Raw genomic sequence first — 267,190 nt, forward strand, 5'->3', positions numbered from 1 at the left:
CCTCAGCCTCCCACCAGGCTCTCTCCAGGGGGAATCAGCTTTTTCTGTCTTGCAGAAGAGAGTAAGGGTTTTCAGGAGTTATTTTGTCCATGCATGAGACTGGCCTCAGTTAGTGTAAGTCATGCCTGCCTGCTGTGAAAATCAGCAAGTTTACACTGGTTCCAAATCTGACTGGAATAAATGCGTCCAGCAACAGCAGAGAACAGGGGATTCTGAGCCATGGCAAGAAGTTATAATCCCAGCACAGTACTCTCCTTCATTTGCTGGATAAAAAGACAGGTCTGAGGGAGATGTGAACATCAACGATCTAGCTGTAACCAAATATCAGTAAAAATAAAATAAACTCCTTAACACCAATGTAATATTAAGAATCAGGTGTTCTTTATTTGTCAGAAGGCAGGAGGGAATATTTCCTTCAAAATACTGTGCATGCTGAGTACAGGAAAGCTTCTGGTTTTATACTGTATTTCACATACATATTCACTGATTGCCCCAGAATAAACACATATATCATAGTCACGTCCCTGAAATCATTGACATATTTTCTCTCCCCTTTCCACATGTTCTTCTGTGCTGGGGGTCTCTTTGGTGGTCCCTGGTGGTCAGCACAAAGTCACACCTGAATGATCAGTGAACTAGTAAAAGTTGGCAGAACTGGGGCTGGTTGCTTTCCAGCTCTCCTTCTTATACAATGGGCATTGTGCAGTTCCATAGGCCAGTGGGTTTTAAAGAATTAGCATTGTGTTAGCTCTCCAGGTGTAGATGATTTTTCATCTGGCAACACAAGAATGGGTCAGAAAGCCTTCCTTGATCACTGGTGTGAGTGCCCTTGTATTAATGGGTAGACTAAGCCTTCATATCCTTAGAGACTATTTGAAAAGCTTGCCAGTGACTTTCTCCTTGTGTGAAATATCAGTGCTTTTGGAATGCTAAACTAATTTCTAATTCCAGCAGAGATACAGATAGATGGTGGGAACCTGCCTTTTGGAGCTGTCTGAACTGCAAATCAAAGAGAGATACCGGCACTTCTTTTGCATGTATAGGTGCAAGTTAAGAATAGAGAATAAAGTATTAAACATCACTATCTAGAAACAGTATCCTTTGTGATCCTCTTCAATTTATTATGGATGTCTATAATCACTCTCTTTGAGTCTTATACACAATAGAGATTAACTTCTATGTCACAGTTCTGTTCCATTATATTTTAGGCACAGCAATGACAGCTCCTAGACATCTGAGTGATAAGAATTAGAAACTCTCATACCCAAAGAGAGAGAATTGCCTTTGGGGTAGATCATTGTGTGAGGCAATGCTTCCTATGTCATTTGGGTTAGGTCATCTGTGATGCTACTGAAAATTTAATCAATGTAACCCTAATATCAGTGCCTAAACTTCAGAGAGGGATATCAGCACAGGTGAAAACATTCATAAGACCATGTACCTATCCAGGAAAAAGGTAAGCCTGAAATACCCAAATTGCAGTTGGGGGCTGCAGAGTGATGAATTACCTGCACAAGCAGTGGGACTTCTACGTCAGTCTTGCACTGTGCCAGGAGTTAATTCCAGGACGTGTTGACTCACTGCTGCTCTTGGGATCAAAGCAGTTACAATATCTTTATTTTCTTCATGTTAAACTGTCTGTTACAAACACTGCAATGGGAAAAATACTGTGGTTTAGAGAGGCAGATTTTTTGTTAACAAGCCTACATAATATCAGTGTATCTCAGCTGCCTGCTGTCCTATGACTGACTCCCAATAGCCATGCTCCAGCAAGGACAAGCAAAGCTTTGCCCATCATAAGAAATTCAGCTTCACAAAATCCCTGTACGTGGACAAATAACACCTACTTGTCACATTTGAGGAAAAGGAGGTGCCATGCAAAATAATGTAGGTTTCAGGTATGCCAGTGCATGGGAGAGGCCTGAATTCCCATGCTCTCCTTTCTTGCTTCAGCAATGAGGGTATTTTCCCCAAAAGACAAGTAGAATACCATCTGAGAATGAAATGTTAAACACAATTTTTGGGTATGATCTCATTGTTTTGTCTCAGCTGCTGAAGCAGCTACTTCTCTGACATGGCTGCATTTTGTGGTTTTCCGTATATATACACACTGAATATGGAATACAGTGTCTCATCTTGCTTAAAGCTATCACATCACTATCATCCTGCAACACTTGAAATCTGACCTTTAAGCAATACCTGTGCCAATTTTGGCTGAGGTAGAGTTTTCTTCATATTAGCTACTACAGGGCTGTTTTGGATCCGTGCTAGAAACAGTGTTGATAATACAGAGGTATTTTTGTTATTTCTGAGAAGGCCTTGCACCAAGCCAGCAGTGAGTAGGCTGGGGGTGCACAAGAAGTTGGAAGGGGGCAAAGTGTGGACCAACAAGGTATTCTAGACCATATGGAATCATAATCAGCTTATAAAACTGGGAGAAGAAGGAGGAAATGGGGATGCTTAGAGTGATGGTGTTTGTATTCCCAAATAGTCATTAAATGTGATAGATCCTTTCCCTGGAGATGGCTAAACATCCACTTGCCCATGGGAAGTGGTGAATTAATTCCTTACTTTGTTTTGTTTGTATGTGAGGGTTTTTCTTTTCCTGTTAAACTGTCTTTATCTCAGCCCATTACTTTCTTGATTTTACCCTTCTGATTCCCTCCTCCATCCCACTGTTGGGAGGGTGAAGGAGTCACTGGGGATGCAGAGTTGCCATCTGGGGCTAAACCCCAACACCACCTAAACGCAGAAAGTCAGATTACCCCTGGAGGGGGGGCAGCTTCCTCTGTTTAATTCCCAGCACTTTTTCTAGTTTCTAACAAGTTAACCATCGTATCAAAACCTTTGGGTTTTCCCTCCTTGGTTATTTTTTCACCTGCATTCTTGTTTCCTCAAAACCAAAGTCTCACTCCCCATGCAAAATTTTCGTTCTTGCAAGGCCCCCACAACCAAAGTCTTCACCACTGATGTCTGACTATACAATGAATAATAAGGGGAAAAAAGCCCCCAAAACACAAAAGACCACTTCAAAGCCATAAGCACCAACATTTTTATGAACAGCCTCACATAATGGTGAGTGAAGGGCCATCATGATGGTGAGAGGTCTAGAGAGAAAGCTGTATGAAGAGCCACGGGGGTCACTTGGTCTGTTCAGCCTGGGGAGACTGAGGGGAAACCTCACTGCAGTCTGCAGCTTCCTTGTGAGGGGAAGAGGAGGCGCAGGCACTGATCTCTGCTCTGTGGTGCCCAGTGACAGGAGACGAGGGAATGGGCCTGAAGTTTTGTCAGGGAGGTTTAGGTTGGATATTTTGAAAGGGTTTTTCAACCAGAAGGTGGTTGGGCAGTGGAACAGGCTCTCCAGGGAAGTTGTCACAACACAAAGCCTGACAGAGTTCAAGAAGGACTTGCAAAATGCTCTGACCCACATGGTGTGATTCTTGGAGTCGTCCTGTGCAGGGACAGAAATTGGTCTTCAGTGATCTTTGTGGACCCCTTACAACTCAGGTGATTCAATGATTAATTGCCTTCCAGCTGACCCCTCTGCACTACAACCAAGAACCGTTCTGGGGTAAAAGCACGAGATTTCTCTTCTTGGTCTAAAAAGCAACCAGAGGCTGTGGACAGCCCCGTTCTCCCGGTGCCAGGGTCCCTCCCAGCGCCGCCTCCCGCCGGGCAGAGCCGCCCCGGCAGCCGCGGAGGGCGAAGCCGCCGGTTCAGCACCCTGGACAGCGCCGGGCCCGCGCCGCTCCCGGTGCGACCGACTGGGGACATTGGGAGCCCGAGGCACAAATAACAACATTCTCCGAGCTCCTGTAATTCCCCTCCCACAGCCCTTGGCTGCCGCTGAGTGCTGGAGCAATAGCAGTGGGGATGCTTGGTAACTATCTCCAAGAAAGCCCTGTTAATCAAATGAGGTAAATTTTAGTTGTTTCTGACAGAATTCAGAGCAATAGCAGGCGTGTTGAGGCCATGCCCTTCAGGGCTTTGGATCTGTATGGGGGATTTTTCGCTCAGTTTGCCTGTCAGAGTTCACTGAGAGGCCGGACAATGCTCTCGGCCATGTGGTTTAGTTTTAATATTTCTGCAAGCTGCAGGGTGTTGGATTTGATGATCCTTACGGGTCTCCTTTCAACTTGAAATAATTTATTATTCTATTCTATCAAGAGTTTCTTGAATAGGAGTTGGCTGTTGGGAATTCCCTCACCTTGGGGATAGTCTGCCAAAGACCCTGCACTTCAGACCTGACAGATCCCAAAGAGACAGGAGCAGCCTGGAGGAAATAAAATCAGAGCAGCATTTGTCTTCCCTGAGGCAAGCATTTTCCATGCTGTGAAACACTGCTCTGAGTCACCTAAACACTTCCTAAATTTCACAGGAAATCCTTAAAAGGTAGTATCCCTCTCCAAGCTAGGACAGTGGTTGTAAAGTATTCCTGATGGATTTTTGAACCCATTCCCTGGGACCACTGGCAGCATCTCTTGACATTGGTAGCCCCACACCTCTCAGCAATGTAGCATAGCAATCAACTACACCAGCCATTAGTTAGACTAAGAAAACTGCTCCAAAGTCTCTGTTTGCTAATCCAAACCCATTACTTCATGTGCAAGGAAAAGTTTTTTCTTTCTTTCTTCTTTGATGTTATGTTGTATGTATTGGAAGGCTGTCAGCAATCTTCCTTTGTCATATTTGGCCCATGTCCATTCCCAGTGAGGTGCCTGGTGTCTGCTGCTGGGGCTGGTCACATTGGTGCCCTGATGGTAGGTGAAGCAAGGTGCAATAACTCTTCAGAATACCTACTGAGATTTAGCAGTCTGTGGGTTAAGCTTCCTTTTATTCTCCTTCTGCAGATTTGTCTAAACATTTTAAACATATCTGTTCTGTTTTCTTTCAAAACATCTTGTACTTTTGAGTTTTACACTTCAGTTTTGCTTTGCCAAATGCCTTTCTTCATTTTATATGTCGCTATTATGTTTGCCATTTATTTGATGGACTGAGAGACTGCAAATAGCCAGTCTTTTTGCCTTTATTTGCTATTACTCATGTCTTTTCTTCAGTTACCTTTTTCTTCAAGGTAAAGGCATCTACGTCTACCAAATTTCTTCTCAAGTCAAAACTTTTACAATGCTTTTTATTATTTTATTGCTCTCTGCAATTTTTCCAACATTGCCCATGGAGCTGATGTGTTCAGGGAACTCTCTGCAATTATTCCTAGATTTTTCCTGTATGCCAGTGCCTGCTGAGCTCATTATTTTGTGTTGGAATATTCTCTCTCCGAATGTATTCTCCTTCACATTTGTCAACTTTTAACTTTATCTACCATTATATAACTTATGATTTGGCATTCAGATTACTTTCTGCAACCCCTCGTTTATGACATGTATACCACCAGAAAATTTTGCAGTCCTTCTGCTTTTTCTGTAAATATGTTAAACAGCGAAGGCTCTTGTAGACTTCCTTTTATTATCCAATTTCACTGTTCACTGCCGCTCTCTTTCCATCTTTCACCCAGATAAAGGCAGAAGTCCCCTCTCACTCCCATCACAGTTTGTGGTTTTTAAAATGTATTGATTGGCTCACTTTTACTGTTTCAGAATTGTAATAGGTACCAAGAGCAAGATTTCCCTTTGCTGAAGCCTTGCCGACTTTTCCACTTAGATTCATACAACTGTCGAATTTTTTAGATTGGAAAAGACCTTTAAAATCATCAGCCCCAACCATTAACCTGGCACTGCCAAGTCCACCATTAAATCACATCCCTGAATGCCACATCTACACTTTTTTTATATACCTCCAGAGAATCTGATTCCACCACTTCTGTGGATGGCCCGTTCCAATGCTTGACAACCCAAGGCAACTATGAGCCTTTGAATTCTGTCTGGTTTTCTATGGTTTGGTGGTTTTTTTTGGAAATAGAGCTTCCTGGTCTGTAACTGCCCAGCTGTCCTCTGCTTTCCTCTTAAGAACTGATGCTTCATCTGCCACCTCCCATTTCTCTGGTACCAGTCTGATGTGAGAAATAAGTTACACTCCACAGTAACTTGGCAGGCAATTTCATATCCAAGCTGCTTTAAAATCACCAGGTGAACATCATCTGGTCCTGCTGATATATCACTGCTCATGCTATTGGCTTCTGGCCCATCGGTTGAGACCATTACTCATCACCTGCAGATAAAAGTTCTAGCCTGGAAACTCTCATAATCCCTTCTACAGGGAGCACTGCTGCAGGTAATTAATATACCTTTCCTATACCAAACATATTTTCTGAGCACTCCTGCTCTGTATCTATCATCTGCAAACCCTGCTGTCTCCTGGCAGGTTGCCTGCTTCTGATGTATTTTATTTTTAGCTTTTTATGCATCTGCTGTGCTGTTAATCAACAGTTTTCTTGCCCTCCTTACAACTTTTTATTTAACTTTCCTGAGTTCTCTTCAGTTTTGCCAATGTAGATACATTTTCTGTGTTTTAAGCAGTAGTATTTTATTGATAACTCCTCCCTGTGCTTTGCTGATTCTTCTTTCAGCCTTCCTAGTTCCATAAGGAAGTTTCCCTTGCGCACATTGTGGTCATTGTCACACCATCATTTTACAAAGGTAACATTTGATCCTGATCCTGTGTCCTGTTAATGGCTGCACGACTTCTCCTTCTGTGACATCTGACTGCCCAAGGGGAAATAATTTATGTTACTAAAAAATGTACCAGGAATTAGAGGCCAGTTTGACATTTTCCCACTTTGTGGAGGTGGTGTGAAGCTGGAGTTTTCTATGGCCACAGTGCTTTCTGCCTTACAGCCTCCCTGGTGTCTTATTCCGGTTGACACTTCAGTCCTAATTGCACTTTTCCTATTTTTGAAATGTCAGGCTGGAGGGTTATTATTTTTTTTTAACAGTGAGTTTATTTTGATAAAGATTTCTTTAATGCATACTGCACCTTCTTTACTGATATTGTCATCTTTATCTTTCTAATATTTGCATTAACACCGTGTCCTATGGTCTTTTTCTTTTTCTGGCTAAATGGGCCCTTATTTGTTGAAATTTCTGATTGGTTTTTCTTTTTCCCGTCTGAATTTCATTGACTTTCACTCTGTTCTGTGTCAGGGAATGCAGTATGGTATGATTTAAATCTATAAGCTGAGCACTACACATTTGGAGCTGGCTGTTTATGCAGACAAGCTTTCCCCAAGCCTGAAAGGGATTTTTCAGTAATTTCAGTGCTCAGCTGAGTGCAGCCTCAAAAGAGAGAAGAGCCAAAATTCCCAACCAAGGCTGCAGAAAGGAGTAGAAGTCAGGGGACAACAGCTATAAGTTCCCACTTATTAATCTCACAGGAGACTTGATTTAGCCTCATTATGACATGGAATTGACTGTATCTGATGCAACAGTTTCAGTTTCACATTTTTCTTGATACTCAGATAAAAATGCAGCTGAAGTTCCCAGAGGGATCATTAAGTAGGGACGTATTCAGACTGAAAAAAGGAAAAAACAAGGCTTAGTGTTTTCAATGCTTACTATCTCTGATTTCAGTTAGATTTAAACCACTTTAAAAAAATACAGTAGATTTAAAATTCTATTTTAAATAGAATAGAAAAAAAAATCTGTTCTAAATTTTAAAAACAAATCTGTTGCAAAAGAAGTCTAATAAACTCAGTTAATTGATATTGCTTATTTTGTTCCAAGCCAAATAAGTTTTAGAACCTAGCAATTTGAAAGCATCGTTTGAAATAGAGGTATATATTTAAAGTGTGAGGCTTACTGTTTCCAAATCATAGCTTAATTAAAGTGTTAATTAATTCTGCTTATAGCGAAATTCTTTTATTGAAAATTGTGTTGAAGTGGAAGATCCAAAGCTATTTCTGGCATATCTCTTCCAGGTGATGCTAAAACAGAGCTCTGTGGAGGGCAGATCAGAACCAGAGAGACACAGAGGGGCAGATCCTTGTCTGACATAACCAGGCCCAGCTCCACTGGGGCACACTGGGGAAAAGGCTTGCAGCAAGCCAAGGCAGATCCTGCCTAACATGGTAACAAGGCTCAGGTCAATCCTGCAGGAACTGGCAGTCACCAGTGAAACTGTGCTGCAAGTATTAAAAAATTATATCCCTGCTTTTAGCTATGCCAAGAGATGTCTGAGAACAACAAGCTGAGCAGCAGAAGGGTTGAATACAGCAGGGAAAAGAAGAACATGCAAAATCCATCCTAGATTATTTATTGCTCAACGTGTCCCGTAGTTTTGATTAAGGAATTGGGTCACTCCCACTAGATATTTTGGGTGATGCATCTGGGCCAGGCTGTCACAGTGATGTGCAAGCCCACACAAACGCCATGTGCATGTAAAAATATGCAGATTTCTATAAGCACAAGGTAGGATCTTCTCCAGGAGCCCTCCTCCCAAGGCACATATCCATGAGGGATTAAGTCTCTCCTGAGCAACTGATACCTGGATCACCATGAATATCCTGACCCATCAATTTGATCTTCAGGTCACCTGAGCCACACTTGCTCCAGGCCTTCATACACGTGGCAGGGACAGCAGGATGGAGCAGACATGAACAGGGCAGGACATTATTCTGGTATTCTGTGTACATCTCTGGCCACGAAGCTGAGACAAAACCCACAAAACCCACTGCCTGCTTCCCAGGAGGGAAGAGTTGAAACACAAGGAAAACAGTCATTTGGAAGAGAGGCACAGCTCTGGTAGCTCATCTGGTTACACTAAAAGACATAAATGCAAAACCAAAAGATTAAGGCACATACAGAAACCTTCCTGGGCCGTGCTATACAAACTGTACAAGAAGGAAGCATGAGTCTACATTTATCTAACAACTGCTGCCAAAACCAAATTATTACTCATCTCCTTCATCCACCCACTACAGCCAAGAATTGGAAAGTACAAGTGGAATGCAGCACACACAGTAGGACAAGATGACCACCTCTGTTTGTTCCATTTACAAATTTATGCTTCTTTGCACTCCCTCACAGATCAGCATGGTGTGAGTAGAGATTGGCATTAGCTGATAAGCATAGCAGAGCCTGCTTGAAAGTGCTGTCATCTCTCTGCAGAAGCTGCCAGCTGAACTGTTAAGCTGGGAGGTCAGAGCTGATTGGCTTGAGCAGCAGCTGTATGTGCCCTGAGAAACGTGCCAAAGGCTTTTCCAGCTCAGACCCGTAATCCGTGGGTAAGCCCAGCACACAGGGGGCCAACCAGCTCAGCTGTGCAGGTGAAGAGTGATTTAGGAGCCCCCACAATGGCCAGCCAGCGAGTCAGCACCTGTCAGTCTTCTTGATCCCTCCTAGCTCTCTGCACTAGCAAAATATAGATTATGATTGTGCCAAGTTCTTCTTGAATTGCAAGGGCATCTATTGCCTCTGGCACGCTTCCAAATGCAGTTGTATAAATAGAACTGTGCTGGACTTGCTACATAGCGAGGAAGTTATTTATGCTTCACATTTTTTTTGGCATGACCCAGAGAAAGATTCTGTACATACACAGGAATGCTGCCTTGATACCCCGGGTTTTGCATTTTCTTCTTCTTTTTCTTTGTCATCTGCTGAATACATACACAGCACTTACACATTGCATGTTATATATTTCCATCTGCTGAACACAGAGCTTACACAGTGTGCCATTTTTTTTCCCTACAGAAAACTGCATTTTGAGTGAATCTTTGCAAACTAAAAAATGTCACTAAGAAAATGTTTGTAATCAATCTGCTTAGGAAGCAGCACATGCAGATACCGGATGTCAGCCACTTCTTTTTCCCATACTCACCTCTCTCTCATTGCATGACAATTTCCTACCTTGTGGCTTGGAGATAGCACATCATGAGAGTGATTGGTTATGCAACATGGGATAGAGAGCCTGCCTGGCCTGGAGCCTGGGCAATAAAGGAGAAGGGGGCACAGGTCACACAGCCTACAGCAGCTTTGACACATCATTCAAAAGCAAAATGGACACAGTTGGTGTTCATACATGACATTTGCCTTTGACAAATTTTATTTTTCCTTGATGAAAACAATTTTCTTGAAAAAAGAAATAGATAAACTGGTTTCAACTGAAAACCTATTGGATGGGTAAAAGCATTCTGGTAGACCCCACTGAACAATTTTCTAATGATTAGCCAAAATTTCAAATCTTGGTGCCTAAATTTGTTCTAGGTTGGTATGCAGACCCATAAACTAGCAGTCTGATTTTTCCCAAAAGCATGCTGAACATCCTATGTCTTGAGCTCCTCTGTAATGAGGTACTAAAGGCTCAGCAATTCCACATGACCAGGCCTAGACTCAAGCTTCTGAAATCTGAACATCTAGAACTAGGTAGCTGCAGTCTGATCCAAAGCCCAGTAAAGGGAATGGAGAGACTGCTGCTGGACGTCTGGTTCTGTGTGTGGCCAATTCATCCATGCTTAGCTGGCAGGATGATTACCTCATTTGGGCCAAGTCAGCCCTGAGCAACCACTGTCATGCTTGTTGTGAGCAGTTCCTGCTGCACAGAGCACCTTTAGCAAAGAGGTGGGATGGCAGGGGGATGGGGTGGTAAAGTGTCACCTGGGCAATCCTCCTCATGTGTTGTCATCTTATTGCAAAACTCCCATACCTTCTCAGTGATTTCTCATGTGCAGCTCCTCATAGCACTGACTCTTTCTACTTCACAGCACAGCCAAAAATTCCATCTCTCTTCACAACACAACCAACAAACTCCTACTATCTCCTCACCCATCTAACTCACTCTTTTGTAGCACTCGTCTTTTTATTGGACATAGCTGTGGCCTGTTCCTAATCTTTGGTGATTAGTACAGCTGCAACTCCTCAGGTGTGAGACTGCCTTCTGCACTATTCTCTTTCTTATATTCTATCCCTCCACACTCATGGGCAGGAACTGTGCTGCACTGATGTCCTGGGCATGCTGTGTAAAACTTCCCTTGGGCCAAATGCTGACATACAAAAGCATAGGAGGGGCCAAGCAGCTGGAAAGCTGCTCCACAGAGAACCTGAGGCTCACTGGGGTCACTATGAACCAAAAATGGGTCCTTGTAGCAGAAGCCAAAGAGCCTCCTGTGCTGTACCAGGCAGAACATTGGCAGTGGACTGAGGGAGGTGATCCTTCTTTTCTGCTCAGCACTGGAGACACGTCTGGAATGCTGTGTCCAGAGCTGGACTTTCCAGTACAAGAGAGACAGGCAGAGGGTCAAAGCAAAGGGTCATAAGGATGAGGAAGCATCTGATGAAAATAGGCTAAAGGAGCTGGGACTGTTCCGCCTGGACAAGGCTTAGAGGGGTCTTCTCAGTGTATGTAAACACCTGGTGAGTGGGAATGAACAAGACAGAGCCAGACCCTTCTCAGTGGTGCCCAAAAATGAGACAAGAGGAAATAAGAACTAACTCAATGTCAGGAAACACATTTAAACATAAGGAAACTCTTTTTTTACTGTGAGGACAGTCAAGCACTGGAACACTTTACCCAGGGAGGCTACAGGGGCTAGAGCCCTTACACTAAAGTATCGTTATAATGAAAATTTTGCCTAAAATAACTTGACTGATAAACTAAAGACAAATCACTGTTAGCGCAGAAGTTGTTTGATGTTCTCCATCTCCTTTATACTGCAAAGGGGTGGAAAATCATGACAACGTACATCTCCACAAAGCCATCTCTCATCCAGGGATTCTTTGGTGAGCAAGAAGGTAATGGACAGAGTTGGAACCTTAAGGGTCATACCAAACACCTACATTAAGGTCCCTCAAACTAGGAAATTTTGAATTTATAAATCTGTATTTACTTGAAGTTTTGTGTACACACACATTAATGTGCCTGTACACCTATAAAATGCTGTCTCTTCACAGGATCTGGCACTAAATGTCGAATTGTCTTTTGCCTCAGTTTCAGGCAAATGACCTAGGCAAGTAATTTATCTTATTCAAAATATGCTTGGAAACTAGAAATGCCTGAAAAGAGAACCACTTATGCTGGTATTCTCACTTTTAAGAACTTGTTCAAGGTGATTTACCTTAATCATATTGTCAGTCAGATGCATGTCGACTCTGAAAAAGATTGGTGACTGAAAGTTGTGGATGGCCCAAACTCTCCAGAATATCTTCTTAGCATCTTTCAGCACAAATACAGGCTGGGTGGAGAATGGATTGACAGCAGCCCTGAGGAGAAGCACTTGAGGGCATCAGATAATGAGAACTGAACACGATCCAGCCATGAGCGCTCACCCCCCAGGGAGCCAAACGTGTCCTGGGCTGCATCCAGTGGTGGGCAGCAGGGCCAGGGAGGGGATTCTGCCCCTCTGCTCTGCTCAGAGCCCACTGCAGGGCTGCATCAGCTCTGGGGCACCAGCACAGGGAGGACAGGGACCTGCTGGAGTTGGTACAGAGGAGGGGCACAAAGACTGTCAGCGGCCTGGAGCATCTCTCCTATGAAGACCAGCTAAGAGAGCTGTTCAGCCTGGAGAGGAGAAGGCTTTGGGAATGCCTTCTACAGCCTTCCAGTACCTAAAGGGGTATGCAGGAGAGCTGGAGAGGAACATGCTACATGATAGGACAAGGGGGATGGATCTAAAGTGAAGGGTGGTCCAGTGGAAGGTGTCCCTGCCCTTCGCAAAGGGAGTTGGAACTAGATGAACTTTAAGGTCCCTTGCAAAACAAGCCATTCTATCAATTCAATTTTCATTACATACTGAAAACTGCTAGGATCACTTTGAACTGTTTCTGAACCACTGCTGGTTCAGGCAGTGAAGACCACACCTCTGGTTTTTTATTTGCTAGACTGGGATGAGCCCATGGTATTTGCTCTCTCCAGGGAGTTACAGCCAGCGAAAGATTCTCATCTTTCATATTGAATTATCAAGTATTCATGGTATGTATAAATAGATTTTCCATGTCCTTCTCTAGCCATTGCTTGCAGGTCTCAGCCAAGCTTTTGAACACAAGCAGACCATGTGCAATACTGATAAAAGAGCAGCATCTGGTGCAAGGTGGGCTGCAGAGAAAGGCTGTGTCCATTGCTGACAGAAGTTCATTTCAATGTCTCAGCGCTTTTTTTTCTGAAAATTTGTCATCCCCAAAAGTGCTGGAGGCAAGTTTGCTCATTTGCAGCCAGGAATAAACAAGAGGTGGCTTTTTAGCATTGCACTGCAGTGGGGATTCCTTGACTGGGAGAATGAGAGGCAGAAACTGCAAGACTGCAAACCCAGATGGACAGTACAAATGACACAGAGCAAGGGCTAATTTATTAGCAAACTCGAAGCAACACTAACCCTTAATAAGTGGTGCTAACAGAGTATTTGCGCTTTCCCTAAAATCCAGGGCCAAATCCCACCTGTGAGGGCCAGCTCTGCCTCACCAGCACAGCCCTGCAGTGCTGCCTGCTCCTTCCAGGCCCCTGGAAGGGAAAGCGAAGGGAAAGCATCATGACACATACTAAACTGCCTTCCTACAGGAAGCTGTACTTTGTAGAGGATGCTGATTCTTTGAAGCCATTAAAATGACAGATGGGGAATTCCTGGGAGGAGTTTGATTACTGAGTTCACAAGCCCAGGGACTGTGGGCTCTTCAATCTGGCTCAAGATGTTTTAGCAGGCGACGACACCATCGCAGCAACGCAGACACAGTCACACCTCAGCCTCCTGAGGCTGGCCACGGCCGTGCCGTGACACCTGGCATGTCCCACCGGGAATTCTGCCCTGGGCAAGGCTCATGGCCGGGCTGGGATGCCAGCAGGAGCCTACGCCTGCAATTGGCCAGGCTTATCCCTGCAGGCACTGCTCCAAAAATAGCTTGGCCCAAAATAAAACTGTGGGAATCCCTGCCCGAAATCCAGCTTCAGAAAACGCGATTATTGACGATGTCCCAGTGGGACAAAGGCTCTCTTTGAAGTCCATGTCCACAGGCACCAAAGGTGTAAGTCTCTCTGGACAGAATATCACCCAAACAGGTCATGTATGTGGTTACATGTCTGCTATGCTGCAGGGTTTCCATGCTACAGCACTTTTTAAAAAATAAAAATTGAAATGTAAGTAGGAGGAACAAGGAAACTACCCCACTTTCATATCACACTGTACCACAGCTATTATTGGCTCAGGTCAGGAGAAGGATAAGGAATGCTCCAAAAAAATGGTTTTACATGGTCTTTATTTAAACAAAATGTGCAAGTGGAAGCAGAGGTTTCACATTCCTTTTTGCTAAGCAAGTTTATGCCTTTTACATTGGGTAATACAGGCTCTTACATTACACGCTGCAGTTTTACACCCTCCAGAACCCAACACTGCTGCCAAACAAGCCAGCACGGTGGGCTGGGAGTACAGCACGCACAGAAACTACCATGGAGGAGACAGCCACATCAAGCTGTTCCTAAGCATCTTACACTTTACAGCTGGATCTCTGCAGACTGAAAGAATTACACCATCACAGACCCATTACAAACATTAGCACAGGCAACAGATAGGAGAGAGTGAAAAAATAAAGGTTCACAACATCCTCAATTGACTGAAAGCTAAATGCTGTGGCATGCTGTGGGTGCCACTGATGTGTGTGATGCACACAATGAAATCACCTCCAGGGTTTCTGAGAGTCTTTCAATCCTGGTAAGACTTCACAAGGAGCCACATGAGGATTACAGTAACCAGGACAACCATGAAGTTGAGGCAAATTTCTCGCGTGGAAAGTTCCATTTTTTGGGAATAATGAGGAGAGAGCAGAGGTCAGCAGGCAGAGCAAAGGGAAAACTCTGGTGACTTGCTTGGATGTGTCCTTGAGCTCAACCTTCAGGTCACAGGCTCTTAAAAAAAAAAAAAAAGAAAAAGAAAAATATGTAAAGGACAGACACATGAAGGTGGCAGATTCCACAGAGTTTTTTATGTCAGTCTAAATAAATGTTGTTTCAGTTCCAGGAGTCAGTAAGCTCTGGGGTGCTAAGAAGTAAAAGCCATCTTTGGCAGCTTATCACCTTCTTTGATTTCCAGCAAGGACATTCCCAGTGTCACCCCAAAATAGAGTACACAGGTGTGAGCAGTCTGTGTAAATCAATGCTGCTTTCTGCAAGTGTTCTCAAATAAATAATGCCCAAGACCCATTTCAACAAGTATACATCGTAAATAGACTACTGTTAAGAGTTTTTAAATTCCTATATTTGTAGGTGTATTGTTTTTAAAAAATTAAGTGCAAACTATTATTTTATAGAGAAAGACTAATAAATGTGAATTATTTGTTACTACTAAAAGTACAAGGAGAACCTAAGGTTAGACGTTTTAATTTCTGAAGAACTTCACATATTTTGTGAGTCATTTCCACAGATGAAATAGTATTTTCTCAATAAACTTCTGCCTTTCCTGAAATTTCAAGGAAAAGTTGAATTGAAAAATGCTAAAATTCTCGTATTTCAAAAATCCCATTTGAGTTGTACTCATAAACTTTTTTGTTGCTTATTGCTTTTATTTACTTTATGATAGTAATTTTTGAATTTTATATGATTTTGGAGTTCGTGCAGAGAAAAGAGAATACTTTATCAGAAATATCATGCACTAATCTCTGCCTACCATGTAAATAAAATAAGAACCCTTAAAAAAATGAAACGTTAAGTCTAGACAAAGAATTTCAGCTACACAATCAGGCTGTAACATCTGTGGTGCAAACAAGAAGCCTTGGGACCATACCAGCATGAAGACAGAGAGTTTCAATTGAAGTTAATTTAGTTTGCAGATTAAATATTAAAAGCCTAGTGCATGCAGTTAACGAATTCCTACATTTTCAAGTTGTTTTGCCAGCCTTCTATGTCCTTGCACATGAGAAAATCTGACCTAATAAGTAAGCCAGTTCTTTTACCTTGAGGAGATAAATGGAGCCCAGTGGTTCTGCCTCTGGACTTTGGGTCACTGCAGATAATCTTTCCCTCCAAGCTTCTGCCTATCTCCCACTCGGTCTGGGTGCTCTGTCCCTGTGTGGGAGCTAAAGTAGGCTGAGGGTGGAGACCAACAAGTGCATTGGCAATCCAGGTGCTGACATCACCCCCCCCAAATATTTTTAGAGGGCTAAGCTGGGCTGCAAATTTGGTAAAGGCTGTTTATGCAGTGGGCTCTGTGGGTGGATTTGGTTCTTTTGTCACGGTGCTGTACTAACAGCAGAGCTATGTGCGTCTCTTGCGAGTCAATTGGATCTGATAGAGAATTTCATGCAATCATAGAATGGTTTTGGTTGGACGGAACCTTAAAAATTATCCACAACTCCCCTGCTCTGGACAGGGACACCTTCCACTAGACCAGGTTGCTCAGAGCCCCATCCAACCTGGCCTTGAACACTTGTGGGAACTGGGGCACCCAGCTTCTCTGGGCAACCTGTGCCAGTGTTTCACCACCCTCACAATGAAGAATTTCTTCCTAATATCTAACCTAAACCTACTCTTTGAGCTGGAAGACATTCCCCCACGGCCTGTCACTACATTCTTTCCTTTGGCCTGTTGGTGTGACCTGCTCTTTCCCTTTCTCCACATTTTTCCCCCGTGTGGAGAAAGGGAAAGAAAAGCACTTGAAGAGTTTTGTGTGCAGAGCTAAGGATCTCAAGACCGTTTCCAGGATACAGAGCCTGTCTACATATCTACCTTTCTGAGTACAGTACAGCTGTTGCTGTTCCACAGACCTATAGTCTGCACAGCTTCTTGAGTTCATATGCATTTAAAAGAGAGTGAGTAGGAGCAAAATATACTTTTCATTTCAATACAAATAACTGAAACAGAATAATTTCCTGGATAGGAAAGTTTGGGACTAGTTTGTCCTGAAAAGCACAAAACATTTCTTTAAAGACGGCTGACAATCTTGCATACTCTTCCCTCGTTGAATTTCAGTGCTGGTGTGAACTTCAACTATATGAGCATACAGAGAAGTATTTCTGCCATGATGCAGTGTTTCATCCCAGAAAGACTCTGCTCTGTGCCCTAGAGAGGTGTAACCCCCACATTCCCTTATCTTTGCTCAAGGCACTGCTAGAACTTGCTGTAAACATGAACAAGAAGTGGCTATTTGCTCCCTTTGAATTGACACAGCAGAGCGAGCTGGAATGGACTGGGAGCAGACAGTGCCATGGGTTTCCCCCTACTTGGAAAATACAAGTATTTCCACTGAAGTCAGAGGGTCACTTCTGCAACACGGTGCTGCCAGAGGAGTGGGGGGATCCTGCTCAGGTTTAAGTGTGTAAGGCTAGCCACAGCACTGACCTTATTCTCGCTGCCAATCACTGCGTGGCACATAGCATGCAGATAATTTATTGATTCTGCTGCCTTTTGTATATTTATACTCAGGCATGCTGGGACATATTTTGGCTCAGGGTATCCAAGTTTGTTTGTCACCATCCTCCCCCCTGAGCTCCCAGGGAGCATCATCACTGGCACTCACATCACGGGACCATGGCCGGTGAGCAAGGCCAGCTGGCTGGAAACCTACCGTGCGGAAAACACAACAAAACAAATAGCTGTGGGTAACCAGGGGGGCGGAGGGCAGTGCTCCTTGGGTTTTGCTGGATCATCTCCCTAAATAGTCTTCCCACGGATCAGTGGAGGTGGGAGGGGGATTGGAGCAGTAGAAGATTTCCTTTTCTTTGGTTTGACTGCCTTGCCACTGCCCTCCTACACAGCCAGGAGCACGTTCACAAAAGCCAGTGTGCTGCGTGGGAGCCTTGTGCTAAAGCACACAGATCAAACAGCAAGGGCTTTAACCCTTGCCTCATGCAGGAGTTACATGCCTGAGTAGGTTTGCAGGGTCCTGTCACGATGCTTGCTCTGCTGAGCCATCTTTTTAGGGGAGACTTGGGCAAACATCCCACGCTTACAGGGATTTGGGAAATCCAGGATGAAAATGCTCCTTTTAGCCAGAGGGAAGCAAGATTATGACTACCATGAGCCTACCCTAGACCATTTCCTCCTTTGGGATGTTCTGAAGCAGAAATCTGTGGATTTCTCATGCTATACCTCATCTACTTCACCTTGAATCACATAAATGTTCACCAGAGAAAAGGTGAAACATTTGAATGCCATTCACCCTAATTACTGAATGTTACACAGCACTGCGCAAATATTCCCATTGGGCTATGGAAACCTTGGGATTTATTTTACTCTCTGCTAATAGAAAACTCGTTTTCAAACCCAGAACCCATCAGCTCTAGTCCCCATGCTCAGGTCCCCTGCACTTCCACACTGATGGAGAACTCCTTCTCCTCTGTCCCAGTTCATCTCCTTCTTCCTTAATGTCCTGCATGACAGCTAGAAAATTTCCCTTCTTCAAAGCAGGGAAACAGCACCATAAATGTCATTAATCACAATACACACAACAAACACTCCAACTCACTTCTACAGGCATAGATGTTTCACTTATTTTTCGTGCTGAGGATCTTGCAGTAGACCATGGATGAGCATACAGCATCACAATTATTCATTGCTGAACGAGAACAAAGTTCATCTAACCCAACACACTGACTGGTAGCTGGGGGAAGTATATAGAAAACAGGAAATAAAATATGATCTTTGCTTAGATATGCTCAAACATCTGGGATTCAGCCTATGGGGATTGCTAGATAGAGGCTACAAACAGGTTGCCTTTATGGCTCCCTCTTGCTCATTCCATGAATAATTCTAGATCAGGCAACTTGTTAATAATAGTTGAGCTTTACCTATATATTACATATGTACACACAGGCACACACAGACTTGTGAAAAAAAAAGGGGCTTAACACTGACCAGGAGGTCCAATAAACACCCCTGAGCTGTGGAATTTTCCCCGGATGCTAACTGTGAATCCAACCAGTGTCTGAACATCTGACTTCAACTCACCACAGATTAGAGTTTGTGATTGACCAGAGGATGAAAATTCTGCCCCCTCTACCCAACCTCCCCCCCCAAAAAAAAAACACTTACTCCTGCTCTTTATGAAAAAGCATAAAGACCTTAAAGGCTGTTTCTTTAAAAAGTTGGTCTATTTATCCAAGTGATTTAGTACTGAATAGGAAAGCAGGAAGGAGAGAAAGAGAATGAATGTAGTGATTTCACTTGAAATGCTAATCCAGAAGTTTAGATACAGGGTTGAATTTTTTTCTCATTGTCACTTTTTCTCCTTTTTCTGACAGATCTGAATGTTCTCAGCTTTCATGTGGCCATGCCAAAACTCCATTTTCATGCCTCACATACTCAAACTTAAGGCTCCAGTCTATATTTAAAGCTGCTGTGACTATCTCACGTTCTTCCCAGCCTACTAATCAAGTTCTATATAATCTTTCACAGCCATTCTTACACAGTTAGAGGATACTGTGCTCATTCTTGCTCTCAGCATTACCTTTCTTACCAAATGCAGTATATGTATGTATAAGTATGGGCCATGAATCACACAGGTGTTTACAATTGTTGCCAGCATAATTCCTTGTTCTCTGTCAGAACTCATTTCTTTTTATAACATTTTTTTCTTACAACATTTTTATTAGGTTTTGGGTGTTGTTTCATTAATTTTAGTCTTCAGAAGACACTCCTTTTATTTCTCTACAACATTTTCCATTGGATAAATATTGCAATACTGTGAGACAAACTAAAACCCTCTGTGGCAATGTACTTAGACCAATAAAAGACCGCGTGCAACCGTGAACACAGAGGGGAAAGAAGAAAACTTGAAATTACTTCTAAAGCTCCAGAAATGGGAGGTAAGATAAGAACGATAAAGCAAAGGAGGCCTTAATTTTAAACTTTGTAGCTGGCTGTCTCAAAAAAATTAAATGTCAGGTCACAAGTGAAGAAAACATCAATTCCCCTTCAACAGCGGTGACCCAGTCACTCCAGGGACAATCAAGCACTGAATGGCATTGGGAGATTAAATATCACAGACGGAATTATGCAAAAAATTATGTTGAAAGTTAGACAAAAATGGGTGTATTTTACATCTTGGCTCCCATATTCTTACATTTTACTTGTTCTGAATGGAGTTGAATTCTGGGACACAGCCTTCGTCTTCTACAGGGCTTTACAGAAAACCATTATAAGCCAACTACTCCCAGTGATGCTAAATGTCAGGCCTTGAAGTTAATGAGTTTCTCCAGGAAGATAACTAAAGGCTAGGTGGGAATTCATGGCTATGCACTGGGATATGCCATCACTGCACTTGTTTCTCCAGACAGTACTGATGGAAGCTATGGAGAGGGTTTTGAGCTTAAACGCTTGTAAAGCTAATTTCAGCAATCAGGATCAAGGTCACAGACATGCAGATTACTGAGGCTACACTCTTCCATACCACCTTAAAATGTGCTGGGAGACAGAGCTGCAGTTTGGGCAGAGTAGGCAGGAGCACGTTAAATCCCTGGGAGTATGAACCCCTGCATTGGCAACATCCTCAGCAGCACAGTAGTTGTGACCTTTGCCACATCTGTCTTCCAAAAAATGCCATTTATGAGGTTTATGCTTGAACCAGCAGACTTCTGTCCACAAGCGTAAGGTGCTAGCAGAACACACCAAAAATCTAGTCAGCACTGGTTCAAAGAAAAGAACAATCTGCAGACTAGTAAGGAAATACATGAGAGGAATTGATGGCAGAAGATGCAGTGGAAGAAGAACACATTCAAATCAGAAACAAAACAAATCTCTTTAAAAGTGATTTCTGAGTGGTGCAGGAAATTTCTGCAGGTGGTGGAGGAGAGACTGGTGCAGCAGGGTTGGGGGCCCAGGCAGAGAATGCAGATTTCTGTACTCAGGCCATGGTGTTCAGTGCTTTGGCATCAGTAATTATTGATGCCCTTGTAGCTATCAACATGTCACAAGTCTGCAAAGGGTTCAGCTGCCCTGGAACAGGTATGGGCACAGAGCAACAAGGGTGGCTGTGAACCTACAGCCTGTTGGTGGCATCCTGGTAAACAGGCATATAAGCAAAGACAGGGTGTTTATCTTTGGAAATAAAAGGGGCAGCTTTGTAAGTAACTGTGAAGTAACCTCTGGGTAGGAGTTCGGCCACGATTTTCCACTGATGTCAGTCTGGTTCTCCTCTTACTCTAACACAGAGTGAGGCATCTGTGCACTTACAGCCTGGTTTGATCTCTTCTATGGAAAGAAGTGAGTCTTCAATAAAATATGTCCTGGCACTGTGAAGAAATACAATTTTTATCTCTGTGAACAACAATATCAGCACTACTGGTATGTGACAAGCTTCCAACTTAACCCATACAGCTGTTGTGTGAGCTCTCCCATCTCTGAAGTCACCTCCAAGGCAGCCTGCAGCCCCTCCCAGAGCAGGAGCTTTGCCTTTAGTTACTAAGTGCCCACCAGCTGTTGTGCCAACACACCCTGGTGCCTCAGCCAACAGTGTTTGAGTGGGTTTGCAGGGCTGTGGGCTGGTGACCTTGCCTCTGAAGGCTCCCAGCCAGCTCTGCTGCAGCATGCAGGGCTGCCCTCACCCCGGGTGTGCTGTGAGGTGCCCCTGCCCCTGTCACATTTACCACGGAACAGCAAACACACGTGCTCAAGAGAGCAGCGCTATTTCTCCCCAGACAGACAACATCCTGCCCAAACCCTCATGGCAAAGCTGTGGCAGCCACAGGGGAGTGTTAAACACCCCTGGCTGGCTGTAAGAATACAGAGAGGGGTGTGCTCCAGAGGGGTGATGGGGGCTGTCCCGAGGGATTGGCGCTGCTGAGGGAGGAGGCGGCAGGGGAGCAGCCTGTGCGTGCAAAATCCCAAAGGAGCGGAGGGCACCGCTCTCTGTGCACACAGGAAACAAATCCTTTGACAGCCCCACCTGAGTCCAACAAACAGTCCATCCTGAATCCAACAAAGGAAAACCCTGGAATTCTGACTAAACCTTGGCCAAACTTGGTTCTCAAATACCACTCCAAGCAGCAAGAAATTCTGGGTATGCCCCGCTTGTTGGTGCAAGCTTTCATTCCCTCCCATTCCCACTACTTCACAAACACCAACAGCAAACTCTTTGACAAAAGAGTGCACTTGGTTCAATGAAAAAAAAAACAAACAACAAACCAAACCATAGAACACCATGGTGGGACCTCACCCTCAGCCAGGAGATCATCAGGAAGTAACTACCAGCAGTAGGCTGGTATTTTATATAGTCCAGCATCCACAGTAAGAAGACAGAGATCCCACTCCTGGGAACATGGAAAGGAATTGTCCTTCCCTAGGGACACTCAGAGAAGCATGTGGACAGAACCAGCAAGCTGAAGCCTTAGCCTGGAACCTGTCTGGGGGGAAAAAAAGGAAAAAAGAAAACCAAACTAAACCCCAAACAAACAAATAAACCACCCCAAAAAACCCCAAACCCCACCAAGCAAAACAAGTAGAAAGAAATTGCCCTGCTCCTGGAGTTATGGAGCTCAGAGGTACATATCAAGCCATACATTTTCATCCAGAAATCAAGAAAAAGAAGTGTGGGGGTCTACAAAGGAGAATGTGTGGCGTGAGCTCTGGGTCCAGCTCAGGACTGGTAGAGAGGAAACCACACTAATCTGGGTATCTGTATTAGAAGCAGGAATATTGTTGATTTTAAACTACAATAAAAGCTTATCTCTATAAGCTTTTATTTTTAACAGCATGAACCCTGTTAAAGCACAGTTTAGCACTCACCATCAATTAGATTATTTTCTAGGTTTTACAGTAGTCTGAATTTGTGGGTGCTGTAGACAAGAACCCTCAGACAATGCTTGGAACAGGGGGAAGCCAACAGACCTGGAAGCCCTAATGCTTCTGTAAGATTTAGGTGTCCTCTACAAATATAAATAAATATGATCAATAGATAAACTGCCACTAAACAGGACCTATAACATCTCTTCTGGCCCAGCCCTACCTCAAACACCCCTTGCAGAGATGCTGACACTCAATTTCAGTACTATCCATTGAGACAAATCCAAAGCCAGTGTTATTTAGCAAGAAAAGCTCATGAAGGATCTCATCCTTCTCTCACCGAATTCCAGAGGAATCTTGCTGTGGGTTTTAGCAGGGGCTGAGCAGAACCCAAAGCACTGAGCTGCATTGCTGTGTGTTCATTAGGAAAAACAGAACTAATAAGGGCTGGATTGACTTGGTGGAGGGGAAGGCAGGAGCAGATCCTCCCTCAGCGTGGATTTACCCTTCATTTTTGAGGTGTTTATACACAGCCAAAGAGAGTCAAGAGGTGTCTAATGACTTTCTAATCACAGCAGTCCTTGCCCCTGTGTGAGTGGGATGAAATCTAATATAAAGCTTGGCTCAAGACAATGCAGAGGTTCATAACAACTAATGAAAATAAATTGTTATTCTTTCTCAGAGCAATGTACTTTTATGGAATTTTATGGAATGATTGAGAAGTAAAACCTGGCTACTCTCAATAATTCAGTAACCCCTGCTTTCTCCAGGACTCAGACAATTGCTCCAGGCTATGAAATGCACCTGAAAAACTTTTGAGACTGTCAGAATTTAATCCAGGAAAAAAGTTTGAACAGCCAAATTGGTGGAACATTCCAAAACAGCACCTTCAACCTAGACCCCGCCCGTGCTTCTTCTTTCCTCTTGCTTAGTCAAAATCCACACCTTTTATAATTGCTCTCCCGGTCTGTTTTGATGGACATATGTTCTGGGTCTTGGAAAGACAAGTGTTAAGAGTGAACAATAACTTTTAACAGGACTACTGACCAGTAATGTATTGGGAGCAAAGTCTTTTAACACTCAACAGCTGCATCACTAAGGTTAAGCTTCCTCCATTGTTTGAGATAAATGTTCTTTTCCCTCTTTTTGTCTTAGAAATCACAGTTTGTGCATCACTGATGAATAGTTAAACCCCCTTTGTGCTTTCTGCAAAATCAATTCACACATCTCTGTGTGAGCAGATGGAGGCTTCATTACCTGAGGGTGTACAACTGCAGAGAGGAGCAAGTGAGCAGCACACAGACACCCACTCTCACACCCACAGACTTCAGGGTTATGTGGCTAAGGGGAAAACCAGAGATCCACTCCCTGCTCAGCTATCATACCTTCCCTTCTCTTCTCTGGTAATACATTATCTTTCATTCCCTGCCCTGGAATAGGAAACTACTTGCTTTGCCCTCTCTGGGCTTGGTTGGGCAACTGCTAATAGCAAACCTGTGCACTACCAAACCAGCTTATGATAGATGAGTAATGCGATGACTGACTCTCACAATGAATGGACAAATATCATGCATATAGGTTAAGAAAAGTTTTATAGATTTATAGTTATGTTTTACCCCCTCACGTGGTTATCAAGAGACAGCTGGAGTTGGGACATCTGGGAGGGCCAGCTTGTCACTCTGGCGACATCTGATCTCCAGTCAGGATTTGAGGAAGAGATCTCCACCTCTGGACAGTGAAGAAGGGGTTGATAGACAGAACTTTGGGAGGGGTTGAAGAGTTAAAAAGGGGAAACCTCCATTGTGAGGGGGCTGAGCACATGGTAGGAAAATCTTTCACTTCCAGGCTGTAACCTTCTTTCTTTATTCAGTCTTCTGTTGTATTTTTGATCAGGTTTAATAAACCTTCCTAAACTATGAAAAGTAAGTAGCTATTTCTCACAAGCTGTCAGCATGACTCTCTTTGGATAAGGTCATGGACATAATCCTGCAGCAGTGAAGGTGACCTGGCAGTGAGCACTCAGTGTTTATGGCAGCTGCAGCAGGGCACCCACCTTCCCATCACCCTTGGGTGTGTCCTCAGTGCTAACCATTTTACACAGTGAAAACACTTCATAGGTGGTTATTGGAAGGCATGTTATCTGCCATCTTCCAGACCTTTCTGCATCACAGGAGACACTTCCCAGGTGTGTAGTCTGAGTGTGCCCAGGTGGCCCAGAAGGCCGATGGCATCCTGGCCTGGCTCAGCCAGGTGTGGCCAGCTGGAGCAGGGCAGGGACCGTCCCCCTGTACCCAGCACTGCTGAGGCCACAGCTCCAATCCTGTGCTCAGTTCTGGGCCCCTCAGTGCCAGAGAGACATTGAGGGGCTGGAGCGTGTCCAGGGAAGGGCAGCGGAGCTGGGGAAGGGTCTGGAGCACAAGTGCTGTGAGGGGCAGCTGAGGGAGCTGGGGGTGTTCAGCCTGGAGAAAAGGAGGCTCAGGGGGCCCTCAGCACTCTCTGCAGCTGCCTGACAGGAGCGTGCAGCCAGGTGGGGGTTGGTCACTTCTCCCAGGTAATAAGCAACAGAATAAGAAAAAATGGCCTCAAGTTGCACTGGGAAGGTTTAGATTTTATTAGGAAATATTTCTTCACTGAAGGAATTACCAAGCCTTGGAACAGGCTGCCCAGAAAAATGGTGGAGTTGTCATTCCTGGAGCTGTTCGAAAAGTGTGTAGATATGTCACCAGGGGTTGGAGTGACGTGGTTTAGTGGTGAACACAGCAGTGCTGGGTTAACAGTTGGACTCTATGACCTTAGAGGTCTTTTCCAAACTAAATGATTCTATGATTGTAACTCTTCCCTGCAAGAGAGGGTCAGGGGTCCAAGTCGGTGCACTCTTTGGCTTGATTTGATAATATTAACAGGATCAGTACTTTGCCTATAGGAGCTAGGCAACCATCTGACACCTAATAGAACTGCTCAGGCTGGATGACATGACACTGACCTGTGTCAACCCTGGATAATAGAAGTATCTCTTAATCCAGCAGGAACAGCCAGGGAACCACACTCTGATACTCTGCAGAGCTCCTGTGGAGCTTGTTATGCTTTTGGAGAGAAGCAGAAATCTGTGCCAGGTCAGTCAAGAAACTTGTTATTCCAGGAAACATTAGAGGAATGTTGCTTCATTAGCTTGAGCTAAAGTTCAGTTTTTCCACCCCACACACTGATGAGGGCTGAAGTTGTTGATGATTACCTGGGAAATATAAGAGCACAAGAACCTTGCTAGCCTGTGTTGTTTCCTACGTGCAACCCTCACCGTAATAAGAAGTTATTGGTTTTGTGCCAATTATTTTCTGAGGGTTGCCAGCACGTGGCTGGGGTATGACCAGCCTGAGAGAACAGAAGGTGCTGAGGAAATGTCAGCCAAGGAGTAATGGAGGAGTGTGTGTGCTACAGGGGAGCAGGATGCACGGGATACCCTGGGCCAAGGAGCCTGCCTGCCCCCGCCCCCAGAGGCAAAACTGCATGCTCTGCTTACTGTCCCCCAGGCCATTTGACCTGGCAGAAAAAGAAGGTCTTGCCCCATGAGTGCCCTCAAAAAATGCAATTTTTTTTTTAATTCTTTAAAATATTAAACTTGGTTGGAGGGAAATGTGGCCAAGCACAGCCCCATTCAAATGTGGGGAAACTGGTAAAAGACAGGTCACAATGACTTAGAAAATGCTGTTGGGCCCCAAGAACTTACAGTGAGGTTGGCAGGACTCAGACACCACATCCAGTTAGAACAGGGCTGAACACAGCTGGAGAGAGATGTAGGGCAGAGAGCTTTCTACATCCAGTAACAAGTATTTTTTAGCATGACTGACCCCACCATCAGTTTTCACTTGGTTGGCAGTGGCACCCAGAATGGGACTCACTGTGATTAATCACCAAGGCTGGTGCTTCTGGCTTTACTGCACTAACCAGGCATAACAGAGCTGGTTTAGAAATGTCAGGGAAATACATCTTATTTTGGACAGAAAACTGCAAATAAAAACATGACTGTATAAATAACTGGGTTTTGCCAACCAACCTTAAAATCTCTTCTTCAGCTGCAATTCAGACAATTACAGATTTAAAAATGCAGTAGGCAAGAGCACAAAAATCCCATCTCAGTTTCATTAATAAGAGATTGTTTCTAAAATCAGGTTATTTGGGCTGCTTTCTTTCCCTCTCAACAGTCTTCTGTTCTTCAATCCATAACTACTCAGCTCACATCCAGGTTATCGTAATTGTCTAAGCCATGAATTTCATAAACACCTTTGGCACTTTAGCAGGTTGATGCCTGTAAAATTAACATAATCTCAGTAATAAATATTGCTGATCCCACCTGTAAATCCAACCTTGGATTTGGGTTGCAGTCTCATTAGTGCATGTCTTGTCCAAAACTCATCACAGAGGACATGCAGGAGGTGATGAGTTTTCTGACCGACCTCCTGAGTGCACAACAGAGACAAAAATTGCAGCCATCTGTCTGCAGCATCCCCAGTGCCCACCCTGAGGCACTTCATGACGTGTGTGGTACCCATTGAGCCCTGTCCCTGTGGAGGAAGGAAATTTGTTCCTCTGAAATCAGAGCCAGTGCCCACTGTCTCTGCACGTCTGCCACACTCACTGCTCTGTATTTTGTATTCCCTTTCTGTTGTGTTTTATTCACAAGTTTCAGATTCCCATCGCAGGCTATCAGGTTGCACATGACATAGCAAGTGAGAAAAAAGGCGTGTTGTGTTATTTGATCTCAGTCCCACCAGGTTTATCACAGACCCAAAAGTATTCCCCATAGGAGGCAAGGCCTTTTACTGAACAATGCACAGCTTGCCACACTGCACACATGGCTAGGTGCAAATCCTTATTTACTGGGTTGCTGAAAATTTAGCTAAGCTCCAGTTTGAAAAAAAAATAAAAAGATGTGACAGGATTCACCTACCCATGGATTTTGCAGGACTGTGTCTCTGCTAGTCCTTTTCTTCTCAGCAAAGTTTCCAGACACACAGGAAGAGTAGAGGGTTCTGCTCCCCTCTAAAACCCCAGAGATCCCCCCCTTTGCCACACAGATGGCCCCATCTCTGTGCTTCCCACTCCAAAGGCACCATTTGTGCACAGGACCCACAGGCTGAGCCCCACAGAGGGATGTGCCCAAGCATGGCTTCTGCAGCATGTTACTGGCACAGTCTGGATATGATCATCCCATCTTAAGAGGGAAGAGAGCTATGGGCAGGACAGCTGGGCCATACCTCCCCCTCTCAGGGCAAATAATGGCCCTGGGTTGTTTTTTCAATAGCACAGGCACAGCTGTGCAGGGCTAACACTGTGCCAGGTTGGTCAGCCTCACTGCAGCCTCGTGTCCCCTCACTCCTGTCCCTTGCCCAGCTCTCCAAGCCTCCTCACCTGGTACCCCTTGCCGAGCCTTCATTTGAGCTCTTTTGGGCTGGGATTAAAAGGAAAGTGTTAAAGTGAGCCTGAGAGAGGAGCAGCAGCTCCGGGACTCCTGACAAAGGGGATCCATGCTATTAACAGTGTCACAAGGGAACAGCTGTCCCACTTACAGTCCATGAAATATTTCTGAAATAAACTTCTGGAATGTGATAAGAAGGTCTGATAGGATATCACCTCCTGGAATTAACGAAGCACTAGAAGTGCTGTAAGGTCACAGTCTCGTGGCCCTCGTCTGTTGCTTGGATTTGTGGGGCAGAGGCATGTAGTGGAGAAGCCCCAGGTGCCAAGGGCCATTCAGGCACAGGATTGGCCATGGCCACATGGCAGCCCTGGAGGGAGGTGCCAAACACAAGCAGGTCTCACGACTCCAAAGGAGAGACACAGGCTTGTCTTCTGGGGAATGCATTGGGCACTTGCCTGCCCCTGGCTTTTGTGCATCCATGCAGGCTACAAGAGCATTCCCTCCCTAAGCTGGGCTGTGGATCTGTCCAGCCTCTCATGAAGGCTCTTCAGGAGCCCCAGTGCCATTGCAGTGCCTTCTGGAAGCAGCATGCAAACAGGACACAGGGGAATTGCCCAGCACCCATGGAGCCTCTGCTATGATCCCATGGTGTTGTAAAAGTGAAAGGCAAGTCAGGCAACTTGAGAAAGCCAAACTATGGGAAGCTCATGGCATTTTCCTGCTTACATTCTAGGTGCACTAATACATGCAGATCAGAGGAGGTGAATCATTAATAGCTACCCTCCTAATTTCGGGTGTTTCTAAAGGGTGGTGTGCTATACAGTTGGGAATGGCTGATAGGAGGCACACCCTACCACTGGAATATCCTGCTTTCTGCCATAGAAAGGGAATGCAAGCAGACTGGCAACTCCTAATTTCTCCCCAGCCTTTCAGCCTAGCTAGCACATCATAACCTAAAACCAGCTTGGTGACAGGAAGGCAGGAAGAGGAGGCAGGTCCATGTGCTTTAATGGCTTTACCTGACTCATGCTGCATAATTTCCTCATTCTGCATAATCCCAGCTACTGGAAAATGTCGGGAGTATTAAATTAGATGTGTTGGGGTTTGCATGCACCTTTTTCCATTCGGAACATTCCCTGAAAATTTCTGGTAAACATTCCTCTGAAAACTTCCCTGAAACCTTTTTTTTTTATTATTTTGCTGAAAAGCATTTAAGCTAAGAAAGCCTGGAGAAAATCGCTGACACTTTGAGTGAGATTTTAAAATGCCTCTTCTTCCATCTTCCTCTTGGTTGGACTGGGGAGGAATTATTCACAGTTTATTTCTCACTATCCTTCCTGAGAATGGTTCACTGAGGTGATGAATTTACATAAATTCATCTGATCTCCAAATACTGTACTATTTCTTAGTTTTCCTAAAATATGTTCCTAGGCAAATGTGAAAATTTCAGTAGAGAAGCAGTTAATGTTTACTGCAAATTGTAGCTGCAGTGAGCTCAGGGAGAAACAGCACAGCTGGCAAAACAACCTCCCTCTAGGGCCTGATTTAAGCCCCAGGAAATTCAGAGAGACTCTGTCAGGTTTTTAGTTCAAGCAATACTTATTCTGTCAATATCTTGGACCTTTCACACTCTTGTGAATATTGGATGGACCTGCAGGACAAGCTACTGCAAAAAAAAATGAAAATATTTTCATGTCTGCTTATTTCATTTGGACAAAAATTTCTTTGAAAAAATGTTGGTTGTTTCATTCAAGAGACAGAAAGAGGAAAGCCTGAGAATATTACCTACTAATAAAAAAAAAAGGGTTGGGGTTTTTTTCCCATTCAAAAGCATTATTTGTATTGTTCATATACTTTATGTTCTGTAAATGTCTTCTGTAAGAATCTAGGAAAGTTGTTTTTTTTTTAAATCTATTTTAAAAATTATTTTTCAAAAGAAACTACCAACTACAAATTCTCTGCTCTTTCTCTAGGTAGCAAGATTTCCCTGTTGGTACTGTGACTTTTTATGATTGTGAATATGGGTCTTTTACCAGACCTTTGGAGCTTATCATTCCTATGAGGAGATAATCTGAAGGGCTTGGTGTTTATGGACAGGCAAAGGACAGATTCCCACAGTTTATAGAGGGTTGAAAGCTAATCTTCATAGACACTGAGTTTCAAGCAGAGCTCCCCTCTTCAGTCATTAGTCCTTGCTGCTGCAGCAGCATCTGAAGAATTCTTTGGAGCTCACAGCTCTGCACATCCACACCAGCCGTGTTCCAAGGTGGTCCTGAGGCCTGGCAGGGTTCCTGGGACGAGCTGTGTGCTGTCCCACAGCCGAGGCACAATGTACAGCCAGGGCCTGCTGTTGACAGAGTGGCCAAGGCAACATCACGCCAGGGCTGCCATGGCCCTGGGCTCCAAAGCTCCCCCACAGCTATCCCTGGAATGTGCATCCATCCCTGCCACAGGACACCTGTCAGCTCTTGCTTCAAAATCTCATTAAGGACTGCCTGGGCATTATCTAATGCAGAAGGACTTGTTTGGATGAATTATTTCTACAGTGAGGATCCTGCAGTATAATGTTTCAGCTGAAGTTTGGTGCTCTTATTCTTCCAGGCATGGAAATCAAGAGAACAAATGGAGAAAGATTAGGAGGGCTAAATAACTCTTCACTGAGGGCACTGGTTAAATAATCCACTGTCACCTTCAGTCCTTGTCTGATTACTAAGAGGCAATCCCAAAATGGATACAGCTGATGAAATCAAAGTAAGAAACAAAACCACAAAAACCTTGTAAGTGTTCTAGGCCTGAAAAAATACCTCTTCACGTACAAGCAAAGTGTTTTAAGATATTTAAATAAGTGCCTCAGTTATACCGTGGAAGGAATGTGGGTGTGCAGTTAACTTGCAGCCCAGCTGGCACCACAGGAGGGGACATTGACTTCAGGGCTTCCTGAGAGCCAACTCCAATTTGGAACTGAAGGGAGCCAGGACAGGGAAGGAAAAACTCACCAGTGCCACTGGCTCTTAGATCCCAACCTCTTTGTTTGCCTAGTGACAAAGTGACAATATAATAAATGTACAGCTCTGGGGGTGGGGGGTGCCCATTCCCTCCTCCCCCTGCCTGGCTGGGTGCCGAGCTCCCCACAGGAGAGGAGCCACTCTGCAGCATCCCAACAAGTGCTTAAGTGCATGTTTAGCTCTTTATGAGTCAGCTGCTGATTTCAGAATAGCTCTTCTCACTCAGAGTTGAGTGCACTTGAGGAGCTTTGCTGAATCAGGCCACAGGCATATTGTTATGCAGGCATGTTATATTCAAATGGTGATGCCCTTAATGAATCTAGTCTTGTTCCAGCCATTTGAGATTTTGCCACTGACCAATAGAGGGCCTTTCTGTAGTCCAAGAAATGTCATGAAAATGCCAATTCAGTGAAGTGTAACCCGTTTCAGCTTTTTAGAAGCTTTCCATTCCATTAGCCAGAAGCCACACGTTCAGGCAGTACATGAAATGGCAATGTTGGATACCTAACCCTGGCTCTGTGTGTAGCAGGGTGACATCACGTACCATGGCCCACAGAGACAAAGGGACAGACCATGGCCCCGTGTTCCTGCAGTCTGGTCACACATACTCAGCCAAGAGAGGCTAAGGACACTTTGTACCTCAGTTATAGTCCCCATTTTCCCCAAACCCAAGTCCCTATCATCCCACGGGCCTTCAATACTGCATTTTACAGCACTGGGAGAAGCAAACTGGTCTTCCCTAGGCTGAGGGAACTGACTCCAGGTCTTTCATTTCATGTGAATACTGCAGTCATTTCTCATTGAGCTCCAGTCAAGCAGTTGTCACAACAGCCACCAGTGCCACCACTGAATTTAGTGAGGACCCTGTTCCTGGAGGCATGGGGACACAGGTGCAGACACCAATATATGGTCCAAGAGAACCAGGTGGCACTTCTGGAGACCTCTGAGTGAGCTGTGATGCCAACCCATGCCCCCTGTTCCAACCCTGGAGCCAAACATTGGAGCATGACAAGTATGGGCAACATGCAGGAATGTACTGTTGTTTGGCTTGAATCATTTGATGGGATACATTGGATTTGGGGCAATTCTGTTCTGTCTCAGTCCCTTTTCAGATCCCAATGATCATTACCATGGCTAGCCTGACAGGATTAATTTTGGGATCGCTGGCCATCTTCCCACAGGTCTTCAATGTCATTCTTTGCTCAGAGTCTCGTCCTGATGGTGGGTCAGTAAAGGAAGGTGCTGCCCTTGGACCAACAAGTGGAGCCTGTTGCAGCTTTGGTACCTGCTGGAGGATGTCAGAAGTCAGCCAAAATGAGGGCAAAGTACTCCATAGGGACACACAGAGAAAAGGCTCCCAGGAATCCTCAATGGGCCTCAAAAGTCCTGCAGCCAGGCTGGCCTTGCCAGAAGCAGGAGGTTGAACTTACTACCAAGAAATTATGATAATGGTTTCTAATTGACTTAGGCCCCGCTGGTTTTTGTTAATCTGGTCCTTTTGATTCTATTTTGTGTTTGGTTTCCTGGGATTCTTTTAATTGCTGTGATGTCTTCTTCAGTAATATGTTCTTTACCACCTCAGTTGTAGAAGTGCATGTCCTTGCAGAGGGAGTATTGGTTGGGCTGCTCCACATCAGCACAGTGTAGCCAAAACAGAGAAGACAGACAGCTAGAGAAGAGACATGCATTTTTATAACATCAGTAATAGCTTGCCTCCAACCTGTACATTGAAAGAAAGCAATTTCCAACTGCATACAAGAATTTTATAACATTTTGGCAATGGTAATGGCATTGGTAGGCACAATTTTTCAAAAGTTGAGTTGATAATCATCAAAGGGGCAAAACCAGCTGTAGTTGCACATTGGAGGTATCCCAGTAAAAAAAGTTTCCAGAGAGAGGACAAGTGCAGTGGCATAGAAATAGATGGGCTAAGAACTGTTGGCAAGACAATAGAAAATAGCACAAGTGGCATCAGGAACAGAGGAGACCTCCTGCCCCTGTTTGGAGAGGGTCAGTAGCATGAAAACATAAGGCATCAACAAGGAAAATCAGAGAAGAAGGAGACTGCCTGTGCTCTGAGCTCTCCTTCTGAAGAACTCTCAGGACCTCAGTGATTGTGAATGACCAGGACTGTAGCCAGCAGTGCAAACTGTTATCTCTGTGGTATCATTCACTCAGTTAATTTATGACTGTCAGGGACTAAAACTTTTCTCTCTGTAGTGGCAGTGCTTAATATGGTGCAAGAAATACCCATTTGCCGGTGTGTTGCTAATGAATAAATTTAGCAGAGATTTCATTTTAGAGTTAAGTTGGTATGATTTGCCAGTCTTCCAAATCCGTGGTCTTGAGCAGCCTGCAGCACAGAATGAAAGATATATTCAGTTACATAGGCAGGACCTACCCAAGCTGTAGCTGTATCTTGTGTCAGCTAAAATGGAAGTACAATTTTATTCCCACATTAACAGCTGCAGTATAGCCAAGGGCTACTTATGAACTTAGCAGTGATTTTGTTGCTGCCCTTTGAATTAGGACCTGGAAACCAGAACGTTCTCTTGACAGGTGAAACACAAATTGCTGGGTTAGGAGGTCATTTGCCTGATGGCTTTGCACTTCAAGACTCCTATTTTCAAGCACTTCTAACTATGCACATATGATTTTCAGTCTAAGTGAAATATTCCTGTTTCTAATATGCTTCCTCATGCTGGAGCTGCAAGAGAGACTTCAAAGGCACTGTGAAAATCATTATGAATCGCAAGACTTGACACACTCATACCAACTGAAAACTGAAGTTCTTAAAGATTCAACCTGGATTTTGATTGATAATGGGACCCCAAACATGTCAGAACTTTGAATCTGTTTCATCAAGGGCAAGGAATAAATCAGTCCACTGACTCAGCTGCAGTATCAGGGAAAGGGCTCAGACTTACAATAAGAGATCTCTCATTTCAGCTTCAGCTAAGCCTCAGTCTTTTCTGTTAAGAGCTCACTGATCAGTCTCCAGACATTTCCCTGCTTATCAAGCTTATCTAAAAACCTCATTTTGGTGTATTCTTCCCTTCTCATTGTTTGCAATCAAGCGTGGATGTTTTTTCCATGATCAGTATGAGCTCAATGCTGATAAAGATGTTCTGGTCTCGGTTCCTCCACCAAGGTGGCTGTAAACAACTGCAGCTCATCTGCCTTTGTAATGAAAGGATGAAGAGGAACGTGATTTGGAAAAGATGCTGTGCCTATTTACAAGGCCAGCTCGAGCTATAATTAGGCAGTGCTCAACTGGATGTGAAGGAGGTCCCTGAGCTGTAATGTAATACTTGTGTGGAACAGAGTAGAAACAAATTTGTAATGCCAGACCCAAAAACTGGATCAAATATGGAATAAAATTGAGCAGATGAAAATGGGGGGCAGGGTGGAGGGGAAGGAAATGCAGAATTAAAATCTACACTGGATTTTCTACCCACATTTTACACCAAATCTGCTTTTTAGCCTCCAAATTAACTCCCTCCATATCTAAATGCTTCCATCCCAGAAAGAAAGAGAGGCAAGAGCACAGACAGGGGAGAGCACTTGACAAGTTGCAACTATTTTTTAAATCTCATTAACTATTTAGCTTTACCTCAGGATGGGTAAATAAAAAAACATCCCTCAACTTGTACTTCTGTCTTGTGTCTGCCAGGCCTGATGGGGGCTCATGGTCCCTCCCCAGCCAGGGAGAAGTCTCCAACTACTGATAGCATATGGAGCAAAACCACATTTGGTAAAAAGGGGGATGAGCCAAAAGTACAGGTATTTGGAGGCTAGATGAACCCACAGAATCACAGAATATTCTGAGAAGGAAGGGACCCAGAAGGGCCATCAAGTGCAGCTCTGGAGTGGATGGCCCGTGGGGGATCGAACCCCCAACCTCGGTGATATTACCAGCTTGCTCTAACCAGCCCCATCCGCTTTATCTTGCTGATTCAACATTCTGCAAATTTCTGACCTCGTATTGATTTCTGATTTTAGTGGAGATGGTGTTTATAAGAACCAATTGTAACTTGACCTACTTACGCTTTCCAGATCCAAGAATAGCGTGCTTGGGATGCTGCTGCCTGCCGGGACTGGCAGCCGTGTCTCAGATCACTATCAAACATACTTGAAAGGGTGTTTTCCACTTAAGAAAGATGCCTTTGGCCTTTTTTTAGGTTTCACTTATTGATGGGAGGGGGAAAAATACTAATTTCAAGGTATTTATGACCTAAAATCAGCCTTGCAAGAAGTCGCCCTCCCTGTCCCTGCAGCAGCACTCAGCCACCTCTTCATGGTGCTCAGGGCTCAGCTGTCCCTGGTTCACTGCAGGCTGCACCAGGCCCTAATTTTACACCTGTCTTTCCATTATCCTATTCTGGGTTTTCTACTTCATTTTAACATATTTTTTTCCCAAGATCAAATGCACTCATGGGTTTCTGGTGACAGCCAAATAGCTTTGATTTTTTTTCTCCTTTTATTTCTGATTTTAATTTTTTCCTACTTTTAGGATTATAGAGCACCCTCTAGGGTAAGAGCTGTCAGATTTTTCTCCCTGAGAAACATTTCTATTTCACAAAATTGAAACTGAAAAAGAATCAATTACAAGTATTAGAAGTATTAGAAGGTGTGGGGAAGGCAGAGAGGGTGTGGGAAAAGGCTTGAATTTTTATTTTAATGAAAACAAAGGAGGAGCCTCCACTACCTCTTCAGGGGTGTGAGGGAGGCCAAAAGCGGCAGCAGGCTGTGCCCTGGCTCTGTGCCCTGCCGTGCCAGGCAGGCTGCAGGGCTGCCCCAGTGGTGCCATGGCTGTAGCACCCAGGGGCGCAGCATCCCACCCAGTGCCAGGGCCCGCCTCTGGTGCTTTCTGGGATGCTGAGTGCTCATTACACTGCACATTCCTCCCCACTGAGAGCAGCTGACAGGTCTTGATGACCAAGTACATGCTTCAGTGCTGCAGCTGGAGACACAAATGTTTCCTTGCCCAGGGAGCACTGGGCAGTGTAACAAGGGAGATCATAGAGGAGGCCCCATGGGGGTCCTTGTTGCATGGACACTCATGGGCCCAGCCTGAGAAAGATGGTTTGTGGTGCTTTGGAGCAGAGCCCAGAGAGTCCAGTGCCAAGGTGAGTGGTGAGGGCCAAGCTGAGTTAGGGAGAAGGTGACTGTCATGCCCTGGGCAGCCCTAGGGTGGAGAGGAGAGCAATCCTCCCTGCACAGCCTGGGCAGATCCTCTTCCCCTGCTGTCCCTGTGGCAGTGCTCTCCCTGTCCCCAGCTACGGCATCACTGCTTCCCACAGGTTTGCTGTGAGATATTAATTTCCCCTTTTCAGGCAGAGGACCAAGCAGGACATTCACTGGGGTGAGCCCAGGCCCCCAGTTAATTGGATCTTGTTCTGATGACTGTGGGGCAGCTTTCCACCATGGAATGTGGCTGTGAGGCATCTTCTCCCCTGCAGTCCCTGAGATGCACCCCAAGCCCTTTCCTTTCTGGCCACACAAACCACTTCTCTACCATGTAAATTTAACCATTTACACTAAGTGCCTAACAGAAAGTTAGAGCCAGACTCTCCATTCCCCAAACCTTCAGAGACTGAGGATAGGATTTATCCAACTCCATGCACAGATCTCCTGAAGGCAGAAGCTGGAGGATGGATCTCCATCACCTTTTTTTCTCCCTTGCTTCAGCTGCTGCTTGTGGAGACTGTGGCTGGCCAAGGACAGGCTGTGGTAGGGCATGGCCAAAAACTGATCCTGACTGAGAGGTCGAAACTTAGAAGATTTAAGACCTGTGCTCTCAGCCTTTGAGACACTAGCAAGAAAGACAGACTGTATTTATTCTCAGTGAAATATGATATTTATTAATGAGATGCTTATTTGCATTAAAATCAGAGGTATTTATTAATACTTGTCATTCATAATGGACATGTTTTGTAGAAACATGGTTTGATCCATCTTTCTTTGTCACCTGATAGCTGTTACTAACTGCCACAGCTTTGTGATTTGCTGCTTTAGAATATCATAGATCACTTGAATCACACAATTGTCATCTTTCTGACTGAGCACTGTAGATTTTATGAACAGGAATACCCTTATCTCCTTGGAAATTACATTTAGATAAGTTCAAATTTTTAATTACTACTTCTAATTTATAGTCTATTATCTATTTGGTAAATAAAAGTGCTTGACAGTGCCTAAAAAGTCATTTCAGTAAGTGCCCTCCCAAAGACACTATTACCTTCATGTTTTATTACAGTTGGTAATGATTCAAGATCAGATGTCACCAGGATGCACCAAGCAGTTAAAAAACAATAATACCCCTGTCTTAAAGAATCTATATCTATACTCAACAGTATAAAAAGAGATAGCCAAACATATAGGTTTTCTTTGCATTTACTGCAAGTAAATACATGGGGAAGAATAAGTAATCTAAAAATGTTACTGGAGGAAAAATCTTTTCTATTGACAAAATCAAATATAATGTGCTTAATTCAAATAATCTAGCAGAGGAAACTTCTGCACTCAAAGATGTGCAACATCATGTGACTCATTTGCTGTGTACTGGTGATAATATTCCCCACGTTGGTTTTGTTTGGCTTCATTGGCCAGTCCTCATCTTCAGGATGCAGCACCAGAGCAATCACCACGATGCTGCTGTGATGCACAAGGAATCCAGGGCTGTGGACTCTAGCTTGACCTGAATTACCTGGGTGGTTGCTTCTTTTGATCCAAGGAATTGAAGAAAATTGCAAAGTGTTTCTACTAGGAAGAAAGGCTAAGAGGTATGTTATTTTCCAAGTATGTAAAGCATTTTTTTCCCATGAGTATACAGTAAGAGACAATCAGGAACATACATTGTCTCTGGCCTTGACTCCTTCCACCCAAAGTTTCATGTTTTGTTTTTTTTTCTCATAGTTTCACAGAAAGTACTTCTCTGGTTGTCTAAAAAGCTGAACCTTGATGGTTTCCCTCTTTCTCTCACAAATATGCAGCAGCTACCACACCTTTCCTTCTTACTGAGGCTTGTCATTTAGAGCAGGGTCCAAACTCCTCCCTTCATCATAGAATCATAGAATAGTTTGGGTTGGATGGGACCTTTAAAGATCTAGTCTAGCCCCTGACCGTGCGCAGGCATCTTTCACTAGATCAGGTTGCTCAAAGCCTAGTCCAATGTGACTCTGAACTCTTCCAGTGTGGGCCATCCATAACTTCTCTCAGGAACCAGTTCCAGTGTCTCACCATCCTCATCACTTTGCCCACATGCAATAATTTTCCTCTATTTTCCTTGGTCTAACCAAGGGGGCATTCAGTCTTCCCTTGCTCCCCAAAATGAAAGCAGCTGCTGTGGCCAGAAGCTTCTGCATGCTGATATGACCACTCAACCCTGAGCAAATCCCCTAAGGATTTGTTAATTCCACTTCTGTTTGATGGTGTTTTGGATGCATGAAGTCAAAACACACAGAGCAGAGGCAAACACAAAGAATGGCAAATGTCCAATCCTTGAGTAAAGCATCAGCCTCTCAGAGCAGAATGTGTGTGGGACCAGAAAAATTTAAGCTACCACATCTGTTTTGACCTGGCTGGAAGCTACTTTGGCTCTAGAATGAAACAGGTCCTGGTCAGGGGGAGGGTATGGATAATGTCGACATTAAGCTTTTGATAGGCACTGCACAGCATGGTAACCAGAGAATTATCTCACAGGCTGCACACCCCATGTGTCCCCTCTGCAGTGACAGTGACCCCTGAGCTAGCAAACGTCTTTGATAGGAAGGAGATCTGCACTGAGATCTGAATCTAAGCTACCAACTTATTCTTTGCTTTGAGCTTCTTACTTCAAAAAGGCAGGTAAAGCCCTTAAAATGAAAACCATGGCTCTGTTTCCGTTTTTTTTTTTTTTAATTAGCAAGTAGCAGAGAGCTCAGTGAATGGAAATAGCATTGGAAATGAAGAAAATGCTTTATAGAACTACAGTAGCCAATTGTTTCAATGGAAAAGCATGCTTACTTTCTTGGACCCCACTTTGCCTGCTCTACAGCCTTGTTTTTAACCAGACTAATTGCTCTTGTTTCTGCAGGACTTCCTGCACACTTTCTGCAGAAAAGACATGAATGCACGCAATTGTCAGTGTTGATTAAAACTCATTTACAGCCTCAAAATCTGCACCAAGTTGTGCAGCTGCTCAGTTGAGCCTCAGACCCACAGCCCCTCCTCTGGCCGAGCTTGATGATATTGAGAGTGGCAACAGCTCCTTGCAGGAGTGCTGAACTTGTGCTGATTCTCTTCCCTGGTTTTCATTTAACCAGGCTCCTTCTCACAACAAAATGACAAATAAGAGCCCCAGGAACCAAGGGGATGTGCATGGACATCTAGTGAGTTCATAGTAGTGGTGCTGCTCTAAAACCTTGTCTCTTAGGTGATAAGGGCTTCTAGAACAAATTTCCACATGCCAAAGGGTTGCACAACAAAGTGCACAGTGAACAGAGAGGCAGTTGACCTTCCTTATACTTGGGAAAGGTGATTTTTCCCTCATCCACACAGGAAAGGTGATTTTTATTTGGGGATACATTGAAGACAGGGAGTGCTGGTCTGGAACAGCTTATTTGCCTAGGACAGGGGTATTACAGCGACCTGTGGAGGTCGCTGGGGTGAGAGAAGGATAAGAATCTTGTTTGATGATCAGAAGGCTGGATTTATTGATATATGATATATAATACATTATTACTATACTAATAGGAATAAGGAGAGAAGTTGCAGAGACTTGCTAAGCTAAGAATAGAATAGAAAAGAATCTAAAAACAAGAGAGTTCTCTGTCCTGTGTTCCAGAGAGCTTGCCCTGTGATTGGCCCTTAACTGTACACATGGAACATGAACCAATCACAGGTGCATCCTATTGCATTTCACAGCAGCTGATAATCATTGTTTACATTCTTCCTCTGGGGCCCTTGCTTCCCAGAAGATGCACAAATCCCAAAGAAAGCATTTCTGTGAAAAAATGTCTGCAACACAGGGGTAGGCTATCTGCCATGTGAGACAAAAGCGTCCAAGAGCTCTCATGCTCTACCTAAAGGAAAGGCTTCCATAACATCCCTATTCTCCATATGGGATTTTCATATGAGAAAGATAGAAAAGCCTGCTCAAGAAGTTTGCATCTCACCATGCCTCAATATGATACCTTAGTGACCTCTTATGCAGTAGTAATTTCTATGGTACACATTTCTTGTAGAACAAAAATAAGATATCTGCAAAATGGCAAATGATTGTGCTTCCATCTATCTACTTTCTTGAGCTGAAAAAATGTGAGAAACTTTCCATTTCCTGAATACACAATAGATATGTTGCTAGAAGAGCTGGATCTTGATTTGAAATATGAATATAACTTTCAGATCAACTCCAGGTCTCTGCTCTCTTGAAGAAGGGATCCAAGCCAGTTAAATCAATGTACCATTGGATATGGAGCTTGACTTACTTTTTCCTCTAGTTTCAGGACACCAAAGCTCAAAGGTATGCCATTACTGTGAATTCTTGCACAAATAGGGGAGACTCAGGTCCCAGAGTGTTGTCACCACCATGACTACATTGTGAAGAGGTTGTGGAAGTTTTAAATGGAGAAACAGAGAGTCGGTTGTGACAGCCAGGTTCAAGTATTTAAGTATCATGAGCCACATTCCCCCAGGTCCAAACAAAATTTTCTTTAAATAACAAAGGCATTCTCTTGACTTAGGCTGTTGTTATTCCTTTGATCATATTTCCTCTGCAAGCACAAGGGCAAGAAATTTACGTTTTGTAAAAAACAAGACCCTAATTTCAGATCTTCAGAACCCACAGGTTTAAAAGTGGGTTTAGCCACCAAGGTGGCTAAAACCATCACAGGCATAGTGTTAAATAAACCTGTCTCCAAATGGTACTTTGTTTCCCCAGCTCATTCACTTGGTAACTGGACTTCTTGTCTTCTCTTTTCTTCAGTGCCATTTTGTTTCATGTACAGAGGGGAAAACAGTGTTTTAGAGGGTAGCATGATAACATTCTTGCAAGTGGGTCCAGAGTCTCTTTTTCTCCTTTGAAATCCTTTAGATTATGAGATATTTTCAAGTTTAAAAACTGCCAGGGAAGGAAATTTCTTCAGAAGTGTCCTTTGAGTCAGAGATGAAAGTGGTGCCCAGCAGGTATAGGCTAGCAATAGTCAAAGAAAAGATGAACTCCCAGCAGAAGCTATGAAGTTCACTCCCTCTAGTTCTGCTACTGTATAAGACTACATCATTCTTTATTTCTAACCTTTTCTTTTTCTATCCACTGGCTGTACCAATAAATGTGCAAAAAGTCTGCCTCTGAATCTGCATTCTTAGCCTAATTTTCCTGCTGTTTATGATGTTTTCCCTGAGGACAGGAGACAGACTACCAGCCAATTCATGCAGTGACCCAAGCTCCATCAAGGGGTGACACATCTGGACACCTCTGCAGAAGATGAAGCACGCCCCAGGGCTGTGGGAGCAGGCACCAACTTGGACCTCAGGAAGGCAATATTCAATTTCCATGTTTAGCAATGATCTTTTGATAAATCAGTGAGTGTTTAAGATCTTCTGCCTTAATAAATTTGAGGGTTTGTGAAACTGCATTGATAGTCTCTGGAATTGTCCATTTGGATGCAATGCTATGAATGAGGAAATGTTAAGATCCTTTTGCAAAAGGGAACAATTTACTGGGAAGGCAGGGTAAGAGCATCTAAACATAACAAAAGAGATGCTGGTGGTGAGAGAAGTGCTTCTGGGAAACCTGCTTTTATCTCCTGCAAATCTGTTTTACCATTTCAGCTCATTTTCCTCATTTGCCCTCACCTCATCCCGCACGTTTGATTTAAACCTGAGACAAGGACCAAAATATGAACTCTGTGTCCATGACTTTCTCATACCATCTCCAGCTTCCCCAAGAAAGCTGCAAATATGCAGAGGAGAGTGACACAGAGACACCTGTTCTGGCAGAGCCAATTAAAGTGTTGGTGCTACAACATAAAATCAATGTTGCACATTAAAGGGTCCTTTAATGGACATCAGGGAGGAAATGACATTCTTGTCTGGCTAGATGAATTAACTTTTAGATAATAATATTTAGATATTAGTATTACTAGTCCATTTTTAACTCCCAGCCCTTTAGGATTGTTGAGGAACAAACCCCTTATAAGCTGTTTCTAACTCCAGAAACACAAAGGGGCTGCTATAATACCTGGAAAACCTGAGTTTGGTAGATCAAATGACCATTCATAGCCAATTACCAGAGCTGTGGCAGACTGACTCCCCTGGCTCAGCTCCTGGGGTCTCAGCTATCAGTACAGTTGCTCAGACAGTGGCAGTTTCATTGTGTTATTGAGAACCTGTAACAAAATACCTTATTTCCATGCTCTCTGAGTAACCTGCACTCCCTGCACCCCCTCTGTGCCAGTACTGCAGGCAGAAACCAAAGAAGCCTGGGCTGACTCCTGCCTACCCAAACAGCAACCAACACCCCTGCATGCAAAATGCCTTAAATACACTTCTTCCAAGTTAACTAAGTGTTCCTGATGCTCTCTGATAAATAAAAGCCCTATAAACTGTTCCCAGTAGTGAGCTGAGAGAAGTGCATCTGAAGCCAACTACTTTACACTGAAGTTTTATATGAAGAATATGCTGAAGCTTCATCATAAATAATTAAATACCTTTCTAAACTATTAATGCAGCTTGTTGATGGCTTCTGTTTTGCTTGTGGTGTTTCAAATGTGTTGACTGTAGGCAAGTATAGATCTTTATCTAGGATGAAAAACAGCTTTGAAAATATTAAAACACCTTTGCAATTGAAAGCCTTTCTCCAGACAGGGACAGGAAACTGAAGTGTGCTGTCTGCAAGACAGCACTCCTAAGAAGGATCTAAAGATCAAAACAGAGCTCAGTAAAGTCACTGCAAACAAATTTATTTGGTGTTTGACCAGCTAATGTCAGCCACTTACAAAACACAGAAGTTTAACTGCACAAGGCCACCATCAGAAATATGCTGAGCTAGACAGAAATTGTCTGAAGCAATAACTGTCATTATTTCCAAACTAACTAACACCAAAAGTGATTATTCAAGGCATCCAGTGCTTGGAATCAGGTACAAGACTGCAGTCTACATCACGTTTCCTTACAGCTCCCCTCCATTAGAAAGGGCTTAAGGGTACCAAGGCAGGTGGTATCTAACAGACAAGTACTATCCCAGTCTCTGGAGGCTGCTATGATGTTGCAAATTATCAGAACTGTATTTTTGAACTTGGAGAAGTTTGACAGAGGTTTTCCAGTTATTTTTCTGTTCAGAAAGATTTGAATTTTTTAATCAGCTGATGAAGGGTTGCACAGAGAATCCTGGAGTATTCCAGGCTCAACCTCCACCAAGCAGAGGGCACAAATGTCACAGCTCTCATGCCAGATTTATTAAAAAATCCCTGTCTAAGCTCACTCTACTAAGAATGATCTCACAAACAATTTTTGTTGAGCCACATGCCCTCTGCCCCAGACAACTCCAGGCTGATCCACAGCTAATATTTCTGCGCACTCTGGTGATGATGACAGCCCACAGTAAATGTCCAGTGGATTGCATTAGTGATTTCATGTCAAAATAAAAAGGTTTACATGAAAGGAAAGAGGGAAAACTAAGCTCAGAATCAAAATAAAACATTCTGCAAGCTTGTAAATAGAGTCCCAGATGTGGAAAAGCATCCCACCTCCCCTAACCCCACGTCCTTGCCTTTGTGCTACTGCAGTAAAACAACCAATTTCAAAATGCCAGCATTAAATCATCTCCTGTGGTGCAGTAAACCTGCAGATGAGCACTGCTGACCTGTCCTACAGAACACAGGGAGCTCCTGTTAGTGCTGCTGTCTGCTGGGCTGGCTGGGATTCCCATGTGCTCACGGCTGCAAGGCATTGGAATGCTGGAGCCCTTCTGCTCTGATGTTTGTGTTAAATGGGTTGTTCATGTAAATACCCATGTAAATGGTCAAACTCATTATTTCCTCCTGGAATGGTGCTCTATCTGTTCCAGTTAGAAGGGGCTGCCTCTGTTGACTCCTGCAGCCTGCCTGCAGACCTGTCATTGCAACATGATCTCCAATCAATTAGCCCACTTCAAAACAAAATGAGAATATTGAGTGTCACCGGCAGATGGTGAAGATCTGTACCAAGCAGATAAAGTCCTTGCATATTTTTGAGGAATGTGAATGAAAAGAATAAGAAGAAAAACATGAAATGTTGCTCAACTTAGGAGAAAAATCATGTTCTGCTTTGGCTGCACAGGAATAGCAGAGCAAGGAGCAGGGGCATCAGAGGGGGTGTTTTCCTGCAGCCTGAGCTGCATCACTGAGATTCCCAAAAGCCTCCACTCACAAACAGAGCCTAAGGAAAGTAATTAAACTCTTGAGTACTTTGCAATTCAATCCAGTTACCGTGAGTAATGCACAACTTTTGCCCCACCTCATATAGCACCAATATTTTTTGGTATCATGTTGGGGCACAGACATTTTTTTGAGTGTCTGGTCCATCTTCCAGAAAGGGCACTTAAAAAACTACCAGAAGGCTTTCAAATTGTTTTTGTATAACACTATTGGTCTGGATACTTATCTTGGCAATTTAGCATCAAAATGTCACTGATCAAAGAGCTGGAATTCACACTATTTTCCTTTTCTTGAGGAAGCAATAAGATTAACTAGGTTATTAGAATAAAATCTTAACAGTGTATGTACTCACAACATTTTGCTCCCACTAATTAATTTCCAATGGAATACCCTGCCAGAGGATCAGCTTACTACTGAGAGAGAGAGATCACAGCACACAGAAGCTTAATTGGATGGGAAGTGGGCCCAGAAGGACACAACTCCACTGCATCGTGATGCTGTGTGGGATCAAAGGCTGCCAGGGGCTGGGCAGAACCGGAACCCCGTGAATGTGGCTGCAAAGGCAGGTGCCAGGCTTTGCTGGCAGCAGGGCCATCCAGGACCTCACAGCCCTGCCAGACCGGGCTGCCAGCAAACACTGATGGGGACATGGCCCTTGTGGGCCAAAACTGACCCTGCTGAGGCTGATGGCAGAAAGGGCAGACCAGCGCATTCAGGTTCTTTTTAGCCAGCTTTGGTCAGTCAAACCAGGAATGTGACCAAAATTCATCCAACAGAAGCATCCACATGGCAATTCCTTACTGCAAGGGGTTAAATTGGCAGTTGTCATCTGCTCTCTCTTCCCTGCTTTAAGGGAAGAGTGTGAAGGATTTGGTCACAGGTCAGCATCTGTCCTGCACTGACTTTCAGGCCTGTCATGTTTTCAATACATGGCAAGCACCTCATGGACACAAACACATCAGCATTTTCTGGAGGACGTGAGGCACAATCCTCAGTTTTTCTGTGAGGCTAAAGGTCAATCCAGTAATGAGTAACTCAACATGCAGCTTCTCCAAATTACAATCAAAACTGAATATTGGATAATTTAAATGAAATTAATCCATCACTTCTGTTAACTGAACTGTGGTTAAATGACCTGGGGCAAATTGAGGCAGACCCTGTGGAAAACTTCTTAGCACTACAAGCAAATTAAAAAGAAAAATGCAGGTCTTCTTAAAAACAGTCTTAATTCAGTTTGTTATAAACCTGACTCCAAGTTCTGCCAGCAGCCTGATAATGCTGCTAAAAGACAGTTGTACTCTCCTGCAGAAAGAAAGGAAAGCAGTTCTTCAGTTCTCCTCATTCAATACTGAGGTGAAAGGTCCTTTTCTTTACAAAAAAAGTTACCAGCTCTCAGTAGACCATAATCCTCATGATGGAGTCTTAAGGTTAACAGCCTGGGTTGGGGCATTAATCTTTTGAAATGTCTCTCATGCTTTGATAAATCATTCCTTTCCCTCAATGCAGTACCTTTTTTCCCAGCAGCTGTTCAAAAATGAATGAAAAATCTGTGAAGGAATTGTAGACAAAAGAGAGCAGACACCTCAAACTTCCAAGGAGTTTTGAGAAGACCTACAGAAAACCCAGATGGGTGTGTGATACATCACAAATTTTATTAGCAGCAGTTGTAGCAGCTCATGAGCCTCTGAAGCATCTCACCCCCTGCTCTGGGTGACTCATTTCTCCCTATCCCAAACACTGCAGCCCCTCACAGTGGAAAATACTGACTTTGCAGAGCAGCATTAAGGGATGAAGAGCATGCACTCTGAAAATTCCCATGCTGTCCTTTAACATAAATAGACCTTGCTGGAAGAAACAGGGCCCAGGAGTGTGCACAACTTGACATTTGAGAGATTGTCCTCACACAGCACTAATGAATCTGCACTAATGCTCATCACTGGTTGTTCCTGGGTGAAATATGTGCAGATTCCTGACATCCAAGTGATTTGTTGCAGAAATCACACAGCAGAGAGCAGCAAAGGACATTATAAAAAGAACCTAGAGCATGGGTGAGGTGGGCCTCCCACATTTAACCTTGCTCAGTCTCCTGAAAAGGTGTCCCAACAGGATCATGGTGCGTATGAGGAAGTAGGGGAATTACTGGATCCTTCCCTACTGACCTTGCTTGTGATAACCAAAGGTGCAACTAACGTCTGCCAGAGTCTTCACTGGGTGAAATATGGAAAATAAAGTAAGGACTGGCAAACTGTGGCCTGTGTTGGCTGAACTTCCCCAGGCAAAGTCAGGGAAGACACAGAGCAGTGCAGAGCAGCAGCTCATCCTGGAAGGCAGATCCATGAAGTCCCAGCCTTTAAGGAGGGAAGTGTAGGTGCAGGGACACAAGTTGTGTCACACCACCTGCATGCAGAGCCAATCAATGGCTCTCAAACATCTCAGTTTCCTTGCTGACCCCTGGATCTTGCTGCTCTGATCATCCAAGCCAGCATCCTCTGGGACCAAACCCCACCAAGGGCTGCTCCAGGTGAACAAGGATAAGTTCTGTGGGCCTCAGACAGAACTTCCCACCACCTGCCAGGGCCTGTGAATATCCTCAGTTCCATGAGGTGAGACCATTCTGCTGATTGACTATGGCATATCCTTCATGCTTTCTCAGACTCTGCAACTAAGGAACCCCCAAAATGAAAACCAGCATCTCAGGGATTTCCCCTGAGCCCAAGGAGGATGAGGGCTGAGCACCATGGCAGGGGAGGCAGCTGTTAGCACATCTTACAGCTCCACACCACTCCAGGAGACCAGAGTGTGAGCACCAGGCAAGGTCCATGATGATCTACAGTCTCTCAGCAGCAAAACCTGCTGTTACTGCAGGTCTGTTTGTGAGGCAGCCAGCCTGACAGAGGATTTCTTTTGTTCCCAGTGCTTTCTCCTTTCTGCTGAGAAATGTTTTCATGGCAAGAAATGTTAAGAAATATATTAATATAAAGCAAAACAGGAAGGGGGAAAGCAAATGCAAAAACTAAGTTAAATGTGGTGTTTTCATGGTGTCTCTCAGGACCTTTTTCATATCAGCTGTCATGAAGATGGGGATACCTTCCACTTTGCAGAAGCAAGACTGTTGTCATCTTATTGTGAAGCTCCCATACCTTCTCTGTGATTTTGCATGGGCAGCTCCTCATAGCACTGACTCCTTGTTCTCCACAGCACAACCAACAAACTCCAACTCCCTCCTCACCCAGCTAACCCACTTTTGTAGCACTCGTCTTCTTATTGGACACAGCTGTGGCCTGTTAAGGGCAGGGCTGTTCCTAATCTTTGGTGATTAGAACAGCTGCAACTCTCCAGGTGTGAGACTACCTTCTGCACTATCTTTATTTTCTTAGATTCTATCCCTCCACACAAGACCTCAGCTGTGGCTGAAACTGCAGTTTTGGCTTAGGGGCCAGAAAAGGCCCTCTTCTATTTACTGGTGCAAACACATCCATAAAGTCGTGTCAGTGACCTGGCTCTGCAGAATGTGTCTCATACAGTGCTTTGCATCCAGAGTTGAAGCATCCCAGATTTACATGGCAACCCTGCACTTGTTGTCTGGTTAAAATCCTCACCAGAGTGGAGGGCTGAGCTAAGTCCAGATCCTGCCACATGTTCCTCACAGCCTGCTGCAAATCCCCTCCAGGAAGTCATCACCTGTGTATCCCAAAGTGGGCTCCAGAAAGTGAGGCTGGACCCAGGTTTCACTGCAGTTAAGATGATTTGGGACCTACACCTTCACTCTGTCCTTGTGAGCACAGATGATGCTGCAGAGGGCCCATGGCAGCTTTATTGCTGCAGTAAATGCTCTTTGCAGAGACCAGGGGACACTCACCTTTGGCAGATGATGTTCCACTAGAAACCAAGACCCTGGGAAAGCCACTGCAGCTGCAGTGCATCCCAGCCAAGAGCTAGGATGTTCGAGACCCATTGGTTGGCTCCTGCAGGCCCTTCCTGCTGCCCCAGGGGAAGCCCCACAGCAGCTCCTGCAAGAGTTAGGTGAAGGTGAGGGGTGCCCAGCCCCCTGCCCTGTCTCCTGGTGCTCCTGTGCAAAGAGAGCAACAGCTCTCCACAGCAACTCACTTCCTGCCTCCCTCAGACTGAGGAAAGCAAGGGGGATAAGAGCAAAATCTCTCCGACAGAGCACAGTGTGTGTCGCTGCCCATGAGCTGAGCTGGCATCTCCCGTCTGCGCGCACAACACCCGCAGGTCGTCCTCAGGTCCTGTTCAGCTAACACGGACATTTCCATGGCAGCTCGAGCAGACAAACACCACAGGAAGGAAGCAAGCACATCTTTGGTTCCAGTTTCACTACATTCATAACCTTAATATCACATTAACACAGCAAGGGCATTGGTGCTGTAATTGCGTTCCAGCTGCCTGAATGCTCCTCTTAATTTAGTCATGCTACTTTAGCTTTGCTGTGAGTTACAAATCATTCTTGCTCTCAAGAAGCAAATCAATTTACAGATGTTGCAAGAGATAGGATTACCCAGTAGGTTTTCTTTTTTAAACACTTGCAATGTATAAACTTTATTAAATGAAAGCAATTTCTCCAGGGAAGTCCAACAGGCACTTACACTGTTGGACACAGAGGCAAACAAAATGCAAAGGTTTTTGAGCTTCAGGGAGCAGCACAGCCTCCTTGCAACTGACTTGAAGGAATTCTGCCACAAACAATACAGCAAAGCAAGAACACACAATGTATCCTCTACCTGTGCAGGTTTTTAAATGCTCATTGATTTTCAAGGGTACAGATATTGTGCATATACATATATTATTATCAGTCCATGAAGCGTTGGCTTGTTTGAGATTGGTGCCATCTTTTTAACTCTGAACAAGACTTCTCAGTCAGTTTGAATTTTGCCATTGTTTTGACAAGGAAAGGTGACCCAATAGTTTGAGGCTGAAATTTAAAACATTCATAAAACTTCGTTACAACGATCTATGTATGGATGAGTTATCCAGTTTATTAAATAATAATAATGGATTAAAGCAAAACCAGTTTTTTCTGGACTACTTGCAAGCAGCCATACTCTTGTGCAGCCTTTTTCTGCCACATTTATCCCATTTCAAATCACCCCCTTGGTTATGCATTTACTGAATTACGTGGTTGTGCTGGGGAAGCTGCACTTTTGCCTGTATGATCGCTGTTCCTAATTAAAATAATTAGAAACAGTGTCAACAGATGGTGCTGAAGAGCAGCAGCATTGCCCTGGACTGCTGTACAATCAAAAATATTCCAGAGAACTTCAACCACTGCTGATTACATAAACTTTCAGTGATGGGTACTTCTGGAGATATTGCACAGTTTCCAGGCATCAGTACATAATAAACTTTGGTATTTCTATGGAAACATCGTAACACCTCAAATAAACATCAGCATTTCATTTTGTACAGTAATAATATGTCTCTAATTTTTTTTTAAGCCATCTTCTTTAATGCCTTCTTTGGAAGTTGTCTTTGTCTGTAATGCAGTCTCAATTCACTTCAGAGTACTCTGAAGACTGTGGTACTATGATTTATGGGGATGAAACACACATTTCACCCGTAGTGCCAGTGATCCTTCTGCCTTGCTGCACAAGCTCTGCTCCTGGTACTGACACAGGGAGACAGGCTGGAGATGAGCTGGTGAAACAAAGTCTGTTTTGAATTGGGTGATGTCATGAGCCTCAGTTCAGTGATACTGACCCCAGGCCATACATTCAAGATGAAAATATCACAACTGCTCCCAGCTGGCACCTTAGCAATACATCAGTCTTGAAGGGCATGGAAACCTGCTTTTGGAGGCTGTTTACTCTCAGAGAGCTCTGAGAACTGTAACTTTCTTCACAGTTTATATATCCGAGAGCCAGTTCATGAAAATAAAATCAATCCTCCTACTTCCACAAAGGATGAATTCAATATTGCTTTGAGAATTTAATCAAGATTTTAAAGAAATGCTGCAACATTACTAAAACCTATACCTTTTTCTGATTTAGGCTGGGATAGAGTTACTTTTCTTCCTAGTAGCTGGTACAGTGCTGTATTTTTTACTTGTGAGCAATCAGAAGCAATATGTTGACCCATGTTGTACAAGAAATCAGGTTTTTCCCTCTGGCTTTTTTCTGTAAAATCTATAACTTTCAGTCTTGAATGCTCTTATACAAGAGAAAAATTAAATTGCATCAGGAGAGGAGTGAAGGATGCACATTTTAGATACCACTACACACAAAACCTTGTTGAACCTGCCATGGGCTTCCCATAGCTGCTAAGAAAATCTCTCTGTGCCTCTTTTATCTCTCACATAAATTGTAAAAGGTTCAGTTTGTATAGCCCCTTACTACAGACACCAATGTCCATAAGAATGGGACATTGCACTTGGCTGGGATCTCTAGGTTTGGCTTGACTCCACTCAAAACAAGCAAACTCAATAATTAAATATTGGCATCTCTAAGGGAGGGCTGAATTTCTCCTTCCAAGGACTGCAAAGAGAGAGCTCGAGAGGGTGAGGTTCCAATACCTTGGATGCTGTTTGTCTGATGAATATATTTTTAGGTGTAGCCTCAAGTTAAACATTAAATCTCCAACATCACAGCTCATTGGATTCTCATCAGGTATAACACTGAAATTGCCAGAAGGCTGTATTTTGGTGAATGACCAAACCAGTCAGAGCATCCTTCACTCTGCATTTTCTGGAGTCTCTGTCTGCCTGCTCAAAATTGTTCATGATTGATCAGAGAGCATGTGCAGTTTCTCTCTGTCAAACCTCCTAAATTGACTGAAATAGATTGCTCCAAGACAAGCATATATATAACACAATGAAATATCCCACAATAAATAGTGTGAATGAGTGGTGCTGACAAGAACTGATGTGCTTGTTCCAAACATCACATTGTACAGAACTGAGTATGTGCGACCTAGAAAAGGTCAAAAACCTTAAAATAGCTGATGTCCACAAGCCCATCCTCTCCCTCAAGCTCTAGAGATGTTAGGACTCAATTAATGCCACACTAATTTCCTACTTCCCAACACACCGTGACATTTTGATGCCAGATAACTTTTGCTGTTTTGTAACCAAACCTTGGAGGAAGGCTGGATGTCACACATTTTTATTTGGATTCTTGCGTTTAATGCAAGTGACAGATGGATTAATTTTTTTTTTCTCCAGCTTATTCCAATATTCCAGAAAGATTTATGTTAAAGACTCACCTTGTCTCAGAGGTACCAGAGGATCTGGCATATGTGATTCCTTGTTTCCCCACGAGCAATACCTGTGTCATTTATGCTCTGGAGCAATGCATCTTTCTTCAACAGTCTGCACTCACTTCCTTCTGATTCATGGGACAGACAGCAAGGACCACTGATATATCTGGCCCCCTCCCACACAAAGCAGGTTCAAGGGGCCAGCACCCCATGCTGAGGACCCTTTAAGGTCAGGCTTCAAATACCCCATGTGCCCAGAGCTTGGACCACACCATGGTGCTGGTTTGTGATGCAGAACTCTTCTGCAAGGCAACTCTGCCTCCTCTCCACCCAGACAGCCATTCCATGGGAATGCAGTAGAAATTTAAGGTGATGAAAGGCAGGACACTAGGTGTGCATGACCACCAGTATGTGGCTGGCCACTGTCCCAGGCTGCCAGAGGAGGTGCCTGCATCCAGCAGGATCACAAGGAGATAAATGGGAGCCCTCATGAGGATGGCAAGAGCACAGAGTCATCTGATTGGATTGACAAAAAATATCAACCTTGTCCTCACTGAGAGCTTGAAAGACCTTCTTGGTAGCATTAGCACACATGAATCTCAGCTGCCCCACAATACTCCAGGAACTCTTTTGCATGGCGTAAAATCACAGCATAAGATATTAAATCACAGTCTGTATCTGTGAAACAGTTTTAAAGTTTTCAACTCAGAATATAAGTGTCAAATCACTAAGGTGTCCCAATGTCTACACTGGGGAATCTAAGCTGCCCCACACTGCTCTACTCTCCTTGCAGAAGTCCTGTCTGGCCCAATTTGCTTGAATCTGATTCCAACCTCTTATTACAGTCAGATTTTAAAAGCCTTGGAAGAAAAACGCTAGGCTGTGGATTTTAAAACATCCAAGCCATGTTTTACACAATTTTGGTTTCAGTGGTCTATATGCTGAGAAGATGAGCTGCTGCCTGAGCACTCTCACCACACCACAAGATGGTCCCATGTTTTGAAGACCAAAGCCACAGCCAATACACACTCCCATGCACTTTCAGATAAAATCTACATTATGTTACATTGCTTTGTGTTCTGATGTTATGACCACATCATTTTAGAAAATAAAATAAATACCATCCCCCCTCAAAAAGAGCATTCTACATGGGAGAGGACCCAAATGCTTTCCATAAAACAGCACCTGCTCACACTTCTGTGCATGAATGACACAGTGAAAAAGCAACAACTGTTGCTGCAGTATCTGTTGAACCTTTGTTTTCCTTTTGTAAATAACAACCAGGTAAGATTTTTCCAGGAAAATATTACTTGAATAAACCAGAAGCACAAACCCATTCAGTGTCATTTAATCACCAGTATCTTCAGAAAATGTCACATTTCCTTCTAGAGCAAAGTTTAGCCAGTAAAAGGTTTCTTTAATTGGCAAAATTAATGAAAACAATTCTGAACAGTAAAGAAATCTTAGCTTAAAAAATGAGTAAACCAGGACCAAGTGTCCAGTTGCTGAATACTTTATTCTTTTTTTACTTCATACACCTGAGCTCTTAAGGCTTGTACAAAATATAAAATAAAATAAAACACCAGTATGGTTTTACCGATCTTAAAACTGCAGCCTTGTATTTTTTCATCATTTATTGTAAATATAAAGAGGGGTATGAAAATTGCTAGTGTATCTACTGGAAGCATCTAACCTTTTGGATATTATGTCATTATTGTTGCCATGAGAGTTGGCTTCGTTGATTCAATTTTTTGAAGAAATGCCAATTTTATTACAACTCTTTCAGCAGAAATGTGTCCCATTTCAGGCAGAAATTCACTGAGAAGTGAACTTCCATTCAAACCTCGTCCAGAAAAAAAGCCCACTTTCAGTTCTACTGAAGAGAGGAAGAGCCTGCCTTTGCCTCCCCCACAGCTAATAGGAATGCGCCAAAAAAAAGGCCACAGAGAGAAACAGGAAGAATTATAAAAACACATACTCAAACTTCCCATACTAGCAAAATTCAAAATAAAATACCATTGCAGCCCCAGTGGCAACAGGGACTGCAGCAATATGAAGAGACAAACATTTGGGTGGAATGTAGGCAGCAAATCCTTCTGCAGAGGAATGAAGTCCACTGGCACGTAGACGGTGTGTGAATGTACTGTGGCTTGCTGAACCAGGTCCTGGGAGAAGCTGAGCAGCTTTTGCAAGATGCTGTCTGAGGGCACCCTGCAGTGAGGGGTGAAAATCATGAAGCCCTCAGACAGCATCGTGCAGATTTAGGTCCCTAATGCAATATAAAACATATTTGCTCCCATTAAGTGACCTGGGAGCTTGCTTTGGCTTAAGTTTTTTCCCCCAAGCATTTGTTGTTAAGTTAATTAAGCATTTAAAAATAACAGTCTCTCACTTTCCAGAGACTCACATAATCTGTCTTCATCTAAAGGCCAGATTTTCTGCAAGGGCAAATCAATACAGTTTCACTGATTGAGGATCTGGCCTTAAAAGTCTATCAAGTGCATTAAACCCAGCACAGTATGACATGTGCCTTGGCAGTAGGACAGTTCTCTGGATTAATACTGAGGGAAATTTGGCAATTAAAAAAAAAATATCTGTTTTGAAGTGCTGCCATTCCTTTAATTGGTGCTGAGCACCTCAGTTTCTTCCCTGGAGGACTGCACAGCCACCTCTGGGCTTTGGCCGTCGGTCTCCTCCAGCTTGAGGGCCGCGTTGTCCAGGCCGGCGCGGCCGGGCTGCGGCATGGCCGTGGGCTCTGCCGTGGCAGGGGGAGCGGTGCAGTACAGCGTGAAGCCCACCATGATGATAACAAAGGACACGATGTAGAGACCTGAAAACTGGCAGAGGAGAAAAAGAGATGCATTAAGTCTCGCCTGATGTGAGAACACGCCGCACGTAAGAACACAATGTTGCCCTGTTTCAAGAATGTGAAAGCTACGCTTCCTTGTAAAAATTATTTTGATGAGGATTATCACCGTGAGCTGGATTCAGGTCTGAAAACCAGAATTCAACAGCTCTATTTACTCAAAGACTTGGGCCACTGGCTGATTTTCTCTGCACCTCGTTACCAAGACTGCTGGACAGGGAGTTTCCTGGGGTCTACACACAAGAATCTTAACAGGGAGAACAAATGGGTGTAAACACAGTCATCATACTGAATGAAAGTTGTTTACTCACATGAATACTGAAACACTCTACCCCCACGAGAATTTTGATCCAGCACATGGGCAAGTATGTCAAGCTCTGGCAAAGATGAATCTCTGTGCTATTGCAAGCCACTACGTTAGTTCTCTGCACAGATCTCTAGCCATCTGCAGGGCTAGATGAGTGTTATTACTTGATCAAAACCAGTTTGCTCCCTACACCCAACAGGTACTTGAGGGGACAGAGGGTGGGGCTCCTTTTACAAGACTGGCATTTGCAAGCTCTAAAGAGTGGTGAGAGCTGAAGAGTACAAATTGCAGAGGTACATCAGGCACTCTGCTGTTCACTTGCCTGTTAAAATTCCAGTAATTGCCAAGATTCATCCACCTTGACAGAAAGACAAATACTTACTTTATAACACCAGATTCAATAATACCAAGTGTTGAAGTTATCCACCGAAAGGAACATTTTTCAGCAGGTTTATTAAAATCCTCCATATTCCTTTTGTCAAACCACACAGATTAAATACTAGGAGGAAGGACCAGCATATCCTCTGTCAATATCCTCTAACTTCCTTAGCCTCCTTAGACATGCTTGAAAAATAGGTTCTAGTTTATCAGGATGAAATTAATGGTTGGACCTAGACAGTGGACTCTCCTCCAAAAAAGACTAAGGCATCTAGAATTTAGGCACTGCAATTCCTAGCTGGCAGTCACTTGGCTTGGAAACTCTTGGATGGCAGCACACCAAAAAAAAAAGCAGACTGAGAGAGGCAGCAGGACCGCCCGTGGTCACATCTCCCACTGACCTGTTCCGAGCAAATGGGCAGAGCCTGGGGCTGTATCCAACCACAAATTCTCCAGCCTAAGGCCCTGAGTGAGCATGTGCCTGTGTGCAAGGACCTGTGGCTGGGCAGTCACAGGAACTGCAGGAACTGGAACTGCTGCAACTGCAGATCCCTCACAGCACAGTGCCCACAAGCCTGGAAGTGTCTCTGATCCTGATGAGTCAATTCCTCCAGGAGTGGATACAGTCACCAAGGCAGAGCGCCAAAGCTGTTGCAGTGTAGCTGTGACTCAAGGCCTGCCTGTATTTTTACATTTATTGACACAGGTGAATGTTACCCATGCGGCCCTATCAGACCTACACTCTTTTTTTTTCCCTTTCGAGGAGAACTTAAGTGGTTTTTTCCCTGGGATTTTTCTTTCTTCTTTTTTTTTTTTTTTTTTTTTTAATTTCATATATTGCAACAACTTGATTGCTTCAGACACTGATTTCAGTCATACCTTGTGCAGCTGATATCCTCACTCCCACTGCTGAGCATAGAGAGTACTTCAAATGTTAGTGGAGGACTGTATCTCCATCTAGTGTCTGAGATGTATACTCCCTTCTACAGTGCTTTATACAGCTAATGGATGAGATCTTTCTCAGTATCTCCTGAGGGATTACAGGTATCTATATAATGAGTTCATTAGGAAGCACAGCAAGGATTCATTATGGAGTAAAAGGAAAAAATTAAAAAGAGTTCAAAGCCAGCATGAAAAATTCACATTTCACTTGAAACAGACATGGCTGGGGCCAAAAAGTTAAGTGCATTAGCAAAACACTGTGCACAAATCAAAACTTTATCAATTCCTGGGCCTGGTTTCTGCTGCAGCCACTGATTGTGGTTCTGTTTGTTTGTTTCAGAGCAGGTTTAGACCATGGCAATTCAGAGCTCTCCATGGCTCTCTCCACTCTACAGCCCAGCCAAGCCTCCAGTTGCTTGTTGAGAACATCATCTGATAATGGGGAATACTAATTAATAGAGAATAATAATTCCCTGTATTTTTTGTTTGTAGATTCCTTTATCCAGAGTGCTTTTTAATCCAGCAAACATCCTACTTGGTTCCTTTGCCCCAGAGGTAAAGAAACGATATGGTTAACTTGGCAATAAGATTTTCTACTGCTAAGAGCCATGTCAAAATTAGGCTTTCTTAGTTCATGATTATCTCAGATAACAGATGAGATAATAACTTATCTCAGATCCTCTGATCACTGAAGATGTGGCATTACTATTGCTCCCCTTTTTGTTACTTCATTGATTCTAATCCCAGATCCAAGTTCCTGTTTCAATAAATACCTGAAGTTCTCTCAACATAATCCCAAAGTCTTCATCTGTTCATTTTTCCTATTGGTACCAGATTACCTCACTGTTAAAACTTATGAGATAGCCTGCTCCCAGAAAAACCACCTTCCAAAATAAGCTAAAAGCATGAAAAATAAAAATTTAATATATCTCCTCCAAAGCTCTTCTTCCTCTTCACTATAATGAATATAAATTTATAATCACTTCTTGAGTTTAAGCTATCTGGGCACCAAAATCCACATTTGGAAATGACTCAGAAAGGATTTAATTGTTAGACCGTAAGTATGGTTTCCTTCCTGCATTCATTTTTAATGGATGCTTTGTAGTTTGGAGCAAAGTCTGGAACCCAAAACAGGGAGGAAAACTGAGCTAAGAGACTCTTGAAAAGGAAAATCTAGCTGCTGTCAGACCCTACCATTACCAGACTCTGCACTGCCTTCATTTTCAGAAAACAAATCTGACCTAAAAGCTTCTGGCTGAAGAGAAAGCAACCACATGGAATAATACAAATTAAGCTCCTAAGTAAAGTTCACAAGCTTCTCACTCTCACAAGCCCTTCCAGTCACCGAGCGGCTGACTCAATTACTCCGATTACTTTAATGAACTAAGTTCTCACAAGTGATTCTGGATGGAAAGTGGAGGGTGGAATGAAATCCTTTCAGCACTGTCATTTAGCTTGAGCAGACACTGCCAAAAATATTTTAGAGCACAATAGAAGTAACTGCCTTTTGGAGAGTGTAGAGAATAATACATTTATCTGTATTTTTTCAGATCCTTTAGTCTCTCCTTAGCAGCAGCCCTAAGAGAGCTTGATTCTCATCCCAAAATGTTGGTAATGAACATATTAAACTTCTGAAAGAAAGTAATTTTTTCTGAAAATCAAACCAGTCCTCTTTCAGACACCAAATGCCTTTCAGGACAGGGAGATTCAAACCCTCTCCTTCGACACTTGGGAGTAATGAACCAGATCTAACATACAATTCCACAAAGGGCTTTCAGTGAGAACTCTATTATTGTTACAACTCAGGAAATTATTTACTATCTCTTAACATTAACTTATCCCTTCAAGTGTGAAATGGTTTGAGAGTGGCTCTCTGGCTAATGGTGCAAGGCTCTGCCATTAACTGACATGACTCCTCCTGACTGACACCTGCCAACAATGAATGACAGAAACTGCAGAAATGTGCAGGTGCAAACAACTCTTCTGGGGCTTTTAACAACATTACACTTTATTCATCATTCTGGAGTAGAAACGCAACTGAAAGAATGTGAAAGTGGAGGAATGAATGTACTCACCTTGTAAAAAAACAGGTAAAGCCCAATGAAGAGACTGTAGAGATCTGAAGTCAGAATCGCCAGGTTGACGGAGGTTGCGCTGGTAACTTTAATCACAACTGGCATGAAGCTGTACAGCCCAAACATGCACAGGGCAAAGGCTGTGAACAGCAGAGCTGCAAAGCAAGGTGACACCTTACTCCTCGGGCATAGAACCATGATTTTATAGACCACTGACATCCTTAAGATGCCTGAAAGCTATGCATTTCTATCTCCTACAAGATATGGGAATGTACATGCAAGAGAAGCATGAAAGACTACCTTGCATTGCAAGATTTACTGTACCTATACAAGACAGTATAGAAGATATATATACATATGTACATATACAAGATGTATATGTATATATATATATATATATATATATATATATATATATATATATATATATGTAGATGTAGATGTATATATACACGTAAGTTCTTGTTCATTCCTACATAACCTAAGAGCTGACCGAAGACATTTAGAGCCACACTTCTTCATAACGTTTAGTTCTGTTCAAGTCAAAATGTGCCCACTTTTCCTGTACTTCATTTAGGAAGGACAACAGAAGAGTGTTCTTGTGATGTTTCAACAACAAACATGTCAGTAATTAAACAGGTTTCATTTTTTACTAATTTCAATTTATTTTGAAAAATTATTTCAAGTTATATGTAAAATACAAAACCTGTTTTAATGTTCAATCCTGCAGACCCTCTCTCTTTGCTGAGCTGCAAAGTTTGAAGAAAATAAACTTGTGAAATACAGTACTAATGCTGCTTGTTATTCAGAGAAAGAAAAGCCCCACCATTCAAAGTCTAAATGATTATCATTTCCCAGTGTTCTGTAACATGCACATTATTTTGTCATACACATACCAATTTTCCAGTTCCACTGAATTTTCATTATCTCCTTATGTTCCACAATGGCTCTAGAGTTAGAGAAAAGACAGAATATAGTAAAAAAGGAAAAAATCATACTAAGATAGAGAATTTAATTACCAAATATAGAAGAAACTTTTAATCTATAAGCCATTCATTTTTTGTTTCAAATTTTACTGAATGACACTAGCTCAAACATCTAACAAGCATGAAAAAAGACATAAAAATTAAAGTGCCTGAAAGTCAAGAGCACTGTTATTTCATTTTTATGCCTTCTTCACAGGCGTTTTAATCCTTCAGCAATTCAGTTTTATTTGATATACCATTTGAGGAAATTATTAACTATAATGATGAGAAATGAGGACTATAGAATTCATTAGACAGACTTAAGTGCATCTGGGCTGTTACTCAAATGTGGTTATTTGTAAGAGTATACATGGCTTCATTTTAAACTTGAGCTTATTATGGAAGATCTCCTGCTAACAATTATCTCCTAATCTTTTCCACAGAGAAAATTCTTTAAGAAATACAGTCCTATGAACAGTCCTCAGCATACTGAGTGTCCTCACAAACATCAACAAAATAAAAAATACAGCCAAATATCCTATGTGTTCAACTGCAGGAGTTTAGCTTTAGAACTGCCACAATAGGAGCAATGCAAATAAAAAGGATATGAAACAGATGCTGATCAGCAACAAAAATCAATTCAAGTGGAAGGACTCCCATATAGGCCACATAGAGATGCAACAAAGAATTTAATAACATCATTTCAGGGTATACAAGCAATCATCTGTAGTATATTCTTAATTAGTTTTAAAATAAATATTAGATCCTTACAGCTGTAGACCGCTGATAATAGTCCCAAACAAGCCCACCATTCCTAGAAACTCCACTCTGCTCAGATTTTTCACAATGTATTCCTCACCCACATTAGAAATGGCATACAAAGAAGCAGCAAGAAGCACTAAGACATCTCCAATCACCACGTCACTACCTGTACAGAAATATTAATCCACAATAAGGGTAATGCCGCAAATACTTTTTAACTTTCCTTAAAAAACAAGCAAATTTATCTTGAACATCTCTATCTTCCTAGCTCATGCCAGGGGAAGGGGGAAGGAAACCCTTCCTGTGTGTGCAGAGGAATGTCTGAGCACAGACTCTGCTGCCTGCTCACCTCACCCTGCACAGTGTGGAGGGAGCTAAACCCAGCATTTACATCTCATCCCAGCCAAGACCCTGCTGTATCATCTGGTCCAATCCTGCTTCTGCTGACCTCAGGCCCTGTAGGGAATTGAGCAATCCCAGTTAGAGATGCTCTCTGCATTTCAGGAATATTGCCCCCACTCTTGCAGTAAGGCCTGATTCAAGGCTTGCTAAAATCAGCCCATTGATTTTTGAGGGACCTGGACTCAGCTTCAGGTTTATGACATGCCCTAAGTGGGCACTGCAGAGGGGTGGTACTGTGTGTCCTGCTGCAATGTATTTATACTGCAAATGGGACTCCCTGTGCTACCACCACTCACCATTAAATGTCTCTGTGCATCAGCTAAATAGCAAGAGGATCACTGCTGTTCAAATCCTTCGATTGGTTTAAAATTTCCTTCCCTAAGCAATCACTGAGAAAATATGTCTAAAATATGAGGGTAAGCAGCAGTAAGGATCCTCAAGTCAGCAAATAAAGCACAACTTCCTAATGTCTCAGGGGAATATTCTTCTCCCTCCAAGATACCTGTACCACATAGTAGTAAAGCTGAACTTCAGTTTGTCCTATCTTACCTACAGTAAGACCGCAATATAACAGCACACTTTCTTATCTCTATGCTGCCTGATGAAGGCAATGCCCTGAAATTTACCTTCTCTCATAGCCTGTGGCTCTGAAAATTCTAAATTCTTATTCAAAATAAGATCACTATGATAGGGGTTGATTTAGGCATCTGTCATAGAAAAAACAAAACCTGCCCTTATCTGCACCCTGCTGGCTCCCGGCCCCAGAGCCCAGCCACCCTCACAGAGGTCCCAGGAGAAGTCAGCTGCTGTGAGCAGCTTTTTATGTGTTACTTGCACCCAGAGAAAACTGCAAATCAGAAAAGTCTGGCTGCCAGCAGGTTGATACTGTATAAACAAGACAAGGTTTGCAGGCATAGCCCATTTCTTCTATTAAACCATCTCACATGACAGTCAAAGTGACCAAGCTTTTGGGAATGAGACTTTCCATCACATTGTCTAATGAACAGCAGCAAAATTTAAACTTAACACAAGTGGGGTTTTTTTTAAGGTGGTAGAAATTTCCAAACATACAAGCAAAGAAATTCCACAGCTCCCCATAAAATCAACATGTCCTCTTCCCAGACAAGAAATAAAAACAGCAACATGTTCTCTTTTAAAACAGAACTGTATCTGCTACTATTTCTGCTTTACAAGTTCCTGTCCAGAGCAGGAACCATCTCTTTGCTGTTCCCCCCCAACAATAAACGACTCCTTACCTTCACCTTCCTCCCTCCCTGCCAAAATGTCTGCACCCACCATTGTTGCCACACCCAGCAAACAGATGGCAACAGCAACAAAATGTATCAGCTTGTATCTTGCCCGGAGAAGGAACCAGGACAAAGCCATCAGTAGAGGAATCCCAAAACAGTCCAGGAGCTGTGTGTACAGAAAAATTGTTTGAGTTAGAAACTCACCCCAAATCCAGACTGCAACACCCTGAAAGGAAATGCACAGGATCTTACTTCCAATCATCGATGTTAATGAAACCTGCAAAGCAGCCCCAGTAGAAGAGAGGGATGAGACCCATTTTTCACCATTAAAAGCATTTTGCAAGTGAAGGAGGAGCTGGAACAGGGGTCCTCTTTCTCTTGGTGGGACAGGACTGATTTAGAAACTCTTCTAATGATGGATCTAATCAATCTTTGCAGCTTCACAAACGAATGCTAGGATGCTGTTCTGAAACAGCATTGCTCCCCGAGGCTCCATGCACACAAAGCAAAAATATGGAACTATTGATGGGTACGAGTAATCTAATTTTACATTGATGTGACTGTGACAAGGACTTGACCCTGCAGCTTTGAGTTTGATGCTCTGACTTATCCTTCCTTTCTTTATTTTTTCTCTATAAGTTTCTATGTATCTTTGCTTTGCTGTTTGACCCACCCACAGAATCACAGAACTGCTTGGATTGGAAGAGATCTTAAAGTTCATCTAGTTCCAACCCTCCTGCCATGGGTAGGGACACCTTCCACTCAACCACTCCAACTTGGCCTTGGACACTTCCAAGGATCTCCTACCTACTCCCCTTTAGGACAGGAACTCAGCTGTGTACTTAATACAGAAGAACATACACTGCAGCATAAGATGGGCATATTGTTCTAAAATAATCAAATACCATCAAGACCACTGTGCTAATCATAATTGGTTTAATATTTAATTCAACAAAATAGATTTTGTTTCTGAATTTTGAAAGGAAAGAAAAGGTGTATTTCCTGACCTGTCTCAGTAAAGTGCCACAGAACTACATAAGGGAACAGCCTACAGCAGTACATACAGTCAACTTCCCAAAGATTCCTGAGAAATTACTCTCAAATGTCACTCCTTAAAACCTGGCTTCTTGAAGCCCCAACAAAATATGTCCAGATCACTAGGACTGGGGTATAATCCCTGCAATCATGACAAGAGCTCTTGGTTCTTAATGTTTATTTCCAGACTCTGCCTGCCTCAGTGCACCACTGCAGTTAACTTCTGTGCTGTGTCATTTCCCCAAGGGCTTCAAACAAACTTGTTAACATTTTGATGGTAAGTCTGGTTCTACTTGTTCATAACTATACATAGTAAAGTCTTAGAAGCATAGTGCTAAGAGCAGCTATTAAAGATTAAATCCTAACAGTGCCTCTAATCCTTCCATCTATTTGTCTTTGCTCCTTGGATTGCCTCCAGCTTGTCCAGTTTGTAAAGTCTATGAAGTGTAAAAGTACTTCTTCAGGCCATATTATGAGACATTACAAGTACTTAAGTCTCAGTATGTGATACCAAGTATTTCAATACAACTTTACACCATGGAAAATATCACACTGTGACCTTCTATTTTGCCACAGGTCTTGTTCTCTATCTCACCTTTAGTCTAGACTTGAGAAAACCTCTAAAATTTCCTTCAAATTTGACTAGTATCAAACAACAAGAAGTACTACAAGCATTAGAAAGCAAAATTTTTACCCCTCTGGTGGTATATCTACCAGAGGGGTAAAAACAGACATAAGTCTTCTACTAATAAGTAAGCTTTCACTCTCATTAACTGAGATGTTTAGCATGTAGTCTTCCAACCTCCAAACAATTTTTTAACTTAAACAGAAAGAGCAGAAACCCTTTAAAAAACATCTTAATTAGGATATAAGAGAGTAGTACATAATGAACCAGAAGCTCATTCAGTAATGCAAGATGGGGAATTGCTGCACCCACACCAAGAACACACTGGAGAACCACAGTACCATGGTTAGAGGACTTGCAGCCAGGGCACAGAGGCACCAAATAATGAAGAACATTGGTAATCTGTTCCAGGAGACAATTACCCTCAATTACAGATGAAATCAGATTTCCATCTACTGGATCTTACCTTCCTTTCATCTAGTACATTACAGAGCTCTTCTGTACAGGATCAAGATCAAAGAAGTGCAAAGCAGATGTAATACCACAATGAATTGTATCAATGGAACCAATTAAAAAATAAAGTTTATTTATTGAGGTTTTACAACATTTACAACACACTGTGGTACTGACTACTACTTCCAGTACAGCCTCTTCAAACTCTCATTTTATTCAATTCTAGCCTGTATTTTTAACAAGGTGGGGGGAGGGAACCAGATAACCTGGTGATTTGATTTACAAATGTTTTGACTCAAGCCATGCTTTGGCCACAATGTTTATAGGAGGTTTTAAAAGTAGGGTAAATTATTAAAAGACATTTTAATATAATGGTTAATAAATTATCATAGACAGTTGGAGGTCATTGGTTTGCTTATAATTGCCAGCTTCAGACAGCTTTGTAAGCAAGAATGCTCAACTGCTCGTCCTGCTCATTCCCCACAAGGCTCCCCAAGGGCAGCCTCCAGCTGAGCCCCAGGGGCTCATCCTTTATTTTCTCCTATTGAGGCTGGCACTCTTCCATCAGTTGACAATTTGTCAATAGTTGCCTGAAAAACATTTCTATCTGAATTATCTACAAAGCAAATTGTAAATGTGCCCAATAACATGTTAAAAACATCAAACCACAGCTATACTGCTTTTTTTTAATATAAATCACATAATTGTTATCACAGAATATCCTGAGTTGGAAGGGACCTATCAGAATCTTTAAGTCCAACTCCTGGCCACGCACAGGACACCACAAGAGTCCCACCCTGTGCCTGTTGTCCAAATGCTCTTGAACTCTGTCAGGCTTGGTGCTGTGACCACTTCCCTGAGCAGCCTGTTCCAGTGCCCAACCACTCTCTGGGGGAAGGATCTTTTCCTGATATCCAACTTCTTCAACCTCTCCCAATTCAGCTCCATGCCATAACAGGCAGTCAAACTGCAGCACAGTCAAGTCCCGCCACAGGCAAAAAAGGACACTGGCAGCAAGGAGTATCCTGGCATTGCCTCAGCCACAGCCAAACAGTTCAGTTGTGGACCAAAGTCTTTGTATTTACCAAGAAACGAGAGCCGTCATCCCACTGTTACCACCCTAAAAATCTCCAAACCCCTCCTGTAAAATGCTGGTATTTGAGAACTAAAGGGAAACCAGTTCTGCTTGTGTGTGCGTGTGTGAGAAAATACATGGAAGTTCCTTGCTGAGCTGAAAAAAACTTATCTTTGAAGCTATGTTTCATGGTGGTGAGCTGAAGCTCCAGCCAGACAGCATTTTAACAATGATTACACTGCTTTTGGGAAGGTGCCATAAACCCTGTGTTGTTTTTATGGTCCCAGGGAATCCACTCACAGCCAGTACTGCAGACAGGCCATCAGGCTGGGTGCTCTGAACCACAGGCTCTGAACCACTGGTGTAGCTGCAAAATCGCTTGCCAAAAACAAAAAGAAAATGCCTTGCACTAAAGCAAATCACAGGCTTCTGCTGTGGGCTCTTTTTCACTGTATCTCATTTCTGACAATGGAGAGAAACTGGTGACTGCAGAGAATGTGCAAGAAACCTCAGGGCAACTGCAAAAAAATCGCAATTACTGAACTGATCAGTCGCAAGGTTACCAAAAGTGAAAAAGGCTCAGAAAAAGCTTGAGTTTTTTGGACAGGACAATCTATTATATATATATATATATTCTTTCTTAATTTCTATGAAAGAAATCATGGGAATAGCTTTACTATTTCTGAGAACTTGGATCAAAGCCCTGGCTTCTTCAGCTGTGAACTATAAGGTCAAATAGTGTCTAACTTACCAGCTTAACTTGATCTTGAGACTGAAACAAGTCACTCTTAAAACTTTGATTTCTTAGGCATTATTTGTAAGGAGATTAAAGACCTAATGAGTCATAACACATAAGTATGAAGTGGAAATGTGACAAAACAACCCAAGAGACACAATCGATCTTCAGTAGTGCAATGAAAATTTACTGCAATTCTCTAAAGGGAGCCCAGAGTGCAGGAGTTTATTGCTTTACAGGTAATTCTCTTAAACATTAACCCCTATTACTCTGACTCTGTAAAACACTGACTCCTTTCCAACTAACAGCCAAGTCTTCATGTTACTATTTTTTTTTATTCAGTTAAGTGGGGCCATGATCCCAGCTACAGATCCCCATCACTGGTAACAGCAGGCATGGACTGGCACAACATGGACACACTCCCTACACCACACTCACACAGTGAGTAAACTTGGGCCTGACACAGCTCACTAACAGTACAGCCAAAGGCAGGGTTTACTCCCACTTTGCTCAGTGTTCTGAGTTAGTTTGTTCAGGGAAACTGTCCCTGCAAGCTCAGAAGACTGAAGGAGGAAAGCACTGACTCTTCCAGCAGCTTTTGTCTGTGCAGTGTGACAGAGAAACCCCAGCTTTAGCCCTTCTGTTTACAGAGCTTTTTCAGAACACAATATTTATCCTAATGCAGCAATGCAGCATCAAGCACTGGTGTTGGAGAGGATGTCTACTATTACTTTATTTATGCTGAACTTCCTTCCACCTCTTTCAGAGAGGGCCCTGAACTGCCACATACAAAAGCCACAAGGCTGGTACCCCCCTGCATGGGCAGCAACACCAGCTGACACTCAGTGTGTCTCACAGGTGGGGCTGCATCTCACAATGCCTCCTGCAGCTTCCAGGCAAAAAATCCACCTCACTGTCATCAGCAAGAACCTGCACTGAGTGACTGTATCTGGTCATAAATCTTTATTTTGTGTCACGAGAAAAAACTGAGTGGCTGTCAACAAACTCTTAGAAGTGCTTTTATCTAAATAATTAGGGTTCAACTCAAGAGCTGGCACAGCTCTACCTGCCAATCTTCTCTGCTTCCTGGAAAGGTTATTCATGATACAGGATGCTCTTCCCTGTACTGCAGAGAGAAAAAGATGCTGGAAAGTTCTTTTCAGGCTTAAATAGCTTCCATGTCTGTCCTATGAATCTCATTTTAGAAACCAGTCCAAAACTGTAATAAAAGCAACAGCTTTTATTAAAAAGAGAGATTGGTCCTTACCTGCACACTTGTGAGGTTTGTATATTGGTAGGCTTTTACAATCGTGTAATTGGCTTCAACATCAGCCAGTCCCACAATAAGATACTTCCACCACCTCTGTTTCAAAATTTGACAGAGACTGTCACTGCCTGTTTAGAAGAAAGCAGCAATCAATATGTGTTTCTTTCCAACCAAACACTGCACGGGAATTTTGCTTTTTAGAAACATAAATAATACCAAGATTGACTTTGTCTTCCCCTGCTTAAGACACAATAACAGGAAACACAGCCTGGGAGGAGACAATGCAAATGCTGAAAAGCACAGAAATTCTTCCACATGACGCTAAACACAGCAAGACTAGAGTTGTCCAAAGAGTAAATTAATAAGAACAGGAGGAATACTAAATAGCCTCTGGTAACAAAGTGTGTTAAAACAAAACTTATTTTACCTAATATAACATAAGATTTCAAACCACAGAGCACAAAACTCTGAACAGATATGACATTACATCAAATTAAATGCACATTTAACCTGTGAAATTAACTTCCACGTGTTGCTATAGAGCAGGAACTTCAAAAACTAGTAGGAGTATTGAGGTCTTAATTTTCGAATTCTGACAGGAAAATGTAGAGAGAAAAAAAAGATGAACGAGAATCTCCCATCCCGTATTTCACATACCAGTCCTAAATACCAGCGTTGTTGTATAAACCAGAAGCAGCAAACTATAGTTGATGAAACTTTGCAACATTGGAGTATTCACATGGAATCTGTCTGCCAGGTACTGGCTTGTAACAGCAGTCCCACAGATAAACATGGAGAGCATCTGGCCCAGAATTACAGTTTTCCAAATATGCCTGTGAACATAAAAGACACAACAGTAAGCTTAGAATTAAACATTCATGTTTCTAAAAAAATATTTTCTAGTTTTACAAGAAAAATGGCTTTTTTTTTAGACTGACACTTTTTTTTTCTTTTTTCCTACTCCCTACCAATGTTGTCCTGCTAGCTACAGGTAAGCAGGGTTTTGTGTGCACAGAAGGTTTAGCCTGACCTCAGGACAGCCACGTGAGAAGTGAGGCCAGCTCAAGCCACCAGCCATGGAGACTGCAGTTACTCGCAGAGATCTGCAAACAGGTCACCTGGGCAGGCTCTTCCCAATAGCAGCTCCTATTCTTATCAGGCAACTTTTGAGTTAAATCCTTTGTCTCCACTGAATTCCATCCTGACTCATCTACAAAGATCTACAACAAGGAGATAAAGCACAACTACTTTCAGGCTCCTCTGAGACCTGAGTTTTAGTGAGCTGAGACCTTAAGATGAGCAGTGGAACACAAAAGTATTAATGATAAAACCAAGTAACAGTTCAGTTTGGAAGGCTCTTGAAAAATCATCTGGTCCAAACCTTCCTGGGAAAGGGAGCCTTGAGGAGACTACTTAGCACCCTGTCCAGCTGCATCTTGCAAACCTCCAGTGATGGGGACTCCACAACCTCCCTGCAGAGGTCATTCCAGTGATTGCTTGCTCTCACCATAAAATATTTCTTAAAACCTGAATTATTATAATCAATACTTATTGTGGATTTTTTCAGTTCTATTACATCATGTTCTGCTGCAGCTGAGGATGGAGTTAAGAATGCATTTTGGGTAAGATCATGTTTGCATTTACAGCTCAAGTCCCACCCACAGCCAGCAGGGACAAAAAAGGGGGAAAAAAAGCTCATGCTCTTTTAGTAGCAATTCTTCACTTAATATAAGATGACCTATTCCAGATGCTCCAAGACAAACAGGGGCATGTAACTCTATGGGGTTTTCCTGGCTTGCTCTTTCTCCTGCCAGTGGAGCTATGCTAATTTGTACCACCCCAAGTCTCTGCACATGCACAATACACAGTGACAGAAGGTCAGCCCTGCGCTATCTGTACAGGTCTGCAAAGTTCACATTTAATCTGTTTACTCTGAAGATTACTGATGACAATTTGACTGTCTGCAGAATCAATAAATTTATTTCCACTCAAATCAATCAAGCAAGGGAAGAAAGGGCCTCATTAGGATTCTGCACCTACCCTGTGCTCACATCTCTCCACGCTGACTTCTGGCAGGACACCCACGTGTCAGGCACAGCACCTGAGAGTATCACTGCCTGTTTTCCCAAGGTGGGTGACCCCAACACAGTAAGGACCAGCTCACCCTGCTGTGCTGTGCAATCCAGCTGCCAGGCAATTAGAAGAGTGTGTTTGACAGTGCTAAACCTGACCACAATCATGCAATCAATCCCTCCTTTTGGAAGGGAGGCATCTTCCTAGCACAGACTCCAATGCACCTGCACGATTCCTGTTTATCAATTCAGCCTGACACCAAGCTCTTCTGACTGAAAATGCTGCTGGGCACACTTTGCTCTCCAAGTCCATTCTGATGAGACAGCAAATCTCTACAAAGTCCAGGCACACTGTACTTCCAAGAGATTTGAATCCCATGTTTGCTACAGCTTGCCTTGCCAATCCCAGGAATGGTGCACATTCACACTCCAAGTATTATATATCATGTGACAATCTTGTAAGGTACTGTCCAGTCTCATCTAAGTAACTCTTGCTGGTGTGTGAAAGAAATACATTCTCATTTCTAAACGGATCTCTAAAATACATATGGTGAGGGGTGGTGGGTGGTTTTCATTAAAAACAGCAGGAGAAAAAATTGAAGCAACCTCACTTCTGTTATATTTTAACTGATTTGTTTTTAATTTCTTAATATTCTGGTCAATTTGTCTATGCTATTTAGTGAACAACTCAGACACATTTTGGCTAATTATTCTGGCTGATGCAGAAAGATTGTTTTATAGTCACGTAAAGAATTTAACCAGTTGCCATTAGAACAAATGTGATATAAGTTAGCTAAAATTTCAAGCAGGCATGGATGAGGATTCCAGCTTGCCCTTTGCCAGCCCTGCAAACTCTGGCTCCTTTGCAGCAGGTAAAATGACAGAAGACCCACTGAAATTCAAAGGAAGATACCCTGTGGTGAACAACATACAAAACTTGTTTTCAGGCATTTAAAAAAATACACATTTTTATTATTATTGAAATAAAGCCTCTTGCCCCAAACTAGCAGAAAAAATGTTTCTTCTTCACCATCAGCACTCAAGTAACATAGCAAGCCTGTAGCAGTTTATTGGACTAAACTCACCCTGCACTTGGACTAGCTGGGAGGAGAGTGTGGAGGTTGGGATCAGACATGAATAGAGGCATGACTGGGCAAAACTGCTGCAGTTTTACTGGAGCAAAGCCTGTGTGCTGCACAAAATGAACTGCACTTGTCAGTATGCTACCAGGAGAGCCCAAAGCTGCCCTGGCTGGCAGAAGCCCTGATCTGGAAGGGCAGAAGCACGGGCAATACCACCCCACAGGCTTGTTTAAGGAGGCTCATTTAACATGGACTTTGGTGTGGTAGGGCTTTAAACATTTTTGTCTAGGATATGAGTTGCAAGGGGCAACTTTGCTCCTCCTGAGCTACAGCACCTTCTCTACAGCAAAGGCCTGGACTCTACGTGCAGCCCTCTGGCAAACTGGATAGCAACCATGTTCCAGTGGGAGGATAAAATGGGGAAAACCTGCTGCCACTCAAATTTGTTAACAACTGAGCTACTCCAACCATCATTTACTGAAAACAAGACAGACCCATCTCCCCTCTTGCAGTGGACTAACTCCACTAAACTAATCCTCAGCTTTTCTAATGATCAAATTTCCCCAGTTCAAAGTACCTAAGGAATTATCTCCTTGCATTTCTGCATTTGGGAACAGAGGCAGGTCCAGAACCTCCAGAACTGTTTGCTTTGTGGTTATTGCCCTAGCAATCATTGCTATTTAGTTAATATATGTCTTGGCAGTACTACATAACAAAGGTGTGTGACAAAGCAAACAGGCTTCATCCCACCTCATGCCCTTCTCTATTTTTGTCTATTTTAATTCAAGGAAATTTTTTCTTGCCTGTACAGATTCAAAATATTAACATCAAAAAACACACAGAAAGACTTAGTCTTTAGTGGAAAAACTGCCCTCAAAAATGTCTTCTGTGAATCCTAAAATGCTCCATACCTGGCAGGTTTCTCAGCTGTGTGTAAGGTAACAGCCTCTTGCCCTGACTGCTCCCCAGTGCCAGGTGGAAGCCTCAGCAGGAAGCAGCAATGGTTTCTCTCGTACCATTTGCCAAAGCATGAAAAACAATTTCTTCAAATTGAGATGACATCACCATGCTCCTGGCATGATGCACTGGGCTCATAGCCTATCTTAAAAAATATGTTTGATCCTCTCTAAACTTGAGAGCAAACTTTAAATCCTACTGTTTGCATTTTGCATGACAATTTCTTCTGAGAAAAATGCTTGAAAGACACAAGTTTCCATTCAATTTGTTATTGATATGAGTATCAATGACAGTGACTTTCTTATTAATAATTGATCAGATTTTGAAATATATTAATTATTAACTTTTCCATGCCAGAACTTAATCCTCTCAGCTTTTTTTTTTTTTTTTTTTTTTAATGCACTGGAAAAGACAAATTCACTTTGGAGTCTCAGATGATGCAAGGTAAGTGTTCTGAAAAGGCGTTTCATTTCATAGTTGGGCGGGGTGGGTTATTGTTGGCTTTTAATGCTTGGTAGCAAGCTACTAAGATTAGTCCTTCCCTCCCTTCAGCCACCCTATCTTAGCTAGCTGTATCTATGGCTTTGAGCAAAACTAAAGACATTTTGGGACTTTTTAGAGCATGAAAGTTTGTCACAAATTGGTCTAAAGTGTACCCTGAACAATGTGCAGCTCTCAACATCATGAGAAACTCAGGCTGGCTTTCCTTGGCTCCATGTGAAATGCAGAATAAAAAATACACCAAGATACTAAAGTACAATTGATATAGGAGGAAGTTAAAGGAAATTTAGTAAGACCATAGTTAACAATTTTACTGGCAATTAGTTAACTAAATCCTGTAATTTTAATGTGAATTTTTAACTTATAAAAAATGCAGCTAATTAAATATTCATTTTAATTCTGCCACTAATCTAATATTGACATGGCAAAGCCTGGCAACACTATTCATGTATAGAGTGTACTTGTACTTAGCTTTAACTACTGAACCCTTCCTAAACAGGGAGGTGGCCTTTTCATTTCAATGATCATACTTTTTCATGCTAGTGATTAAGGGAAAATGCAGGTTCAGACCAAACCATATTGCAACATAATTAGTAATTAACTAAGAAGAACAGAATATATTTTTAAGAACTAATATCATCGCAAGTTAGTTTTTCCATGTTCTGCTTTGAAACTGACATCAATTTAATTTGCAAAAGGTAAAAAATAGAAAAGCATCAGAAATATATTTGCTAATGGTTCTACTCAAAAAAACCCAAAAAAAAGCAGAAAAAAAACCCCCCACAACAAAACCCAGACCCGGCCTAGTTTATTACATACAACTATTAAACCTTCCTACGACTCAGAAAGGCCTCAAACAAAACTGAAGTGGCTGAGCCTGCTGTCACCTGGAGGAAAAAAAATAAGAAAAAATATCAATTCAGTATCTCAGACAACACTTCTTAAAATTCAGTGAAAGCTATTGATTTTCTTTCAAATACCTTCCATAGACTCCCTTAGTGTAGCCGTTGGCAAAACTAATGGCATAGGTGACGTTACTGAACAACTCAAGTTTCTGTCTTGCCTTTTGGGTCTCTCCTCACAGGCATGAGGAGTGAAAAGAGAAAAACTTATAACCAACAGAGAAGATGAGACTTTGCTCACTGGAATGAGGCTCTTCTTGGCCAGCATACACCATCTCATAGTCCAGCAGCCAGACTACAGTTTATGAGCACGCGGCTGCCAGGAAAGCCAGAACATCCTTGGCTGACAAATCCTATGCAATAACTATTAGTGACCAAACTTATAAAAAAGCCTTTTAAACAGGGACTGTTTTCCCCCTTTAGAGGGAAAGTGAAGCTGTAAATGGATGGTCTAGAAGTCTGAGGATGCAGTCCTGCTCTCATGAAGGTAGTGCTTCTGAAGTACCAGCTGGTCTGTACAGCTTGGCAGATATTTTTCCACAAGTTTTCCATTCTTAACTAGTGCTCATATTTCAAGAGATATACCTGAACGAGTCTCTATCCTAAGCTGATTTACGGAAGGAGGAAGAGGGGATATTGGTCTTTCTGGACTCCACATTTCGTCTCAGTTATTTTGTTCTATTACCTTTGCTATTCCCCCATGACCTGTTCTTCATAATGATCGAGAACTACAAAACAGATAAAGTGCAGGGAAAAAAACCGGAAAACAGAAGAACAAAAAATACAAATGCATGTGTTTAGGTGTGAGAGCACATTCCTACTTCCACAGAGTCAAGACGTCACTCGCTAGTTCCGCGCTCAGCCGAGGCGACCCCGAGCGCTCTCGCCCAGCCGCATCCGCCGGCTGCAGCTCAGCGGCGCTCCCGGAGCAGCCCCGGTATCAGAGCACCCGCTCCGGAGGCAGCGGCCGGAGCTCCCCCGGGTTCCCCGGTGCCGGGCCGGCCGAAGGCTCCGGGCTCTGCTCAGCCCCGCGCAGCCCCGGCCGTAACCGCGGGCCCGCACCCGGCGGCCGCTCCGGTCCAGGCTCCCCGCGGCTGCTCCCGGCGGCGCAGAGCGGCCTCCGCATCCCGACCGCGCCGCCGTCGGAGCGCCGAGAGCGGCACGGACGCTTCCCCTCTCCTCCCGTCCTTCCCTCGCTCCGGCGGGCGGCCCGGAAGCCGGCGGGCGGGGAGGCCGGCGCCGCGCGGTTCCACGTGGAGGCCGGGGACTCACCAGGTGCAGAGCTTGGCCCCAAGCAGCGCCAGCAGCCGGCGCGGAGAGGAGGCGGCGGGCCCGGGCGATGGCTTGGCAGCATCGGCAGCATCGGCAGCATTGGCAGCATCGGCAGCCTCAGCACCGGCAGTGGCATCCGCGGGCCGCGGCGCCCCGGCAGCAGCGGCCGCCTCCTCCATGGCGCGGCTGCCCCGGCCCCGCGCCCGCCGGCAGCGGGCAGGGAGCGATGGAGGGCGGGCGCTGCGAAGGCGGCACCCGGCGGAAGGAAGGGATGAGCAGCAGCACCGGGACAGCAGCACTCTGCTCCCCGGAGGGCGGCCGAGCTCGGCTTTGTCCCCGCCGAGGGGCCGCCCCCGGGAGGGTCACGGGGGGTCGGAGCTCTCCTGATGTTGCTTCTCCTCTCCGGCCCCGCAGTTTCCTTCAGCCGCTGGGTGCAGGTGGGGAGCTTTAGCAGCGCCACGCTGGTGTTCCCGCTCTCCCGCCGGGCCCCCCGGCAGTAGCCCAGCCCGGTGCCCCGGTGCGGGGCCGTGCTGTGCCCCCGGCCCTGCGCAGGCAGCGAGCCCCAGGGCACGCGGCAGCCTGGCAGCAGCAGCCGCAGGGCGCTCCGCGGACAGTTCAAGCGCATCCGCCGGTTACAGGAGTTACTGTGTACGCTTCGAGTTCAACTTCTCGCAGCTTTCTGCGCAGCCTCGGGTCTTCTAACGTCTCCCATTTCTTTGCTGCTTCTTTGCCATGCCTCTGGATTTTTCACATCCTGTTTGTCTTCACCTACATCTCAGGGCAGCTCACCTGGAGAACCTGGTGACATTTTGCATACTTTGATGGGTTTCTTAACAGTACTTCTAATGATGTATGTGGTGGAATTGAACCCCAAAAGTGTCTCCAGGAAGAGCAACCTTCGGCCCTCATTGGGGCAAATATTTATCACTGTCCTCGCTGAGCCGGCAGAAGGGATTTTCTGCCACAAGACACTGTCGGTCTCTACCTTCAGCTTTTCCCCGCAGGGCACCACAATCTAATTTTTCTCCCCCCAACACTATAACATTCTTTTTCAGACGTTTTTCTTTGTCATAGTTCTCTCATTCACATTGTGTTTATTTATTCTACTCCTCAAATTCATCCTCATAAGATTAGATTTAGGAGTCAAAGAGGCATTACTGTGCCATTTTCAGGTTATCTTTACATTTCCATGTACCTGTCATTAATGAAGGTGAATTTTAGTCTCCCCTTTCCCCAAGGGCCCAGGCTCAAATACCTACTAAGGTATTGGCTATATGGGAGAGGACCCCAAATACCCTCTTTGACTCTGTGATGGTGTAATCTTAAAGGTCATTATGAAAGAAAAGCTGTATAATTACATGTTTTAAAAGCATTAATAAATATACTTCTATATTAATAACATACATACCTATTTGTTTATTCAACTGAGTTTTTATGTATTTTTCCTTTACTTGTATAACAGAATAGTTTACTGGTATTTAAATTTTGAATTCCTAATCCAATAAAAGTCCTGCTCTGGCTCCTGCAAGAAATCAGTCTGCCAAGATTAGTCTCAGTGTTATGACAGTTATGAATCTGGTCATGCTGGTCCTGATTCTTCACAACCAAAACTAAAGAAAAGTTTAAAAGAAACTGACTTATCAGTCCCTGTGTATTTAGTCATATCTGAGTTCCACAGCTGTGGTTCTCTTATCTTCACATTTAATTCATCCTATGTCTGCAATCTGCTGCCAGTTTTCCAGAGATGGGGAATCTTGTCTTTGGTGCTCTTTGTCTCCATTTAAGCTCAGCTCTTGGAATTCTTCGCTACAGGTAGGCTGCAGCAGCCTCACACCAAAAAGACACTGCCAGGCCAGAGCTTTACCCTGGACTGCTCAGCTGCAGAAAGATTGCAGTGCCAGAGGGGTATCTATGAATTCTAAAAATATGAAACAAAATAAAGTTTGATCTCTTTTTAATTTAAATTTTAGCAATAATAACAAACAAAAAAACCCAGCAACAACTGTTTAAGTGCCGTTTGTTAGACATTGGGGACTAAGCTAATTGCAAATGAACTTGGGGGCCTAGAATAAGAGGTAGGTATATTTCTCCTTTTTGACTAAGAATTTTTTGCAATACATTTACTGAATTCTTTAAAAATTAATTATTCATATTCAAAAGTTGCATCTAAATTATCAAACTATTTTGAAGTATGACTGAAAGGAACTAAGAATCCAGATATTTCTTACAGTTGGATATCTTCTAGAATGGATGAAGGATAACTCAAAAGTACCAGCATAGCTTTTTTTACTGTTTTTCTTTTTAAAAAAAACAAACTTTTGCACTGAGGACAAATAAAAGAATTAGCAAAGCCATAACAAATACGAGACAGACATTGCTCTGGTATCCTCATCTGCTTTCAACTCCTTTTTGCTAAACAATTTCATTTCATGTGTCTTATCAGACTGTCCCTCCTGCTGAGAAAATCATAAGTTTGAATAGGTGATAAAAGTAGATAACAATGACAAAAAGTAAAGGGCAAAGTCATTGTTCAGAGAGACACTTTGTGTACATTAGTGTAACAAAATTACATTTTTTACATCTGTGCCAACTGAAGGAAAGACAAAAAAATGTTACATGAACTGAAGTCAAAATCCGAAACTGCAGAAGTGATTCTTTCTGAAATGCTGAGCAAGCATAATGTCAGGGTTTTTTTGATTGGAAGTATTTTTGCCACTAGAGGTCCTTCATGGTCAGTTTATGTTTTCCTCCACAGCATTTTGGGAGGGCTTTTTTCTTTTATCCATGGTATATATGAGAATTATGATTTCTAAAGATATTTATTTGGTTTAATGTATTAAATTCTTAGAATAATGGAGTGGTTTTATCGTGATGAAGCCTTTTCTGGGAAGATACCAATACGATTTTTCAGATAGCATTTATTCAGTAAAAGCTCTTGTTTTATTATGAAATAATAAATGTTATTTATTTTCACTTCACTAACTGCATGTTTTTAAATTTACAATTTTTCATTGTCTTATACCACATCTTCAACATAATCACTTTTCTCTTAGAAAAATAAAGGAAGGAAACAAATGTCAAACTAATGAGTGAAATTAGGATAAACAACTGGAACAATAAAACAAGATGTAAGGTAATTTTTCTCTGCTGTGTCATTATTTTCTTATTTCTCCTGGTTAGAAGTTGGTTTAAAATGTCTGAACATTGTTTGGAAGAACTGTGCAGCCTTGGGACTGACATTAAATTTATCACTACAGAACACAATGTAATTTATTGGGAAACTAGTAACAAAAAAACCATAGCTGATTAGTTGAAAATGTTTAGGAACTAAGGCCAAGAATTACTTGATATTCCTGGGATGGTCATGAGCTGGAAAGGCCTGATAGCTGCACAAAGGTCAAATGGAATCACAGAATGCATCAGCTGGAATCAACACTGAGATGTGTTACCCTGTAAAAGTCCTGGGGGAACTTTTAATGAAAGGTGGGGTATGTGCTGGTTACTCATATTCAGGACAAATGTGCAGAAAGATGCAAAAAGATCTGTGGGTTCACTGCCATGGGTTCACTGCAAAGGCCCTGATAGCCAAAAGACTCCTTACTATCCTGTATCTTAAAAAAAAAAATCTGCAGATAAAGGAAATCACTATTTTAAAATTAAAATACGCTAATATTCTCTAAAATTCTCTAAAAAAATTTAATCTGAGAAATGTCACAGTAAGAAATTTAGTGGAAAAACACATCTTATGTCTGCACTGCCATATCCTGGGGTGCACGTGTGGTTCTGCTGTCTCTACCAAGAAGGAAATGTGAAGAAAGATGTCTTTTCACATTGTAATGTCAAAGAAGGTATCTACTAAGCAAAAGCAACTGAATGAGGAGAGGTGAGAATGTCAATATGTGGTGAGATTTATTGATGAGGAAATATAAAGAATGGAGTTTAGGTACTTGATTTGCATTGAAAATCAGCGGAGCCAACAGAAGTGGTAAAACAGATGCCTTTTGGAGGCAATCAGAATGAGGTCACACAAGTCTATGCATCTGTAATTCTGATCTCACACACCATCCTCACTTCCAACTCACCTGAAATGTGACCCCCTGCTTACAACCGTACCCAGACAAAAAAAAAAAAAGGTGGGATTTTATTGCAAATTTAGTGTTTCCAAGGCCTAAATAAACCAACGTGAGTGTTACTTTCACTAATAACTAGCAAAATCTCAAAGGACTCTGGTTTTGTACCAGTCCAAACAGAGCTCACTCAAATCTTTAACCTTCCAACACTGACACGACATATATAATATTGAAAGAGCTACTGGGACAACTGGAGATTACAGCTTCAAACCATGAACTCAGTCTCAGAAAGACAGACATAATAAAGCCCAAGGACTATCAAAATTTAAGCCTATTTAGCACAGGTTGAAGGCTTTTTTTTTAATCAAAACTCTCTGTCCCTGAAATAAAAGAAAATATTCTTCAACTGTCTGACAGATTTCTTTCTCTTAAAAGAATTGCATTCTCACAGTGGTTTCATGGAATACTTCTGTCTCTGCATCTGCAGGATCCAGTAGATCCTCTATAACATTCATCTTTGGCTCTTTGGACTATACAGAATAGTTTGGGATTTTAGTCTTAAGAAAATCACAAAGAAAATAGTCATTTTACTACATTGACATTTTTTTTTTATCAGAATACCCTATGACACTGCATTCGGCCTTGCTATTACATGAAAAATAAAATCTGTGTAAATTGAATTGCAAAATTTGCCAGTCTGAGATCTTTCTTGATTAAGACTGTGTAGTATTCATTTCAGTTTGCCTGCTTGTCCATGCTGGGATATTGTTAGAGTAATTGAGACTAAACTTAGAGTAGTGAAAGCTAGAATCCACAATTCCCTGCATGAATGTGAATGCCAGACTTTGCATTGTGTGGTGCATCTTTAAATCTTACCACTCACTTACAGACTAGGGCTGAGAAGAGCCAGGCCCCAGCTAAAACAGGTATGAGGGTAGGATAGTATTTTACAGGCAGGTGAGACCCCTGCTTCCACTCCCAACCCAACAGAACAGTTGGGACAATCTTTCCATAATTGTTTTTACACTTTACTGGAACTGCTACTTTTCCTTCACACCTTGATGAAAAAGTTGTAGGTAGCATCATCTAAGGCAGCATTGTGATGATTCACCACAAACAAAACATGTATTCCAGGGAGAAGAAATCCTTTAATTAAATCAACTAGTGAAATTTGAAAAGAGTTTAACTAGACACACAGCAGTTCATCCAACTGGCTTTGCACTGTTGCAGATTTGGGCTGCATCAATGCAATATTATGAAGACAGGGACCCTAGGGTATATCAAAAGATTTTCACAGAATTGCAGAGTAGCTCAAATTGAAAGGGATCCCTGGAGGCTATGCAGCCCAAACCCCCAAGGGATCCCTGGAGGCTATGTAGCCCAAAGCCCTGCTTAAAGCAGGGTCTTCTTGAGCAGGTTGTTCAGGATCCTCGCCTGTTAAGCTTGAATATCTCCAAGGCTGATGATTTCACAATTCTTTGTGTTCTTTTTCCAGTGTCTAAGTATGCTCACAATAAAAGAGCCTACTTAGACATAGGCATACACAATACAAAATAAATATATAAATCCTTTTCCATGCTCAGAAACTCCCTTGTTGCAAATCATGATTGCCAGCCTTTCTCCTTATGCTGTGTGCCATCAGGACCGTGAAGAGTGCAAAAAACCCCCCCTTTTCATCTCCAGCTTCCCTCAGCTCCACCTTGGCTGTCATATGCTGCAGACCCCTCACCATCTCCATTGCTGGACACCCTCCTAAATGCCATTGTCATTCTTGTACTGGAGACACCAAACCTGAGCACAGCAATGAAGGTGATCATGCAGAGTGATTTCAGCAGTTTTAATATTTATTGTCTCAGAAACATGGATTCTGCCAGGTCCCTTCTGAAGACTCACATTGTCTTACTGATCTATTAATTCTTCATTATTTTTGTGCATATTGAAAGAAGTGTTACTTATTCTTAGGACAGACTTTGTTCTTGAAATAAAAATATGCATTCTGACATTTTAAATCATACTTGGAGGAAAAGCATTCTGTAGAAGCATATGAGGTGTTACACAAGGAAAAGCAAAAATTGAGTATCAACTTCAGTGTGAAATTAAGACCAAATTTTTTTTCTTCTTTTTAGTTTTTGGCAATCCAACAAAGCATAAGTAAAACCATTTGAATGGTGTAAAATAAAACTATTCTACGTATAAAAAGATACTGTGGAGAAAAGATATTATATAAATAATGCAGAAGTAAGCAGTTTTACTCCTTTATTTTAATTCTTACATATCCAAAAGCCATTTCATTGAAATGTCTAGCTTGAAGAAATTTTAGTTAAATACTATTTTAGTTAAATAATAAATAATAAATTATTCCTTCTCACAAAAATAATTATCTATTTTCAAGATTTTTTTTTCTGTATTAAGTATAGAAAGTTGGGGGGGGGGGTAAATATCTCTGTTTTTTTACCCATATTGGACTTGAGGAGTTTGTATTTTTATTCTGAACAGTTCCTAAACACCTTCTTTAAGCAAGGAGAGAGAGGGGAAGGTTTTGCAAAAGCAGAATAAAAGGCAAAGAGGTTAGGCTTCAACAAGACCTGTGGGGCTGCATTCCACTCTCTGTTTTAATCTTGGCAAGGCATTCCACTAATGAGTAAATGATGCAAGCTGCACCTTGATTGTAGCATTACTTCAGTTGAACTTTCACCTTGTGGGAAGATGTTGTAAGACATTTTGAACTACGGTTTAATATACATTCCAAGAGAAATTTTTTAGTTGTTCTCAAAAATTGACACAAAATAAGCAATGCCGATCAGGTTTGTTTGCTTGTTTGTTTTCAATATGACTGTCAGAAAATATTGGTTTTTGAGACACTTGCAGAGCTTAGTTGCCCGGTTAAGAAAATATTAAGTACCCACTTAGCTTCATATGTTGAAGTGTTTTCCTAAACATTTTTCACCAAGAAGTGTAACCAGATAATTTTACTCATTCCTATTCCTATTATGATTCCATCATAGGACTTAGATATTTTAGGATTAAGATTGATCACAGAATTCTCTTTATCTGATAGCCTTAATATATAAGCAACCTTAGAAAATTGAGTGCTATGCTGAAATGTAAGTTAATGAAAAGGAAATCACTCTTTTTGGAGGGGAAGATTTAAAAATACATGCACTTATCTGAAAGCTTAGCTGTTTTATGATAAAGTGTGCTCTGTGTTTCACATTTTTACATCTTTATAACAATGTAAGGTAGTAATAAGTTTGCAAATCATAGCATTGAACAGAATTTTATTTGGTCTTTTTCTAAGAACTTTTTCTTACCTGGTCTTCAGTCCTGGAAGCTACAAGTTAGGTAATTCCACAGGAAATACACAGGCAGAGAGTGTGTGTCCAAAACTGAACAACCATGGTGTAGCAGGGTGTTATAATGTTGCTTTTTCATGCTGTTGGGGTATGATAAATGAAATATCCCCTGCCTGAAAACTGGCATAACATCTGTGAAAGAAGAAGAATGTGTAGACTGATTTACAGAAATCATGTGCACGACATTATTACTAAGTCACTACTTTATGAAAACTGTCATTTTTGTTGTGTGCCCTCTTTTGTTTACATTTCTTTTGTGTGGGATCTCTGTTTGGCACACACATTTTCATGTTGCCCCCCTCCCCAGCAATCAGAGATACTGATCCATCAATATCTCTCAGTCCACCGCTACCACCCAGCCCACTTACACCACGAAACCCCTTGTCAGCATTGCCCATCCCTTCAAAGCAGTGATATCAGCCATAACTTCAGCAGTCACATCAAATGTCTCAGGTTACAGTGACCACTTCCAAGACCTGATTTCACCCTCTGATTCTATAGCCAGTATGTACAAGCCAATGGTTGTTCAATTCTCTCAGCATGCTAAGGAGGGAACTCCTGTTATCTCCATTGCATTAACAGTGAGCTAAAGACTTTTTCAAATAACTCTGATTATTTTTGCATTATGAAAAGGCCATTGTGTTTCCTGGGGCTGTAAATAGTACAATATCTTAGACAATGCACGTTTTAAAAAAACTTCCTAAATTTGTAGTCAAATATGCACTTACTTCTGTTTTTGGATCTATCTGGAACAGTCACACCTTTTCCCGTTTCCTTACAAGTCAGTCAGAACTTAACCAAAAGAAAGAACAAGGCATTCTGCTATTTGGAAATCACAAGCCAGATTTTGATTTGAGTTAGACTGGAATAAATTCAGGGTGGCTGCCAAGACTGTACATATATATCTGAACTCCAGCTTTGATCTAGTCACACTCTGTTTTCCTTGCATAGAAAAATGACCCAAATCAAAGGACCAGGCAACTGAGTCTGCCAGCTGCCTTTAGCTAGCTGTAACTACTACATGAAGGCAAAAAAAAAAAAAAAACCCCACAAAAATTGTCATTTCAACTGTTTGGCATAAATCCTGAATGTTTAAAAAGACTAATGAGGCTTAATAAATGTTGACCAAGCGAAATAGATTTTATCTTCAAGTCTGGATTGAAGAGAGCTGGTAATTGATCTGTAATGCCAAGAGACCTGCGCATGTTTGGCACCTCCCAGAAAAAAACAACAGGCTGAACATGTTTATCCTGTGTTCCCTCTTAAAAGCAGCTGGGTAATTGTCTTCTAAACTATTTGATAAATAATTGTCTTCTAAACTATGGACAACTGTTTGTATTAAACTACGTTCATGACAGTGTTTCTGTTGGGGCAGTGAACATGATACTGTCATTTCCAAAGACATCACAGAGGAGAGAGTAGGAAACATACTCTAATCACAGCAATTGAAATTTATTCCCAGAAAAGGTTTTTTATAAAAATGATCCATCTATAAACTTATCTGGGAGTATGACCCTGAAAATCAGTGAGAATCTCCTCAGCACCAAGGGTTTTTTTCCTTTGCCTTCAGCGAAAAAAAAAAGAACTTTGTCAAATCGTTTGGGTTTTTCCCATCTTAAAAATGCCCTTGGTGCATGCAGACACATCTCTGGCATAGCTCATAAAGGGCACAACATGGCATTACAACTTCTTACTATGTTTAATTATTTCTAATGCAGCCACTTAAACCTAGTGTGTTCCACAGAACACAATAGGCTAAAGACAATGTGTTTTAAGCCAAGGTGTAGATTTGGAAGGTAAAATGTAGAGTTTTTCTGTAATTTTGTGTTAAAATTATAGAATTGTAGGATGGTTGAGGTTGATGTTGGAAAAGGCCTGTAAGATCATACAGGACAACTGTTAACCTGACCCCACTGTGTTCACCACTAAACCATGTCCCCAGGTGCTACAGCACAGGTTTTTTGAACACTTCCAGAGATGGCGATTGTACCACTTCCCTGGGCACTCTGTTCCAATGCGTGACCACCCTTTCAAGGAAAAAATTCTCCATAACATCCAGTATAAGCTTCCCTTGGTGCAACTTGAGACTATTTCCTCTTGTTCTGCCATTTACTACCTGAGAGGAGAGGCCGACCTCACCTGGCTGCATCCTCCTGTCAGGCAGCTCTGGAGAGCAGCAAGGTCCCCCCTGAGCCTCCTTTTCTCCAGGCTGAACACCCCCAGCTCCCTCAGCTGCCCCTCACAGCACTTGTGTCCCTGAGCACACTTGTGCCCTTGTGCCTCCTTCCCTGGACACGCTCCAGCCCCTCAATGTCTCTCTGGCACTGAGGGGCCCAGAACTGAGCACAGGATTGGAGCTGTGGCCTCAGCAGTGCTGGGTACAGGGGGACGGTCACTGCCCTGCTCCTGCTGGCCACACCTGGCTGAGCCAGGCCAGGATGCCATTGGCCGCCAGTGTCCCAGGAGGCGCTCGCTCTCCCCAGCCGCGCTCAGCTCCATGAGGCGATCCCGGATTTCCAGCCCGCGGCCCCGGCAGAGCCCGAGGCTGCCGCGGGCGGAGGGCGCCCCCTGGCGGTCAGGCGGCGCCTCACGGGCCGCAGCGGAGGTGCCTCACAGCCGGGAAGGGATCCCCGCTCCTTCCAATTAAGAAAGGCAACATGCATGGCAACTTCAGCGGAATTAAGGCATTCAAAGCTTTTTTTGTCCTCAACCCGTTATAATGATAGACCTTGGGCTGCCCTGTCCCCTGAATTTGAGGACCACGAGAGTGGGAGCAGTGACCTTCCGTTTGCAGACACTGAAATTGCAAAGGAGCGGCTCACTGGGTGAACGCTCACAAGTCCGTGGGGCCTGATGAAATTCACACCAGAGGTCTGAAGGAGCCCGCAGATATTATGGCAGGACTCCTCTTGATCATCTACCCAAGGTCTTGGGAGTCTGGGGAGCTCCCTACTGGCGGGATGTTTGCTGGTCAGAGTGACTCACAGATACGTACAAGTCTCTTTTCTCAGCTTGGCAGTCGAAGAAGGAGTCAGAATTCCTCGGCTGCAGTTTTTAAGGTTGTTTATTATTTTTTATCTCTAACATTCTTTCTCTGGCCTGCCAAGGTCTGTTCAGCAGGTCAGTCAGAGGCACACTTACCGCCCTCAGAGACGGTGTTATCTTTTTATACTAAAAACTACGTGTACATTATTTACAATAACTTCCCAATACCTATCACCTATGTTAGACAGTGAGTTTCTACCTTAAACCAATCTAAAAGTGCCAACATCACCCAGAACATGGAGGTTAGGAAGAAGAAAGGACGGCACACCCAAATTCCTCTATCCTGGGACTCTGAGCTCCCATTCTAAAACTCCAAAAATTTACTTTTCACCCCATGGCAAACTAACTATTATTCTACTTAAACTCTCTTGATTTGTAATTCTTCATCTAAAGGTGGCAATTTTCTCTATGGGTCAAAATCAAAGTCACAGGTGTCTTGGACACTGAGCCCCCTGGCAAGGGCTTGAGCCAGGACAACCAGAAATGTCCTGGGTTCCAACACCTACTGGCAGGATGTTAGTCCCACCTACAAAAAGGTATGTGAGGGAAGACTCAGAGAACTGCAGACCTGTTAGCCTAACCTCAGTTCCTGGAGAAAATATGGAGAAGGTTATATTGGGTACTATTAAAAGCCATCTAAAGAAGAATTTGTAGTTAACATGGGTTCACAAAGGGAAATTCTTGTTTAAGTAATTTGGTATCCTTCTGTGAGAGGGTAATTTCCATAGTGGATGAAAGGAAGGAGTGGATGTAGTTTTCCTGGATTTTAGTACAGCACCCCTCTGGACAAGCCCTCCAGCTGTGGGATGAGTGGGTTCATGGTGTGCTGGGTGAAGAACTGGCTGAAGGGCAGAGCTCAAAGTGTTCCAGTGAATGGGGCTGCATCTGGCTGGCCACTGGTCAGTAGCATTGCTCCTTCAGGGCTCGGTTCTGGAGTGAGCTCTGTTCAATGTCTTTGTTAATGGTCTGGGTGCAGGAGGTGAATGCACCATTGGCAAGTTTGCTGATAATACCAAACTGGGAGGTGCTGCTGGCTCTCTTGGGGGACAGGAGGCCCTGCAGAGGGATCTAGATAGACTGGAGCATTGGGTTCAAAGGTGATTATTACACTGTATTCCAGATCGGTGTGGCCTTATCTTGATTGCCATGTGCAGTTCTGGGCCCTGCAATTTAAGAAGGATGCAAAGGTCCTTGAATGAGCTTGTCTGTTTTGGAGAAAAGGAGGCTCACTGGCAATCTCATCTCTCTCCACAGCTTCCTGAGGAGGGGAAGTAGAGAGGGGGGTGCTGAGCTCTTCTCCCTGGTATCCAATGGCAGGGTGTGTGGGAATGGTTCAAAGCTGTGTCACAAGGGGTTGAGACTGGACATTAGGAAGAATTTCTTCACCAAAAGGGTGGTCACATACTGGAGAAGACTTCCTGGAGAGGTGTGAATGCTCCAAACCTGTCAGTGTTTAAGAGGCATTTGGATCATGCCCTTAATAGCACGCTTTAGCCTCTTCTCAGCCCTTTTGGTCAGGGAGCTGGACTGGGTGATTGTAAATTTTCTGGCGTTCTTCTGGCTGATTTATGTCCAGGGACGCCACTTGTAAATTTTTCTGTGTTCTTCTTTGCTCGGAGAGAGTGCTCAGGGATGACATTTGCTCTGTTTCTCGGCTGTTTAGGCTTGTAAGGTTTTCTGTGGTGTTTTGGGCTGTTCTGGAATTCTCAGGGAATTCCCAGGGAATTCTCAGGGACGCCACTTGTATGGTTTTCTGCTGTTGTTTTAGGTGTGCTGGAATTCTCAAGGATGTCCTTGGAGAGCCGACGCTTCAAAGGACGAGGAGAGACTTCTGATCTTGTCTCGGTCTTGGTGTTTATTAATTGTTTATCTAAAAGATTTTCTTTCAGCCCGACAGAGGTCTGCACAGCAAGTCAGCCATGGGCACACTGCACAAGCCCCTGGGCGGTCACTTATCTTTATACCCTAAGTTACGTGTACAATATTTATCATTTTACTCCAATACCTTCTACCCTTATTAACCTGTGCACTTCTAGTAACGACCAATCCCAAAGTGCCACCACCACCACAGAAGATGGAGGCCAAGAAGAAGAAGAAGAAGGACAGGACACGCCCCAATTCCTCCATCTTACTTCTCTAGACCCCCCTGTACCAAAATCCTAAACCCTGTGTTTTACACTTTAACTAACTTATCCCTTCACCATACACCCAGTGAATTCCTCCTATCCTCATACAGGTCTCATCTCCTGTGTAGGATCAAAATCCTGCCACCAGACACTTCTGGCAACATTCCAGGATTCCCGAGCCCCCCAAGGGTGGTCTCGGCCTCTCTGCACCTCCATCCTGAGGTGCTGAGATCCCACAGGTGATCATTGTAAGCTCCTTCCAACAAAAACAGTCCTAGTCTATTTTATTCTATTCTAAAGCTCCTATAACAATTACTGGGGGGATGGGGAAAGGCAAGTGCTCTTCTATTAAAAAGCTCTCTCTGCAATTCTGGGTAATTATTAACTATTTCTTTGGCAATGTTTGATTTTAAAGAGTAAAGAGCAGTTTGCTCTGTATATATATCACACTTATTCAGCTTGCCAGACCACATAATATATTTTGAGGAATAAAAAAATGGTTTCATTGATTGCTTATCCAGGAAAATCTTTAACATTCATTGTCATACTCTAAATGTTAAGGTGTGAGTTCTGCCAAATCAATAATAGACTCAGAGGGCACACATGGAAACATTACAGATACACAGATGTTATGCCATTGTTTTATGGCATAGGTATATTTTAGGAGCTGTGAGGTTGTTGGACATACTCCAGAGATTTTTGTTTAATTTCTCCGGTTAGCAAAATTTCCAAATCCTGTCTCTGCACTTGCATACTGTAAATAAAATTTGTGAACTGAAGCTTCAGCACTTTTCTGCTGCAAGTCATTCACAGTGACCTTTTGTTGGTGGATTAAATGGCTGTTGCCCATGCAATACAGACAAGTACTCTTCTGAATAGAGACTCAGTGCATCCACTTCCAGCATTAGTGTGGTGTACTTTGTGCAGAACCACTTATCTGCAAGTGCTGGAGCTGTCTTTGTGTTGTGAGAGAAACCTTTTGGCCTGAGGATTGCTGCAGCTGGAAGTCCAACAGAGGAGAGGCTTCTGAGCTCCCTGCTGCCAGAGGCAGTAAGTACTGGGGTGGGCTATTGCTTGTATTACCAGTAATCCCATAGAGTGTGTGTGCATACATATATATATATATATATATATATATATATATATATATATATATATATATATATACACAGAGGTGATCACACCACCAGAGGCACAAACATCCTAATCCTGCCTCCTGTTTGGAAGATAAAGGGTTTTTCTATTGTGAAATAATTTTTTTATTATGGCCATGAAATGAGTATAATTCAAGCACTCTGTCCAGTAACTGACCATGGACCCTCAGCCTTCCACTTTACTTTGCATGACCCCACACAAACCAACAGCCTACATGTGTGCACTATGGATCTTCCCAGTAACTGTCCCTGGCTCTTCCTGTCTCCCCCTGAGCCACACTCAGAGACATAAACCTGCAGATGGGTCTCAGGCTGACCACTGACCTCATAGCCTCTCCAGTGGATGGGTTGGACCTCTTGGTCCCTCCAGGAGCCAACTGTCAGACCACTCTGGTCTCCCTGGTACCCAGCCTAGACCTACAGCTTCTCCATTTTACAGCTTCCAAGCCTCTTGTCCTTCTCACCAACTAATCCAACTTGATATTTGCAGGTATGCACACACTGATATACATCTCTTCACAGCAAACAATCTTCACCAAAAAAGCAGCATCCTCTCTTGAAACAAATTTATTGCATCTGCACTTGCTCAAATCACTTTGCTTTACAAAGATCACTAGAACAGGAGCTGCCTTTTGCTTACAGCACCTGGTAGTGGTTTCTTTCCTTGTCACTTCATATTTCTTACGCTTTTCAATTTCTTGAAAAGCAGTTTGGATTCCTTCCCAGACTGTAGTCCCCTTCAGTGTAGTACCTGCTCCTGCAGGGATGCCTTCATGGACTGCAGCCATCTCAGGATGTTCCTGCACCTATGTGTTCTTGCGTGTCATCACTTGTACCCTCACCAATCTCCCAGGAGCTGCTTTATTAAACGTGTTTCACAGAGATGCTGCATGCTTCTGTAATTGGTTTAGGTTCTGGCATGTGGTGGGTCGGTGGTATCTGTTGCCAAGCCAGCTGGAACCAGCTGTGACTGAAGGGCAGACCTTCTCCTACACAGCTCGCCCCTGAAGCCCCACTGCTACCAAAACTCTGCCAGCTACGCACAGTGTAGCATTTTGTTTCCACTTGAGGCGATCTTTCGAGTTAGGAGCTGTGTTTAGGCAGAAGCATTCTCAGCCTCACCTCAGGTTTCCCCAGCCTTTCACTGCCCTCCAGTGGAAAGTGCTGCTTGTCAGCTTTGTCTGCCGTGGCATACACGGCAGATTTAAGGTGTTTCCTGTCCTTCCACACCACATCCTTTGGCAAATAAAAAAAGAACAACATGCATGTGAGTGGCAGTGTTCCAAGTTTGAACATTGATAATCTGTAATTGTCTTTGATTGATTCCTGCAAAATCAGAGAGCTTTTCTTTTGAACCCAGACACGTTCTGGGACATAAGAATTAAAGGAGTGAGAGCAAAGATGCTCGAATTACATTTGAGAGATCACAGAGAGGTGTTAGGGTGAGGGTTTGACATGTTGATAATAGTTTTTCTTTTCATTCCCGGTGTCAAAAGGTCTGCTGAGTTCTATTTCAATTCATAGTGTATTTTACCTGAGATGAGGTGCAGGACTTCACTGATGGAAGGCTTGTCTGTAGTTCTTTCTAAAGAACTGTCTAGTCTTGGCTACAGGCATATTCCTGACACTAACATTAAGTGATTCAGAAGGCATAACAGAAGTGAAACCCTCTTGGGAGGATGGACAGGAATTAGTTCTTAACTGGACTGCAAACAAACCCTCATGGAAAACACCCTTTTTCCCTCTGCACAGCTGTCCCCTCTGCTGTTGTCCCGTTCCCTCACACCATGCACTGCACTCAGTCCCTTCAGTGAGGCAATGGCCAGTGCAGACACTGGGATCAGTATGGAGTGGTTCCTCCATCAGCAGCAGTCCCTTCAGAGTCATGCCAGGTGGGCCCTGCTCAGGCATGGGTTTTGCTATACTCCTGGTCATTTTTTCCTTCCCTGCTGGTGCTTTCTGCCCTTTTAAAGCAGATGCTTCAGAGGTGCTACAAACCCATCTGGTGGCTCAGAGCCACCAATTAGCTTGGCTGTGTGCTCAGCTCTGGCCTGCAGGGGTGAGTCAAGAGGAAACTGGCTGTGTCCAGTGTGGCTGTGACCTTCCCACAGAAGCTTATCCATATAGCCCCTTCCCCAACATGCTGGTTATGTTTAGTAGACAGATATATGACATTTTGCAAATTATATGACTTCCCTGTGCCATGGGAGTGATGGTGCAATGAAGTGGAGCAGCTGGGCAGGCTGGCATTGTGGTTTCATTCACAAGATCCTCATTCTGCAGGAAACATGGTGCAATCCTGAAGGAAGCATGGGTGGGTCAGTGTGGTTGTTCCTGCCACGCTCTGGCATCCTAGCACAGGAACATGGGTGGGTCTTAGGTTTCCCTCACTCTTTTCAGGTCTCTGAACTCAGAAGCTACAGATACAGTCCTGCACTTTATAGCAGAGTCATAGGCCCTCCCTCCCCAGGGTCATTTTTAAGTCCCCTCCAGTTACCTCAGTACCCTTCCATGTCCTTACTTGTAGGACTGGTTACAAAGTACCTCATTGATGACAACCCCACTTGTTTTCTGATTTGTTGTTGTTTTCCAGTTCTTACTTCAGTTACTTCTGGATGCTTTTCCATTTCCTGACGACCATTGGCATAGATTGGCTGTCTGTGTCCTTGAGCACACCAAAGCCATCACCCAGGAATGGAGCCCAGGCGAAGGCCCCACCTAGTGCTGTCCTTCAGCACAAGTGTACTGACCAGTAACCTACTTACATAGGTCCAGCTCCTTTTGTCTTCTTTCTTCTCTGTTTTTTCATACTTATTACTCCCAGGTCCAGTTTGATCTTTCCCTCCCCTGTCCTTGATCCTTCCCCTAAACATCCCATAGTAAGTCTTGCACAACCCCAAAATGTTCTTTCCAGCTTCCCACGGTGAGTCCTATGGTCCTGTAGGCAGTAATTCCCTCTGAGTCTGCAAAGGCATTGATGGGGATTGTCTTCAATTGACTCAGCTGGGGGTGCCACCCCCAACCCACAGGGCTGGTGGCTCCCCTGTTCCAGCCCTTGGAACAACCCTGCCAGGAGCTCGTTCAGCTCTGGTGCAGTTACTGGACTTCTCCTGCCTGTCATTTTGTGTCTCTGCTCCTTTGTGTTCATGGGAATGAGCCTTCAGTCACATAATTTCATCTTTACATAGTCCATAAATTGTGTACTCATTTAGGTTCACTTCTTGAAGTTCTATGGGGTAAAAAGTCCCCAGATAGCTCTGTGACCACTATCTGAGACCCAGATAGTCTCTTAAGTCTAACCCCTTCTGATGATTTCCCTAACTGTAAAAAATTTGTCCACTCATTTCTGCTAATTCCCTTCTACGAACTTCTTCTTTGTTCTAAATATCCTCATGTTGTTTGCTTTTTGAGCAGAGACACAGTCTCTTAAGTTTATAAGAAATTTTATTCACTTTTTAAAGGCTTTAAATTCCCATGGGCAGAGGGAAGGCTTCCTGTCCTAAAGTCACTCACTCTACCTCCAGAGCAAACAAGGTGCAGTTTCAACTAGAAGCATTGGGGATGGTGTTTTGGGAGAAAGACCATGGGGCCCACTTCCAGTTGCAAAACCTAAGGCAAGCCTTTACACCAGAAGCAGGACTGCAGGGCAGCTGTCAGTGTTTTTTGAATAAAAGCTGTCTCTGATCTACACCATACATCCCATGGTCACGAGGAGATGAGGTGTGATACACACTTTGCCTGAGTGGATGGGTAAGTGGGTAATGAGGATTCCTGATCTGCAAACACATCCCACACAGATCAGAGCTTCAGCCCCACCAGTCCTATACTGGTAATCCCAGAGGAACAGGTCTCTCCTTCTGATTGCTCAACATGCTAGGTCTATGGATGACAGTGTAGCTTCCCTGCACTGCAGTTCTTGTGCTTCAGCTCCTGCATGGTATCAGATGACCACGTGTGGTGTTGCTCCCAAAGGACTATCACTTTAACAATTTAATACCTTTCATATTAAATCATTGATACAAGGTGGCAATGGCTCTGCTAATCACACAGCCTGAGGCTGAGCATCTTTGACTCCTCCATACTCCTCCATCCCAGAGGCAAATTATTCGTTCCCACCAGAGTTTCTATAACCCTCCAGCCCTCCATCCAAGGTACAAGAGAAGAAACATTACCTGTGCTACCAGCTCATACTGGATTCATCAGTTCAAACTTGGCAGATGTTATCACAGCTTATTTGTCTGGGCAATTCTTCCAGATAGACTAAACTCAGCAGAACTTACCATACAGGGAAGTTCTTTGTTTAATATTTGCCAGCAGTGCAGGGAGACTTGTTTGCCTGTCCTGAATTATCTCTGCAATTATATTTATGAAGGCAATTAAAAGTAATACACCTCTTAAGAAATTATCAGAGATTGCATCTGACCAAAAGTGGGACTCTGTCAAAGTTGACTATGATAGTGGGCCATGACTTGTAGGATTCCTTTAGAAATGCAGTGCTAACAGAAGAAAGTACCCCTTTGATCAATATGTCCGAGGGGTTCATGCCACAAATCTCAGACAAGGAGCATTCTTTGTTAGTGGAAATCTAGGTTGTTTCACACACCAGCATTCCTAAAGAGAAAGGAAATGTAAGAGACAGACTTTATCAGAGCAAAAGATGCATAGAATACTTGAAGGATCCATTCCAAGTGACAAATGGAAGAGTGAGGCAGGAGAACACATAATTCACTTGTTTAGTGTCACAGAATAAATTTCCATTTGGAATTTGGTTCTTTATCTCACCTAAAGGCAATCTAATCCTGCCTAAAGACAGGTTCTCAGCCAGTTTAGGCATTATCTCTGACATATCAATGAACATGAATTCACTTTAGTATTTTAGTGGAGCAGGTTACATGTTCCTGTATTTTCCTGACACTTCACTGCATTAGATGTGCTTCTGTTACTGTGGCTGTCTAAGATGTCACCTTAGATGTCTAAAATGGCAAGATTTTCAGAGCTAGATATCTTCTGTTGCTCCTGGAATACACAGGTGTTTGGGAGGGAAATACACTTCCTGTAGTGCATCTTATTTAGGCACTGCAAAGACCAAGATGTGAGTCATTGCTCTGAGTATAACATAATATTCCTAACATTTTGAGGGAGGAGATAGTTGGCCAAGAGGGTAAGACAATTATGGCCCTGTAGTTCAGGTACACACTGTTAACCACTGTGAAAAAAGGAGGGCTCAAGAGGTGATGAGATGTGAGGAAAAATATAAAAATATCTAATGGTTATAAAGCATTTGTTGAGTAAATATCCACTCCTTGATTTTTAATACCCTGTTAAGTAAGGAATTCTTTTCCCCTGGGCTTGTGTCTGAAATTATGTTGTAGTTACTTCTGGAATATCAGGTCTGAACAGTTAGAAGTTTTTCTTGTCCCAGGTGGGTGTTTCTCTTCTTCACTGAAACTGTCTTTATGAGTTCATTCAGCTGTCGAGTAGTTTCACTTGCATCATCTCCACAGACCCATTTTAATGCCTCACAAAGTGGACCTTTATGTAGATATTTATTTATTTAATTTTTTTTTCTATAAGTCCATTCATGGTTTCTGATCACTCAGTTGGGCAAATTGTTTTTGGCTTTTTTTCCTGAGGTTTATACAATGATTTTCTATGCACATATTTATCTCAACAACATAAGGAACACCGTTATCAAACAAGGACATCTTCTAAGAGGTTGTTATTTAGGACATGTCCTTCCCACCATCAAGTGAAACCGAGCTGGTTGATGACATCTCAGAGGAAGGAAAGTCTCTGCTAATTAGTAGGGAGTATCTCACCTCCAGTACTACTCTAACAAAAGAAAAGAGCTTGCAGAAAAAAAAATCAATAGTTTGCATCTATTGAAACTTGCTCTGTGAAAAAAAATTAACAGCTGTATCAGCCTCCAGATTAATAGCCTAGGCAATTAAAACAGGCATGGATGGCATCTTGCTTCCAGACTTGTCCTTCAGTTCTCTTAGATCATTGGGTGGCAGCAGAAGGCACAGTTTCTCAGTCACAGGCTGTCTGGGGTTAAAAATCTATTGCTTTCATCTATGTTTCTCTAAATTTCTATATAAGCACATGAGCATGTTCTTCAGGAGTGCTGTGATCTATGTAGTCCCCTATCCAGTCACCAATGTTGGAGAAAAATCCATGTTGGGTCAAAAACATAACAAGAAATGAGGAATTTTTAGATTGAAACATCTTGGATTTGCAGCTTTGTGAAGTCATAATGGTGATTATGCAGAAGATTTGGAAGTTTGGAGTTTTTTGGCTCCTTCCCCCCCCCCCCCCCCAGAATTTAGATTTGATTCACTCTCTCTGGGAAGAGCAGATTGAAGCTGCCAATGCACAAGTGATAGGAATTGTCTGAAGGGAAGTCAGGTTCTTGATGATGCTTTAACTACTCTGATCTAGCCATCCCAGCTCCTCAAAGCAGCAATTCCCGATTGCTTCTTCTGACTGCTGGTCTGAGATCTTTGTGAGAACTGTGTGCTGTCAGGGCCTCTGTACTCACCAGTAAATGAACCAAAACTGAATGACTTGGACAGAAAATTCACCCACTGTGTTCATTTCAAAATGACAATTCAAATGCAGGTTCGTCAGGTAGCATTGATCATATGACAGCCAAAAGATCACAAATGAAATCAAAGTTTTTGTTTAGATATGTATGTGCCATAGCTTTTCTACAATGACAAGCTTAGCTAGACAGACCAGACTCTGGAAGCCTGATAATATTTGGAGACCTATTTAGCTCAACTGTAAATGCCCTAGGCAAATTGGCTTTGTTCACCTGTTAGGAATGAAATGAGCTGTGTAGCTGATTAGTGTGGGGTTCTTCCAGCCCAGATGTACAAAGGACAGCCATCTGCTGTGCATCTGATCCACGTATTATACAGTGAACAAAGTCCACTTGAAATTTTTCAGTATTCACGTTTGGGAAGTATCTGAACCACTGATATAATGTACCTTGAACCTCTGTTTCACATGAGAATACTTCTTGTATGTAAGTGCCACTTTTTTCAGAACACTTAGGAAAGGTTCCTAGGAATCACCTGTAATCATGCCCATGAAGAACTGCAAGAAATTCACTGATTTCATCCTTATGAGAGTTCATTTATCATTATCATTATTAATACAGTTTTATTTTAATTGCTACTTAAAGGAGCAACTAGTCAAGTATAAGCTATGTTCAGTTTGTTTTAAGAAGAGCTGGTGAAAGTACATGGAGAAATGTGCAGGAATCAAAAGGGAACACATTCAGAGATACAGGCAGATGCAGAATCGCTGTGTCCCAGGGACTGACTGGACAGCCTGAAAGGTCCCTAGAGAAAAGAGGTTCTTGGAGCGGGTGGCATCTTGCAGCTTCAGCTCAGCATGCATAGCAAGATAAATCCCTCTGGCAGCTCCTGGCTGTGCCTTTTACAGCTTCTACACTGCCATGCCACATCTTTGCTGGAAGGTTCTGGGGTCATCTGGATCTGTTCCCCAGGACCAGCCACCCAGTCACATCCCAGAAAAACTCTTTTTGGGGCTGGGAGACATCATCTCCTAAGCAGTGCATGCAAACCCCTCTTTCAACTTCACCCTGTCCTTAGTCTCACTCATCCACTCTGTGGAGCTGCAAGATCTACCCAAGCCTACAAGGGAAATCTACCTGTCCCACAGTGGTGACCAAGTAACACATCACAGTAACAATACCAGACTCAGGCAATGAGAATACTTGTCACAGCAAATTGCCCCAAAGCCTTACAGAAGAAATGTGGTTTCAGATATGCCTCTAACTAACCACAGGTACTTAAGGGTTTAGCTGCATTTGTGCCCCACATGGACAGAGGAAAACAGGCTGTGTGAAAAATGTCACCCATCTCCTCTCCCTGTCCTTTTCACTATCAAAGTGCCTATTCATATCAGTATCCACTTGCTGCTGACCTTCTGCCAACAACAACCTACTTCCCAGCTGTCCCAGCCTACTCAGCTGAGTTTTCAGGCTCACTGCCCGTGGCTCCCTCACCCCAGCCCAAACTACAGAAGAAGCTGATACAATTCTGTTTACCAGAAGTCCAACGATTTCCTTTTATTTGGCTCTAATGCCCTTACCAGCCATTGTTAGTGTTTGTTATCCCATGTGGTTCTGAGACTTAAAAGAAATCTGAGGAATCTATTGCTCAGCAGATTTATCATAACATGATAGTCAGCTGAACATCCCAGGAGGGCAAAGAAATTTCTCTGACGCAGGAATCTCTTCTGACACAATTCTTCTATTACTTTGGGTAAAGGCACTTTCACCAAGGCCAAATACAGTTTGTTTCACTGGGAAATGAAGAGTATATGTTCCTGTCATTTCCAGTATTATGTCCTTTCTCTAGGCAGTTTGTGTGATTCTCTCTGGGGATAACTAGATTGCTAACTCTTATTTTTCCTTCTGCCACTTTCCCAGCACATCATTACAGTCTGGCACTTGTTCCTCTCTATCTGTTGGCCTGCACAGATCCCACCCCACCAGACACCTTCCTTTCCAGGTCCGTGCCCCTTTTTCACCTGCCGATCTCGTTCCTCCACATCTCGCCCAGTATCTCCTTTCTGCTCCCAATTTCTTTGCAAAAGTCATGCTTTAACAGTCTCTCTCCCGTGACATTCCATGCCGGCCTGGCTCCCTGCCCCAGCATCCCCCTTCTCCCGGCACAAGCCTGCACTTGTTGCCCGCGGGGGGAGCTGGGCGCTGGGCACGGGCTGCAGCCCCAAGGTAGCCCCAAGCGCTCGGCGCTCGCTGCGGCGGAGGAGGGCCCGTCTGGCCGCGCACATGACGGCACGGTGGGAGGGCGGCCCCGGCGGGCGGCTCGGCCGCGCCACCGCCCAGCGGGCGGCAGAGGCGGCCCCAGCGCGCACGGGCCGCGGCGGCAGGGCCGGGGCGGCGGGAGCTGCGGGAGCAGCCGGGGCAGCGGGGGCAGCGCGGGCGCGGAGCCGCGGCCGGAGCGGGGCAGCGCGGTGCTGAAGGGACAGCGCCCGCCCCGCCCCGCCCCGCCCGGCCAGCCGGCGGGGAACACGGCGCGGAGCCCCGGGAGCGGGGCGGGGGTACCCGGCTCCCGGCCCCCGCCCGGAGCGGCGAGCGCGGGAGCTCCGTGCTGCCCCCGCGGGAGCGGCGCCCCGGGCCCCGCGCAGCGCCCGCCGCCGCCCGCCCGCCGCGCCGATGCCGGGCGTGGGGGCGATCGGGGCGCGGTGCAGGCACCGGCCGCGCAGGAGCCCCAGGAAAAGCCCCAAGGCAGAGCCGGGCCAGGCCGGGGCCGCCATGGACGCGGCGATCTGGATCTACCAGTTCCGGCTGATCGTGCTGGGCGACTCCACCGTGGGCAAGTCCTGCCTCTTGCACCGCTTCACCGAGGGCCGCTTCCCGGGGCCGCTGCACTCCGACCCCACCGTGGGGGTGGACTTCTTCTCCCGGCTGGTAGAGATCGAGCCCGGCAAGAGGATCAAGCTACAGCTCTGGGACACGGCGGGGCAGGAGCGGTTCAGGTACAGGACCTGGGATCTTACCCACACCCTCTCCTGCCCTCTCCCCAAATCTGTCGGCCTCCGGGCACACCCTGCTGCCCTCCCGGCCCTGTACCCTCCTCATCTGACACATCCTCGGCCCTAAGGACTTTGCCTTGCCCTTTAGCAAAATTTCCCTGCACCCACTTGGTTGCTGTGCCCCAAGCAGTCCTCCATCTCATTGCCCTCCAGTGGCCCTAGCCCTGTGGCCCACCGTCCTTCTTGCCTCAGTGCCCTCAAGTTCCTTCCCAGTAGTTTCCTTCCCCACCCTTTCCCTTCAGACACAGCAGGTAACAGCTACTCTTCTCCTTCCAGCTGTCACTGTAGGGTAACAAGTGGCCTTGTCCTGTTTCTTCTTCCCTTCCTCATTTTTCCTCTGAAGTCCTGGACCTACCATGGCAATCCCTCCTCCACGTTTTTTTCTTTTGTTGCTGCAAAAGGCCTCTGCCTAACTCTGCATTTCTTACTTTGTCATCACCTCCGAACTCATCCTCCCCTGCAGTATTTCACTCTGCCATTAACTCTCCCAAGCAATCTGGAGACCAGGCCACCTCCCAGCTCTTCTGCCTTCCAGCACAGCAACACTGTCTGCACCAGTGCAGCCAGTGCAGCGTGGAAGCCACTGGGCAGTCAGCTAGAGTCCCTTATTTCAGTGTTTTGTCTGCCTTCTGCACCTGCTGTGAGCTGTTTGTTGCTAGAAGTCTTCACTAATACTGCTAGCATTTATAATGTAGTTAAACTAGCTCAAATGCTGCACTGAGTATTAAACACTCTCCTTTGTCCCCTCTGTTACAAACAGTAGCAAAACTACCCTCTTTTCCTCCCCCAGAAAAGTCTCAGTCGTTTCCCAGTTTGCAAATTGATACTGTCACTCACTCACTCTTGTGTCTCTGTTGTATCTGTAGTGCTTGCCACTTCAGGCAAGTTGTGCATGGATTTTAGTTTGGACTTGGGGCTCAATAGATATGAATTCATGGCATGGGCAAATGCATAGCCCATCTCTGTGACCACACACCTGTTGTTATTGGAACACTAGCAGGAGGATTAAAATGGACCCCTTCACTGGCCACAATCAATTCCTCTGAACTGCCTGTCTTCTCTTGCAACAGTTGTGCAGATGCCCACACCCAGCTGAAGAGGTGGATTGCACTGTTTTACTGGAGGACAACAACTTTTTTTTCTTTATAATAACCATTAGAGTGAAACAACAAACAACTTTCCTGGGCTTGCATGAGTCAGATGTATTTTTGCAGGTAGGCTTCTGAAGGGTTAGCAAAGAAATTAACAGTGTTAATGGAAAGCTCTTGGCATTTTTCACCATCTGTGCATTCCAGACAGAATGTAGAATACTTGTAAATTATTGAATTTGCTGACAAATAACCAGGATGGCCAATGACAAGACATTCAACTTAAAGAAATGCAAATACACAGAATCTTGCATACATTTAAAATCAAATGATGGCAATCGTTTAACCCCGGAATGCTCAGGGAATATACACTGATGAGTCATGCAGTCAGCTGCTCTTAAATTTACCTCTGTGTTTTTTCTAATACTCAGAAGATGCAGCCTGAAGAAAGTAGTTTTAAATATTTGCATTTGATTTTCTGCTAAGACAGTTTCTTGTCAGTTGATGTACTAAATATAATAGTGCTTATTGTACAGTCTGTTTTACATTTAGTCAAAGAAATTATAAATATTTTACTACCTTACGCCACAGGTTACAATGTTGCATTCTGTTCTGCTAATGGAGAACATTACAGATCACAAGCAAAGACGATTTAGGGAGGAGCTAATTACTCCAAGAAGTTCTCTAATACTGGGGAACACCAAGCAGTTTGCAGTTCTGATTTCCAGTTCTGCTCTGGCTCACTTGCCCTGGGATTTTAGAGGACGTAAAACCTGCATTTAAAGCTCTCTGGGGAGTTCCCTGCATGCAGGGAAAACTACTGGCTGCATAATAACCCCCTTCTTTTGGTCCCAGGCATTAGGGACACTCCCAGGGGAAAAGGAAGATGTGACACACCTGCCATCACATTCTCTTGAAAGATGTCATGTACTTCCTTGGAGGAGTTATTTGGGAAAAATTCTTACATGTCTCTAGCTCACTGATGATTCTGTATTTTAACAGGATTTTATACATTGACTTATAAATCATCTTTAACATGCCCTGAAATAGCAGCTATTGAATATATTTATTTTGACATCAATCAGGCATCACTAAGCAGACTCTCTCATTGTCTGAGGTGCCACATGGACAATAACAACATAGTCAGTAACACCTTTAACATCTTACTAGAACAAGAACCTACAGACTTGCTTAGTATAGACTCAGGTCTGTAATGCGGATTAACGTAAATGAAAGGTACCTCCTCAGTTTCTTTCTATCTTCAGATCAGTCATTTAGAGCAATCTGCTATTTTGTTTGTGTTTTACATCATCTACTTTGCCATGGTTTTTGTTTGTTTGTATAATTTTCCTGTATTTAAATCAAATAATATATTTTAATCATGAAACCTCCAATGCCATAAAATGCTCGTGGTGCTAAGACTGAGAGTTCATTTCCGTAGGGGCAAAATATTGTGGGGATGCTTCCATTAACCCACTTTTTAGTAGACCAGGATATTAGACACATTCTGTTTCTAGTACATCTTGAAAATAAAACACTATCCTATTCTTTTTCAGTAAGCAATATATATTTTCAAAATTATTACATTACAATGTAGTCTTTAGTCATAGTATAAAAATAACTCTTCAAAATTAGATAAAGCTTTTAGTGAAAGTTTGGTTCATCTGGTAAAGATCAGTAAGATCATAATGAAAAAGAAACACTGACTTAAAGCCTCCCTAAAGCCATAGTCTGATGTGATTATACAAAGACTCATAGAACCATGGAATACCCTGAGTTGGAAGGGACCCAAAAGGACCACCAAAGTCCAACTCCTGACCCTGCACAGGATGACCCCAAGAATCACACCATGTGCCAGAGAACATAGTCCTAGTGCATCTTGAACTCTGCCAGGCTGGTGCTGTGACCATTCCCTGGGCAGTCTGTTCCAGTGCCCAAACACCCTCTGGGTGAAGAACCTTTTCCTGACGTCCAACCTAAACCTTCCCTAACACAGCTTCTGGCCATTCCCTCAGTCCTGTCACTGCTCACCACAGAGAACAGATCAGTGCCTGCCCCTCCTTCTCCCCTCACAAGGAAGCTGCAGACTGCAATGACATCTCCGCTCAGTCTCCTCCAAGCTGAACACATCCAGTGACCTCAGCCACTCCTCACATGGTTTCCCCTCAAAGCCTTTCTCCACCTTGTTGCCCTCCTTTGGACCCTCTCCCACAGTTTAATGTCTTTTTTATGTTGTGGCACCCAGAACTGCCCCCAGCCCTGGAGGTGAGGCTGCCCCAGCCCAGAGCAGAGCAGGACAATCCCCTCCCTTGCCCAGCTGGCCGTGCTGTGCCTGATGCCCCCAGGACAGGGCTGGCCCTCCTGGCTGCCAGGGCACTGCTGGCTCATGAAGTGTAAAAGCACTGTGACAGGTTGTGTGGGGAAGTGGTGGCATCACCATCCCTGGAATTATTTAAATATTTGTAGGTGTGTCAGCTCAAGGAAGTGGTAGAGTGCTGAACTGTGCAGTGCTGAATTAACAATCAGAGTCAATTATCTTAAAGATTTTTCCCAGCCTAAAAGATTCTGTGGTTCTATGATCCTTTTCTCAGATTCTAGAAAACCACTTAACATGATATTGTATGCATTGATGTTTCTTTAAAAAATTTTGTGTTGCTTTTTTTCTTGAATTGCTGTTTTTTAAATCTTCTCTGTTACACAATATTTTTTTTTGGTAATGAGAAAAGTAGTTTCAAATTATACATATCAGAAGTACACAAAAAATGACTTGTTGTCTCTCCAATATATTCACCCAGTTTTTGTGATGTACAGCACAAAGTTACAGGATACTTCTTAGTCATCTCCAATAAAAGCAATACATACACATAATTCAATATAATGCCTTAGATCATCAGCTACTGTAAATTAGCACATCTCTAATGAAGGGGCTTGCAAGAGATGAGGGTACTGACTGCTGTGTGTAAGTATCCAAAAACACGCAGAGGGCTGAGTTTCAGTACTCCAGTTTATAGATAAATGATAGAACAACTTTTTATATAGAAATACTTGGCAGGTGATGCATTGCATTTTCAATACTAACCTACTTTCTTTCCTGGCTAATGCATTTCTTTGTTTTCAAGGTTTGGGGTAGGAGCAGGGTTGTTTGGGTTTTTTATTTTGGGTTTGTTTTTATTTCTTAATGAAAGTAGGTTTTATTAGCTTTTACCTCTCCATATCAAATCCCATTTTTGTCATCCACATTTGCTCTTACTAGAACTATCTGAATTATTTTTCTGCCTTCATTTGTGTTTGCAGACACTCTAAAGGAAAAAAATGGTTAGGAAAAACAGAAACAGATCTTTATAGTACCTGTATTTAATACTTCACAAGATATGACACCCTTCACTTATGTTCTTAAACAATTTTGTGAAACAGTGTGCCATTTTTCATATCCAGGCCTTGTGAATTAATCTGAGGTTAAGATCCTGTTGTCTTCACATTCAGAGAGACACTGCATGGACTCTATTACTGGGAATATAGAAAAGATCTTTCTAAGCATTAGGAGAAACAGCCCCCCCTTCTTATGTAAATAAAACAATTTCAAATGCTGTTTGCTGTGGCTAAATTAATTTGGATATGCCAAGAAATCTAAGTCTTCTTTATCTATGCACTTACCTATCTGTAAAAGGACTATTGCTGCTAATCATGCCTCTGTGTTCAAATTGTCATCAAAGACTGTATGAAATGTGATGAACTGAGAATTGGAGGGAGCTACTGTTATGAAAAGTTGTGCTATTGTGTACAGTTCATCCTGCTTGCTAAAGTTTTGAGTTTTTGGCGTCAGCATCCTCTTCATAATCATGAGATAAAATGGAATTAATTCTTAGCTTAGGTTATGATTTCAAACAATGACTGTTTAGAAACTGTGCTTCTCATTTCATTTGGAGAATACTTATATATACACTAGTTATGTATTTATGCCAGCAAGAAGTGCTTGTGTACATTCCTTGGTAAGCTGTCACTTCCTTTAAAGTGTCTCTTCTCACCTTCTCCATTCTCTCCTACTTGCTCATGATTACAGACTGAAAATAATTGTTTCGTTCCTATATCTTTTACTCTATCTCTCTACATTCTAACTTTTTTTCCTTATTCTAAAGCACGTTGAAATTTTTTTCAACCAGAAGAAGAGTCTCCTATTTCCAAAATTCCTTCCAGTGAATGTTCTGGAGCTTAGAGGGCCCAAAAGTAAAAATAACTCTTGCCAACCCTCATGCTAAAAACATGCAAATTTATAAAATATAAAGAGCTTTTGAACTTCTCTGTGAGAGAGATGCTGGAGGTAGATGTGTCTCTTGTAATTAGTTTGTGTTTGCCCAGCTCACTCAAAACTTTTGGACAGTTTTGTTCTGGGAGTTTTCCTTTCTCTGCCTGCTACCTGTTGATTTCTGCATGCACAAAGAGTTATGATTAGCTTTTAAAGAATGTTTCTGCAAGGATGCAAAAGGATATGCTTGAACATTGGCAAGTTTGGTCTCCAGGTTTCTTGACATATATGTACATATTTCAGTCTGAAATAATTGTTTAGAACAAAGTAAAGTACATGTTTATATGAAGCTGAATGACTCAAACTTTATACCAAAAGTATATATCTTTGCTTCTGTGAACATGTCCCACAGTTTCCTAATAAAGACTACTTTACAGAAAAATCCAGCATTCAATATTTGCCGTAGAGGTGTTGGGTTCTGGAATGTTTAGAAAGTGAATTTTGAATGTAGGAAATAAAATAATAGTCTAGTACATTAAATTAATAAATTTCAAGCAGCTTTAAAAAAGGAAAGTTATTTAATAAAACTTATAAAAACACATTTCCATATGGAAAAGTAATTGCTTTATTAATAAAATGAAAATGCATTTTAATTTTCCATTTTCTCTTTTTTCCCCTTCACAGATCAATAACACGCTCTTATTATCGCAATTCTGTGGGTGGCCTGCTAGTATTTGACATCACAAATCGACGATCGTTTGAGCATGTGAAGGACTGGCTGGAAGAAGCAAAAATGCATGTGCAGCCCTTTCAGATTGTGTTCCTGTTAGTAGGACACAAATGTGACTTAGTGTCACAGCGCGAGGTTACGAGAGAAGAAGCTGAAAAACTGTCATCTGACTGTGGTATGAAGTATATAGAAACTTCAGCAAAAGATGCCACAAACGTTGAAGAGTCCTTTACAATTCTTACCCGAGATATCTATGAACTTGTAAAAAATGGAGAAATCTCAATACAAGATGGATGGGAAGGTGTCAAGAGCGGCTTTGTTCCAAATGTTGTACATTCATCAGAAGAAGCTGTAAAGCCCAGGAGACAGTGCATCTGCTGAGTTTGTAGCATGCCAAAGAGCCCATGGGGTGTTTAGAAGATGATGCCAATCTAAATGACAGAAAAATAATTTTGAAACAACATTAGATCATGGCATAGCTGAGTCATAGAACGGTAATTTGGTTTTGTATCCTTCTGTCAAGGTTATAATCCATAACACTTTAAGTGCTTTTTTTCTTTACAGAGTACAACATAACTTTGTGTGGTCTTCAGGAAAATAAATTAAATATTGCTAAAGGGAAACCTAGTTCTATAGCAAGACACTGAGAAAGTGCAATAACCATCACGACAACATCTTCACTTGGGCTTTGTTTTCTGAATACTGTTTAAAATCAAGTCTTGTTAGATGAGGATCAGATGATTTCATTACTATTGTTCATCCTGCCTTAGCTTTGGACAAGAAAATGTTATATCTTATACTTTTTTAATGTGATTCTTTACTCAAGGGCAGGATTGCTAATGACCATTAAAGTTAGAATGCTGTAGAATTTGATAGTAAATATAACTCTAAGGAAAGCAAACTGAAAGATTGCTCAAATAGCAAACACTTTTGATATGACAATGAGTACAAGCCTTACTAAAGAAAAAGAATGTTTTAGAACAGATGATTTATTTGTATACGAAAATGGGGAATAGAAACAATGGAATTTATTATTAAATATTTTCTGAATTGCCAATGAAACTAAACATAACATGACATATGATCCAGCTGTTATTTGACTTGTGTACAAAACAGCTTTCCCAATCACTGGAGTTGCATTTCAGTGGCCAGATCCTCAGCTGGGTAATTATCATCGTCACATTGATGCCTACAGAATCACGTTAATTTACACAAACAATTTCCACATTAGCTTTAAAAAATAAACCCACTTCTAACTAGAAGTAAAAATAGTTAAAAAGTGCTGCAACCCATGGGAACCCAGGCCTTAAATTTGAATAGAGCAAGGACAGTTTTATTCTTAGCCAGCAAATGTTAAGCTGTTGTTTAAAAATGGAAGGTTTTAAACTAAAACTGTTACAAACAGAGCATTTGGAGAGGAAAGAATTTCTAAAATGATGCTCGTCTACAGAGAGCAAAGTAAGAGAGCTCCTAAGAAAGAAACTCATAATAGCTTTTAATAACAACAGTAGGAGAAATCTGTGATCATGTAGCATTTTACTGAGCTTGGAGTCATCTTTCTACTCCTCTGAATATAACACACACTAGCTTTATGCAAACTAGGTCTAGCACGTAAATACCAAATAAACCTATTTCTATTGTTTTGTAGTGGAATGAAAGATGACTTGATCTCCAGAGTTAATAAGCATCTACAATTTATTTGGCATAATCATAGCCACCAAACATCAAGCCAGTTATCTTCATATAAAAGTGTGTTATCATGTACAATTCTTCTTTTTCAAGATCCGGCAGCAAGTCTATCTAATCTAATTTTCTTCTTCAACAAGCATATGATTGGTTTTCTCTCAGGTTACTTTGACGTTCTTTTACAATCCTTTTTCAAATATTTTATACTATGGAGACAGGTTGTTTGGTTCCAGTTACTTTGTACATTTAGGGCAACTAAAATCATTGACTTCAAAGGGAACTAGAACTTAAAGTTTTTCTAAAGCCTGAGTCTTACTTGCACTGAGGCACAGTTACACTATTATGGAAGGATACAGAGGCCTTAATATAAACAGGAATCAGCCTTAATTCATTAGCAAATAGGACAGATAATTCTAGTCTCAGCATGCCAGAGAGTAATTGCTGTGAACCTGATTTTCTGTTAAACTACATGTGTTGATACCAAATCAACTTTGTAGGGTATTTTAAGCCCTCTTTACAAAGCAAACATGACTACAGATGCCAAAAGGTAGTGCAGAATCAGGCTGCAAGCATTTCATACTCATTTCTTTATGATATGAGGCTTATGTTGTGCATCTCAGAAGATATCTTTGTTGTTTAATTAATTAATTTAATTAAATCAGTGACTAGGGAGTCACCAGATCCAAAGTCCACCGCTGGCTCACTGTGTTTTTCTGAGCAAGGCATTTGTGGGTTTTGTGCCTCACCTTCTGTATCTCAAATATAGAGATGATTGTTCTTCCTTAAATTTACAAAAACTGCTGAAACCAAATCAGTCTATATGATCTTCAGTCCTGGACTCTATCCTCTGTGTGCTACCTGGTTTTGAGTGTTTACCATCATGGGATGTGGATACTGGTTTCTTCTGACATACCCAAATAACAATAACAAAAAAATTAAAACAGACTTATAAGTGCCAGGTATTCCTGTGAATCTACATTTCATTGCATATTTCATTAGTTTTAGATTAAAGTCTTGTATCATTAATTTTTCTTCCTGAATACTCTGGAGCCAATTAGCTTGTCATTCTGTATGAAAAAAATTGGGTTGTACTGGGGGTAAAAGGACTGGGAGAAGAGGGGAGTGGAGGGGAGGTATGCACAGAGAAACAATCATCAGAGCAGAGCCTTAATCTCTGTTGTCAATGTTGTACCTGTGGTGTCACGTTTATTACACTGGGAATAGAGCTTTTAACCAGATTCAACTGTGTAAGGAACTGGTATTGGCCATGCAACTAGAAGAGAAGTTTACTACATTTTAAAGTACTGTACACATAGTTGTCTTATTTGTAATTCCTAAAAATGTAGATTAACATGTACTTTCAAACACTGTCTTTGTGCTATATTAAACCACTACTGTGTCTTCTCACTACACACTTGCAGTTGATAGAAATGTCTGATAAACAGATAATTTGTCAAAATGCGTTATTTTCTTTTCAGATGCTTTGCAAGATGATATGTAAGTAACAGCTTGAATAAGCTGTGGAATGGGTAATAGTTCAGTGCATGTATATTCTTTTTCTCCCCAAGGAAGCATGAATATTGACAACAGAATTAAATTCCCAGAAATTACAGCAATTAGGTAAATCTTACATGGTAGCCAAATTTAAAAAATAGAAAATATTTAATAAAAAGCCACAAACTTTGCAAATTAAGATTTGGTCAATCCCAGTTAGGAAATGAAAAATATTGAAAAATCTTGACAAAGGTTTTATTTGGATTCATAGGCCTGGCAAATGAACAGATAAAAAGTATTGTTTTGGACTCCTAAAATGTTTAAACTTCCATTGCTTTATTTTAAGTTTGATAAAGAAGAGTAAATATCTTCCTCATTAAAATATTTTACATATGAATTCTTAAGATATTTTGGCTTACTCATAATTGTATCCATCCCATGTAAGAAGCAGAAACTAGCCTCATACCTTAGGAATCAACCAAGGAAAAGCTTTAGATTTAGTTTTGTTCATTTATGCCTTCAGTATGGAATAGACTGACGGATCTAAGCTCAAACTGGCGACTGTCCCGTGCTCACAGAAAATGATGCAGGCCTGACTGAGCCCCCAGGCCCTCTGTGCTGGCCTGTGCTGAGATCCCCTCTGCCCCACACGAACGGCTGCTGGTACCCATGCCGCCTGTCTGAAAGCGAGGGGGGCATGATCACAGATATTTCAGTCTCAGCATTTCAGCTCCCTGAGGGAGTACATGCTTCATTGCCCTCTTTTTACATAATTAACATCCAGGAAGAGTGCTTTTTCCCTCACTGAAGACCCCAGCACAATGGGAGCTCCTCCAAGTCTCCACCTTTCCTTTTTACACAGAGCTGGCACAGCAATTTCAGCAGCCTTTATTCAGTCCTGAAGAAAAAGAAGAAAGGCCAAGGGTTTATCCTCTACATGGGCATGGAACCTTACCACAAACATGGTGGACAGTTTAAGAAATCATTAAATATCAAAAAACAACTGTCAACTGCAAAAATTTGCATTGCTCATTTCTCAGAGTCTAGAGACTATCTTTCAAATAAGTGAATGAAATGAAAATTCTAAAAGAGGAATTGCTCATCACCCACAGAGGCCATTGGGAGTAGCAGGCTCTTTATGAAGGGTAGGTAAATCTTCATTTAAATTCAAACTGAGGAATTCAAAACCCCAATCCTAAACTGCTAGAGTGGATCACTGTCTTTGCAAGTATTTAATTAATTCACTTCTCCGAGAAAGTAACGTTTCAAGCCAGGCCTGAGTGATGCTGGGATGGATGCTCAGTGTGTAACCAGCAGAGAGACGACTGCTCCCTGGGAGCCAGATGACAGCAGCCCCCAGCAGCCTCACAGGCTACAAGGGCAGCTCAAACTGAGATTAACTGATCCCAGGCTGCCAAAGGCTCCCCTTGCAGCTGAAGAGCTTCTACAGAAAGCTAACAGTAGAAGTAGCAAACCCAAAAGCCGTGCATTGTAAATAAAAACAATGTCTAGGTAAAAAACTGGCATTTCAGCTACAGTTCAATTACTGCCATTCCTCATTGCTATGGCTTCAAATCTGTGCAATCTATGCAAACTGAGCTTCCCTGCTCCATGAAAATTGTGGAAGGACAAACTGAACCTCCTGTAGCAATAAAGTCAGTCACCAGGGAGAGGGCTGCACAAGATAAGGGTGGAAGGAGGACACAGATAATTTCTTCCATCTCTGCACAGCCCTGAGGGAGAATTTTGACTGACCACTGCCAGAGCCCTTAAGACCTTGCAGAAATATCCATCACTGCAGTGGGACTTGTGGGATGAAAGAGAGCACCAAGGACCTGGAGTCTGCACAGAGATGCAGGCTCCTGACTCCCTAACCCCAGCAGTCCCTAAGGATCTGTGGGGCACAGCTGCAGGAATGGTTGGGTATAACTCTGTGCCGGCACCACGTCTACATTGCATAGTGTCTATATTGCATAAAGGCAAATGTCTACATTGCAGGCTTTTCCCCCTTCCACCTTCTCCCCCACGTGGTTTCTTTACAGGAAGGGACTGACAGAAGGCATATCTGGCACCAGGGTCTGACAGTGAGCAGGGCAATAGGTGGAAATTTTAGTGGTCATTGCTCAGTATTAAGGTACTAAAACTGAGGGGAAGAATTGTGGAAAATATTCCAGTCATAATCTTAGTAATAAAAACCTTCCAGGGCTGGCACTGCTCTGTAGTACTTTCGAGAATTGTCCATTTTGGTTAAGTTTTCAATGCCAAAGAAATAGTTCAGCTATTTAGTAATAATTTATATTAGTTCATAATTTAAAAATAATTACTGCATATTATTCAGGAAGAAAAGTCTTCTATGTGCAGATCATTTTAGTAATTTTGCTGACATACAACTTGTGTTGTATATTTTAAAAGAACAAGCTATGCCAGGACGTAACTTTAAAATACATGTCTCAAATCCCATCAATCAGTCAAATCCCATCAAAACAGTTCATCTTATTGGGATTCTTCTCTGCCCAATTCTCTGTGGAAAAGAGTCTGATTCTCAGAAAAGCTTTTAAAACAAAAGAGAGGCAAAGCTTACTGAGCACTGAAAAAGAGATTCATATGTGAACAAGTGTCAGAAAAGTAGAACATGTTTTTTCTTGTGGTATCATCTTTCACACTACCATGCTTCACAGCTCAACTCTAGCTCCCCGAGTACATAGTGAATGGAACAGTAAATTTCTAGCTGTCCAAAAACCACTGGGAGATCAAATGTAATTCCCCACAGCAGTTCTCTGCAACTCTGTGCTTGTGTGAGGAACAATGGCCACATTCTGCCTAATGCATGCCACGTGTTTCTCTGTGTCCCAGGAGGAATTTGGCCCCAACAAAAACCCTCCTGCAGGTTCTGCCTGCGAACAGTCACTCTGCACCACCCCTCACCATCCTCAGTGACACTCAGGATAAAAAGTGTAAGGTTTTCCAGCAAGGAAACTATGAAGGAATAGCACTGTGGTCTAAAAAACACATCAGAGAAAAACAAACATCAGTGAGAAAGGTTATTTAAGCTGCAGGACAATGTTGGCCTGAGAACAAAGGGGTCATACTGAGATGCACAGGATAGGTGGTTCTGGTGACGCTAAGATAGCAAAGCCTTGGGCTGCTTTAAGTGAAAGCAGCAGTAATCTTTACTGCCACATGCAGGCAATTTCTGCAGAATGCCATTGCTATTAGCAGAAAAGGTGATGTGAAGCCCAGATAGTAAACGCCAGAAGTGTTCGCTTACTTGTTGAAATGGAAACAAACACAGAAGTTTGGTCACTGACAATGCTGCTTTTCTCAGCTACAGGTAGATGTCTGAGTGTTCTTGCCCTTTTAAAAGGATTGTCTTCGGTGACTCACAGCACATTTTGTGCATGAGGTCATTGTGACAGTCCACAGCAGCGATAAACAAGAATTTCCAACTGAAAGAAATCTGTAAGTTTTAGTATCCCTACTGAATATAACTAGTTTGAGGGGAGAAGAGTTTAAAATGGACTATTCAAGCACCACATGTTTTTTCCCTTCATGGACAAAGATTAGAACCATGTTTATATTATTGGTTCATCTTATTGGTTTCAGGTCATTAAAACATATATTTCTCTCTGATGGAACTCATTCAAAGCTTGGAATCAGTTTACTCCAAGATATCTAGAATATTATGATGGTAATAATTTCACTGATCATCCAAATCTTCATGAGCTGCTCCTTGCAAATCACTTTGAAGTAGTGCACGTCTGGGATTGCCATTCCTCTACCTTTTACAATCCATGCAAAGGATTAAAACTGTAGGCCAATGTAGAACCAATCAATAATTGTTATCTTCATTACCAGCAGAATTTAATAATCCATTTGTAATAGAATTAAAGTAAATAAAACAATATTGTGTAACTCTGAGCACTGTAGAAACACCCTGAAGTGGTACTAAAATACTACAAAACCTTAAGACTCACAGATGTCTTTACTTCCCAGAAAATTCATGCACAGATCTTCAGGGAAAAAAACCCCAACAATTACAGTCATTGTGTAAACCATGCAAAATGAGACACACACTATTTTTAATATCAGTAAAAAGTACCAGCATTTCCTTGTCTCTGTGCTTCTCAGATGTTCAAGTTCTCTTTATTCCTTGGCTAGCCCATTCATAACTGTTGCACAAGAGCATACTGGGGCAGGATGCAGAAACTCTCATACTCAGCACAGTCATTGCTGACCCATCCAGTGTTACATAACGTCTACTAGGTGCCCCAGGGGACTTAGAAAAGACCAGACCACGAAAAGTACTCTGCATGCTCCTGCATCCTGTGTACTCCCACACTTTTCACTTTTCTGGCAACATTTGGTTGAAAGATTGGATGAAAAGTGCAAATACAGATAAATCCATCATTTTCAAACATAGCATTTTAAAACACTGCCCAACTTCATTTAGCTTCAATGTTGATTAAGCAAAATTTGCAGTTTTTACAGCATTCTAATGATTTGTGCTGTTGTCTAAGCTTTGCATCAAAGGGACCTGAGATGAAGCTCTCTATAGCAGTTCACCTTCTGGCTCTATGTATCAAAACCAGTTTATAAACATCACTGAATTGTGGCACTAATAGCAAACATATGTTAAAAAAGAAACAGATAAAAATGAAAAGAACAAAACATATTAAATAATTGGAAATGCTCACATTTTTAAAGGGTATGAGCAAAAGAGAATGAATCAGTTCACAGAATAGTGGCTCATAGAAATGGCTGTCTCCATGTCACATTCTGTAGAATATTTACCTGTATCTCAGCTTCTCAGGTACTTACACACCTGTAACGTAATACACAGACTGGGCAGTGGAGAGGCTGAAGCACAAATGCACAATGTACACATTTTACTGCCCCTGCTGGAGACCTCCTAACTTCAGCACTGTTGTAGAATATATGTGCAATAGAAAGTGCATAATACAATGAGATCTACATTGCATAATTATATATTATATGCAAAACTGTATAACTGAGTTCATTATATGTGCAATAAATACCATATACTGAAATATTGATAGTATAGAACATATAATAACAAAGCAAAGAAAAAAATCATAAATTGGAGCATTTGGAAGCTGGAAACCTTGTCAGAATAGGACATTATTCAACACCTTGTTTCCACTTCTCAGTTAAAAGAAGGCCTTAATATGACTATCATCATTTATTCATTTACTAAGGCTGCAGGTCACATTTGGTCAGCATTATCAAAATTTCCACAACAGTATACACATTTCTTAAATATTTTTAACAGCTTTTCTTTAACGTCAGGGTCCCTATCCTCTGCAATATGAATTTATCTTCAAATCCTGTGGCCTAGGAAAGGCAAAGGGAGCACTGCCATCCCTGGTGGCCAGCGGTGTGGCTGTCCATGCTAATGACTCAGGGCAGGCCAGGTTGAACAGGAAGCATCAGCTCTCAGGGCTCCAAGCCTGTCCAGAAACCTTGGTGACATTTCCTTCAAGATAAATTTTTAGGCAAAGGCTAAATGTTTTAAGAGAAAAGTGAGATTCTGTTTTACATAAATATATAAAGAAACCCTGAAATTTTCCAAATCCTTCTCAAAAGGTGCCTAAATGCAAACTTTTCCTACTGAATATTCCCTTGTATTGGACTTGGATGAACCTTGTGTGTCCTGTCCAACTCTGAACATGCTCTGTGATCACAGAGTCACAGAATGACTCAGACTGGAAAGGACCACAGGGGGTCATCTGGTCCAACCTCACTGCTCAAGCAGGGCCATCCTAGAGCAGAGGATTGTGTCCAGACAGCTCTTGAATTCTCCAGTGAGGAGACTCCACAAGTCGTCTGGGCAATGTGTTCCAGTGCTAGATCACCCTCACAGCAGAGAAGTTCTTCCTTTTGTTCAGGTGGAACTTCTGTGCCCATTGCCTTATGTCCCGATTGCTGGGCACCACTGGGTGTCCTCCTGACACTCTGCCTTCAGACGCTTACACACTTACAGATTCTGTAAATAGAACTCTTGTGGCAACTGGCACGAAGCGTGATGGCTTAGCCGGAGATTGGGTGTAGGGCAGCGGCTTGGCTTCGCAGCACTCGGCTGAGTGCGGGTGGCCGTGCGGGGCTGTGCCCGCGGCGCTCTCCGCTCCCTCCGGCCGGGCGTGCGGGGGGCGGTGCCGCAGCACCCCCGGGGACAGCACGGCGGCACGGGCCGGGGGTAGCTAGTTAGTTAGTTACATAGCTAGTTAGTTAGATACCTAGTTAGTTAGTTGGAAGTCAACTTATTTCTGCGCTTACAAACCACATCATCCCGCACTCCGCGCCGAGCCCCGTCCCGCGGGGCCGTGAGGGCAGCGGCGCCGGAGCCGGGCGGCGGGCCGGCAGGGGGCGCTGCAGGCGGGGCCCGCAGCCGCGCTGGGCGGCGGGGCCGCTCCCGGCGCCGCATGATGTGGGCCCGGCCCCTTCCATGGAACCGCGGCCGCCGAGCGCCGCCCGGGCGGACGCCGCCATGAGGCTCTGAGGGGCGGCTGCGTGCGGAGCACCCGGCCGGTCCCAGCGCTGCCGAGCTCCCCGAGCCTCGCCGCGGGACAGGGACGCCTAACGCTGAGGCTGCCGCCGCCGCTGCTGCTGCTGCCGCCGCCGCCGCGGGTCCGGCCGGGCGGGCGAGCGGCCCGGGGCCATGTAAAGCGGCAGCGGCCGGTGGGAGCCGAACCGAGCTCGAGCAGAGAAGCCGCCGCTGCCGGCCGGGGAGGCCCTGCAGTGGGGATCATGGCGACGTCTAATCTCTTAAAGGTGAGAGCGGAGCCCGGCCGGGTCCTGCGGGAGGAGGGGGGAGGCGGCGGGGCCGGGCGGCCCTGCGGGTGGCCGGACCGGACAGGGCGGCGGGGACGGGGGCAGGGCCAGGGTCGGGCCGCGGGTGCCGCTGGCCGGAGTTGCCGCTCCCGGGGCCCCCCCGCAGGTGAGCGGCCTTGGGCTGCCGGCCTCGGCCCGGCCCGGCCCGGCCCCGGCGGCGGCTGCTGCTGCCTGCTGCCAGCACCGCGCTCCCTGCCCCCGGCTCTCCCTTCCCAAACACGCCCCGTTGGGAAACAGCGTTGCGTCGTGCGGATAGACAGGGCTCGGTGTCTTCTCTTTGTTTATTTAAGAAAATCCGGGTGTACGGCAAATGAGTTTTAAGTTAAACAAAGAGTTGGAAAATGTCTTCGATGGGGGCAGGTGCCGTTATTGGGGTGGCTGCCGTGTTCCAGTTTTTTTGTTAACTGCAGTTTTCCTGCAAAGGAAAACTCCCGGAGGCCTTTCGCTTACGTTAAGCAGCTTTGCTTTTGTAGTCATATGTTTTCAAGCACTTTCCCGACGTTTGATGGCAGATGTCAGTCACCCCAAGCTGCCGCAGGTTGGAACGGAAGATTTCAGTGGGACAGTCCAGTGTTTGAGCTCAGGACTGCCTGTCCTGATCTTTGTGGTATGTATATGAGGAGAAGACTCTGTGGCCTTTGAGGCCATGCTAACACAGGGAAGATGGGCCTACTTGAAACCACTGTTATGAATGCCGCCAGTAAGTGCTTCTAAAACACCAGTTAGCTACAGTGCTAAGATAGGCCTAGGGCAGGCTGTCTGCTTAACTTGAGGAATTGACAATTGAAGATATATATAAATATAGGCATAAACATGTGTTCAGCACTATGTATTATAGTTCATTGTGGTCCTGAAGAAGTGTTGCTTGCGTTTTATTAACCTGACCTAATTTGGATGTATAGCTCTAGCCTGAATCTGCTGGTTTTATTTATTACTCTGAGACATTCAGTGTGAAGAAATGATAAGTAATTTATCGCCTTGTTTCTTCCTCATATTCAGAAAAATCTCTATATTAAAAAGATATGTTTAAAAAAATCTTCCTTGAAATTGCAATGAATTTTAATTAATTCCTGCATATTTTTATGCCTGTTAGTGGTTCTTAGATATTTAGGCAGATAATACTTCAAAATACTTAAAAATCTAAAATTGAGGAACCCAAGAACACAGGCGAAAAAAATATCTCATAAGAAGAAATGTCCTTTTCGTGGAAATGCATGTGTTCAGAGCAGGGCTCCGACAGTTTTATCCACTTGGTAATGTTTTAGACCATCTCTTTTCTGTACATTTGAGGATTTCTCAGAAGTCCAGCACGTGCTCCGATGATACACGTGGTGGGATAGCCCACAGCAGATAGGAGAAACATAGACCTCTAAGACTTGTCAGCATTCTGCTTCAGCTATTTTGAAAGAACACTAAGTAGTAAAAACAGAGGCCTTGACTTGGTGAGATGGCTCCTGCCAAACTGAAGTCTTTGTGTTAACTAGTCATATTTTTGCCATTGACCTTTGAGTCATCAGTATTTTATATTGACAATAAAATATATATGCACAGTGTGTTTTAGGAAAAATGCTGCAGAGATATATCTTCTAAAATAGGCATTTCTGGTCACTCAAAGTGTTATTAAGCATATAGCTACTAATTAGTGAGTATAACAAAGTATGATTCCCACATTACAGAAGGAAAAATTACACAGTGATTTGCCTTTGTTTATAATGGCAAGATAAACCAGTGTGAGAACTAGAACTAGGTAAGGTCCTTTGCTCCCCAGTTCCACTCATCAGAGTGCTCTCCGAGGAGCAAACTGTTGATTCCAGGTCAGTGTTGCCTGGCAGTGCCTTGTGCCATCTGAGTCTGTCCAGCTCACTTCTGCTTTCATCTTTAAGGGGTAAAAAAAAAGCAATGTCTGGGCACAGTATAAATACCAGGATAAGAAAGGAGAGGTGTTAACATCTGTAAGTTTTTTCCATATCTTTTCCAAATAAGCCTGCATAATCAAATCTAGGTTGGGTATAGACAGGCCTTAGTTTTGCCAGCATGAGCAGAACATGAGTATTTTCTTTTGTTTTCCTCCATCCTGGTCCAGCTTTCTGCATAGTTGAGACAATGAAGTGAAATATTCCTTTCTGATTCTATTAACAGATCTAGCTGAATCCAAATCTGACTGGCTGTCATAATTTTAGAGGGCATCATTTAAACTCCACTAGTGCTTAATTTTCCTAATTGTAAATTCTTTTTTTTTAGTGAGAAGCATATTCTTGGAGAGCCTTCTTTAAATGCAAAATTAGAATGACCAGTCCTGTTGAATCGTGGTGAGACAGAACAAACTGTAATGTGGTGGAAATGCTGCAGTACTTAGTAAGAGCCATTTCAGGCTCAGCTGGTGCCTGCCCTACCTGTAGCAGAGCTGCTCTCCCTCGTTGAGGCAGTGGCTTTTGGGTAGGTGACCAAGCCACTTCCAGCAGTCCCCTAGAGTTTTTTGTCTCAACACACGTGTGACACTTCTAAAAAGGGGTACTTGGTTTCAGGGGCCCTGTAGGACTTGTAACTTGTTCTCTTTGCAGTGATGATACAGTCTAAACCAATTCACCCCTGTGACATGAAGAGACTTGAGTTTTTCTGCATTTTGTGGAGCAGAAAGCATGTTAGCTTATTGTAGCACAAAGGAAACCTGTAGCTGTATCCATGCTGGCAGATCTTGACACTACTGTAGGGCCTTACTGGAACTGCCAGCAAATGCAGGAGTCTATCCTTGCAAGAGGAACTCCAGCATGAGCCTGATACTAGGAAAGAAGCAGCAAAGGAAGCACCAGTTTTTCCCTGGGCTTAAATGAAATGAGGATCACTATTTATCCTTGCATCAGTTTCAGCTGTTTGTCACTGACAACTAGAAACACATTTGAAGTTTCTGAATTTTTTGACTTGAAGTACATGTTTCCAGTCTGTATTTTGTCTGTTTCTTCCTGGCTGTTTCCATTTAGGATATCCTTAAGAAGCTAGGGAGTGTTGCACGTTAGTTACATACAAAAGCTTTTCCTGTGGCTACTTTTCTGCTTTGAGCAGAAACTTGCTACAAGCATTACACTGATTTTTAGAGCTACTTGTAGCGGAGATTAATCTGACAGTGCTTGTTTCCATCTAGGACATCATATTTCCTACTTCATCCCTCTGTCAGCTGGCTTTAATAAAAATACTGTCTAAAATCAGTGAAGTTCTAAAGGTGAAGATGTTACTCAGCTGTAGATCAGATGTACAGTAAGACCTAGAGAACTCTTCTTTTCTACAGTACTGTAGAGCATCTGGCAGAGACCAGGGCTGAATTTCTGTGTGGTCTGAAGTAAAGAGACTACACAGCATAGAGAGTTCCACATCCTGAGGTTCAGAGGGAGAGTAGCATGAAGGTCTTGGTGTATTGCTTTGCCTTGTTATATCTGTAATGTTGAAGTACTTATGCATAGAATTGAAGAACAGGGAAAAGTATAAAGTGTAAAGCAGTATGTATTTCAAGTAAAGTTTAGTGTTAAAATGGAACTTTACATCTTTATGAATAAATTTACTCAAGTGAATTTTAAAACAAAATATTTCATAAGTGGAGATGTCTTTCGAAGCATTGAAATTTAACAACTAGAATGGCTACTTATCCAGGGTGTGGCTATCATCTGTAGTCTGTGTTTTCAGAGAAGTAATTTTATTTCATCAAAGGTATGCCTCGCTGTTCTGTTTACCTTTCCTTTGGAACTGTGGTTGGAAGCAAAGTAGGAAAGAAAAATTGCTCGGGAAATACTGCATGTGTGACTTTGGTAACTAAGAATTGCCACTGTTGGACCTCCTCTTCTATAAAATCTGTCGTGCATAACAGAGATGGAATTAATGAATGGGAATACCACACAGTAGGTGGTATTTAATGCACCCTTTCTTCCTGTAGTTACTGTATAAAATTGTAATGTCATGGAAGCCTAAATCTACCTAAATGATGTTTCTGTAATCTTTTTTGATTTCAGTAAAGCTTTCCATACTGTCTCTCAGAGCATCCTTCTTGAAAAAAGGTCCAGCCCACAGCTGGATAAACACATCACGTGATGGGTGAGCAACTGGTTCATTGTAGGGAGTTGGGTGATGTCAGACTGGAGACCTGTCATAAGTATGGTTCCATGGAACTCCATTCTCCATCTTAGGCTCTGTGCTCTTCAACATCTTCATAAATGACTTGGACACAGGGCTGGAAGGGACACTAAGGAAGTTTCCAGATGATGCAAAACCGGGAAGAGCTGCTGACTCCTTTGATGGCAGAGTGCGGAGTGACCTGGACAAATGAGGGGGCTGGGCAATCACCAACCAGATGAAGTTCCAGAAGGGAAAGTTCTGGATTCTGCACCTGGGATGGGGCAGCCCTGGGTGTATGGGCAGATTTCCCCACACAACCTGTCACAGTGCTTTTACACTTCATGAGCCAGCAGTGCCCTGGCAGCCAGGAGGGCCAGCCCTGTCCTGGGGGCATCAGGCACAGCACGGCCAGCTGGGCAAGGGAGGGGATTGTCCTGCTCTGCTCTGGGCTGGGGCAGCCTCACCTCCAGGGCTGGGGGCAGTTCTGGGTGCCACAACATAAAAAAGACATTAAACTATGGGAGAGTGTCCAAAGGAGGGCAACAAGGTGGAGAAAGGCTTTGAGGGGAAACCATGTGAGGAGGGGCTGAGGTCACTGGATGTGTTCAGCTTGGAGGAGACTGAGCGGAGATGTCATTGCAGTCTGCAGCTTCCTTGTGAGGGGAGAAGGAGGGACAGGCACTGATCTGTTCTCTGTGGTGAGCAGTGACAGGACTGAGGGAATGGCCAGAAGCTGTGTTAGGGAAGGTTTAGGTTGGACGTCAGGAAAAGGTTCTTCACCCAGAGGGTGTTTGGGCACTGGAACAGGCTGCCCAGGGAATGGTCGCAGCACCAGCCTGGCAGAGTTCAAGACGCACTAGGACTATGTTCTCTGGCACATGGTGTGATTCTTGAGGATGGTCCTATGCAGGAGCTGGAGTTGGACTTGATAGTCCTTGTGGGTCCCTTCCAACTCAGCTTATCCTATATTTCTGTGAATTGTTTATTGAACTTAAAGAATAGTTAAATAGGATTTTTCATCCATCAATTTTATTTCATCTTCTGCCTAATTAAAGAATAAAGAAGGAAATACGGAAAAAAATTTACTCCTATGTATACGAAACAAAATTCTACACTTCTCTAATGGGATTTCAGGATAAGCTTTAGTTGAGGAGTTCTTTTTAAGTAGGCAGATGTTGGTTACAAGTGGACACAGGATTTTTTTTTACAACTGAAGTTGAATTTTATTAGTGCTTCTTAGGATTAAGTAGGGAATTGCAGTGTAAATCATATAAACGGTTGTGTTTGCAGTCCTCCTCCTCCCCATGTTTTACACTGAATCTAATCTTATTCACAAAGATAGAGCATTCAGGTTTTATCTTCAGCTGATTTTGGTGAAGGGCAGAATTGCACTTCTCAATAATTGCAGAACAGATTTTTTTATCTGTTCCAAAAAGCTTAAGGGGTCTTCTCTGATTTTTCATTCAAAAGGAAAACTTGTAAGGAAGCTGCTTTTACTTTTTTTATAATGCCTTTTGTGGAACTTCTAACTGTTCAGTAGCTGATATTTTATGTTCATTATCGTTCCAAGAGGGACTTGGAACAGAAGTATCTGCAAGTAGAAACTAACAAATTTCAGAGGACTAGCAAAGATTAGAGCAATGCATCAAACATTAGGAAATAATAATAAAGCTGGTTCTATATGGGGGAAGCATTTAGTTGATGATTTTCAAAGATGATGCATTCAAATTTTCTTTTTTTGCACAGGGAAAGAATAGGTAAAACTTTCTCTGAATAGGCAAACAATTTTTTATTTTTTATGTTGAAAGATTTATAGACTTTATCATCAGGGGCTGATTCCATGAAAGCTGTGTTCAGTACCTACCACAATGCTGTGAGGCCTTCAGATGCTGTGGCTGTAAAAATAGTTATTGTGTGCCTGTTGCATCTTTATACCTTGAAGATGAGGTATCCTTACTTGAGGACACCAGCGGATATGGTTGCCAAACTCTGCTTATTCTGAATACTAAATAACAGATTTAATTGTAAATTTCCATGTAGAAATTAATCAGAAGGAGGTGATTGAGGGAACATGGTGTGCTGCTTGTACTTGTTTATCTGAAGAGATGTTAGTTGCAGAACAGTGCACTTATGAGAATTTAAAGCCGTTAGACTGTGTTAGTTGCTGTATTTGAAGTGAATTGTGTCAAATGTAGTATTTCTAGCCAAGACAATGATCTGTTCAGAAGTAAACAGTGCACTGGAACGTAGCCCTGCAGATAACTGAAGCAGTAGTCTTTCTGCCACAGAACTCTTAATCAGTGTATTCTTTTAATTGCAGGTTTCTCTTTTTAGAATGTGGAGCTTTAAGCAAAGAGAATCACAACATTTGTGGTAGAACTGCTGTTTTTCTCTCAAAGTTGTGTTTTGTTTGGCTTTTTTAAATAATGGAAGTTAGCCTGGATACTGTGGTGAGATTTTTCAGAATAATCAGAATTATATGGGAGCACTTAATTTCTTTACTTTTCCTCTTAATTTGTATCATAAGTTTGGAAAGTCCACCTGGGATTAGAATTTTCATCATGGAGTAAATAATTTTTATCTACACCAGCTGTAGTCTTGGTCTTGTGGCCAGTTAACCCACAGGAAGGGAGTCTGCGATGCAGCAGCTCCTGCGTTACTCTGCTTCCTTCCTCCCTCTTTGCTGCTGATGCCAGTTGCACAGTGAGAGAAAAAAGGTTTGTGGTAGCATCCACAATACCATTCCTGACTCCTGGCTGTCATTCTGGTCAGGGGAATTTACTCGAGACAGGTTTGCAACTGCTGCCTGACTTCCATCACAGGTATCTTGGTTGGAACAGGGAGGCTGCCCCAAATACCATCCGTGTTGTCTGTGCATAACTCCAATAACAGCTGAAGAATGCTGGCTAGAACTTTGCTTGTAGCTAATGCAGTGATTAACTGAAGAATTGGCAGTTTCTTTGAACCAAATAATAGCTCTGTCACTTCTTAAAATAATACTTATTGTGAAAAGTGTTGTTCAGCTGTGGTAGTGTAGCTTAAGTGCTGGCTTATGAGGAACACCTTAGAAAATATTTTTATGTTAACTGTATAAACTGCAATCCTTAAAAACAAAGTAAGATACTGGTTTATTAACATGACTTTTTTGTTGTTTCTTTTAGAATAAAGGTTCACTTCAGTTTGAAGACAAATGGGATTTCATGCGCCCGATTGTTCTGAAACTTCTTCGTCAGGAGTCGGTCACCAAACAGCAATGGTTCGATCTGTTTTCGTAAGTAATTGTTTTGTATCTTGCATCCTTCTGTATGACAGAAGTACAGTTACTGAGCTACTCCTGATACACACAGAACTTATGTGACACACATGGTTTGGAAACACAGAACAAAAATACTAGTTTAAGTTTTATTAAGGGGTAAGTGTGCCAACATCACTCTTAAGTGTGCAGAAGTTGAGCTTTGCTGGGATTCAGGTCTTTGCTAACAGGGTGGAGAAAGAAAAGCAGCGCTTTTGACTTCAGTAAGCAAGTTTTGTACCTGCCCACAAACTTCTTGTTAGAATTAGAGAGAAAATGTTTACTGCTGTGTCAGTAAATTAATTTAAAGGCAGTCTGCTGAATGTTACATTATTCTGATTTGAATGACTTTCTTCTAAAATAACTGAAGTAACAGGGTGGTGTAGTTTAACTTGAATTAACAGATTAATTTGAATACTTTTTTACCCTAAGAATGAAATATAAGAGTTTTCAGACAATGTTGGTATTAATGTGCTTTCTATAAACCCTGCCATTTTCTTCCTTCCAAAAAGCAAGAAGCTGCTTTTCCAGAAGCTTAGGTGATAATTTTTTGTGTGATTTTTGAAAACATGATATGGAAGTGAGTTACAAAAGAAACATCAAAAGTATATCTAAAATAATCTTTGTCTCAATGGAGTTATTTGCCCTCTAATGTAGTCGTAATTCAAATCTGCAGACTATTCTTTTGCTTTTTAAAATCTGTCAGAATAGTAGGTTTTTTTTCAAATGCAGTCTTGTGGCACTCTGTCTTTATTGCTCTTTTTGATGGGGACAGTGTAGTGACTTTTAACACCCAGTTTAATGCACCTGTCACATCTTTCTGCCAGCCAAGAGGAAAGGTAATCTAACATGTGGGTTTTAATATCTTACAATGCCTCTGCTGTAGTAGTTGCCTGACATGGTATAGTTAAGGTAAAAATTCAGTTCTGAGTCATTGCTTTAATTTTTAATAAGTAGTTCAATAATTCTGCATTGGAATGAAAACTTCATATTTATTGGTTTTTTCTTGTAGCTGAGTTATTGAATAGAACTTAAGTGACTTTATGGCTAAATTAAAGCTATTGAGGTAAAGGATCCCACTTCCCTAGATGTATATTTTTGGACAGTGTTCTTTGTTAAGCTTCTTAATAAAAATGCAGAATCTGTAGGTGTCTTCTACATGCCCTGTGAGTATAATTATCCGGTACTGCTTTTTTTTCACTGCTGTCAGGAAACAATGACATTCTAAATACAGTAACACCTTTTCTGCCTGTGAATGTTGTGTAAGTCTCACCAGTTGAGTTAGACCTCTGAAACCTTGGCCCAGCACCTTTAATCTGTGTCAAAGCAACTTGTGAGTTTTGTCTTTTTGGTTAAACTAAAAAAGCTGCTTTTGCATTGAAATAAGTGTATTGATTTAATAGGAACAAAGTAATAGCTTTAGACTGTAAGGGGTGCTTTTCTGCAGAGATGTGGCCTTGTTACTGAAAGGTGGAAGAAGAACCAGGGGATGGTAATGAGTCAAAAAAAGGCTTGCTGAGCCATGTTATGTATGACATATGGTTAGGAGTGTAACTTGCTTTATTTACTCTTCAGTATGGAAAGAATTGGAGTTAAGATACGCTTGCTGAGCTGTAAGGTAGGAAAAATTTCATTTGAATGACAATTAAAATTCAGAATTTTGCTTTGCAGTGCTGTTTAGTAACTTTTCTCCAGTAGTGTTTCACTTGAAAATGCTACCACTGCCATGAAAGGTTTTGAGGGATCTTTTTAAACTAATTGAATCGTCTTTTAAATCACCTGATCCGTCAGGGTTCAGATTTCTCACGAGGACGGTCTATTGCCTTTGTAGGATTTGTAGCGCTTGGATTGCGAAACTGTCAGGGAAGGCTGCATGTTAATGATAGCATTTTAGAATAGCATGGGCTCAGTAGTAATGCTGTTACTGGCAAGTGATGTCTGTCTTTGTCAAAGAAAAGCTTTAAAAATTGTCCTTAATTCAATATGGATTATTGACTAGGTACTGAAAACAGAATTGTCTTACACGTCTCCTTAACCATAGCCTTCTCCTAGATAGGTTGCAGTTACTTGCTTCGAGGACTTCTCTTAAAGCTTCGGTCTCTTCCCCAAACATGCTTTCTCTGGTTATGGGATCTAGTTATGTGTTGTTCAACAACAGCAGATAATAAGTGTATCAATTTCTTAGACATGCTGAAATCATGACTGTTAAAGTCTCATATATTACAGCATTAAATTTTGAGTAGCTGTTACTAAAAGGTGGATAAATTGTTTTCTAGAGATGTACATGCAGTGTGTTTGTGGGATGATAAAGGTCCAGCAAAAATCCATCAAGCTCTGAAGGAAGACATCCTTGATTTTATTAAACAGGCACAAGCAGTAAGTTATTAATGTTTTATAACTTTTATTCACATTGTTAGAAAAATAGCCAAATAATTCTGACTTTTGTTGGATCTAAATGCATTGCTTTTTTGTTGGAAATTTTTTGATGTCCTGGAGATTGTAATTACCCTGCAAATTTCTGCTGACAAAAAGAAGACCCTTGAGCGTTTGCCTGGCTCATTGTTTTCTCACAGTGCTTGAAGCTGGGATGGGCAGTGATTTTTATGGTATATTAAAAAAAAAAGCCAAAACACAGCATTATTTTTGTTTATCCAACAGTACTAATGGAATTTTCTTCTACTTGAAAACTTCTAAAGGCAGAATTTTTCATAAGTTATTGTCAGAAAAAAAATGTTTATATAGCTTCAGTGCTATTCTGAGTTGTTCATGGATGGCTTTAAAAGAAGCCATATGTACAGTGTACTACAAATATCTGTGCTATCCACTCAGCAAGCTCAGCTGTCCAGTTTTATGGGCTTCCCTCCAAATGAGTGGCACTGTCAGTAGACTCAAAGGAAGTTCTTGTGTTTGTAACACATACTACAGAAGACATCTTTTGCTATGAGGAATTTAAAAGAGGGAGTTGTGAAATGAAAGAAAATTCTAAAGCATCCTGTGACAGTGGTTTAGAAAAATTCTGTAAACTTTCATTTTATCCTTTAAGTGAAGTGATTTACACCACTAAGGCTTCCCTTCAAGGAAGATAGTTTTTTATAGAGGCCTTTTTAAAACCAGGCATATAAATGTTGTTTTTTAAGTTCCATAGCTTACCTGCTTATATGCATAAATGCTATGCTGAGCTGAGGCCTTTTGATGTGGTTTGTGTTGGCTGTTATTTGATAGACAGGTTTTATTTTTGGCATTATGATAGCCAGTGTACAATGTAGCTAAGTTTTCAGGATTTAATAAAATATAGATGTTAACTATCTGTCTGGGTCTAATGAAAGGTTAGTAGGTGCCATTGAATCAAAACCTGTCAGTGTACAGAATATAACACAGTTCTTACAGGTTTATGTTGATTTAATTTTTTTTTAATATGGTTGTACCAGCACATGCCTTTAGACCAAAGATTTTAATTTTTTACTTGCACATGACTTAAAAAGAGAAAAAGAGGTTAATTTAGAAAATTTGAACTTACTGAGTACTTTTTTACTGCTGTCTTTCTTTGCCCTTTAGAAATGACCCATATGACATGGGTTAATAACTGCTTCAAGAAACCAAATGGCACTTCAATATGTAGACTTCGTTAGTCTGATATATGTGTATATTTGAGTTTTATATGGGGAGTTATTTTCAGCATAAACAGAGCCCGTATTTTGTGCATAAATTGATTTGTGAATTGCCTCCTCTGCTCGCCCCACCTGCAGAGAGTGCTGAGTCACCAGGATGATACAGCTCTGCTCAAAGCCTACATTGTGGAGTGGCGCAAGTTCTTCACCCAGTGCGACATTCTGCCCAAGCCCTTCTGTCAGTTGGAGATCACTCTGATGGGCAAGCAGGGCAGCAACAAGAAGTCCAACGTGGAAGACAGCATTGTTCGAAAGGTGAGTGGGCTGTACTGCCAGAGAGCTTTGTTGCACCAGTCCTCATGTGATGCAGCAGAATTAGCAGCAGTCACCAAAAATAACAAATCACACAATGGAGTATAAAGGGGCACATTGAATGATGAGGATTTTGATAAGAACCTCCGTAAAACTAATCTTAACACTTTGCAGTGCTTAGATGAGATATGGAGTTTTTTATAAACTACAGATGTATTATGTGCATACTGAACTTTCTTGTTGGATAAATGCAATATAAATCCATCAGTCTTTCTCTTCACGTAACTTTGGTGTTAGTTGAGTTTTTCGTTTTGTCTTAGACTATGCCTGCCAAATGGTGAATTATATTTGGGTGTTTGCCTCAAAAGTACCCCTCATATAGCAACTCCTGACACAATGTATTGCTGGAAGGTTACTTGACTGATTATGAAGAACTGTAGAAGTAATAGAGAATTATGGAGTGAATACATGAATTCAAGACTGATCCCCTTAGTTGTCCAGTTACATAAAGTAAATTTAGAATGTGAGCTGAATATGACTTGTATAACAAGTTCAGAGCAAGATCAAGTTCTGACATAGTTGAACTGCTGTGTAGGACCTGAAAATTACATTATAAATTGCTTGATTTCTGTTTCTGATGTCTTGTACTTTTTTGCATGAACTTAGGTCTGTGTGTACCTTTCTAACAGGTTGTTGTTTTTTTTCTTCCTGATATGCAGCTCATGCTAGATACATGGAATGAATCCATATTTTCAAATATAAAAAACAGACTTCAGGACAGTGCAATGAAGCTAGTTCATGCTGAAAGGCTAGGAGAAGCTTTTGACTCCCAGCTCGTTATTGGAGTTCGAGAATCATATGGTACGTCTTGCACACACTGACCTGTTGCCTCCTCACTTTAATAAATGAATTTTCTTCCTACAAAGTTGGCAGTTGTGGTGGTAGGGTTGGAATTATCTCAGCATTTTGAATTGATTTTTTTTTGTTGTGCTTGTTGATTCATGGTACCAATTAATTTTTGTTCATAATCTTTAGCTTCTAAATAATTTGCCTGTGTATCAGTTACTGCAAAATCGATGTTTTCTAAGAGAAGAGTAGTTTTTGACTTTTTGGGGTTGCACATATAACTGTACAACAGCAGTGTCTGTACTCCTTTATATATTGTTTCTGATTCTTCAGACAGTTTGAAGAAGAAATGCTAAACAGGCTACATTTAAGAGTTTGAGTCTCTCTTTGTTGCAGAACAGATCTGTGTATCTGAAACTTCTGTGATATTTCACCATTGCCTGCTACTTCTGAAAGCTTTCCAGCCTGTTGAACTAAACTTGTGGCTAATATTCTTTAAGACAGCTTTTTATAGAAGTCAAATTCTAACTTTTTTTTAAAGCATATTCCATTTAATGACTATTCATTTCTCTGTAACAGTTGAAACTCTCTTTCAAATAGTGCAAAGCACTGCAATAAGCTTACTGTCTCCATTCTTGTAAAACAGGGAAAAAAGTCTAAAATGGAGACATTGTGATTTCAGGAACAGTATCTAAGAGAAGCTTTTTGCTCAGTCAGGTGGAGAACTTTTCACTTTATTAGGCACTATTCTGAGCTTTTCTATTCCTTCCTTACAATTTTGCAGTTGTATGTGTATTTATGGTTACCAAGTTTGAATGACTGAAGTGCTGGAACTAAGTATGAAACTTTTTTCCAGTTTGCCATAGTGGATCTGAATGTTTCTGGGAGCAAAGATTGGCCAAATTGGGTTACCTTTGTGATCAGAGGCCATTTATCAGATCTTTCAGGTTGTTCAATGCAACCTTTTAATACAAGTCTCACTCTCTCATTGAAATTTGCTTATTATTAGCCACATAAATTTCCAAGACTTGAGAGTAAGTTTGGACTTTCTCTTTGCAGTTAACCTTTGTTCTAATCCTGAAGATAAACTTCAGATATATCGGGATAACTTTGAAAAGGCATATTTGGATTCTACAGAGAGATTTTATAGAACACAGGCTCCTTCTTATTTACAACAAAACGGTGTACAGAATTATATGAAATATGTAAGTAAAAATTCTGTTGTAACTTTGTACTGAATGTGTTAGTACTTAAAATGATTGCTGTTCTACTTTTGCACAGGCAGATGCTAAACTAAAAGAAGAAGAGAAAAGAGCACTACGATATTTAGAAACAAGACGTGAATGTAACTCTGTAGAAGCAGTGAGTATAATGTGTAGAAAAATTGTGTATTTCCTAGTTATATGGTGTTGTAGTCTTTAGTTTTGTGTTGCAGTAGTATTTGATAGCACTAAATTGGAACTGTTTATTTTGTGTTCACAAATCCTAAATTATTTGTTGTAAAAACATGTGTTACTTTCCAATCTGGTAATCTACAATTTCTGCAAATGTTTAAATAGTACATGTAGATCAAAAGTTAAAACTGAAAGGCAGGTTTTTGTTCAGATTGGCTTTTGTTCTTTCCTTTTGAGTTAGGTATGGTGGATTTTTCCCTATGGTTAACAGTGGATGAGAATCATGTTTGAAAATGAACTGTCAAATCTGTTTGGCTAACGGTTTCTCTGTGCTCATTTAGAACACCTGAAAGAGTTATTGTTCATTGCAATCAAAAGGAGCAATAGAAATTTCATTAAAGCTGTAATATATTTCCTCTTAGGCTGAAATATGGCCATTTAATATAAAAGATGGGTTTTCTTTTTTTCTTTCCCCTTCTTCCCTCTTCAGCAGTTTTTTACACAGTTCAGATTCTAGAGGAAGACTGCAATGAATATGTCATAATTGTCTGTGTTGAAATTAGTTCAGGAAACAGGTTATTTTAAATAAATACCTTTTAAATCTGATCATTTTTTGAAGTGGATCAAAATGTGCTTTACACCTTTTGTTAAGCTGTGAGTCATTCATTTTGCACAGGTATCAATTGTAGCCCATATAAAGAGGCTGACAAAGGAGAGATGGTCCTGACATGTACAGGCGGTTTCTGTTCTAGATCTAATGCCTTGTTCAAGCCATCCAGCCTGGTCCAAATAGGGTATGCTGGAATGAGAACTATTCTTAGCTCTTGGATGTATACTTGGAAATGAAGTAGGGTAGTTACTGTTCCAAAAGTGGTGGCTCCCTTGAGAGAAAAGAGTCGACAGAAATACTAAGCTCCTTAATGGTTTGGAGGAGACTTTGCCACGTTTACTAACATAAACATTTTGAAGAAATATGGTTCCTGTATAGACTCTATTCAAACTGCACATAGTTTTATGAATCAGTGAATGAGTTCATTGTTTTGTAGAGCTAGTTGTTGAGAACAGGTTGGTTTTTGTGTCATGGCAAACTGGAGACACATCAGACTTCAGTTCAGGTGGCTGCTTGAGCTAATCCTGTGTTTAATGTATTTCAGCTCATGGAGTGCTGCGTCAATGCCCTGGTGACATCTTTTAAAGAGACTATTTTAGCTGAATGCCAAGGCATGATCAAACGAAATGAAACAGAAAGTAAGTGGAGCTTCAAGAGCAGTGCAGGGTGAACCCTGCATGAACTGCATAAAAATAGATTTGTGTGTAGATAGATCAAATTACTGTTTTTAATAGATGGTGGTAGTTCTTCATATAAAAATATTATTGCACATGAACAATCCCTCAAAAAATTACCATCATTGATTCATATTTTTTCCTATCACTTTTGAAATTGATGTACACAATACTTTAATTTGAATGAGTGAATAGCTCTAATCTTGTTTCAAAGAAAATATTTTGTGCTCTTTTTTCTCTATCTTTTCCTACACTTACTGGCATTATATTGATCAACTCTGGTAAATGCTCCATATGTCTTCACTTTGTCTTTGAGTACTCAGATACAAGCATTTCCTCTTTATTTCACCCCATTACCTCTTTACACCTGGGAAAAAAGTGAAACATCTCTTTATAAAAGATTTTTTTTCTAAAAGGCAGAGAGAAAATTTTCTTATTCTGATTATTGATGCAGGACCTGTAGGTCAAATGAACAAAATCTTTGCAAGCTGTTCATGGGGGTTTATGGCAAATATATCAGTGTGAGTATTGAAAGTTAGCTCTGCATGCCTCTTGAAAGTTTCCAGAAGATTTTTTTAACTCTGCTGCCAGAATTTGAGAAGTTACTATGATAAAACAAACTAAATATGTCATTAAAATGTTGTAATTCAGGTAGGAAAAATGAAAAAAAGAAACCAAACTGAAATCACAGGTTAATTTTTGTTTGAGGTCTTGGTATCCTGCAGCCAGGGAATATTTACTAATGTCTTCAGAGGTTTTCATTTCTATTGAAATAAGAAAACTGTTTTATGACTTAGAACATTACAGAAAATACTTCTAAAGCCAGCATTTAAGAAAATATTTGACCTCAAAACTATGTCATACTGATCTGTTCATCTAGCAGCATGATTTCTGGCAATTGCCCAGAGCTAAATGTAGAAAGCAGTGAAACTTCTTATGAGTATATGTTACAGCCTTTGGGGGAATGCAGGAGGCTTATGTAAACACAGAGCTTCAGAAGGGTTCATCTGCCCAAGGACCTTTCTTTAGAAACCTGTTGAGCTATTCCCAGAGCCCTCTCTTGTGGCTGTGTCTGTCCTGTGCTTGCAGGGCACTTCTGCTCAGTCTGTAAGAACTGCTTCAAATGCTTCAATGAAGGGTGCAGGTGCAGATGGCTAAAACATAATTAAAGACTGGAGCTATGCATAGGAATGGATACATCTGATAGTGTCCTCTGCTCTACTTTGCTTTGCTTACTCATCTGACTTGCTGATATTATCTGCCCCAAAGAGTTCAGTGATGTTTTCTTTCTTAAACAGCACTGACAAAAAAGGGCTGTTTTGGTGGGGATTTTTGGTTATGAGCTGTGCACATACTCTTATTATGTTAGGAATAATATTTTTCAACTAAACTCTATCAAAAATGTCATAGCTTGCAAACACTTCAGAACTGACTTTCTGTGGTTTTGTTTGCCTATAGTACTGGGGAAGTGAGGCCTAAATTTTATTCCTGAAGTGCAACAGAAATGAAAAGTATGCTTGGCTTTCATGAATACAGAATGAAAGCAGACCTAAAGTGCCCCTACAGCTACTGCATTGATTTCTTTACTCTTCAGTGTCATAATATATTCTAAGAGAAGTTCCAGTAAAATACTCCTTTTTGTTTTGTTACTTTGAAATCTGTCTTTGAAGAATTTATAGGTTTTTGGATTCTGCAGTCTTAGAGATGCTGGAGTCTGCTACTGATTCTTAAGAGAAACCACTGATTTTTTTAATATTTATGGCATCACTACTGTACAGAAACAGATGTAGAGCCCTTTAACATATATTTTTGTTTCTCTTTTTCTGCCATCTTTTCCTCCCTCTCACTCTTTTTAAAAGCCTAGATTAAAAGATCCAGTAAAAGTTGAGCTTTTTGGACTTTTTGTATGTAAAACAGTGCCATTTGTTATAGCAGATCTAAATTGCACTGAGAATGCCTCCAACTACATTTTTTCTGGTTCCTGGAATTCACCCCATTATGAGTTGTAGTACCACTGCAAGTTCTTATTCAATGTTGTTTGTAGTTTCCATTCTCTAATTTGCTTTGTTGTGTTCTAAAAGGATTTCTTTTCTTCTCTATGCTTTTCTATTTGCTTCTGCAGCAGCTGTTGTGGTGCAGATAATAGTAGCATATTTCATCCTCACTGGTGATGGGATCTTGATGTTTGTTGCTGACAAAAGTAATGCAGAAAAGGAAGCAAAGGCAGGGCCTCTGACTTTTCCACTTTCACAGTAGACATAACATTAAGGAACTAAGTGAATCTATAAATTTTGTTTTCTGACAAAAAAAAAAAAAAGTGTCCATTTGTTCTACTTCATGAAGCAAAGTCCTTTGCCAAGCTGGGTTCAATTCTCTGTGGTCTCTTTACTACAACCTGGTGACCTTAATAATCCCAGTGTTCTTTGTGGACAGCTCTGTCAAGATGATTATTGATGTTTCAATATCCTCTTTATTTTTTTAAGCAGTACTGAAATATCTTCACAAAAAAGTAGACAAATAAAGCATCACATTTTGAAGTTTTTGTACTGGTAACTTTCCAAAAAACTAAATAAACTCTTTGAGAAGAAGAGTTCAGTGTTTGCATTAGTCAGTTTTGGTTACTTCAGAACTTTGCAAGCTTTTATAAAACAAAGCATTGTAAGTGGTATTGAAACATACACAAAGACAGGTGTGTTTGGCTTTAGTTTAAAATATAAAAATGTCTTGAATCCATACAGTTTCTTGCATAAACTTCTGTAGGCTTCCAAATTAGAGACATTCTTGCCAGGGATTTAAAGGCAATGTGTTAGAACCTGGACTTAATCCAAATTGGCATTGGTTTTAGGGGGCCTTATTCAAGCTTGTGATACTGTATGCATTAGCATACTATATAAGATACTATATGCATAAGCAAGTATTACATTGCAATAAACATACCTTTTTTTGCCTTCAAAAGAATCTTCTTGTGGGACCAGAATTAGAACAGTACTCAAGACATCTTTCCTTTTAAGAGATGAATTGGATTATTCATTCTTCATGTATTTAATGTTCCACTTGAGACATGTCTAGGAGAAATACAGTATATTTGGGTTTTATAGATGTCTTTGACTGGTGGCTTCATTGGTATTTGTATCTTTCAGAGTTGCATTTAATGTTTTCACTGATGGATAAAGTTCCAAATGGCATAGAGCCTATGCTGAAGGATTTGGAAGAACATATTGTTAGTGCTGGACTTGCAGACATGGTAGCAGCTGCTGAAACTATTACTACTGTAAGTGTATTGGATTTTAGTAAAATAACAACAGGAAAACAACTTTCCAGAAGTTAAATATTCTCTATTTTTGGGACAAATACATGAATGGAAATAATTTTTAAGATTTGTGTTTAGAGGTCCAATTTTGGTCCACTGAAAGTTTTAAATGTCTTTAGGATAACTTTTTATTTTTTGTTTTCAGTTGTGGCTTTAGAAAGTGAATCTAATTTGCAGAAAAGTTATAAATTAAGTGCATGGGTTGTTTATACAACACAATTATGCTAGAATCTTAATTTTAAAAGCCTAATCAGTTTTCCCAGAATTATAACTTCTTGATGAAATTTGACATTTGCTTTCAATCTAAGAGTGGTTGTTCAGTGTGGAAATCATAGGGTTTTTTTTTCCACTGTACTTTTTCAGCTTTTTATCATCTTTTTTTCCATAGGGTGTAGGAGACCTAGATGGCTGCAGCAGTTAGAATGTGGCATTTGTCTTTTATTGATCCTTGAAAATGTCCTTTAAAATAAAACATTACTGTATAGTATTAGAAAGTTAGGGTTTAAAAATTTTTTTTCCTATATTTGAAATACTATCCTGAAAGTCTGTCTTTAAGCCTACATGCTGTAGAGCTCTTCAATCCAAAGACTGAAGATAAAATACAAATTCACAGTATGCAGGTTTTTTAGGGTACAGTATTTTTACAGATTAGGAAATCACATGTATGCTCACCCTGAATTCTGTGGAGCCTTGGTTTTTTATTTGATTTGTGCCTCTTTAGGATTCTGAGAAGTATGTAGAGCAATTGCTCACGCTATTTAATCGGTTTAGCAAGTTGGTTAAAGAAGCTTTTCAAGATGATCCAAGATTTCTTACTGCCAGAGATAAGGTATGTGTTTCTGCTGGTCTTTTGTTCACTATAAGACTTGTTGCAATTTATGTTATGATGTCTCCAAAACGCTTGTGTGCATTCACTGTTAAATTTAGAAGCTCTATTAAATGTGCAAACTAAAATATTGATGAAACTTACTACCAACTTAGGAGCTTTCAATTTCTGTTACAGCTGCATAAAGTTGCATATCTTCAGCTTTGTAATGGTGTAGAGCACATCAGAAGATGATCTTTGTATTGAGAACTGTGATGTCCAATTCAGCAATAATTTGCGTTTGGAATTTACTTTGTATTTGTGTCATGACTTCAGATGTGCAACATGCTCCATGTAATCCCTTGCTAAGTTGTTGTTTAAAGGAAACTAGTATGTTAGTGGAAAAGAGGAAAACATCCCAATAAACATTCGCAGTTTATTGGGAAATTGAGTCATAGAATTTGAACTCTCAAACTGAAAATAGAATCTGCAAACTTTGGGCTAATAAAAAAATTTGAATTAATTCCATGTTACAGTAGTGTAAAAAGAGAGAAAACTTTTGCAATTCATATCAGAAATGGAGTGAAGCACCAATAATCTAATTATTTTTCAGGCATACAAAGCAGTTGTGAATGATGCTACAATATTTAAACTTGAATTGCCATTGAAGCAAAAGGGGTAAGCCGTAAACTTTATGTGAATCAAGGTTTTTAAAATGTCTCTTCAAAAAGTAATGCTGTTTTTAAAAGGGCTTTGTGTTATTTGCATTATAGAATTTCAGATTGCTTATTGACCTCTGGTAAGACTCTCTCTGTGTGGAAGCGGATCAGTGAATAGCAGCCTGGTTCAACTTAAATTTATTTGTAGTATTTGGGGATCTGTTCTTTTACACTATGAGTCAGTTTGTTAGCTGAAGTTCATAATGGTTTCCTGGATTATTAATTTCAAAAGCCTCAGCTCTATAACTCTGCCACAACTTCAGCAAAGGTCCTGGGGAAAAATGAGGCAGTAATCTTGGGAATAACTGTGGCTGATTAAGGTGTATCCATCCACAAGCTGTTTTCCACCTCCTCTTGTGCCAGTTGTGAGTGTGACCTGTCCAGCTGTTGCATTTTTGTTTCAGTGCAGGATTAACCAGGTTAGTTTAAACAACTTCCAGTAGATTAGGCAGACCTGCGTGACTCAAGAAGAAGGACCATGCTTACAGAGCCTGCTCTGCTAACTCAGCCAAGAGAAGGTAGCAGTCAGTTATTGATTGTTAATATTTACCGTGTGATGTGCCACTTGAGTAGGAACTTGTGTTTATTTAGGTGCTTGGGATGGCTTATATATAGTTTGTCGTCTGATTTACTATGGAAACAAAGCTTTTGTAGCTGGGCTGCCAGCTTCCCTTTCCAGTTGCTTTTAGTTAGGGGTGGATGGTTATAAATATCTGTCCAACGTCTTGGTTCATATTTTGGGTTTGGTTTTGGATAATGGCAAGCCAGAATAGAGATTAGTCTTTCTCCTTGTATTTATTGGAGGAATGCTGTCACAAAAGACTAGATCCCTGCTTTGTATACTTTGCATAGATGTAGGTAAGGTAGAGGAGTTTCTTAGGTATCTTCTAATAGTTTCCTTTCCTCTCAGACCATCCCAATTGATACCTGGTTCAAACTGTTTCACTCCTAAAGTGAACCCAGCCTGTGGTTTCTTAGAAACCACTGTAATTGTGATGATCTTCTGTTCAGCATTCTTCTTCCTAAGCACTTTGAAGTTGTCTAGATATGCAGCCTGGTTTGAGCAAAATGAAACTTCATCTTCCTTAGTTTTCTGTAACAGCGAAAAGACTTGTGATCTGCTTGTACTTCAAATGGTCTTTAGGAGGGCAGAAGACATTAGCCTGCAAGCTGCTTCATGAATTTGAAAGAAGGGCAAGTTGTCTGAAGAGTGTTAGCTGTGTCTATACTAATTGATGAGAGGCTGAAATAATGAGCAAGAAAAATGGATTCTTGAACTTGCTGTGGGCCCTTAAGTAGCAGTCAGGTTGGTGCCATCTGACTCTAGGAATAGGGATTGGTCCTTGCCATTTGGTTTTATTCACCAGTCTAGACACAGGTTTGGAGCATGACCTGTGCTTGATGAATTTTGAAGAACCACAATCTGTCTTCTGTGGCATCTTGTTCAACTTTAGTCTGCATTTAATCTCCTAGCTGTTAGTCCATCCTTTATAGCTGTGATGAAATAACTTTATCCTGTTACTAAGTGTTAGATGGGTTGAGTCTGTGCAGTCTGTGAAGTGTGGTGCAGGAGGCTGCTCTTGAGAACTCATTACAGCATACTGAGGAGATGAGTGAAACATTTCACTGTAGCATTTGTTAATTCTTTACTGGAATATTTCTTTCCATACAATATTTTGTTGTTTCACACTGTAGTTTCACCTGTATACTTCATTTTTACAGTTCTAAAATTGTAATTAATTAAAATAATCTATAGAAGCTTTCTGAAGCTGAAACTGCCAAAAAGTTTGGCAGTATTTATTCTTTCAAGAAGAAAGGGTGTTATCCCTGATTTTTCATTAGTTTAACGAGGATATAAATTCACCACCAGGATCCTTGCCAAGGGGATCAGGAGAGAGCAGTCTGTCTTGTTAACAATGTGACTACTCCAGAATAGCAGGATGCTGTATGGTTTGAAGAAATACTGTTCTTCTTTTATCTAGTGTTGGATTGAAAACACAGCCTGAATCCAAATGCCCTGAGCTTCTTGCTAATTACTGTGACATGTTGCTAAGAAAAACACCACTAAGCAAAAAACTAACCTCTGAAGAAATTGAAGCAAAGCTTAAAGAAGTGGTATGTTTTTGCTTTTTATTTCACAATTATTCTGAAGAAGGAATTTATTTGGTTTAATTTATTTCCTTATGTGGTTTGAGGCCTTGATCTTCAAAAGCAGTTGTGTGGGGTGTGATAGTAGAGAAAAGAGTTTATTTTGTTATAAAGTGTGTGTGTGTGTTTGAATATTGTAAATCATTTGGTGTTTCATGTCTTCTGTGTTGGTTCACAAAATTGGTATATTAAATTAACACCTATCTGAGACTGTAACATATTACAATAACTGATATTTGTCTAGAAGATAATACAGGGGATTTTCACATACCAGTGTCAATGTCTTCTTTGATCTAAGATAATTTCTTGATGTTTGAAAAATTAAGAAATTGAAGGTGTGATATTATGAAACATTCATTGCTGATGCCTATGATAGTGCTAACACAGTTACTCTTAAGGCAATGTCAAGTAGCCTTTCTCTAGTCATAGTCTGCAGCGCCATTAGATCAGCATTCAGACTTGTCTGGCTGACAATGCAAATAAATATATTTAACTCTGTTTTTGACAGCTTTTGGTACTTAAATATGTACAGAATAAAGACGTTTTCATGCGATATCACAAAGCTCACTTAACGAGACGTCTGATATTAGATATATCAGCTGATAGTGAAATTGAGGAGAATATGGTGGAATGGCTCAGAGTAAGTAGCATCACATCTCTCTTTGGTTGTGTCTCATGCTTGTGATTAGTTAATATTCCACTCTTGAACTTAAATATCTTTCTTGCTTAGGTGAGTTTTATCTTTAATAGCAGGCCCCTCAGGGCATCTTAATACTTCCCTTCTATCACAGTACTTCGTGGAAGTAAAACTCTTTGGCTCTTCTTTAGTCGTGCCAGTGACAGATTTTAAAGTATTTCACATACAATTATCTAAAGGTTTCATATATTCCATATAAGCAAAATGCAGTGTACTTATTTAATTATGTAAATAATTTGAGATGCATTCTAATTTTGAATTTTATTTGCATGCCTGAAACATTCCTTCAAATTTCAGAAGTCATGGATTCTTTAATGCATGCATATGTTCTTCAGCACTTGAATTTCTTTAAAAGAATCACCATATGCCCTTAAGGGATAACTACTTATGATTTATGCAAAAAACCCTTTATATTGTATTGCAGATTCACTATTACTGTAAAGTGATGATACCAGTGTACTTCTTTATGCTTTTTATTTATTCGAGCTTATTATTTTAAACATAAAATTTTTGTTCATAGTTTTCTGTGTCATATTTACTGTTCTGTTTATGTAGGAAGTGGGAATGCCAGCAGACTATGTAAACAAGCTGGCTAGAATGTTCCAGGATATCAAAGTCTCTGAAGACTTGAACCAGGCCTTCAAAGAAATGCACAAAAATAATAAGCTTGCTTTACCAGGTATTGTTTTCAAATTATTTGCTACTTTTTATTTCTCTTAGTGAAAAATAGCTCAGTTAAATCTTAGGTTAAAAATAATGTCAACTGCGGGTTGAACACAGTCTCCATGGCTCTGTTGCCCCTAGATTGGAATTGTCTGTAGACCCTGCGTTCTCCTGCAGTTGATACTAGAGCTGTATCACTCTGTGAGTTGTTTTGGGTTTTTTTGTCAGCAGCCTCATAGATAAAGATTCCCTTCGCTTGTAGACAAATTGCAAGCAGGGGCTTGAATTGGCATCAGCCAGGTGAATGCCTGAACTACCTCCTTTTATGCCCTCATCATTCTTCTAGTGCTCTATGCTGTGCTCCTCCTTCATCTGCCAGCAGGAGAGCTGGATGCATGCTATGGAGAGCATAACTCACATTCTGAGATTGTTTCACTGATGAGAGAGGCTGAGGAACATCAAGCATTGGACCTGCCATGCTGAAAACCCTTGATAGTGCTTATAAGCATCAGCTGTAAAGGTGCACCAGTGTTTAAGGAGCTCTGCAGCAGCAAGAGATAAAAACAGGTTTTGATCAGTGCTGCTGGCAGAAAGCCAGTGGTGCATAGAGTGCCTTAATGTTTCAGTGGGTAGACACCCTGCAACTTTCTGAAAATTCAATCCTTCATAATTGTGTTGAGAGTAGGAAAAAAACCCAAAACATTTTGGTATATCTATCTGTTATTCCTGGAGATTCATATCATCCAATATCATCTTACAGCTGACTCTGTGAATATTAAAATTTTAAATGCTGGTGCCTGGTCCCGAAGTTCTGAAAAGGTGTTTGTCTCGCTGCCCACGGAATTAGAAGATCTCATCCCAGAGGTCGAAGAATTTTATAAAAAGAATCACAGTGGTAGAAAACTCCACTGGCACCACCTCATGTCAAATGGAATTGTAAGTGTGTAGTTTTCATTGTATCAGTCTTAATGACTGCACTCTCTGTGTATTTATGACAGTAAGAAAGCTTGTGATTCAGACAGGCTTATAAGTAAAATGTTCATCCTCTTCACAGATAACATTTAAGAACGAGGTTGGCCAGTATGACTTGGAGGTTACAACATTTCAGCTGGCTGTGCTGTTTGCGTGGAACCAAAGACCCAGAGAGAAGATCAGCTTTGAAAATCTTAAACTGGCAACTGAGCTCCCTGATGCAGAACTTAGGAGGACTTTATGGGTATATCCCTTTCTCTTGAAACAGATTGCTTCTTGATTTTTGTACTCTGAAATACTGGATTAGTATTTTTAAAGCACTGCCTGATAACACTTTAAAATGTGAACGCCTTTCTTGGTAATTAATCACTTGTAGTGCTGGCTCCTTGCACTGCTGCTGGACACACACAGCCTTTACATTGACATGTTCTCTCTACCCAGTGTTACTTCACAAACTTTGGGAAACTGCAAGAATTTTTTGACCATATGCTGTCTAAAGCAGAAAGTTACAATTGTGTATTGTCAAGTAGGTTTGGTCTAACTCTAGGAAATTAGTGACACCTGGTAAATGTTCCTTAGAAATAACTTCAGTGTTTGCTTTAGCATACTACTAATTATTTAGCTCATGAATAAAGAGAGAAATCACGTAAGTCAGACTTGACACCACTTCTGTAGCCATGAGTTTGTGTGTTTTACTACTTTGTATGATTTTGCTTATACTAACCCATTTCAGAAGGAGATTTGGTAAACCATGTCCCCGCTCTGATATTACTAGTTCCAAACAAGGCTATGTGGTTCCCTCACTACAGTCAGTATTGTAGTGAATTATGGTTATAGAAAGTAGTTGTTTCCATTTAGAAAGTCTGGTGTTTTATTTTCATTCTTTCTCCCCCTTCCCTTTTCTCTGTAGTCTCTTGTAGCATTTCCAAAGCTGAAACGTCAGGTTTTATTATATGAACCTCAAGTCAATTCACCCAAAGACTTTACAGAAGGAACCCTCTTCTCGGTGAACCAGGAGTTCAGTTTAATGTAAGATGATGTTTGAAAAGTAAAATAACAATGTACTGTTTTATAACTAAAGGAATTCACTTTAACTTAACCTTTGCTCTTGAACCTAGACACATGCTTTGCTGCCCTGCACTCACTTATTTTGGCAATAGTTTTGCTTCAAGTAGTTGATTGATCACCTCCAGCAGCCCCTTCAAACAAATGTTTCTATAATTCTAATTTTTGTGAAATTAAATTTCTTACACACTTAGGGATGAAGTGCAAAATTAGAGGCTTTGCTATGTTCCAGTTAGCAGTAAGTCCATAAAATTTCATGGAAGACAGCCTCTAATCACAGCAGTAGTGCTGTATTGATTATCATACACACACACAAGTTCAGAAACAATGATAAGTTAACAAAAAGGAAGTGAAGCTGCTTAATGATGTAGTGTGCTGTCAAGAGCCAGGATTTTTGGTGTGGCTCTCCCCAGAGAGGAGTGTCTTTATTTCTGTGAGAATTGCAGTACTCTTTTATTGGTGTTTTGAAATCCTTTGAGCACAAGATAATACAAAGAGAGAATGTCTAAGTGGTACATACGACGTTCAATGTGGTTTACTTGCTTATGCTTGCCTCCATTCTCAATGTCTATGATGAGAACTGGCTCCTTGCTAGGAACCTCAGATTCTGTGCCTCATTCTCAGCAGCAGCTGGACATCTGGATCTGTCGAGAAAGAGATAAGTGACGAATCTGCTTTCCTGGGGCTTAGTTTGTTGCCCAGGACCATAATGCTTATTCCTGTCATCAGGATTCTGAACTTTGGGAAATGATGATAGGACATGACAGAAGACACAGGCTGTAGAGAAAGTTTGTGGGTCACCACTGAAGAATGTCATCACCTTTCTTTGTTGCAATAGCTGGGTTTTGTCCCAGACAGTTCTTTGATGGAATATTAACTATCAGTATTTCCTGAACTTTGTTGTAAAACCTTCCTCCAAAAACTCTACATTTATGTAATTAAATTGAAATATATTTTTCTGAAGTTCTGTGGTTTCAGCTAGCATTATTTAGATTTCATTGTGCAGAGACATTGGCATTGAGTTTTGATCTATCAGCTCTCTCGCTGCTGCAATGCTAATAACCTATAAGTATCTGATCTGTCATGGTACTTGTTGCTGCTGTAGTTTAAGTTTAACAGGAATTCTATGATTGAAAGTGTTGGGGTTTGTATGTTTTTTTTTGCTCACTTTCATGCAATACAACTTTTTTCAGAAAAAACGCTAAAGTTCAGAAAAGGGGCAAGATAAATTTGATTGGTCGATTGCAACTTACTACAGAGAGGATGCGGGAAGAGGAGAATGAAGGAATAGTCCAGCTAAGAATATTGCGAACCCAGGCAAGTAACCTGCCAGAGGAATACAAAATTCCCCTATTTCTTTTGTTGCATTGTCGTTACTGTAATTTGTTGTATTATCATTACATGCTGCCCACCATTGGATGTTGATGTATGAAATGGGTGCCTTTAAATGCCACTGGAAGTCACTTCTGCTGTATGACTCTAGATCCTTGTGAATACCTGATTCTGCATGTGTGTTCATGCACTTAACAGCTATCAGCCTCCTGTTCTGAGGTACCAGGTCATCATCTTCAAAGAGGACAAAGCAAATGTTACACAAGTGGTGAAGGCATACAGTGTGGGGTGGGTGACAGCAGCAGATTGGCCAAGTTGACTGACACTGGCCACCACCATGAATAAACAGCATTGCTGATCTTGAGATCTCTTTGATCTGTATGAAAAGAATAATCTTGGAGGTGGAATCATGCTGTAGTACAGTACTATGACTTCTCCTTAGAGGAGAAGTTGAAAAGGGCATCTTAGCTGTACAAACTGCAGCTTCCTGCTCTGTGGTTGATAGTCAGCTACTCATGCCAAATCTTTTGAGCTGACAATTTTAAAAAAGCCTGAATTTTTTCAGGCATCAGGAATCATTACATACAATGGAGTCTAATTTTGCCTTCAAGTTTCAGGTCTGTTCTGTCAGTCAGGCTGGATTGCAGGCCATGCGCATTGTGGGTTGTACCACCTCATGTAACACGATGTAACCATTCTGGCAGCAGCAGGGTTAATGCCTGGTTGTACTTAGGAAATGAATGAAATGTTAACAAGGTATATCACGAGTCACCTAGTGAATTGCAACTTCTGCTCAGGGTGTGAGTTAACATTTGGTTTTAGTGAGTAATTCACACTCTAGATAAAGGATTTAACTGCTCCTTTGACTGGAATTGTCTTACATCTCTTTCATCTTGCCAGTGCTTCATTCTTTTCCTTTATCAGCTTCTTTGTAAAAGCAGTTCTATACAGGCTAAAAAAATGCGGTGTATTTCTGATTTCTAAGGAAAAATACAGATTTCCTTGCTGTCTTTCCTTACCAGGAGCCTCCTATTAATGCTGTGTTCATTTTGTCACTTCACCCAGGTATTTAATTTTTTTTTCTTGTGCCCCACTAGGAGGCTATCATCCAAATAATGAAGATGCGCAAGAAAATTACTAATGCCCAGCTTCAGACTGAACTGGTAGAAATATTGAAAAACATGTTCTTGCCACAAAAGAAAATGATAAAAGAGCAAATTGAATGGCTTATAGAGCACAAATATATCAGAAGAGATGAGTCGGATATCAACACCTTTATATACATGGCATAATTGGAGGACTCTGCGGGATGCTGAGAACATCAATGGAAGGGTGCTTGGACAGACAGCTGCAACAGTTTGTGCTGCAGAAGGACTTGTTTTGATTTTCGTTACATATTAAAATCCCTGCCTTACCTTACAGAGGACTATATTTTGCCAATCTCATTCAGCTAGCATGATGGCATTCCCTTCATGTTGCACACTTTTAACAGCATGCTGTTTTGTGGGAAACTTGCATTCATGAAGAGCCCATTGTGAACTTTTTAAAGTAGATTTGATTTACACCCACCAGGAAGAATACAGGTTTGGGTTTTTAGATGACCAGTACTTGCACAAGGAAAAAATATTCAAATATTCATGCACTGAGGAACTGCTATTAGTTTTGTTTTGGGTTTGTTTTTTGTTTTGTTTGGTTTTGATTTTTGGGTTGTTGGTTTGTTTTTTTTTTTTAATGCAATTAGGACTAGAAGTAGCACTTTCACTTTTGTGTTTTGGATCAACAGAGTAATGTACTGTCCATCTCTGATCCTTTTCATGTAATAACATTTGAGAGACACAAACACATGCATCACAACTGATCCGTATTTGTTACAGTTAAAACCTGTTTGCTAGAGCAGTGCTTCAATCTAGTAACTGGATTTTAATAATTAACATATTAAGTGACACAAAAGTAATTCCAAGTCATCGGTGATATTTTTCCCTAAACAAGAGGTCATTGTTTTTAAATTGTTTCCTGTAAACAAGTGGATATGTTGTTACCTTAATTTGGATGGGTGATTTGCTACAATCCTTTTTGACAAGGTAAAAGTTTCTTGAATGATACTTGACTCTAAAAGCAGTTTTCTTGGGTGGGTCTACTATAGGAACAGAAATATTAAGTGTATTTCCTTGTACATTTAATATTTATATTCCAAATATTTCAGTATGTCTTCATATATCAGGATGCATTAAAGAGTAATTTATGCACAACTCCCGCAGAAAGAGAATAACACTTGAAGATCCCTGTACTATTTCCTCAGTGGTAACTTTTATATACATGCAAGGTTAATCCAATTGGACTAGTCAACATCTTTATATGAAAAACAAACCCTCTGCTTTCCATTTGGTATCTGGTAGGGTAGGAAGTACTCTTCTAATGAAAATGATAAAACGCTAAGGAAAAATACCTTGTTCAGTGTATGTAGAGAGAGTGCCAAACACACACCAGGAATCTCAACTTCTTAATGTTACCTCTTCCATTCTCAATCATCTGAGATAGTCATTTGGCACTGCCCTACTCTCTGCTGTTCTGAAATGTCCCAGCACGTACTGGAGCGATTCCATGAGTCATAGGAGCAGAGTGCCTGTCTTAGGACAAAGGTAAGTTGCGCTTTATTCAGTTCTGTATGAATATTTCTTCTATAAATTACAAGTGTGTGAAGTTATTTTTTAATTAACCAGTTGAACTATGACATCTAAAGGCCTCATCTTTGATGATGAAATGGAGAAGAGGATAAAATTAACTTTAGTCAAAAAAGAAAGCCTTCCAGTAAGTAAGAGGAGGAGTTTTACTTTCACATGGTTACAGTAAAGTATGCAGGAGGAGTGGTTTAAAAGCAACTCTCCAAGAATGGCTGTTGGCACCCTTAAGCAGGCTGTGTGCTCTGTTACTAATGTAAATGCCAGTGTGACTGCCTGAGAACAGTGTATTTGGACATCTGTTTGAGTAAGAAGTTTTTGGTAGTGAGGGTTTCATGACAAGAGATTGAGAAATCAAGGCCTGGCCAATTACAATTGATTGAAATCCTATAGCTTGTGTTCCATGCCTCTATTGACACTCAAAAGTAGATGCTGTTTAAAAATATTTCATCTTTTATGTTGGCCCTGTGGTGTTGCAATTCAGAATCAAAAGGAAGTGGTGCTCTGTGTAGTTAACCAATGAAACTATTTGAACATTAGAAAACAAAATTCTAATAAAACACTTTGTGCTGCAAGACTTTCAGTCTTTGTAACTTTAAAGTAATAAATGTTTACTTGGGATAACGGGGAGAACATGACAGTCTGAGCACACTCTTCAACATGAAAAATTCCAACCCTAACCAGAGAAGCAAGGTGTGAAATGGTCACATGGAAAGAGCTGCCAAGGGGATAATGCTAATTTTGAAGCCATTGGTTAAATTTGAGAGAGAAGTTTAAGACAGATACAAACTCTTTAGGAATCTGGAATGTATGCAGAAAGGAAAAGCTTGCTAAAAGCTAAGGAGCTACACATTCCCTCAACTAATAAATACAATACAACCTGATTGTTACCTATACATTTCTGAAAACCTGGGATGGAAATACAGTTGGTAATGTGCCTATGACGTGGTCATTTTTTCTTGAAATATATACCAGAAATGGATGTCGGGTTTTTAATGAAATCTAAGACAGACACCAGCAAATTTGTTAAAGATGCAGAATCACGTTTAGCATCCTTCATCAGGTCACTTCATCAATATGCACTTAAAACTAGTATTACCTGGGGCACAGGGAGATACCTGGGGTAAGCTGTTCTTTTGGGGAGGGTAGAGTTCAGATCTAAATGAAAACTGTTCTTCACTTGCAATATGGCAACAATGCACTTTTAAGGCTGCAATTTTTAGCTAAGAATATATATGTCCAAAGACCTAGCTTAAGGAGGTGCTGCATCTGAAAAACATGTTGCCACACACACTGCCACGGTGAATAGCTAAGGAATGAAATCTGGTATAGAAGGGGCGGGGGGAAATCGCTCATAATGGGTTTAATTAAGAAATACTGTTAAATCTTTCTCTGTCCCAACAACTTGATGATAATCTCAGTTTCAATTCTGAAGTCTTCCATTTTCCTCTTTCCACAGTTGGTGTCCCTAGCTCCTACTTTTACTCATTTATTTTTCGTTATGACTGTAATGCAGTTACATTTCCAAATGACAGTGTGACTTTCTCATTTTCATCTTTTTAAAATTAATATAAATGTTCTGAATGTTCACATCTTGCATTTATCTGCATTGGGATGCCATTGTCCTGTAAAGTGCAAATTTTAAAAATACAATTGGCAAAAAGATTTGATAGTTTTACAGAAAGATTTGCTATCTCAAACTGTTTTCTATTTTCATCTAAATGACTGGGATGCTATCTTTGTAATTCTTTAAGGTCATATTTGTGAAATAAACAATACATGAAAGCTTTCCTGTCATATACACTATATGTAGTCTGGAGTGTTGAGCAAACTCGGGTTCCTGAGTTGTAATAACTATCTCCGTATGGTATTTACAATTTTGAATGTGTGCCACTACCAAGATAATAATGCTGTACAATTTTGAATGGTGGTAGTTTCTGTATGGCAGTCCAGCTGAACTATTTTGATGTACTGCTTAATTTTTGAATTTTATTTTTTAAGTTGTATAATTTATTTTCTTGCAAAATAAAAATGTAATTTAAAAGACTACTCATTTAGCAAGGTATTTTGGTGTCTCACCCTACAAAATTTTTAAGTTGAATTCAGGTGCTGCTCCTAAAATTGCCACTGTATGTATGAAATTTGCCTGACTTCAAGTCCCAGCAGATGTTATGATCAGAGTAATTAAAAAACAAAAGTGGAGACTTGAAATTCTTTTCTTGGTAAAAATTTTTACGAATGTAAGATTATATGTAGAGCTATTTAGTCTTCTGAATTCTATTAAAAGATGAGCTGTAGTCTTTCAGTCAGTGTATCAAAGCCTACCATGCCAAAAGTGGCTGGGAGTTGCCTAACTTAGTTTATGGCATTTTTAAAAAGGTTATGTTTCTGCAACTCACAGGGATGAACTTGGATTGCCGAATGTTTTGGTTGATTTGTCTCTGAAGTGATTTACAAGGTGCATCACTGAAAGTTACTGGTGTTGCTGCGAGGACCTTCAGGGAGCTGATCCTGCAGTAAATCGTGATGTGGGAACAGTCACTTGCCTGAAGGAGTGCTTTTAATGTAATGGCTTTTCTTCTCTGATTGTTCTTGCCTTTTAATGTGAATCTCTTTTTACGTTTCAACTCTGTTCTTTAAGTGCATCAGCTAACCATCGGTGTTTTGTGCTCTGGTACATGCAGGGTTTAGAACTATTTGTATGGAATAAACAGCTATTTTTGAGTGGATGCTCAGTACTGTGCATGGCAATTGGCCAACTGGCAGTTCATGTGGGAAGAGTTTGATGGCAGGTTGCTATTATTTCCAAACTTTTTTCCCTCTGTTAGGGCAATATATAGTCTTTCCCAATGCTTTTTCAGGAGAAGTTGTTCTCTAGAAGCCAATTATTCCAGGAGTTCCTTGGCTGAATTAACTCTTACCCCTGTAAATTGATCACAGTTTAGGTAGAATCGTTGACCTAAATACAAAAGGCTTAACCTGGTTCATTCTTCTAATAAAGTGAGAATGTGGCTTTATTTTCTTCTTTGCTTTACCTGTCAACATGTAATCATAGAATTGTTTAGGCTGGAAAAGACCCTTGAATCCAACTGTTAACCCAGCACTGCCAAGGACACCACTAAACCATGTCCCTGAGTGCCACATCCAGTAAGTCCAGGGATAGTGACTCACTTCCCTGTTTTACTGCTTGACAACCCCTACCATGAAAAAAGTTTTCTTAATATCCAATCTAAACCTTCCCTGGCACAACTTGGGGCCATTTTTTTGTTACTTGTTAGAAGAGACCAACCCCACCACCCCTGGCTGCACGCTCCTGTCAGGCAGCTGCAGAGTGCTGAGGGCCCCCTGAGCCTCCTTTTCTCCAGGCTGAACACCCCCAGCTCCCTCAGCTGCCCCTCACAGCACTTGTGCTCTTGATCCACTCCCTGAATATCTCAACATCTCTAGGTAGACATGGTGCCTGGCATTTGATCCTCATTTATTTTAGTGATGGAGATCCACTATGGAAATTCAGTTGGATACTGTGCTTCAGCTCCTGCACAGCCTTAAACACCTGTTAGAAAGAACAGCTGGAGTCATGAATGGCAGCTGCTGCTTCCCTCTGTGGATCCAGGGCATGGCCAAAACAAATACCAGCTGCTGAGCTAAGCAAGAGCAGCACAGTGCAACTTTTTAATAGTCTGTGACTGGACATCAAAAGTGACCTTGAAATTAGTACATCATAGTCAGTCTTGGTGAGAAGAGATGATGAAAAAATTAAATAATGTTAGCAGGTTATATCCCTGAAAAAGAGCTTTATACCGCAGGTGTAAAGGCAAGTTAAATGAGAATTTTCTAGGTTTTGTTCTACCCGTTTTCAGCATTACTTATTTCTGAAAAATATCTTCATCCAACCTGGATGTTTTTGCTATATGGTACATACATATTTTCAGAGTAAAACCTTCAGTTTTTCCTGAGACAGTATTTATCAGTTCCTATGTTATGTATGGTTTGAACTTGAAAACTGTGTCTAAATCAAAGGCTTAGATCACCTTAGAACATCAGCTACTGAGAGTCAAGGAAGCAAAGGAGTACAAATGCTTCCCTCGCCAGTGCCTGTCCCAATCAGCCTCTTGCCGCATGTCTGGAGAATCTTTGGATATATATGGAAAGCAAGAAGTATTTTACTTTTGAGAGCAAAGTGAAATCCTCTCTCACAGGCAAATGAATGAGATGTAGAACAGAAAATCGATTGAAGTAGTTTTGACAAATGTTAGTTCTACAATATGAAGATCAAATATTTAAAAAAAGTCAAGGTAGCAAATGGATGTTAACAGGTTGTTGAAATACTCTTGCTTTCTAGTGTTATATCCAAAGCCTGGTTCTTGGCATTTTTTTCTAGTTTGGGGTACAAGTGGAAGGAAAGGTGCAAGTAAATGCTTGTTTATGTGACTGGCAGACCTCAGCTCTGGGGAATGCTTCATTCACTTGTGGGTTATTCTAGCAGTATGCTAACGCCTTCAGGGACTAAAAAAGTGGTTGAGGAGAAGAGACGGATCAGAAACAAATAGAGAATTGCTTGTCCTAGACTGTGTGCTCCAGCACAATTCAGAGAAAGTAATTTTGTGTTCTGAACCTCCTCTGAGATACAAAGCTGGCGACCAGGAAAGATCCAGGCTTTTCCTGGCCTAGCTCTGTGCATGTTGGAGAGACAGGGTGAAGAGGGGCACCGTCAGGCTGGCAAACAGCTGTAGAGATTTTGGGCTGGCCTTCCAGCACAAATGCAGGTTCAGAGACGAGGGAGCGTGTGGGGAGAAGGCGCAGTGCAGCAGGGACCGTGGGACCGGGATGGGCAGCCTGAGCTCAGCTGGGCTGAGCTGCGTCGGTCACTCCGTGCAGGCAGCTGCTGGGACCCTTCTCGGCCACGCTTGAATTCTGAGCTAACCAAGTCCGGGGTTTATGCCATGGCCAGGCAGGAAGGGGTTTAGCGGGAGTTAAGGTGCTGACTCTTCTGAAAGCAGCACTCGGCTGCAGCACAAGGGCACGCCAGGCACAAAGCGTGCCGGGCTCAGCCATACTCGGCGCTTTCATCCCCACGGCCTTGGCGTGCGCAGGATGTTTCCGACACGGGATTAAATGTCCGCGGCTCAGGTCAGTTTAACCTGCAGCGCGGGGCGGGCGAGGGCCGGGCCGAGGAGGGGCGGTGGCGGACAGGACACACCCCCGGGGGCTGGTTCTTTCCCGCAAGGATTTTCCAGCTGTCTCCATGCGGTTCGCTACCAGTGACTTTCCTTCTCGGCGCGGCATCCCAGGCTGTCCACCCCGCGCCTGGCCCCCGGGCGAGAGCAACGTCCTTGGCGCTGCGGAACCGCAGAATCCGTTCGGTCAGAAAAGACCTCCGGGATCACCGAGTCCAGCCCGTGACCCAGCCCCACCGTGTCACCCAGACCGTGGCACTGAGTGCCACGCCCACTCTTTCCTTAAGCGCCTCCAGGGAGGTGACCGGGCCGCCTCCCTGGGCAGCCCGTGGCGATGTCCGATCCCCTTTCCCTGCAGGAATTCCGCCTGATCTCCAGCCCGGCGGGGCTCCGGCTGGGGCGGTCCCGCGCACGCGGCACCAGCGGCCCTCGGGCACCGCACGCGCCAGCCCCTCTGACGCCGCCACCCGCCTTCCGCGCCAGCCAATGGCAGGGGCGGGTGTTGCACCGCCCCGCGCCGCGGGGCCAATGGCAGCGGGCAGGGGGAGGGGCGCCGCCGGCTATAGGCGGGGGCGGCGGCGGCGGTGAAGGTGACGGGGGCGCCGGCGGGAACATGGCGGCGGCAGCGGGGGCGATGCTGTGCGGGCGGCGGCCGGCAGCGGGGCTGCTGCGGGTGAGGCGATCGCGGGCCTGGCTTTACGTTCTCCCTCCCTACGCAGCCCCAGGCCCGCCGCCGGGCCCGGAAAGGCTCGGCCAAGGTCACACTGCCCTGCGGCGGGGCGGCTGCGCCCCCTCCCCTCACCCGTGCGGGAATCCCCGGGCCGGGAGGCGGCCGAGCGGAGGGAGCGAGCCCCGGGCCGGGAGGGGGTGAAAGGCGGCCTCTCCCGCCCCGCAGCGCCGGGCCCCGCACTGAGCCCGGCGGGACCTTTATCCGCGATCCTGAGCGCGGCTTTTTCCGCTGTCAGCGCCGCGGGTGCCGAGCCCTGCCCGGTACCGCTACAGCCATGGCGGTGTCCCGGCCGGGCCGGGCCTGCACTCGGCTTGGGTTCCTCTAATTAAGCAGTGTGCAGATATAAATTTCCACCTGCGGCTGTTGTTTCTCAGCTGGGCAGTGGGATGCTGCTGCCCCCAAAGCCGGTGTGGCTGGCGGCGCTGCTGGCGCTGTGGGGGCAGGTGCTGGCACCGGCACGGCGGTGGGAGCTGTGCTGGGAGAAAGGAGGGCAGGTGGATCGCATCCGAATTGCCATATGCCTAGCTGGAGGTGGCATTTTACCAGCTGTGGAAGTGGGTCCTTCCTTCCTTCCTTCCTTCCTTCCTTCCTTCCTTCCTTCCTTCCTTCCTTCCTTCGCGACAGAGCATGAATACTCCTAGCAGATGCCAGCTGCACTTGGTAAACAATTGTCTGGTTAGTCCAGTTTAAATTTCAGGCCTTGTGCAGTAAGAGTATTTATGGTCGTATAGGTATTTATTTTACTAGGCTTTGTTTTTTTGGCTCTAGCCCATGGAAGCACTGCTGTTAAAGCCTTCTAAGGGACATAATTCTTTTTCAGGGAGAAGTTTTAAATTAAACTTCCAGCTGGCTATTATAACTTGAGCTGGGGAGAAAACCAGACAAAATTCCCCGAACAAAACAAAAATCAAACAACTAATTCAGAACAGTAAAAAACCCCTTCTTTTTGTTAGTTGAAGGCTGGTAAATGAAGAGGAGAAACAGGCTAAATTTTTGTGTTGAGACACAACCAGAAGGCATTGTGCAATTTATAAAAATTTGGTGTTCTTGTGGTGTCCTTAAACAGTTGTTTTTAATTAGTATTTATTTAGCTGTAATTCAGCTAAATTTTCTTAAGGTGTCCTTAAGCAGTTGTTTTTAATTATTATTTATTTAGCTGTAATTCAGTAATTACAGATAGAAGGCCAGAAGTTTCCAGTGTGCTGAAATGTTGTCTCAGGAAATGGCTAAAGAAAGTGGTTTAAGCCACTAATGGAAAGATCATTCTGTTAATATGAAATAATGCCTACAGATATAATTTTGTATATTTGCACTGCTCAATTAGATGAAGCTACTGGCTGGTGAATTAAACTGCTCAGATAATCCCTTTTTCTTGGTTTTGTTTTATTATCCTATCTTGGTGTGGTGTTCTGAATATGATATCTTCATTTTTGTTTATAAAACACCAAGGGAGTGGGAGTTGTAGATGCAAACTGCCACTGTTTAGAAGCAGTGGAGTTAGTGGTAGGAATGAATGAACGAAGTCCGGGGAAGCAGACAGAGGGACTAGTAAACTTTTTCAAGATAACAGCACTCACCCCTGGCTTAGATATATGCTGTAGGTGTACATAACAGACTTGGACAAAATGAATTTGGTGTTGTTTTTGAAGGAGTATTTGTTTATTTTTCAGAAAACATTTTATCACAGATGTTATGGTGAGACTGTACTAGACTACACTTCTTTGCAAAGGCATGTTATGATTTTTTTCATATTTTTCCAGTGTTTCTTAGATACTAATTTTTGAAATAATCACTTCTATGAACATGGGTACATTACAGAATGAAACAGTATGGCACTGGCTTTCTTGATGTGAGATTCTGAGGCCTTTCTTGTTTTCAGGCTCTGAAGTACACAAGCCGTGGCTATGCATCACAGCGTACTTTAAATGTAAGTGTAAAGCACTCTCTGACTAGTCAACTGCTAGTTTCGATCTGTTTGTTAATCACTGACATTTTTAAGAAAATCATCACAAAAAAACTGGGTTAAAGACAGTGTCACTTGTGCCCAAGCCACATTTTACTGCAAAATGTGAAATAAGTCAGATTGCAGTTTATTTTGGTTGGCTAAGTGTGGGACAAAATTAGAAGTGTGTCAGCTGACGTAAGCTTCGTGTAACTGTCAAGCCAGAGTGGGAAAATACAGCTGATATCAACTGATCCCTTTGAAATTATTTGTGTTTCCTGCAACTTGCTATTACAATGTGAAAGGTGAGGACAAGTTTGTTACTGTCACTGATGATGAAGGGATTACAGTAATAGACAGCCCTTCATAGTTTTAAACAAGTATTGTTTGTCTTTATTTTTTTCCTAGTGTTTTCTTTCTTTGCCTGTCTGTCTAAATGGAAAAACCCTCATGACCAGGCCCTGTAAAGCTTTGTGATTAACTTTCACTGAAACCACAACAGCTGGAAGCAGTCATTGCTGCTTCTTGACAGCTGTCAGGGACAGCCAGAAGTCTGGCATGTGCATCTTTTTGGTGCCAGGTTCTCATGCTGCTCTCACAGGGTTATCAGGTGCACACGTGGATGTAGCACTAAAGCTAAGAGGTAAAATAAGAGTAAATTGTCTTTACTACTAGCATAGGGCTGGATGTCATAAACTGCTGCTTGCACGTTCTGCTGGCACCTGGGCTTTTGAATTTATCCAGGGGTGGAGACTTCACAACCACTCTGGGTAACCTGTGCCAGAGTTCAGCCACACCCCCAGTGGAGAAATGTTTCCTGATGTTCAGTGGGAGCTCCTTTGTGTCAATTGGTGCCCACTGTGCACCACTGAAAAGAGTTTGGCTCTACCTTCTTTGCACCCTTCCTTGCAGTATTAATATACTCACCTCCATGGTGAGGTGCTGCTGTTGAAGTTCTCTGTGGCACTTCAGCCACTCCTCCTTTGGTGTCACCAGCAAACCTGCTGAAGGTGCACTGCACCATCATCCAGGTCACTAATGAGGATGTGACGCAGGGCTGGACCAGTACTGATCCCTGCTAACTGGCCTCCAACCAGACTTTGTACCTCTATCACCACCCCAGCCTGGCCATTCAGCCCTTTTCTATCCCCCTCACCATCTGCATGTCTAGCCCACAGTTCATTAGCTTCTGTATGAGGATTTTATGGGAGACAAAGGTGAAAGCCTCACTGTAGTCCAGGTGGGCCATGTCTGCTCTCCCCTCCTCTACCAGACCAGTCACTTCATTGTAGAAGCCTGGCAGTTTGTCTGAGCATGGCTTCCCCTTGGTGAATCCCTGCTGATGACTCCTGATGATTTTCTTGTTAGTGTAAATGTTTTTTTAGGATTAGTTGTTTCATCCCTTTCCAGGGGTTAAGATGGCTCTCACTGACCTGTAGTTCCCTTTCTTACCCTTCTTGAGGATTGGAGTAATGCTTGGCTTTCCTCCAGTCCTTGGGCACCACACACAATTGTTGTGACTATCTCAGCATTATTGAAAGCGACCTTAAAAAGTCACCTGCCAGCTCCCACAGAACTCATAGGGGCATCTGGTCAGGACCCATGGATTTATGTATGTCCAGTTTGCCCTGACTTGTTCCTCTTTCACTAAGGGTGCATCTTCCTTGCTCCATCCTTCCCCCAGTCTCTGGAGGCTGGGATTCCTGAAGGCTGCTCTTAGCACTGAAGACTGAGGCAAATCAGGCATTCAGTATTTCAGCCTTGTCCTTTGTCACCAAGGAGGCCCATATTTTCCTTGCTTCTTAGGTGCTCATGGAAGCCCTTCCTTTGCTTTTGACATTCCTTCTCAGATTTAATTCTTGGCTTTATGACCTCATCACTGCGTGCTCAGACTGTGTGCCAGATTCTCAGTCCCTGTTTCCATCTCTTGTATGATTCATTTTTGTGTGAGTTTTGGTATCTATCCATCCTGGCATTTTTACCCAACTTACTGCTCATTGGAATGGATTGCTCTGGAGCTTGGAGGGGTCCTCTTTGAACATCAGCCAGCTTTCTTTGTTCCCCCTTTGCTCCAGAATGTTCAGGATTCTTGCAAACATCCTCAATGCCAAGGCTGAGCTCCATGCACTCCACCTGTTCTGTCCCATAACGTGCAAGGCCTCTCCTCTGCCCCCTTGCCTTGTCTTCTTGACCTGTCCTTCCTGGAGAGCCCTTATCCCTCAAGGCAGCACTGCAGCCATGTGAGCCATCTCACACAGCTCCATGATCCCAAGGCTGTAGCGCTGCAGCTGCACACCAGTCTCCTTATGTTTACTCTCCATGCTGCACACATTAATACAGATTTTAGTGCTCTGAAACACTTGCAGGGTGAAAGAGAGGCTGTGACCTCAGTGAAATAATAACAAGTAGATACATTTTAAAAATACTGCTATATGTGTGCAATTGTGAGAGAGATTGTGACTTTTACTCTGTTCTTCTGCACTTAGGAGGTGGTGATAGCAAGTGCTGTAAGGACACCTATTGGATCTTTCCAAGGGTCTCTTTCCTCACTGCCAGCCAATAAACTTGGTTCCATTGCAATTAAGGGAGCAATTGCCAGAGCAGGTATGCATACACATTTTTTTTCCTGTGACAAAGAAAACCTTAAGTAGCTTGGTGTCTTTTCAATGGCTTGGTAATGTAAAAAACCTGCAGTGTCCTGGATTTTTTTGCTCCTGTGGCATTTTTAAGTCTATCCACAAAAGCCATTTAAGTAAAGTTGACTGTCAGACTTTAATTCAATCTGAATTAAGGGCGGCTCCTAGGAGCAGAATGTAGCCTAGGGGTATGTGTGCTATTCCAAATGTGATTGAACATGGTATTTGGTTTGTTGGGATGGGTTTTCATGACATGTGTAAGCTGATGCAAAGGCTGCTTGCTGCTGAGACCAGTGGCCTTTCCTTTCCCTGCCTGGTTTTTATGTGGGTGCATGTACCTGAAGGACAGCCTTGTCAGCCTTTTGATGGATTCAGTCTAGCAAAAAAGTTTTTTTAGGGAAGAGGAGGGTTTATACTACAAGAACTTGGACACCAGGGCTGTTACAAGAGATGCAGCAGGAGAGCAGACCCCTCTGGTGGCAGCTGGCTGTGGCCTTGACTTGCCCTTGCTAAACAAACAAAATTGTCTTTAGACATAATTCTAGCACAAAAAAAGTTTTGGACATTTAACTATCCATGGAAATTGAGCTTCTCAGGTGATTCGTAAGACTTGGAAATGTTGACTTCATTGAAATAACTGCAGCTTGTCCTGCAGGGTGACCGAGGAATTATCTTCTGGGGGGATCACCAGTTCACCATGCTCCATGAATATGAGGGTAGAAATCTGGAATACACCCACTGAGGCCTGGGTTCTGTTAGCATATGGCTTGGATGTGGCAAGTTTTATTAGTCTTTGATAGAAAACTTCAATGGGAACTTTTGTCAAAAGGATCCTGAATCAAAACAATTTTGTTTTGTAGGAATCCCTGCAGAAGAAGTGAAAGAGGCTTATATGGGCAATGTCCTGCAGGCTGGACAAGGACAAGCTCCAGCCAGACAAGCAGTTTTGGGTGCAGGTAATCCTTCTCTTTGCACTGGGGTTGAAGGTTTTCTGTCTTTGTGTAGCTGGGATCTACTGGGCTGTGAGTTAAAGCAGAGTGGTGGGCAGCCCTTTGTCAGGACAGTCCATGGATGCTTTTTGCCCTGTGATGGGTGAAGGGTGCACATTGCACTCATGCAAGTGGGATGTTATTGCCTAAAGTGTTTGCAGTACTGGAGACCAGGCTGGTAATTCCACAGTACTTTACATTAGTGATGGCTGCTCTGAATCTTTCACAAAACAGAGTGTTTTCAGTGTATCATTATTCTCAATTCTTACTGGATGAAGAGTCAGTGAGTTTCTTTCAGCTCATGACTATGTACAACTCATCTTCCTGTGGAGTCTGGAGCTGACACTGGAAGGATTCACTGTATGTTAGCTATAACATGAAAGTTATTGGGGTGCAGAAGTTATTTTCTTCTCCCTTCTTCTGTAGGGGTGGGATTCCATACCTTAGCTTGTTTCTAGGTAAGACTGTAGGTCAGGGAGGAACTATGTACTTTCTTGGATCTGTTGTACATTTTTGAAGGAAAAGGAAGTACTTCCATGTTAGGCAAAGTGATAAATATGGCTCTTTTCATTCACAGAAATACACAGTGTCTTGAGTTGGAGGGGACCTTAAAGATCTCATTCCAGCCCCCCTACTGTGGGCAAGGACTCCTTCCATTAGGCCAGGGTGCTCAGAGCCCTGCCCAGCCTGGCCTGGGGTCTGTCTTGTTGCCAGTTGCTAAATTCTGCTACTTATTTATGCTTTTTCAGCCTTGGGTGCTGCTTAGAGGCAGAGATCAGGGTTTTGGGAACAGATGCACTTCTGGAGTCCCTTCCTTGATCTTCCATTTCCTTGCCTTTCCCCTTATCACAAGTCAGTTGTTGGAAAGGGAGAAACAACAGGGGTTTCCAAGAACTATGAATAAGTGTAGATAAATTGCCTTGGCAGGCTAAACAGTGCAAGCTGGACATCCTGGGCTTAGATAAAAACCAGTGCCATATGAAATATTGCTGAAACACCAATAAAATACTGAAGTCTACCCTCCAAATAACAGCTGTACAAACTTCTCTGACTCAGGTCTGCCGATCGCCACTCCTACCACAACTGTCAATAAAGTCTGTGCTTCAGGAATGAAATCAATCATGATGGCAGCACAAAGCCTGATGTGTGGGAGTCAGGTATGTGGATTTTGTGCCGTTCTGTGGAAAAAACCACACTGTTCATGTTGTATATCCTGTCCTACCAATAGCTGTGCTCTTTGATTAGGGATTGTGTTTTGGCTTGGGATAATAAAGCTAATTAGCAAGGGCTTGTTTTGTTTTGTTTATGCAACCCTAATTTTACAGTTGTTTTAGTATGTTTGAGTTCAAAACAGAAAAGAAAGTAAATACTATAGTTGGAAAATTCAGATGTGTTTTTAGAGCTGAAGAAACAAGGTGGATTGTTTGGGGTATTTATCTCATCTCTCTACCCCCACCCCACCTACCAGTCCAGCCCCCAGAATATAATTAAGGGAATTTTCAAGCTTTCAGTTTTGAAAAGGTGAAGAAATTTTTATATACTTAGTTTTTGGTGAGTTGACTTCCAGACAGTGTTAACATTTAAATGAATTTAATACACATATTCAAGCAATGTTGTTTCCAAGTACACTAAAGATCTTTCAGGCTTATTTATTGTTTTAGAAGAAGCAGAATTTATTGTTGGTGAATAAGCTTTTTCATTACAGAGTTTGATGAAGGAGAATTGCTCATCTCTGTCAACTTTCTTACAAGATTTTCTGTACAATGGGAAAAAAAATTCTGTCACTTGATGGGAGGATAGGAGAATACATCATTTTCAGTAAGCCATTAAATGCTGTGCGGCAAAGAATGTGGGAGAAGTGTGAATGTGAAGAAAGACATTTCAGTTTTGTTTTTAATTCCACACCCAAAGCATTTTGGCAGCATCTTTGGTTCTCTGAAGTGAAAATATAATCAGTTCAATTATATATATTTTTGGCTTTAAAAGTAAGTGGCTCATAAGCGAAGAATACTTTTCTGTGTGTGTTTAAAACAAAAGTGTTTAAATTTTGATGTGCCTTCTGTGGAAATCACAGTGTAACTGGAGTTAAGCAACTGCTTTATTGCTTTGGCCTTGCCCTGCAGAAAACAGCACTTTGTCAGGGGCCTGCTGAAGTTGATGGAAATCTTGTCACCAGACTTTGAACCAGGCCCAGCATGTCTTTGTAAACAGCTACATTTGGATGCAGTCATTTATATCCAATGACTTCATGAGAGTGGTTGTGCCTTTGGTTGGTTTGACAGATGTAGGCCATGAGCTCTGAATAGAAGTGGAATTTTCAGCTGAATTAATCATACAAACTGTGCTGCCAGTCTCAGCAAAATCAGAGACTCAGCCAGTTATTAGTCTCTAGAGCTGTTAATTATGGAGGGGTTGGTATTGGTTTGTTTTTCCTGGCTGTGGGCTGTGAGGTATCTGTGGTATGACAGTGATGGTTCCCAGTGGCTTGAGTCAGTGTACACCATTATAGAAACAATTGTATTGGCTCTCTCTCCAGGTCTTTCACTTCATGGAATTTAAATGCCAGGGATTCTTGTTCCTCTAGTCTGCTGCTGCTTCCATATCCTCCACTGCCTTTCCAATATATATGTATTTTCAATAGTTTTGTCTCCAGCCTTCTTTTTTTTTTTTCTTTATTACTTCATGTCTTGTTTCTGCCAGGTTGGATTACCTATCTTCAGTTGTTCCTGTTTGCTTTTTAAATGCATAAAGGGTATTCTTTTTATCTCCTTCTCTAAGACTTCTGAGAAGGGTAAAGTGCCCATGCTTAAGCTTTTACTAATACTGTTCCTGCAAGAAGTCATGGAGAACACACTGCATGATTATTAATTTTATCTTGTTTTCTTTGGGCAGGATGTCATGGTTGCTGGTGGAATGGAGAGCATGTCCAATGTTCCTTACACGATGAGCAGAGGGGCAACACCTTATGGAGGACTAAAGCTGGAAGACCTGATAGTAAAAGATGGGCTGACAGATGCTTACAACCATATCCATATGGTAAATATTCCTGCACAGTGCTCGTGTATCAACCATAGATAGACCTGATGCAGATCTGAAAAGCTTGCTTACAGTTGTTATGAAACTGCTTCCTCTAGCAAGCCTGGAAATGAGGAAGCAAAAAAGTCTTCCATTTCCAGATTTCCTGCAGTGCCAGCCCAGAATAGCAGAGTAGTTTGTAATTACCTGTCTCAGCAGTCGGAATAGCCTAAAGCAAGGATTAAGAGAAAAATTAATTCTGCTACTGATGGGTTGCTGTTGCTCCATCTGAGGGAGGGAGCCATCAGGTTGCTTGGTGTCTGTGAGGATATCTGCTCTGAAGGATCCAGCAGCTCATGTTTTTCCCTCCCCCAGAGTACATATCTCATATCTCCTGTGGGAAGGTTTGAGTCAGCTGGTGTGCTTACTCATCAGCAGGGTAACTTAAATTGGACAAACAAGGGCAAACTTTGGATGGGTTTGGAAAACAACTGATGCAAAGGCAGTCAAGAACAATCACCAGGGAAGAAGAGTTTAAAAAGGGAATGGCTGCTTTCAGCTTATGAATATTTCTGACATTTACCCAGTGGTAATTCACAGCTGTAGGGCATTATTGATTGATCAGTTGGTGTTCTTTCTGGGATACAGGAAAATGTGTCATGAAGAATATTTACTTTGATCCATAGATTTGGTACAGACCTCACTTGTGCATGATTTATTCTTTTTGTACTCTAGTGCTTAGGCTATGTGTGAATGTTGAAACTCATTCCCACATTTCAGCTAAAATGGATTTTGAATGTGAGGATTTTATAGGAATCTAAAGGGTGACTTTGATAGTTCCCTCATATGAGGAAAAATTCTAGCAGTTGGTTATAATACACCAAGATTTAATAGATTGGGACAGTATGTTGGAACCTTTTGTCTATCTTATAGCAGATGTAGGTTGTTTAGAAAGCCTTGACAGTCTGTGAGAACATACAAGAAAGTCCATAGGATGGCTTTGGGAATTACTCTTGTCTGTGTTTTGGCAATAGCCTAAGTTGCTGGTGCTTTGAGGTTTGAAGACTTCAATTTCATTCATTGCATAGAAGTGAACTTGCTTACTTGAATAACTGGAGGGACACAATACTAAAGGGTTTTGTGTTGATTCATTGAGTCTTCCAATGGAATGAGAGGTGGAACAAAACCTTTCAAGGGCAAATCCTTCCAGTTGACTAAATGATTTTTTAAAAAAAATTATCACTGGATATTTAGACAGTGATGGTAATGAATTGTGAGTATATAATTACAATCATGATTTGCCTATATAAAAATGATTTAGTTGTTTCGTTCTACTTATTTCATTATAGTTATTAGAAAAAAGGGATACATACTTTTATTTCTGCAGTTTTTAGAGTCTGAAGGCCCTGTGTGTTGTCCTGTTTTTGTAATCTTTGGAATAGACAGGGTAATAATAATGCAGTGAAAACACTAGGAAAATGATGTGAACATGTGGTACTGTGGGTGAAAAATGATCGTCAGTCTCTGAAGATGTCAGCCCTAAGCACTTTAAACTTACTTTTGCATGCAGTTTAACTGAAAAAAAAAAGCTTTATAAGGAAAGTTCGTTTATGGCTTTTGTTAATCTGGATCCAGAAGACATTTTTGCTAAATCTGACAATTATATTTCAAAACCAGAAGTTGCTATTTGTTCATGACTGTAAATCGGAAATGGACACCAAGTATTAGTCACATTCAGTTCTGGAAATCTGCTGGTTGGGGTTTTTTCAGTTGTAGATGAGCTTTGCATCTTCAGGAACACCAAACCTAACAGGCCTGTTTTCCTCCAAGGGCAACTGTGCTGAGAACACTGCCAAGAAGTTCACTATTTCCAGAGAGGAGCAAGACACTTATGCCATAGGCTCTTACACCAAGAGCAAAACAGCCTGGGACTCAGGAGTACTGAAAAATGAAATAGTTCCTGTAACTATTTCAAAAAAAGGTATTGTGGAAAGGTGTGATGAGATGAATTTTGTTTCTTATAGAAAGCTGTAATTTGTCTGTGTTCAGTGCAAATTAGATTGTTTAAACATGTGAATCTCAGGAACATTCATTTTGATCACCCAAGAATTTTCTGTTAGGCAGACTTTCTGGTCAACAGCAGTGACCTGTCATCTGGTTTTTGTTTTTCAGTTTTTTTTCAGTGTTGCATACCGTATCTTTTTCTTTTTTGGTCTAAGTGAAGGTTAGCTATTGGATTTAGTTATGGCTTAAGGACATCTATTTGTATCTATTTGTTTTAATTTACATTAAAGATAGGCTCTTTGTCCTTTTTGTTCAGCCACTGGGAAGTATAAATGGATTTTCTGCAAATGAATTTGATTAAGGAATAACTTTTATTTTTTTCAGTTCATGTAAGCACATTTCATAATGTGCATTTTTACATGCATTTGCACTTTTTTACTGAAATAAGTTATTTATATAAGGCAGTATTTAGTCAACTGTTTTACAGAATACTAAACCAAATCTGAATTTCAGGGAAGCCAGATACAGAAGTGAAAGAAGATGAAGAATACAAACGTGTTGATTTCAGTAAAGTTCCAAAGCTGAAAGCTGTTTTCCAAAAAGAAAATGGTAAATATTGTTAACAGAGCTGCTTAATTTTCTGACAAGTGCAGGGATGCTTTGTCACGGTGGAGAGTACTGTTCACAAGAGCCTGAATGCTCAACAACAGCCCTTTTATTTTTAAATGTCTGCTGAGGTAAAGAAATGTGCTGCACAACAGCATGAACTGGCTTGGATTAAAAGATGGTCCAAGAGCCTTAAACCAGTGAACACCTCTGTTTGGGACATTCACCTTAACAAGAGTGACAGGTGGGTTTCAGTTTCAGTGGGCTTTGGTCTCTGCCAGGTGTAAACTCCCGTTGCTGTGCAGCTGGAGTGGCTTTACAGAGTTGCCATTGCTTCCTGAATCTGTAATTGATAAACTTTCCTGGCTAAAACTGCCTCATTCACAACCCTTCCTGAGCTGGAATTCTGTGACAATGCCAGCAGTGCAGCTGCCATGGAAGGTGTGATCTAAGCTAGCATGGGATAAGGATACAAGTACCTGTGGCTGCAGTTGTTTCATCAAACAGGTATCAAAAATCAACTCATTTTTAGTTAACTCAGTGCAACAGGTTTCACCAAATGATTGAGACTTCATGGTCAGTGAACTCAGGGAGAAACAATCCTTCACAGGATATACGTGAGCTGTTTTGCATAACACTTTCACCTCTGCCTAAGGAATGTTTTTCCTTCTCTAGGAACAGTTACAGCTGCTAATGCCAGCACTCTGAATGATGGAGCAGCTGCTTTGGTGCTGATGACTACAGATGCAGCCAACAGACTGAAAGTCAAACCTTTGGCACGGATAGTAGGTATGATCTGCCTTACCTCTAGGAAAGTCCTGGAAAATACTCCCATAGTGTGCTCTCAGGCTGGGAGTCCTGTTTGGCTGGTTACTGGCAGTCCTGTTATGGCTGCATCTTCCCAGCACAATCCTTGAAGCTTCAAGTGTTACACCAGCAGACTTTTGACCATAAACAGAATACTCTATATATAATAATAAAAATCTGAAAATATTATTGTGTGACTTACTTAGAGCACTACATTTTAGATGCAGCTATTTCATAGACCGTGGTATTCAGAATTTCTCTATCTTGGCAGTGTTTGCTGCTTGCAAAGAAAGAAAATAATGTATGGTAAAAACACAAGGTCTTCAAAGACTTTTTCTGATTTTTTTCATTTTTCAGCTTTTGCAGATGCTGCTGTTGATCCTATTGACTTTCCAATTGCACCTGCATATGCTGTTCCTAAGGTAAGAATAAAACTGAGTGGGTTTTGGAAAAAAAAGCTTCCCTAGCATTCCACTGTTGGTTCATCCTGTCTCAGTGGGTCTTGTTGAATTAGGATTGAAATTTTAATGATAATTACAGAGAACAGATGTTTTGCAGAGGACCAAGGCTAGACTGCAGATCTTCAGAGTTAACAAATTTCTCACACCTATTTTGAAGGGAGTATTGTTCTGTATTGCTTTTAGCAACTTTTGACATGTTTACACCTTTGAAGTTTTGCAGCTTGTATGGCTAAAAGGCAAAATAAGTATGATTGTACATGGGTAGACTTGTTCTAAAAGGAACTGAAGGGAAGTGTATGGTGTGAGGCAGTATTGTGTCATTTTAAATGGATTTACTGTAGCAGCAGTCTTAGTGTTGTGTGATGGAAATGCATCCTTGAATGGGCTGCTCTCCATTCTTTCTTTGGTGAAAACTCAAGTTTCTGGTTCAGTCCCTCAGTTTTGCTTTTTCCCATCTGACAAAAAGGTTCCTAAATGTGAATTTGTGAATCAGACTATGGGGAGCCTGAGTCACTGACTTCAAAATAGACCTATTATTTCTTTAATTAGTTTCCTAATTTTTTCATAGTAGTAATTATTTTGTATTATTTCTAGATTCTAAGTGAGACAGGCCTGAAAAAAGAAGAAATTGCAATGTGGGAAATTAACGAAGCATTCAGTGTTGTGGTGCTGGCCAATATTAAAATGCTGGACATTGATCCACAAAAAGTAAATATTCATGGAGGAGCTGTCTCTCTTGGACATCCAATAGGGTAAGCAAAGTAAGCTCTGGGTTTGCTCTGCACAGAGGCATTGTCTTCTAGGTAATGAGTTTTAAGCAAGTAAGAGTATGTTTGAATTTAATCCTTGATTTGGTTGTGGGAGATCTGTTCCCTTCTTTGAAAGAGCTTTGCTGCATGTAGAGGTACTCTGTAATATACAGGCTGGCATGGAGGTGATTTCTTTTTCCCAAAGAAACTTTATCTATACATACACAAACAAAAATGCCATGTTGAAGAACCTTTGTGTTTATTCCTCTCTAGCTCCAGTACTTAATCTGTACTGCAGAGAACTGCAGACAAAAGGATTGTTTCAGTTTTTTTGTTGGTGCTATGTTCTGCCAATGTCCCTTTGTGTAGGTCAAATTAAGAATTTCCTTTAAACTAAGCTATGTTCTTTTGTTTTTCTGATATCCAGAATGTCTGGGGCAAGAATTGTCGTTCACATGGCGCATGCTTTGAAACCAGGACAATACGGTCTTGCAGGAATCTGCAATGGAGGAGGAGGTGCTTCTGCAATACTGATACAGAAGCTGTAGCCCAAGCAGCATGAGAAACAGCCTTAAAAGCTCTCTGATCAAAATTGAGTGGTAGCTGTTACATCTTATTTATCAATCAGTGGATGAATTCTGTAACTGCTATTCTAAAATTTCCTAAGGCATCAATGATTACTGATCCAGACAACTGGCCCTTTATTGCTTTATCAGTTCAACTTTTTATACAGTACAAGTAAGCAATGTCAAATTTTAATTTTGGCTTGACATCTGACAATAAAGAATGTTAACTATGGCTCCCTCTGTCACTGACTTATTTCTTAAAGGCCCTTGAAAAGGAATTCTCTTGGTAACCCCCAGAGAGCTGCTACTGGAAATGGCTGTTTTCTCCTTAAAGTCATTTGCAGTATGACAGGAGCTTGGTAGTGAAGATACTGATTTCTTATGAAAGTGAACGGATAATTCACATCTTCATTAGAACCAGAGTGCCTGAGCTGAAACATTATGGTGGGTAGTGGATGGCCCTTTGGTCTCAAACAGCAAATTAATTTTCTATTAATCACTATTAAGCATTTTCTGCTTAGAGACAGTTTTGGTGCTTGCCTGCCCTAGTCCCTCTGACAATTGCAATTAGAACTTAGTGTTTAATACTGGACTCTTCATCTTCAAAAACAACTACCATCAGGACTTTTCTATTCAGTATCTGCAAAGCTGCTTAGGGGAATTTAAAAAATTAATCAAGACACACAACTTTTTATCAAACAAAAATATTTATTCAAGCTGTAAATGCTATGCAGTATTTAGTCACTGGATGGGTTTAATATAAACATCTACTGCATAATCTTGGTTCCTTAGGAATCCTTGTATTGTATCTGAAACATTGCCCTGTTGCTGTACAGATCTCTTTCAAGAAAACTTGCAATTTTTTTTTTTAAAAGATGTCAACAATTTGAGAACAAGAAGAAATACCAGTAAAGAAAATTCTGTAGTTTTGGAGAAAGGTGTGCTCATTCAGCCAAATGTAGGCTGAGCTCCTCCTGCACCCCTTTTGGAGAGTTTGTGTAATAGCTATGACAACCTCTATGTTAAACAGAAAAATGAGATGCACATCCTTCCATGTCTGGCTAAAAATTTAAGAGTTAGATAATGTAATTTCTCAGCAGTACAAATGAAAGGTGAGGGAACTGACTTTTGCATTAGAACACACTGTAATTCTTGTTTAGCTGTTGCTTCAGTTGAAGTATTCATACTGAGGCATGACCCCACACAAAAAATATGTTGCTTAAAAACAGCTTTTGCATTTGAATGACATTCAGCAGCAAGTACTGTAAACAGAGAAGGCCTGTACAAATTAAAGTTCTTTTCTGAATGAGTGGCTGGGAAAAAGCTCCACCAGATGAGAAATGCTTTTTGAGGTTTTACTGGCCTTATGGTTAGCTATTGTTATTTTTGTTATTTTGTTCAAAGCCTTACAACATGGGCTTGACAGTGATGAAACAACAGAGTGTGAGCACAGTTAGAGCTGAATAGGCCAGTTAAGAGCTGAATATTTAAGTCCCTTTCAGATTCAACAAAACAATGAGAAGTGGCCAAGGTAGCTGCCCCATCTTAGAGTGGTGAGTGACAAACACCACCTTTTCACAGACTGGCTGAGTGCTTCAGAGGGGTAAGTAGAGAAAGCAGCAGAACACAGACAACGTGGTCTAACAGGAAATGTACAATCTTTCTTACATTTCATTTACACAAATTTACAGTTTTGCAATTTAAATGGCTCTATAATTATGCAAGTGCTTTTTCAAAAATAAACATATACCAACTCAATTATATTTACACTTTGCAACCTGCTTCAGAATCAGCACGACTTTGCTATAAAGTGAAACTTCAGTGCACTGAAAGTGCAACTTGCCCTTTAGAGTTAGCTTCTCTTCCCATGCAAAACCTCAGCACTGCTCCACTGAGCTTCAGATGGCCTCACTTCAACTTCTTTTTATTCATTCATCGTAATGCAAAGACAACAAGAACTTGTCCACATCCATTCCTGCTGGAAAAGAATTTGGGAGCTTCTTTTTCTGTAGGAGAGGAAAGTAACAACTGTGTTAAATACAACGAATCTAGGAGAACTGAAGAGTCGGCAAGCATTCTTCCTCATCCATCCACCCATCCACCCACCCATTCCTGCACAAATCTGTTCCTGCACAAATCTGCCCCAGAACTCAAGACACTGCCATGTGCCCTTCCCATGTGCCCCCCTCTATGAAATAGAGCATTTTCCAGGCTCAGTGTTTCAGGAGCATGCTAGAAGTATGGGAATTATAAAGTTATACTGCTTTTTGGTTATTTACATGCAAAGACACCTTTTTGTGTCTCACACCTTGGCTATTTGCCTTTAAATCCTCAAATCCAATGGTACTAAAGAAGGATGCAAGAGCAGCATGAATTCTAGTAAGGCCTACTTGGACTTTGGCTTAATTCCTACATTCCACCTAAAAACTTGGAATTTAGAAACTCATTCATGTTTTAGGAGAAATAACGTAATTGTCATTTGTGTCTATTTAGAGAGTTAGTAGGAGTCACTTGTATGTATCTGAAGACTAAACCAATCTTCAAGCTTAGTTCAGAGTACGCTCAAGAGGCAAAGTTGGAAAAACTGAAAAAGTCTAAATAGGATGCCAGGGATTTGCAATAGCATCTCTGAACCCTTCCATTACAAACAGTACACACAAAGATACCTAATACATATTTAGAATTTTAACTGGAAGAAGTAGATGTTTGTACTTGCCTTGATTTTCTTTTTTTTGCATGGTGTTGGAGAGCTCTGAAGCTCTTTTCTATTTGCAGAACGGGAATTTCTCTCGCCCTCATTCAAGTCCTCGGGTTTCCTTTTCTTGACGGTGCTCCTGAGAGCCCTGAGCTGCTGGGTGTTGTCCTTGAGGGGGGTGGCGGTGCTCGTCCTGGCGATGGCGGCGCGCGACAGGATCATGAGGGTGTGCGCGGCCATGCTGACGCTGTTCTCGCTGCCCGTCTCGCTGGCGGGGCTGCAGGCGGGCAGGTCGGGCGTGGCGGGCGGCACCATGATGCGCGGCGTGCCGCTCTCCTCCGCGAAGCGCCGGCACGTGGGCGTGCGCACGCTGTCCGTCGTGTCCTCCGTGTGCCTGTCCCCGACTCCGGACGGCGTGCGGGGCACCGGCAGCTCTCCGTTCTCGGCGGTCTTGGCAGCGGGGCTCTGCCACTGGATGTCCTGCAGCATCTCCACACACTGCTTGCCAAAGGGGCTGGACAGGCCCAGACCTTGGCCGGAAGCTTTCGCAGCTTCTCGCTTGGGCTCTTTTGAGGACAACGCCACAGACACCGACGATTTGCAGCTGCCAGCCCCAGTTGACAGCGACCCCTGCTTTTTGTTCAGCTCTTGTACCGAAGCAACTGTCTTCTCATTCCATAAGGCAACGCTCTGTTGGCCGTTTGAGAGTTTGGCAGTGTCCTGGTTCTTCTGCTTTTCATCAGTGTCCCTTCGTAGCTCATTTTCTTTGTTTGCTGTCGTCTTGTGGAAGGGATCTAATGAAAGCCCTGCAGCTGCCGCCTTCCACTCGGGCTGTGGCTCCTTTGCAGATGCACCTCTGTTGCTGCCAACTTCTGGCCTACACAGAATTCTGGGCAATGTTTTGTCTTTGTCTCTCTTTGGTACCTGTGCCTTAGCAGAGGAACACGCAGAGTCAACAGCAAATGAAGGGCTTTCGTTTCTTTCTTTCTGGGATGAGCTCTTAGGAGGCTGAATTTGGGTGCTTCCTCCTGGAGTAGGTAGGACATTATCAAAGCAAAGCACTCTCCTGTGACTCTCACTCTGTCTGGGATTTGAGCTTGTGCTCTCTGCTGGTGCAACAGGTAAGCTCTCTTCCACTTTCCTTCCTGCCTCCGCACTGGTAAGCTTGTCGCAATTTCCAGCCCTGAAAACGAGATGAAAACATTTCACTGATGTGTTTATTCTTACTAGGCAAGTTAACTTCAGCTGGCTGAAAGTCCCCACCCATCCCTCTGAAAAGCTCTCTCCAGCCTAAATACAAGTATTTGATCAACAATAAAATACACGTACTTTATCTTTTATAAAGACCAAGAGTAAGGAATGACAACTGCAGAAAGCTCAGAGAAGGCTTTCTTGGCAAAAAGGTATCAAACAGAGTCTGCACACTGAACAATTAGGTAGGCTGGGGCTCTTCAGCCTGGGAAGAGAGATCACAGAGGGGAAATGCAACAGAGCTCTGAAGGAAGCTCACAAAAAGGACACTATCTGCTGCTTTTCTTCCAGTAGAAAAACTAAGGGCATGAAATAACACTGGCATTAGGTTCAAAACACAACAAGGACACTGAACACTGCATGTAACTAAACCTGGGAACTTTTTTACCTTGGGATATTGGTAGTTTACTTGACTTCAAAAAGAAACTGAGTGCATTCATGACAGGACAGCCCCTCCCAGAATACTACTTATGGCTCTGGGATCCTTGGAGCTGAAATTCCTAAGAGGCTGCCAGAATATATTGGACAATGTAATCACGTGTGCCTTGTACTCTTCCCTATGCACTTGCTGTGCATGGGGGGACACTGAGCAGGACAAAAAGCTTCTGGTGGGCATCTGGACAACAACATCCAAAGTGCCTGGGGTGTGGTCTCCACCTGACAACCTGCCCCATCATGTGAAAAAGCCACCACTGCACTGTGGAAAGAAAAATGCTTCTGCTCTGTCAGCTCATGCCACTGTTCTGTCTGTGCCCTCTGCCTGGCTTATGCTGCATCTCCCTGCACACCTCCCTCTATGATTTCTAAGAGGAAAAGTCAAGTTTTTGGGATGCTAACTTGGTACCTTTGAAATGGCAGAAAAGGTCTGAGTGGTAGCAGCTTGTTGTATTTCCATGAAATTTGAGATGAGACAGAGGATAGAAAGTGGAAATAAGAAATTACACCTCTTTGCAGGGAAGATTTTGCTCTCTTTGCTATGCAAAACATACATCTAGAGATCAATTAAAGATAACAGAAAGCTGAATTACTGAAGTGGTATTATCCAAGATCTTGCTTCTGTGTTTTTTTTTTTTAAATCAGTACTTTTTGCATGCAGGTATATGGTATAACTTGATGTATGCTTGGGATTTTTTAATAAGTTGACTTTAATGGTCCTGTTTTATCTCCACTTTTCCAACATTTTAAGTGAGTTCTAAAGAGGTAGTTTTGTTAAGTATGTGATATTTTTCCAATAAAAGATCATTTCACCTCTTATATTTAAACTGAGCTTCTGATCAGCACCTACACTGTTTTGCTCATTCCAAAATCCTTTTCTTTCAGAAGTCCATTAATGGTGAGGACAGTTACTACTGCAGCCTTGCTGCCTTCTCTCATTTGCCCAACAGAAAACTAGTGCCTACCCCAAGAAATTAAGTTATTCTCATCAACATAAAGTTAGCATGCCGTTGTCCTCACCTTGCATTCAGTTCTCATTTTTAAATGATCAAGCAGAGTTCTAATCTATACAGCTGAAATACAGATGCAGAACCCAATCTTATACACTCTACTGGATCTCTACTGGAGGTCAAAGAGAATGAGACTACACTACAAAACCATGAGTACCACTCATGTGAAAAGAAGAAACAAAGGTTTTAGTCATTTAAATCTCCCAGTATATGTAACAGGCAATTCTCCTAGCTTAGACTCTGCTCAAACAATTTTTATTTGACAATTGAGACAGGAGACAATGAAGACAAAGCTGTACAAAATTAACACAGAAACATTGACGAGACAATTCTAGCACAGTCCCAGCACACATCTGTATGGATACTCCTAGCAGACAGGCAGCAAGAAAGGGGGTACTGCTTATGCCACTACTAAAAAAAGCTCCTCTCTTCACCAATACTGGATAGAAAAATTCACAACAAGAAAAAGAAAGCAAGTTTCAATACTTAGCACTACTGACCTCTGTGTTCGAGGATTTGCATGGCTCAAAGGCTCAGCTACATTTGATACCAGTTTTCCTGGAACAAGAGATGAAGTGTTAATGAATAATAGGTAAATAATTTCACAGTTTTAGTGCAATGACATTTCACCTGACAGAGAACCAATAAAGAAAAACCCAGCAACAAACTCCACAGTATATTGTAACTTCAAACTTCACTAATTAGTAGACCAGCAAAGGTCCCCAACTAAGAACAAAGAAGAAGCTTGCTGCCTACACTTGGATAACGCACAGCCCTGGCAAGACAAAACAAACTACCCTGGACTTCAAAATGCACAGTGGGGATTTCCACATAGCAGGAAATTAACTCAGGGAACCCTCAGCTATCTATCAGCAAACCAGAATGCAAGCAACGATACAATCCTAGATTTTATCTTAATTTGAAATTTCATTCTATTTTCATTTTTATGTGCAAGCCTACTCTTTTTAAGAAAGGCACATAAACTAAAGCACAAGTTTTCCTTATAACTCCATGTTTCTATTTTCAATTATTTTTCTTTACCCCTTTTCAACACTGAGAAAGGAACATAACTCCAGTCTTGTTACAATTAACAATTTAAAGAAGCAAGGTCGCAATGAAAAGAATATACAGAAGCATATGCCTGAAAGGGCAAAAGGAGAACAGGTAGTAGAGTGTATTTTTTATATAAACATCCAACACTTCTAATAAATATTTTTCATTAATAAAATTTTAGAACTGCTGACTCTTCTAATATCTTCATTACTATGTGGCTTGGTTCCAATGGCAGCAGTAAACTACTTAAAACCAACAAGATGAAAAATAACCAGAAACATAAAGAAAAGTAAACTTCTAAAACTGCCTGAGAGCCTTGAAACATTACATTTTGGAAATAAGCTTGATACAAAAACTGGAATTATGTCATATGTTGGAAGTTCTCTGTAAACTGACCAAACAAGAGTCACTAACTGGAGGTACAGACCTCTCTCATGACAGCCCAGCAGCCGCCAGGAACAGAAGCAGAGATATTTATAAAACTTTTTTTTACTTAGAACTGACTTGTCCTTAGAACCCTCTGCTTTTCTTCTGCCCCTCTCAAGAACGCAAGGCAGGCACCTGTAGTATTCCTGTTTCTTGCTCCAGGAATCTTCTGTGATTTGGGAGGGATGGGAAGCTTTGGGACACTTCCATTGCACACTGGATTAGCCACAGGCATGTGAAGAACCTTGAAAGAATCAAAATATCCTATTACAATTTACCAAAGCACTTCTTATCACTGCAGCTTTAATCTTGAAAATCTTTATTTGTGATGTGCTACCTGGCAGGCAGGTGCTGAGAACGTATTTCCATTCTGTCCTACTACAGAGAGAGGTATCATTCCCACCATTCCTTGCAAAACTGGCTGCACTGGAGATGCAATTATAATGGCAGAACCTAAAAAATACCAAAGTGTTAAAATTGTACAGAAACTAAAAATACTTCAGTAAAAAGAAAAGCTTCTTAAAATTATTGTGGTCAAAACCCATGGCAAGAACAGCTCTGGATTTTTACAAAAACTTCACTGTCCTTTGCTATAGATCACTACTAGAAAACAGGGTAAGCACCAGTTTTATTTTTAGTTTATAAGGCATTCTTTAGTTAAAGTCTGTTTTCCTTTGTAAGAGGTAGCTCAAAATAAAGTATGATAAACCTATCTTAACATTTAAACTTTAAATTAAAGTGATTTATAAAAAACAGTAAAAGTAACATTAAATATCATATTTAGCTGCCAGATATATGGGAATTATAAAATATAGAAACTATCCTGGCACATTAACTGAAAAGTGGAAGAATATTTTCAAAAGTGAAAGGAAACTGTTCCTCTCTCTATGACAAAAGCATTGAAGGTAAGAGTTACATAAAGAAATCAAATGGCAGAAAAGGCTGTCACCCTAAGACCTTGTATGTACTGGTCTCTGTCCTCAATTAAATGACTACACATAGAAATTCAAAGGTAACTGCAAAAAAGTTCATAGTTTTTGAAAGAAATCTAAATGTGGTGATTACAGCTGGTTTATAGCTGTTTTTTCATTTCAAAAAGCACTCAAGATGTTTATTGCTGTAGTAATAAAAACGCTTGTATAGATATTAAATCATGGAAAGAAATAATGTTACACTTTCATGTTTACTTAAATATACTTCTAATGCAGACTAGGTTTTGAAATATCAAACAAAACCAAGAAAGTGACTTGGGAAGGAATAGATACATCTACCCAGTTATCTACACAAAATATGGATACCTATAACATAGAGCATTGCACTTATAACTGGAATCTTATTAAAATAAAAACCTGTTTTATTTAACCAAAGTAATGGAATCCTTTCCAATGTAAACCAAAATATGTTTACTACATCTAATGCTGCTAAAATTGTATCAGTTCAGCTTCTGAAATATGAAGCTTTTTTTTTTATTCAAAGTAGCCTGATCAATGACTTCTCATAGAGGTAGTTTTATTTCATTTCTACTAGCAACTAATATACTAAAAAAAAAGTAACTCCTGGATATTTCCAAGTGGCAGACAGAGCAATTTAAAAATCCTTTTACTTTCAATGTTTACTTAGTGGAAAAACAAAAATAACAAACACCACATTTTCAGTACTTTTCTAATAATGAGATTACCCTGTGGGAAGTTTGGGGAGACAGTCTGATTTGCTGGAAATGTATTGCTGGATCTGGGAGGAGTCCGCAACTGCTGTACAGCTGGAGCTTGGGAGGCCAGGGGCATAGAACTGCCAGGCAATACAACCACATTTGATGGTGTTACAGCTGCACCCAAGGCTGCTGGATCAGTCATACACGTGGCTATGTAAAGGTTGCTGGAATTCCCAAAAGCTGTGCTCGTGGCTGGCATCAACTGTATAAATCCCCCTTCATTGGAAAGATGAGTTGAACTTGCAACTGAAAAGCCAGAGCAGTCTTCATTCTGAGTGTTAACCGAGGTCACCACAGGATCCTTAGGTCTAAGCACGAGAAGATTCTGCTCTGCCAGAGCTGAATCCACATTTTTTTCTGTGTCTTCTGAAGTCAGACATTTGGGCAGGCCTGGGGTTTTGGCTGGGGATTTGGCTGGAGATGACAATATTATAGTAGGCAAATTTTCTCCTGTGATACTGGAAACAGCATTATTTAACTCTGTGTCTGATGCAATAAAGGGATCATCACTGATGATGATCTTGAGGGACATTATATTAGAAGGATCAACATCCATTGGTTGACTACTAGAAGATACACTGCTTATACTTTTGGCCTCAGTACCTGACTCCTCTGCTGAGGATGCAGTTTCAGGGAGAGGAGAGTGGCATATTTCAGAGGTAGTAAGATTGTTTTCAGTGGATACTACAGAAATGTCTGTACATGCATTATTACCAGATGAGAAATATAAACTATCAGTGTCTACTTTTGTAGAAGATGAAGGTTCTTGCATCTCCCCTTGTGTTCCCTCTGTGTTTGGCAGTTCTGAAGGGAGGTTAAAATCTTTCTTACAAGGCTTATCAAGTGTATGCTGATCACTTGAGTAAGTTTTGTTAGATGTATCAACAACTTCAAGCTGCAGCTCTGTTTTGTCAAGATCTGTGATGTCCACCACAGATCCCGCAGCACAGTCTGCCTGTGTGCTCTGGTCCTGATGGTTAGAGGGGTGGCTGGAGTTCTCCTCTGAAACACCAGGCAAGGCATCTGGATCACTGGTTACAGTCTGTTCATTTCCTACATCTGCCAGTGGGCTAGAAATGGAGGAGTTGTTTTTTCTCAGCAGTGCACTGTGGCCAGGGCCCCCATCAGAAGGGCTTCCAGGAAGTCTTTTTTCAGACAGTGATGTATCTGGTGATAATGGACATTTACTTCCTGAGTCAGTTTTGTTTTCACCAGCTATAGTATCCTCTGCCACTGAAATCAAAGGAATCTGTGGAGTACCAGAATGAACGTATTCTAAATTAGGACTACTTTGAGAACTATCACTTAGTGGGCCTTTTTCAATTTCCATAGCACTCTCACTTTCAGATACTAATGTAGATGACTCTTTTGTAATGTAAGTGTCTGCACACTGTTCGTTACATTTGCTGTCAGAACTTGGTCTCTTGTTAGGTTCAGTCAAATCAGACACCGAGTCAAAAGCAATTTCATGCTCTCTGATATGTTCAGGGGTAATGGCTGTAAGTTCTTCAGTCTGCTTCCTTGGTCTACAGTTTCCATGCAGCTGTTCACTGGCTGGACTTTTCTTAGCCATATCATCATCATTAATGTTGGTCTTCAAGGCACATGATGCTTCTCCTAACTGAAAGCCTTTACAGGATAGTGGTTCTCTAGAATTATCACCTGCAAAAGACAGAATAAACCAGTTCCATAATCAGATGATCCTTTTAGAACATTTTAGAAATAACTATCAGTTCAATGGAAAACTATTTCCTATGAAACTAAGTGGGAATAATGTTACTCATCCTTACATTCAAGTTGAGTGGAATATATATAAAAAACATACATAAACTAGATAATCTGGAAAATCAGTTTGCACATTAGTAGTAAGTACACACATGTAAATATCTCAGGTCACTACATCAGATTTCCAGAAGCACAAAAACCATCTCATGATAAAAACCTCTTGGCTCTACTGCTCATATACTTTCACTAAATACCTGCTACTCATGAACTATTGTTAAGAATGGTGGAGACAAAGTAACATCCCCTTTGTCCAGAGTAAGACTCTTTTTGTGTATTAATTAACAGATACATTACAGAATAGAGATAAAAGATTAATATGGTTAGGTGTAAAATATTCTCTTTATGTGTTCCCCAACAGACACTGCAAAGTATCCATTTATTGACATCCTGCTTGCACAATTTTAAAGTACACTGATGGGATTACTGTCAAATGTAATAGATTGAAACTTTGTAACAGGCCAAGTGTATCTATATGTTCACACAACGTAGAAGTCCACATGGATATTACCAGTGAAAAAATAAAATTCCGAAATTAACAAATTGTCTGAAAATATTTTCATAATGAAAAGTTAACAGAGAAATCTTAGAGGGGAAAAAAAATCAAAACAAAACCATACATCTGTTAGTTTCTTCTGTTCCTAAAGAACTTCCAAATGTTTCCAGGCTATCCTCAGCCACCAGGATTTCGTTCTCCACTCCATTCCGACCAGAAATACCACCAGGTAAGTTCTTGTTTACCTTGCTCTTTCCTATTTTCAAAATAAAGCATGAAAAATGGTTAAATATGTAATTTTCTACATGTATGTCATCACTACCTTTTAAATGAACCAGAGTGTAAAGATCTCCTTATGGTTCATGTGAGGATACCCCTGAAAATTTTACAACAGCAAACAAGTATAAACTATCATCCTGCAGAGCTGGAGTGTCTAAAAAAAAGCAAGAAAATAATCACTGAGCCAGCACAAACCCAGAATATCAGCCACAGAAAAATGCTGCACTTACACACAACTTTATAGCTGTGTATAAATGTATCTAAGAATCTGATTCTGTATTAAGGCATACCAATGTCATTTCTCTGGCAAGAGGCCTGCTGAATTCCTTCACTTTGTCAAGCAATGCTTGGGAAAGCGCATCATTCAGGATGCTTTACAGTAACAGCACAAGTGAGTACAATGTAGCCTACCATAATCAAAGCAGTCAAACAGAGCCTGGAAATCTGGATCTGATTCTGTCTGCTCCAGAATGTCCTGGATAGCCTCTTCTGACATGTGAATTTCACCCTGAGAAAAGACACGAGATACAGAACAGTTAGTTACTTCCACAGCTTAAAAAGAAAAATAGACAAGAAGCGTTTTCTTTGCAGGTTGTTTTTAGTTCTATTACTTCTGCTCAGCACAGAAACAAAAAGAATAATGCTGGGAACATTTCTGCCAGAGATTTCAAAAATCTTAGTGACTGAAGTTGAAGAAATGAGGTTCTCCAAAACCCAAATATGTCTGTCAGACATCACCCCCACCATGTGTGTACTGGAGTATTCTCCAAATAATGGCCACCACTAACCAAAAAGAAGGACTAAATCTCAGGCTACACTGGAAGCTTATGCATGTGGTATGGATGCTGTGAGCCTGTACCAACAAACCACTGGTTTAAAAAAATCCCCAAATTAATCCTAATTTCTTAAGTTTGAATATATTATATATCTAGAAGCCAACACTAAGCAAATGGAAGTTTTATTTCATATGCCAATTACATGTTCTATGTTACAGCCTCCAACTACTTCTTTTGGAAGGCATTTTGGAAAGCACAGCTACATGGGACAGTGCTCTAAGGTTCCTGATTCTTGTTCTGTGGCAGCCCAGGAATAAAATGAGTATCCAATACATACTCAAGCGATTAAATACAAAGTTCTCCTGCCTTTCTGGAGACCCTCTAAGCACTCTCCAACCTTTGATACATATCTCCACCTTTAAGGGTGGATATTCCACGTCATATCCTTGATTTTGTCTCAGGAGCTCTAACCAAACCAAGAAGCTGCTTTATTTCTGCTCAGAAGAGTGAATACAGCTTTGTAGCTCTGTATTTTGACAACTGACCTAAAATCACCAAGCAACAGAAGAATAGCATTTATAAACCAGACACCTCTACTTCATAAGCAGGGAACTGCCTCTCTCCTGTCTTTCTCATGAAGGCTATGAAATTTCTCTCATTAGAAGTCTTTTTTAATTCTATGATTGCCAGCTTGAGACATACAGAAAAATTAAGAGAGAACACTATAATTATGTTTAGTTTGTAGAAGCAGAACACACATTTCCATCAAAAGCAAGAAAATACAAAATTTGAAGAAAAAGTATCATTATTTAGGCTCAAAAAATAATTTCTCTTGCTATACTAAATGATTCATGGTTATCTTGGAGTAAATCACAAAATCAGACCAGATTAAATGTATTTGGAGACAGCAAGGTATTTTAAATTTTTTTTTTTCTTTAAGGCTATTGATTAGATCCCCAGTCAGAAGCTGGTAGCCAATTACTGGTATGAAAGATTGAGTGAGAGGCAGGCAGTTCTTAAATCCAGTCTTAGTGTAGGGTGACCAGCTAATTACTGACAGAATCAATCCCACTCTCGGCTTCAACCCTGCTGCATGCTTCTGCTGCCTTGGACAGGCATGGGAATGAATTCAGAATGCTAAACTGGCACAAAACGAGCTCCTGCAGAACACCAGTGTGCTGCCAGCTCAGCTCCCTGAACCTGCCCTGCACCACACAAGGTCAGAGTTCACACCTCTGCAAGGGGAGCTGCCCCTGCACAGAGGGGAGCATCAGGGAGGCTCAGCTGTGCTGCAAACAGAAACAAGAAAAGAAAGGATAGGAAGAGGAGAAAATATCCTCAGATGTCAGAGGTTCAGCATAGGTCCATCATTCTCACATGCCTGGGCCTAAAAACAATGTGATCAGGGCAATCTACACCTACCTGAAGTCCAAGGATTTCATCAATTGAAGTCTCCTGTTCTGTGAGACCACTGTCTGTCTGTTTAGGGGCCTGAGCAACACTGCCATCACTGCAACACGTACATCATTAGTTCAAAAGTCAAAAACAATTTTAATAAGAATACATATTAAGTTTAGAGGTCCCTTTTATTACCTCCCCAGGATTTTGTTAATGTTTTCAGCGAGCTTCTCCTGAAGAGATTTGCTGCTCAGGATCTTTTCTCTGGCATTTTCAATAACCAGTTGCTGGAAAACAGTTTTGAAGTGGTCAGGTTTCTATTTTTAACATCACAAGAAAAGGAGCAAAAAACATCAGAAGAAATTTTCTGACTAACCAGTAAAAAATAATTTAAAAATCAATTCAAAGAGAGAAGACTTTTATAACAGAGAGTCATCTGTGACTGCATTACATTGCTACAAAAATCAACCCAAAACATTCCTGTGCTTCTACTCCCCCGAAGGACAGCAAGGCTTAATGTGCCTTCTGGTTTCCATTCTCTGAAGAATTACTGTATTCTGACAGCCTACAGGTATCTTAGCAAAGCAAATAAACCAAGAAAAACAAAACTCTACATAGCCATGTCAACTTTATGAATTTAGTACACACAAGAGCTAGTTCAAATACAAACCAATACATTTATCTTTTAAATGTAATTTCTGTAAAAAACAGGAAGAACAACATGTTAAAGATTAGTTCTCTTGAGTTTGACTTTGTTTCTTAAGTGTAAATACCTTCTGTAGGCATATACTCACTGGGAAGTTACCATCAATTAATTCTTCTAGGGGCTCACTTTCTTTTTCTACTACTGCTTCTTCAGAGTCCTGAGAACTTCTAGCTGCTGAAAGAGGTCCAGATGTTGCAATGTTTTTCCTCTTCTGAGATTCACTGAAACATTCCAGGCAATTTATGACACAGTTTATGAGAAAATTGCAAACAGTAGACCTAATGGTGAGTAAATCAGGTGCTTCTCTTTCTCTTTAGCAAACAAAAGATCTTAATCACTAGAAAATTAAGTACATATTGAAAATGCAGTAAAAGCTGGTACCTGTTTTACTATCTCTTATGCATCTATTGTGTCTGCCTTTAGAGAAGTTATAAATTTAGAGATTGTAGGTAAACAGCTCAATGGCAAACTGAATTCCATGCCCACTATTCAGCATTTACTGCCCCTCCACTACCTGTTACTCTAACTGGTGGTATCAGTTAATGGATCCTAATTAACTGCAACTCACAATCAGATTTGGGCATTACCACTGAAAACAAAGACTTCTCAAGGAGCACTTATTTTCAAAGAAGAAAACAAATCTTAAGTTCCGCAGAAATTTAGTTGATAAATAGGAAATGTAATGTTTTTATAGGAGACAGTGTAGGCTCTTCTGAAAACATCTATCAGCAGGGGCACTAAAATTACATTTAAAAAAATCAAGACAGATTAGGAAAGACTTGGGGAAAAATGGACATCTGAATCAGAGAATAAAAAATACAAAACTAGTATAAAAGAAGTTTTTCACACAACTTCTAGTGCAAATATTAATATTTTTCTGACGAAATTTACCCAACTCAATAGTTTTATGAAGTTAAATGCACATTTTTATCAATATTAAGAATTTTAATAATTAATTGAAAAGGGCATTTTGGAAGGAACACCAAGTCTCAGCTCCAAGATTATTTGCCTAAGTCTAGTAGGGGAGTAAAGACAGTGTGTACCCAAAGAAGCCTCCTATCAGCCTACTGTTAAGCTCTTTGACTTCCTTTCCTCAACAACAAACAAACACTGGCCCACCTCAGCAGATCTTACATTTGAAACACTCCACCACTAAAGAAAACTTACACTAAAGGTTAGAACACTGTCTAATTTCTAAACAATTAAGCAAAAAAACCACCCAAAACCAAGCAGACATCCCTGTTTACCTTTTTCGCCTTCCTGGAGAAAGCAAGTTTGAATGAAGCTTTCGTTCTTGTGATGTTGGAACTTGAATGTGTATGAGACCTCCTGCTTTATAGAGGGAAAAAACAAACAAAAATAGAAGTCATGATGCAAACACCTTCTCCAGTGACACTGCTAAAGCACTACATGATCTACATGTTGCTTACTATGTTCTAATCAATTCCTGGAAAGTCATACAGAAGAATTTGGTATTATCATGGAAATGAGGACCAGTCCTTTAAAACATATCCTGAACCAGACATCCACTTAATGTGGATCATCCCTATCTGATGAAACAAGTTATTTGGGTGAGGATGAGAGCACAGAACAGAATAACCACAAATTAATGCACTTCTGATTTCTGAACTCACATTGGCAAGCAAGTATGCAAGAGCCCTCTCTCTTTTGGGCACTTATTTTCTTTTAATCACCTGAACCAGTCTGGAGAGCTGGAGAACAAAGCATGAATTTTCTGGAACTTTTTGGTGGAAGATGTTTAGCCCTAATTTTAGTAAACTTCCATTGATAGCCATAGATTTTTCACAGAAAAATAAGGTTCAAAACTTTTTGCAACTTACTGTTGATCTTGTTTTCTTGAGCTTGTGACTGGTTCACAAACAGTGTACTCAGTCTTGCCTGTGGCATACTTTGATTTATTGCTGGCCTGTGAATTGCTTGAGGAGGTACAACAGAAGAAGAGGAATTCTGCTGCCCTGACTGATGGGCTACTGACAACAGTCCTGAGTTTGCAGGAGCTGACTGCTGAAGCATTCTCTGTCTTTTCATTTCTACAATTCCACTTCTTGTACGTACTGGAAATAAAGACAAGATGAAAACACAAGATAAAGGAATTTTTAAAAATTGCTGATATTCACACAAAATTTGTTTAAAAAATCCAAACAATGGAACACCACCCAATCCAGTGAATCTCAAATCTGGGAACAATCACTATCTGTATCTCACACACACTTTTCTTATACAGTACAAATGCTACAGAGAACAACTTATTTTTAAGTAAACCAATTTTTCTTTGTTGACAGCACATTTTCAGCTTTTGTAATGAAAGAAACAACTTTAGATACAAAAGTGTGTTTTTATATTTTAGTTGGATATATGTTTGTATATATAACAAATGCTACAAGACTGTAATATGTTTTTATGTTCCTCTCCTACAGAAATCCAACCACATTATAATTAAACCAGCTACAGTTTTAGTTCATCTATGAACCACAAATTAAGTCAGCAGTTTCAGGAGTGAAACAGCAGTTTTTAAACCTTTTAACCATGGAAACTTCCAAAAAAGTTTTTTTTTTTAGCAGAGAAAATGCTATAATAGAGAATTTATGCCCCTTGCAAAAAGCTCAGCTTTTCTTATTTTCCTTTCCTGATCATTAAAGTATTTCACAGACCCAAATGAAGACAACAGACAGGCATTACTGACAGCTGCAGAAGGCCCCTATTTTTTGCCAAAAGAGGTAATTAACATAAAACCTACTGATCCCATGGAATTGACTCAGTTACTTACTCCTCTGGTTAGAAGAAAATCTGAAATCTGAATTCTGCATGCTCCTAAAAAATAAAGCAAGTGACAGAAATGAATGGAGTATAATGGAAGCACTCAGCTACATACACAGTGTGACACTACCTATCTCGTGATTAATGTCACTCTGATCCTAACCACAAATTCCTTCCGAAAAACCCATTGATTGCTCTTTTTATTCTTTCCAACAATCATCACAGATCCTTCAAGTACAGCTTACTGTTTCATTTTTGATCAAGTAACCACAAAGATATCAGATTCTAAATGAGTCATAGTATATTGTTTTACTACAAGAAGATCACATGCTTACACTAATGCCGTCCTTATTTGCTAGCCCCTCCTTAAAATCTTGAAATGTCTGCTCAACTATCAGCTCTAACATACCCATCTTTCTCACTGTCTCTAAAAGGAAACAGAGAGTTAAACCACTCTCATACAATGATAAGGGGAGTTAGTCAACACAGGGACTCTCAGAATGAAATATTACTTTCTTCATTTCAACACTACATTACCTGATCTGAGAAAGTGTATAGTCTAATTTTTTCCACAGAGATGACATCATTGCTGGAACCTCATTTGTTGTTTCTGAAATAAACCACAAAACAAACCGATGCCCAAAACCAATATATGCTGAGAGAAAAGTAAAATCACAAAATAATTATTATGGAGTGTTTCAGACATCATCTAACTTTAGATGCCTAGTTGCCTTCTTAATATTCTATTAGTTAGAGAGTCCTAACTCCTAATTTAAAGAATTCAGATTGATATGGATACAGTTCTGGTTTAGAAGCCTTGATGAAACTGAATTAATGACTATAATTCTTGGAATTTGCACATGGTGTTGACTCCTCAGCAAACACATGCTAACCTAACCCATGCTAACCCCTCCAACTCACTTCTGGAAATGGCATTCATATTCCCAAGTCACTTTTGTGCCTTTGAATATCATAACCTGGCAGACAGACCTTTAAAAGTAATAGTTTATTTTATGATATGACCCAAACAGGTAAAAACATTTGGTCTTTCTGAAGCACAGAACATTAGAAGTGTGATGGAAAAGATAAGTAAACAGTTCAATTTACTAAATTTTTCAAGATGCCAAGTACAAAGCATTTTGAAGGAAGTACATGTGTGTTTTAGTTACCATTTCTGTCAAAGATAGTGTGAAAGGAAAAAAATGTTCAGAAATGTTCCATGTATAATTTTTAATACCAAGCACCATTAAAATATGATAATACAACAGATATCAAAAACCTCTAAGATTTGGAAACATTCATAGGCTTGATAACTAATTTAAAAACCGGCAAATGCTTTAGCTCTGCCTGCAGTATTCATACAAAATATTAAGTAGTTCTGAAACTATTTTAGTTAATCTTAAAAACAAGATAAGATATATGTCACACCATAGGACTCCTCCTGATTATTTCATGGAATCACAGAATACCTTAGGTTAGAAGGGATCCACAAGGATGATTGAGCCCAACTCCCTGCTCCCCACTGGGCTACCTAACTCCAAACTATGTGACTGAAAGCATTGTCCAGATTCTCCTTGAACTCTGACAGGGCTCAGTGCCATGAGCACTTCCTTGGGTAGCCTGTTCCAGTGTCTGACCACTCTCTCAGTGAAGAACCCTTTCCTAAGATCCAATTTGAACTTCTCCTGACACAGCATTTCACTTTTCTCTCATTCTGTTGCTGGTCACCTGAGAGATAAGCACCTCCCCCCCTCCTATTGATAGTACAAACAATAAACAGTATAATTTCATAAGCATAAACCCATACATTTTGCACATTTTATTATATCTCTATGCTTTTGAGATATAAAAATGCTCACAATTGAAGTGAAACTATATGCTAGCACATGCAAACTAAGATAATCAATTACTTTTCCTCACTAGATCTAGTGGCTGTTGGCTGTGTAATTTGGTAACCTTCAAATTGTAGCCTAAATGGGGGATTACTCTTAGACCATACACCTCTTCCTCAAGGAGGTCACAAGAGATAAATAAAAATAAAACAACACCTCATTCTGAAGGCTTACCTTTTGTTTTCATGGCTACATATTCATTAAGAATAGTTGTCAAGTTTTTTCCACACAGCGACTGGAAAAAGAAAACAACTGATCTTAGAATTTTCACTAAAAACTTCTGCTTCATCTACTGTAGCACATCATATTTAACGAGTTCTTTAGCACTCTACACCATGCTGACCCTCAGTACCAGGGACTGCACTTGGGAGAGAGCCATCAATGGATTAAAATCCTCTTATGTACCCAAAATGTGAAGTACTCTATCTCAAGGCACAACACTGGTAGTTAGAGCTGTCTGACCTTCACTGACCTTTTTTATTATGGAATAAACCCATGAAAAGTAGATGATGAACAGCATGATGCTCATTAGTCTCTTACTGATGAGCAGTAACTAATGAGTACATATCATTGTAGAAAAGAACATGCACTAAGATGCAAATGTGAAGGAACCTCTGTCTGAAGCCAAATTTTTAACAGTCACACAGAATTAACCTTCTTATCATGTTTACTTGTCCTGTAATTTTAGCTTACACAAAGATAATTAAATTTTTAAAGTTACCACTATGCTGTCTGTACCTTCCTCTCTTGTTTACTAGTGGGAACTCTACAAGACATGACAAATAGAGCCCTTCATTGCAAGTATTTGAGCTGCAGTAAGAATTCTGTCTTACATACTATGATATCACTTTGATGTGAATAATAGAAAAACATTTCTGCTGTGAAAAGGATGATTATAAAAAAGCTTTATTAATCTGGATAACCTATCTACATTTAGGTTTTCTAATTTTTGATGGCCACAGCTTGGTTCTCAGCTCCCTAACACCAAAGTACAGATGACTGAACACTTGTAAATGAAATAAATTCAACAGTCTGTTTTGAAAAGGTGCATCAAGAAAGTGCACCTTGGATCTCAGAAAAAACTTCCACAAATTTTGAATACTGGACAAAGTCCCAGACCATGAAATTAACTAACATACTAGAAGAATGAAACAGAAAACATGAACAGGACACACACATAAACACTAAAAGTTTGATACACAGCAATACCTAAACCCTGTAATTTGCACAGTGTAGTAAAAATTCCATTTTGTATATTTGTTTAAAATGCAAACTATCTAATTATGCTCTAGCCCTACACATGTATCTACAGATGTAGCTTCACACTATTCATGCACACCCAAAATTCTGCCTTTCACTCAGAACAATGGATATGATACTGAACAGAGAGGCTGAACACAGTTTTTGTCAATAAAGTTTGGCAGACTCAGGCAAATCTGAGGTGCCTTACCTAAATATTTACAATGTACCTGAAATGGAACATTATTGGCTGCCATGTCTAGAACAGGAAAGTGATCTTCAGTAAATTACAAAAGCAGCCTTAAAATCAATAAAACCCTTGTAAGAACACCCTTCCATAAATCAACCTCAAAGCTGTAATGCAGACTAAGCATAATATGCTGAAACCAATTTGCAAATTCAGTTTGCATATTTCACACTTAAACGTTTAAATGTTTCTTAGTAAGCTTAAATACTGGAAACCAAATAACTGCTAATATCATAGGATGAAAAACACTAAACAAATCAAATATCAAACAGTTTAAGCAACATTTGAGAATTAATTGTTACAGTGAGAAATCCCCAATATTGTTTTCCATGGATGCAAAACAATATAACTTTCTGCTTTGCAAATACAAACTCACCAGCAAGCAGGCTGGAATAAAACCATCTTCTGTACAGTGCTCTGCATATTCTTTCAAATCTGAGCTTTCCAGAATAAACTGATGGCAGGTAGCTTGAAGATTTTCCTGTTGCAAGTAGCCTGCAACAAATCAGATAGAAAACTTTGCCATTTCATTCATTACTTCTGCTCAATAGGCATCAAAGCTGGATACAGTGTTAGAACAATCAGATAAAAATTTATATGTAAGAAAAGAAAAGTTATGTTATTTTGAAAATACATAAGTTCCTATCAGATATTTAACAGTTAAAACCCAGAAGAGCAAAAAATAAAGATTGGAATTACACTGTATTTACAAAGTATTCAAGATTGAAAGTGAGGCAATATGAACAAATTTTGGTCTATCTTTAGTACACACAAGAAAATAGAAGTTCTTGGCTCAGAAGGCTGACAAACAAACCCTCATATGGGCTGAACCACCCTACTTGATACTCCACCAGAAATCTACAACATTTTGTTAATAAAATGCATTGCTATGAGAGTAATTCTCCAAACGTTGTACTGTTTGAAAAGAGGTAAAACCTGTACAGCTGCTTCAACAATGGATAAGATTAAAAATACTGGCATTTTACAAAAACTAGTAACAGAAAAAGGTTTTTTCCCCTCCTCACTTACAGTAATTTTCATTTAGGATAGATGTACTAGATGCAAATTGTGCTCTCTACACCCTAAGACTCAGTAATTATCAGCACAGGAAATGCACTGACAAAGTTTTTTCCAAAATTCCGTTCCTCATCAAATATATTCTGCTTTAATCAATATACCCTGCTTTAATCTTCAAACACCTTAAACACTAAAAGACAGAAATGGACCAATCCTAATGAAGGATTTTAGAACAAAGACCCACAAAGAAAAGGTTTCTTCTTTCTTGCTCTTAGCAGAGCTTAGCATGGAATGTTTTAAGGGTAAGATAAACCATGTGCCTAGTTAAACAATGCAGGACATATACATTATCTATTTCAATGGACCCCCAAAATGGTCTACCTCAGCTCATGAAAAAAATGCACCCTTTAAGTTTAAAAGAAAACAAGTATCTTTCAGCAGATCTGAATACAGCTGAAGAAAACAAATAGTCTTTCCAACATGCAAGCCTTGTTCAAGTCTTCAACAAGTAGGCAAACTTGAAAGTTAAACACAGCCTGGGAATAACCACTGTGAATTTAATCACAATGTATGAGCAGGCCTATCTGACAGAAAACATTAGTGGGATGGATAAGGAATATCTTATTTAATCTTTCAATTACATTTTTCTAGAAAAATCTCAAGCCACAAGTGGCTGAATGTGTATTTCTCATAAACACAATGATACCTCCCTGTTGTCCAGGGTAGATGGGGTATGAGGCTCGGTGGAGCTCTGATCTGTGCTGGTATGGCTGCTCTTACAATCAAACTCACCTCAACACCAACACAACAAGCTGCAATTTCTCTTTCTTGAACCTGCTACTACAGTATCACAAGGGATGGCTGAATGCTCGCGTACGGGCACGTTTTACACACACCAATTTCCTGGTAATAAAGCATTCCAAAGGCTGAATATGCCTCTGCAGCTGGCCCAAAGTGCCTGTGCTCACACTGTATAATGACACAGGAGTATGTGATCCCAAAGGTTGCCAAATCAAATTAAAGGCACAAAAAGTAATGTATCTTTTGAACATATGGAAATTCTTCAATATTTTGTTCTACCTTAAGAAACGTCTAACCCATAGGACACATTCACTCTATCAAATAGGAAAAGATAAATGTCCTTATGCATGTTCCTGTTCGTGAGCTCAGCTTAACATTTAACCTTTGTTTCTTGAACAAATATTCATCAACCTTCACATCACCAGAAAGATTTTGGGGGGAGCTTGAGGGAGAAAGATGGAAAAGCTGCACTGGGAAGTCTGTTTACCCACTGAAATTCAGAGATGCCTCACAGAAGAGGAATCCCTATTAGAGAACAGAAATGGTTACAAGGAATATCCTGCTCTACACCCTTAGGTTGCTCAGAGGTTTCCCAGACATGATGCATGCTCCACGCCACAACAGACACAAGATAGGATGGATCACTCTCAGTGTACATGATGCCAAGATTGTGTACTACATCTTCAAGTCTCTGGTAAGCACATAAAAAAATATTCTACCTGGAAACTTGTAATTTCACCAATCTTGTTTGGAAGACTGCAATGAGAGATCTCACTTGTATGAATTCAAATGTTCTTTTACAGTCCATAGAGCTTCTAAAAATCCTGTTACTTCACAGTAATAAAAAAACTGCATCTCTTACTGGCCTATTTTCTCAAGACAATAGCAAATAGCGTTTCAGGTAGTATTTAAAAAGAAATTGTGCTGGGGGAACACTGAAAAAGAGAGTAATGGCTTTGGATTTTAAAAAACTGTGAACAACTGAAAACTGAATCTCACAGGGCAAGCTGCCAGGAAATCTTGGCAACCTGTGCCAGTAGGTTCTTACTATGTGTGGGACTGAAATATGTAGGTCAAATTTTGCTTACCATCGATTTGCTCTCACCTTCGACAGGATCCAAATAATCCAAAGCATTAAGTAATTTAAAAAAAATCACTGTCTGCTGCCAGTGTCCTGAACGCACTTATGCTGTGCTTTCCACAGATTCTGGTCACGCCTGAACTTTTAGTGCACCCTCAAAGGTGAGCAAAACACAGCCGGAAAGAAAAACCATCTGACCCTTAACGCAGCCTTCCCTGGGATTTCAGGTCACCCTCGGACTCCTCCTGAAATCAGGAACTGTTCAAGCCCCGCTCAGCAGCTCCCAGTCCGCAGGTGGGCACCGGGGACCACCACGTTTCCCCGGAGCCGTGCAGAAGCCGAGCCCAAGGCACGGCCGGGGAGCGGCCTGGTCCCTCAGCACCCGAATCCCTCAGGAGCCAGCTGCGCCCGCTCCCCGGCAGAGGCCGGGCCGGAGAGCGGCGGGGCCAGCCCAGGGACCGCCCGGTACGAACCCCGGCAGTGACAATCCCAGCCTGGGGGGACCAAGAGGCGCTGCCGAGGACCAAGGGCGAAGCCGGCTGCGTCCCGCCGCGCCTCGGGCGGCTGACAATGCCCGGCAGAGCCCTCCCGGCGCGGCCGGTGGTCCGCGCCCCACCCGTGCATCCCTCCGTCCCTGCCGGCTCACTCACCCAGCACCAGCCGGGCCACGTCGGACGGCAGCAGCATGGCCCGAGGCGGAGGGGGGCACGGGCGGGCGCAGCTCCCCGAGCGCAGCCGGCCGCCCCGCCACCCAGGCGAAGGCGCGGAAACTCCGCCAGCCAGCGCCGCGCCCGGCCCCTTCCGCCGGAACCCGCCGCGGCCGCTCATCCGCTTCCAGGTCCGCCCGCAGCCGCTGCTTCCACACGTGAGCCCCGCTCGGCTCCGCGCCGCGCCGCCGGGAGCGGGGCTGCGTGCGCCCCGGCCGAGGTGAGGGGCCGGGCCCGGGCGGGGCGGCCGCGGCCCCGGCTGCGGGTGCTGAGGGGCGGCTCGCGGGCCGCGGGCGCCGGCGCGGGGGGCGGCGGCCCGGGGTTGCCGGGGACCGGAGCCGCCGCTCGGCGCTGCGGGTCTGCCTGTGCCGAGGCACCTCGCAGCGCCTCAGCCAGCTCCTCTCTTCGCCCTTCACGGTATTCGGTCGCCTGCATTCCCCTGGGTCGGTCATGTAGCGCGTGAAAGTGGCCGCCATGTGGTAGTTAGAAAACTGTGTAGCCAGGAAGAGAAGTAGTGGATTCATTCTTGGGAATTTTTCACTGCTTTTGTTATGGCTGTTGAAATGCCAGTAGGTCGAGGGGGCTGCCTTCGTGAGTGCCCAGGCCCTACCCCTGTTGCCACAGTTTTCGACCAAGCGCAAGAAGCCACTGGTGTTCAGCAAGTTTCTTTCTGTTTCATTTCCAGCAAAAACATCGGCTCTGCTGGGTTGGGTTATGTTTTGTTCCAGTGCCCAACCACCAGAGGGACAGAGAGGGACAGAGAGTAGTTGAGCATTGGCACATGCTCCCAGGGAAAAGCTCACAGCGCCAACTTTCCGGAATGCAAGAGCTGTTTGGAAACACTTCCAGGCATATGGTGTGATTCTTGTGTCCTGCACAGGGCCAGGAATTGGTCTTCGGGGGTCCTTGTGTGTCCCTTCCAACTCAGGATATTCCATGGTTCTTGGAGTTAGTAAAAGAGCACTTAATTTAAATAAGTACAGTTGTACAGTACAGGCAGCCTTCACACTTCAAATGTGTAAATACAGTGTAATTCCAATCTATATTTTTCATACACATCTATCAGTCACCAAATCTCTGTTTGTACTTAGCTCCAGCCTGATCTTGATTGAAGCCAAGGAAATAGGAAGTAATGAAATAGGAAATAAAGGAAATAAATGCAGTCTAAGACAGTAGATATTTAAAGTTTTACTTAATTAAATAGCTATTTTTATATTCTCATGTAAGCACTCAAGATGCAGTGCTGTGCATCATGAACGCCTGTTCTCCCTTGCTTATTACAGCAGCAGTATGTGTTGGGAGTTACTTCCAGCTTCTGTGATCTGTCTTTTCCAAACAGGGTTTCTCTTGGGTCTGCTTTAAGGGTGTAAAAGTAGAAGCATGGCAGTTAAATAGAGTGACATGGTTGTGATCTGCAGCATCACAATTTTATGTACTGCAAGGTCTAGCTAATTCCAACCTCTGTCAAAGAAGGGGTGTAACTTTACGTGATCACAGAAGGAAAAAGTTGTTTTTTCATGCGACTGATACTTAATAATTCTTTGACATGTTGAGTCCCTGGGGATTTGTCAATAGATGGTGCATACCCATGAAAATGTACAATGTGAGAGAGCATTTTCCAAGTGCTGCCTTCTCCTGGCAGTATCACATTAAAAGAGCTACTGAAAGTTAGTGCCCCTTGCCAGAATGTATTTAGCTCTGTCATTCTCACTATAATTGTCCTCCCTATTGTCTGCCCAGCTCTACTCAGCACTCACAGAAAGGAAGTCAGAGTTATGTGAAGGGGTTTTCTGCAGTTATTCTGTGACTGTTGTCTGTGGGAACATGAAACTGCTTCAGTTTTGCAACCAATAAGACTGACCAGGCCACAAATAAGCTTTTCCATGAAACATTGAACATCATGGTTCTGTTTGATACTGGACTTTCAGGATAGTTTTTTTTTACTTGGCTGTGTAGTCAATAATTACTGTTTTACCCGTTTTTCTTCTGTGTGCAGATATAAATGACTCTTTAAGCTGAATCATGAGTCTTGCATTACACGATCTGCTGGTTTGCTGTCGTCGCCTTGAAAATGAGAAAGCTGTGGAGCGAAGGGTAACAAGTTTTCTTTTGGGCAGTGTACCTAAAATAACAATGAAGGGAATCATAAACAATTATTCTTCTTGTAATACATTTTCAGAAGGAAATTGAAAATTTCAAACGACTTCTCCGTGATCCTGAAACAGTTCTCCAGCTGGACCGGAATTCTGATTCCAAACAAGCAAAGCAACTCAACTGGGATGCTGTATTTAGGTAGTTCCTCGGTTTTGTTTGTGAATGGTCACAATTTTCTTGAATGGGACATCATTCTTTTGTTTGTTAGGCCTATTTTAATGCTTATCTTTTTGTATATTGATTTAGACTTCTTGTCAGCTTATAAGCAAGTAACTACTTACTTTAGTCTCCAAGGGAAGTAGATTTAAAATGGCCAAAAGTGCCACACTTATCCCTTACAGAAAACTGCTAGGAAACTCATTAATTGGGTAGATTCTTTTACTTGCAAAAATAATAGTTGCTTTGTTCTATGGAAAATTATTCTTCACTTCTGATTTTCAGTCCATAAGGTGGATTACAGGTAGCTTTGTTAAAGTTTCTTGTGTTGCTGAATTCCTCAAGATACAGTAGAAGGACTGTGGCATGTTTATAGGGGCTGATCTTTGGTACAATCTGCTTCAGGTGTACTTTAAGATTGGACTAAGCATGAGTGTCATAAGTTCTTACAGCAGCTTCAGCCAATGTTAAATTTCATAGTAGAAGTTCATGTGAATTATTGCTTTTCATTGAATGGGTTCCTGCTTTCCATGATGTTTTTTCTAATTTGACAGCATTGGAATAGTTTTTGTTTCACAGGTATACCAAAAGTTTCATTAAAAGTGCTTGATAAATTTTATACATTGCTTTAGAGACAGTAGTATATTAGGAATACACAGGAGGAATACAAAAATAGAGCCTCTAAACTGAATTCAAATAGAAGGCCAGAAAATCTGTAGCAATTACAGTGACAAATACAGTGAAAAGTTTAATTTATTCATAGATCTAAAATGTAATCCATATATTAACTTCAAATTATACGGAAATAGGAATTGAAGGCTTTCCCAGTAAAACCAATGACAAGTACTTCTTATTATTTTGTTTTATAATGTTGCAGCATAAATAAAAATACTTAGCAAGGCTTTTTTTCCTAATTTTAAGTTGCATGTTTAGCACTGGGCAAAGTTTAAAGGACAGTTTGGTTCCTACTCTGAGTTGCTTTTGGGTTATCTTTAAAACTTGCATCTCCTTTTATAGACTGTTTTCCAGTCATGCTTGGACTGTAGTGTATTTCAATTGGGTTTAGTCCTTGATAATTAATTAGAATTGTGAGAAGAACAGGAACTGGCATTTCAGCCTAAACTAACATTTTTTTATTTTGCTCCAGTCATAAATGAGCAGGTCCTTGGTTTAATCTCTCTTTTATTTTTGAAGCGTCTTGCAGAAATATTTCCAGAAAGAACTTAAAAACCTGCAGCTGACAAAACCAAATGCATCTGCTTCAACTCAAACTACAAGACAGAAAAAAATACAAGAAGTTGGAAGCTTGGTCAAATACTTCATCAGATGTGCTAATAAACGTCAGTAATATGCATTATCATATAGAGCTACTGGTTTGGTTTGGTACTTTGCTTTCAACTTTGAATTTTAACTTTGAAGTTACCAATATAGGGTTCGTCATATTTGCTTCCAGATGTTTGCTATTTAAATATCTTAATGTGAATCTGTCACTTGTACTCCTTATCTGTCCTTTTTGATGTTCACAGTGCCTTTTTCTAATTACTCAATGTGTGTGTAACTGATATATCCTCCCACTGGTAATTTATATTTTAGAAACAGTTTAAGAAAATATTTCCTCATAGAACTAGGAGGAAGTTTGGGGTTTTGTTGTTTTGTTTTTTAATTTACAAACAATTAATTACAGATTTATTTGGTAGAATTTGAGTTAATTAAATAATCTCATGTTGTTTCTTCATATAGGAGGACCCAGGCTGAAATGTCAGGAACTTCTGATTTATGTCGTGGAAATTATAAGAGATCCAATAAGTTGTGCTGCTTATGGTTCTGACTGTAGTAGTATACTCCTGAAGGATATCCTATCAGTAAGAAAATACTGGTGTGAGATATCCCAGCAGCAATGGTCAGGTAACGTTTTTTAACTTACTTAGAAATGTGTTTCCTTTTGTAGAAGAATGTTTTAGATGCGTTTTAATTTGTTTGATGTCCTGTTGTGTGAGGTAGTGCACAAAATATGGAGTAAAGTGGTGTCAGCCTCTAAGGGCTTACACTTGAAGTAAACAAAGCAGCAAAGTTTAGGAATTGATTTTTTTTTTTCTGTGTACTGTTTGTCTATTCTTGCTGAAACATAAGCACTTCTGTGCAGTCAGGTCACATTTGCATGGTCTGCACAGGTCAGTGGGAGAGAGCACAGGCATGTAGAGCCAGTGGGTTGCTGTGTGGTGGTTTCTTTAGGAACATGGAAGTTAGCTGAGTCTGTGGATGGGCAAAACTGGGAAGTGTGGCAGAAGTGTGGACATTAGATTGTAAGGAGCACAGTGGAATTTAGTTACTGAGGTGAGGCAGGGCTGAAGGCCGTAAATCTAGAGTAAGTCAGACTTTAATCCAGTGAGTGGAACAAGTTGTTTTTATTAAAGGAGGGGTATATAATCTTTGTAAAGGTTACTATAACCTTTTCTAGTGATTCCACCTTAATGCTTGCTTATAACTCCTGGGGTACATCAGAGAAGTCAGCTTTTTTATTTATAAAATCAGGGATCTGTTGCCATTGAAAGTAAGAACATGGATTCCAGCTGTTGACCTCAGAGTGGTGGTCTCTGTATCTTTAATGCAATATTTTGTGTCAATATTTTTTAATATAATCCTCTGTAATATGTATGTTTATACTTATCTGCATTCTTTTTTAATACGTTTGCAGAGTTGCTGACCCGGTATGGCCATTTATACCTCAAACCTTCTGGAAGCATTAATAGAGTATTAGTGGCTAGGATAATTCACACACTTACAAGAGGGTACTGCTTCCAAACTGATGGGTTGTGTTCTGACATGCTTGTCTTCTTTTCAAAAGCAATGCAGTCTGCAAGGTACGTTGCAAGTGCTCCTTTTGTATGCTAGAAAATAACTTATATTAAGTACTTGGGATTAGACTTGAGTAATAATAGGTGATACTTCTTCAGATATATTTTCTTCTGTCTTTGAATGTCAATTAAGGAACTTCTCTAAAATACAAATGGCTTCTACATTTATTAAGCAAATACTGTTCTGAATGTTGTTACTTGCTAGAATTTGCATTTAAACAATACTTATGAAAATAAATAAGATTATTTCTCTTGGAAGTTTGAGTGTTAGGTTTGTGTTACAGGCAGGAGAAGAATACTGCAGGCCTGGATCATATTGTTGGAGCAATGAATATCTTCTGCAACAAGTTTGCTGACAACTGTCGCATACAGATTTGCAAAGTAGGGGAAGAAATTTTGCCTACAGTGCTTTACATATGGACTCAGTATAGACCAAAGGATTCCCTGAAAGAATCAATAATTGAGTTATTTCGTCTCCAAGTTCATATTCATCATCCAAAGGGTGCAAAAACTCAGGGAAGAGGTACAATGAAAAGCTTAATTTTTTAAATTTTTTTTCTGCATGTGGTTGTTTAAATTATTATGCCAACTCTGAATTTTGATGCTGAGTCTTGGAAACATTAATGGTAGTGATGATTATTTTTCAGTAGTTTTATGCTATGGGTTAATACTGAGTGAAAGTGAAAAGGAGTTTTCAAATTTCTACTAAGATCATATTAATTGTGTTAAGTCCTTTAAAGGTTGAGGCATCTTTTAATCAAAAGGTAGTTTTAATTGCTAAATGAAAATACTAAGTCTTTGGGGATAGGAAATAATAATTTAGATTTGGTTTGTATTGGTGTCTTACCAAATCTATTTAAACCCAGAAATTACTACTGTTGAATGAGTCTGACTTACACTGTAAAACTGGTCAGAGAATATAACTCAGTAATTATGTTTGTTGTGGTCTATTTTAAGTCTAGCATAGTTTTTTTATGCTTTGTACAAATCTATCCATTACCTTTAACTCTATTCTTTCCAGTTAGATGAGGACTTGTTTATTAGAAACTTAATTCCTACCCTAATTATTTCTGTATGCTGATTAAGTTCTCTCTTAAACTTTTCCTCTTTTTACTTTATCCGTTCTAAAGTATAGAATTTGCTTTTCAAGCCTGCACTTAGTGAGCTTTGTTTGCCTTACTCAGATTTTGTCTGTATTTTGCATTGCCTAGGTAGGTTTATGTATTGTATTGAGTGGGTGATACATGCTATCTTTTAATTGTTTTTGCATGTACAGGTGCATATGACTTAACAAAGTGGCAAAGCATCTTACATAACCTCTATGATCTGCTGGTGAATGAAATAAATATCATCAGTAGCAGAGGGAAGTATTCTTCAGGCTCTCGTAATATTGCTATAAAGGAAAATTTAATTGAGTTAATGGCTGATATTTGTCATCAGGTAACATTTTTATTTGAATACGTGATTGACTATACTGAGCTGTATGCTTTGCTGAAGTATTCGTAACTTTTGTCTGTGATGTGTTGTGTTTTGTTAATTCCATACAGTTTAGAAATGTATTATACTGTATTTCACTTGTGTTTCTTGTTAGCCTGTATTTCAGTTTACTTGTAAATACTGCTGCTTTTTTTTCCCCTTAATTTACATGCTTTTAAATTTCTCTTTATGAAAGGTTTTTACAGAGGATACCAAAGTCCTGGAAATTACCCAGTCATATGCTGTTTCACAAAGAGAGCCCAGTGAGGACACGGCGCCAAACAAGCGCAGGAGGATTGAGCTTGGCTGGGGGGTCATTCGAGACAACATGCAGAGATCCCAGAAGGATTCTGATGTCATACCTTGGTAATAACATCTTCACATGAAAAAAGTATCACTCCAGACATCTTTTTACATTTAATGTTCTCCTGAATATGTTGTGTGTTTAAGTTGGGTGTCTGGATGTGCTGTGATTATATATCTAAGCAGTGAACTTAGAATGTCAGAGCACTTGGAAAGTTGCTCTAAGCTGACTGTGTCGTGGTACAGTAACCATTAAGAGTTTGGCCATTTTGGCCATAGTTCACACAGTTTTCTGTAATACCTCTTCTGAAAACTGTTCCAAGGCCTGGCTTCTTACCTTGGACCTTGATTGAGTGATATTTTGTTTGCCATGAGGGACCTCTGAACTGTAAGAAACTGTTAGTGATAGTGAGGCTAGATGACTCTTTACAAGTGAAAATGGTAGAAATACTGGATCTTCAACTTTTGATAGTAAACAAATCACCTTAATACTGTAAAATGTAAATGAGAAATGGCAATTGAAGAAGGCTTTGTTTGTTTGTTAATTTATTTCTGAAAGTGCAAATTTCTGTATGTTTGGTATTAATTGCTTCACTTTGTGTTTTCAAGGTTACAGATTGCAAGTCAGCTAATATCCAAGTATCCCATGAGTATTCCTAGCAGTGAGCTGCCTGCCTTACTTAATGTCCTTCACCAGTTACTGCCTCAGCAGCGCCGAGGAGAAAGGACCCCCTACGTGCTGAAGTGTCTCACAGAGGTGGCTTTGTGTCAAAACCAGAAAACTGATTTGAAAAGCACCCACAAGTTGGAGCTCCAGAGAACCTGGGCAAAGATCTGGACTCTTACCATTCGCAGCGTTAGCCTTCAGCAAATTGAAGTGGAGAGCTTTGGGCTGCTTGGAGCTATGATCCAAGGGAATCTTGTTGTAACAGATAAAGAGCTCTGGAAGATATTTTCAGGACCTGCATGCAAACCTTCAAGGTAAAATGGAATCAAGGATAGTGTCCTGTGTCTGATTCACATTTCTCTTTACTGTGTTACTCAATATTATTGTTGTTGTGACTGTATTTCTGCTTAAGAACTGCACACATTTGTGTTCTAAGCAGTTGAAATTATCATAAATATGTAAAAAGACTGAAAGCAGAGGCAGAAGAGGCAATCATCTTCACATTTAGAATATACTAAAATTTTAAATGGACAAAAAATTTAAAGATCTGACAGACAGATGTTGATTTTTTTGAAGTTAAGCATGTTTTCTTCTGTATTTTTATTCTGAAATAAGTACTCTGACTTAGTCTTTTAGATAGGTAGGAAATGTCTGTAATAGCCAAGAGAAATGAAAACGCAAAGATTTTAATGAAGGAGTTGACCAGTGTGCATGCTTTTTAACTTGCTTATGTACTTGATGCTTCCAGTGCGTGCAGAAATACTCACTTTGCTTTAGAGTGCTAATCAACAAATACCACATGGTTTCTCACAGATCCCCTGTTCCATTTTTGTTTCAGTTCTGCTGTATGTTGTTTATCATTAGTGATGTCTGCCTATTCAGTGCCAGAAAATTTGGACATAGGAATGGAACACAACAGTTCTGAAAGAAATCTGGGTTCTGTGTTAAGGGAGGCAATAATGAAATGGCTTCTGTCCAGCTGCTTGGAGGAAGAAATAGAAGAATGTGCAGAGTTGCCTCCTGTGCTCCTCAGGTAAAGTTTTTGTGGCATAATTTTACATGTAAGCTCACCCTGTAACACAAAAAATTTTGCAGAGAAAAACGTATTATATTAATGCAGAATTCTGTTATATTAAAGCTTAAGCAGCTTTAATATAAGGTTTTTCAGCTTCCTGAAGAATGTCATTCTGGGGATATAATTTGGTTATCTGTCCATATCATGGCAGATATGTGACCTATGCAATAGAAATCTTCAGTGGAAACTTAAATTTCATTGAAGATAGCCTGTTAATCTGGTCAGTGTTTGTGTGTGCTTCACAAATCCCAAGAGCTTGTCTGATTGCAAGAAAATCTGAAAACATTTTCTTTCTTACAGTGATTTTCCTCATCTTGTATTACAAAAAATTCTTGTGAGCCTTACAATGAAGAACTGCAGAGCCTCCATGGTCTTTTTCCAAAATGATGCTAAATGGTATGTTTTTAAATTAATCATTACAGGTACTTAAGCTAGGAATGCTGCTGCATCTCTCATCAATGCTTTGGACTATATCCAGTTTCCTCTTAATAAGACTAAAATGTGTGTAACTTGTTCTGAGACAATATAAGACTTACCTACTAGAAGTTAAAAATACTATTTTCAGGGGCTTTGTGGATGTCTGCTTCAGCTGTGTCAAGTAGGCTGAAGTCAGGGACCCTGACACAAAGCAGATGCTGCTCCATAATTGCAGGAGAAGGCATGATCTGTGAGCAGGCTTCATGTTTCCTTACAGTTCAGTTAGAGCTGGAATGGTATTGTCCATTCCACAGTGAAAGTCATGTCAGAAGTGACTTGGTCAACCAGGGTTCAGAAGCACAAAAAGCTAAAATATTTTGTTTTGCTTTTGTATATTTCCTGTATTTAAATAATAGTATTTAAGACTTTTAAGTTATATACTGGCTGCTAAAGTAAAAGCTGTGTCTCTTCTTCAAGTGAGCAACATGTGCAAGTGAAAGAAGAAAATAATTTTTCTGATGTTGAAGAGCTGTACCTGCAGACTACATTTGATGAAATGGATATTTTCACTAACTTTGGAGTAAATGTTACAGATAAAAATGTGACTGGTTCAAGACTTGTCATCAACCAAAATCTTAGGGAAACACTGGAGAGCTGCCTTTTAGCAATGTCAGAAAAGCTTTTAAGCAGTTGTGGTCCTAAGGTAAGTTAGAAATTGTTGTTACATCCTTACATTTGTGCTCCCAAACAATCTATTTCCAAGGCAAAGTGTATGGAGTCTGTATTTTGTGGTGATGAACTGCTGGTATTGATACTGTGTATTTGATTTAGTCTAAGGTGGTTGCTGCTGAGCACCTTGTCCGATGTGTCAGTCTCTTGGCTGGCGTTCTGGGCTGCTATTGCTACACTGGTATTTTTAAAGAGGAGGATGCCTGTAAGTCAGAGTTGTTCCAGAAAGCTAAGGTAAGCCCTAATGCATTTGGGACCTAGTAAAAATTAAATAAAGCATTGAATATTGACTACTTCATAAAATTCTGTTTGTATTGGCACATTTTCAGAGCACAGGTGTCTCCTCAGAAAAAGGCAGGTTAGAGAGGTTTAAATAAGTTTCTGCCGCTGAAAGAGAGGAGTCACTGAAATTCTGTCAGTACACCAGCTCATGAGTTTTGCAGTGGAGATTACTCTAAATATTGATACATTTCTGAGTCACAGCTTTCCAAAAAATGGAAGTCATGGACATGTAGACAAAGGACTAATTATAGGAGAGCAAGTCCTTTTATTTGTAGGTCTTTTATTCAGGAATTTAGGATAATTTGGTGGTTTAAACCAGTATGAAGACCACTATTGCTATTATTTTTATTGTTAACACTGAGGTGGTTCCTGGTTTAAATACAGAAACACAAAACATACACTGTATGGAGATGTGCTGTATTTTTCTTTTGTGATGAAAATATTAATGTTTCAAGCATGCCTAAACCATGTTTTTGTTGCTACTTGAGCAAAACGAGCACAACAAAAATCACAGAAAGCAAGTGGGTTCATTAATGCACACTATGAATATCAAAGCTGTATGAATGAGAATGTATGAATGAGAACCCTTTCCTTTTGTGTGTGTAATGTGTGTACTGTGTAGGTGCCAGTGTATAGGGGCATTTCACTGGGGTTTTCTAACCATGTTGTATTTTTGCTAGTCTCTCATTCATTATGCTGGAGAAAGCATTTCCCAGTCTAAAAACAAACTAAATGAAGATACCCAGATCAACACACTGAGGACCTTGATAATGCAGTGTACAAAATGTTTGTGCAACTGTACCAAGGTAAAGTTTATAAAGGACTTTAAATTTCTTTCTTCATTAATGAGATCAGGAAATTGAGTATATCATACCTTTAATTCCTGCAAATAATTAATTCAGCTATCTGTACCTCTTGCTTCCTTACAGAACAGTGCTAATAAGATGCTGTCTAATATATTCCTGCGTTTGTTAACATCAAAATTTATGAACGATCTGATAGATATTTGCCAGAATCTGGTAAGTACATTCTGTCTGTTTCTGAATGCAGTGCTATTCTGTGAGGGGATTGTTTTTACAGCACAGTAATCTGGAGGCAAATCAAACAAGATACATATTACTGAAAAAAATAAAATTGAAATACATGAGTTTTATAGAAAATTCTAAACAGAAACATTTCTGTTTAGCATTTGAACACATGCTTAGGGTAAAAAGAAGAGCAGATGGATAACATTTGATCAAGGTGAACATTCCAGCTCACATTAAAAACAAATTTATGCTGTTTTTCATGTTTTTAATACTTTCTTGCAGTAGAGGTGTATACAGAAGAATTCCATACCACTGGATGGTTAACATTAATGCACTTGTAAAGGAGCAGGGTTTTTTGTGTTTATCATGTATTAAATCTTACTGTAAATTACTCCTTTCCCACTGGGAAAAGTGGAAGTGTACACATCATTGCACAATACTTAAAATTTCTCTTTGGCAAATGGTTCTGTAGTCAGGTCTAGGTAGGCAAATTCCTGCTTTTCAGATGAGGAAGAGCTGGGGGTTTTGCCATGTGTTAACTTGCCATCTGGTAGGGAAAGCAGTAATTAATTTGCCCTCAGAAAGTCACATGCCTCCTTTTCATTTCTTTCTAATTATGAAGTATGGTGAGAAGTTCATGAGTCTTACAAAGAGAACTGTTTTTTTAAAAACTAACACTGTCCTTGGCAGAATCTAGAATGCAGAGGTGAGTATCTATCTGAGGAGGCTTCTATCCTAAAGAGAATAGTTCAGACAGTGTATAGAAAACAGATTTATCACAAAGGATGTAATTAATCAATTCTGTGTCACCCTTACTGTCTTCACCTGCTCTAGTTCACTGGAAAAATGCAGTGTCTCTCCTTGTGCTATGTCTGTGGTGTTTCTTCTGTCCCTAAAAAGAAACTGTAAAAGGCTGTGGTGTTTTTGTCAGATGACAGTTACTGGAAAGCCAAGTGTACTGGGAGAAGTGGATCTCAGGAATGATCCTGAGGAAAGTATTATGGAAGTAGATAACCAGGCATCTGATGGTTTGTTTGATGATCATTCAATAACTGACATCAGTGATACAAATGAATCTGGTGACATGCAAACTGTAACAGGTAAGTCTTTTCTACCTCCAGACTACTTCCAAAAGCTTGTTTTTGCAAATATCTCTGCTTGAAAGTTACTAAGGTATAAAATTGTGCTGCATTATTAGTAGTTGAAGGGTAGTGGTTGAACCAGGTACTTTCTAAGCAGTTATAATTTTCATCAATGCTTTAAAGACGTTAATGAAGTGTTCGCGCTCATTTAGAAGTAGTAATTTATTTTTAATTTTATAAATCAAATAAGGGAAGAAGAGACACTGACTTTTTCAGAGTTGGACAGAAGTTTTGGCATAGAAAAGACTAGAAAACGTGTCTATAAAATGCTTGTCTCTCATTATATTGTGCTTCTTTATCTTAAAAATAGTCCTATTTAACTTTTCTCCTTCTCCTGATCAATAATTCTTGACACTATATCTGGACCTTCAGAGGGACAGGAGCATAAATCTGTCTGTTTATTCGTGTTAGGAGCTACAAGTACTGATGTTACCTTTTGTTTTAAATTCTTACTTAAAATGCCCTAGCTGCTCAATAACAAATGAACACAAAGGTTGCTTGTACTCTATCTTTTTTGAGAACTTATATTAGTTTTGCAAAGACTTAAAATATTACCACCTCTTCTATTGCCTTTGGGAAGGATTTCTTACATGAAAATCTTACTTCCAGGTGCTTTGAGCCCATTAGCTGAAGAGCAGTTGACAAAGCAGGATTTACTTCTCCTTGAAATTGTGAGGTTCTTATGTATTTGTGTAACCACGGTCCGGGTTCAGACACTGAGCTTCCGCGCCTGCGATATTCGGAGGAGGCTGTTAATGCTGACTGAAGGCAGTGTCTTTGACAGCACCAAGCCACTGCATCTGCACATGGTGAGTCTCAGGGGCTTTTACAGCAGACCCACTTCTGTAATTGTACTGTTACTAAATTTGCATAGTTTCCTCGATTGCACATTGTCTTTCTCCTGTCATCAGTCCCCTGGGAAGACTTAAAATGGCTCCATTTGGTGGTTTTGAAGTGTGTGGAAGCCAGGAAAACAGCAGTTCAAATTTGTAAGCCAGAAAACGAAGAGTTGAGAAAAAGATATATCTTGCCTTTATAAGTAATTATTTGTTAAAGAACTAGAAAGAGTCTCTGCAGTAGAATAATATCTGTGGCTTAGTTTACAAAGGCACATTTTTTTTTACTGCCAGAACTAAAAGTTTGATGATCTGTATTGCTGTGTAACAGTGTTTGCATGAAAAGGTGACCAGTCAAGCATGCAGTTGCTGATGATAGGTGTCATCCTACATGGTTTTGTGTAAGACTTAACAAAAAAGTTCCTAATTTTTCTTTTTGACTACTTATTCTTCCAAGTACTGTTCATCATTTTAGTTTTGTTTGGGCTTTTTATTCCATTCGAGTTTTTTATTCCACAGTATTTGATCCTGTTGAAGGAGCTCCCTACTGAAGAACACCTCTTGCCTGCAGTCGATGTTGAGATGCTTCTTAAGCCTCTTTCGTAAGAAGGAAACTGTTCAGCATGTTTTACATCTATTTCAGGGGATTTGGTGGCTTTTTCAACATATTTTTTCTTTCTTTCTTTACAGTCCTGTGTGTTCTTTGTATCGTCGAGATCAAGAAGTTTGTAAAGTAATCCTAAATCATTTGCTCCCTATAGCAGCAGGGTTGGCCCAGTTCAAAGAACCTGCTGAAGAGGCAGGGAATGCCAAAGGACAGTTTTTGACAGTTGTTGGAGCCTTCTGGTATGTTACTTAATGCAGGAGTCTGTTGGAAATAAAATTTTTGATTTTTAGTTTTTATCTTTGCTATCAGTAAAAAGACTGTAGTGCTGTCTGTGTCTTGCTTGGGTTTGTTTTTTTTCTTTTGTCTTGTTTTTGTGTACTGTGGAATCTTTATGCAGCATTTAACTTCTCAGATTTTCTGTGTCATGCTATATTTGTAGCAAAAAGTTAATCCTTAAGATGGTACCAGAATAATAAACACTACACTGCTGTATATAAACAAGGACTGATTCTAGGCTGAATTGTATCAGTAATTATGACAAGGACTGAACTTCAGCAACCCAAAAAGAATACTGTCTGCAATTACCAATAAAAATGTCAAATCCTCCCAGACATGCCCATGGAGCACAAAAGAGTCAACTGTGAGCAGCAGAAACTATCTTGCTGGACTGTTTCTCAAAATTGTGGACAACTTTTTCTGTTAATTGAGTATTCCTTGTTTTAGGCATTTATCTCAAGGAGGGAAGTGCACGGCATCAGTAAGAGTGGCCCTTTTAAATTGCATGAAAACCTTGCTTGAGGTAATCCCAGATTTTCTGACATTCATTAGCATACTAAATATTTATTTAAGATGTACTTAAAAACAGTGTGTAAAATATCTTTTGCATATTGCAGTGTATCTTCTGTACATTTTGAATCACAATATTAATTTTCTTTAGGTTGATCCTCATTGCAAGTGGGCAATCCTTGATGTGAAAAATGAAGATCTCCCTGTGAGTGATGCTTTCCCACATTTCCTTGCAGACAGTCACCATAAAGTTCGAATTCTTGCTGCAAAGTCAATTAACAGGTAATAATATAGATATTGTTTCTGTTTGGAGGAATAATGCTTAATTTCACTTAACTGGATGTCACTTCTGCTACTGCATAGCTGCTCTTTTCAATACCTCTGGAACTGCAGTCTTGTCAGAATATAAAAGCCTATCAAATTTTGTTGAAGTGTTCCAACTTTGCATTTCAATAATTCTGTGATGTGAGAGATTGATATAGAAAGAGAAACTTCTCTATAAGAAAATAAAGAAAAATCTATATAAGGCAATTGAGACAAAAATAATTATATTCGGAAAATCAGAATCTTACTGGTATGCATAACATACAGTAATTTTTTGGTGTTATTCTAAAAATTATTGTTCTTTTTTTTTAAAGTTTGTTTCAAGATGTGAAACAGAGAGATTCTTCTGGAATGTCAAGACCTCTTCCCCTGAAGCTTCAGCAAAAGGCTTTTGAGAATGCATACCTCAGAGTTCAGGAAGGAATGAGCAATCTGGTATACCAACATCTAGTTATTAGTTTTTGCCTAGTTTGGATGTTTTGAATAAAATTACCTATAACATCATCATGTTTAGTTTTCTGAAAATACTAATTCTTCTGGACTCCTCGTAATCTGAGCTCGTGAAACAAAGTGATAGTCAGCGAATTCCTTTCATATCCAGTCACTCAGAGTTTTGCTCACATTTGAAGTTTGTAAATTTGTAAACTTGTGTTTTAGACTTCTCTTCTTTATCATACTATTTGTTGTTGGCAGGTTCAGTACTGTAACACTTAGGAATTGCAGAAAAATGTAGCCCCAATAATCTAGAAACCATATAAAAAATGAGTAAGGAGCAGTGTAAATTAAATAATGTGCTTACACAGTATAAAACCAGATTTGTAAATTTCAGAAAGATCATGTTTCCAGTGGTATGAAGAGCACAAAACTGAGATTTGCTTCAAAATTTGAGCTATTCAGAGGAAGCTTGAAGTGAAGGAAAAGTTACACTTTGGTGCAGTGACTGGAAATACAACAGTGTGATGCAGTACTGTAGAATTTCTTAATTTTTCTTCTAGTGTCTTTCAGTTTTCCCCCTTCCTTGCTACCATGTAAAGTTGTCTAGTTCATCATTTTCCCTCTTTTTCTGTCATGCTGTTACCTACCTGCATGTCATCTCTCTTCCCTTTGTCTGCTGTGGCCTTGCTGCTGAGGCCTCCTCTCTCTGTCATCTTTTTCATCCCTCTGTACTGTCACCTCCAGCTCTTTGTCATCATCTGATTTCTATGTTGCTTTGGGTCCTTGTTCTGTCCCCTCAGCTTGCTGGTGTCTGTTAGCTTTTCTCCTTTAACTGCAGTTTCTTGTAACTTTTATTTAAACTCATCACTTGTCAACACAATGCCTTAATAGGGGGAGAACTGCATTTAAATAGCAAGGCAGTTCTTCCCTATGTGCCTCAAGGAGTTAAAAAAGGAGACTTGACTTGTTCAGCAGTATTGATGTCAGTGCCCTTAATTTTACATTATTTATGCTGATTTATTAACTAGGAGATTGCTTTAACAGAATATTTGCTCAAGGTCTTCATGATTTCTTATTGTAGGTCAGGGGTGATACAACTCCTGAAGATCTTTTGGACAAACAGAGTAATGGAAAAGCAGTTTTGCTGATGCTTATAACCATGGTTCTGTGCTGCAGCCCAGTCTGTGAAAAGCAAGCTCTGTTTGCTATATGCCAGTCTGTGAAAGAGAATGGATTAGAGCCTCACCTTGTGAAAAAGGCAAGTCTGATATTTCATTTGATATTTAGGTTATAAATTAAGGTTAGGTTAAAATTAGAAGACTACCAGATGTTTTGCTCAGTATTGAAATTTGTTAAATATTGTAAAGGTATAACTAATATGGTACTTACATTACTGAATTAGTTTGTCTTTATATTTAATGACTTACATAGAAATAATAAAATCATGAAAGGCAATTGTAATGGCCAGTCTTGTATGATTTGAAAGCACAGATCTGAAATACAAATAGACTTTTATATGCTGAATATTGCAGATCTCATTTTAAAAAATCATTCTACCCAGAGGAAGCAAGTTTTCTTATATGGAAAATATGTAAAATAAATGCAGTGTATTGGAAGATGGTATGTGTCTTGTGGAATTCTATTTTGAAGTTCACAAGAGTGTACTGAAATGATTGCTGCTTATACATCAGCCTTTCATACCAGGCATTTTTTAAGTGCACATGTTCCTTTTATCCTTTCTTTTTATTCACTGCTTGCTTCATGTTTTTGCACACAGTCTGTACCCTGCAAAATGAGTACTGGCCATCCTTTCTTTACTCATATGGGTTAGTTGTGGTTCCTGGATTGCACTCCAGGATCTCCTGAGATATGGCAATACAAATACTAAAATGACTTAAGAGGGGCTGAGTTACACAGATATTCATTTAAAGGCTGGAGGGTACACATGGAGGTGTAATATTTTCAGTTTGCCATAATACCATCTACTCTCTATGTTATTTTTGCATTATTAATTAATGCATTTCAGGTTTTGAAAAAAGTGTCTGACATTTTTGGCTATAAAAGTATAGAAGACTTCATGACATCACATTTAGACTATTTGGTGATGGAGTGGCTGAAAATAAATGATACTGGATATAGCCTGTCTGCTTTTCCTTATGTTCTTCTGAACTATACTAGCCTTGAGGAGTTCTACAGGTGAGTTTGCTATATGATGACAGTATTATTTAGATTTTATGTACAATTATGATACAGGGTCTCAAGTTGCTGAATGTAGCAATGCATCAGGATTTTGTTGTAAGATGATGTATTGAGAACATTTGAAGTGTATTCCAAGCATCATGTGTATTATATTTATGCAGGTAAGATTTTTCTTTTTTTTGTGTGCGTTGTGTGTGTGTGTAGCAGTAGCTAAACAATGATTGGAAGTTTAGTTTAGTAGAGAAATGGTATTTACTATGTGATGCTCAAGGTTTTTTTAAAAAGTAATTTAAGGGCATTTTGGAAATGTATTTACTACATGTAGGTCTTGTTACAAAGTTTTGGTTCCACACCTGGTGATTAGAAGTCAGTTTGAAGACGTGAAATCACTTGCCAACAAGATTGAGAAGGACTGGAGAGAAGTTCTGGCAGACTGCTTTCCAAAGTTACTTGTCAATATCCTCCCATACTTTGTCTATCAAAGCCATGAAAGGAGTGAAGTAGCAGAGCAAAGAGAAATGGCTTCTAAAGTCTATGACATGCTTAAGGATGAAAACTGCTTAGGAAAACAGGTATCCATTTAAAATATGTAAGTTGAGTTTTATGGTGTTTAACAGACCAGATAGAAAAATGTATATATTATGTAAATAGTTCAAATTTATAGGTGAAAAAGTAATATTTTATTAAATACAAACTAGATGAATTTTTATCCCAAGGATTTCAAGGTGCTGTTCAATAGAAACTTTAGGCAGAAAGTTGACTAAAGCATAATTTTTTTCATAATGCAATAATTTTTTTTCCATTCATTGTACAGCCCTGAGTTTCTCTGTTGTATATCTGTCACATTTTCCTCTTAAAATATTTTGTTAATGCTTTATGATGAGTCATCTTCTCCAGAGGCAGACTGTATGTTCAGAACTAGCAGTAAAGTGAAACTTTTTTTTCTATATACTGTAGGAAAGCAGATTATTCTACTGTTGCTACCAGAGAGAAACTTAACCAGGCTTAATTTATGACTGAATTATATGTCATGGATGATGGAACAAGTAGGGAATCTATACAAGTAGGCTTTCTCAGAAGCCAAAGAAGTCATTCTGTCTGGAATACATTTTTCTAATAAAATGCTATTTTTCTTCTTGTAGCAAATGGACAATTTATCTCATAGTAACTTGCCAGAGATTGTGGTTGAACTGTTGATGACTTTACATGAACCAGCTGGTACCACGGTTGAAGAAGGGTGTCATCTAAGTAAATACATAAGGTGTGTACTTGTAGATTTTCTAAATGCTGAGTGTGTTTGTGTAACATTGTGCATTAAAATGTGCCCTTCAGGCGTAAGAAGAGGTAACCCTGCAGCTGAGAGGGTTTATTGTTACTAGTAGTGATAAATCATAGTCATACCTCCTCAGGTAGTTACTTACTCCCCAAGGTCAGGATGAGAAGCTCTGTAATGTGGAATTTTTCTTCACTCAAGGTCACCAGTTGTGGTGGTGTTCACAGGGGTCCCAGGATGAGGGAAGAGACGAGAATCTTGACTCCATGTTTCAGAAGGCTGATTTATTACTTTATTATATTAAAAGATAATGATCTACTAAAACTATGCTAAAAGAATAGAAAACAGGATTTCATCAGAAGGCTAGCAAGGAAAGAAATGGAGTGATAACAAAAGCTCATGACTCAGAGAGTCCAAGCCAGCTGACTGTGATTGGCCATTAATTAGAAACAACCAACATGGACCAATCAAAGATGCACCTGTTGCATTCCACAGCAGCAGATAATTATTGTTTTTCTTTTCCTCTGAGGCCTCTCAGCTGCTCAGGAGACAAATCCTGGCAAAGGGACTTTTCAGAAAATATCATGGCTTCACCATAATACTCCAGGCAATGGAAGGAATGAACAGTGGGCCAGGGAGTGCTGTTGTGTGGCATTGAGCTGGACTGCCACACAGTCACTGCCAATTGACATAAGTTGGCACTGCCAATTGGCATAAGTTCAAACCTAGATGGACTGCCCTCTGTAAAATTGGTCAGATTCTAGTCTATAAATTGAAGTGATTTAATGGTTTTTAGTAACTTGAAGTCACAGAGAGGGAAAGTGAGCTGTTTCTTAGTGGTTCTGGCAGTGGCAGCTCTTGTCTTTGGTAAGGAGATCAGTTAGGCAATGCCAAATAAATTCCTAATTAATAGAAATAGCCTAGTGTCAGAAATATCTTCATGTTCATTACCTTTTCTGTCTTTGTTTTTGTCCTAAAATATCCATATTTGCATAAACAGTTTTCCAGATTTTTATGTTCAGATACAAACTTTTTGGAAAAATGTTGCGATTTGTAAAGTTCTTGAAGAAGATACCTTTATTGTAAAAATAGTTAGTTGAAAGAGTCCAAAGCATTTATTGGAAAATCTGCCAAAAGTTAAATAGCTGAGAATTTAAAAACTCTTCAAAGAATTTTTCTGCAGTGAGTTTATTAACAAACTGTGGTGTCTGCTTGTAAACAAAGCTCTTTTTAAGAAGGAAAAGGTAAGAATAAGAGTGAGGAAACTTAGGTTATGTGCCTTTATTACTAACATGATGCATTTCTTTTCTTCTTGAGGTCCCAGAAAATTTCACTCCCTTGTTTTTCCTCAACCAAATTGTTCCCACAATTACATAATGCAGAAGATTTAGCCATGAATTGTAATTAGATTTTTGTGCTAAGTACCTTAGATGAGGCAAATGTGTGGGTTTTTAACAATATCATCTCTCAAAAAAAAAAAAAAAAGTAAAAGAATGTTTAGAAAGTACAGTTTTGAAAGCTACAATAGAGGAACAAGAAGCAGATACAAAATAAGATGCATGTCACTTTCCTGGATGCTTTTGATGCTTCTTATTGAAAGCCGGTATTTTCTAGGAATTAATGTGTTTATTCATCAAGACTTACTATATTAAATACAAGTGGTTTGACTTTTGAGAAGAAAAATATAAATTTATTTTTTATTCATTTAGAGAACTGGATCCTGCTCCTAATCCTCCTCATTTTCCATCTTACGTGATTAAAGCAACCTTGGACTACATTAGCAACTGCCATAAAAGCAAATTAAAAAGTATTATAGCAGTTCTTTCTAAAAGCCCTGTAAGTATGATGATGTATGATGTAAGAAAATGATAAATTTATTTCCTGTAGAATGCAAAATTTCTGTTATGGGTACCCTTTAGTTAAATTAGACATTTTCAGCATTTCTATGTGAATCAAAAAACCAGCCTTAGACCCTTTTCTATTCATTTGTTTGCCTCTTGAAGTGGAAGATGTCCTAAATTCAGGGACAGAGTTATGTGCACTATATAATTATATTACTTCATTAATTATTATATTATGTATGTAAAATGTCTTATATAACTGTGTAAATTATGTAATTGTATACATTATATAATACATATGAAGTAGAGTAGATTATTTTAAAGGTTTTTATTTTAAAATCTCTGTGTAGCAGTCACAGTTTAGAACGTGGCATATTTGTCACGTGTTTGAAGAATGTTCTAAAATCAATATACTTGGTCAATTATACTTGTAACTAAATGCAGCCTACAAATAAAATATAAAATTTACTTACTTTTACTGGCAGTGTGAAAATTTTATACTGAGGGATATTTTTTGACATTTGATTTTCATTTGTTAAAGCAAAATATGAAGACATAGGAAACCATGCAGCCTTGCAATAAATCATAAATATTTTACTGTCTTCTAAGTTTGTTCCTTAGAAATGTATCTGTTTAAAGCTATACTGTTTTATTCCATATATTGTCAACATCTTCCTTTGCCTATCTATAAATAATCTAAAAATAGGGAAAAAAAATTTCTAAACCATGTTTGATCTAAATCTTTTGAGTGTAAAAGTTAATATTGCCAGCCATTTTTAAAATGTTACACTACCTGCCTAGTGTTTTATAAGTTCACAGTTTCAACAGTTGCAGCCTGCTGTGCTGTGTCCTGTGAAATTGTGCATCTTGCACACATGAACATTATGTTTGAAAAAATACAGGTTGAATTCTTACCTGATGCTTTCATGGTTTTTAATTGATGTTTCTCTGTTGATAGACATTGCCATCATTGTTTGGCTTTCTGAAAAATGGGCATAGCATATCTCATGTGGGGGGAATAAAGAAAGTAAAATGAAGAGGTATATGGCTTATAGTCCTGTTTGGGGAATTGGTTTCTCTCTAGGTCTTTTGTTTGTTTAAAGCAATAAAAATAATGAAGCTATTTTGCCCATGTTAGGTTTTAAGTTTTTAAAGTTTTTTCTTGATATCTGTATTGACCTTATGAATAATTTTTTGTGCTCGTATTTTATTCACTTTTAGGATTCATTCCAGAAAATCCTTCTAGCTCTTTGTAAGCATGCTTCAGAAACAAAAAACATGTATAAGAAACACAGAGTTCTTATAATTTATCACCTGTTTGTTGGTCTGTTACTCAAAGAGATCAAAGACAGTTTAGGAGGAGCCTGGGCTTTTGTCCTCCGAGATGTAATTTACACCCTGATTCACCACATCAACAGCAGGTAAACAAAGTAATTATCTCTAGTTCTTCCTGTCTGTGCTCCCTTGCTCCTGTAACCTTACATTCTGATATTGCTAGCAGATGTTAATTAACCTGTAAAATTAATTATAAATTGCTAAAATTAAAAACAAAATTGCTATTCTTTTATAATTTCAGAATTTAAACATAGAACTCTTACTAAAATATAGAATGTTTTGTGCTAGCCTTGTATTTAGATGTTTGCTATATTGAAGGTTTTGTATTTGTAGTAGGTTATCAAATTGCAAAAATAAGCAGTGTTAGGAGATTTTGATGATGGGGTGTTTAGGAATTTAAATCATATGGGAGAAAAATTTAAAATGTGGGGTTAAGTGCAAAGTCAGCACATGTCAAATAAAGTGTGCTTATTGAGTTAATGAATGTTGACATTTACATTCTCATCCCTAAGTACCTATAGCAAAGTGAGAATTGTACATGTTCTCTTAGCTTGCCTTCAGACTGAGAAAACTGGTTCACCTTCACCAGGTTGAAATTTAAGTGGGATTCTTACCTTTTGCATAAGAAGATTATAGATACTTTTTGACTTGAGCTTCATCTTAGGGTTTCCCAGACAGTTATTAGCCTACATGTCTCTGAGTTTATGTATAAATTGATTCCTCGGCTGGTTTGAAGCATTTCATACCCTGAGATGTGTGGATTTTATAGTAAATGCCATTATTATGGCATTACTGTTCTTATGTTGAACACTCAGCTGAGGCAGGGGCTGCTGATGCACTGGAGAGCAACACTTCCTTTCAGAGGGACCTCAGAATTCAGCTCAATAAACCCTGAGAACCTGATCTGAATTTCAAGCTGACACTGCTTAAGGGAGGAAGCTGCACTGCATAATCTCCAGGTGTCCTTTATAACCTTTTTTTTTTTTTTAACTAATAGTAATTTTAGGTGGAGGAGGATTCAGAGAGCATGTTTTCCATTTTTTCTGCTTCTGTCAAGATTGTTCTGACAAGCAATAATCTAAAACCCTTCTAGGGATTTTTTTTTCTTTATGGTATTTATCTTTTAACAAGATTTTATTCCATTTTCTGAAGTGATCAGTCAGATTCACTGTGTTTCTTTGTGTTTCCTGAGCTAAGTCTTTAAAGCTATCATTGAGTTGATAAATTTAAAGTTTAGAATGAATTCATCCTGACTTTATTATTTTTCCCTTATTGTTCCAAGATGCATAAAATGTTGGTACTCAAGACAGTGCCAGTTTGTATTTCTTTAATTCCCTTTGTTTCCTGTGACAGACCCATGGTAATCAGGGACGTTTCCATGCGCAGCTTCTCGCTGTGCTGTGACCTGCTGCATCATGTTTGCCACACAGCAGTTACATGCTGCAGCGATGCTCTGGAGACCCACCTTCATGTTATTGTGGGAACCCTGACACCTCTTGCCATGGACCAGTCTCAGATTCAGGAACAGGTAGTTTTGTGGTGCTGCTTATGCCTTACCTGTTAGTTTTCCAGTTCATGTTCACTGTTCTTAAGGCTCTATCTGTACTTGTGTTCAGTTTTAATTTCTTTTTCCTATGCTTTGGAGATTTATATAAAAACTATATTTTGGATGTAATACTATGCCTTTAGTTTTTTTAAATGCAATTTCACTTCTGGTACTTGTGTTTTGCCAACTAGCACATCAAGCAGCTAAGCAACTCCTTAAAAAACTCTGTGGATGATTTAATGGGAAATATGATGAAAATCTTGAGTACAAGGTGTCTAAAGGACAAAAAGAAATTTGTGCAGAGAACAGATTTCAGTAGTTCAGCTATTTATTTAATAAATGATCGTTTTAAAAAAATGTAGCATGCAGGTCTTAAATGGGAAACAAAGCAGTTTCTGTTGTGTGACAAGCATTGTTTCCCCTCTAGTGTTGCTTTTTATGTGCTTTCTGCTGGGAGTGGAAATATAAGAGGATTCAGAGATTTACAATTAGTAGCTGTAGGTTAGAAGAGTGTGCCTGTTGCACTTCAGTCCTCATGTTGCCTTCTGGCTTAGCCTGATTCCACTGTACCATAGGCATCTACATGGTTGCACTGTAGCCCTGTGCTGTCCTCCTTGTACTTCCAGTTCAGCTGGAGGGCTGTGCCAGCCCAGCTGAAAATAACCTGGCAGTCTTGTTTCACAGCTTCCTGATTGTGATCAGATTTACAATATGTCTGTGTGAACAGTTGCACGTGCACATCTGCAAAGGCCACGTGTCAGGGTATCCCTGGGCAGGAGCAAAGTGGGGAGGACAGAAATTTCTCTGAATTGGAACTGATGTCAAATGTGAAACCTTCTCATATCCTACTCCTGCAGGGATGCCCACCTTCTAATGATCACTTTTCAGTTCCTTCTTTTTTATTTTTTCTTCTAGCATTGAATTGAGGCTAGTTGATAATTTTCAGGTAAATAGAAGTCTTCAAATAAAACCCCCAAAATTTAGATTTAAAACTTCTCAAAGGTGCTTGGATTTAATATCCAGTTGCATTGATTTTTAAGTAAAGCATAAAGACAATGTTTTTCCAAAGAAGGTATGGTACTCCATTGACATTTATTCAAGTTGTAGATAGGTTGTTATACAAATTCTGCCAGAGTTCAGTGATTTGGGTGGAAAGGTATGATATATAGGTGTTTGTCTAAATTCCAAATTACCAGCACTTTAGTGAGAACAGGAAAGTCCTAATAACTCCAGAAATGCTTGGGTGCAGTGTGTTGTTAAATCTTTGTGAATATCATAGAGATCATATTGGCCAGCATTTGATATCAGCTTCCTCAAAAGACAGAGCAAACTGCAGGCTGGGATAGTAAAAGCTTTGATTTCTGTTTGGAAGGAGGAACAGCAAAAATGCTCCACCATTTGAGAACGTATCTGTGATTTCCCCAAGCCTCTAATAATCTTACAACTTTTAAAAATGTAAATAAATTATCTTACTAGTTTAATGAAACTTAGAGAAATACAAACTTTATAACCTGAATAAGAAATACAGCTCAAAAATGTTCCTCTGTCTTTTTTGGTTTTCATTTACTTTTTATGTTCAGGTCCTAGGCTTGTTGAAATACCTGGTGATAGAAAATAAGGATAATGAATGTCTGTACCATGCAATCAAGTGCTTAGATCCTTTTCCTGAATACCCTGCTTTTAAAGATTTGCGGGCAACTCAACAGAAAATAAAATACAGTAAAGGACCATATTCTCTTTTGGAGGTAATTACATTTTAAAATACATCTCACATAATGTTTTCTGTAATGCAGACTTTCCCCAGAAGAAAAATTTTCTTACTATAGTTTAGGTTTAAATGAGACACATGGATTCTTTTATTGCTGGTTTCAGCCACGGAGATACTTGTAGGTCTCCATTTTTACTTTGCATCCTTGTTGTGCACTTGCTTAGAGCCACTTCTGTACCTGAAGCCTTTACTTGTATGCTGTATGTGCTTAATACAGTGTTGTTTTGCAGGAAATTAATCACTTTCTCTCAGTTGGGGTTTGTGATTCACTGCCCTTGACACGGCTTGAAGGACTGTATGATTTACGCAAAAAGTTGGAACAGTATAAAGATCAGATGAAGGATCTCCTGAAAATTTTCCAGGGTACTGATGTCTGATTATGTGTTTTATTTCTTTTCTACCTGGTTTTAGGTGTTTAGTGGTGTACCCTATTCTAATTTGACATGGAAATATTTTTGGTATAATTAACAATGTAATCATATTATAATTTGACACACAGAGTAGATTGACATTTATGATTCATGCAACATCAAAAATATCTTTAGCAAAGTGAATTGTAAATTAATAGATGAGATGTTACATGGTAGAGAGGATAAAATACCCTTCAGGCATTTGGCATGGGTCATGTATGGTTGTGAGTGACCAGGACAATGTAGAAGTATATTGATTTGTGGTTGCTTCATGCGTTTTCTGGTATATGAATCTCCCTACTCTTTTAAATGAAACAAAGCTTCAATTTATTAAAGGCATGTTAGAAAGTAAAACTCTCAGAACAAATAGTAGGATTTAGTTTAGTAGAATTTAGACACGTGCCAAGATTGTGTTTCAGCCCTCAGTCCAGACCCAGTTCCTTCCTAGTTTGGTTTTCAGATAATTGTGCCAGAACATTTCACTTTTCTCCTCTCTATCAAGTCTTCATCAGCTTGTGTGCATGACATGAAGATAAAACACATTGATGTGATTAATTGTAAACAAGTACAAAGTAAAATTTGGATAAGAATTGTAATGTTGTAAGGCTGTGGTGCCAGGTGCATTTTGGCCCCCACATCCCCAAATTTACAATTTTACAAATAACTCTCTTTGAACAGAGTGAGTGAAAGAGCAACAAGCTTGTCTTGAACAACTTCCATCAGAGGAGAGCCTTATGAGATTGGAAAAGAGATTGAGTAGGAATAGATGGAGCTGAATGAACTGGTGAATGGAATGATGAAGCATAGTAGGGAGTGCTTACCACTTTTATCACAGGACAAAAACACATTAAATAATCTGGGAGCAGTTATACAAGAGCAACCATGTAATTTCTTCAAAATACATTCACCATGGCACATACTTACTCTGAAGAGTAACTATATAACTGACCTTAAAAGGAGTTGGACATATTTTATAGAGATTATTAGGTGTCAAAATGTGCTCAGGCAAACCCTGAGAAGTATATTCTCTTGCTTTGCTGGAGATGGACTGGCAAACTTAATGGGGCTTTTGCCCTATAATAAAATTCTGTTAAGCACCTACAAGTCTATTATTCTGTGTATTCATTTTTCTAAAGATGTCAAGTAAGCCTAAAGTCTGATTCTAGGTTTGTACTCCAATCAGTACTTTTTTTAAAAGTACTCTTTCTTGGGATTTTTTTCTTCCTTACACTAACAAATCATCATATGTTTTCCTAGACCATTTTGTTTGGAATGTTTGTTTTAAAAAAAGACCTCCAGCAGGGAGCAAATATGTAAGGAAATACTCGTCTTGAGAGTTTATAATTTGGCACAGTTAGTTTGTCAACTGAAAGCTAATCAAATTCTTAAAATTTCCTGACACTAAGCCTAATTTTGAGGTATTCCTTGGGTTCAGATTTAGAACAGAATGATGACATTAACTTAAGGGCTGTCAGTGGAGTCACATAGTATGCCTTCACTATTTCAAATAACATTCTTACACCAACTTAAGCTAATACTTCATGTATTAAATTATTATTTTTGCATCAAAACACTGAAAATAATGGCATAGGTGCATTCTAGTTTTGGGATTCTTTGGCTTACTCACGTGCACACACATTTTTCCAAGCCATGATGAATAAGAAAAATCAATAATTTAGTTGATGTACTGTTTGATACCATCTTGCTTCAGCATTAATAATGCATATTGACATTTGTAGGCAAAAGACACTGAAGCAGTATTTTCTTCTAGTAACTTCACGTTACAAGTATACTGACATGCTTGGCATCTGTTTTTCTTTCTGAATGATAGAAAAGCCAGAAGATTCTGTAATAGTGAAACTGGTGGTGAGCTTACTGCAGCTGTCCAAGATGGCAGTTAACCATACAGGAGAAAAAGCAGTGCTGGGTAAGTTAATTAGACCCACCAGTAAATCATGGCTGTCATTGCAAACACCAGACTGAAACTGTGGTTGTTCTCAGTGTTACTTCCCACTGTGCTTTCCACTTCAACACACCTGCAGAGTATGAAGGAAAGAGCAGGGAAATAGATTTTGGATTTTTTCTAATGAACATTTAACATCCCTTGTTAAAAATTAGTTTCAAGGTCACTTTTTATTTTTTTCAGTTGTTGTGTGTTTTGATAAAATACTTTATCTGGAAAGCAAATGAGCAAATGAGCATTGATACACATTTTAATGTAAAATGCAGATTAATTCTTACTGAATTTGCAGTAATAAATGTTTGGGCTCACACAGGCTTCTGTTTGTATTTACCCTACCCTTTAGGCATTGAAAATGAGTAATTCTGACCTTTTCCATTTGCCAGTTTCTGGCAGAAGCAAACATAAAAGACATATCTGATATAAGCTGGAAAATCCAGAACCATAGGCACTCCTAGAAAATTCAGTTATAAAGCATAACTGTAATATTTATGAGTCTTAAGCTGCAAAATTTGTTCACATGTAATTTTAATCATAAAACTCCATAAGTGATTATTTATAAATGCTTGCTGCTTTTTACCCCATAACAGTCTCAGTTCTAAAAGTAGGGTGAGACCTTGTTTTAGTGTGCATAAGACTACAGAAAGACTGTAAAATGACATCCATTTGCAGAGGCTGTTGGAAGTTGCTTGGGAGAAATAGGTCCCATGGATTTCTCCACCACTGCTCTTCCGCGGGCTGAGAACGCACTGGATTCAAGAGCAGCAGATTTACTTGAAGATAGAAAACTTCAGTGTGTCTTCATAATGTTAATTCAAATAAACACTGCTTTAACAGATAATTGGTGAGTACTTACTTATTTAGTTAACACAAAAGCAAAATAGGAGCCATTAAGTTGTACATTGTTCAGATGACCTCAGAATAACTCCCTGAAAGTGTTCTTAATACCAGCCATGTGCTTCTCCAAGGCTCAGATTATTTACCCAGTCAATCTTAGATATTTCCTGGAAATTCTGTAGTAGGATGCAAGCCAGAGAGTCTCCTCTGTGCTGTAGAGGGTAGCAATGCTATGGAGTAAATACTCAGGCTTTGTTCTGTAAAAAAATATGCAATAGCGCCATGGATGGTGGAATTATTTATCTTGTGTACTTACAAAGGTGATTTTGAAAATCAAGTACCTGAATGAAATTAATGATAGCAATATTGTGTATGTTCTTTTTTCAGTATTGATGTTAGAGCTGCTGCTGTTTCCTGTTTGAAGAACATATTAGCCACCAAGTCTGGCAATGAATTTTGGGAGGTTTATAAAAGTAAAGCTGATCCCATGTTAATCTATCTACAGCCTTTCAGAACATCCAGGAAAAAGGTACTTGTGATACACCTTATATGCATGGCATGTGGAGTAGAGAAAAAAAAAAAATCTATCTTTTTTAAAAAGTGAATTTGAAAAGATATTTGAGGTAGGCTTTGATAAATGCTGGATTTGGCATCAATATAATTGAAAATCTGATTGCTTTTTTATGTCTTTCTCATTTCTGTTTTACCAGTTGCAGCTTTCCCTTCATGTAAGAAATTGCAATTTTGACATTAGAAAGCTGTGTGCTTTCATTTAGACAGACCATTTTTGATTACCTAATGGATAGTGTAATACTTTCTCAGGATTCCAGTATTATTTGATGCAAAAAATGGTGGAAAATAAATGAGGAAAAAAGCGCATAATTAAAAGTGCATAAATCAGACATTTCCTGATTTTCAAACTTTTTATTTGTAAATTAGATATGATGCCTAATATGACCTTGTTGATGTCACCATTAAACTTTTAATTTTAATAATTTCAGATTTCCTTGCAAAAACTTATATTTGCATGAACAAAACTGATATTGTTAATCAGCTGAAGGACCAGTAATAGTTAATATGTTTGAATGTGTGCATTGCAGTGTGGCTTTTTTAAATGCCATAGAATTTTTGTTATATTTGCAATATGTATATTTTTCTTGTAGTTTCTTGTAGTGTCTGCTAATGATACAGAGGCTCCTTTAGAAAGATTGGATGACTCAAACCTGTGGATTCCTCTGGGGGAAAGCCATGAGACCTGGATCAAGCACCTAACTAGTTCAATCCTGGACAGTGGAGGTGTGAAAAATGAAGTTCTCCAGCTGATGAAGCCACTGTGTGAGGTGAGCTAAATCATACATTTTTACATGTATGTGTGCTGTCATACACAAAAAAATGTGATTACTCATCTTGATAGCAGATAGTAATTTCTGCTATTAAATAATTCAGAGCCTTTGTGATCATATATTGTGGGTACTCATAAAATATCTCAAAAACTCTCAAAATACAGGATTTGAGAGAGAATTGCAAACATAGGAGAACTTTATATGGCTGCTTTAAGTGAATGCCAGCATAACCCTGTTGAGTGGTTTGTGTTTTTTTTCTCATGCATTACATGTTTGTTTGGGCAGTTGTGAGTTTGGTTGTAACCTGAGAAAGGAATGGTTTTTGGTTGTCTTTCTTAGCAGCTGCTGTATATTATTATTTTCTAGGTGAAAACAGACTTGTGTCAAACTTTGCTTCCATACCTGATTCATGATATCCTTCTTCATGACTCAGAAGAATCTTGGAGAAATCTTTTGTCACTTCATATCCAGAAGTTTTTTACAGCCTGTTGCAAATTTACCTCATCCTGTAGATGTACTCCAAATTCTGATTCAGGTAATGCCATAATAGTTTTGTTTCAGCTAACTGAGGAATTCTGGTTGTGAAAAAACTATCTTCTGATATCAAATGTAAGATGTGCACTTGTAGGCAGGCAGAATTTAGAAGCTTCTGCCCGACTGATCTTTTTTGATGGAGATGCCAATAATTTTGAAGTTGTTCATTGGCAGCACCCAAGAAGTATCTTCTGTCTAACTAATTTTTTTTATCCATAACTAGATAATGTTTTTGCTGAATTTAGGTGTTATCTAATGTTAAATGCTGCAAGACTGAGTCATGGACTGTCTTTTAAAATGACTGATGGGCAGGTAAATTCCTCTGTTACTCAAACAAGAGCAATAAAAAGCAGTTTTCACCTGAATTTTCCCCTTGGAGAAGACTAACCCTTGCTTTAAGTATTGCCTAATATTTTTAATGGTCTTCTTATACATTCAGAAGATCTGTTCCATTCCAGCAAAATAAAAGGAAGTTGTAACCAAAATATCTGCACCAGAGTATGAGAAAGGCAGTAAGTTATTTTTAAAGAAAAGCACCATTTAAACAAGCTGTTTATGTCCTTTCCAATTAGATTGTGGTTGAATTTAGCAGAAATCTGTGTAAAAGGAAGATCTTTGTTGTTAGACACTGGGAATTGTACATGCACTTTTTTTCAGGAGCTGAAATAAACACAGTAACTTCAGGTTAGGGTAGGTTTGTTTTTTGGTTTGATTTGGGGTATTTTGTGCAGTAGTTACTGTGCTACATCTTCTAACTCCCTTGTTCAGTGACAGATCATTGGAAAAAAGAGTCTGTACCATGTCTTGCAATGTCTCTTTACTGGCAAGTCATGCAAGCTTCAGGTTGCCAGAGAGGAAGGGGAACCCTTAGTATTGCAGTTTTTACTAAGAGTGGTATAAATAACCCTAATGATGCTAGGTGTATTTTAAAAATTTTTCTTGGATGCTCATTAGCCTGGACTGAAATTCTGGAACAGTATTCTTTCATATTTTTGAATTCAGATAACAAGCTCTTTCTACAACTCACAAATTTATGCTCAGATGTACAGGGTGACCCAAAATGTTCCAAGAAAAATATGAAGGGATTTTTCCAAGTTCTAGAAACTTGCAGTTAGTTCAACAATAGCAGTGAGCAAATGATGGAGGCACCTTCTGTTCACTTAGTTTGGAAAAGACCTCTGAGATCATTGAGTCTAACCTGTGGCTGAACACTGTCACATCAACTACACATTGCACTGAGTGCCACATCCAGTCTTTCCTTACACAGCTCCAGGGACAGGGACTTCACCAACCCCTGGGATGTCATTCCAATGTCTAATCACCCCTTCTGTGAAGAAATTTTTCCTAAAAAGAATTATTACATTTTAGGAATCTTACTGAGGCAATAAATGCAAAAAAAAAAAAAAAAAAAAAAAAAAAAAGAGAAAAAAAAATAAAGAAAGACATACAGAAGCTTTAAATGGAGTTCTCCAGATGAAAAACTGTCCTGGTAACAAAAAAATCCCCCAAAACCATGAAGTAGCGCACAGCTCATTGTATGACAAATTGTTTACAGATGAACTGGAGATGCAGTAGCCAACAGAACAAAGATATGTTAATTCCAAAATTGGAGTGCTAGAACATCAGTATTTGAAGCAAAAATTTTAGTCATCCTCAAGGAGAATCTGTTATCCTGTGAAAACAAGGAGAAAACGCTTCCTAGAAAGTCTAGATAAATTTTATTCCAATCCATCAGGATCCAAATGGGATAAAACAAGCAGTTAGATGTGGGAGAGTCAAATGCTTCTGAACACATTCATTTCTGTTTGTTGGAACACAGAAAATGCCCAGATAATTTTTAAATGTGGCTTTTTCTTTTTTAGAGGAAATTGCTACTTCTGCACCTTACTGTAATCAAACCTTTGCTTGTGTGCTCCCTATTTCTTGCTTCTTTTAATTGGTAATTCAGAAATGACCAGAGGAATGAAGAAATTATTAACCCAAATACCAGAACACAACCTGTAGCTGTCTGATTATTTTTTTTTTAATCCAGAAGCAACACATGGAAACATAGATTGTTTGAAAGTATGTGCCTGTATGTGGAAAGTAGGGGGTTTTGTGTAGCCATACACACTCTATGCAGTACAGTAATTTAATAAGAAGTATTTATCTGACTTTGGAATAACTTAGATAATGGAAGCCAAATGGCAGAAGTCTGTTACAGAGCTTTTTGCAATGACGTTAGTTTATCTCTGAATTCTGTAAGAAGAAATAGAATCCATAAACTAATAATACCAAGCTAATTTCATCAAATTGTGGTACAAATTACTATAATCTCACTAACAGTCATGTAAGGAGAAGAAATACATTTTGTGACAGCTATTAATTTAATTTTGGAAATGCAATTCAAGGACGTTTTTGGTTATTTTCTTGACTGAAAATTAATTACTTTTTATTTTGGATGTGATTACTTTTTAAATGGATGTGATATGACAAAATTCATTATATTCTTTCCTTTGAAATATACATCCCAGATCAAGAAACCCATAATTCTAGAAGTTTGGATAAAGTATCTCGACGAGCCATGCTTGCTGTTGTTGATTACTTGAGAAGACAAAAGAGGTGAATCCAAGCTTTTCAAAACGTTGCCCTAATTGAATTGTGACTGTTCAAAGATCTGTTGGTGCTCTAGATTAAAGAAAAGGAACATGGTAGAGAACATGTTGCTTAAAAGAAAAGATATAGTGGTGACCTTGCATTTGTTACAGAAGTGATATGGCTACCCTTAAAGGGTTCTAACTATGCTGAAGGAGTTTTCTAAACTCTTTTGTCTGATGTACTTCTTTTAGTGTGGGTTTTTCAGGAGCTAAGATAAAGTTAGCCTTCGGAAAGCTTTATAGTTGATACTGGATTAATTATGTTTAATGCTGCATAAAAGATCTGTTACAGCAATATTAAGGTCTTTATTTAATCAGATCTGTTTCAGGTACAGTTTTTGACGACAGCTTCTGGCTAGATCTGAATTATCTGGAGGTTGCTATAGCAGCACAGTCTTGTGCTGCTCACTTCACAGCCTTGCTCTACGCAGAAATCTACGCAGACAAGATAAATAGGGACAAGCAGCAAAAAAGGTAGAAGGAGGAGTGCTGTTTGCTGACATACCTGGTTAAATGAATCATGTTTTGTGAGTCCCAGCAATGTGTGTTTTGGTTTTAATTATATGAAAAGTCAGGGAAGCTTTAAAAATATTCCATAGGTGTGTATATGGACATGGAAAATATTTCAGTCCTTGAATGCGATCCAAGCCTCAAAAGAGTGTCATGTTGACTTGTAATCAGAAACTTTTCCTAGTGCTGTTGGTGAAATTACAGCCAAAAATTAATCAAGGGGAGAAAGTAAACTCAGAATGATGACTGGAATTCTGTGAATAGAGCTAAATGGTCCTTGTAGGCACTTGTCTTCCATAACAGACAATTATTTTTGTTTTCTGGCCTAGCAAGATCAAAGTATAGAACTAGTTTAGGTTTTGTGACAAACCACAAAGTAGGAAATATAACAAAAGTTTGGTTGTATGCACATAGATTAATTTATTGCTTTTATTGCTTTTATTCTTTCACAGAGGAAAGAACACTTCAGGCATTCACAAAAGCAATTTGATTTAATAAAAGATTAGGAATTACAATGTGTGTGTTCTCCAAAAAAACACCTTGGTGTTAAAATCCTTTGATGTTGATATTCCCAGCTCAACTGATCACTTGCTCATTCTGATGGAGAGCCATACTGAATAACCTGGGAATATCATTATCATAGTCTTGCATTTATTGTTTGTGCCCCTTATTTCTTGAGTATTGTCTCAGAATTTCTTAGTTCTCTATAAGAAATTTCATATTGAAGCATTTCTTTTAGATCTTCTTTTAAAGCAGCTAAGAGTTTGACATTTGAAGAGGAAAGTCAAAGAACACCTATTGCTACCTTGAATGAAAAAAGTAAAGAAGAAACTGGCCTAAGTTTGCAGGTACTTGTGTGTGCTTCCTAATCTGAATGCAAATGATCTCGTATAATTATAATTAACAGTAGGTTTCATCTGAGCTGAGGGTAGGTCTAGTAGAGTTCAAAAAATGTGTTTTAAAGTTCTTCTCATATTTTAATTAAAAGTGAACTCAGACAAATTAAATTGAGTATTTGTTCACCTGAAACTAACTAACTGTCAAGTCTGAAATCACAGTAAAGCAGGATTTGATTCCCAAAAGAACTGCCTTCAGGGTGGTAGCCAGCCACATATTTTTCAGTTTGTTTTGTCGCAGATATATATTCATTAAAAATCAGCAATTGATGTAGAAGTTGTAATTATCAAAACCAAAGTAGTACCATCTCCCTCAGGTTTATTTGATATATCAAATCTGATCCAGTAGCCTTATCTAAGTTACTTCTTTCCATAGGTCATTATTTCAGGACTGTGCTTGTATAACTTTTAAGATGCATTGCTTAGTTGGTGTATCTGATGCCATTTACTACTATTGCCTTTTGCTTTTCAACTAGCCCACCTAAGGCCCAGCTCTAGGTCTTTAAAAAATAAATTAGCATTGAAAGTAGGCCTGAAGAGTTTGGCTAGACTGCATAACTTTTTTTTCCCTGTCATGATAGCAGGCTCAGATACTACATAAAGGAAAATTAAGCAATGATGTTATCTGTAAAAACATTTATAAACTGATATGATTTATGTAAAGCTGGTTCTAAAAAATAGTTCTTTGTTTTGGTGCATATTCTAGGACCTTCTCATGGACATCTACAGAAGCATTGGAGAACCTGACAGTCTTTATGGCTGTGGTGGAGGAAGAATGTTGCAGCCATTGGCACGGTATAATTTATTCATGTTCTTATGGTCTTTAAAGGCATTGCTTTCATTTACTAGTAAGGAACTTAAATTGAAAACTTCTTTTTCACTTACAACAGGATAAGAACATATGAGCATGAAGCAGTATGGGAGAAAGCCCTTGTAACATATGACCTTGAGACAAGCCTCTCTCCATCTACTCGCCAGGCAGGAATAATAGAGGTAATATTATTTTGTAAGAGGAAATTATTGTAAGAAGTGATATTCATCATATTGAGTCATTTGCAGTGAGTCCAAAATGGTTTTAGGACTGAAAGTTATCTCTTTTTTCATTAAGTCTAGCCCATTATCATAGGCATCCAAACTGTGGATATAAGACAACTCAGTATTTGTTCTGAAAACATTAAGGTTCTTAGTCCTCTTGTTATTCACCCATAATCCGCATCATGGGTAATGAATTTTGTGAAATACTTAAAAATAAGTATATTCAATATTATTCCAGATTTAGGCCAGCTCCTAAAATGACAGGATACAGAAAGTAATGTAGTTGGTTATTTTTGCTATCTCATTCTTAAACCACTCCACTATGAATGACTATGTGATTTTTCTGATACAGTAGATAAAAAGAATTGATGTTGTTTTTAATCCTTAATATGCTTTGCCTTTTTAGCCTAAAAATGTTTATACCAGTTCTATAAAAAATGTAGCACAGATGTATGTGTGTTTCCCCTCATTTAATTTTCTTATGGTACTTTTAATTTCTTGCCACAAATTATTTAGTATCACTGTTAAAATTCCATTGCAGTTGTCCTTCATAGTGGCTTGACATGTAATCTGGTTAATTGGTCACAATTGTAAAGATGTTATGGCCTTCAAACAGGTAGGAGTTGTGGGAAATCTTTTCAAATCCTCATCAGGAGAAGTAGTTCATTAAGAAGTAAAATTCATTTTGACTTGCCACCCAGGAATGATGGCATGGAGAAATGTGTGCTGATAGTTAATTTGGTAGTTAATTAATTTTCACAGTGTGAAAAATTATTTCAAAAAATGCCAGCCACAATAGTAATAAAACCATTTTCCTGGAGTTGCAGATATCAGTAGTGTGCTTGGTAGTCTTATTAAAAAGTTTTCATTTTACCTGTAGAGTTTAGAAATAGTCATGGTCCTGTCTTTCCTGCAAAGGGTTCTTTGTTTCCAAAAGTAAAACAAAGCCCTTAAAAAATACCAGTTCAGTTTGATGAAGGAGGAAAATAAATTTTGAGTAATTTTCTTAATTCCAGGCTTTGCAGAATTTTGGGCTTTCCCACACTCTTTCCATGTACTTAAAAGGTCTGGAACATGAAAACACCGAGTGGTGTGCAGAACTGCAGGAAATACGGTACCAGGCAGCATGGAGGAATATGCAGTGGAGCCACATCTCTTCTGTCAAGTAAACACCTTATCTTTTTGCTAGTTCTTTAAGCAAAAGGCAATGGGGTCAGATCCAAGCAAAAAAAACCAAGATCAGAACATGGTTTCTGTAAAGCAGGTCACCTAATTCATCTTAATCATTGAACTGAAAAGCAGTGTTTTTCAGTTAGATTTGTCTTGTTTGAATGCACATAACTTTTTGTTTTCCTTGGAAACTGTACACAGGTGATTCTTCTTTTTGATTGCTCATAACGTTAAACTGAAATTTTCCATTTTTGATTCATATAGTACTTGTATCTTAAATACAAGAGAAGGATGGAGAGAGCTTTTAGTATCTCATTTATAAGAAAACGGGAAATATTACACAGTAAGCCGCAAGAGGTTATCAAGTCCTGGATATGCAAACACCAGTATTGATTAATGGCTACTGTACAACTAAAACTGTTTGTCACAAAGACAAAATTGACCTCTTCATAGAGAAATAGGTTTTCATTTTATTCTATGTTAACTTTTGTTTTATTTGTTAGAGATGAAGCAAGAAGTCCAGGGTACCATGAATCATTGTATGATGCTCTTCAGTCTTTACGAGATACGGAATTCTCTGCTTTCCATGACAGTCTTAAAGATGCCAGGTAACATTGTATGCAAATACTGTGACATTTATGTGCAAATACTGGGAGAGAGAGATGGACACAATGTGTGTGTTTGTAGTTACAGGTTATATATAAAAGACTATCAAGGGATTTTATGAGCTCAAATAAAGGCTCATGCATAGAATAAAAACTACTTCCAGACTGCAACTCTACATTTTTTAACTTCAGTATGTCATCTGCATATGTAATTTGTGTGCTAATTGAAGATACATTTCCTGTACACACCCCTTACTTTGTGGACTTCTTAAGTGGATTCCAGTGCTGAGTGCACTTCTTTAGCTGAGCTGTCACATGGATTTTGGAATTTCTGAGTCCTTACTGTGTTTTCCTTTATTGACAAACTTAATTTTTTTTAATTTGAATGGTAGTGCAAAGTAACTCTAGACTGAAGAGTTTTGCTGTTTAAATTCTCTTCACTGTATGGAAACTATGTTATGGATATTTGGAATTACTAGCTGATATGAAATAAAAAATAATCTACTGTTTTTCTGTTAAATCCACAGAGTGAATGAAGTAGAAGAGCTGTGCAAGGGCAGTCTTGAGTCTGTTTATTCACTATATCCAACCCTTTGCAGACTACAGCTAATTGGAGAGCTGGAAAATGCAGGTCTGCTGTTCTCCAGGTGATGTTTTAAGATTGTTTCACACCACTTCCTCAGTTTGCAGGAGTTTTAGTAATCAAACATAGCACAAAACTTAAAATTACCCTAACAGATTGTATTCATCAACATCTCAAACTTCATATTGAGAATGACAAGGAATTTAGCTTCACTACATGAAGACAATTTTAGATTTTCTTTATTTCCAGACTGCCTTAGTTTGCAGTCTAGTTTAAGTTATTTGAAATCATGCCAATATAGTGTTTTAATTAATTGTTTTCTTTCCTTTATATTGAGTTCCCTCATACTCCAAGGTAGCAGTCATATCTCCTAGCTTCTGGTTTACTCAAGTAACTGAGTCCTCCTCTTTTAGTTTCTTTTCTAAAAATGTTTTCCATTTCCCTAATGACATCCATAGCTTTACTGAAAGCTGTTTCAGTTTGAATCATTTTCTTAATGGACTTCTATTACCATCATTATTCTTCCTAAATTCTTAAGATTGCTTTTTAAACACAGAAAGGTATTTATATCTGTAACTCTGTGCTATTAACATTTAATTTTCTCTGCTATAGTTCTGTCAGTTTAGTAGCTAATAGTCACCCCACAGTCTTTTCAGCAGCTCTGTGTTTGAGTGCGATTCCCTTTACTGATGGACCTTTAACACAAGTTTTTAATGCCTAATCAAGAATATTTACAGAGGAATAGTTCTCCTGAGTGTTGTTGTACTTCATGTTTGTTAAAACTGGAAGGCTTCCAGTTTAGTCTGCATATGGTAACCATTGTGGGGTTTTATCACTATTTCTTGAAGTGTAGGTTTTTGAACTTTCTCAGCAGTTTACTTTTTACCCATCTTGCATTTCACTGATATTTACTGAAAATTAATAACAAGTCCTTTTTCTTTTGGGAATTATTGCAGATCTGTTACTACTCAACAACTGAATGACATTTATTTGAAATGGCAGAGACAGTCCCAGCTTCTCAAAGACAGTGACTTCCATTTCCAGGAGCCTGTCATGGCTCTGCGCACTGTAATTTTGGAAATCTTGCTTGAAAAGGAGAGTGAAAACACCAAAAGAGAATGTATTAAAGACCTCCTGACCAAACATCTGGTGGAGCTCTCTAGATTGGCAAGAACTGCTAAAAATACTCAGGTAACAAATTTCAGGAAAGACCAGGAACAGATGTTTAGTTGTTTTTAGTTTATAAAAGGACTTAATTTTTAACAGTACTAATGATTAACTGTATTCTAAGTTTATTCAATAAATCAATCTGAGACTTAGATTATGTAGAATTTATTAATGAATTGTATTTATGAGCATGTTTTTTTTAATTTTATTCATAAGTGTAAGCCACTGAATGAGGTAGATAATACAGAAATGACATTTTTAGTGAAGAATGCTCTTCTAGCTCTGTTTCTCATTTTGGTGCAGCTTTACATATCCAGCTTTCACTTGCATCATATGTTGTAGTGTTCCAGAGTAAAACTGCAGAGATAACTTCATTGCATCTCTGTATTTAGTGTTGTCTTTAAAGCTTCATACTCTCAAAACACCATTGCACTGTGGTAAATCTCTTTCTGTGAATGGCTTCCTGGGATTTGCACTATCAATGGTTTTTTCAGTTGCTCATGCATTTAAGGCCCAGAGTCAGCCTTGGCTTGTTCTAGGTGGTGCATCTGGATCAGTAACTACATGAGAATTTACAGAGCAACAGAGTATTCTCCAAGGACCTCTACAGAAAACAGTTCCAGATAAATACAGAACCTGGAAAGGTGTTTAACACTTCACATATGCAAAACTAAATTAAACTTTGATTCACTATTTGCTATTTCACACATCACTATTTATAAAACTCTTTTTATGAATAGTGATGAAATCAGTAGAACAGCTCTTTGATTTCATGAATTTGCAGAGACAGTTTGCTCAGTGCCTCTGAAGTTGTTGGGAGAATGATTTCAGATATTTTTGTCTCATGACTGCCCAGCCACCAGCACTGTGGCAGTGAGTATTCTGTAAAAGCCTCAAGTTTGTTAAAAGCACAGTTTGCTCCTTGTGCTGTCATAGTCATACTAAGTAGTGAGGATGGTACTTTACCAGTGATATGTGTGAAGATGCAGGCATGCTAAAGAATTAGTATATGCTGGTGCCATTTTTATAATTATTTTTCTGTGGTCTGTAATAATGTATGTAATGCATGTAATAATGTAATAATAATTGCTAAGCTGTAAATCCATTAATTTGGTAGGTACTGATTATAGAATTTCTTTACCTCCAATTTAAAGTGTTAAACAGAGATACTTTATTTTAGAGTTTGTGAAGTTTAATTCCATTCTATTCTTGTTGCAAATCAGGATTTTCTGCAAGTATATAGAAAAATAATTTCACATCTTTGCTGCAAATAAATTTTTTATTTGTATGGGCAGACTATGCTGCACAAATAGAGAAAATGGAGACAGTGCCTAAAAACAAAACTTGCTGTGAGTTACAGATATTTTACTTAAAGAATCGTTCATTATTATTTTTCCATTTTCAGCTTCCGGAAAGAGCTATGTTTCAAATCAAACAACACAATCCAAATGGAAATGGAGTTTCTGAATGGCAACTTGAAGAAGCTCAGGTTTTCTGGGCCAAAAAGGAAGAGAGTCTTGCACTGAATATACTTAAATCAATGATAAAAAAATTAGATGCAGATTGGTTTCAGGTATGTATTACATAATGTCTTGAACTTACAGGAATTAAATTATTTAATATTCTAATTCCACTCTCAGAAGTTTTCCCTTAGAAGAAAATTGAAAACCCCTCTGCAGTATTAAATACTAAATGTGGGTTGTACTCTCAGAATGTCTGAAAGCAAAAAAAAAACTGCGTTAGCAAATCTCATTAGAGATTTTCAAAGAGATGAACACCACATGTCCATGTCTTTCATATCCCTTTTAAACAGGGATGGTGACTCCACCACTTCCTTGGGCAGCCTGTTCCAATGCTTGACAATCCTTTTAGTGATTAATATCCAATCTAAACCTCCCCTGGTGCAATTTGAGGCCATTTCCTCTTGTCCTACTGCTTGTAGCCTCAGACAACAGACCAGCCCCCACCTGGCTGCACGCTCCTGTCAGGCAGCTGCAGAGAGTGCTGAGGGCCCCCTGAGCCTCCTTTTCTCCAGGCTGAACAGCCCCAGCTCCCTCAGCTGCCCCTCACAGCACTTGTGCTCCAGACCCTTCCCCAGCTCCGCTGCCCTTCCCTGGACACGCTCCAGCCCCTCAATGTCTCTCTGGCACTGAGGGGCCCAGAACTGAGCACAGGATTGGAGCTGTGGCCTCAGCAGTGCTGGGTACAGGGGGACGGTCCCTGCCCTGCTCCTGCTGGCCACACCTGGCTGAGCCAGGCCAGGATGCCATCGGCCCTCTGGGCCACCTGGGCACACTCTGGATCATGTTCAGCTGCTGTTTGCCAGCACCCCCAGGTCCTTTTCCACTGGGCAGCTTCACAACTGCCTGGGGTTGTTGTGACTTGGTACTTACCTTGTTGAACCTCATACGGTTGGCCTTGGCCCATCAATCCAGCCTTTACAGATTCCTCAGGATGATGTTTGTTAAAATATGGTCTACAAATACTTGACTAGAACTTAATTGTGTGTACCACTGTGGTAAAAAAGCCTTTAAGGCTATACCTTTGCATTTACCTATGATGGCATTCTTTGAGAATTTCAAAGCCATTTGCTTTTAATCCATGTATGTTCTTAAAGAATATCACTCTTCAGAAAAGCTGCATTATTTTGGGCCAAGTTTTCTGTACATACCAGGGCAAAATCAAGAGTTGTTGCTCTTTTGATTTTTGTAATCTCTCCATGAATCAGTTGATGAGGCGCTCCAAAAATGTTGTCCTTTCTTACATTTACCGTGTCCATGTAAGGAGAATTTGTGTTTTCACAGCCTGTGATGTTCACATACGTATTTCACAGTCAGTGTTGCCATCTTGGTCACATGGTCTTTCACGTGTACCCTATATTAGAAGTATTTTGCAAATTTATCCTACTCTGCAGTTAAAGCTGAACATCCAGTCTGGAGAAAAGTCCTTTGGAAGCATGCTCCATCATCTTCCCATAACACTTTATTCAAGTTTCCATCTGTCTGAAGAATCTGATGATCACACATTGTTTTTGTGGTTCCTGGCTGTTGCCTATGGAGTTGTCTATGGTACTTCAGACCAAATGGGGATATTTATACAAAACATGCTGTGAATGTTTAAAATTTTTATGACATTTTGTCATTGGTTTATTCTGCTTTTGATTGTTCAAGCTATCAGGTATTTTAAAATGTGCATTCTCCTTTTGCCTTACATAGAATGTGAATGTGATTTAAGGTTATTGACTACTGTAGATGTGGATGGAAAATGACTCTGTGGATGCATTATGTGTAATAGGCCTCAGTGATTGAATTCTGTTCAGGGTTTAAAGGCTTTAGAAATTTCCTACCTCATATGTAAAAGATGTTTTTGTTTGATGCCTCTCTCTCTTTAATTTTTTTCTTCCAAAACTTGCATTTTCAAAGGTCGAGAATGATCCTCACCTGAAATTGATGTATACAGAGTGCCTGAGGCTCTGTGGAACCTGGTTAGCTGAAACATGCTTGGAAAACCCTACAGTCATCATGCAGAAATACTTAGAAAAGGTGCATCCAGTCTTTGAAATGTGCTATCTGTGAGATTATGCTGTGTTAAAATATAGTGTTAAAATGTCAAGTAGATTTTTTTAGTGCAATCTTTTTTTTATTTATTGAAAATATGGTTTCTTATATAAATATTATGGTTTTACATTGTATTGTGTAACACTGTAATCTTATTAAAAGTTCAGAATATGGCTTTGTAGAAATCACAGTGCAATGTCTTTTATTGGCTTAGAAGTGCAGTGATTACCACTACTAGTCTAGTTTCCCTTTCCTGTTCCCTATCCCTTCCTCTTCCTTCTCAGGACAGGTTATTCACTCACCAGCTTTTTAGTACAGCATTGCATTTGCACAGAATCAGTCAGGTTGGAAAACACCTCTGGGATCATGGAGTCCAACCTGTGACCCAACATCCCCATGTCAACCAGACCATGGTACCTCCATGGGCAGCCAACTCCAGTGTCTGATCACCCCTCTTGTGAAGAAATTCTTCCTAATGCCCAACCTGAGCCTCCCCTGGTGTAGCTTAAGGTTAAGGCTATGTCCTCTTGTCCTGTTGGTTGTTACCTGGGAGAAGAGCCTGACTTCCTGCCTGGCTGCACCCTCCTTTGAAGGCAGTTGTAGATAGTGATAAGGTCACCCCTGAGATGCTGCAAAGTCTTGGTCTGTTGTTTCAAAGTGCTGTAATTTTTTTGTTTTTAACTTTTAGCCAGTAATAGAAATGTTTGTATTAATATTTGCCCGCTCTGCATTTCTTTATTTCACACTAATTTATGAAACTCAACATAGTTGCCTTTCTCTGTTGCTATCTATATGCTTTCTTCACTCTGATTTGAATCCATGACTTTCTTATATAATTTCCTTTACTTTTGGCACTTTTTGGACTGTCTTCCATTTTTTTTTCTCACCAGCTTGTGATACAAGGCTATAAGACTGTTTTAAAACGTCATGCCTTGTTACTGTAAAAGATAAAAGCATGGAAAATTCCTGTATGGCTGTTAAAGCTGTTTCATACAGGACAATATTTTTTGACTGTTTGCACTGAAACATTTATCAAAGATTAAATTCACTTAGGAGAAAAATATTCAGCCTGTTAGATTCATTTTGTATGCATATTTATTCCATCACAGGCAGTATTAAATCTATTCAAGCAGATGACCCTTTGCAGGGAGGGACTTGAACAAGATGAGCTCCAGAAGTCCCTTCCAGCCTCAACCATTCCGTTTTTCTGTGAGAACAGAGTTTCATCAAGTTTTATGCAGCACTATTTATCTGATTATTGATCTTACCTTTATTGTAACTTCTCCTTTAGGCTGTGGAAATTGCTGCAAGCCACAGTGGAGACAGCAGTGAAGAGCTGAAGAAAGGAAAAATGAAGGCTTTCCTCTCCTTGGCTCGTTTCTCTGATAATCAGTACCAGCGGATTGAGAATTACATGAAATCATCGGAGTTTGAAAATAAGCAGGCCTTGCTGAAGAAGGCCAAGGAGGAGGTTGGTCTCATCAGGGAGCGTAGAGTTCAGACCAACAGGTGAGCAATAAATGGAGACTGGATACTCTGGAGCTGTCGCAGGCTCCAGCTTACTCTCTGGGCAACAGCTGCAGTGTGGGTGACCTCTCTACAGCTGCATTTTCCCTCCTCCACAAAGCCGCGGTCAGATCCACAGTGCTGCTTGTGAATGGTTTCTGAACTGTGCCCGGACATGGTCTAGGTGTGTGCTGGATAGCGTGGGCCAAAACTAAGCCAGGGACACAGTGTGGATGGTCATGGCCTGGAATTCATGTGATTGCCTGGATCTGTTCAGTTTATTTGACAAAAATGTTACATAGTATAAATAATGAGTTGGCATTTTTCTCTCTTTCACATTTAGTGAGAGAGTAGAATGAAATTTAATACAGAATTCTTAAACACTTAGTAAGAGCACCTGCAAGTGAGCAGAAAAGGATGAACTTCAGCTGCTGGACACTGAAGTCGTTACACAAATGATCTGTACTGGATATTCACATTTGTACCAATATTGAGATTAAATCAAGAAGAGACAGAAGACAGGAAGTTTACTTACAGCAGTGAGTCTGTGTGCACATAGCAGTAAAGGAGTAGCTCCCACCATACAGTTTCTTAGTTGTTTATTTTACTGTGCTTGTACATACAGAACAACTTTAAAAATGTTAAAATAGTGAGACCTAGGGAAGGCCTTGCTGTCAGTTGATTAATAAATACTTTGTTGTTTAAACATGACATCTATTCATGTAGATACACAGTGAAGGTTCAGCGAGAACTTGAGCTGGATGAAGGGGCAATACAAGCCCTGACTGAGGACCGCAAACGCTTCTTGTGTAAAGCAGTGGAGAACTACATCAGCTGTTTACTAAGTGGAGAAGAACATGATATGTGGATATTCCGACTCTGTTCCCTCTGGCTTGAAAATTCTGGAGTTGACAGAGTCAATGAAATGATGAAGGTATATGTTTGCTCCCTTTATTTCCTAATGCTTTGGCAAATAAATAGCCATCTTCTCCTGTATTTCTAAAAGACAAATTATGTAGCCCCTTAACTTTTCCTGAAAACTTTCTTTTTTCAGTTGTCATTGCTTATCAGTTAGTTTTTCATCAGTGAGATCTGTAGTCCTCAATGCATATTAATTTAACTTTAATTAGCGTTTTAATTTGATAAGTCTGTATGATTAAACATATGTCATGATCGTTTACTGCGGTCCCCTTGTTCTTCACATACCTTGGAATCTACCCATCTCCAACATCCTTAGGTACATTATTCTTGTTCATATTATATATACTTTCAGGTGAAAAGCCATGAAAGGTAGAAGAGAAAATAGTACTCCTATGAAGGACCTGCAACATTTAGGAGACATGGGTCAGGATGATATGATACCCACTGAATTGCTGCTTGATCAGGCAGCCATAATAATTCTTAATTTAAAATTATTATTATTATTATTATTATTATTATTATTATTGCAGTTTTTGTTAGGTTTAGTACAACTAGTTTAGTTTAGTACAGCTCTCTAACTGAGTTTTCTCTCCTGCAGAAAAATGCACAGAAGATCCCTTCATACAAGTTCTTGCCTCTGATGTACCAGCTGGCTGCTCGAATGGGAACCAAGATGATGGGTGGTTTAGGATTTCATGAAGTTCTGAATAATGTAATTTTTGCTTTTCTTATCTAAAGATACCTTGACTGGCTTGGTAGTGCCTACTTCTAAACAATATCCACCTTCCTCTGAGCAGTTACAGCTAAACAAGTTACAGTGGTGATAAGAGTGTATTGAAAATGAGTGATGCCTAATCAGTATGGTGGGGGAAGAGGATTGGGGACTTCTTTCATTTCTTAACTTAAAAAATCAACTTTATTGATTTTCTTGTAATATAAGAGTAGTTTTATGGAGTTATAGAAATGTACTTTGAATGTTTTTTCAGTTGTGGAAAAGTATTACCTTTTATTTCATCTTAGGAACCTTAGAAGTTCAAAAGAAATAATAATGTTAATTAAGTATTTTTTTTTCTCTTCTGTACTGTTTTCAATAATGGGATCTTTTTCTTTTGTTGGCAGCTATTGTCTCGAATTTCACTGGATCATCCGCATCATACTTTGTTTATAATATTAGCATTGGCTAATGCTAACAAAGATGAACTTCTCACAAAACCAGATGCAATAAGAAGAAATAAGTTAATTAAAAATGCACCAAAAGAGATCTCCCAGCTTGATGTGGTGACTACAAAAACTTCTATTCTATTAATCACATTCAATCCTTTAATTTTGTTAAAAAATGAAAAAACCCAAAACATGTAGAGGGGTGTTTTAGTATAGAGCTCATTAGCAGACTTTTGTTAAGAAGCAGTAGGAGGGAAACAGTACTTTTAATAATTTAAAAACCCCTTTTGTGCATAAGTAGGTAATTATTATTGAAAGAAATCATTACAGGGTTGAGGAAAATACGGTTAACATTTTGTGCCACAAATAGCCCTGATTATTGCAGACTCTTGTGATAGATATCCCTGGTGTGTCATTCTGTAAAAAGGATTTTAGATGCAAGAAAGACTTGAGTGGCTTTATTGTTGAAAGTACATACTGAATTGGATATTTTTTCTGCTTTGAGTGGTAACATGTTCCATCTAAGCAGTTTGCCTTGTGCATCTTTTGGTCCGTGTTAAAAGCCATGCTGATAGGTAACACTGAACTGTGGTTTCATGATAATGTTGGTTTTGCTTAATTTTTGTTTAACCTGTCTTTGGAATCATCCCACATCTAAAGTGTTGCCTCTTCTTTTCCCCATCATTATAGGCCTGACATGGTTGGTTGTCATTGTCCTCTTACCCCCCACATACATTTTTTTCACCACATTTTTAGTGTGGCTTTTTTTTGGCCTTTCTCTCACATCTGTAGTTCTTTTGTGATTCCCCCCCTTAGGATTGGAATTATGCTAAAGTAAGTCTCTCAGAGCCAGGCACAAAGGAATGCATGGACAGGTTTCTGTCTTTTGCATACAAGATTTTCGTCTTCAGCTGGGAGGAAATAACAGAAGCAGGCAGAGGGTGGAAGAACATCTAAAAACCTGTTTGTCCTTTTTCTGAAGAACTTTTGCATGTCTTTTGCACTTTGCCTGGATAGGTTTGCTCCCTCTCCATTGCCAATAAAATTTTACAGTACTCATTATCTCAGATCAGACAGCACAGAATTTTTTCTTATAATTATTTCAGGTCATCTCACAAAGGGCTGTCCATTGCTGCAATTTGCTCTGTTTTCATAGGACATATCTCAATTGTACTTAATTGACTGCATGTTATGATGCATCTTTAATATTAAAAATATAGTTTACAAGATCTGATCTTTGTTTTCCTTGGGTTTTTTAGGACAGAATGGAAGCTGCCAGGGCAATAATGAATATTGTAAGGAAAAGAAGAGCTCCTATGGTTAGAGACATGGAAGCACTTTGTGATGCTTACATCACATTAGCAAATTTAGATTGTACTCAGTGGAAATCTGAAAGAAGTAAGTCTTATGAAAACTGGTTTGTGTTTTAATAATGAAGATAGGTTTTATTTTCCCAGATTAAAAAGTGTACTTTAAATACTGATGTTTAGTTAAAAGAGGCAGTAGCATTGTGTCCTGTTTTTGATAGATACATAATGTAGTCTGGATTGAAAGTCATAGTAATTACTTGCACTGTAGGGCTCAGACCCTTAGTACAAAACTCCAAAAATCACCACAGTTGTCCTATGGTCATCTTCCTCAGTAAAGGCATGCAGTGAGGTTTTGGGTCCCAAAAGCGATGTAGGCTGGGTTTTGTCAGTTCAGGTGTATTTTATAGCTCTGAATTTAAAAATGTTAATGCCTCTTAATTACAGAAGGAATAAGTATTCCAGCTGACCAGCCAATCATTAAACTGAAGAACTTGGAGGATGTTGTTGTTCCTACCATGGAAATTAAGGTGACTGAAGTTGAAAAAATACACACTAAAGTCCCATCATCATAGAACCATCTTCAGGCTTTTGTAATGGCAGTCAAGTTTTCATCCAATTCCCATGGTCTTTCCAGGTCCACCTCTGAGGATACTTCCTTGTCAGGTGGGAGGTGCAGGCTGAGATGGTTTCCTTAGAAGACCATGATCCCAGGCATTGTGTGTGCTGGATAGTGGTTTATTGTACAAAGACAGTTTGGCACTGTTACCTCTGAGTAGTCTCTCATTATCCAAAGGTGGTACCATAGTGAGCTCCCTAACTCACCTAGGGGATTTGGGAGTGGGAATCTCCTGTGTTGTAGGTGCTAGCTCAGAGTTTCAGGGAGGCAACTGAATGTCACAGAAGGTGTGAGAATTAATAGCTGTGCCTCTTCTGCTTTCCTGTGCTTTTACCATTCAGTAATGGGCAATGATCCATTCCCATTCCCTGGATGGGTGCACAGGAGCTCACCTTTTGATACCACGCACTCCACCTGGGAAACTGAACAGTTTCAGGGGCATAGAGTTGCTTTTTTGACCACCATATAAGTTGAAATGTTGCAAGGCCAGAATTCCTCCTGTTGAAATCCCTCAGGCTATGTCTATAAAGCTGAATAAGTCAAGGGACTGCTTTAAGGTATTTGACTTCAGAAACCAGAAGTTGCCACCCATCCTAAATATCATCTGTTTGTAGGGCTCCAGTTGGCCCCAGGTGTTGCTCCTTTGTGCAACTGGATCATTCTTTTCTTTGCCTTTCTTCTCCTCCAGTACAGACTGACTGAAATGGCTGCAGCTCTGTGATGTGGCCTCCTGGGGCAGTGTTCCTCTGGGGCACGAGGGTACAGGGGGTGGCTGAGGTATAGATCCTGTACCCTGCAGCAGGTTTGGGATTGTGGATTTGGTCCTTAGATTGGTCTAAGCCTAATGCTCCCCAGCTTTTATGTGAGCTGTTTCTTGGGACAGTGCTAGCTGGGACATTGTGACACAGTTTGTTTAGTGCAAGTCTGCAGTACCATGTCCCCTCTACCAATGAGGTGAACAAGGAGGAATAAAAGAAAAAAAAATCCTTTGCTCAGCATATTTTCATAGCCTTTGTGGTATTATCCTTGTAGGTGATAGAGTGCTCATGTTAATATTTAGCATATAGTCTGCTAATGAGGTTTGCAAAGAACTTATTACTGCTTTGTCTGAGTGAAATGGAGGTAATATTTACATTCATTTTAACTGTATTTTTAATTTCAGGTGGATCCCACAGGACAATATGAAAATTTGGTGACAATAAGTTCGTTCAAGCGAGAATTTCGTTTAGCAGGAGGCATAAATCTGCCTAAAATAATAGATTGTGTAGGATCAGATGGTAAAGAAAGGAGGCAGCTGGTTAAGGTGGGTTCTGTCAGAGCAGACTTTTCACACTTCACTGTCAGTTTCCTTAGTTGAGGAATGCTTTAATAAACGAAATTGTGAAGTATTACTAAGTAATATAATATAAATAACAAGTAATTATATTAAATATGTTTGTAATTCAGCAGTGCATGTAATTAATACCTAGTAGCTTACCTGACAACTACCAGACTTGCCTGGTCATGTCTCAGCTGGTGACCTGAAGTGTTCTGTAAATAAGAACCATCAACATATTGTGTTAAATACCTCCTTTCTTCTTCCACATAAAAACAGTATTTGCAATTCAGAGACAATCAAAAGCATGCACATAGAAGTAAAGATCTCTAAAAAACTTTATTTCTTCTTAGACTCAGCTGATTTCATTCTCTGAAAACAAACATTTGGCAGTTGCTGGGAGAATTCTGTTTTGCTGCTAAGTATGGGTTAGTTTTGAAAGCTTTAAAGAGTAGCATGAATCACCAGATCTGCATCCAACAATCAGAACTGCAGTGCCAACTGATGCTGCTTCACCTGTGTGCTGACTTGCTAAATAGTGGTGAATCAAATACCTGTTTTTTAAAAAGAGAACCATAAGACATTTAGGTTGATAGAATCAACTAACATCTGAATCAAATAACATCTGTCCAAAAAAAAAAAAGGTGATGATTTAAGTTAATGATGGTTCTGTTTAAGCAGCTGAGCACTAACAGAAAACAAAATACAGACAAAAAAAACAACTGTTAATTACATTTTATTGCAAGTGATTATTGTGGAAAAGTAACTTGTGTTTTGTGCAATTTTTAAAATAATTTTTTTTTACTTGCTGAGCAAAAATAGATGCTGAGAAGTGTTTTTCAACAGCTTTTTCTGTTTATGCTGAAGGGACGTGATGACCTGAGACAAGATGCTGTCATGCAACAAGTTTTCCAGATGTGCAATACATTGCTCCAGCAAAACACTGAAACAAGAAAGAGGAAATTAAATATCCGAAGATACAAGGTAACCCGAACACTAAATCTTCTCTGTGGCAGTAGAGAAATAAAGCATTTTTCCCTCTTCTCCTCTTTTTAACCCAAATGCAATATAAAAGGATTTTTAGTTATGGGCTATTAAAATAGTCACTGTGCCTTCAGGTATGGAATAGGCAATATATTTATTACAATTTAATTTTTTTCAAATCATTAAAGTGAATTTATTGATGCCTAATATATATTTAAATACTCTTCAAAGATTTCTTTATATGAACTTTTAATTGAAAAGAAATTAGGTAATACACTGTCATTAAACTGTAAGTTGCTAGTGATTAAACTTGAACACACAAGTTTGTTTATGAATTCTCATTAATTTGCCATGTGATATTCCTTAATTAGCAATTAATTCTAGTCTTGCAACATTCCTTACAAATAAATCCAGAAGTCCCATCTAGGGTCTTTCATGCAGAATTTGAACTGGTTTTTTTTTGGAATTGGGAATATGATCCAAATCGTATTGGAATCAGAATTGGGAATAGGAATTGGGAATAAGAATTGCAATAAATTCTTATTGTGAATGCAGAAAGTGTATTTAAACAGGAACTTTTGCTTCTTCCTTTTATGTACTTGGCATTATAATAATAGCTGTGAAGGTGACCTCTGAATAAGTACTCTCAAAGTATAACCTATTCTCTTTGACAAATGAGAAATGTGCACTCTGGAATCTCTAAAGGTGCTTATCTGAATTGCTAGTGTGGTTTTAAGAATTCTCAGGTATAGTTAAAGTCACTTTTGGAATAATTTTCAAGTAAGACTCAGGTTTCTATGTGTGTAAAAAATGAACAACAGCAAGGAAAAATAGAATGGGTGAGAAAAATAGAATTGTGAGATATAGAGACTTCCATAAGAAAAAAAAATTGAAGGAAACAGGCAGTAGCTAATCATTACATGTCTAGTGGAAGGTTCATGGGCTAGGGAAAAATTGCAATTATTAGGTGAAAACATTTGTGTGGATTTTTGTATATGTGGTTATTTAGAAGATATATTGAGGTGTCAGCTGCATGGTTTGGCCTTCTTTGTCTTTTTAAACAAACAGAAATGTGCACCCATGCTCTGCAGAGTGTGTACTCACAGTTGAGTGTGTATAGCCTTCCCCCATGTATAATCTCCCCTCTGTGGTTTTGCTTTTCCAGGTGGTTCCCCTTTCCCAGAGAAGTGGAGTTCTGGAGTGGTGCTCAGGAACTACTCCCATTGGAGAGTTCCTTGTGAATGCTGAAGAAGGAGCTCACAAGAGATACAGGCCAAAGGATTACTCCAGCTATCAATGTCATAAAATAATTCTGGTGAGTCCAAATAACTTGAAAAAACAAAACAAAAGCTGATTCATAATATTTACTGGGGGGAGGGGGGTGGAATTTACAGAGAACTACATACTATAGCTTTGGTATATCTAATAATGAATGTGACCAGTGGCATGGAATGGATAGATATTTAAACTTTTAGTTCAGTTCCACAGATCATAAGTTTATGATTTTAAGTTTATGATCATAAGTTTATGATAAGTTTCCTCACCATAAGTGTACAAAATTGCAGTCAAGTATAGCTGTTACTTTTATACCCATGATTGTGCAAGAATCTGTTTCCTTTCAAATTGCTATCATAGTAACAGGATAAAAGTGTATTTTTATGCTTGGTGGAGCATTTGCATGGGAATCAGTGAGGATGACTTTCTCACAGTGACATGAGGCCATCAGATAAGCAGAGGTGCCAGAACAGAGTGCAAAGAAAGGAAGTGTCTCTCAACAAGATCCATTTATCTCCACATGCCTAAAAGACATGCAGCTGCTGCATCAAAGAAATAGGAGTGGTTTTTCCCCATGTTTTTTAGCCTCTAAGTTGTGTATAAAAATAGAATTGTTTAGTAAGACAGATAGTTAGGGACATTAATAATTGCTGCAAAAAAGACAATAATTCTTAGCTCAGAAAGAGAAAGAAGTGATAACAGCATTTGATGGAGGGGAGGTGGGTAGAAAGGAAAGAAGAGTTCGTTTCCTTCTGAAGCAGTTGGTCATGGCTAAAATGTTTCTTATGTGTTTAAAGGATGCCCAAAAGAAACATTCTGAAGAGAAATACAGAATCTTCATGGAAGTCTGTGAGAATTTTCAGCCTGTGTTCCGGTATTTCTGCATGGAGAAATTCCTGGACCCAGCTGTGTGGTTTGAAAAGCGACTGGCATACACTCGCAGTGTGGCTACATCTTCTATAGGTATTGCATTAATTACAGGGCCTTTTTAGGTTACACAGCCTAAGAGTTTTTACCATTTCAGACATAGTGGCTGTCCTGCTTTTGTGGCATGTCAAAAAAGGCATAGTAGGGGGCAAAAAAGGCCAGCAAGAACATCAGCATTATTTTGTAATTAAGATTTCTGATTTGTTCCTCCACACCCCCATTTTTGCTGCAGAGGGAAGAATGAAAATCTGCTCCTCTTTGTTTATATAGTGATTTGTTTTCTTAGATTCTGGTACTTTGGGTTTTTTAACCTGATTTTATTTCTGTTGTCTTAGTTTAAAATTTATTCATTTCATGTGTAGCCTCTGATGCTTTAGGTGAATTGAAAAGCTCAATCTTTTACTGTCTTTGTACTGGCATTATTATCCATGACTGAAATGGTTATTTAAGCTTGGTTATTAAGCCTTTGTTTTCCCTGTCATAATAAAGAAAGAGAAGTACTTAAATGCAAGTACTGTGGATTCTTTTCTTGATGACTCAGTTCTGTACTGAGTCTCCTGAAGACATTTGTTAGTAGATTTCAGAAATTGCAGTAGATCCCATTTTAGATGGTAACATGTTTGTGCACGCCCTTTTTACTGAAAAAAAAGGTAAATCTGCAGTTTAATACAATTCAGAGGAAATATTTTTGTAGGAAATACTACTGCTGTCATGTCCATCAGCTAATAAAAACATTAAAGGTGTAAATTGCAGTAAGGGAAATGTAGTTTGGAGGTTTTCTACATTTAAGGATAGTAAAGCACTGAAATAGGCTTACATGAAAGGTCTTTCCTATAATTTGGATCACTGGAGATTTTTAAAACTGACTTGGACAACAGCTGTTTTGTTGGAGGGGGTTGCTAATGTTAGTAATAATACAAAAAACCTGATTTTATTGTGCACTTGCTTTTAATTTTTAAATTTGTTTTGCAAGATGCAATATTATTTGATAATTTTTGATCTACAAGTAGAAAATGGGGAAGAAATCTGTGGAGCAGATAAAACAAAGCACATCTGTATGAGAATAAACGTTTTGCAATTTCATTCAGTCAGCATTTTCTTTTTGGATTTGTGGAATGGTATTTGCTCTTTCCCTAGTCAACACTATATATGGGGGATGAAATATTCTCACAGTAATCTTTCTTAAGCTTTCTGTGGTTTTTATGACATGGTTTCAGCACTTACATTTTTGTTTCAGTTGGCTACATTCTTGGACTTGGAGACAGACACGTTCAGAATATCTTGATAGATGAACAAACTGCAGAACTGGTGCATATAGATCTGGGTAAGTAGGACAGCAAGAGAACCTTAATTTTTCTTTACTTTAACTTTTTTTAAAAAAACTTTTATATTCCTTTTATTTAGGGGTTGCTTTTGAGCAAGGCAAAATCCTTCCCACACCAGAGACTGTTCCATTTAGGCTAACCAGGGACATTGTGGATGGAATGGGCATCACCGGCGTGGAAGGGGTCTTCAGGAGGTGAGTGCTCCTGAACTGCACAGGGGTGAGGAGGCAGCAGAGTACTTCCAGCTTTTGATTGTCACATGTTAAATAATTCTGGTGCTTGAGAGGGGACTCAGATTTCTGCTGGTAACACCCAAACCTAAATCCTGACCTTTAACTCCTGTGTTTGTATTTATATAACCAGCTGCAAGCTCATTTTTGTTGCTCAGTGTTTCATACTGTTCACTTGCCAATGGGTTAATGTCACTCTCTTGTGGAATTCAGGGAGGGCTCAGTTTCCAGAGGCTCCACAGCTAAATGTTGATTCAGAATGATTTTTTTTCCTTCAGAACTGTGTATTTCTTTCACAGCTATACTATATATTTGGAGCTGTTAAATGTCTTTGAACCAAAAACATTTGTTTTGACTCTAATTTCTGTTTAGTTTTATGAATTTAATTTGGAGTATTTTATTCCCTTTTGGATCATATATTTTATATTACTTTGTAAGTGCAAAATCTAAATCCCATAATAGATCTGGACTGCAAAACAGAAGAATCCTAAATTAGCTGAGTTTCAGTAAACCTCCATCCTACCTGCTGTGAATGACCCAAGGGATTCCTAAATAGCAGGACATTTCTCATTCCAGACTTGGATGATGTTTGTGAAGTAATGCTTGCAATCCCCAAATTTCATGTCTTTAAAAAAATCACATGGTGTAGGTGTCGTCTTTCTAAGGCAGCAATTAAGGCTAATAAGTAGTTCCTAGTACACCTTTGTCCCATGAAGGAGCAGTCACTGCCAGTTCTAGTCTAAAGATGACTCTGTCAAACTCACAGTTTGCTATTACTTCTGAAACTATGATACAGAAAAACTTGACTTGTTGGGCTCCAGCTGAAGTAAATGAGTATCAAAGGCACTGGTGCAGCTGCTGTTTCTGCCTCAGCCAGCCTGATTTGTACTTAACAGTTCAGGTGTCAGTGGTAATCAGGCCCTTGGCTGTGAATGTGTTCAGTGAACTTTGGTGTGTGTGTTCTCATCCTGAGGTAGACAGATCCCAAACCCTCTTTCACAGGAGTCCCTGTCCCATAGGATAGTTTGGCATTCCTTCCAGGAGCTTAGTTTGCTTGGGAGTGAATGCAGGTAACCACTTCTGTACCAAAACTCATTGGGAAGATTTCAGAAATTGCTTACAGTGTGGCTACTGGATCTGCTCATTTCATGGGAAACAGCCCTACCAAGATTCTCCAATCCCAGAGCAGCCCAGCACGTGTTTTCATCCAGCCAAGCACTGCTGCCACTGTGGCACACCCTAATAGGCAGTGTTAACTCAGTGGTTAATCCTGCATATCAAAATATTCCAGACAGTGAAACAGGTCATCCCTTTCCACAGAGAAATAACAATCAGTGAACTACACAGTCTTCTCTTGGTTTTACATGTCTAAATTTCTCTTCTTTTTTTCCCCAGGTGAAAATATCAGAGAGGTTAACGCCTATGTTAGAAAGCACACTTTAAGTAGAGCACAAATATCCATTATTTAAACTACAAAAATACCATTTCATCTTACCAAAATAGCCTAAAATACTGTAAAATATTTTCTAGATGCTGTGAGAAAACAATGGCTGTTATGAGAAATTCTCAAGAAGCCTTGTTGACTATTGTAGAGGTAAGTATTTTTTCTTGCCTTTGGATAGTAACCTGCCAGAATGTCTTCAGTTTCTTGTCTTTGTATGCATCACTGCACCAGATACTCATTTAGAGTGTTTTGTACTGAATTAGAACATAGTGGTGTTGGTCAGATTTGTTAATTCATGTAATTTTTGATAAAGCTGTAACCAGTTTGCATTTTCTATGGAAACTGTTTCCTTCAGGCAGTTCTCTCTCTTGAACACCTACATGCTTCTAGCCATAGTGCAACATTCCCAACAGGAGTAATAGTGATTCAATTAAATCCTCTTTGCATAAGTCACAAAGAAGAGAATTAAACTGATTTTTGAAAGCAGGGTATACTGTGCATTAAAAGCTAATGATTCTCTTTAGTGCCTAGCAGTGTATTAAAAAATTCACTGCTGAGGTGGGACTGATGGCAAAACTTTATGAAGCATGAACCACACAAAAACCTGCAAGTGCCCAGAGGCAATGTTGTTGGATAATTTATTGACCAATTTAGCCCAATTCGACTGATTAAAAAAAAAAAAAACCAAACCAAAACACTCACCCTCCCAATATTGTGGTTAGTGTGTGTTTCCAATAGTGCTAGGGCACTGAAATAGCTGTAATTAACAGCTGAAATTAAAAAGAGGTTTATTTCCTCTGTAGGTGCTGCTCTATGATCCTCTTTTCGACTGGACCATGAACCCCTTGAAAGCTTTGTATTTGCAGCAGAGGCCGGAGGATGAGGCTGACATGAGCTCTACACTTGGTACTGATCCACAAGAACCTAAAAGAAAAGCCAGGTGCAAGATTTTTTCTTAGCCTCCTCTTGCTGCACTGTTGCCTTGCTTTATGGTTTTCTCACTGGATGTTGTTCATGTTGTTCAGGATCCATACCTAGAGCATCTCTTTTTTTTTTTTTTATTCTGCCAGCAGTGATGACCAGAGTTTTAACAAGGTGGCTGAGCGCGTTCTGATGAGACTCCAGGAGAAGCTGAAAGGTGTTGAGGAGGGAACAGTGCTCAGTGTGGGAGGGCAGGTGAACCTCCTCATCCAACAGGCCATGGACCCTAAAAATCTGAGCCGTCTCTTTCCCGGATGGAAACCCTGGGTGTGACTTGGAAGGATCCAGCACGCTTTTAGAAGAAACCTATTTTTCTTTGCACTAAGTTTTCTAACATTTCAAACTGGTATTTCACAAAATTTATATCAAGAGTAACCACGATGCCTTATCCATATTAGCATTTGGTGGATGGCTTGGGGTTTTTTTTTCAATAAGCTGTAACTGTGAAACATTTTTTATTCTGCTTAGCTTCATCCTACAGTCTAAACCACCAAGCACTGCTTTGATGTTCCTTGTGACCCACGAGGACTTTGCTTGGGCAGACTGGATGTGTTGTGTTCTTAAAACATGAGATTCATCACTGCTGTGTATCTGCTAAAATGCAGGACTCGTCTATCTGGTAATGGTGACATGACTGTGTAAAATGGATGATCCAAAAACCAGGATTCATGATATAACCACCCAAACTACATTTCTAAAAGGGGGTTATACTTTAATTTCACAGTGAAAGAAAAGAAAACCAGAGAACCTCATGTGTAATGAATCAAGGGGTTTTGGGGTTGGAGTTTTTTAAGCTAAAGCTTGTGTATATAAATGACAACTTTAGGTCAAATAAAATATGCTGCTTTTTTTCTGTTGTAAATTAAATTTATGCTGGTACAATAAAAAATATTTAGCTTTTGTTGCTCTGATTTCCTTGACATATTGACCATACAATGAAACTTAGTGTATTGGAAATGCCTGTAAAAAAACCAGTCACTGTATTTGCAGTAAACACCTCTCAGAAACACTGAAGTTGTATTCTGAGCACAAAAATCTCATTCTGAGTGCATGTGGTTTTACAGAAGACATTGCTCCTTCTTAAAAGTAAAAAATCAGGTAGTCAGTGAATACGGATAATTAGAGAATCCATTCAAATAATGGTCTAACTTGCATAGTTAATAAATCTTCCCAAAGCATCTTTATGTTTCAAAATAGGAATAAAGGTTGGTGTACCCTTACATTATCTTAGTTTACATTTCATACAGTATTGTTTTTACAGCAGTATAAATGAAGAACTCCTGTTCCAATCAGCATTTAATGTGGTTTTATTTGTATAGTGTTCCCACAACTTTTATGCTATAAGATATTGTCTATATAGCAAAATGAGTCTTTTGTAGTGTGTTTTCATGCAACTGACATAAATTTCTGTTGATCCTTGTAACCAAAAGTGCATCCTGGCTTTTTTTTGTGGGGAGGAAATACTGTCCAATGATCTGTTTGTTCTCTGAAAATTAAAGTAACTGACAGAGCCCATGCTCTTTGTGTGAAATTTAAAGGACACTTAGGAAAGGGAGAAATGTCTTATCGAGCAATGGCAGGTAGGAAAGGACTGAACAAAAAGTCCTTTAAGTATTTTTCTTCACCAGAGACTGTCGTGAGGTGATCTATAATGTTAGTGTATTCCATATCAATCTGCACCCAAAAATTGTTACTGTCTCTTATAATCAATGTAGTATTTTTGTACATTATATCCTCAGTAAAGGGAGAGCAGATCCTGCTTTTATGTGATTTTTTTTTTCCATCTTGATACAGATCTTTTAGATTCTCATCAGTTGTTAACTCTTCCATACAAACCCAGCTTTGCCTCCACATACACATTCCCCAAACTACCTCTGTCTGTGGTAGGGAGTCTTGAGATTTCCCATAGAGATAGATTCTGATTTCTAGAAGACCAAATGCTTAGTGGTAGGTGTTTCTCAAGCCACTGCAGAGAAAATAGTGGCTTTGGAAATTCTGTCCAAGAAGTGCTCCATACAGAGTTGAGGCTGTATAAAATAAACAACTAGTAAGGCAGTTGTACTTTTCATGACTCACCTGGAATGTCCAGACACCTTCCAGTCATTGTACCCCTGAGGTCACCTTTGCCTGGACACTACTGTTAGATTTGGGCCCATCAAGCCAAAGGAAAACCTGAAATTACATTGTGCACACCACAAGCTTCAGCTATTGTGTAACTTTCTTCAGCATGCCTTCCCAACCCACTGTCCTTTTAAGGGAATTTAACTTCATAAATTTTATCAACACAATCAGTCATTGTTAGACAGGGACTTGCACTTTTTCTTCAAGTCTCCGGCCCTGCTTCCACGCCCTTAAGCATGGCATGGACGTTCTGGATATCACTTATCAACAATCAAGATGTTTTGCCTAAATGAGTACCTCTCATGGGCAGCTCCCGAAACAAATGTTTTCATGGAGGAGAGACTCTTGGAGTGCCCTGACCTGTGTTCAGACAGCTGGCACGTCAGGACTAGACCAGTACTCCTTGGTTAAGATTTTCATTCCACAAAGTTTGCCAAGATACCTAAAATAGCTCACACATTATATAAGCCTTTAATTGGAAAGTAACATCAACTTGCTCAAAAACCAAAAGTTAAGTCAGTTACTCTAATCAGACATAAAAAAGGAAGCAATGTCTAACCAAGCTTGCTTAGTATCTCTGTCTTCACATTGGTTTGCATTTCCTTTTCCTACCAGACTCTTCACCCACAGCCCAGTGTATACAAACACTGTTGAGCCAAACCCCAGGCACTGCTGTTCCCTTTTGCACCACTTCTGAAATGAACTCTCTGACAAACCAAAGCTGAGAAAAAGCCAAGTGGTGCTGCCTGAAGCTGAGCCATAAAGTGGGTGATGACTGAGCAGTGTGGGATATTGGGGGTCCAGCTTGCTTGAGCCATGGCCCTCGTGCTCCCTCACCCTTTGGTATTTAGCAATAAAGGCAAAGACTTCAGTTAAGCAAAATCCGAGGTGAATTCCAGAGCTCTTTAGGGCTTAGGGCTGATGCTGCAGACAAGCCCAGTGGTTTGGCTTCATCTTCCCTAAAAGCAATACTGACTGTGACATCCCCTCACAGCATCCTGTCCTGAGGAACTTCTGTGTTGTGAACTGCCAGAAGTAAAGCAAACAGCCTGGGACAGAGAAAGAGACCAATCACAGTCCAGAGGGGATTATTTTACAGACAAAATGTATTTAAGTAAATGTTACTGAAACAGGCTAAAGATTAAAAAATCCTGGTAATAAAAGCTAAAAATAAAGGATCAGTTTGTAACAACTTTTTCAGCTTTTAGTATAAAGTATGAGCATTAATTCAGCATCTACTGTGCAGAAGCCTTGAGCTGTGCTGTGAAGTAATGCATTCTGAAAAACTAAATTATTGCAAATGCATTTTGAGCAGGATATTGACATTGGTGTTTATAAACAGCAGAGTCCACTATAAAAGCAGCTGACAAACTGACATTTGGGTTTTCAGTCAGGCAGTGCTTGTTTAGTCAGCTTTTCTGCTGAAATTAGAACTCCACATCACAATGGAGTAGAGAAGATATAAACAAATACTATAAAAAAATAAACACTTAATATTTGTATCCATTGGAAAAAGGTCTTTCTCAGAGAAAAAGTGAACTTACTGGTGTTATATCTGGTCCTGATATGAATTCTTTTTTTTTCTTGAAAGGGAGTCAAAGCCTCTGTTCCACTAAAGTTACACTGTAGATATGGATCATATTGTGACTCAATAAACTGGAAGTCTAAACAAGAGTGGAAATGCTAGTAAATATATAATTTACATCTTTAAAATTCCTCTATATGCATATCTGCTACAAATCCTTATAAAACTAACTGAAAACAACAACAAAAAAATCAAAGCTAGAGACAGTTCTATTGTGCTGCAGAAATGGAGATATAATGAAATTAAATTTCCTTAAGATGGTACATCTAACAAAGTAGTTTCTGTAATTATCTGATATCAGTGCTCTGAGGTTTGAGTCTTTTTTTTTTTGACTTAATAATTTCCAGTTCATAATTTTCCATAGTTTAAAATAAAAAAATATTCCTCACAAAATAAGTTTGTTGGCAGTTTTTTTTTTTTCTAGACAACAGCAAGCCCTAAATTACATCAAACCATTTCAGTCATCTCAGTGGAAAGGAAAGGAGAATCTGGGTCTTTATATGATTTTGTTTTGGTTTTTAGACTTGCCTCACTACCTTAATCGGTTTATTCTGTTAACACACCTATGCATTGCATAATGCATAAGTAGATCATACACACTAAGAGCCCCTTGGCTATGTCAAAACACAGAAACTGATGCCCTATCAGCACACAGCTGTCCTACCAGTGTAATTAAAACCGGTGTTAAATCAATTTATTTAGGTCTGTGAAAAGCACCGTGGGTGCAAACCTCCATGTGACACACATCTCATTGTAATTATCTCTTATCTGTTCACCTTAATTCTGCCATTTACACACAAGGTCTCGTAAAGCACTGACAACACACGAGGGATTGTGTTAAGGCAGACATTATGTACAGAAAGATAAACACAAACCTTTGAGCCTCTGCTTCTCCTCAGGATATGCAACAATTACTTCAAGCAAAAGTGTCCTGTCATCATTCAGCTCCAAATTACCAGCTTTACTTTATGTAAGACATGCAAGTCAGCCTGTGGGCTCCCTGTTTCTCACTGTTCTTCTCAAACCACTTTCCTTCTCACTCCTACACAATTTTCTGAGTCTTTGTTCTAATGGTTATAAAGTACAATTTTTTTTTTTTTAATTTCAAAAGCCCTTACTGAATGTGGCTCTCAGGCTGTCCCTCCCCTGCTTCACTCATTGCTCTCTGGTTTCATTACAGCATCTGCACTACAGCTGTAGCTGAGGGGTCTTTTTATACTTTCTTGCTATGAAAGAACTACTCATCTCTTAATTATAGGCATGCTTGAAGCTTTTAAAGTTCAATAATGCTTTAAGAATTTGCACATCTACAAAAGAATTTCAAGGAACTAATATGATTGTATTAAAAATATTTTTTCATTTCTGTTGCATTTTCCAGTTACTCTTTATTAGAAATATGAGTATCTCAGTACAGGAGTGATCCAATTGACTACACACCAAGGAGTTAAATGGATTTCTTAACTGGAGGAGGAGGCTGTTACAACATGTTCTCTATATAAAATAAGTAATTTACTTTTATTGCTGGCTGTCACAATGCATTTAACATATCCAATTTATGAATAACTCATTATTTTGATATTGGTCTTCCAAGTCTCTCTATGAGGTAACTAGAATTTACTGAAAATGCATTCTCATCCATTTAGAAACTGCTTCCTTGCTGTAGAGTTGCTCAATTTTTTATGATTTATCCTTGCAGATTCAAGAAAAACAGCTGGTTTGGATTAAAGATTCACGATACCACTCCCATGTATTGATGTATGGCCTTTGTCAGTATTTTTGGGTTTTTTAACAAGAAGACATTATTTCCTAATATTGGAAGTGTTAAATAGAAAGAAAGTGCTGCATTGATTGCAGTCATTGATTAATTGCTTCTCTCCAAAAAGTACAGTCAGAACCAAAATAAACTTAATTCTAAAATAATTAAGTGCACAGGCAGTGGTGTTACAATCTTGCTTAACAAATCCCTATGCCAACAATAAAACACAATAAAACCAGTTAAATCCTTAGAGTAATTCAAAAGTATAGATGTGCCTAATGCTTCATTTTCCTTGTGTATAATTGAATTGAGGTATACTAATGATATTCTGTGCATAACCCAAAGTTAAATAAGGAGGGAGAGGTTTGAGACAGAAATCAAATCATTATAGAAGACAAGCAGAAATTTGGTAAAAATGCCAGACATCTGGGCAATAACCTAGCTTCCTTTCAGCAATTTCAGGTGAGGCAGCCATAATACTTGGTTAAATAGCCCAAAAGCATTAGATATTTACATAGGACTATGACTTTTCATGTTATTTAGAGACCAAAAATCAAGAGACCAGCATTTTATGCCTAAATCAAAGCAGATAGTCAGATATTTCAAGTAACAGAACATTTAAGCACCTCATACCATTTTTCAAGTCTCCCTGCAGCACCCAAGTCAGAAGCCTACACTCCACATGCTCCCTCTGTGGCTGCCAGAGCAATTTTGCAAGAGCCAAGACATTAATTGCCCTGCAGAGATCCCAGGTTCTTCCTGCTGACTACAGAAGAACTTTGAACAACTCTTCCTGATGTATCTCTGCCAGGGGACCAAAGACAGGTGGAATAAATCTGGCCATTAAGAGTCTGCCATAAGAATCAGGTGTGGCTGAAATCAACAGAGAAACTAAGATTGAGCTGGGGAAAAAAAAAAAAAAAAAAAAGCAAAAAAAAAAGCTGTGGTTTAGTAAAAGCAGAACCCCCACAAATCTGTAAGTCAATAACAATGACTTAGAGTGGTTAGCACTGCAGAGTTTGAGGATTTAGGAATCTAGTTTTAGCCACTTTGACTTGCTTTGCTGAACACGTTTGGTGAATGCAAATGTTCTTAATGCTTTCATGCAGTGGCAACTTTGTGCATCCAGAATGAATACCACAGAGAATTCCCCATATGGTAAAGTGATGCTCACAGTACCTCAGTACCTAGCCTGATTTTGATGACAGTGTCTGATGCAACACCAAGCAACTCTGTCTGCAAGGAAAGATAATGATCTGTAATGCTTGCATCCTACAGAGAAATTAGGTCAGAAAGTATTTTACTGTGAATATTCTGCTTCAATTACTTGGCAGTACTTGCAGAAACAGGCTCTTGATCAGGTTTAGGCCCTTTAGAAGAGAAACTAGAAAACGTGCAAAGCATAGTGAGGTTTCTAGCAGGCAGACAAAGCTGCCTAAAGAATACAGCATCTTCAGTCTCCCAAGAGTTAGCAAAGGAAGTCAAGTTGGCCTATAAATATTTTCATAATTATCAAGCAGCTTTCAAGTGGCTTGTAAGAGATGAATTCAAGTCCATCATAATTAACTCTAAAAGACAGCTGCCTTCTGTGTGCTTAGTTTCTTCTGTTCTTCCTTCCCTTTGATTTTGTCTTTACTTTGATGTTCAGCTTTGTTTTCCCTTGGATCACAGTTTCAGTTTTCAGCCTCACAGTGCATCCGTAACTGTGGGACCCAGAAAAGACTGGGGGCAATCAAAAATAACTGTCTGGTTTCAATTACTGTAATGAGCCTGATTTTACAACCCTATGCCACAACTACAAAGCAGTGGGACAGCCAGTAGTGGAACCCAACAGGCCACTCACCAGCAGAATGTACCTTACTTTGCATTGCATTCCCTAACCTGTACAGCCCTCATCTCCTGAGGGTAAAGGCTCCTCACCAGAAGAGGAAGATCTGCTCCTCTAACACCTGCAGCTTCTTTGCTGTAAAGGAATAATGGGCACCCTGCAGAGAAGTGCAAATATAGAAAATAAAAAGGTCTTTCTAACTTACCGCTGTGGAAAAAAGCTGTGAACAGATTTTCCCGCTCCAAACTTAGAAAATTTTAGAACTTGAAATGGTCTAATAAATCCTATTCATGTAAGAGAAACGGAACACATTTTTAGAAGAAATAGTTTCTTTTTATGTTAGAATAAGCTAATAGTGAAAAAGCTCTTACAGAGAAGTATGTATTGGTATAAAGTACAGTCCCACATTCACTACATAGAAAGCAGATTGAAATAGAGCATCAAGATTCCTGAATTTATTTTTCCTGAAAAAACCACTGGGTGAAAATCAGCTCTTTTCCTCCAGCTTAGAATTTACAGAGATACTCTGAAAAATAATGTTTTAGTCCTACACAACTTAAAATTAGCTCATCATATCCACATCCTTTTCTAAGCTAATTCTTTTCTAGCTATAAGTAACAACTTGTGACCCTTGAAGAATTATTTTCCTCCTCCTTTTTGAGTAATAAGAGAGGATATGTGTATAATTGATGAATTAGAGTCATCTGATGGACAAGCAAGCATGGTCCTCACTTCTGGAAGAGTGGCATCTGTAAGTCACTCTGAATTAAAAACAAAAGACATGCACAGAAGGAAAAAAGCAGGAATAACAAAAGGCAAACCAGGAATAACGAAAGGCAAAGCAGGCAGGAGCAGGTTTGTGAATGGCCTTTCACAGGAGCTGGTCCAGAAAACAGACTGGGGTACCATGAGAAAGCAGAAAGGAGATGAGAGGTGAACAGGATACCAGTGAAAGTTTGAGCAGTTCTGTGATGATCCTTGAGGCTGGGATACACAGGATTTCGGGCTCTCAGGCACATGGTGTGACTCGTGGCGTGTCCTGTGCAGGGCCAGGAGCTGGACTCAATGATCCTTGTGGGTCCCTTCCAACTGGCAGCTTTCAAGGAGATCACAGAAAGCCATCCCTGAACAATGAAACTACCCCCATTTTAGTTTTCTGAGTCCAGGTATCTTTCCACAGTGCTTTTTTTCCCCTCAGCCTGACACTTAGATGTAAGCTGCAACATAAGCTGAAACTCATGTCATGGCTTGACAAATGTGCTTCCCACCAGCTGGGAATGAGCAGAGAAATCCACCTTTTTCTTTGAGGATCAAGCCAGGAGGAGGGGGTGACTCACAGGGAGCTGGCACTCCCACAGCCAGCCCTGTCTGCTCCAGGCCCAGGGTGCCTGGTGGCTGCCAGGGAGTGACTCTCGGTCATTTTCTCAAAAATTTTATATTTGTTTACTGTGATACTTCTCTTACTGAATAGTTCTAGATTTTAATTTAAAGTTGTATCAAGAACATTCAGGAAGGAGAGCATTGGTGAGTATCTTCCCTGTCAGAACATCCAATTACTTCAAGAATAATAGAAGAAAACAATACCTACTGCCAACAAAGTAGATTTTGTTACTGAGTTCAATGACAGTTGTAGACATGCAATTGAATCTCCCAATAGATCCATTTTTAAATGGATGTGTACATCCATTTGTATTTTTATATAATGTCCATCAGTTTGGTAAGTAAGCAGAATCTCTGTTTCTGAAATCAGAGATTACCAGATAAGCAAATAAATACATTGGATAGCCTGTGACCAGTTACATATGGTAGCAGCATGTGTACTACTTTGACTTCCTTTGTCAGTAATGTGAAGACCTGAGAGATAACTATCATATTCACACTGCTGATCCAGCCTCAGGTAACGGGAAATTTTAAATGTATCAGAGATAGAAGAAACTTTATTTCATTTTAATTTATTAATCCTTCTTATCATGTAGCATATTATCCTGTATTGTTTAACTTATCACAGGCAAAAAAACCTCGAACAAACCAAACCCTAAAGTTTTTTTTTATTTTGAAATAAAAAAGTTATATATGGTTAATGCTGTTAGATCAGCTAGATGGATAAAACCAGGTAAATAAAAGAGGAGAATGCCTGTACTGATTAAGCCAGGAGATACTGTTCCACAAAACCTGTTGCCTTTTATATAACAAAGAGTTTCAAAATCCTTGATTGAAGAAGAGGACATAAAGCACAGGAAAAAACACACCCTAGATTTGCTGATGATATTGCAACTTCTTTTCAAAGACAAAGACTTTGAAACAGCGATCAAAAAGCTGCGAAAGTAATAGAAAGTCTGTTTGAAAGCAGGCCCAACGACACTCACAAGATAGCTTTTGAAACCACTCAGGCCAGTTGTAAGGGACAGCTCTTGCCAGAGGCCCTCATCCCCATCAGTACTCCAAATGAAAATTTATTACAGAAAGCAATTACACGTAATTTAACATAAATTAAAATGCAAAGCTAAATCCAGACAAGTATTAGTCTGACAATACAGGGAAAACACAAATGTAGGTGCAATATTATACAAATAAGGCAGCTGTAACTATAAATATATGGCATTGTTCCATGGAAAAACAGAGAGGACCCTGTAATAAGCATTGATTTAACTGAAAATACAGGGGCTGATTTCCCTGCTGTGAGTGAATGCTTGATCCTGGGGAAGTGCCAGGAAAGCTGTCACAGCTCTCAGATCTTGAGATACCAGCCAAGGGAATAGCTGCTGGCTCCATGACGGGAGCAAGTGTTCCTGGGAAGGGAAACACTTGTTTTGTAACTCATGATTTGTTTGCTTTGCTTGCTTTCTTTCCCAAAGGAAAATCTGCCTCAGCAATTAGTGAACAACTGATCCTTCATGAATCAATGATTTTTTTCAAGAAGGGCAAGAGGAGAAACTTTATAGGTTTAGATTCAACTCAATATACAATATTTTGTGTGAAAGGGAGCCTTAGTTTGTTTTCATTCTGTCTTCTTTTCAGGCAACCTCTTTTAAGTCTTTGAGCACTATCAGAATATATCCATTTAATCAGAAAATGCTGCTTTCCCACGCAATTGGTGAGTATGGAAAATTTTAACCATTTATTAACTTGGGATAATGTAATATAGTGATCCACTTCAAGAAGTCTAAAATCAATAATATGGTTAATTAACACAGTTTTGCAGTAAAAGCCAGACCATTTTAAGTGAGAAGCCGCAAAAAAAGTCTGAATTTTTTCTTATTAAATTGGATTACTTAAGTGACAAATATCATATTTTCTCTTTTTCTATAGAATTAAGAATTTTTCAGGAACAGTCCATTTAGTTCTCAGAAACAAGTAGGAGACTACAATCTGATAGGATGCAATTTTCAAGGGCCGATTTGAGTTCAGTGGGTGTTGATGTTGCCTCTGTTGCCCTGAAAATGACAGTTCATCATCCACATTCATTGGGCTCTTCATATCTGGGCAGAGGTTGTTAAAATTTTACTTGATGGTGTAACCATGAGAAATAAATCTAACTGACAAGCAACTGAATTTCATCTCCATAGCTTTGCCAGTTACACATATAATTTCTTATTTGCTTTAGGATTTGAGCTGCTCTTGACTAATGATGGAGTGGTTCAAGGGAATTGATTGAGGGGACAAATTGTTAAGTTATCAAGTTCTTAGAAACAGGAAACTGGTTAGCTGGATTTAGATGTCCTGTGTCTTAATCCTAAAGATAAGCAAGTTAATTTTTCATTTGTCTATGAATAGTAGGCGCTTTTTTCTCAATTTTTCCATTGGTTCAGGTAACCTTCAAGACCTTATCTATTTTTGCAAATCTGAATGCACTCAGCAAAAACCCAGTGCTGTTTACTCTAATGGGACCAGAGTCTGGCGTTTCTATGGGAACATAATTTGTATTCCCCATCAAAAGTGATTTTTTTTAATGGCCTCCTTAACAAGATAATCCATCAAGGAACTGGTGACAACTGCACCCAGTAACCTACTTAACAGATCCAGTTTGACAACAATTACACATTACTGCATGTCATCAAGGCAGGGTGTAACTTGATATTAAATATAGCAAACACATTTGACAGTGGACCACAGCTGCTTGAGAAGGTTGAAGGTGGTGACTTCTGAGCAGAAGAATTGTTTGGCTTTGGGGTAATACTGTTGGGACTGGAATGGAGAAAACATCTACTGCATATGAGGGTAGCTCAGTCATCACCAGATTAAAGGCTTGAGTTTGTGGATGGTACTCAGAGCGCTGTGCTCATGCAGGACTTCCTGAAGATTTTATTTCATTAGATTCATAGGATAGGTACATGATGGTAGAGGAGACCTCATTCAAACTGGAATTGGCATCTTAAGTGAACATGCTGTCTGCTCTGAATTGATCCGTTCAAGTTTAACAGGGAAAAGCCAATTTTCCCATGTCTCTCTCCATTTTGAAATAAAAGATCCAATTGATAGTGTGTGTTTCTGTGACAGGAATGGAAGTGCAATGAGAGAAATATATTATATATATCTATATATCTATATATCTATATATCTATATATCTATATATCTATATATAATGCATGTATCTTGCAAGAATAAAGCAATACCTATTAATGGTTCCAGTGAACAATTCACTATATATATAGTATTATTAATGTTTGAGAATATTTTGATTTGAGACAACATTTTTTCCCAGGGAAGTTTACCATCCCACAGGTAATCAGAATTTGGAAACTATTTCACAAGAAATACTGAGAATCATTCTGCAACTTATCTACATACTACCTGTATTTAAGTATTGCCAAATATTTACAACTGTTAGAAAGTCATAATCTTAGTGATCTCTACCAGAGAGTCATAATCTAAGTGATCTTTAAATGCTTGGTGTTTTTAAAGAGTCAAAAGTTAATTTAGTACCAATCAGGTATTTAAAATTCACACCTACATTTCAGCTTCAGTTACAGGAAGTTTAGGATCAGTCTGAGTGTTGGTTATCTTACAAACACAAATAAATCTTTCAGGGAATAGAGGAAATACCAAGGTTGAAATAATATGGAATGGTTGTAGTGTGAAAAGGCATGCTGGAGTTTGTCAGTGAGGGTTAGTCCATATTTAAAGTCCCTTTGTTCCTAAGGCAGAAGAAAGCAGAATTCATTGGCAGAGATGCAGCTTCTATCAGTAACACACATTCCTGACATTTTCTAAATAACCCACCTTGCCAAAAAGCCTAAATAAACTTCAGGACATTTGGCAGATGAGCTGAATCTCTTCACTATAGGATTTTGCTTGAGTGCTTATGTCAGAGGTATGTCTTCTTGATTCTTCTGTTTCTTACATTTTAGCAAATAAAACCTTATATAATCCAGGCTCTAAATTTCACTGTTTTGAATTATCTAATCTTGGCTATCACTATCAGCGTACAATTACATAGAATAGTTTGTTCCTGAAATATCCCTTCAAATTAATTTTGTTTATAAAGTGCTTTGCCTTCACTACAAAGAACATACCAATGTATCTGTAACAGGCATCTTTTTTAAAAGAGTAACAACTTCTACCTGCAGAGTGGTTTTTGTTTGGTTTGGGATAAAAATGTTTCTTTTTTTCATTCATCAAATGAAATGAACTGTGCTGACAAAACTACCTTCTTCCTGAGGTAAAAGCTGATAGCCTGAGCAAAAAAAAATTATTATTTGGAAGAAAACCCAATTTTCATTCTAATCTTTTTTCACTCTGAGAGCAGATTTCCATGTAAAAATTATTAAGATACTCAAATACCTTTCTATTGCAACAGTGAAAAATTTGGTGAGAGTAACACACAAGATGAAATCAGGTGTTGAACGTGCAGGATATTAATGTGGTAGCAACCATTTTAGTTTATCGTGGGTATCAGCCATGAGATGGCAGATCTCTGCAGTTGGAGTGATGAAAATGCTTGTCTGGGCATTTTGGGAGACAAAGAATAACTGAAAGTGTGGCTACTGTTGACCCAAAGATAGGCAAAATCATCTGCTAATGGTAAAAGACCTCTTTGAGTCACATAAGCTACAGGGGAAGCTGAGTCTGACAAGTACAACTTGAACTGATCTTCTTTCACACAGGCTCCATCCAGGGTAACATATTTTGTGGGTTTTCAGCAGGCAGGTTATCATGTCTCACCTGTCCTGAATGGGTAGGCCCTTCTGGCATTCTGCTGAGCTGCCTTGAGTCTCTCCACACTATATTGCAAACCTGTGGTACAGATGGATCCTGACTGATTTTTTAGTGTTGGGAGTTGAGAGGGGAACATGCCATGCTCATTCACCAGTGGCCTACAGAGTATGCTGGCATTTAAATATATGTATAGCTTAAAAATACATTAATATTCTCATTGGCTGCTTAGAATCAATTACTTAGATGGTTCATAACTGTATTCACAATATTTTGCAATTGTCTTATACCTGTAAGGTATATATGCAGCTTGTTGAAAGAGGTCTTGCACTTTCAGTCCAGGCCTGTATTGCCAAATCAACGTATCTCACTTCTGTAAAATCTTCTGTGTACTGCATGACTAGGATATATTGTGATAATGTATATTAGTAAGGTAAATTATTATATTATATATATTAATAGTATAAAATTATAATTAATATTAATATATAACTTCATAGTCTTACAAGCCAACACAAAAATACGTGCAAAACTTTGTATAAGCAAGTGAGACATAACCACAAATGGTGTCAAAAGTGTCAGCACAGAAAAGCCACGTCACCACTTGGAGACACTCGAGAGCTGGGTTCATCCTCCTGCTATGTGACTAGATAAATGCTTGTTGTGTGACTGAAAAGCAGTTCATAGAATAATGAACATCTGGAGGTCACACAGACCAAGCTTCATCTCCTTGGGGACAGCAGTTTAGGATTCTTTTTCCTTTATCTAACTGGAATTTCCCATGATGCAGCTAGTGTCTGTTGTTAGGATTTCTGCTGTGTCTCGCTGAGAAGTGTTCTCTCCCTAAGGCTGACCTAACTCTGCTCACTCAGCTTGTCCTCATACCCATGCACCCCACTGCCTTTATCACCCTGGTGGTCCATGCTGGGTGTCCATGTATTTCTTGTACAGGGGAGTCCAAAACTCAATACAGGACTCCAGCTGCTGTCTCACAACTGCCAAGCACACCTGCCTTGACCTGCTGGCCCCCCTCCTGCTAGGACACCTCCTGCTTATCACTGCGCACATGATGGACTCAAGGGATGTGCTACGGATGTTTATTAAAACTACTTCAAACAAACATGCAAATCATCCTTTTCCCCGTATTCTCACAGCAAAACCCAAAATTAGTGTCATAACTGTCTGCAGTACAGATTTTCCTATTAACAACTTAAACAGAAGCATTGTACTCAAAACTCAAGCATTAGTACTCATATAACTCATTAAAATCCTCTAAAACTTCTCAGACAAGAAGATTCTCATCATTAAATCCTGTGAACTTAAACAATATCAATATAAAATCTTGCACTTCATCACCACCCTCACAGAAAAAATTTTTGCAAAACTACAGTGCTAAAGGAGCTGATAATATCATAGGTTTATATAATGCTTCTTTTCCTTATTATAGTTTCTTTGCAAGCTTCTCAGACGTGCTCCAACAGGTGATGTATGTTTTCCCTGTCAGCTCTCCTCCCTAACTAAATAATTTACTTTGTAATGTAATAAATGTTGGGTGTATGCTTCCCAGCATGGATGTTTGAATCTAACATTCCATCAGACAAGCTTTGATTATAGGGTTTTTAAAATTATGAATCTACAAGGCAGGCCTGGCACAATTCTGTCACAAAACCAGCACATTAGTGATCTTGAGGTAAATATAAAAAAATACAGTCTAAAGTATACATGAAACTGTATCTCCTTTATGTATAACAGATCAGGATTTACTAGCTCTCATTTCAAGACAAAATTGAGGTTGGGTATTTCCCAATGGGGGTGCCTAAATATATTAGGACATACATACAACATAAAACCAGTGTTCATTATATGAAGGTTCACTGTTAAGGTTGAAGAAATCTGAAAAGAAAGAATCTTAGGTAAAGATTCTGCCTTCCCAACATTACTGGATGTTAAACCCCTCCTCTGCAGATGCCTGTGCTTGAAAACATTGGCCCTGGGACTATACATTGTTATAAACTATGTACTATTTCAAACAAACCAACCTGCCTCTGTTATCACTGGTAAATCCCTGACAAAAACAGGACAGGTTTTATTCTCTATTTAAAAACTGAAATTACTAGAGCAAAATTTAGTACTGTGGTATGGTAGCAATTTTCCAAAATTACCAGCAACGAGAGATTTCTACACCTTTGAACAGTCACTGTTCAAGAACTACCACAGAATAATACAAAGTCCAGTCTATGTATGCCACTTAAAAATTCTATTTAATGTATGTATTACACTTCACATGCAAAACCAGGTTTTACTCAGTATTTATCATTTCCTGTAACACACCAGGCTGATGAGTATCATCCTCTCAGCAAACTCACATAGATCTGACATCTTTTCTGGCCTGGTGGGGCACTTGTTACGACTGTTCTTCATTACAATTTAAATTGCATACAGCAGCACCAATGGAAAGAAGAGAGACCTTGGCTTACCTTCTTTTACCTTTGGAAGAGCTATAGCTGTAAAGTGAACAAGATTCTCTCAAATTAATATGGACTTGTAGTAAAAGTTCCACCATCTCTCTACTATTTTTTAACTACAGCAAGAAGATTAGTACAATCATATTTTGAAGATATTTCTTGCTGTGAGCTATAAAAGCAACTGTAAGGGACTCTGTTGACAAACTAGTCTTTGAAGTGATACTTGTTACAAAAGAAAGGACTTTTTTTGGCAGAGAAGAATTAAGAACAGTTTCTTCCCCTTTTTATGAGGGAAGGAAGGAAGGATAAAATATTCACATTTATTTATAATTTAAATTTTATCTGATTCTTCTTTCAGTTTGAAAGACTTCTGTTTCAAGCTAGGCAAGTTTTCCTACATAGGTATTTCCAAAGAACCATGAAGTATGTGTCATGACTCCCCCTATTCACTCTCATTTTAAAAAATACAAATTAATCACTTTTGGACTTTTGATTTGAAATATGTGGAACACTTTGTTTTTCAACCAACTTTTATGCTCACTTGCCTTTGCTGAGTGCACCAAAATAAGATCATGTAATACAGTAAAAATGACTGTGCACATGGAACAAAAGGAGAGCACAGACTCAGTCCTGAGTGTCAGCTTCAGCAATGGAACCCTGTTGCTGAACTTCGATGTAGAAAACTTTATGTCAGATGAGTTGAACACATATTTATAGACTGAAGTTCTAGGACTGGTTTTCATGCTAAATAAAAACACAACCACTATAAATATGAGTGTTAGAACCAGAACAAAGAGGATTATGGGTAGAACAACATGATACAGGTTTATTTCTTAACTGGCATAATATAATAAATGACTGATGGACAGTTGCACTGACCTCTTTAGAAAGACAAAGCTCTTTCCATATTTAGCATACTGCCGTTCTTCCTGCTCTAATGCAGAAATTTTATGCAATTTGCAGTGTAGAACCAAGAATGAAGCCTGCATGGTGTGTAGTGCACCAAATCAATCAGACAAGTCTACTGTCTTGCAGACATCTCCATTTTTTTTAGTGTAGGGAGAATTCAGTATCCATGAAAGCTTTTATTTGCCTGTAGTGAGTCAGGAGCTGCTCAGGCAGGCTGCATTAGCCAAGATGGAAACACAGAAATAGGTGCTTGTGGGCACTGGTCTCAGTATTGGTGTCTCCTTCCAGAACTATTTATGCATTTTGAAGTAGACAAACTTGGACAAAAATCAACAGAGGTATTTGGAGTTGTACCCAGCACTAGGATTCCTCTTCTGCCCCATCCAAAGGCAGACTTTATCACAAAGGTATGACCAGATCCTTCTGCCCTTGTGAATTTTGCATTGCTAGCTGCAATGTTCATGGCTGCACAGGAACTTTGGCAGAAGACCTGAAAACCTCTTGCCCAGTTTGGAGCTAAGGCATGCTCTGGAAAAAATGGCCTTGAATTAAACCAAGGAGGACAACCAGCTTCCCAGTTGCTTTACATGGACTCTAACTCCTAGACTATTACAAAAGAATTAAACCAAGCTGATCTAAAACTCTGCTAAATATAAAACAAATTTCAGATTTCACGTAGTCCAGAATACTGTGGATGGTATTGCTGAACTAAGATACCAGTGTTTCCCATGGCATGAAATTCCCCAGTCCTTTTGTGGAACTGTGACTACATGTACAGACAGTCACAGGAAGGGAACATGTTTTCAGAGTGGTGACTTGGCACCCAAGGCACTGTGACAGCTAGAGAGTCTGTTTTAAAGCAATATTTAATTCTGGTGATTCACAGACACGATGCTTATAAACACATTTTTCTAATCTCTCCCCCTGCTCTCCATTTTCCTCTAAAATTGATGAGCGTTATATCATGTTGTCTGTTACCTGTCATAAACCACAAAATAATCTGAAAGCATGACCAGATCTGCTATCTGTAAATCTCAAATATTCATTTTCTTTGTCTAGTTTGAAAATTGTTTTGCATATAAGAAACAATCTAACACTGAGGTAAACTTTATGAAGAAATCATAACACTGTTTCAATATATCACAAATGCTCCTTTAGAATAACTTGCACTGACTCATGGCAAGATCTTTTGCAGCGACTAGTTCCTCACAAAACTTTGGTAAACAGGTCCCATCTGGAACATGAGCAGCTCTGTGCTCTGCTTCCTGATGATGCAGTACATCAAACAAATCCCCCAGACACTCCCCACTGCAGGCTCACTGTCTGTCTGGTGGTGGTCATGGAGCCAAAACTGTGAGAACCAACACTGTAGATCAGAATGAGCAGGAAAACTGGTATGAAAATACAAGAATACATAACTAAGAATGCCTGGTACTGCATAAGAGTCTTAGATTTCACAGCTTAATTCCTATTCCTGCATTTTACGTGGGTAATTTTCTCCATCCAGTACAGTTATAGATCTTCCCTTAAAGGCTTTTTCCTGTGGCAAGTGCACACTGAGTCCCTGTCATCAGGCTGAGGTACAAGTTCCATTCCATCCCGTATTTCAGGTTTGCTGGCTTGGCGTTCGGCATATTTCTGAAATATGTAAACAACATTTAAGAATGCTGTAAGCACCAACATATAATTCAAGAAGCAGAATTTTCCTCCTCCCTTCCACTCAGAAGCCTACCTTTATCCAGGCTCCTTATGCCATTGTTCACAGCCTCTGCACAAGGTGTCTTTGCAACACACCTACTAATGGGCTACACTGCCTCTGAAAACCTCCTGTCATGTTTCTGCCTATTATTATGGTAACTTTGATATTGTCATCATCTGTGCCTAACCACTTTACACAGATAATGCATAAAAATGTCATTTTTGTACACTGAACAGTTCCATCTTTCATGTTAACCTGTGGCTGGTGAAGGTGACATCTAAGTGCACAGCAGTATAGGAAAAAGATACTTTCAGAGAGGAGAAACTTTGTTCACTAGAGATTTGCATTTTCTAAGGAAGAAATGACTACTGGGCCTGCTTCATCCCCTACACTCTACTAGTCACACTTCTGGAACTTCTTTTCCATTTATTCATTATTTTGTAGTAGAGTAGCTCAGAAGTATGAAGGGAAAAAGGAAGAAAAGTGGATATACAGATTTTCTCCTACAGAGACCTACTGGAAACCAAATACCAAGTGACAATGAAAACAGGGCTGACTGGGGATGGGGGCAAAAAAAATTCCTGATTCTGTAGAATAACCATTATGTCAGGTAGATTCTTTAATTAAGAAGAAGGGTTTAGCAAAGCTCTTCACATTGATCTATGAATAATATGTCTGCTAGTGATTTAAGTAAGGACTGAATATGAAATTTGTAGCATTAGTAGCAGCTGGGGGGAGAGTAATAAAGTGATCTATTGTACTCACCTGGAGCACTTTATAATAATAGCAGTAAAACCTGTGAGGCTGAAGTAATTCTCTTGCTGTTAGTTGTCCTTGTTTAGCAATTTTTCTTGCTTCCTCATCATTCTCCTTGAAAATTCAGATGAAACAAATGAATAACAGAGCAACTCAAAGCCTGACTAGCATTAGAAGTTTTATTAAATGGGTTATTCAAATCTGCAAAATTAACTACAATTACTGGTAGATTGCAAAGGCATTATTAAAATTGCAGATTTGTTTAAAAATACTGGATTGCTTTTATTGTCACTACTGCTACCTTAGGGCTATCAATAACAACTTTCATGACTAACTTTACAATTTTGAAAACTCAATTGATTACTGCTCCACCATTTTGTCCAAGCCTCAAGCTTCTTCAAAATCAGTTCTGATACCTCCCAGATCTACTTAGTTTTACAGAGGTCAAAACCACATCTCTTGTCCTCTCCAATGCAATGGAATTCAATGTCTTCTTTTTTAAAAAAAGTGCATGAATTCATGTATTTATTCTCAAGCTTTTTAGGTCTATGTTGCAAAGCTTTTAGCAGTCTCCTCTGATTCCTGAGGTAGAATTACAGTACTCTCAGAAAAGAAACTCTTCATGTGTTTTTTTAACCTTAACAGCACTTTGACTTAAAGCACAAATGGTGTTTTCAATCACAGAATTTATCTGTTTGCTTACAGGATCCCAGCCTCCCACTCTGAGCACGTTACAGAGAGCAGCAATTTTTTGTACATTCAAACAGAACATGCAGTAACTTCTGCTCTAGTCAGGGCCTAAAAAAGCTATAGCATTAATTAAGTAGTATCTAGGAATCTGGTTGTTTCTTTCACAATTACCTTAGTCAGTATGCTAAGGCTCTGACTCATGAACTCTTCTGCCCATACTTAAAATGAACACTTAAGTATTGCCCTAAATAGAGATGGTTATTTCAAATAAGGCCTTCCCATTTTATACTAACAACAAAATGTACTTCCTTTATACCAGGATCTCAACAGCATTCATGCAATATATATATATATATATATGTGTGTGTGTGTAAATACAAAAGAAGAGACTATTAAGATAAATTGTTTACATGTTTGTTTATCACTTTGAACTTGAATCAATAATGGAACTTACCTTAGCCCATTTTATTTTCTCTAGCAAGTCCTGTAAGTTTCTCTTAACTGGAATATAATGTTTCCAAGGTTTTAATCCAATATAAAAGTGTTCATAGTACTGGGAGTCTTGCTTCAATACCAGGCTGTCACCCAGCAAGAGGTATGGAAACCTGTAAGCTGCTACGGTGCCATCTACATTCACTTGGTATTTGTACTACAGTATGAAGAGAGAGGAAAAAAGGTGAAATGTTTTGTATCAGAATGGGAACAATGACTGCATAAATTATTATTTTAACAGGCAAGAAGTAATCATGTTTATTCATTTTCATCTTCAAACAAACACATTTCAGTGTTAAGCACGTGTAGTTTCATGGTCTTCTGGATAATATAATGGAAAAAGGATTTGTTTTCAACAGGAGGCTGACAGACAAGAACCTTTGTGTCACATGAGCTGCCTGATGGGTGTCCTATTGAAGTGTCCTGGGATAGAGCAAGGGCTACAGCAGGGAAGGAAATAAAACTAATCTATACTTCAATTCAAACAGTAAATTTATTCTGACAACATTATTATACAGAATAACCTGAAACATATTATTATATAAAATAAGCTGAAACATAATACTAGAAATAACCATTAATGTCATGCTTTGGCAGATGTTCTTGGCTGTAACAGCATTTCTGAAATACTGAACTTCAGAACAGAATTTCAATTGCTATATATTGTAATGACTTTACACAGGATTCTGTTCCCTTTATTTTTTTTATTTCTCTTGCAGTAGAATTTGTATGTTGAAGTACAACAAAAATACTCTCTATTTTTCTAATTTGTTACTATAAAGACTCTTTCAGATATCCATAGTGTACTTGAAATGGCTGTAAATTGTGTCCATTGTTTTCATATTTACCCCAAATCAAAGAAACCCTGATGGTGACAAATCCAATTTCTCAGTCTATTAAAACATAAACATAAGCCAAGATGCCTCACTGAGGTCTTTCTTGGCTTCCTCTACAAGTGTGTCATACTAGGACATGGATTACAGGTGGTTTATCTACTCTGCATGGACCTGTGCTACTATAGCAGCATAATTGTTTTGTTTACTGAAAAGAATTAACAAATTTCTTTTCAGCTGAAATTAATTATATGAAATAATAAATTTCAAAATTAATCAGAAACTATAATTTTAGTACTACCTTAAAGAAGTCAAAAAAGCCCATCAGCTGAGCCTTCCCCAGCTCTTTTTCTTTTTCTCTGAAGAAGAAATATCCAGTTATTCCAGCATCTAGTAGCTCTGGATTTTCCTTGGATAACTTGACAAGATGGAGACGTTCTTCTCGGCTGTCTCGACCTCTGAATAAAGCCCTCTCAGTTTTGTTGTCCCAGAAGGGGCCTATGAGCAGTGAGTGACAAGACAAAAGCAAACAGCAGTGAAATGTTCAGGATCTGTTCAAGGCAAATAAAGAACTTGGTTTGACAGTGGTATTACATTTGGAGACATGGTAGGACAGGCATGGTTTCCCATAACCACTTATTAATCACAGGATTAAACTCACAATTCTGGTTTGAATTTTGGGATGGGAAACTCATACAAGGAAAATTGGAGAATTGCTTTTCCACTCAACAATTTTGTATTTCAATAACTTCAACTATCTTGAAAGCTACCTAAGGGATTATAATAAAATACGTAAGGAAAATGCTAATAATTAAAGCAATTCTCCAGCCAAAAAGCCTGCCACAAAAACCTAATTTCTTTAGTAAAATCCACCTCTGTTACCCAGTAATTTAGTTAGGTCCTTGAAGAACCATTAAATGATGCCTTAAAAAAGAAAAGAAATGGCTATGTTGTGTCTTCTCAACACGTAGCAAGAGTCTGAAAGACTTAATCTCTGCTTACTGCATTAACTATGCCCTTCCTCACCTTTCTTCTGAAAATTTCCCTAGAGCACCTACTATATGGAGTAGTCTCTTACTGTCTCCTAATTGGAAAAGCAGCTGTACTAAATCAGTAAACACAGAATGCCTCTAACTGATCATTTAATTGAAATATTTAATTTTAAAACTAATAAAGAAAAGAGGAACTGAGAACTAATTAAATAAAAAGAAGTAACTTTCCACTCCAGTTTTACTCCTTAGGTATTGCTTATGCCATTTGTTTGATCCCTAAATATTCGTTAATTTCCTGAGGGGGAGGAAGACAACTGTCAGTAAAGCTGACTCCTTTTTCAAAGCCAGAAAAGCAATTCAAGAGATCTTACTCTGAGGTATTTCTTCATATAGACAATGTTTTCTAATTTGAAAGAGGCTGCAGCATAGTATCAGCTTACTTCTTTCAGTATTCAAATTTTTTGTAAACAGAACACTGGGCCACAACAGTCAGGAAAAGGGTTACTGTTTGATTAGAAGAAACATATTTGAGCCCTTGACTGAGGAGAAAGGCCTTTTAATTACATTTAGTTTTCCTTTGCCAGGTCACAGTAGGCATCTTCTGGATACCTTTAATGTCAAATTCACATTTATTGTGATCTGGACTTCTTAAATTTTGGTTCTGAATGATACACCAGCTTAGTGGCAGTGTTGAGAAGTGTCTGCAATCTGTAAAGCCTAAGCTGCTTGTATTTAGAGATTTCCCAGGGCACTTTGAACTGAAGACTTCAAAACATTTGAATGCAACTAGCTTTTTTGATGGAAATCACAAATTCTTTTTAAACCCCCAGTGTAACTCACCTGTATTCCCTTGAATGGAAAGGAGATCATTGGTGACTCCACGCAGAGTTTCCAGAGTCGAGTGGGTTACATCATATGTTGGCAGGATGATATCTCTGGAATCCACAGAGCCACACCAGGAGATGACAGGTACAGGCCCAGGTGTATCATTAACCTTCCTGTGCTCAACTGGCCAGTCTCCAACATTGAGATAAAACTCCACGTCAGGAAGACGAACCTAGATGTGCACCCAAGAAAGGATAATAACACAGAGAAGCTGTCTGTCACTCTTACATCTATGCATCAGTTCTCTCTTGTCATGCACTCAGTGCACCTACTGGATAGTTCATAGATTTAGCTGTGCTTAATGCATGAATTCCAAGCTTTTTCCCTGCAAGCAAGTTTGAAAGGAACACCCAGAGGCCAGGAAACAGCTCCCAGTTGGGCTTTAGCCCTTGGAGCTTTCCAAACATTTCCATTACTGCCAGGAGAAGCCCTCACACATTACTCCTAACACCCAGTGTTGTCTTGATGGAATGTCAAATCTTGCTTCAGGAATTATACATGTGAAGATACAACAACAATTGCAGTACTGCCATATTTAAATATATTTAGCCTGGATAAGAGATGACCGAGAGGGGATCTTGTCAATGCTCACAAATGTCTTAAGGGCAGCTGTCAAGAGGATGGGGCCAGACTCTTTCCAATGGTGCTCAGCAACAGGACAAGGGGAGACAAGCACATACTTAAACACAGGAAGTGCCATTTGAATATGAGGGAAAACTTCCTTGTTGTGAGGAAGATGGGGCCATGAAACGGACTGCTCAAACAGGCTGTGGATAGTCAAAACCCACCCTGGAGATGATCCTGTGCAACCAGTTCTGGGTGAACCTGCTTCGGCAGGGAAGTTGGACTAGATGTGCTCCAGAGGTCCCTTCCCACCCCAAGCACTCTGTGGTTCTGTGATATTGCCTTAATATGTGACATGATCCAAAGCAGTACCTTCCTGGCCAGTGACAGGAACATTTCATCGGAGAACATCTTGAAGTCTGTGTACTTCCCTAGGGAGCGCCGGTAGATGTGATTATCCAGGATAGTGTAATGGACAATAGCACCTCCTGTTTGGCTGAACCTGGCTGGGATTTCCTTGAGCATTCGCTGCAGGTCAATGGTGGGAAATGAAATGAAGTCTTTTGTAATCTGAGGCTCTTGGGATGGACAGGACATCATGTCCTGCCAGACCTCAGGGTCTTCCACAGGACAGTCACAGTATTCATGATAAACTGGTTCTGTGGAAAACAAAGCACCCAGAGTCTGTATTCGTGATTCTACAGCACGCATAATTTATATATTAGAGTGGCTTGGCATTTTTATACCACACTTTCTACAGTTTTCCTAGGAAATCATCCTTCCTATAATTTCTGGAATTTTGCAGTGTAACTGAAAAAACAGCAACATTCTTCTCTTTTCAGAAATATAAGACTCTGTGTTATCAGGGTGAAATTATTTTGCTAAATAAAGGTCCATTTCTGTGAACCTGCCAAGCACACGGGGCACTCAGAACTGTTTGAGCTGTCCACAGCTACCACAGCCCACGTACTGCAGTTTGAAATATACCCTAATTCAGAACTTTGACATATTACATTATAACAAAAAATACCCTTACCTTTCAAAATATAAGGTGATTGAGCCACATGCTGATCACCATAAAGTATCTCAATTTTCAGGCCTTTTGTGACACTTCCATACATCCGATAACGCATAAGGAATGTACCATCATTTCTATCCAAAGGCCGAGGCGTGTAAATTCTGGTGACTTCTTTTGGAGAAAGTGCTTTAATTACCACTTTAAACTGTGTTCTTCCTGGCAAGAGGAAAATAAAACCAGACAAAATCACTTTAAGCTATTAGAATTACATCTAGTAAATAAAGGTAAAGAGCAAACTCCACTGAATTAAGACCACGGA

At 40.2% G+C, this 267,190-nt stretch overlaps 8 protein-coding genes across 9 annotated transcripts in view; 4 read left to right on the forward strand and 4 right to left on the reverse strand.

The window, feature by feature from the left end:
• Positions 1-14,112: 14,112 nt before the first annotated feature.
• On the reverse strand, positions 14,113-15,910 carry SLN (sarcolipin). The gene is made up of 2 exons (XM_059466601.1): positions 15,819-15,910; positions 14,113-14,775 (listed from the first exon to the last, which is right to left on the reverse strand). Exon 2 carries the CDS (start codon positions 14,666-14,668, stop codon positions 14,573-14,575), a length of 96 nt encoding a protein of 31 aa, XP_059322584.1. The 5' UTR covers positions 14,669-14,775; positions 15,819-15,910; the 3' UTR covers positions 14,113-14,572.
• Positions 15,911-53,105: 37,195 nt separating this feature from the next.
• SLC35F2 (solute carrier family 35 member F2) lies at positions 53,106-74,157 on the reverse strand. Its single transcript, XM_059493944.1, has 9 exons — positions 73,832-74,157; positions 73,533-73,772; positions 67,404-67,579; positions 66,747-66,874; positions 61,562-61,721; positions 59,913-60,069; positions 59,073-59,125; positions 58,177-58,331; positions 53,106-54,445 (listed from the first exon to the last, which is right to left on the reverse strand). Exons 1-9 carry the CDS (start codon positions 74,155-74,157, stop codon positions 54,227-54,229), a joined length of 1,614 nt encoding a protein of 537 aa, XP_059349927.1. The 3' UTR covers positions 53,106-54,226.
• A 22,337-nt stretch (positions 74,158-96,494) lies between these two features.
• On the forward strand, positions 96,495-104,175 carry RAB39A (RAB39A, member RAS oncogene family). The gene is made up of 2 exons (XM_059465811.1): positions 96,495-96,817; positions 102,890-104,175. Exons 1-2 carry the CDS (start codon positions 96,495-96,497, stop codon positions 103,314-103,316), a joined length of 750 nt encoding a protein of 249 aa, XP_059321794.1. The 3' UTR covers positions 103,317-104,175.
• An 8,417-nt stretch (positions 104,176-112,592) lies between these two features.
• Positions 112,593-144,239, forward strand: CUL5 (cullin 5). The gene is made up of 19 exons (XM_059493283.1): positions 112,593-112,904; positions 120,227-120,336; positions 122,634-122,733; positions 124,104-124,280; positions 124,997-125,138; positions 126,183-126,328; positions 126,405-126,485; positions 127,672-127,765; positions 130,942-131,072; positions 131,833-131,940; positions 132,530-132,594; positions 134,618-134,750; positions 135,292-135,423; positions 136,036-136,159; positions 136,904-137,079; positions 137,198-137,359; positions 138,026-138,144; positions 139,374-139,497; positions 140,610-144,239. Exons 1-19 carry the CDS (start codon positions 112,881-112,883, stop codon positions 140,802-140,804), a joined length of 2,343 nt encoding a protein of 780 aa, XP_059349266.1. The 5' UTR covers positions 112,593-112,880; the 3' UTR covers positions 140,805-144,239.
• Positions 144,240-147,957: 3,718 nt separating this feature from the next.
• Positions 147,958-162,104, forward strand: ACAT1 (acetyl-CoA acetyltransferase 1). The gene is made up of 12 exons (XM_059493775.1): positions 147,958-148,040; positions 149,977-150,024; positions 152,526-152,643; positions 153,536-153,631; positions 154,721-154,821; positions 156,557-156,700; positions 158,510-158,660; positions 159,197-159,292; positions 159,965-160,078; positions 160,454-160,518; positions 161,152-161,309; positions 161,734-162,104. Exons 1-12 carry the CDS (start codon positions 147,981-147,983, stop codon positions 161,852-161,854), a joined length of 1,272 nt encoding a protein of 423 aa, XP_059349758.1. The 5' UTR covers positions 147,958-147,980; the 3' UTR covers positions 161,855-162,104.
• A 456-nt stretch (positions 162,105-162,560) lies between these two features.
• On the reverse strand, positions 162,561-185,749 carry LOC132069986 (protein NPAT). Its single transcript, XM_059466513.1, has 18 exons — positions 185,596-185,749; positions 182,423-182,541; positions 180,735-180,795; positions 179,206-179,278; positions 178,679-178,722; positions 177,732-177,965; positions 177,138-177,222; positions 175,979-176,111; positions 175,380-175,471; positions 175,209-175,296; positions 173,422-173,518; positions 172,856-172,987; positions 170,421-172,115; positions 169,080-169,195; positions 168,878-168,986; positions 167,764-167,821; positions 164,589-165,750; positions 162,561-163,878 (listed from the first exon to the last, which is right to left on the reverse strand). Exons 1-18 carry the CDS (start codon positions 185,630-185,632, stop codon positions 163,801-163,803), a joined length of 4,413 nt encoding a protein of 1,470 aa, XP_059322496.1. The 5' UTR covers positions 185,633-185,749; the 3' UTR covers positions 162,561-163,800.
• A 1,925-nt stretch (positions 185,750-187,674) lies between these two features.
• On the forward strand, positions 187,675-243,033 carry ATM (ATM serine/threonine kinase). The gene is made up of 62 exons (XM_059466038.1): positions 187,675-187,746; positions 187,832-187,944; positions 189,157-189,302; positions 189,703-189,867; positions 190,658-190,823; positions 191,102-191,340; positions 192,094-192,257; positions 192,490-192,659; positions 193,206-193,577; positions 194,102-194,296; positions 194,639-194,734; positions 195,233-195,458; positions 195,587-195,718; positions 196,447-196,572; positions 196,696-196,785; positions 197,726-197,894; positions 198,546-198,745; positions 199,292-199,374; positions 199,463-199,618; positions 200,103-200,178; positions 200,317-200,447; positions 200,804-200,924; positions 202,006-202,182; positions 202,951-203,120; positions 203,449-203,695; positions 204,266-204,384; positions 206,106-206,232; positions 207,459-207,658; positions 208,926-209,100; positions 210,699-210,863; positions 211,117-211,249; positions 213,128-213,223; positions 213,929-214,100; positions 214,481-214,622; positions 215,257-215,433; positions 215,803-215,971; positions 218,484-218,571; positions 218,925-219,080; positions 219,856-219,964; positions 220,719-220,807; positions 220,903-221,005; positions 222,064-222,212; positions 222,721-222,825; positions 223,350-223,469; positions 224,362-224,596; positions 225,978-226,145; positions 227,995-228,114; positions 229,421-229,638; positions 230,362-230,569; positions 231,155-231,268; positions 231,676-231,834; positions 232,977-233,115; positions 233,472-233,554; positions 234,806-234,946; positions 235,826-235,942; positions 237,108-237,257; positions 238,015-238,180; positions 239,382-239,468; positions 239,549-239,663; positions 241,230-241,293; positions 241,947-242,083; positions 242,214-243,033. Exons 1-62 carry the CDS (start codon positions 187,675-187,677, stop codon positions 242,395-242,397), a joined length of 9,201 nt encoding a protein of 3,066 aa, XP_059322021.1. The 3' UTR covers positions 242,398-243,033.
• Positions 243,034-256,651: 13,618 nt separating this feature from the next.
• POGLUT3 (protein O-glucosyltransferase 3) overlaps positions 256,652-267,190 on the reverse strand; it is a 15,407-nt gene continuing 4,868 nt past the window's right edge. Inside the window, exons 2-8 of one of the 2 annotated variants that reach the window (XM_059466377.1) lie at positions 266,890-267,087; positions 266,226-266,512; positions 265,245-265,461; positions 263,714-263,910; positions 262,542-262,736; positions 261,407-261,511; positions 256,652-260,580 (exon numbers count right to left, since the gene is read on the reverse strand). In XM_059466377.1, coding sequence (XP_059322360.1) covers positions 260,455-260,580; positions 261,407-261,511; positions 262,542-262,736; positions 263,714-263,910; positions 265,245-265,461; positions 266,226-266,512; positions 266,890-267,087 — 1,325 coding nt within the window. In that variant the 3' untranslated portion in view covers positions 256,652-260,454. The remainder of the gene's footprint in view (positions 260,581-261,406; positions 261,512-262,541; positions 262,737-263,713; positions 263,911-265,244; positions 265,462-266,225; positions 266,513-266,889; positions 267,088-267,190) is intronic. The other variant, XM_059466378.1, reaches the window with a different exon arrangement.

The sequence above is a fragment of the Ammospiza nelsoni genome, chromosome 2 (assembly GCF_027579445.1).
Source record: "Ammospiza nelsoni isolate bAmmNel1 chromosome 2, bAmmNel1.pri, whole genome shotgun sequence".
Classification (NCBI taxonomy): Eukaryota; Metazoa; Chordata; class Aves; order Passeriformes; family Passerellidae; genus Ammospiza; species Ammospiza nelsoni.

Coding starts and splice junctions, on each gene's coding strand:
- SLN (XM_059466601.1), bottom strand. CDS start 14,668: ATGGAACTTTCCACGCGAGAAATTTGCCTCAACTTCATGGTTGTCCTG.
- SLC35F2 (XM_059493944.1), bottom strand. CDS start 74,157: ATGCGCTTGAACTGTCCGCGGAGCGCCCTGCGGCTGCTGCTGCCAGGC. Junction 60,070..61,561: donor AGGGAGGGAGGAAGGTGAAG/GTAAGGAGTCGT, acceptor ATTTCTGTACAG/GTAGTGACGTGGTGATTGGA. Junction 54,446..58,176: donor TTTACCTGTTTTTTTACAAG/GTGAGTACATTC, acceptor CTCCTCTGCCAG/TTTTCAGGTCTCTACATCGT.
- RAB39A (XM_059465811.1), top strand. CDS start 96,495: ATGCCGGGCGTGGGGGCGATCGGGGCGCGGTGCAGGCACCGGCCGCGC. Junction 96,818..102,889: donor GCGGGGCAGGAGCGGTTCAG/GTACAGGACCTG, acceptor TCCCCTTCACAG/ATCAATAACACGCTCTTATT.
- CUL5 (XM_059493283.1), top strand. CDS start 112,881: ATGGCGACGTCTAATCTCTTAAAG. Junction 126,486..127,671: donor AATGTAACTCTGTAGAAGCA/GTGAGTATAATG, acceptor AATGTATTTCAG/CTCATGGAGTGCTGCGTCAA. Junction 131,941..132,529: donor TTCTTACTGCCAGAGATAAG/GTATGTGTTTCT, acceptor ATTATTTTTCAG/GCATACAAAGCAGTTGTGAA.
- ACAT1 (XM_059493775.1), top strand. CDS start 147,981: ATGGCGGCGGCAGCGGGGGCGATGCTGTGCGGGCGGCGGCCGGCAGCG. Junction 148,041..149,976: donor CGGCAGCGGGGCTGCTGCGG/GTGAGGCGATCG, acceptor TCTTGTTTTCAG/GCTCTGAAGTACACAAGCCG. Junction 154,822..156,556: donor GCCTGATGTGTGGGAGTCAG/GTATGTGGATTT, acceptor TTCTTTGGGCAG/GATGTCATGGTTGCTGGTGG.
- LOC132069986 (XM_059466513.1), bottom strand. CDS start 185,632: ATGCTGCTGCCGTCCGACGTGGCCCGGCTGGTGCTGG. Junction 172,988..173,421: donor GTTTGACTGCTTTGATTATG/GTAGGCTACATT, acceptor TTTTGAAAATAG/GAAAGAGCAAGGTAAACAAG. Junction 172,116..172,855: donor AACAGAAGAAACTAACAGAT/GTATGGTTTTGT, acceptor TGTCTTTTGCAG/GTGATAATTCTAGAGAACCA.
- ATM (XM_059466038.1), top strand. CDS start 187,675: ATGAGTCTTGCATTACACGATCTGCTGGTTTGCTGTCGTCGCCTTGAA. Junction 199,619..200,102: donor ACAGTTGTTGGAGCCTTCTG/GTATGTTACTTA, acceptor TCCTTGTTTTAG/GCATTTATCTCAAGGAGGGA. Junction 200,179..200,316: donor GCATGAAAACCTTGCTTGAG/GTAATCCCAGAT, acceptor AATTTTCTTTAG/GTTGATCCTCATTGCAAGTG.